We start from the raw sequence: 217,474 nt of genomic DNA on the forward strand, positions 1-217,474 counted from the left end.
GGGAGGTGGGAGGGAGAGAGGGAAGAAAGGAGGGAGGAAAAGGATGAAGGGAGGGGGGAAGGAAGGAAGGAAAGGAGGGAGGGAGAGAAGGAAGAAAGGAGGGAGGGAGGAAAGGAGAGGGGGAGGGAGGAAAGGAGAGGGGGAGGGAGGAAAGGAGGGAGGGACGGCAGAAAGGTGGGAGGAAGGAAGGGGGCGAGGGAGGAATGGAGGGAGGGAGGGAGAAACAGAGGGAGGGAGAATGGAGAGGGAGGAAAGGAGTCAGAGAGGGAGTGCGGAAAGAGGGGGGAGGGAGGGGGGAGGGGGGAGGGAGGGGGGAGGGGGGAGGGAGGGGGAAGGAGGGAGGGGGAGGGGAAGGAGGGAGGGGGGGAAGGAGGGAGGGAGGAGGAGGGAAAAGAGGGAGGGAGGAAGGAAAGGAGGGAGCAAAGGAGAGAGGTGGGGGGGAGGAAAGGGGGAAGAAAGGAGGGAGGGAGGGAAGGGAGAGAGGGGAGGGAAAAAGGGAGAGAGGGGAGGAAAAAAGGGACAGAGGGGAGGGAAAGTGGGAGGGGAGGGAAGGACAAAAGGAGGAAGGAAAGAGGGAGGGAAGGAAAATAAGGAAGGAAGGAACAGCCTTTTAAATCATCATGTTATACACACACAATTACATGGAACCTACTGCACAAAACTATGTTATTCAACCCAACTGCTCAATACCTGCAAATGTAAGATATAGGAGCAGAATTCGGCCATTCGGCCCATTGAGTCTGCTCTGCCATTCGATCATGGCTGATAAGTTTTTCAACCCTATTCTCCCGCCTTTTCCCCGTAACCTTTGATCCCCTTACCAATCAAGAACCTATCCATCTCTGTCTTAAATATACTCAGTGGCCTGACCTCCACAGCCTTCTGTGGCAATGAGCTTCATAGATTCACCACCCTCTGGTCGAAGAAATTCCTCCTCACCTTGGTTGTAAAGGGTTGTCTCTTCATTCAGAGGCTGTGCCCTCGGATCGTCGTGTCTCCTACTAACGGAAACATCTTCCCCATGTCCACTCTATCCCGGCCTTTTCAGTATTATGTATGTTTCAGTGAGATCCCCCCCTTATCCTTCTAATCTCCATCGAGTATAGACCCAGAGTCCTCAAACGCTCCTCATATGTCAAACAATGCTGCACACCAGCCTCCTCAAACCCTACATTACCTCGCCCTGTCTATATATCCTTCTGGACCTTTTCCCTCATTTCCTTATCAAATTTATCCCTTAAGGGCTATTCTACTCAATTATTTCATGCTCTGGAGTAGAATCATACGGTCTGGAAACGTTAACTCTGTTTCTCTCTCCACAGATGCCACCAGTCCTGCTGAGTTCTCTACTTTTTCTGTTTTTTAAATTCAGATTTGATTTATTATTATCACATGTACTGGGATAGTGAAAAGCATTGTTTCTTGCGTGTTATACAGACAAAGCATAGCGTTCATAGAGTACATGGGGCAGTGTTTTGCTTTTATATCATGTAGTAGCAAATTCCACATTCTAGCCTCTCGCTGATTAAAGATATTTTCTCGTAAGATTTTTTTTAGATTTAGTAACTATTTTATATAGAATCACCCATTTTACGTATCTCATGACCATCACCTTTTGCTTTGCATCATCATCCCTTTTGTTCTTTAACTTCTCCACCCTATCGCAAATCTTCCAATTTGTTCTTTTGGTGTAAGTTTGACTGGCTCTGAGCAAGGACGGACATCAGTGACTGACATTATTCAAACAGTGAGGAGATGGAGGTGACGGCCCAGCTATCCAAAACTTACTTCCTCTTTCACCCCGCCACACTGATCCTAACCTCTCAAGACTTAATCCAGGATTTAAAGGGTTTTTTTCAATTATATTACTCTGAATGCATGAAACTCATAACAAGATGGATAAATTGTTGGCACAAATAGAAGTGAATGGGCAAGATATGATAGCCATTAACCAATATATAGTTGTTGCAAGTTGACCAAGGCTGGGATCTGAATATTTAAGAGCATTTGACATTTCAAATGGATAGGAAGAAAGGAAAAAGAGTTGGGGTAGTTGGTAATAAAGGATGAGATCGACACAGTAATGAGATATGATTCTGACTCAAAAGATCAAGACGTAGAATCAGGTTTGGTGAAGCTAAGAAATAGAAAGAGACAGTGCATATATCAAGGGTGGGGGCCTGTAAGAAAACTATTTAAATCTTCATATAGATTGGACAAATCAAGTTGGCAAAGGTAGTCTTTAGGACAAGTTTATAGAGTGTATATGGGACATTTTCTTTGAACAATATGTTGTGGAACCAAACAGGGAACAGACCTGATAATGCGTAATCAAGCAAGATTAATTAGATCTCACAGCAAGTGATCAAGAAGAGTGACCACAGCATGTTAGAATTTCACATTCAGTTTGAGTATGAGAAACCTGGGTCTGAAACTAGCGTCTGAAACTTAAATAAAAGCAATTACAAAGGTGTGAGGACAGAGTTGGCTAGAGTGGACTGGGAGAATACATTAAAAGGAAAGAGAGTGGACAAGTATTGATAAACATTTAAGGAAATATTTCATAACTCTCAACAAAAATATATTCCTTGAGAAAGAAATATTCTACAAGAAGTCCCTGCTATGGCTAAATAAGGAAGTTAAGAATGTATCAAATTGAAAGAAAAGGTATACAATGCTGCAAAGATTAGTTGTAGGCCAGAAATTTTAGAAACCAGTAAAGGATGACAAGAAATAGCAAGAAGATAGAATATATATTATAAATGTTTATATAAAATATAAATATAATAAAAATATAATATATAAAATAAAGATAAAATTTAATAAATAGTATAAAAACAGCTGGTAACAGCTTCTACAAGTGTGTGAAGAGGAAGAAAACTACTTAGATAATAAGTCTAGGGAATTAATAATAAGAAATAAGGAAATGAACAAGTATTTTATAATTGTTTTCTTGGTAGAAGAGACTAAAATTATCCCAAGAATAGTAGAAAATCAAGAGGAAAAGGAGGGAAGGAACTAGGGAAACTAATAGGATGAAAGGCTAACAAGTCCTTTGAATCTGATGGTCTGCATCCAAGAGTCTTAGAAGAAGTGGCTGCAGATATAGTGGATGCGTTGATTGCAATCTTCCAAAATTCTCTAAGTTCTGGAAAGGTCCCAGCAAATTGGAAAACTACAGATGACTAATCATGAAAGGAGGGAGACAGAAACAGGAAACTGTAGGCCAGTTAGCCTACCATCTATCATTGACAAATGCAGGAATCTATTACAAAGGAAGTAGTAGCAGGATATTTAAAAAATCATAATATAATCAAGAAGACCCAACATGGCTTTATGAAAGGAAAGTGTTTAAAAAATGTGTTAAAGTTTTTTGAGGAAGTAATAAGTGGGGTGGGTAAAGAGGAACCAGTAGATGTGGTGTACTTGAAATTCCAAAAGACACTTGATAAGATGCCACATTAAAGGTTATTGCACAAGATAAGAGCTTATGGCTTTGGGGATAATATATTAGTATGGATGGAAGATTGGCTAACTAATCAGAAACAAAGAGTTAAGACAAATGGATCATTTTGAAGTTAGCAAGAAACTACTGAACAGTGGCCTGTCACAGGAATCAGTGCTGGGACCTCAGCTATTTACTATCTATATTAATGACCTGAATGAAGGGACAGAATGTATTTTAGGCAATGACTTCAGTCTTCCTAACGTATAGTTGGAGGGAACTGATGCGCGATAAATCACACGGGAGGCAGGATGTACCCGGGAAATAAAGGCTTTTATTGCCAACAATAACGGAGCTACTATATACAATATACAATCCCAGACTAAAGGGTCACCAGGCAGAGCAGTGACCTTTATACCTCTCCCAGGAGGCGGAGCCAACTGGGGTGTACCATAGGACTATATTAACAGGTAGAACAGCCCAACCCTAACTCCAACAGTAACATATCTACAGACTCATAGTACTGGCCAGACCATGGCTCAGCACTCCTGGTGGTAACCAACAATGGTTCACCACATTCACCCCTCCTTTGAAAACAAAGGCCGGCGGGGTACAAAACACAGAACAACTGTTCATCTGTCTATAAGTTCAAACGGTTTGGGGGACCGCACCGTCGCTGTGACCTCCTCAACACCGGCGATGACGCCGGTTCAGGCAATCGCGGTGACCTTCTCTCCAAGGCGGTGTCCAGTGACTCCTCCAGTTCCTCACAGGCCGGTAGACCACGAGGTGGTGACAATCCGCTGGACTCGGGCATGCCTCAAAGTGGCGACAATCTCCTGGACTCAGGCAAGCTGTACACGGGAGTAAGAGGGTTAAGTGGTGGTCCCGATACTGCCCGCGCCGTGTCAGGAGGGGAGATAATGGTCGGGGGGTCCCTAACTGGGGGTGTGGGAGCGACAGGGGTTTCCAAGCCCCCTGCTGGCGCCAGATCTCGAATCGAGACCGTGTCCTCTCGCCCGTCAGGATATGCCACGTAGGCATACTGAGGGTTGGCGTGGAGGAGATGGACCTGTTCAACCAAAGGGTCGGACTTGCGGGTCCTAACATGCCGCCGCAGGAGGACAGGTCCTGAGTACGTCAACCAAGACGGTAATGAGGTCCCAGAGGAAGACTTCCTAGGGAATGAAAACATTCTCTCATGAGGAGTAGCGTTGGTTGCCGTACACAGGAGTGAGCGTATGGAGTGGAGCGCATCAGGGAGTACCTCTTGCCAACGGGAGACTGGAAGACCTTTAGACCTCAACGCCAGTAAGACAGCCTTCCAGACTGTAGCATTCTCTCATTCAACCTGTCCGTTACCCCTTGGGTTGTAGCTCGTGGTTCTACTAGAGGCAATTCCATATGAGAGCAGGTATTGTCTCAAGTCGTCGCTCATGAACAACGAGCCCCTATCGCTGTGGATATAACAGGGGTAACCGAACAGGGTGAAAAGATCCCGTAATGCCTTGATAACCGTGGCAGCGGTCATATCAGAACAGGGAATGACAAAAGGGAATCGTGAGTACTCATCAATCACATTGAGGAAGTACACGTTCCGATCTGTCGAGGGAAGGGGGCCCTTGAAGTCCACACTCAGTCTTTCAAAAGGACGAGTGGCCTTAATGAGGTGTGCCCTGTCAGGTCGGTAGAAGTGCGGTTTGCATTCCGCGCATACCTGGCAGCTTCTGGCTATGGACCTGACATCCTCCACCGAGTAGGGTAGATTCCGGGCCTTTATGAAGTGGAAGAGCCGAGTGACCCCCGGATGGCAGAGGTCATTGTGGAGAGCCTGTAATCGATTCTCCTGCACACTAGCGCATGTTTCACGCGACAGGGCGTCCGAGGGCTCGTTGAGCTTCCCGGGACGGTACATGATATCATAATTGTAGGTGGAGAGTTCGATTCTCCACCTCAAGATTTTATCATTCTTGATCTTACCCCGTAACGTGTTGTTGAACATGAACGCCATGGACCGCTGGTCCGTGAGCAGAGTGAACCGTTTTCCCGCCAAGTAATGGCGCCAATGCCGAACGGCCTCCACAATGGCCTGGGCCTCCTTTTCCACCGCCGAATGCCGAATTTCAGGGCCTTGGAGGGTGCGAGAGAAAAGGGCGACGGGCCTGCCCGCCTGGTTAAGTGTGGCGGCCAGGGCGAAATCAGATGCATCACTCTCCACCTGGAAGGGGATGGACTCATCGATAGCGTGCATCGTGGCTTTCGCGATGTCAGCTTTTATTCCTGCAAAGGCTAAGCGAGCCTCTGTTGTTAGGGGAAAGGAGGTAGACTTGATGAGCGGACGGCTTTGTCCGCGTAATTGGGAACCCACTGTGCATAGTATGAGAAGAAGCCTAAACATCTTCTCAGTGCTTTGATGCTAGTGGGCAGGGGGAGTTCGAGGAGGGGATGCATACGGTCTGGATCAGGGCCAAGGACCCCGTTTTCCACCACGTATCCGAGGATACCTAGGCGGCGCGTGCGAAATACACACTTCTCCCTGTTGTAGGTCAGATTCAGGCGAGATGCAGTGCGTAAGAATCTAAGAAGGTTGGCATCGTGGTCCTGCTGGTCATGGCCGCAGATGGTGACGTTATCCAGGTACGGGAAGGTAGCCCGCAGCCCGTTCTGGTCCACCATTCGGTCCATAGCACGCTGGAAGACCGAGACCCCATTCGTGACACCAAAGGGAACCCTTAGAAAATGGTACAGGCGACCATCCGCCTCAAAGGCCGTGTATTGTCGGTCCTCTGGGCGAATGGGGAGCTGGTGGTAAGCAGATTTTAAGTCGATGGTGGAGAACACCCGGTACTGCGCAATCTGATTGACCATGTCAGATATGCGCGGGAGGGGATACACATCCAGCTGCGTGTATCTGTTAATGGTCTGACTATAGTCTATGACCATCCGGGGTTTGTTCCCATTCTTAACCACCACGACTTGCGCTCTCCAAGGGCTAGCGCTAGGTTGGATGATCCCTTCCTTGAGGAGCCGCTGAACTTCAGATCGAATGAAGATCCGATCCTCAGCGCTGTAACGCCTGCTCTTTGTTGCGATGGGCTTGCAGCCTGGCACGAGATTCTGGAATAGGGAGGGTGTGGTAATCCTGAGCGTCGAGAGACTACATGTGGAGCGCGTTGGGCAATTTAGAGGCTGCGGATCTCCCACTGAAAGTGGAGGGAGTGGCCCATCGTACTGCAGGGTTACACTCTTCAGGTGGACCATAAAATCTAGTCCTAGGAGTATCGGCGCGCAAAGGTGCGGTAACACAAGGAGCCTGAAGTTCTCGTAAACCGTGCCCTGCACCGTCAGGTTGACCACGCAGCTCCCTAGCACGGTGACAGACTGGGACCTTGACGCCATCGAAATTGTCTGCTTGACAGTCCGAATTTGGAGACCACACTGCTTAACGGTGTCGGGGTGAATGAAGCTCTCCGTGCTCCCGCTGTCAAACAAACAATAAATCTGGCGTCCGTTTACCTGTATGTCCATCATGGACTTGTCGAGTCTGTGAGGCTTAGAAGATAGAATAGAACAGATAGAAACCCTACAGTGCAGAAGGAGGCCATTCAGCCCATCGAGTCTGCACCGACCACAATCCCACCCAGGCTCTACCCCCTCATATTTTACCCACTAATCCCTCTAACCTACGCATCTCAGGACTCTAAGGGGCAATTTTTAACCTGGCCAATCAACCTAACCTGCACATCTTTGGACTGTGGGAGGAAACCGGAGCACCCGGAGGAAATCCACGCAGACACGAGGAGAATGTGCAAACTCCACACAGACAGTGACCCGAGCCGGGAATCGAACCCGGGACCCTGGAGCTATGAAGCAGCAGTGCTAACCACTGTGCTACCGTGCCGCCCCGGCTTGGCCTGGTCCAGGATGATTGACACCACCGTTGGTTTGTAGGTGCAACTGCAGGCAGCTGAGTTGGTTGATGACGGCCCCTGCTGGTCATTTGCGGACGGTGCCGACCAAAATGGCTGCCCCCATAGGTCGCACGTGGACAATGGTGCCAAAACCTGCGGCCCCTGCAGGTCGCACGTGTCTTGCGACTCCGTCGTTAGGAATGGCGACGTCCTGGAATCGCACGTGGTGGAAGACCTCGAAGACGCAGAAGACAAGGAGGCCAGCTCCGGGGAGTCACACGCCGCACTGCTGTGTTTGGAGGGAGGTTTGGTCCGGCATACTTTGGAATATTGTCCCTTCTTGCCACAGCCGGAGCACAATACCGCTTTAGCTGGACATCGCTGCCGAGGGTGTTTCACCCCCCCACAGAAGTAACACTGCGGGCCACCTGGAGCTGCTGCCGTCGTCAGGTCCGAGGATGGAAACGCAATCGCGCAGTTTTTTGATCCCGCTGAATAAAGTGGAGTCTGCGGCTGCACCTGCATGCGGGAGATTGTAGTTCCTATTGACAACAACAATATGATGCAATTAATACATGAGTAACAACTGCACTGAAGATAATTGTGGTGGCTTCAAATTCAGTGCCCGATAATCTGGAGTTAATTACTTAAAAATAACAGTCTACAATATTTATAAATATTTAGCAGTTTTAAATGTTTAATCATTTGTCCAAAAGGGAATTCAATAGAGACTTGAAAATTAAAAAAATTGCTGGGCTACAGGGAAAGAGCACTTTCGCACTAATTGGATAGCTCTTTCAAAGGGCTGGCAAAGGCACAATGGGCTGAATGGTCTCCATGCTATAAATTTCAATGACTTGAAAACCCTGAGTTCATTACAAATTTTGCTTATTTGCTCTTATTGTAAAAGATAATCACTTTTGTTACATATCTTCCTAAAACTTTTGTTATAAATCTTCAAATAAACTCTATTCATTTCAGTTTGTTTGGAATCTATTATCTCGCTTTTCTCAAAAAAAGATTTGTGTTATCTGTGGTGTGACCTTGAGAATGTGGTACTGTCAGGGATTTATAACTTAAAGACTGAGTGTTGATATTTGTAGCCTTTAAAATCTCAAACTTAAAAAGAACTGTATCATTCTTTTGCTATTTTTCCACGTAAATCTGCTCATTTTATGTCACACTATCTTTGCAACCCAACTTACTTCCACCAATATTCACGTTTGTTTTGCTCATTTAGGACTCTATGTGCTCTGAAGTTTTATTTATTGTCTAATTTTCTCCCATTCTTGCCTGAAAATGCTGATATGCAAGGGGCACTGATCTCACTGTCATAAACTGTGTTGACAATTTAAAAAAATTCTTTCATGGATGTGAGAATCGCTGGTAAGGCCAGCATTTGGTGCCCATCTCTAATTGCCCTTGAAAAGGTGGTGGTGAGCCAACTTCTCAAAACGTTGCAGTCCATGCGGTGTCGGAACACCACAAGCGCTTTTAGGGAGTTCCAGAGTTTTGAAAGTGAATAGTTCCAAGTCAGAGTGGTGTGTGGATTGGAGGGAATCTTGCAAATGTTGTTATTCCTTCTAGGTGGTGGAGGTCATGGGTTTGGAGGCTTAGTGAGTTGCTGCAGTGCATTTTGGTGCACACTACTGTGCACCAGTGGTGGATTGAGTAAATGTTTAAGTTGATGGATGAGGTGCCAATCAAGTAGACTGCTTTGTCCTGGATGGTGTCAAGCTTCATGAGTGTTGTTGGAACTGCACCCATCCAGGCAAGTGGAGAGTATTCCATCATATTCCTGACTTGTGCCTTGAGATGGTGGACAGGGTTTGGGGAATCAGGAGATGAGTTACTCGCTGCAGGGTTCCTAGCCTCTGACCTGCTTTTGTAGCCACGGTATTTATATGGCTGGTCCAGTTCAGTTTCTGGTCAATGGTAATCCCTAGAATTTGATAGTGGAGGATTCAGTGATGGTAATGTCAATAAATGCCAAGGGAGATGATTGGATTATCTATTGTTGGAGATGGCCATTGTGTAGCACTCATATGCCATGAGTGTTACTTGCCACTTCTTAGCCCAAGCCTGAATGTTGTCGAGGTCTTGCTGAAGACAGGCACAGACTGCTTCAATACCTGAGATTTGAATGGTGCTGAGCATTGTGCGATCAGCAAACACCCCCATTTCAGACCTTATGATTGATTTTGAAGCAGCTGATGATGTTTGGGTTTAGAACACGACTCTGAGGAACTCCTGCAGTGATGTACTCAAACTGAGATGATTGACCTCCCAACAGCCACAATCATCTTCCTTTGTGCTAGGTATGACTCCAACCAGTGGAGCTTTCCCTCTTATTTCCATTGACTTCAATGTTGTCAGGGCTACCTGACGCCATACTCAGTCAGACACTGCCTCGATGGCAAGGGCAGTCACCCTCACCTCACCACTGGAGTTCAGCTCTTTCGTCCATGTTCAGACCAAAGTTGTAATAAGGTCAGGAGCTGAGTCACTCTGGTGGAACCCAAACTAAGCGTCGGTGAGCAGGTTATTGTCGAGTAAGTGCCGCTTGATAGCACCATCAATGACACCTCCCATCACTTTGCTGCTGATTAAGAGTAGACTGATGTAGCAGTAATTGGCTGGGTTGGAATTGTCTTTTTTTGTGTGTACAGGACATACCCGGACATTTGTCCACATTTCACGTTCTTTGGGTCACCCAAAGTTGGAAACTTAAGTATGCATTTCTCCAAATTTATTTTTTTAAGTATCTTATTTGCACTTAAAACATCCTCAACTAGTACTTCCAATACATATTTTTAAAAATTCATTCATGGGACATAGACATCGCTGGTTGGTCAGGATTTATTGCCCATCCCGAGCTGCCCTTGGAGGCCAGTTGAGAGTCAACCACATTGCTGTGGCTCTGGAGTTACATGTAGGCCAGACTGGGTAAGGACGGCAGATTTCCTTCCCTGAAGGACATTAGTGAACCAGATGGGTTTTTCCGACAATTGACAATGGTTTCATGGTCATCAGTAGATTGACTTAATTCCAGATATTTTTTATTGAATTCAAATCCCACCATCTGCTGTGGTGGGATTCGAACCTGGATCCCCAGGATGTCTCTCCAGAATCTCTCCCTCAATGTCAACAAAATGAAGGAGATTGTCATCGACTTCAGGAAGCGTAGTGAACATGCCCCTCTCTACATCAATGGGGACAAAGTAGAAATTGTCGAGAGCTTCAAGGTTTTAGGTGTCCAGATCACCAACAACCTGTCCTGGTCCCCCCCATGCCAACACTATAGTCAAGAAAGCCTACCAATGCCTCCACTTTCTCAGACGACTAAGGAAATTTGGCATGTCAGATATGACTCTCACCAACGTTTACAGATGGACCATAGAAAGCATTCTTTCTGGTTGTATCACAGCTTGGTGTGGCTCCTGCTCTGCCCAAGACCACAAGGAACTATAAAAGGTTGTGAATGCAGCCCAATCCATCACGCAAACCAGCCTTCCAACCACCGACTCTGTCTACACTTCCTGCTGCCTCGGTAAAGCAGCCAGCACCCTGAACATTCTCTCTTCCACCTTCTTCTGTCAGGAAAAAGATACACAAGTCTGAGGTCACGTACCAACCAACTCAAGAACAGCTTCTTCCCTGCTGCCGTCAGACTTTCGAATGGACCTACTCGCATTAAGTTGATCTTTCTCTACACCCTAGCTATGACTATAAACTACATTCTGCACTCTCTCCTTTGCTTCTCTATGAACAGTATGCTTTGTATAGGATGCAAGAAACAGCATTTTTCATTGTATACTAATACATGTGACAATACTAAATCAAATCAAATCAAATCCAGAACATTAGTTGAGTTTCTGGATTAATAGTCTAGCGATAAGACCACTGGGCCATCGCCTCCCCTCTAAACTACCATCCAGTCTTGTCTGAGTGGAAAAAAACATTCAACTGACCAACTTAGGGGAGACGATAGCTTAAAGGTATTATTACTAGACTACTAATCCAGAAACTCAGCAATGTTCTGGGGACCAGGGTTTGAATCCCGCTATGCAGAGGGTGGAATTTGAATTAGAATATCTGAAATTAAGAATCTACTGATGACCATGAAACCATTGTTGACTATCGGAAAACCCCAACTGGTTCACTACTGCCCTTCAGGGGAGGAAACTGCCGTTCTTACTGGTCTGGCCTACATGTGACTCCAGAGCCACAGTAATCTGGTTCACTCTCAACTGCCTCAGGCAACAAGGGATGGGCAAAAAATGCCTGGCCAGCCAGTGATGATGTGGAGATGCCGGCGTTGGACTGGGGTAGGCACAGTAAGACGTCTCACAACACCAGGTTAAAGTCCAACAGGTTTATTTGGTAGCACAAGGTGGAGCGACACTCCGAAAGCTTGTGCTACCAAATAAACCTGTTGGACTTCAGCCAGTGATGTGCATAAATGAAAATTGTGCTCTACGAACAGTATATTTTCTCTGTATAGCGTGCAAGAAACAATACTTTTCAATGTATACTAATACGTGTGACAATAATAAATCAAATAAATTCACTCTGGAGGGTGAGCTGATAGCAGAATGAGTGACCAGTAGATGCACTGTTGCAAGTTTTGGATGTGGAGATGCCGGCGTTGGACTGGGGTAAACACAGTAAGAAGTCTAACAACACCAGGTTAAAGTCCAACAGGTTTATTTGGTAGCAAAAGCCACTAGCTTTCAGAACAGGCTGTTCCTTTGTCAGGTGGGTAGGAGTTCTGATCACAAATAGGGCACAAAGACACAAACTCAATTTACATGAATAATGATTGGAATGTGAGTCTTTACAGCGAATCAAGTCTTAAAGGTACAGACAATGTGAGTGGAGGGAGCATTAAGCACAGGTTAAAGAGATGTGTATTGTCTCCAGACAGGACAGCTAGTGAGACTTTGCACATCCAGGCAAGTTGTGGGGGTTACGGATAGTGTGACATGAACCCAATATACCAAATAAACCTGTTGGACTTTAACCTGGTGTTGTTAAAACTCTTACTGCGTTCACCCCAGTCCAACGCTGGCATCTCCACTTAATGCTCTCTCCACTCACATTGTCTGTACCTTTAAGACTTGATTAGCTTTAAAGACTCACATTCCAATCATTATTCATGTAAATTGAGTTTATGTCTTTGTGCCCTGTTTGTGATCAGAACTCCCATCCACCTGACGAAGGGGCAGCCTGTTCCGAAAGCTAGTGGCTTTTGCTACCAAATAAACCTGTTGGACTTTAACCTGGTGTTGTGAGGCTTCTTAGCAAGTTTTGGAGGAGTCAGGAGGGAGGGGGGGTGGTGCGGCCAGGTGGGACGTCATGACGTCATGGCTCCAGTGACGGCCGTGACCTCGGCGCAGTGCATAATGGGATGGGCCGAAAGATGGCGGATTTTGACGAGTTGAGGGTGAGTGGCTGAGTGAGTGAGTGAGAGGGAGAGGGAGATAGAGTGGGAGGGAGAGCGCGGGAACGGGGGGGTTGAGGGAGACACAGAGCGCGCCCAGCTGGAAACGGCGCGCCCCGCGGGGTGGCCGCACACACCGTGAGGAAGGAGCTGTCCCGATCAGTGAAGCGTCCCGAGATATTCGAGTCTTTTTTGTAAAAAAAACACCCCCCAAAACTACTAAATCGGTCACCGCCGGTAAATGTGTCTGAAACGGTTCACCCGGTCTGTGCTGATAGGGAATGTCGGAGCTGGGGGTCCGGCCCACAGGCCTGTGAGCTGACAATTCCCTCCCTTTTCTCTCAGGAGCCTCTCCCTCTCACCAGGCAGTTTCTTCACCAATGCTTTCTCACCCAATCTCAGGCAATTAAGACTCGTGATTTCAGAATTTAGTTCGAAGCGCTGCAATTTCAGCGATGCTATCCCCCCCCCGGGGAAAACTTGTTCTCTTTTGTCTAAAACGTGGTTTCGGTAAATTTTAATGTGGAGGCTTTGTGGTATTTTCGCCATAATTTCTGGACTGGCCTCTTGTAGGCGAGGAATCTTCTGATGTTAAGATCAGTTCATGTTTCTGATTTATTCAAGTAAAAATAAAAAAATAATCGTTTTTTTTCCGGAAGTTTCCGTAATGTTGAGGTCAGCTGTCTTTTGGACGACCATTTCAAAAAAAACTTCGCTCATAAAGCACTTCCCTTTATACACGCATCTGAACTGTCTTGCCCCTCTCCCAACCACCTCGGCTTCTTAACCTTGGGGCAAATTAATCTTGTAAAGTTTACTTTATGAAATTATTTTTTTTTAAACTTCAGATCCTGCGGGAGGTTTTTTTACACTTAAATAGTCAAATTTCAAGTGTCATAATCTGATTGGATGTTTTGAATCCAAATAAGGGATGTCTGCTGTTAGGTCAAGCCAACTGATTTTGAAAGCGGTAGATGATATTTGGGACCAACTGGGTGCAATGTAAGTATGAACATGATGGCAGTGACATAATCCTAAAAATATACCACTATCAATTTAATTCCACTAAACAGTTCTTTTGTGAAAATATATTAATGGTGAGCTGATGGAAAAGCAGGAAGAGCCTCCATAGTGGGACCGGACTGCAATTAATGTAAATATGTTTAGTACTAAAAAACAACATTTGCAACGAATAGATGTCAAATTGTATTTTCTCACTAGGTTATCAGTGAAGTCTATTTTTCAATCTATTGTGAAAAATGACCCATTTATATTGGGGTTACAGGTTGGTTATTGGTATTGATGGACTAGATTCAAGTAGTGGTTTAAATGTGTATTATCAAACATTAAACAGTATTGGCTTAGTAGTCCAGCATAGATGTAGAGTATTGGGAGAAAAGAGCTGACATTTCGAGTCCAGATGACCCTTTGTCAAACTTTGTCATTTGGACTCGAAACATCAGCTCTTTTCTCTCCTTGCAGATGCTGCCAGATCTGCTGAGATTTTCCAGCATTTTCTCTTTTGGTTTCAGATTCCAGCATCCACAGTAATTTGCTTTTATTTTGTACAGTATTGGTCGTCTCATTTAAGAAAAATGTAAATGCATTAGAAGCAGTTCAGAGAAGGTTTAAGAGACTAATACCAAGAATGGGCAGGTTGTCTTGTGAGGAAATTGGAGAGGTTAGGTTTGTATCCACTAGAGTTTAGAAGAGTAAGAGGCGACTTGATAGAAACCTTTAAGATACTGAGGGGTGTTAATAAGGTGGAGAAGATGTTTCCTCTTGTCAGAGAATCTAGAAATCACTGTTTAAAAATGTGAGGTTGCTCATTTAAGAGAGGCGGAATTTTTTTCTGAGGTTTGTGAATCTCTGGAGCCCTCTTCCTCAAAATTCAGTGGCATCAAAGTCTTTGAATGTTTTTAGGGCAGCGCTGGATAGATTTTTGATTAAGAAGTGGGTGAAAGGGTATCAGGGATAAAAACATGGTGTTGAAATTACAATCAGATCAACCATGATCTTATTGACTGCTTGAGCAGGCTCAAGGGGCTGAGAAGCCTACTCCTGCTCTTACTGCTTTTCACAGTAACTTCATTACAGTGTTAATGTAAGTGTACTTGTGACACAAATAAACTTTAAACTTCATATGTTTGTATGGTCTAGTCACAGGTAATAAGTAAACTTTTCTGAGTTTGCTTCAGGTTGGAGAGTTGATTCATGTTGAGATTGCTAAAGCCCAGTCTGCTAGAGTTAGTAGCCTGAAACTGCTAGAATTGCTCTATCCTGGAATTTGCATGGTAATGCTATGATGAAAGAAGTATACTCTCATTGGAATAGAGAGCTTGATATAGTTGTTTGCAAGTTAGTTGGGCAAATACATTGTTATCATAAAAAAGGTCTGCTTTTAACATATAGGAAGAGCTTGACTAACAGATGTAATTACATTTGCCATCTCTGATAGCCAGCTGAGTGAAGCTGTCTTTTTATGGTTTCACGTTGGAATATCCAGTCACAGGCAGATAATCTCCTGCAATGACTTCTGTTCTTTCCTTTCCCAATGCCCCCAGGACTGTCGTCATTGGAGTCACCCAGGGATCTATCCTTGTCCCCATGCTATTTCTCATCCACATGCTGCCCTTTGATTACGTCGTCTGAAGACACAGTATCAGGTTCCACATGTAGGTTGACAATACCTCACCATCACCTCTTGACCCATTCAGTGCCTTTGTTGGTAGATTGTTGTTCTGATGTCCAGCCCTTGGTAAACCACAATTTCTTCTGGTTAAACATTGGTTTGTTTTGGCTTGTTTTCCCAACGTCTTTAGATGCCGTGGCCAGTTCTGTGTTCTCACCACCAATTTCAGCTCCCTATTTGGCCACTGTCTGAGGCTAAACCAAACTGTTTGCAATCTTGGCGCACTAATTGACCTTGCATGAACTTCTGACCCCATGTCCTCTCCAATTTATTGTAGGTTCTGATTACTTTGTTCATATATTGGGAGTGCTGCTCGCAAAAGCATTTATATTACATATGCAGCACTGCACTTTTATGAGCACTTGTTGAAAGTTTCTTTGTTGTAGATATTCTTTTGGCTGGTCACTCCTGTAAACAATATTGAGCAGAGTAGTTTTGCTACTGATTACAATAACCTTTTTGTTATCCAATACTCTACCAACTGGATTCTATTAACCAGGCATCTGGTTGGGGCTGTTTTTTGATTGGAGATGTCAAACTCACCAATGATATTTATTGGTGGTCTGGTCTCAGCCTCCCAATGGTCTGTAGCACCATCTGCCCTCATTGCAGCTCAGCCAGTTCACACCATCCTGCACATCTCGAGACCTCAATATCCACATGATCATCCTGGAGCTATTTCATTGGATGAAAACTTAAAACTCGCCTTGCATCTCAGTTAACTGGCATATTTGATTAATTGGCACCTCTTACACTCGAAGCATGCTAAATAACCGAGATTTTCCTGTATTTAATTGATAAGACCCAAATATGTAACAACAAAACCCTCATGATTTAAGCGAATTACTGCAGATGCTGGAATCTGAATCCAAAAGATTTTCCAGCATTTTCTCTTTTGGCCTCTTATGATTTAAATTGGATGTCATATTTTTTGTATATCCCTTTACATGCATTGCTCTATCCCATCTGAAGACAGTCTGAAACATTTTGAGGTGAGATCAAATATGAATCAGTGAATTACATTATTTCACAAACAAAGGGACTGTACAAAAAGTAACACTCAAAGTAAGTTCTGATTACCTTACTCATTCTTAACTTCTCTCCTCCTACAGAAATGGGCAAAAATATAAACCATGAGGGGCAGGTTACCTGGAGAGATCGAAGAAGCGATTAGTATTAATAGATTTAAATAAGAATTAGATTTATTTCAAAAAATACTTTTTAGGATAGAGTGAGACGTGTGGAAAAGAATAAGGTGACTTTGGATCTATGGTTCTCAATACAGTCTATCCTTGGGGGTTTCCTTTTGTGTTATGTTTGTGTTTGTTTTAGACCAATTGGCGATTAAATGCTATGATTAGTCAACAGCTCCATTGCCATTGTTTCATATGGCTCCAGGGTAGTAGAAATTTGATGGACCTTGATCTTTCTATGGTCTAGCATTTCTTCTGTCAGTGATTCACCAGTGGCTTGTCAAAAATGTTGGTTAGTTTTATTTTCTGGGGTGTGGGTTTAAAACAAACCTTATTTTATCATTGTAATGTGAAGAAAAACTCACCTGTCAGTCGGCTTGAATGCTGAAATGTTCCCATTTTAATTCTCAATGACAGGAAAAGGCTTTAAATTTAATTTAATATGTTTACCTATGTGTTGGAATAGAATTTATTAAAGGAATGCAGGTAGTCATTTTCCTAATGTGAAACCTATATAGTTGTGACAAAGCTAAACAGATTCCAACATTTTCCAGTTTTGAGAAAACAGCTTCTACGTAGACTGTAGCAGACAGCATTGACCGCAAAAACACTTAATTTGCAAGTTGTTAATTTTCTCAGGATTAAGAATGATAGGTTTAAAAAGTTACTAAGGCCGAACATTGGGGTTGATGAAAATATTTAGGTTGGGGGCACGGTGTAGGTGGCACAGTGGTTAGCACTGCTGCCTCACAGCACCAGGGACCCGAGTTCAATTCCGGCCTCGGGTCACCGTCTGTGTGGAGTTTGCACATTCTCCCCGTGTCTGCGTGGGTTTCCTTCCACAGTCCAATCATGTGTGTGTTAGGTTGATTGGCCATGCTAAATTGACTCTAGGGTCAGGGGATTAGCAGGGTAAATATGTGAGGTTATGGGAATAGGGCATGGGTGGGATTGTGGCCAGAGCAGACTCGATGGGCTGAATGGCTGCCTTCTGTACTGTAAGGATTCTATGATTCTATGATTGCTTCTTTCTTTCTTTCAGAATATGGTTTCCAGTTTTCGTGTCTCAGAACTTCAAGTGTTGTTGGGTTTTGCTGGTCGTAACAAAAGTGGTCGCAAACATGAGCTCCTTGTAAGAGCACTCCACCTGTTAAAGAGTGGCTGTAGTCCAGCTGTTCAGATCAAGATTAAGGAACTCTACAGGCGGCGTTTCCCTAGAACTATTGAAAGTCTTGCTGACTTGTCAGCCATAAAGTCTTCTGTTTTCTCTTTGGACAATAATCTTTCGGCTGACTCTGAGTTAACCTCTGGCATTGCGCATTCTTCAGCATCCACATCAGCCACACCTCAGACCTCATCTCCATTGGTTAGCTCTGTGTTGCTGCATGAGACTAAACCGAATATCGAAATGCAAGAGGCTTCTCCTTCCATCCATCCTGTCCATCCAGATGTCCAGCTGAAAAGCATACCCTTTTATGATGTGTTGGACGTGCTCATTAAACCTACAAGTCTAGGTGAGTTTTAATGTTCAAACATTACAATAATTGAGTAAAGAAATACTTTCAGCAGAGCACAAAAACTCCTGCATACCTTTCTGCATACTGTTTGAGGCGACACGGTGGCACAGTGGTAAGGACTGCTTCCTTCACTGCGCCAGGGACCTGGTTTAATTCTGACCTTGGGTGACTGTGTGGAGTTTGCACCTTCTCTGTGTCTGCGTGGGTATTGTGATTTATTATTGTCACATTTATTGGCATACAGTGAAAAGTATTGTTTCTTGCGCACTATACAGACAAAGCATCATAGAGAAGGAAAGGAGAGAGTGTAGAATGTAATGTTACAGTCATAGCTAGGGTATTATAAGGTATTGCATAATCGTTCACGACTCTTTGTAGTTTCTTGCGGTCTTGGATAGATGGGAGTTATACCAAGCTATGAAACAACCAGAAAGAATGCTTTCCACGGTGCATCTGTAGAAGTTGGTGAGAGTTGTAGTGGACATACCAAATTTTTAGTTTAGTTTATTTATTAGCATCACAAGTAGGCTTGCATTAACACTGCAATTAAGTTACTGTGAAAATCCCCCAGTCGCCACACTCTGCGCCTGTTCAGGTACACTAAGGGAAAATTTAGCATGGCCAATGTATATAGACAGCACATCTTTTGGACTAGGGGAGGAAACCTTGTGGGGCACCGGTGTTGAGGATGATGGTGGAGGAGGTGTTGCATATCCTTACCGGAAACCTATCTGGTTTCCTCCGGGTGCTCAGTTTCCTTCCATACTCCAAGATGTGTGGGTTAGGTTGATTCTCCATGCTAAATTGCCCCTTTATGTCAGGACTAACAAGTCAATACGCGGGGTGATGGGGCTAGGTCCTGGGTGGGATTGTTGTTGGTGCAGACTCTATGGGCCAAATGGCCTCCTTTGGCACTGTAGAGATTCTATTTCTAACCCTTTTTTCCTGAAGACAGCAAGATGATGGCTCTTCAAATACCTTGCTCATGTGATAGTGTTTTGCGTGTTCATAGAATCATAGAATCCCTACAGTACAGAAAGAGACCAGTCAGCCCATCGAGTCTGCACCGACCACAATCCCACCCAGGCCCTACCCCCATATCCCTACACATTTACCCACTAATCCCTCAAACCTACGCATCTCACGACACTAAGGGCAATTTTGGCATGGCCAATCAACCTAACCCGCACATCTTTGGATTGTGGGAGGAAACCGGAGCACCCGGAGGAAACACACGCAGACATGGGGAGAACGTACAAACTCCACACAGACAGTGACCCAAGCCGGGAATCGAACCCAGGTCCCTGGAGCTGTGAAGCAGCAGTGCTAACCACTGTGCTACCGTGTCGCCCATAGTTAGTAAGTTATTTGACTATGGACATCATAACTGAGAGTTTGCAGAATGCGCACTCGTTCAGTTTAACCACCACAATCTATGTGGCCTTATTTTGCAGGCAACAAAAGCCACATATATTGTTCGACTAAGCCAAGGGTTTCCTTGGGTGCATGCTGAGTTAACTCCCCTCAGCCGAGCCACCATCTGACATGCTGTAGTTTGTTCAGTGTCCCCAGCTGAGAGCGGGAGTTTCTGTTTATAATGGTTATCCTGAGAGTCCTGCTGGAAAGCCGGTCAAAACCTTGCCAGCATTTGCTCAGGAAGCTTTAACTTGGAAAATAGCCACCTGGGATTCTAATGTTGATCAATGATTGGTATCATTAAATGAATGTTACAATTAGATTATTTAAGCTTCAGGTTTTTCTTTGTTATAAGAAGTCTCAATACAGTATTGGAAATCTCCTGAGATGACACTAATACTCAGAAGAGAAGTAAAATTAGTCTTTGTGATTAATTGTTTTTCATATGCTCGGTGGGAAAATAAACATTTTTAGTGTTACAAAGATCAGACTATGGAGATTGAACTGGGTAAGTTTGGACACACTTGCACACATGTTTAATCTTCAGTAACCTTTTAGCTCTAGCCAATCAAGTTATTGGTCCTTTCAAGGACAACGTATTTTTTTAAAATTTCAGCTCATCAATCTGAAACAAGAACATTCCAGAAGGGCTGTATTAAATTCCCTATTGTCTAACCTTTCTTTATTGTTTGTACTCAGTATGTTGGTTCCATGGGCTGAATATTTGATTGGCTCCAGAGATGGATAGACCTAGAATTTCCAGCTGCTGGCTGGTGTGCTGGTTTGCTGACATCACCAAGCCATCCGTCTATTTTCCAAGAGGCTGGGCCAGGTATTTGAACAAAGAACAAAGACCAATACAGCACAGGAACAGGCCCTTCGGCCCTCCAAGCCTGCGCCGCTCATGTGCCCAACTAGACCATTCTTTTGTATCCCTCGATTCCCAGTCTGTTCATGTGGTTATCTAGATGAGTCTTAAACGATCCCAGCGTGTCCGCCTCAATCACCTTGCTTGGCAGTGCATTCCAGGCCCCCACCACCATCTGTCTAAAATACGTCCCCCTGACATCTGTGTTGAACCTTGCCCCCCTCACCTTGAACCTGTGACCCCTTGTGTTCATCACCTCCGACCTGGGAAAAAGCTTCCCACTGTTCACTCTATCTATGCCCTTCATAATTTTATACACCTCTATTAGATCGCCCCTCATCCTCCGTCTTTTCAGGGAGAACAACCCCAGTTTACCCAATCTCTCCTCATAGTTAAGACCCTCCATACCAGGCAACATCCTGGTAAACCTTCTCTGTACTCTCTCCAAAGCCTCCACGTCCTTCTGGTAGTGTGGCGACCAGAACTGGACGCAGTATTCCAAATGTGGCCTAACCATCGTTCTATACAGCTGCAACATCATATGCCAACTTTTATATTCTATGCCCCGTCCAACAAAGGCAAGCATGCCATATGCCTTCTTGACCACCCTCTCCACCTGTGCTGCCACCTTTAAGGATCTGTGGACTTGTACATCCAGGTCCCTCTGTGTGTCTATACTCCTGATGGTTCTGCCATTTATTGTATAGCTCCCCTTACGTTAAATCTACCGAAATGCATCACTTCGCATTTATCTGGATTAAATTCCATCTGCCATTTCTCCGCCCAATGTTCCAGCCTATCTATATCCTGCTGTATTCTCTGACAATGTTCATCACTATCCGCAACTCCAGCAATCTTCGTGTCATCCGCAAACTTACTGATCACACCAGCTACATCTTCCTCCAAATCATTTTTATATATATCACAAACAGCAGAGGTCCCAGTATAGAGCCCTGCGAAACACCACTAGTCATGATGTGGAGATGCCGGCGTTGGACTGGGGTAAACACAGTAAGAAGTTTAACAACACCAGGTTAAAGTCCAACAGGTTTATTTGGTAGCAAAAGCCACACAAGCTTTCGAAGCTCTAACCACTAGAACACCACTAGTCACAGACCTCCGACCGGAAAAAGACCCCTCCACTGCTACCCTCTGTCTTCTAAGCCAGTTCTCCACCCATCTAGCTAGCTCACCTTTTATCTCGTGAGATTTAAGCTTTTGCACCAGCCTGCCATGAGGGACCTTGTCAAACGCTTTACTAAAATCAAATAAACAACATCCACGGCCCTTCCCCCGTCAATCGTTTTTATCACATCCTCAAAAAACTCAACCAAATTTGTGAGGCATGACCTCCCTCGTGCAAAACCATGCTGTCTATCGCTAATGAGATTATTCAGTTCTAAATGCGCATATATCCCATCTCTAAGAATCTTCTCCAACAACTTCCCTACCACTGACGTCAAGCTCACCGGCCTATAGTTACCCGGGTTATCCTTGCTACCCTTCTTAAATAATGGGACCACATTTGCTTTCCTCCAATCCTCTGGGACCTCACCTGTGTCCAGTGAAGAGACAAAGATTTCTGTTAGAGGCCCAACTATTGCATCTCTCACCTCCCTGAGGAGTCTCAGATAGATGTCATCCGGCCCTGGGGATTTGTCTGTCTTAATGTTTCCTAAAAAACCTAACACTTCCTCCCTTGTAATTGAGATTTTTTTCTAACGGATGAACACATCTCTCTAAGACACTAGAGATGGTTACCTGGCCACCCTATTGAAGACCCTCTCCTGTACCAGAATTTTGCAGTCATCAAGCATGGTCCCTGCAGCGGCCAAAACACAACCAGAGGAAGATGGCAGTTTTGCAGCGGCAGACTGGGAAACCTTGTTTCATTATCATTATATAAGCATAAATAGCCCTTGCTCTTCCCTACATCTGACTTACAAATAACTCCCTATGGAGAAATTCCCCATCATGGTGTTGTTCTGGCAGCTGTGACCATTTTTAGGTTGCAGGATCATAAAAGTTCTGAGAGAGCCTTGATCCTGAGGTGCCCTCTCTCTCTCTTTGACAGCGGTAGCAGGCTGCAGTTCTTTCATTGCTGAAGAGCTTGCTGTTGGTCTTCCAACATCGGCGATCTGCCGATGGAACTGGCCATTAATTGACCTTTAAGTCAAATATGCTAGTATACTTGTCATTCTCACACTGAGAGTTCGGGACATGGAAATTATCCCAACATTGAGTTCCCATTGTCAGAAAATTGAATTCTGTGCTTTATTTGACCTACAGATAATTCTATTTTATGATTAACACATTGGTTGGACTCATTGGTGTTTCCACCGAGAATTACACCATCAAAGGGTTGAGCAGCCTCCTACTCCTAATTCAAATATTCTTTCATTTATGTGCTGTGTTTAGAAAGTTAAACCTCGCCCTATACTCTACACATGGCTCACATAGGGCACATGTTTCAAATCGCAGGAATGATCCCACCTTCAAACTTGCCAGTGAGGCAATCCAATCCAATCCACTGTCTATTTCACCATGAACACATTTTAGGAGAAAACACACACATTCTAGCTTTCTAATTTTTAAAATAAGTTGCATAGGGAATGGCAGATCAGAATGTTTCTGTAATAGGGAGAGAATTAATTTAGGTGTCCATGTACACTGATCACTCAAAGGTACTGCATAGATACAAAGTAATTAAGACTGCAGCATTTCAAGAAGGCAGTTCATCACCACCTTCTCAAGGGCGGTTAGAGATGGGCTATAAATGCTGCTAGTAATGACCACATCCTATGAATGGATTACGCAAAACATTAGGTTTGATCTCAAGAGCATTGAAGTTGAAAAGTGGGGAAGTGGTGCCTCAGTCCTGCAGAGATTTGGTCAGACTCCACCTGGGGTACAGTAGTACCATTTCATTTAGAACACAAAAAAAATTGAAAAAGATGCATTGTTCTTGGCAGTAGTATAGTGGAAATTCACCAGAATCATATCAGCATAAATGATTATATTATGAGAGCAGGTTGCATATAAACCTGGGTCTCTGTTCTTTTGAGTTTAGAGGTTGAGAGGTGATTCAGTGGAGATCTTTAAACTGATGAAAGGGATTCATACAGTAATTGCAACAAAATTATTTCCTCTAGCAAGGCAATACAGAACAAGAGGACATGTTTTTCTAATAGAACTCATCCATGTTTTCTTGACATGTTCAGAAATAATGTAAGGATTTGGAATATATGCAGAGAATGTGACTTTCCAGCATGAAGTAATGCTCTACTAGATTAGTAGGTAAGGTCACTATCCTAAGTGGAATTAAACAGTACAGATCCAGGAGTTCACAGGTTCAATTTTAGTCCATGTTGTTAGTTGACTTTAGTTTATTACTTCAGCTGTTGTGACTAAAGCTTGGGCTAGGAAAGGGAAAATATCGTCCAGGAATCAACTGGCAATCCTTCATGTTACATGGGTTGATGATAATTGAGAACCTGCAATTCAACCTGAAGGGATATCAGCATTGAGCTTGTTCTAATATGTCTGGAGGCACACTTTCCACATTGATTAGTTATCAATATTGGCTGGTACCATTTTTCTTTTTTCTTTTTCTTTTTTTTTTCAATCCCCTCGAACATGAGGATATTGAGGTCATCTTTAATGCCCATATTTCACCTTATTGAGATCACCTAACCAAGTATTAACACCTTATTGCAAATTGAGAAGTGCTTTGGGACATTTTGCTGTGTTAAAGGCTCTATATAATGGAAGTAATTTGATGTAGGAGGAACTTGGAAAGTATGAATGTGTACAAATCACAACCCTTGGAAACTATTGTTAAACTAGAAAATTATTTTTATTCATTCTTGGGATGTGCATCATTGGCTAGGCCAACATTTATTGCCTATCCCTAATTTTCGTTGAGAAGGTGGTGATAAGCCGCCACCTTGAACCATTGCGGTCTTTGTGTGGTAGGTACACCCATGGTGCTGTTAGGAAGGGAGTTCCACGATTTTTGAGAGGGCAGTATACAGAAAAACTAACTGAATTAACGAGCTTCAAGAAGCAATCACCTGTGACTGACATTGGCGATCGAATTCCTCATGAACATCCTGCATTATAGCTGAAGCTTGGGAGCTTTTTGGTATTTATGGCAGGCTCTATTCTGATAAGGGGAACCATTAGATTTACAATGTAATCCAGAAACATGTATTTTGAACTCATTTTACTGGAGTATTTAGTCCTGATTTTACAATACTCAACATGTTACTGGCAACTGCTAAAATGATGGGAGTTTCTATTTTATGTTTTTGTCTTGAAGGGTAGCTTGATGCCGGATTACATTTCCTCTGGCAGCCTTCAAGTGCCTTAACCAAATGACCATTTTTGCATGTGTGAACTTTGGCAATCCACACTAATAAACTACCTATTTCTAAAGGACATCGCAGCTAATGTGTAATCCATTAAGTTATTGGGGAAGCTCAGAAATTTCTAATAGTGAAAATTAGTTTCTTTTAAATGGCTCTTCTTAACTGAGCATTGAATAATGAAGGTGCATTCTTGGAAATGATCAGATATGCCACCCCAACATCTTATCCGAAGTAAAAATGGAGATCTTTAGAATCAGCTAATTGTGTATTTTTATTATTCATCAACCTGGTGGTGTGATCCTACAGACAGGAGTGAGCAAGACTGTGTGCTTTACGCTTTATATGAGCATACTGATAACAAAAGTTTTAGACATTGAACAGCTAACAATTATTAGGTGCCTCACTGAATCTTTCTTGTTGAGGCATGTGTAGAGGTGATGAACCATCTTACAGGCTAAGGGTGTAGATCTGTACTAAGTTCCACTGTTGTGCTCCTTCAGTGGGATGAGTATAGTGCCCAGTGTGAAACTGAGCTGTGCAATCCAGTGAGATCTCTAGTTTGATCCTGATCTCAAGCTATAATTACTGCCCTTGGTTTAGATCTAGGAAAAGTCAGCCAGAGTTTCAAATGTTGGGAACATGGGTTTTAGGGACGATTAGTTTAGGATCAACTATGATCATCTCCGTAGTTGGATGGTTTTCTGATAGTTACTGTTTACCATCTCCGGTCCTGTGGTATGTCTCCATACCACAGGACCTGTCCTGTGAATGGCCACTTGAGTGAGGTATCAGGGGGTTGTTAGTAGTTATGAATCCTTCCCTTAACAGGATTCAGTGAATGTCTTTACGAGAGGAGGGAGTTTTTTAATATTCCATTTTACGCATTTTGCTACTCGTACTCTCTTTGGACCAAATGAAACTGTGTTTCATTCGTTCACATCATGTCTGCTGAAGAAAGAAGCAAACTTGAGTTCATATAGTGCCTCACCATGCTTTTGGGGCACATTGGATGAATCCTGCTGTGCAGTCATAATTACCGAGGTAAATATGGCTTGCAACAAGAATCCATGAGATATTCGGACAAAATGTCAGTTCATCTATTGTTGATGATGTTGCCATGGTTATTGTTTTACCATTTCATCCAGGATACAGCATTTTGGACAATGCAGCAGTCCTATAATGTCTTGTTAGCCGAGAATATGTGGTGAAGTCAGTGTGGGTCTTCAACTCTCAGCCTTTAACTTGGAGGCAAACCTAATATCAGTTTAAGTCAAGCTGGAGTCTTTCTTTTCCATCTGATTGCATAGGCCCAGCTTGTCCATGTCCCTGTTTCTGCTCCACCTGAGCCTCTTCCCAACTTTCCACATTGAAATTGGTCATCGTAACCCTCTATTCCCTTCTCCCTTATCTATCTTTCCCTCGGTGCATCTAAACTCTTTACTTCAACCATTCCCTGTGGTAGTGAGTTCCACATTCTCACTCTCATTGGGTAAAGAATTTTCTTTTGAACTCCCATCATCTATTGAGTTATGCCTTTTCCCTTGAGTATCCACTCAGTGAAGCCTTTTATAATTCTAAACACCTCTATTAGGTCACCCTCTGCTGCCTTTTCTCAAGATGGAAGAGGCCCAGTCTGTCAATCTTTTCCCGATGTATATATCTGGTATCATCCATGTAAATCTCCACATCCTCTTCAGTGCCCCTCTATAATATGGTGACCAGAACTGCACACAATACTCCTAAGCATGATTTTAACCAAACATTCAATATATGTTTGGCATGACTTCACTGAGTTTCAATTCTTATCGCTTTCAAGATAAAGCTGAGGTGTTTTTAGGGCCTTGATAACCTGTGCTGCAATTTTTAGTGATTGGTGTATTTGTACTCCCAGATCCCTTTGTTCTTCTACCCCTTTGCACCTTCTAAGCAATGTGACCTCTCTATTCTTCCCATTAAGATTTTCTACCTCATGTTTAGCGGTATTGAATCTCGTTTGCCAATCACTTGCCCATTCTGCAAGTTTGTTAATGCCCTCCTGTAATTTGAGGGCGGTACGGTGGCACAGTGGTTAGCACTGGTGCCTCACAGCGCCAGGGACCTGGATTCAATTCCAGCCTCAGGTCACAGTCTGTGTGGAGTTTGCACATTCTCCTCGTGTCTGCGTGGGTTTCCTCCGGGTGCTCCGGTTTCCTCCCACAGTCCAAAGATGTGCAGGTCAGGTTGATTGGCCATGATAAATTGACCCTACTGTTAGGAGGACTAGCAGGGTAAATATGTGGGGTTACGGGGATAGGGAGGATCTGGGTGGGATTGTTGTCAGTGCAGACTCGATGGGCCAAATGGCTTCCTTCTGCACTGTAGGAATTGTATGATTCTATGAATTTATTACAGCCCTCCACAGTATTGATGATCACCTCCCAATTTGCTGTCACTCGCAAATTTAGTAATTGTATTTTTGATTCCAAAGTCCAAATCGTTAATCTAAATTATGAAGAACCATGGTGCCAGCACTGATCCCAGTGGGACATCATTTCCCAATTTCTGTACTCTGCCATCCTTGACTCCCACTCTATGCTTTTTGTTCTAAAGCCAACTGGCAATCCAATTTGCCGTTTGTCCCCAACTTCACGTTCTCTGACAGCGTCAATATGGCACAGAAAGAGGCCATCAAATCTGAAGAGCAATTCAGTCCCAGTTTATCTATCCCTGTAGTTCTGCAACTTATTTCCTCTGAGTGCCTACTCAATTTCTTTTTGAAATCATTAATTTTCTCCAGTGGTTCGCTAATGTCCTTTAGCAAAGGAAATCTGTCATTGAGGGTAGCATGGTGGTTAGCACTGCTGCCTCGGCGCCTGGGGCCGGGGTTTGATTCCTGGCCTGGATCACAGTCCGTATGGAGTTTGCCATTTCCCCTGTTCTCCCCGTGTCTGCCTGGATTTCCTCCCACAGTCCAAAGATGTGCGGATTAGGTTGATTGGCCATGATATATTAACCCTAGTATCAGGGGGATTAGCAGTGTAAATATGTGGGGTTACAGGATAGGGCCTGGGTGGGACTGTGGTCGGTGCAGACTCGATGGGCCGAATGGCTTCCTTCTGCACTGTAGGGATTCTATGATCCTTACCTGGTCTGGCCTACATGTGACTTCAGATCCATAGCAATGTGCTTGATTCGTAAATGCCTTCTAAAATGGCCTAGCAAGCCACTCAATTCAGGGGCAATTAGGGATGAGCTATAAATGCTGGCCTAGCCTGCAATGTCCATATCCCATGAAAGAATAGAATAGGAAATCCACCACCCTCCTAAGCAGTGAATTCAAGGGCTTTGCCAATTGCTGTGCAAAGAAGTTCTTCCTCACTTCCCCTTTGTACCTTTGGCCCAGAGCATTAAATCTTATAAGATTAGCTAATGGGAATGGCTTTTCTTTGTCTATCTTCCTTTCACAATCTTGTGTATCTCTGTCAAATCTCCATTCACACCAAGGAAAACAACCTCAGCCTCTCCACCCTAACTCTGTGGCCAAAATACACCACCGCAGAACCTTCCTGGCAAATCTAATTTGCAAATTATTAAAGATTGTAGAAAGGTGACCTTATTCATTAATCTATTACAGGGAACCTTATCAAAGGCCTTTTGAAAGTGCAGTTTATTTCCACCCCTGTGTTATCTAAGGATTGTTTAATGGGCCTTTTACTTTTTCTTTAATTCAGTGCCATCAAACATTCAGCGATTCCAGGAAAAGTACTTTATCTTCGCGTTGACTCCTCAACAAGTAAAAGAAATATGCATTTCTAGGTAAGAATGACAAATGGGTTTCTCTTTTAATGTAGTGCTCGGCCTTCGTTAAGCCAAAGGAAAACTGTGTTAAAATGCTTTATCCTAGTATCTGCTCAAACCAATTTTCTTACATACTTATTTTAACAACCCAACAAATTTAAATTATTACTGACATAAAAGTATTTGCAAGAGACTTTTACTGTGCATTATTATTGTAAAGATTGATGGTACGCTGAAGGCTTCATGAAAATTATTTCTTTCATGTGAACAAGGTTTTATTACACTGTTCTTGTTATGGTTTGTTGACAATGTAAACATTTTTGCTTCTGGTCACAATTAATATATTTGTGTTCATGAGTGTTCCTTGTTTTCTGAGTTCCTTGTTAGGGACTGACTTTTCAGCTCGTTCCTTTTTCAGTAATTGCTCCAGCATAATGTAGATGCTTAAAGCTTAAGCATAAATGGCAGGATGATTAGGTGGCACATCTTTTTGTATATTATCATGGTGTCATAGGCATTTAAACCTGTAACTTAGTGAGGATTATCAATTAAAGACAATGTTAATCATATAGACAGCAATAGAATTCTGCTAGATCCCTCATGAAAGATCTTTGCCAGATTTATTTTACATGGATGCTCAGTTAGCTGAGCAAGAGGTTTTGCATGAGGCTGGCCAAGGGAATGGTGTTTTAGAAGATCTCTGCCCTAAAATATTGAGAGGGGGAAAGCAGCAGAGGCCATCCTGATAGTCTATTACGGAGTGCTCTGACTCAATTCTGTCACTTTAAGAGATTGAAGTATTTCATAAATTCTCTTAAATAGTTAACCAAAAGCTTAGCTATAAGCAAACACACTGCCAGTTGTGGAACAACTGTACAAAGAGGTGGAGTGTCTCCAGATTTGATTTCTAATCTTCGTCAGTTATGTGATTTCAGCTGGAGCTCTAATTGGGGCAGTGCAACTGGTATTAGCAACCCTAGATTAGGAAAAAGAAACTCAGTCATGTTACCTGCTTCTGACTTTTGATCCATTGACACCTGCGGGAAACTACACATTATAGATACCCATTAAGGATTCAGCGGTGATACCTCTAACATTGAAAAACATTCCAACATTCACTTTCATATGGGAATAGCCAACTGAGAACAAGGTGCAGCCAGCCTTTGAGAAATGGCATTCCGGGATGTGTTGGTGCCTTCAGGTGTCGGGAAGAACAGAGAACCAAATTACCATGCGTTGTGTGTGGTCTGTATTCATTTGGGATTATTGGGCATAGTTTTTACTGTTTCAGTACTTCATATTAGGTTGTCAACCATATCTTAAAAATAAGTGTGCAAATGTTCATGACTTGAGAGAAATTGGCACAGCACAGTTTATTTTTAAGTAATTTGATCTACCACATTCCTTATAGGGACTTTTTGCCAGGTGGAAGAAGAGACTATATTGTGCAGGTGCAATTGAGGTGAGTTAATCTATTTTGGTATATTGTTCAGATAAGGTCAGTTGATATCTTTGAAGATTTTTTTGCTGTGTTTTAATTCTACCTTGGAGACAATGTCAAAGAACAATACAGCACAGGAACAGGCCCTTCGGCCCTCCAAGCCCGCGCTGCTCCCTGGTCCAAACTAGACCATTCTTTTGTGTCCCTCCATTCCCACTCCGTTCATGTGGCTATCTAGATAAGTCTTAAACGTTCCCAGTATGTCCGCCTCCACCACCTTGCCCGGCAGCGCATTCCAGGCCCCCACCGCCCTCTGTGTAAAATACGTCCTATGACCCCTCGTGAACGTCACCACCGACCTGGGAAAAAGCTTCCCACTGTTCACCCTATCTATGCCTTTCATAATTTTATACACCTCTATTAGGTCACCCCTCATCCTCCGTCTTTCCAGGGAGAACATCCCCAGTTTACCCAATCTCTCCTCATAGCTAAGACCCTCCATACCAGGCAACATCCTGGTAAACCTCCTCTGCACTCTCTCCAAAGCCTTCACATCCTTCTGGTAGTGTGGCGACCAGAACTGGGTGCAGTATTCCAAATGCGGCTGAACCAACGTTCTATACAACTGCAACATCAGACCCCAACTTTTATACTCTATGCTCCATCTTATAAAGGCAAGCATGCCATATGCCTTATTCACTACCTTCTCCACCTGTGACGTCACCTTCAAGGATCTGTGGACTTGCACACCCAGGTCCCTCTGCGTATCTACACCCTTTATGGTTCTGCCATTTATCGTATAGCTCCCCCCTACGTTCGTTCTACCAAAATGCATCACTTCGCATTTTTCTGGATTGAACTCCATCTGCCATTTCTTTGCCCAAATTTCCAGCCTATCTAGATCCTTCTGTAGCCTCTGACAATGTTCCTCACTATCTGCAAGTCCAGCCATTTTCGTGTCTTCCGCAAACTTACAGATCACCCCAGTTACACCTCCTTCCAGATCGTTTATATAAATCACAAACAGCAGAGGTCCCATTACAGAGCCCTGCGAGAGCCCTGCGGAACACCACTAGTCACGGGCATCCAGCCGGAAAAAGACCCTTCCACTACCACCCTCTGTCTTCTGACCAAGCCAGTTCTCCACCCATCTAGCCACCTCCCCCTTTATCCCATGAGATCCAACCTTTTGCACCAACCTACCATGAGGGACTTTGTCAAACGCTTTACTAAAGTCCATATAGACGACATCCACAGCCCTTCCCTCGTCAACCATTCTAGTCACTTCTTCAAAAAGCTCCACCAGGTTAGTGAGGCATGACCTCCCTCTCACAAGGTTCTTGTTGAACCTTACTTGTGGAGATGCACAGTATTTTGAACACGCAAGCTCAGCGTCATAGTGCATTGGAATTTAAACTTGTTCTTTCCACCACCTCACTTGCATTTGGTTAAATTCTAGTTTACTTTTGCTGTTGAGGAGAAAGGCAGGTGCTTTTTAACTCAACACTTGGGAAGAAGAGTCATGCATCGGAATAGATCCAGAAGCTAGGTATTTGTTCACCCTCTCGACTAGATGTTACAGGAACTTGGTGAACAAAACCTATAACATATTTGCCAAAAATTACTTACTAAATCGTGAAGATTTTTTGAGTTATTACTATGAACTTAAAAATCCGACGACAGCTGAATAAAAAATATGGATGCTATTTCTATAGGCAGAGTATAGAGGAGCAAGCAATGTAATAGTAATCTACGGGGAGACTGGCAATGGCAAACAAGTGGCTCAATGCAAATTGTCAGTAACTAAGTATTGATGAAGATTATTGAACTTGTCTTAATTTTTTAACTTTAATATGAAACTGAGAGGATTAATTAATAGTTCATGAAAATGGGTGCAAGGATCACAATGCATGATTAACTATTGATTCCAATGTAGCCCAATCCATCACGCAAACCAGCCTCCCATCCATTTACTGTGTCTACACTTCCCGCTGCCTCGGCAAAGCAGCCAGCATAATTAAGGACCCCACACACCCCGGACATAATCTATTCCATCGGGGAAAAGATACAAAAGTCTGCGGTCACATACCAACTGACTCAAGAACAGTTTCTTCCCTGCTGCCATCAGACTTTTGAATGGACCTACCTTGCATTCCGTTGATCTTTCCCTACACCCTAGCTATGACTGTAATACTACATTTTGCACCCTCTCCTTTCCTTCTCTATGAACGGTATGCTTTGTCTGTATAGTGCGCAAGAAACAATACTTTTCACTGTATACTAATACAGTGACAATAATAAATCAGATCAATGAGACAGCAGGCCAACCTCGTGCTGCTTGCTCATTTGAATGATCTCTGTGTGCAGACAGTTCTAACTGTTCATTGGCGAACGCCATTTAAAGTGAGCATGCACTTTTTAAAGGGGCGATCCATTGTGGCTGGAGCAGGTGCTGGGAATCATGTTTGAAGAGAATCTGGACTGGGAATGAATGGCAAAGCAGGCGAGAGAGTATGCTTCAAGGTTTTTGGATGCTGTGCTGGAGCTTTTGGTTCAGGAGGTGGAAAGAGAAGTCCTGTGTTTGCAGCAGGGAAAGACACACAGTTGAAGCAGATAACCGTGGAGGCCAATGCAGGAATCAAACCCTGAGGACCAGGAGACACTGCAATGAAGTTCAGTGACCTGATGTGAATGCAGTAAGAAGTCTCACAACACCAGGTTAAAGTCCAACAGGTTTATTTGGTACTACGAGCTTTCGGAGCACTGCTCCTTCATCAAGTGAATGGAGAGTTGGGTTCACAAACGGGGCATATATATAGACAAAGACTCAATTGCAAGATAATGGTTGGAATGCGAGTCTTTACAGGTAATTAAGTCTTTACAGGTACAGACAGTGCGAATGGAGAGAGGGATAATCACAGGTTAAAGAGATGTGAATTGTCTCAAGCCAGGACAGTTAGTAGGATTTTGCAAGCTCAGGCCAAATGGTGGGGATTACACATAGTGTGACATGAACCCAAGGTCCCGGTTGAGGCTGTCCTCATGTGTGCGGGACTTGGCTATCAATTTCTGCTTGGCGATTCTGCACTGTCGTGTGTTTTGAAGGCCGCCTTGGAGAACGCTTACCCGAAGATCAGAGGCTCAATGCCCTTGATTGCTGAAGTATTCTCCGACAGGAAAGGAGCACTCCTGCCTGGTGATTGTCGAGCGGTGTCCACTCATCTGTTGTCGTAGTGTCTGCATGGTCTCGCTGATGTACCATGCCTTGGGACAGCCTTTCCCGCAGCTTATAAGGTAGACAACATTGGCTGAGTCGCATGAGTGTGTACCGTGTACCTGGTGGATGGTGTTCTCACGTATGATGATGGCATCCGTGTCGATCCGGCATGTCTTGCAGAGGTTGTGGCAGGGTTGTGTGGTGTCGTGATCGCTGTTCTCCTGAAGGCTGGTAGTTTGCTGTGAACAATGGCCTGTTTGAGGTTGCACGGTTGTTTGAAGGCAAGTCGAGGGGGTGTGGGGATGGCCTTGGCGCGATGTTCGTCATCTGACATGTTGAAGGCTCCGAAGATGTCGTAGCTTCTCCATTCCGGGGAAGTACTGGATGACGAAGGGTACTCTGTCGGTCGTCCTGTGTTTATCTTCTGAGGAGGTCGGTGCGGTTTTTCGCTCTGGCAGATCAGAAATGTCGATCGATGAGTCGAACGCCATATCCTGTTCTTACGAGGGCGTCTTTCAGCGTCTGTAGGTGTCTATTGCGTTCCTCCTCATCTGAGCAGATCCTGTGTATATGGAGGGCTTGTCCGTAGGGGATGGCTTTAACGTGTTTAGGGTGAAAGCTGGAGAAGTGGAGCATTGTACCACAAGCCCATAGATAACCTCACAGTGAAGTGCTGAGGTGACTGATCTTGATGGAGATGCGTGTGTCCAAGAATGCAACCGATTCTGGAGAATAGTCCATGGTGAGTCTGATGGTGGGATGGAACTTGTTGATGTCCCCATGTAGTTGTTTCAGTAATTCTTCGCCATGAATCCAAAGGAAGAAAATGTCATCGATGTATCTAGTATATAGCGTTGATTGAAAGTTCTGTGCGGTGAAGAGGTCTTGTTCGAACTTGTGCATGAAAATGTTGGTGTATTGAGGTGCAAATTTGGTCCCCATGGCTGTTCCGTGTGTCTGGATAAAGAACTTGTTGAAGGTGAAGACATTGTGGTCCAGGATTAAGTGGATGAGTTGTAGAATTGCATCTGGAGATTGGCAGTTGTCCGTGTTGAGTACTGAGGCAGTTGCAAAAATGTAGTTGTCGTGGGGGATGCTGGTGTAGAATTCCGAGACATCCATTGTGACGAGGAGTGCTCCTTCAACTGCTCCATGGGTGCTGAATTTCTGTAAGAAGTCTGTAGTGTCGTGACAGAAGCTGGGCGTTCTTTGTAGGATGGGTTTAGGGTGCACTCGACATAGCCAGAGAGATTCTCGCACAGGGTCCCACTGCCTGATACGATGGAACAGCTGGGTGTGTTGGCCTTGTGTATCTTCGGGAAGCAATAGAGATCTCCAACACGGGGAGTACGTGGGATGAGAGCGCAGAGGGTGCTCTGAAGGTCCGGATCAAAGTCTTGATCAGTCTGTTGAGTTGGCAGGTATGTTCTTTGGCCGGATCGGGGTAATAGTCTGTAGTGTTCCTGGTTGTTCAGTTGTCGGTACACTTCTTTGCAGTAATCCGTTCTGTTCAGTATGACGGTGGCGCCTCCTTCATCTGATGACAATGGTTGGTCATCAACGCGGATGGCATTGCGTTGTGCTTGGGTGACATTCGGGGCTGTCTTGAGTGCGGCTGATGAATCTGGCATTGACGCATCTCCTGATGGCTTGAGCATACATGTTGAGCCTAGAGCAGTGGCCTTCCGGAGGGGTCCAATTTGACTCTTTCCTCTTCGGTTGCTGCACCGCGAATCTCTGTCCGCTGTTTTGGTTCATTGGCTGTCTCATTGGGTTCGCTGTTGGCCTCTTGGGGTTTGTGGAAGAACTCCCGGAGCCTCCCCATAGACGTTTTCAACTTCCAACAAGCATAGAAAGCACCAAATGCTTGTAGAATGGTAGACGCAGCCTGAAGAAATCAGCAGCAACTAACCTGTTTGTCATTGAGCCTTGAGGCATTTGTCATTTGTGTTTGTAGTAACCCTATTTAATTCCAATATTCATAGCTCCACCTACATATATTCCAGCCTTTTTAAGGCAGTTAATATGTACAATAGTTCTACCTTTACTATCAATATGCTGGGTTAAATTCATTTTATTATCGGATTTTGTTTTTTCTAAATAAATGTTAATATACCTCCAGGTGGGTCATTTAGTTCTGGAACGTGGAGGAATTTCTCCACTCAGATGGTGCTGAATCTTTGGAATTCTCTGCCCCAGAGGGCTCTGGAGGCTCAATCGTTTTTTTTCATAGAAACCCTACAGTACAGAAAGAGGCCATTCGGCCCATCGAGTCTGCACCGACCACAATCCCACCCAGGCCCTATCCCCATATCCCTACATATTTTACCCACTAATCCCTCTAACCTACGCATCTCAGGACACTAAGGGGCAATTTTAGCATGGCCAATCAACCTAACCCGCACATCTTTGGACTGTGGGAGGAAACCGGAGCACCCGGAGGAAACCCACGCAGACACGAAGAGAATGTGCAAACTCCACACAGACAGTGACCCAAACCGGGAATCGAACCCAGGTCCCTGGAGCTGTGAAGCAGTAGTGCTAACCACTGTGCTACTGTGCCGCTTCGTTGATTATGTCAAGACTGAGATTGATAGATTTCTACATATTAAAAACATAAAGAGATAAGGGGATAGTGCAGGAAAATAATGTTAAAAGATCAGCCATGAACAGTGGAGTGGGCTGAATAGGCTTACTCCTGCTTCTATTTCTTAAGCTCTTAGGTGGCAAGTATTTTTGGGACAATTTTCCAAAACATTGGGCAATTTCCTATGTTGAAGATACAATATAAAGGCAAGGTAATAATTAATACTTCTAATGCATGGCTTGTGGATGTAACCTTCAAACCAATGAGTAGATTAGCATTTCCACTTTTTTCCCTCATTTCTTCATCAGAATTCTTAACTGATCCGATTCCATTGTTCATTTGGTTTCAGGTTTTGTCTTGCAGAGACGAGCTGCCCACAGGAAGACAATTATCCTAATAATTTGTGCATAAAAGTAAATGGAAAACTTTATCCATTACCGGTAAGTTTATACTTAACCAGCTGAAAATACAGAAATGTCTTTGGGAATTGAAGAGTTGAATGCAGTGCTGATCAGGTGATGCTGGGAGAAAGGAATGTTTTAGTACTTGGATACCGGAGTTAAATAAAAGGGAAAACCTTATTTTGACTGGTCGGTGGGAGAATTCTGTTACTGAGGAGAACTTTGCACGGCGAATTGGGTCTTTGTTCTATTTGTTGCTTATGTCAATGGCATATAGTCCATCTTGGTTTTATTCTTTTTGAAGCAGATTGATACAGTTTAGGGGCTTGCTAGATTATGTTCAAGGACAGTTCTGTCATGAGTCTGGTGTCGCATATAGGCTCAACCAGATAAAGGCAGAAGATTTCTTCCCCCAATGAGCCAGATTAGACTTTTACCCTCATCCATTACTTTCACGTTCACCATTATTGGTACTAACTTTATTCCAGATCGATTTAATTAATTTGAATTTAAATTCCCCATCTACCATGGTGGACTTATGAACTTGTGTCTCCAGATCTCCTGTAGTGGCAGCTCACCACCACATCTCGAGGGCGATTAGGAATAGGAAATAAATGCTGGCCTCACTAATGACAGCCATAGCCTGTGAAAAAAGTTTAAAAATCATTAACACAGACCTTTAGTCCTGTGCACGGCGGCAGAGTGGCTAGCACTGCTGCCTCACAGCGCCATAGACCCGGGTTCAATTCCATCCTCAGGTGACTGTCTGTGTGGAGTTTGCACATTCTCCCCGTGTCTGTTTGGATTTCCTCCAGGTGCTCCGAAAGATGTGCAGGTTAGGTGGATTGGTCATGTGAAATTGCCCCTTAATGTCAGGGACTAACAGGCTAAATACATAGGGTTGCGGGGATAGGGTCTGTGTAGGATTGTTGTCGGTGCAGGCTGGATGGACCAAATAGCATCTTTCTGCACTGTAGTGATTCTATGATTCCATGAACATATGCTACTATTCCCATCACGTGGCTCTTTGCATTCCTCGTCATGTAACTTACCGAACCAGCAGAGACGTTTCACTGTTCTATTTATTAAGATATGCAAGAATACTGTTTTGTTGTTCTTGGGTTTTCTTTGGGAAGCATGATAAGTACAGAATTTTTACTTGCGTTCATTTTAGTTTTTTTTCAGTCCATTCATTCTTGACGATGGTATTTCAGACATATTACGTTCTTCCTTGTTGATCACTGTTCTTTATTTGCAGGGGTTTACCCCACCACTTAAAAATGGTGTCGAGCAGAAGCGACCTGGTCGGCCTTTAAACATCACATCACAAGTTAGGCTCTCCTCTGCTGTACCCAATCAAATTTCTGTTTCTTGGGCACCAGAAATGGGAAGAGTAAGTGCCTTACCTGCTATTGAATGTTAAACCTGGGCCTCATTTAGGAGTAACTGTAACTGTTTAATTTCTTGCCCTGTTTTTCATTAAGAATGCTTACGGTTAACTTTTTGTTGTGGCATAAAGTGCAAAGACTTTTGAATATAAGTTAATACTAATAATTTTACTTGACTCAGTGTAACCTCTTCCAGTCCCATAGCCCTCAAGATCTGTGTTCCTCCATTTCTGGTCTGTTGTTGGGCTTCACTTGATGAACAATCCCTTGGGTGCCAATAGCTACACCAACAACCAATTTAAGATAATCAGTAAAACTTGAAAGTGGCTCATTTACGTTTGCTTAGAAGTGATATAGATTCATAGGCAGGGACGTGCTTTCTATAAAAAACGGAATACGTTCAGGCCTTGCACTTTTTTCATTTACCCCAGAGCTTGGGAAGCCTACAGTTCCCCACTGCTTCCTCCATGCCAATGCCTCAGCAGTTAGAGTCGATTTGCCAATTAATTTTCTCCCTTTTCTCCTGTAATGTAAATTGTTGTGATTGCTTGAAATTTGGTATTCTTGTGTTTGTCCTGATGAGTGCAAGCTGAAAAGCTTCAGTAACACCTTTCTCTCTTCAGCAATATTCAATTTCTGTACTATCAAACAACTGTTAATTTTTAAGTCACCTGTTACTGAAAATTGTAATATGCATCACTAGCTGAAATGCATCCACTTCTAGCGACTTGGTAAAATAGCATTAAAAAGCCGTATTGCGAACGACTGTTAAAATGGAGGTTCTTGTTCTGTGGCCTGAGCTACAATTCGAATTTTCCCTTTTCTTGTATGTTGCCTACATGTAACTGGTGACAGTAACAGCCAGGGTTCCCTCTTTGCAGCAACTGAAAAATTTTTGTTCACTTGAGTTTTGTTCATTGCAAGGCTAAGCAATATAATGCATCTTTACCGTACAAAACCAAACGATAATTCACAGTTGTGCATTGCCACTTTTCAGAATTCAGACTCCACCATTTAAAAGTAGTCTTGAAGCCGATCTGTGTTGTATTGTTTTCCAGAATTATTCGGTGTCTGTATTTTTAGTGAAGCAACTGACATCGGCTGTATTGCTGCAGAGGCTGCGGAACAAAGGCATCAGGAATTCTGACCATTCCAGAGCACTTAGTAAGTTGAAACCTAATACAGTATTTAGGTTGGCTTAGTCTGTCAGTGTGTTTGATTGAGAGAGAGAGCTGATTTTGATTATTCAGCTCTGAAGCAAGGACTTCTTTGTCACATCAGCAATGAAATTAATTCCAGCTGATGAGTTAGACTGAGTTTAAAAACTTTTCTATGAAAAACATAATGTTTTTATTTCAGTTACACCTTTTAAACTGTAAATTGATCATGTTAAACTTGTATCTCAATTCTAGACTCCACAACTACTGGAAATGATTTATTTCTATCGACCCTGCTCCACTTCATAATTTTAAACATCTCTATCTAATTACCATGTAACCTCATCTGTTCTGATGAAAGCATGCCCAACTTTTCAGGTTGGATAGGCTACGGTGGTTTTCTTTAGGACAAAGCAGGCTGAGGAGAGACCCAATTGAAATGTATACAATCATGAGGGATCTAGATAGACTAAATAGGAAGTGCCCTTGGTTGAGGGTTCCATAACTAGGGAGCATAGATTTATGTTAAGAGGTGTCGGAGATTCAGAAGGGATACGAGAAGAATTTCTCTCAGCCAGAGGGTGGTAGGAAACTGGAACTCATTCCATGTAAAGTCAGAAATCCTCATGACCATTTGGATGTGCAGTAATTTACAAGGCTATGGACCAAGAGGAGAGTGCGAGGTGAGATTGAAAATAGCATGAAAATGCAGTGAGAAATCTGAGGGATAGTTTGGAGCTCCTGAGGTGACGTCAGGATTTAAAAGTGACGCTGGGCAAGTAGAAAATAGCAAATTAAGTGAGTCCGGTCTGATAGGTCCAATGAGCTCACCCAACTCATTCTATGCCGTTTTGAGCAAGAGGTCAGCGAGAACACGTCTTCTGTCCTGAAAGCCTTGGGCCGAACTAGTATCTGAGGTCACCATCACAGACGTCAGATCAGCCTTCTTGAAAGTCAATCCATGGAAAGCGACTGGCCCGGATGAGGTACCCGGATGAGCACTCGGATCCTGTGCCAACCCGCTGGCGGGGTATTCACAGACATTTTTAACCTCTTTACACCGACCTGAAGGCCCTAGCTGCTTCAAGAAGATGACCATCATTCCTGTACCAAAGAAAAGCCAGGCTGCGTGCCTTAATGACTATCGCCTGATGGCTCTGACATCCGAGATTATGAAGTGTTTTGAAAGGTTAGTCATGGCACGGATCAATTCCAGCCTCCCAGATGACCTGGATCCACTACAGTTCACCTATTATTGCAACAGGTCCACAGCAGACTCCATATTCCTGGCCCTGCACTCAACCCTGGAACACCTGGATAACAAAGACACTTGTGTCAGACTCCTATTTATTGACTATAGCTCAGCCTTCAACACCATTATTCTTACAAAACTCATCTCCAAACTCCGTGGCCTAGGGCATGGCTCCTCCCTGTGCAAACTGGATCCTAGACTTCCTAGCCCTCAGGCACCAATCAGTGAGGCTAAGCAACACCTCGATTATTTTCAACACCGGTGCCCCACAAGGCTGTATCCTCAGCCCATTGCCATACTCCTTATACACCTATGACTATGTGGCCAAATTCCACTCCAGCTTGACTTTCAAGCTTGCTGATGACACCACTATTGTGGGTGGGATCGCAAACAATGATGAGACGGAGTACAGGAAAGAGATAGAGAATATGGTGAAACGGTGCCAGCAAAACTAAGGAGATAGTCATCAACTTGAGGAAGTGTAATGGAGGACATGCCCCTGTCTATATCAAGGGGAATGTAGTGGAAATGGCCGAGAGCTTCAAGTTCCTAGGTGTCCAGATCACCAACAACCTATCCAGGTCCCTCCATGCCGACGCTATAGTGAAGAAAGCCCACCAACACCTCTACTTTCTCAGGAGGCTTAGGAAATTTGGCATGTCTGCTACAACTCTCAAAAACCTTTACGGGTGTACCATAGAAAGCATCTTTTCTGGTTGTATCACAGCTGGTATGGCTCCTGCTCTATCCAAGACCGCATGAAACTACAAAGGGTCGTGGACGAAGCCCAGTCCATCACGCAAACCAGCCTCCCATCCATTGACTGTCTACACCTCCCACTACCTCGGAAAAGCAGCCAGCATAATTAAGGGCACCACGTACCCCGGACACGCACTCTTCCACCTTCTGTCAGGAAAATAATGCAAAAGTCTGACGTCATGCACCAACTGACTCAAGAACAGCTTCTTTCCTGCTGCCATCAGACTTTTGAATAGACCTTCCTTAAATAGGTTGATCTTTCTCCACACCCTAGCTATGACTGTAACACTATATTTGGCACCCTCTCTTTTCCTTCTCTATGAACGGTATGTTTGTTTGTATAGTGTGCAAGAACCAATACTTTTCACTATACAAATACATGTGACAATAATAAATCAAATCAAGATAAGTATTTTCTACTTTTATCTCACAGTTTGTGGTTTATAGTTGTAAGGACTATATTCTGTAGTAACAAGGACCAGGGAAGAAGGGCCTTAGAGTAATATTTTAATTTTAAGTATTTTCTAACAGGTTTAATTTAAAGGGATAAGTCATAGCAGGAGAACTCAATGCTGTGGAGTACCCCTCCTCTACGTGGGAAGCCAGGAACATTTTCAGTTCCAGCATGTGTGCAGGAACTGTCTCCAGCTGCAGCTCTTAGAAGCCTGGGTTGTGCAGCTGGAGCAGCGGCTGGGACACTATGGAGCATCTGCGGTTCAGAGAATATTGTGGATAGCGTGTATAGAGATGTGGTCACATTGCAGGCTCAAGACTTGACAAGCAGGAAAGAAATGGGTTATCACCAAGCAGTGCCAGAGGACTAGGCAGGCAGTGCAAGAATCTCCTGTGGCCATTCCCCTGCAAAACCGACATACCACTTTGGTTACCGATGGGAGGAATGACCTAATAATCACAGATTATTCCAGATCTTAATCGCTGACTACTTGAACTTTTTTCTACTGTTGTTTTGCTTCTTATGCCAATTATTTTAAAGATGTGCCCTCACATCGTCCTCAAACCTTTTGAGTAGTTTCAGTTTCTCCCTATCTATCTTTTCCAGATCCCTCATGACCTTGAAAACCTCTATCAAATCTCCTCTCAGCCTTTTCTCCAAGGAAAACAGTCCTAACTTTTCCGATCTATCTTCATAACTTACATTCTTCATCCCTGGAATTTTTTTTGCTCTTTCTCCAATGCCTTCACATCCTTCCTAAAGTGCGGCATCCATAACTGGGCACAGTACTCTAGCTGGGGTCAGACTAGTGTCTTATACAAGTTCAACATAATCATCTTACTCTTGTGCTCTCTGCCTTTATTAATGAAGCCTAGATAATTGTATACTTTATGCGAAAAATTGATGACAAGGAGGCTATGGCAGGTGAGAACCTAGAAATGATCATGATCACTAAAGAGATGGTGTTGGGCAAACTAATGAGCCTAAAGGTAGATATGTCTCCTGGCCCTGATGGAATTCAGCCCAGGGTACTAAAGGAGGTGGCAGGGGAAATAGCAAATGTGCTCGTGGTAATTTATCAAAATTTGCTGGACTCTGGGGTGGTTCTCTGGCAGATTGGAAAACAGTAAATGTGACGCCACTGTTTAAAAAAGGAGGTAGACAAAAGGTGGGTAACTATAGGCCAGTTAGCTTAAATTCTGTAATGGAGAAAATGTTTGAATCTATTATCAAGGAAGAAATAACGAGACATCTGGATAGAAATTGTCCCATTGGGAAGACACAGCATAGCTTCATGAAAGACAGGTCATATTTAACTAATTTACTGGAATTCTTTGCGGTCATTGAGTGCGGTGAATAACGGGGAACGAATGGATGTGGTGTACCTGGATTTCCAGAAGGCATTCGACAAGGTGCTGCACAAAAGGCTGCTGCATAAGATAAAATTGCACAGCATTACGGGTAATGTATTAGCATGGATAGCGGATAGGTTAACAAACAGCAACGAGTAGGGATAAATGGGTGTTTTTCTGGTTGGTGATCAGTGACTAGTGGTGTGCCCTAGGGATCAGTGTTGGGACCGCAATTGTTTACAATTTACATAGATGATTTGGAGTTGGGGACCAAGTCTAGTGTGTCAGGGTTCACATGACATTATGATGAGTGGTAGAGCAAAGTCTGCAGAGTGTTATTGATAGTTTAAGTGAGTGGGCAAGGGTCTGGCAGATGGAGCACAATGTTCGTAAGTGTGAGGTCATTCATTTTGGCAGGAATAACAGCAAAATGGACCATTATTTAAATGGTAAAAAATTGCAGCATTCTGCTGTGCAGAGGGACCTGGGTGTCCTTGTGCATGAATCTCAAAAAGTTGGTTTGCAGGTGCAGCAGGTAATTAAGAAGGCAAATGCAATTTTGTCTTTCATTGCTAGAGGGATGGAGTTTAAAAGCAGGGAGGTTATGGTGCAGCTGTATAAGGTGCTGGTGAGGCCACACCTGGAGTACTGTGTGCAGTTTTGGCCTCCTTAGTTGGGAAATGATGTATTGGCACTGGAGGGGGTGCAGAGGAACTTCACTAGGTTGATTCCAGAGTTGAGAGGGTTGGCTTATGAGGACAGACTGAGTAGACTGGGACTATACTCATTGTAATTTAGAAACATGAGGGGGGGATCTTATAGAAACCTATAAAATTATGAAGGGAATAGATAAGATAGAAACAGGGAGTTTGTTTCCACTGGCTGGTAAAACTAGAAATAAAACTAGGCATGGCCTCAAAATAAGGGGGGGCAGATTTTGGACTGAGTTGAGGAGGAACTTCTTCACCCAAAGGGTTGTGAATCTGTGGAATTCCCTGCCCGGTGAAGCAGTTGAGGCTTCCTCACTGCATGTTTTTAAGGCAAAGATAGATTTTTGCACAGTAAAGGAATTGAGAGCTATGGTGAGTGGTGGGTAAGTGGAGCTGAAAAGATCAGCCATGATCTTATTGAATGGCGGAGCAGGCTCGAGAGGCCAGATGGCCTACTCCTGATCCTAGTTCTTATGAAGGTAGCCCATCATTCAGTCACTGTTTTTCTTTCCAAGCTTTTGTCCAGGTCTGTCCTTAGCCCATCAAAGTTGGCATTTTCCCCAGTTAATCATTCTTGCTCAGGATCATTCTTTCTCGTTTTCCACAGCCTGCCTAAACCTTGCAGCACAACTTGGGATGGGCAATAAATGCTGGCCAGCTAGCGATATCCATGTCCCAAGAATAAAAAAAAATGCACAACTTGGCGTAAGCAGGTCCAGTTCAACCTTCTGTTAAATACCAATAATCTGGCTATAATTGTGACTGTTGCTCACTTTGTGTCTTTTTTTTAGTTAAAGAGAAGCTGACTGCAGATCCTGATAGTGAGATTGCAACCACAAGCCTAAGAGTTTCGTTGATGTGCCCAGTAAGTTCCTTCAATTTCTGTCACTTATTGATCAGCTTTTGACAGGGAGTGAGAGCTATTACACTGTGTGGTAGCTTCCTCCTCTGTGTCCTCACATAAGTTCTGCTTTGGACTGCCTGTTCTGCTTCATTGCTTTTAATGTGCAAGTTAAATGATGCTTTGAAGTTCAAAGTCCTAAGTTCTCAAATGTAATATGCAGATGCTTCGATCTGAGCAAGTACTTGTGCGAGCCTGGAATTTCTAGAGGGGTTCTTTTGATCTCTCATCGTAACTTAGCTAGAAATCCCAGCGAAATGGCACGAATACTATTTGCTGATAGTTACCTACAGTTTTTTAAGAGAGCTTTGCTAAGCAGGAACTGTGAAGAAAAACCTTTATAAAAAATGTGATTGTCATATCAGTATTTTTCAATATCAAAGATGTATCTTATGGTTTGCTGTTAAAACTTACCTTTTTGTAGTTCCCAATTTGGTTAGATGCAAGGGTGTTTTTTCTGAATTCTGTTGGGATGGCATGTCGGCACGCGCTTAAAAGTTCAGCATTAAATAAGGTGCAGTTTTCTTTTGTATCCTTTAGTTGATATCCCACTTACTGTTCAAATTATTGTCATGAATAAAGAAAATACAGAGAAGTGGAAATGAGTGTATAGATTTTCACTACCGTAACTAAAGTAGACTTCAGTTGTTAGTAGAATTTAATTTTACAAAGATAGACACTAGGTTTAGGTCTATTGATTTTAAATATCGTCGGAAGATTGATCTATTTTTTGATTTTATAGTTGGGGAAGATGCGGCTGACAGTCCCATGCCGCGCAGTTACCTGTACACATTTACAATGCTTCGATGCTGCCCTGTACCTTCAGATGAATGAAAAGAAGCCCACATGGATTTGTCCAGTGTGTGACAAAAAGGCATCCTATGAAAGTTTAATAATAGATGGGTATGTTAACACCATTGGTAGCAATACTGTTTCAACACCAGCCTATTTTAAGCAAATAGTGTCTCCAGATTTTTCTACAAGACAGAAGAAAAATTAAACCCAGTATATTGGAGAGTTTATACAATGCATTGGAGTTTGCAGAGATTGCGTATATATTTATGTAAAAGTCAGTCTCATGTAAAGTTGGCCTAAAAAAAACATTTTTTCATATTTCAGAACCAAGGTATGATCTCGGCAATCATATCAAAAACCTCAACTCATTATTCATTAAAAAATCTACACGTCATTTTTCCTCCGGTTCCTAATTGACAAGGCAGGATTGATTTCGATTTTTAAGTGGGGAGATACTGATAGGAGAAGAGTAATAAACAGCACACATGGAAACAGGATGCGAGGACCAACTTCCAGACCAAACATTGAATAAATGAGCACCAAGGCCTTGTGTTCTCAATCACTGCCCTCAGTCTTCCTGGGGAGGGGAGGCTCAGATGTTGCCCTCTCGGGACTCTTGTCAATGTCGGCTCAGTACACTTCCACTGCTCCAACGTCTAGTTCAAGGGTTGGGAGCTGTCGGTGTGACATTTTCAAATCGTAGAATCCCTACAGAGCAGAAGAAGGCCATTTGGCCCATTTGAGTCTGCACTAACAACAGTCCCACCCAGGCTCTAGCCCCGTAACCCCACATATTTACCCTGCTCGTCCCCCTGACACTAAGGGGCAATTTAGCATGGAGAATCAACCTAACCTATCTTTGAACTAAGGGAGGAAACTGGATCTAAATAGCTGCAGGATGTAGTTTAGCAGCAACTTTCCATTTCGCTGATGCTCTCTGTCCTGTCACTCAATGGCAGGACTCTAAATCTGCAAGTATTGTTTCTTTACCGGCCTAGTCACCCCCATTAGGTCTGCAGGGCCACTTAGAGGAATATTGTGCCACCCACTTTATAGCCTATATTTATTCCTATTCTAAGATCTTCAGGGTAAAACCAGTTCCAATCTCACCTAATCACTCCACTCCATTCAGCCTTGCTCCATTTATCAGGATTAGGTACTCATTTTCTGGGTGGGAGTCACACGCTATGTCCACATAGAATGAAATATCAAAGCTTTAGGTGACACTGTTTTAGATTACAACTTGATTTTAAAGTATTGTATTAACCTTTAGTTTTTTCTTCCAGTCTATTTATGGAAATCCTGAATTCTTGCACAGATGTAGATGAGATTAAGTTCCAAGAAGATGGCTCCTGGTGTCCAATGAGGCCGAAGAAAGAATCTTTAAAATTATCCAATTCACAGTGTACAAAAGTTGAGCTTACATGTGAGTTCTGGAATGTGTGGATACTTTGTTTGGGAAGTGATCACAATTCTAAGCTTTGACTATTTGCTTTTTTGTTGCATTTTCCTATGATTTGATATTTTATAAAGCTAAATTGAAAAGTAGAACGTGAGATATTCCACCTGTACACTTTTTTTTTTGCTCATTTTTCTCTGGTCTTTCTATCTGTGCCATCCATCATTGGTGCCAGTTGCCAGAGGTAACTGACCACATGGTGGTGAGCCATTCAACATAGTCGCAAGGCGAGCTATTTGAGTTGATTGTGCTTTTTTTTGGTTGTTGTACTATGAAACCATCTCAGTGAAGTGTAATGATGCGAGTTATGGTGTGGTAGTTGCATACTAGTTGCAAAATCTTTCTTGAGTCAATATGGTCAAATTGGATGCTAAAACGGGGCTTTAATAGAACGTGCTGAATGGACCTATCTTCTATATTTTTGGAGGAACAGAGAGATCTTGGGGTCCATATCCACAGATCTCTAAAGGTTGCCACTCAAGTGGATAGAGCTCTGAAGAAGGCCTATAGTGTGTTGGCTTTTATTAACAGGGGGTTGGAGTTTAAGAGCCTTGGGGTTATGCTGCAACTGTACAGGACCTTGGTGAGACCACATTTGGAATATTGTGTGCAGTCTGGTCACCTCACTATAAGAAGGATGTGGAAGCGCTGGAAAGAGTGCAGAGGAGATTTACCAGGATACTGCCTGGTTTGGAGGGTAGGTCTTATGAGGAAAGGTTGAGGGAGCTAGGGCTGTTCTCTCTGGAGCGGAGGAGGCTGAGGGGAGACTTAATAGAGGTTTAGAAAATGATCAAGGGGATAGATAGAGTGAACATTCAAAGACTATTTCCTCAGGTGGATGGAGCTATTAGAAGGGGGCATAACTATAGGGTTCGTGGTGGGAGATATAGGAAGGATATCAGAGGTAGGTTCTTTACGCAGAGAGTGGTTGGGGTGTGGAATGGACTGCCTGCAGTGATAGTGGAGTCAGACACTTTCGGAACATTTAAGCGGTTATTAGATAGGCACATGGAGCACACCAGGATGATGGGGAGTGGGATAGCTTGATCTTGGTTTCAGATAAAGCTCGGCACAACATCGTGGGCCGAAGGGCCTGTTCTGTGCTGTACTGTTCTATGTTCTATATAGCCATGCTATATACCTGTATTTCTTGAATTAATAGGTATTCTGTATACAAACTTTCAAACCCTAACTTTGGGTTAGCGGTATTTCTGCAGTGACTTCATTTAAAATAATCGTTTCTGGGTACTTCAAAGAGGTGCTGAACCAAAGGAGGAGTTAATACTAGAAATACCAAAGAAGGATATGTCTGAAAAAAACAACTTTGTAAACGGGGTAGGTTTTAAAGAGGGTCATAAAAGGAGAGAATGGGGGGGAAATTTCAGAGTGGGACTGAGGCAACTGAAGGCTTTGCCATCATTGGGGCAGCAAAAGGAGGAAGGCTGCACAGAAGTGGTTGCAATCAGTAACAGAGTTATAAGTGTTGTAGGACGAGAGAAGATTGCGGAGATGGGGAGGAGTAGGGCCATGGAGGGATTTAAAGAGGAGTACGTTCTTATTTGAGGCCTTGGATAGATCAGCAAGGATAGGTATGATGAGTGTGCAGGATTTGTTTTGGAGATAACATTAAAAACTAAATAAAGGCTTTGAACAACTGTGTGACTATGGTGGGCCAAGGATACAAGACTGACAAGAAAGATGCAGGGATGATTGGTTCTACTTTGGAGATACTTTGGAAAGTCCAAAGCTGTCATCTGCTGTTACAAACCCCATACCCTTGCCACCATTCCCTTCTCTTTTCCTGGGCACAACCTCTGGTTGCATGGGATTATTTCCAACCTCTGGGACCTATTTGATCCCAAATTGAGCTTCCAGTTCCAAACTCCATAACCTTTCCACCACAAATATCAGCTTTGTACATGTCTGTAATATTACCGTCCTCCACCCCAGCCTCAGCCAGTCTGCTATCTTTTGTCATCTCCAGACTGGGCTGTTCTAATATTTTCCTGGAGCAAGCTTATCACTAACTGTTGCTTCTTAATTTTTTATCCTGTGCTTTTCAACCACATGGGTGTCCTTTAATATGAAGAAAAATGAGTCGAATTGGAGTGTACTGCCTCTTGCGCATTTACAGATTAGAGTTGTCGCAATGTTATGAAACAATTTGCCTGCATTCTTGATTTGGGAATGATATTTGATATGGAAGGAGAAATTTGAAATGGGAAAAGATAGACATTTTTAAAAAAAAAAAGTTTTGTTGACTATCAGCATTGTGGCAAACTTTTGGTCAATTAAAAAAAAAAGATCTGTTACAAATATACAAATAGAAAATGCAGGTCATCTAGCATCTATGGAGAAAAGATAGATTCAGATCTTTTAGATCTGACGAAGGGTATACGTCTAAAACTTAATTGATCTGAATTTTCTCCACAGTCGCTGACTGACATGCCAAGTATTTTGTTTTTATTTTAGATATCTGGCACTTGGCAATCTTCCCCTTTTATTTTCCTTATAGCAACACACATTGTTTTCTAATTCCAGCAACTTCAAATGTCACCAACAAGACCGCCTCTGCAGTGCCAGCCAGTGAAGCAAGTAACAACAAGAGGGTTGAAGTTATAGATCTTACTATTGATAGCTCTTCCTCTGATGAGGAGGCAGAACCTCCACTAAAGAAAAGGTGCTTATACCCAGCGGATACAGATGACACTGCCAATAAAGGGTTAGTAGGAGATAGGATTATTAAGAGGGTGTGTTTTGTACTTGTTACTGTATTCTTAAGCAATTGTTTTTTTCTCACTACCTGCATAAAGATGCAGCTTTTTTCACTGATTTTAACTTTTCTTTTTGGGCCATCCTTTGTTCCTGTCATCACTGCTGCTGGATATGGTACCACAGATACTGCCAATAACTTTTTTCCTTGCTCACATGACACATTTTCAGAGTGGAAAATGATTATTAACATTTCATGATGAAAAAGTAGCATCATAACTGACCCTGCTTCTGTCCTCATCAAATATCCACAGGTACATTTTGTAGCAGGGACCACTGGGTGGAGATTTTGACTCCTATGGATTCATAGTCGATAATGACTTGAGTCCACACCAAATAGTGCATTAATTCATTGAGCTGATGGTAACAATGCATTCAGTGGTTTATTTTAACATGATCCATATTTATTGAAAGTGTTAACTGATTTTTTTTTTTCCCCCTGAATTATAGGGTCCTTGCTTATCAACCACCTTCAGTTCGATTGCCAAATGTCACAACGGTTGATACAAGTTTCCTGCCTCAGTTAGCGGATTATCCAGCCACATTCCATCACTCAACAATGGGAACACTTCCGCCTGAGATTCAAAGTAAGGACAGGATGTGATATCAAGTATTTCTCCATTTACGCTTTTAAAAAAGATGGTTCCTCTTTTCTCCCACTCTCAAGAAGGCAAGGATTGATGCTGAGGAATAGTACCAGGCATGTTAGTTATGTTCTGGTAATTCATCCGAAATTCACAAGTATGAGTCCAAAAGTAAAGTTGTTCCATTTTGTAGGTGGTGGGTGTATGCATCACTGCTGTATCCAATCCTGCCGTCCCCCAACATCCTCGCACTTGTTCCTTCCAACAAAGGTTTTCCTCTTTCCTTTTTTAGCTTTAGTTTTAACACTATCTAAACATAAATAGATGAAATTGGTGGCTTGCCCAATTCTGTGGCTCAGGTGCTAAGTGCATTAACCTGCTGAGCTGCAAAGCATCATGTGGCTTTCCTGAGCGATGTTATCATGAAATCCTAGAATGTTTACAGCACAGAACTGGACCTTTGCTCAATCAAGACAGTGTTTTTCTCCACATGAGTTAGTTTGATCCCACTAATCTTTTCACTCAAGAGGGTTGTGGGAATCTAGAATGCACTACCTGGGAAGGTAGTCGAGTTGGAAACCTTACAACCTTTAAAATATATTTGGATGAGCATCTGAAATATATCCAAGGATATTGGACGAGTGCAAGAAAATGGGATTAGCGCACCTTTAGTGATAGATATTGTCAGTGCAGACTCAATGGGCCGAAAGGGCCTTTTCTGCACTGTTTGACTCAATGACTCTATTCTGATTACTTCACTGTATCCGTCAGTTCCTTTTTTCCCATGCAACCGTTTCTCATGTTAAATCTCTCCACCATGAACACTGGTAGAAATTGAGAGCCGATTGTCTTATCAGTGCCTGAGGAATATTTATTCTCGGACAATGACAAGAAATAGGAGTCAATGGCCTCCAACCCTTTTTATGCTGTGCTGGAATTTCTGGGGTTTTCCCAAGAGAGTGGGGGTGGGATGTAATCATTCAAGTGTGGCACAAGGAACTGTTTATACCCCTTTCCTTATGGAGAACATTAGAAATAGGAGGAGGAGCATGTCCTATGGCTCATTGAGGCTGCTCCACCATTCAATATAATCATGGCTGATCTTCGGTCTAAACTCTACTTTCCTGCCCACTCGCATATCCCATGATTCACTGAGAGATCAATACCATCTTGGCTTGAAGTATATTCAGCAGTGGAACATTCACAACCCTGTTGGGAGTGAATTCCAAATGTCCCCTCTCATTTTTCTAAACTTGAGTGTTTAAAGCACAGCTAATGGTAAACGCCAAGGTGTTCCAAATCCCAGAAGGGAAGCTTGAAACACCTGCCCTCAACTGTATTTTGCAATTTGATATAATGTTAGGAAAGTGTGAAATCCGTGGTGTTTTTGTGATGATTTTAAATAAATTTATTAAATGCTGAAATAAATGACAATAAGTTCAACTAGAAATACACTTGACTACCTCGATGGCTATACCCAGTTCCAAACACCTTTAGTTCTCTGACTTCAGAGATAATTCTCCCCAAACAACATCCTATACATTTTAGAAACTATAAACATAATCCAGTAACAGTTACCACACCAGGCAGTTAATTATTTTTAATGGTTGCTTCTGATGTAGGACAGAATCACTGGTTGTTCATAGAAAAGCTACAGCACAAACAGGCCCTTCGGCCCACAAGTTGCGCCGAACATGTCCCTACCTACTAGACTTACCTATAACCCTCTATCTTACTAACTTCCATGAACTTACCCAAAAGTCTCTTAAAAGACCCTATCGAATCCGCCTCCACTACTGGCAGCCGATTCCATGCACCCACCACCTTCTGAGTGAAAAACTTACCCCATATATCTCCTCTGTACCTACTCCCCAGCACCCTAAACTTGTGACCTCTTGTGGCAACCATTTTAGCCCTGGGTAAAAGCCTCTGAGAATCCACTCTATCAATACCCCTCAACATCTTATACACCTCTATCAGGTCACCTCTCATCCTTCGGATGAGAGATGACCTGATTGCGGAATTGCGGATAGCGAAGAGCATTGTCGGGCAATACAGCAGGATATAGATAGGCTGGAAAATTGGGCGGAGAGGTGGCAGATGGAGTTTAATCCGGATAAATGCGAAGTGATGCATTTTTGAAGAAATAATGTAGGGAGGAGTTATACAATAAATGGCAGAGTCATCAGGAGTATAGAAACACAGAGGGACCTAGGTGTGCAAGTCCACAAATCCTTGAAGGTGGCAACACAGGTGGAGAAGGTGGTGAAGAAGGCATATGGTATGCTTGCCTTTCTAGGACGGAGTATAGAGTATAAAAGCTGGAGTCTGATGATGCAGCTGTATAGAACGCTGGTTAGGCCACATTTGGAGTACTGCGTCCAGTTCTGGTCGCCGCACTACCAGAAGGACGTGGAGGCATTGGAGAGAGTGCAGAGAAAGTTTACCAGGATGTTGCCTGGTATGGAGGGTCTTAGCTATGAGGAGAGATTGGGTAGACTGGGGTGGTTCTCCTTGGAAAGACGGAGAATGAGGGGAGATCTAATAGAGGTATACAAGATTATGAAGGGTATAGATAGGGTGAACAGTGGGAAGCTTTTTCCCAGGTCGGAGGTGATGATCACGAGGGGTCATGGGCTCAAGCTGAGAGGGGCGAGGTATAACTCAGACATCAGAGGGACGTTTTTTACACAGAGGGTGGTGGGGGCCTGGAATGCGCTGCCAAGTAGGGTGGTGGAGGCAGGCACGCTGACATCGTTTAAGACTTACCTGGATAGTCACATGAGCAGCCTGGGAATGGAGGGATACAAACGATTGGTCTAGTTGGACCAAGGAGCGGCACAGGCTTGGAGGGCCAAAGGGCCTGTTTCTTGTGCTGTACTGTTCTTTGTTCTTTGTTCCTTCGCTTCTCCAAGGAGAAAAGACCTAGCTCTCTCAACCTATCCTCCTAAGGCATGCCACCTAATCCAGGCAACATTCTTGTAAATCTCCTCTGCACCCTTTCTATGGCTTCCACATCCTTTCTGTAATGAGGCGACCAGAACTGGGCACAGTACTCCAGGTGGGGTCTGACCAGGGTCCTATACAGCTGCAGCAATATCTGCCGATTTCTAAACTCAATTCCTCTATGGATGAAGGCTAGCATTCGATACTTAACCACAGCCTCTACCTGCGACGCTGCTTTGAGCGTCCTACGAACCCGGACTCCAAGATCCTTCTGATCTTCCACACTGCCAAGCGTCTTACACTTAATATTATATTTTTTCATCCTATTCGACCTGCCAAAATGAACCACCACACATTTATCTGGGTTGAAGTCCATCTGCCACTTCTCCGCCCAGTCTTGCATCTTATCTATGTCTCGTTGCAACTGCTTACATCCCTCTACACTATCCACAACACCACCAACCTTTGTGTCATCAGCAAACTTGCCAACCCATCCTTCCACTTCCTCATCCAGGTCATTTATGAAAATGACAAACAGCAAGGGTACCAGAACAGATCCCTGGGGCACTCCACTGGTGCCCGACCTCCATGCTGAAAAAGACCCATCGACAACCACTCTTTGCCTTCTGTGGGCAAGCCAGTTCTGAATCCACAAAGCAAGGTCCCCTTGTATCCCATGCCCCATCACTTTCTCAATAAGCCTTGCATGGGGCACCTTATCAAACGTCTTGCTGAAATCCATATAAACTACATCTACTGCTCTTCCCTCATCTATGTGTCTAGTTACATCTTCAAAAAATTCAATTAGGCTCATAAGGCATGATCTGCCTTGGACAAAACAGTGCTGCCTATTTCTGATCATACTATTCCTCTCCAGATGTTCATAAATCTTGCCTCTCAGGATCTTCTCCATCAACTTACCAACCACTGAGGTTAGACTCACTGGTCTATAATTTCCCGGGCTATCTCTTCTCCCTTTCTTGAATAACGGAACCACATCCGCAATCCTCCGGAACCTCTCCCGTCTCCATTGATGACGCAAAGATCATCGCCAGAGGCTCAGCAATCTCTTCCCTCGCCTCCCACAGTAACCTGGGGTACATCCCATCTTACTCAAATCCTTGATGTTCTATACTCCATTGTTACCAACTTGCCTTAAGTAAACATCTGTTGCCAGGCTCATCAACATTAGCAAAAAGATTAGTTCCATTAACCTAGCCAAACTGTTCCTACCATTAAATAGTTTTAATTTTTAAATAGTTTTTAAAAACATACAACCAACTGAACACATTCCAATTTCCTTGATTTTTCCTGATAGATCCAATTTACTCAGCATCTTTTTTGAGGATGTACATAGAACATAGAACAGTACAGCACAGAACAGGCCCTTCGGCCCACGATGTTGTGCCGAGCTTTGTCTGAAACCCAGATCAAGCTATTTCCTCCCTATCATCCTGAAGTACTCCATGTGCCTATCCAATAGCTTCTTAAATGTTCCTAAAGTTTCTGACTCCACTATCCCTGCAGGCAGTCCATTCCACACCCCAACCACTCTCTGCGTAAAGAACCTACCTTGCACATCCTTCCTATATCTCCCACCATGAACCCTATAGTTATGCCCCCAAGTTACCGCTCCATTCACCTGAGGAAATAGTCTTTGAACGTTCACTCTATCTATCCCCCTCATCATCTTATAAACCTCTATCAAGTCTCCTCTCAACCTCCTCCGCTCCAAAGAGAAAAGCCCAAGTTCCCTCAACCTTTCATAAGACCTACCCTCCAAACCAGGCAGCATCCTGGTAAATCTCCTCTGCACTCTTTCCAGTGTCTCCACATCCTTCTTATAGTGAGGTGACCAGAACTGCACACAATATTCCAAATGTGGTCTCACCAAGGTCCTGTACAGTTGCAGCATAACCTCACGGCTCTTAAACTCAAACCCCCTGTTAATGAATGCCAACACACTATAGGCCTTCTTCACGGCTCTATCCACTTGAGTGGCAACCTTCAGAGATCTATGGATATGAACCCCAAGATCTCTGTTCCTCCACATTCTTCAGAACCCTACCTTTGGCCCTGTAATCCACATTTAAATTTGTCCTACCAAAATGAATCACCTCGCATTTGTCAGGGTTAAACTCCATTTGCCATTTTTCAGCCCAGCTCTGCATCCTATCAATGTCTCTTTGCAGCCAACAACAGGCCTCCATCTCATCCACTACTCCACCAATCTTGGTGTCATCAGCAAATTTACTGATCCACCCTTCAGCCCCTTCCTCCAAGTCATTTATAAAAATTACAAATAGCAGAGGACCAAGCACTGATCTTTGTGGCACTCCGCTGGTAACCGGTTTCCAGTCCGAAAATTTTCTATCCACCACCACCCTCTGTCTTCTGTTAGATATGATGTGGAGATGCCGGCGTTGGACCGGGGTAAGCACAGTAAGAAGTCTCACAACACCAGGTTAAAGTCCAACCGGTTTATTTGGTAGCAAATATCATAAGCTTTCGGAGCGCACATGGTGATCAACTTGATTTCTGTGTCTCTGTGCACTGTTGGAGAACAGATTTTCACTCCATCTGACGAAGGGGCAGCGCTCCGAAAGCTTATGATATTTGCTACCAAATAAATCTGTTGGACTTTAACCTGGTGTTGTGAGACTTCTTATTCTGTTAGATAGCCAGTTACCTATCCAATCGGCCAAACTTCCCTCTATCCCACACATCCTCACTTTCTTCATAAGCCGACCGTGGGGGACTTTATCAAACGCCTTACTAAAATCCATGTATATGACATCAACTGTACTACCTTCATCTACACACTTAGTTACCTCCTCAAAAAATTCTATCAAATTTGTGAGGCAAGACTTGCCCTTCACATATCCGTGCTGACTATCCCGGATTAAGCTGCATCTTTCTAAATGGTCGTAAATCCTATCCCTAAGGACCTTTTCCATCAACTTACTGACCACCGAAGTAAGACTAACCGGCCTATAATTACCAGGGTAATTTCTATTCCCTTTCTTAAACACAGGAACCACATTCGCCACTCCAGTCCTCTGGCACCACCCCCGTGGACAGTGAGGACCCAAAGATCAATGCCCAAAGGCTCTGCAACCTCATCCCTTGCCTCCCAAAGAATCCTAGGATATATTTCATCAGGCCCAGGGGACTTATCAACTTTCAGTTTATTCAAAATTGCTAGTACATCTTCCATCCGAACATCTACTTCCTCCAGCCTATCAGCCTGTGACACCCTCTCTTCCTCAAAAACATGGCCCCTCTCCTTGGTGAACACAGAAGAAAAGTATTCATTCATCACCTCTCCTATCTCTTCTGACTCCATGCACAAATTCCCACTGCCGTCCTTGACCGGCCCCAGCCTCACCCTGGTCATTCTTTTATTCCTCACATAAGAGTAAAAAGCCTTGGGGTTTTCCTTGATCCGACCCGCCAAGGACTTCTCATGCCCCCTCCTAGCTCTCCTAAGCCCCTTTTTCAGCTCATTTCTTGCTAACTTGTAACCCTCCATCGAGCCAGCTGAACTTTGTTTTCTCAACCTAACATACGCTTCCTTCTTCCTCTTGACAAGACATTCCACCTCTTTTGTGAACCATGGTTCCCTCACTCGGCCATTTCCTCTCTGCCTGGCAGGGACATACCTATCAAGGACACGCAGTATTTGTTCCTTGAAAAAGTTCCACTTATCATTAGTGCCTTTGCCTGACAATTTTTGTTCCCATCCTATGCTTCCTAATTCCCGCCTGATTGCATCATAATTACCTCTCCCCCAATTGTAAACTATGCCCTGCCGTATGGCCCTCTCCCTCTCCATTGCAATAACAAAAGACACCGAATTGTGGTCACTATATCCAAAGTGCTCTCCCACAACCAAATTCAACACTTGGCCCGGTTCATTTCCCATTACCAAATCCAATGTGGCCCCACCTCTTGTCGGCTTATCCACATATTGGGTCAGGAACCCCTCCTGCACACACTGCACAAAAACTGCCCCATCCGAACTATTCGACCTATAAAGGTTCCAATCAATATTTGGAAGGTTAAAGTCCCCCACGACAACTACCCTGTGACCTCCACACGTATCCATAATCTGCTTAGCAATTTCTTGCTCCACATCTCTATTACTATTTGGGGGCCTATAGTAAACTCCTAACAACGTGACCGCTCCTTTCCTATTCCTAACCTTAGCCCATATTACCTCTGTAGGCAGATCCCCTTCGAAATGCCTTTCTGCAGCCGTTACACACTCCTTGATTAACAGTGCCACTCCTCCACCCCTTTTACCAGCTACCCTACACTTACTGAAACATCTATACCCCGGAACTTCCAACAACCATTCCTGTCCTTGTTCTACCCATGTCTCCGTAATGGCCACAACATCGTAGTCCCAAGTGCCAATCCACGCCCCAGGTTCACCTACCTTATTTCGGATGCTCCTTGCATTGAAGTAGACACACTTCAACCCACCTTCTTGTCTGCTGGTACCCACCTTTGACCATGATACCCTTCCCAGTACCTCACTACACTCACTGACCTCCGGACTACAACTCCTTTTCCCATTGCCCTGACAAATTAGTTTTAAACCCCCCCCCCGAAGAGCCGTAGCAAATTTCCCTCCTGTTGGTACAGGTCCCACCTTCCCCAGAAAGTGTTCCCACCTTCCCCAGAAAGTGTAACCTCACCTTCATATTGAATTATCCTTTCTATAACGAATGACTCGTGGCAATCTGCAATTTAGTAGCCACCGGGGTGATGTAGTCAGGCCATGATGGTCATGTAAATGATTAACCTAAAATTATATTGTATATTTTACAAATCTATATGTTGGCCATGATGCTTTAGTTGCTAAGGATCAATTTGTGCTCTAGCTTCTGAATAAGCTTGACTATGCCCAATCATCAGTGTCAACAGACTGAAGTATATATACTTTGTTTCCTTTTCCAGCTATGATCACCTGGTTGTCATATGATTAGTACTATTCTATTTTAACTACTTGCTGCCCTTTCCTCTCTCTCTACCGATCCACCTCCCTCTACTTGGAAAATGAGCACGGTTTTGTATGCGTTGATATGTGTGCTTCCATTTTAAATGAAAAATACACCCAAATGGGTTTTATACGTGAACCTTTTTTGCATTTGAAAATAGGGCATGCATATTTGATCCTGTATTTCTTTATACAGTACCTTATCTTGCAAATGCAATTTCTTTTTCAGATCTGGACTTTTTCTCATTATTTCAGAGCGATCCTCAGGTATGTATGTAATGTAGCTTCTTGTAGTATGGTGCACTGCATGAAATAGTTTTTACTATCACCATTAGTGTTTTTTGTAATACATTGAGGCACCATGAGCACTTTTATAATGTGCATGTTTTGGGAGAGTGACTGTGTAACAGCATCCCAATGCTGTTCTCCTCTCCAACCAGCTCCCAATACTTTAACTTGTTGCCACTGTTCTTTATTAAGTTCTTGGCAGAGATAATGGTGCTGCGTCCAATGGTAGCTTCTGAGACCTGTGCTACTCGAGTGTCTGCAGCTACACATAAATTTGACTGGGAAATGCTCATTGGCCTTGCATAGACTGATGCTGAGTCATCATTGAGGAGGAAAGGGAGCCAGTGGATGAAAACTCATCGTACCATGTGTTTGTACTGACCTGGACTCGTATCTGCCCAACCATTGCAGATCATCTGTTGTCTTTTGTCCCCCTATCCTAGAGATCTACGTCAATTTTTTATCAGTGGGAGCTGCATCTACACCCAGTGCCCCTGTAACATGGGAGCACAGTTCCTATCTATAGATTCAAGTCTTCTGAATTTATTTCCTTTTAAATTCTTGGCCAGTACAAGAATTGGGCTTGTTTTGTTTATTTTTCTCTGTTCATTAAGGCGCGAGTTCTTGGTGCTGGGGAATGAAACTTCTCCCATTTTAAGCTTCTGTTGTTAGCATTGAACATTCCCTCATCAAGTACAACATAGTCAGAATAAAGCTCCCTCTGCTGTACAATATGCACAAAGAATAAAAATGGGCTGCAATGAGATTTAGACCTGTTTAGTGGGTGCGCAACAAGTTCGCAGATCAAGTATGTGGGGTATTATGAATAGAAAAGCAGCATTTTTTAAAAGGCATGAAACTTTGTGGTGTGTGTGTGTGCAGTCATACAAGAAACACAAGTTTAGCATGCAGATACAGCAAGCAATTAGGAAGACAGATGACATGTTGGCCTTTATTGCAAGGGGATTAGAGTACAAAAATAAGGAGATTTTGCTAGAGTTGTGTGGGACTTTGGGACCACACCTGGAGAATTAGAGTTTTGTCTCCATATCTAAGGATGGATATACTTGCATTGGATGCAATACAGTGAAGATTCACTTCTGCAATGAGGGTTGTCCTTTGATGGACTGAGTATATTAGGTCTGTATTTTCTGGCGATAAGAAGAATGAAAGGTGATCTCATTGAAACGTACAAGATTCCAAAAGGAGCTTGACAGAGTAGATACTGAGAAGATGTGTCCTCTGCCTGAGGACTTTAGAACATGTGCAGGATAAGGGGGGAGGTGATCACTTTGGACTGAGGAGGAAGAGAATTTCTTCCTTTAGAGGGTTGTGAATCTTTGGAATTTTCTACCCCAGAAGATTCTGGATTTTTCATTGTTAAGACTTATTGAAGGCTGAAATTGATATTTGATCTCAGGGAATCGAGGGATACGTGTAGCAGGTGCAAAAGTGGAGTTCAGAAGATCAGCAATATCGTATTGAATGACGGACCAGGTGTGAGAAGCCAAATGGTCTACTACTGCATATTTCTTCATATGTTTCAGGTCCCAATTTCAGAAGAGCACTCCTTGTACCAATGTAACATTGCTTTCAGTTTCCCACAGCAAATATCCTGTAGCCTCTTGAGAAAATTGTCAATGCAGGAAAAGTTTTGTACTTGCAGGAACTCATTTCACATAGGATCCTTACAATCTGAAAATAGGGGAATTTCATCTAATAATTCTGGGTTGCATTTGAACCCATGCTTGTGAGCTGAAAGACTAGTGTTTCACCCATCATCGCCCTGACTCCTTAGTTTTTAACTAAATACTTGCTGGCACACATTTATTCCTCAAAGATTCAACTTTCCTTCCAGTGGTTTCACAGTGCTTCCTCATCCCTTCTCCTTTTAATGTTGTATGTTTCATTCTGAATGTGCACCAAGGTCCACAGAATGGCATAACAATAGTATGTAATGTATTCCATTCATTTGAATCATAGAAAAATCAAATGCAAAGCCTGAGACAAAGAGGCTAAAATATTGATTTATTTTCAAATTAAACAATATAGTAATGGATAAACATGGGCAATAGTTTAAAAATTCAGAGCTGTCCAGTATTTGGAGCAGATGGTAATATTTTCATGCTTCCATTGCTTTTTCTCCATCAAAGTTTTCTTCTGGTTTTAAAAGCATCCTCATGTGCTCACTTGTTATGGTCAGCCAAATGAATTCTTGGGTGAATTGAATGATTAAAAGAAACTCTGATCTAACTGCAAAACTCAAGACTCGGTCCTTCCTATTATTCTAAATTTAATAACATATCCTGTAAGCAACAGTAAGAAGTCTCTCAACACCAGGTTAAAGTCCAACAGGTTTATTTGGTCGCACGAGCTTTCGGAGCGCTGCCATCACTTAAAGATACAGAATGATGCACAGCAATGACAGTGCGCTCAGTAACGCGTTCCTGCTGTGCGTAATTTTAATACCTTTACAATCACAAGGTCAGATCACAGGTTAGCCTGTTGCTTTGGTAGGTTGATTAGGGGCTAAATAACATTTTAAAATTAACTGAATTAATTTTAACCCTACCCCGACAGGATTCTTAAAAATATACACCTCCGTAACGGAAACAAAAAAACCTTGGATTTCATGTCAGCAATTCTTTTTGGTGCATTGATATGCCCGTGTGCTAAGCAGAGGAACAAGCACTTTCGCAGAAGGAAGGGGAGTGAATCTTCTTCTCTAGGACTCTTTGCCTACCTCCTTGTGACTATCAGAGGTCTGGGGGCATGTTACTTGAGAATCTTCAACTGTGGGATGATGCAGAGAGCAAAACATTTGCCCCCTTCTCCCAACAAAGAAAACTTAAGTTCATATCAGATCATTGATATCTCATTTACTTTTATTATTCCCTCTATTTCCTCAACTGCAGTACTGTCAATCTATATTTCTGGACAATCTCTCCTCTGCTGTTGGATCACCGACTATGACACCCACTACTGTCGGGAGCATCATCTCATCAACCCACCACCACGAGGGAAGCAGCACCAGCCGAGCAGAAACTGGGGTCATAGCAGGAGGCGGTGGAGGAGGAGGCAGCAGCATCCCAGATATCATCTCTTTAGATTGATGAATCTTGCAGAGACTTGATGTTGTGTTGAAGAGCTGGCCTGGGGTAGGGTGGTGGTTGCAGGGGGAAACAAAAGAGTGGAACAGCAATCATACAGCAGCCAAGGAACTAGATTTCAACATTTTGTACATTCTCCATGATGCTGCCACTTTGTTTTTGAAATTTCGAGAACTTTGTTGACTGGTAGTATTCAGAGTGCTAGTGCAGCACTTCCTTGGATGGGTATGGAAACAAAATGGATGACAGGAACTGAGAGTTTGGATCTGAAATCCTGAGTGGGCTTGAAGTTTGGTGGAAGCAGAAGAAAAAAATTGTAATGTGTTTTGTTGCGATTAATGTAGTGTAGTTCTATTTACAGCCATCAATGAAATTCACAGCAAGGTTTTATTCTTCTGACTGTTGACTCTGGATGTCCACACCTCTCCTCAAATATATGCATTGTCTCTGTAACAGTTCAAATAATTGGTGCTTGATTGTGAAGAATACTGTACCCTCAGCCACTTTTGAAGAACGCCATGTAATTCTGACTCAAATGCAATAACTGAGCCAGAGGTTAAAATTCTTAGGATAAGATATTCTAGTAACCAGTTCTGAGATTTAATTCTTTATTGATATTTGAATTACATGTAAGCTTGTACAGTGTTTCTAGGATGGCAAAAAATACATTCTTTATGGTTTCCATTCCTTTTGTAATTTAAATTCAGTTTTCCAGGCTTTATGAAATGAAATAGGACTACTGTTGGGAGAAGCAGGCAGGCAGAATGAGTCATGGTGACAATCTGTGAACTATACCTCAGTGGCAAACACATTGCATGGTGACAATACAGATTAGGTGCGCTCTGCCTTCAGTACCTGCTGAGCGAGTTGATTTCAGGCCATAGGGGTGCATTAGACTGTCTCAGTGGTCCAAGTTAAAGCTGAGAGAAAAATCCAGTGACTTCTGTTTGGAAGTGAAAACACAGGCAAGATTGACTAAGACATTGCTCTTTCCAGTTAAATAAATTGTTGACAGTGGCTGCCTGGTCTTCTACATGAAGGATGGTCATTCAAGTGAGGAAAAGTAGACCAGCAACTGTGGGACAGCATCCCATTTCTTCACTCTTGGAGCTGAGGATGGGAAAAAATTGGAAGTGATAAAAATGTAGTCTTTAATCATACATGCTTTCATTTGCTTCTTGGCAAATGCCACAGGACCCCAGTTGAGCCTCAAAAATTGATGAACATGGTACCAAAGGGATATTTGTATTTAGTGTTATGAGGAGGCAGATTGGAGGAGCGATCTAGAGTTGTGCAATATCTGTTGTACATATCCTAATGCAAACGTTTAATTACAGTTGCAGCTGAGAGTTTCGGATAATTTTGGATTCCAACTTGTGTAGCATTTCAAACAAAATGACAATTCTGACCTGGAAGTGATTAGTACTAGGAAGCCAATACGTGCTGAAATAGTTGGTAATCTTTATTTTAGTTTATAGCTCCGTGATAGCCTAATGTGGATAAATGCACCATGTAAATAGAGACCAAAAGGTCCAAGGTATGATTTCTAGTCTGTCCTGAGTTCTTCAATCACAGCCAGAGTATTTATTGTTATAATTGGTCTCAGTGTCTCTAAGCTGGATGGGGTTTTTACTCATAATGGCCATCAGATTAATCCTCCAAAATGTGCTCATGAGCCTTGGATAGTATCAAAGTGGACTGTGTTGGCCAGTTTACTGTAGTATTAGCTGGTGCCTGTAAAACAGGACCTGAGTAATAGTGCCTTCAAGAGAGAATGAGGGAGGAGGATTAGCCAAAAAAAAATTTGGCTGAATTTTTTAAATTTACTTTTACAATTATGCAATTTAAGGTAACTGTTTATCTTGGCTGCATTGACTGGGTCAAGCCTATTCTTCAACTCGCAAAAGTGAATCATCTTAAAAGCAGTAGGGCAATGCATTTATGTAAATATGTTTTACAAACTGGATTTTCTAAAGGAAGCTTTCGGACTTTTTTTAAAAAAAGAAGTTAACATTTGAAGCAGTTGATGTTGTCTCTTTTGTTCTGCTGTAGGGTTTTCAATAAAATTTTTGTGCCATTTTTTCTTCTATGCGAAAGAAGCTTGTAACATTATATTACACTTTGCACTTGTGAATTCAGGAGCGAAAAAGTAAAATAATGTATTCTCTGAAGTCTAAGCTCTGCCTCCCAGTTCTTGTTTGGTCGGGGTGGTACACTCCAGTGTTGAGTTGCATCTTAGTTTCCATGTGGCCTATGAGAAACATATTAGAGTACAGTATTAGGATTGACATTGTAGTCTGGAGACTTGGTTATAGTAATAAATAATCTTAGGTTATAAAACTTGGGCCCAGATTTGTGTCATGACAGAAAGCCTCTGTCGTGGTGAAAATAGCAGAAGTACTCGAAAACCCTGAGTCCCATCCCTGAGCTTCCTATGTTCGAGGGTTGGAAATGGGGGGATTTATGAAGGCAGCTGGCAATTTATATCATCAGCTGCCTCCACTCAATTTGGATTCTGGTAGTCCAGGAGAGTGACATCAGACTTGGTAAGACAGGTCTGAACTTCATGGATTCATTTGGGTAGCTGGAATGCCCCTTTGGATCTGGCCCCGGGATACCTTTGAAGGCAATCTGGTGCTTTTTGGGGAGGATAAGATGCCCTTTGGAATTGTTAAAAATAGCCATGCATACACATAAAAAGTGCATAAGCTCATTAACTGTCAAACTCATTGGAACTGTCAACAGATCTGTCAAAATCAACTGTCAAAAGCACCTGTCAAGAGGACCTGTCAAAAGCATCAAGAGGACCTGTCAAAAGCACCTGTCAAAGTGGCCTGTCAAGCTGCCATGGCATTTAAAAGTCCTGCCCTTTAAATCTTTGAAAAATATCTCTGGGATGTTTAAAAAAAAATAAACTGCTTGCTACTTCATTCTATTGACATAAGCTGAGGGTTTTCATTACTGGGCTGGTGTTACATATCTGATCTTATAACCATATATTTTAGAGTGCTTGCCCTATCACTTGATTGACAGCTACAAGTGGTTATAGACTGTAGGACTATGCAGGTTGTTATAAGGGACTGTGCATTAAATGCTTATTGTTGATGAGGCTTTATTTAATTGAAGGAATGTATGTAAATGTAGAAAGTGGGTTTTTTATGAACGTGTTTTTGTTTCAATATGGCATTGCACTTATTTTATAGAATTTTATTTTATCTCCTCTCTATGGTTTCTGAAGTCTGTCCATAGTGGATACTGGGTGAATTGGCATAGTAAGTATAAGGGAAAGGAGTGGCAGCATGGGTTGTCATGAGTTAGAACTAAGTTGGTATAGGGGTGAGAAAGGCCGTGGGGGTGAGTACTGGGGCATAGGTGGCATAGAGGGCATGAGGGATTATGGGGTGGGCATAGGACATGAAGTGGCACGGGTTGGCATAGATTGGGCTCGGGGAAGCGTTGAGGCTTGAGGGGCAGGGACTGGGAGGATGTTTTATTTCATGTTTAGACACTGCTGGAGGCCTTAAGGCCGCCTGCTCAGCTCTCCTCCACACCCACCAGAAGACCATAAGATATAGGAGCAGAATTAGACCATTAGGCCCATCAAGTCTGCCATTCAACCATGGCTGATAAGTTTCCCAATCCCATTCTCCTGCCTTTTCCCCATAACCTTTAACCACCTTACCAATTAAGAATCTATCTATGTCTGTCTTAAATATACTCAATGACCTGGCCTCCATAGCCTTCTGTGGCAGTGAGTGCCATAGATTCACCACCCTCTGGCTGAAGAAATTCCTCCTCATGGTTCTAAAGTTTTGTCCCTTTATTGGGAGGCTGCTCACTACTTCTGCGATCACCTGGCCCGACTTCTAATCTAGCCATCTCCACTGGATTGAAAATCTGACGTCCGGGCAGCCATTTTTAAAAGTTAGGTTTGTGGAACCAGGATTTCTTCCAACTGTGTACCCAACACGAAGCTGAAAATCTGTGCCTTGGTGTAAACATTATGTCCAATTCAACACCAGAAACTTTTGTTTGAAGTTGGTGCAAGAAGTTTCAGTCCAAGGTCTAATAGACTTAGGAACATAAATGTGACTTTGAAGATAGCAGTCGACATCACGTTGACAGACATGAACTGCAGTGGCTTAAGCATGGAGCCACAATTGATTGGACTCTGGATGCTGGGGTGATAGTGCTTGTTAGTATACTTCCTGTTGGATGGTTGCAAAGGGCCTGTGATAATAACGAGATTTTATTTTTCCTCACTAACAATTTATATTTTTGCTATATTTTGATCCAACATCAAATCATTGGGTTGCAAATGGAAGTGTTGAATTATGTAGTAGTCTCTGCATTCTCTAACCTATTGATTGACGTAGCTTCAATTGATGTCCTAGTTATGTGACGGTGAGGGAGAAGGAAAGCTTACTCAAACCGTGACTCATAAACTTTCAATTGGATTTGTGAACATTTTACCCATTTGACCTGGTCTTTTGGCTTAAGAACCATTATTGCAGCATCTATGTCATATCCAATATTTTGTCATATATCCAGTTTCCTGTGTCACACTTGCATTACGTCAGCTCCAAGCTTTGTATTCCTAAAGTCGCATTCAATCACTATTTCAGAAATATATGCAAGTAAAGCTGGATTCACCTCGCAACAAAGTACTACTCAGGGCATATACAAACGGTGAACAATGGGCAAAATGTAAAGGAGAGGAACGCCTCTTTGACTAAATTGATTTCTTTGCTAAGTTAAGCCTTTGTTACTTGGACTTGCATAAGAAAAAGCAAAAACAAGAAAATGACAAGTTATGTCTGTAGTAGCATTTTCTGTTTAAAATGTCTGTGCAACTATGTTTTTTGTTAGAAGCCTGAACCTCTACAAGAAGTTCAAGAGCCCTGCATTCATATACAGGTTCCCAGCACATTGTCAGATTAAAGGATCCATGATTAGTAACAGTCAGACATAATTCTGTTTATAAGAAGCTGCCTCTTCAGAGAAAAATTACTAAAAGAGTCTTCAAAAAACCATTTTTAGGGATAACAATATTTTTGTATAAATTATCAGAACAATTTAAGCACTGAACTCTTCAAAGCAAAACCAGCTCATGTCCTACAATTGCAGTCAACAAGGAAAGTAGCAGACCTGAATGAACATGGTGAGAAGAACAATGAGGAAGACCTTGGCGCAGGTCTTTATATTTTGTGCTACATCTGAATGGTATTAAGACAGCAGTTTAAAATGTGTTCAGATGAGCAATTGTTATGAGTTTTGTTTGAGAAGTTCTGAATAAAAGTCCTGAAATCAAATGTATTTTCAGTTATTTTGAAAGCCTTAAGAAAGATTATGTAAAGAAAGCAGAAAATACAAATCAGCATCACTATTTTGTAAAGTGGGAGAGTGCAGAATCAAGTGGTAATTTATTTGTAATTCATATTCTTGATACAGAGCATCTACACCATGTGCACAGGGGGTTCTCCCAACTGCCTGCCCTAACTTCAGCAAATGAGCCTGGGAAACTCCAGAAAAATTACACTTTCCCCTTTTTCCTCCTCCATTTCTCCTGTAGTCTGTTTCCTCTTTCCAAGTCTATATCATTGTACTCCTACAGCTGATCACTGAGGTATAGGTTTCTTCCATTTGTGTAAACACGGGAGTGAAAGTTGAAGAGAAACTGGAAGCACTCAATTTCAGTAAGAGTATGGTAAGTGGAAATGAATGTGAATGTCCATTCTTTAACTCCATTCTGTAATTATTTATTGTTTATTGATTGAAGATAGATGGCCTTCACTAGTGTACTTTTTCTGGAATGGAGATCATTTTGAAATAAAGACTCAAATACTGTGCAGGTTTCCACTTTCCTCCCTGTATAAGTTTTTTTGAACTATTTTGTCCATAATAGACGTAAAAGTGAGTTTTTAGAACATAGAAAAGCTACAGCACAAACAGGCCGTTCGGCCCACAAGTTGCGCCGAACATATCCCTACCTACTAGGCTTACCTATAACCCTCTATCTTACTAACTTCCATGAACTTATTCAAAAGTCTCTGAAAAGACCCTATCGAATCCGCCTCCACCACCACTACCGGCAGCTGATTCCACGCACCCACCACCCTCTGAGTGAAAAGCTTGCCCCTAACATCTCCTCTGTACCTACTCCCCAGCACCCTAAACCTGTGACCTCTTGTGGCAACCATTACAGCCCTGGGTAAAAGCCTCTGAGAATCCACTCTATCAATACCTCTCAACATCTTATACACCTCTATCAGGTCACCTCTCATCCTTCACTTCTCCAAGGAGAAAAGACCTAGCTCTCTCAACCTATCCTCATAAGGCATGCCACCTAGTCCAGGCAACATCCTTGTAAATCTCCTCTGCACCCTTTCTATGGCTTCCACATCCTTTCTGTAATGAGGCGACCAGAACTGGGCACAGTACTCCAGGTGACCAGGGTCCTATACAGCTGCAGCATTATCTCCCGATTTCTAAACTCAATTCCTCTATTGATGAAGGCCAGTATTTCATAACCTTAGTATTTCATAGCCTTCTTAACCACAGCCTCCACCTGTGACGCTGCTTTGAGCGTCCTATGAACCCGGACCCCAAGATCCTTCTGATCTTCCACACTGCCAAGTGTCTTACCCTTATAGTATTATATTCTTTCATCCTATTCGACCTGCCAAAATGAACCACCACACACTTTTTTGGGTTGAAGTCCATCTGCCACTTCTCCGCCCAGTCTTGCATCTTATCTATGTCTCATTGCAACTGCTGACATCCCTCTACACTATCCACAACACCACCAACCTTTGTGTCATCAGCAAACTTGCCAACCCATCCTTCCACTTCCTCATCCAGGTCATTTATAAAAATCACAAAGAGCAAGATCCCAGAACAGATCCCTGGGGCACTCCACTGGTGACCGACCTCCATTCTGAAAAAGACCCATCTACAACCACTCATTGCCTTCTGTGGGCACGCCAGTTCTGAATCCACAAGGCAATGTCCCCTTGTATCCCATGCCCTTTCACTTTCTCAATAAGCCTTGCATGGGGCACCTTATCAAACGCCTTGCTGAAATCCATATAAACTACATCTACCGCTCTTCCCTTGTCTGTGTATAGTTACATCTTCAAAAAATTCAGTTAGGCTCGTAAGGCATGATCTGCCTTGGACAAAGCCGTGCTGGCTATTTCTGATCATACTATTCCTCTCCAGATGTTCATAAATCCTGCCTCTCAGGATCTTCTCCATCAACTTACCAACCACTGAGGTTAGACTCACTGGTCTATAATTTCCCGGGCTATCTCTTCTCCCTTTCTTGAATAACGGAACCACATCCGCAATCCTCTGGAACCTCTCCCGTCTCCATTGATGACACAAAGATCATTGCCAGAGGCTCAGCAACCTCTTCCCTCGCCTCCCACAGTAACCTGGGGTACATCCCATCCGGTCCCGGCGATTTATCTAACTTGATGCTTTTCAAAAGCTCCAACACATCCTCTTTCCTAATATCCACATGCTCAATCTTCTCCGTCCACTGCAAGTCTGCACTGCAACTACCAAGATCCTTTTCCACTGTGAATACTGAAGTAAAGTATTCATTGAGTACCTCTGCTATTTCTACCGGTTCTATACAGACTTTCCCACCGTCACATTTGATAGGTCCTACTTCTTCACATCTTATCTTCTTGCTCTTAACATACTTGTAGAATGCCTTGGGGTTTTCCTTTATCCTGTCTGCCAAGGCCTTCTCATGACCCCTTCTTGCTCTTCTAATTTCCCTCTTAAGTTCCTTCCTACTAGTCGTATACTCTTCTAGATTTCTAACATTACCTAGCTCCCTGAACCTTTTGTAGGCTTTTCTTTTCTTCTTGACTAAATTCGTTACAGCTTTCGTGCACCATTGTTCCTGTAACCTACCATAACTCCCCTGTCTCATTGGAACATTGCTGTGCAGAGCTCCAGACAAATTTTCCTTGAAAATTTGCCACATTTCTTCTGTACATTTCCCTGAGAAAACCTCCTTCCAATTTATGCGTCTAATTTCCTGCCTAATAGCCTCATAATTTTAAAAGTTTTTGAGACATTTCCTATTTTTTCTTTTTGGTAGGAGGAATGGCGTAATTGGTCATTTCTATACAGCTTGCATTTTTTCCCTTCTGGACAATGTTTAAGGACAGTCGTTCTCTCCCACTCAATGTAATTTTAGTATTGTCAATCTGACCAACACAGATATGCAGTTCATGTTTGTACCTGCTAGAATGAATGTAAAGGTAATAGAGAAGTTGAAAAAAAATTTGCAAGAATGGTCCCAGAAATTAGAATCTTCAGTCATGTAGATAGATTGGAAAACATGTGATTGTAAGATTGTGAGAATGTGTGTAGTGTGTGTGTGTACACACCTCTGTGTATGTGAAAGAGAGAGATATTTGTGTGTGCGTGCCTGTGAGTGATGTATATGTGTAAGTTGGAAAGTGTGTGTCTGGTGTATGAGTGAGACACGTGTCTATATGAGAGTTGGGTATATGTGTAAAACTCTGAGTCAGTGTGATAGTGCTTACAACAGTGAGATTGTGTGGATGAGTGTGTTTGTGTGAGTGAGTGTAAATCAGAGTGAGAGACTGGGTGACGGAATATGTATGTGCTTGTCTGTGTCTCAATCTGTCTAAGATAGTTTATGATAGTGTTTGCAAACGTGTGAGATTGTGCAAGTGTGAATGAGTTGTGTGTGTATTTGTGCACGTTGAATCTGTGTGTGCTTGTCTGTGTCTCAATGTGTGTAAGAGTGTTTTTGTGTATGCTCGAGTGAGACACTGCTTGCAAAAATGTGAGCATGAAATTATTTCCATGTCAATTCCACTGCTTTATTTGAACACCGGCTGAAACTTTACTGTCAGTTCTCCAATGTCCACTTGAAAAACGGAATTTAAGGCAAACAGAATGATTTGTTGTCTAACTGCTGAAATTGTCTGTCGAATTCATTTTCCAATTTGTTGAGATGGTCACACAATTTGTTTGGATGGAACCCTTTGTATTTGACCTGTTGAATTTTCACCAGATTTAGGAAGTGCTCAGTAATTTTGCTCTTTAACTGGGAAGATCACAGGTTCAGTTTCAACTTGGAACACATTCACTGCACTGCACATATGTGGCAAGTTTCTGTCCCTAAGAAACACCAAACACCTGACAGCCCACTGAATACCCTATTTCTTGCTTTAAAAAAGTGACTTAAAAATCTCTGGAAGACTTTTCTGTGAATCAACCATCTCGTATCTGCATGAAGGATTAGTTCACTGTAGGTGGCATCAAGCTCATTGCTTGTTCAAATCGTTACTCAATGTTGTAGAGCTCTGGCACAAATTGAGTTGACGATCTTGACAACTGTCATTACATAAGAAAAGTAAATAATCTTGCTCGTTAGCACTTGTTGGTGGATAACACAGTGGTAATTGGCAAAGGTGGGGAATTCGGGATTTTTCTGCAAAGTACAACAAAGCCGGCATTGACACCCAGCATTGACAGTGCACCATCAGTTGTGATTGAAACCAGTTTCTTGATCGGAATATTTTTCCGTCATATTCCTTTTAAATTCGTTGTAGACATCCTCGCCTCTTGTCCTCTCTTTGCTATTGCACCTTTGAATGCCTTGCAAACAGCTGGGCTGTATACGTCATGCCTACTGACTCATCAAACTGCAGTGAGAAACATTCACAGCCTGATGTGTCTTGGTGTATTTGCTGAGACACATCCTCAAACAACAATTCCACCCTTCTGGCTACTGTTAAAGCACCGAGTGACATGCTCTTGATGGCTGTTGTAATTTCATCTTTGTTTTTAAAGTCTTTGAACAAGGCGTTGGCAGCATAGCCTCCTTGATAAATTTGTCATCAGTGAACATTTTTTTTTGCCAGCAGATCGCTAATGCAAAAAATACCTTTATTGTCAGCTTTACCTTTAGCCACAGGTTTTGAAAGGAGTGCAACATTCCCTTTAACTCCCCAACTTGTCCAAATGGTGCCATTTGAAGGAAAAGTTTCTGAAATTTTGCATGCATTGTCTTGTGATGACTTTCCAAACACACTGTTGACAAATGGTCTTGTCTTGCCTTTGACATTTGTTTTTAAAAAATCACTTTCCCGTTCCTGTTGCAAATGATAGATTTTTGCCCTTTTAGAGATCCCTGGCTCCTTATTCATCATTTTGTCTTCACCCAGCTTAGTTCATGTTTTGGCACTGTGATTTGGCAGTCAATGAGCTGATTCACTCAACCCTATGCATTTTGGTAGCCAATGGCAATTGACTTTTCAAGACTCCAGGATTGACTTATTAATCACAATCAACCATTTGGAGACCACTGCTCTAGAAGATACAAGAAACATTCCAATAATATTGGGCCTGAGTGGGATTGTGGTTGGTGCAGACTCGATGGGCCGAATTGCCTCTTTCTGTACTGTAGGGTTTCTATGATTTCTATGACAAATGGTGCTGAAGCAGTCCATGTTCAAAGACAACAAGATCTGGACAATATCCAGGCTTGGACTGACAAATGTCAAGTAACATTCGGGCAACACAAATGCCAGGCAATGACCTTACCAATAAGAAACACTCTAACCACCGCCCCTTCACATCCAATCACTGGTGATGGTGTAACCCATCACTGAATCCCCCAGTCAACATCCTTGGGGTTACCATTGACCAGAAACTCAACTGGACTCACCACATTAAGTGGCTACAAGAGCAGGTCAGAGGCTAGGAATACAGCAGCGAGTAACTCACCTCTTAACTTCCCAAAGCCTGTCCACCATCTACAATAAGAGTTTTAACAACACCAGGTTAAAGTCCAACATGTTTATTTGGTAGCAAATGCCATTAGCTTTCAGAGTGCTGCTCCTTAATCAAACTGTGTTTACCCCAGTCCAACGCCAGCATCGCCACATCATCACCATCTACAAGTCAGGAGTGTGATGGAATACTCACTTGCCTGGATGGGTGCAGCTCCAACACTCAAGAAGCTTGACACCATCCAGGACAAAGCCCACTTGATCGGCACATCTACAGCCACTCCCTCCACCGACACTCAGTAGCAGCAGTGTATACTATCTACAAAATGCACTGCAGCAATTCACCAAAGATCCTTAGACAGCATCTTCCAAACCCATGACCACTTCCATCTAAAAAGACAAGGGCAGCAGATACATGGGAACACCATGACCTGCAAGTTCCCCTCCAAGCTACCCACCATCCTGATTGGAAATATATCACCGTTCCTTTGCAGTTGCTGGGTGAAAATCCTGTAATTTCCTAATGGAATTGTGGGTCAGCCCACAGCACATGGACTGCAGCAATTCAAGGTGGCGGCTTATTACCACCTTCTCAAGAGCAACTAGGGATTGGCAATAGCCGCCTGACCCCACTTTCAAGGAGCTATGAACCTGTACCCCATGACCCCTAAATGCTGGGCAGCCAGTGACACCCATGTCCAACAAATGAATAAAAAAACTTGAAAAATACTAAAGCTATTAAGTCTTAATAATGCACTGAGAAAATCATAGTATGATTAGAACAAGTCAACATAGTTTTACCAAAGGGAAATCCTGTTGGACAAATTCAGTAGAACTTTTTGAGGATGAATATAGTAGGGTACATCTGGTTTTCCAAAAGGCATTTGAAAGGGTGCTGGACAAAAGGTTAATAGGCAAGGTAAAGGCTCCTGGAGTTTGTGTTTCAGATTCCAGCATCTGCAGTAATTTGCTTCTACTTGGAGTATATCATTCATGAGCAATGCGTAAGTATGACAAAGAGCACAATTTAATTTTGTTTGTAGAGGCCGTACAATTGTTATGCCATATTGATGCATTATGGACAATCATCACAAGTCAAGATTAAGGAACTATATTCTGTACCTAGACTGTCTTAATTTGCTAGTTATTGATAAAGACACTGAGTGGGAGCATGAACATCAAAACTCAAAATCTCTTGTCACGTGAGAAGCATAAATCGACACAACAGATAACATAGGTTTTATAATTGGCTTTTAATAGTAAAGTTTTAAAAACAGATGTTAAATAGTCCCTAATCTTTTATTAAAATTCTGCTGTTGGTATATAATGCTTTAGGACTATGTGCTAATATAGCCAAGACATATACAAAATACAGACAATGATTTTATATTTGTCCAAGATGTTCTGAAAAGCTGGGATACTCTCCTTCAGGCACTTGCTGGTCTTGGCAATGATCTGGGAGGCTGTTTCAATTACCACGGTAGGGTCTACCAGTGATCAAAGACGTGCTGAGGGAAGGCTTGGCCAATGGTGTTGAACCACCAAACAGCTGTAAAATCTGGTTAGGAATGATAAAAATGAATCAGCTTGAAATGAACTGAAATCACCAGTATACGAAATGCATTTTTGAAGCATTCTTAAAATCCCACTCTAACATTCTGGTCACATCACCAGAGCCCAGATAATGATCTTTCTCTGCTGCGGCTGCCACCACCCCGCCCCCCCCAACAATATCAGTACTATGGACAGCCTTTTGGGCAAGTGCTGGAAAGGAAGAGCTTTCAAAATTTCATTTCTGCATGGCCTAGCTCTCTTTGGTGACACGATGGTTAGCACTGCTGCTTCACAGCATCAGGGACCCAGGTTCGATTCTCAGCTTGGGTCACTGTCTGCAGAGTTTGCACATTCTTTCCATGTCTGCGTGGGTTTCCTCCGGGTGCTCCGGTTTCCTTCCATAGTCCAAACAATGTGCTGGTTAGGTGCATTGGCCATGTTAAATTCTCCCTCAGTGTCCTCGGAACAAGTGCTGGAGTGTGGTGATTAGGGGATTTTCACAGTAACTTCATTGCAGTGCTAATATAAGCCTACTTGTGACAATAATAAACAAACTTTAAAACTTTCTGGATTTCAAAATAAAATGATAGGTACTGCAACCTCCAAGGTTTGAGGCTCAATCATTTTGGTCTTTAATATATAATATTCAGTTTAAGTGCACATGTAGCCTAATGTTAAACTTCACATCACTTGTAATGCAATGCCTTTACACTGACCAGATACTCATTAATGAAGTGAGAATCACAAGAAAGGTCAGTTTGTTGCAGCATATCAACGGGCAATTTTCAGAGTTTTTGCTCCAGCTTTTTTGGTAGAAAGAGGTGGAAACGAAGGAGAAAATCGACATATCCAACTGACACTGATTATAAAGAAGCATTTTCCTAAAGATAAATATAAAAATACTGACCAGAAGACTCATTCACAGGGAGGTGTGCCTTGACTACAAATATGAGTGTTCCAGCTCCTCATGGTTCCTCAAGCTAGTGTCCACATTACACTGTGGAAATCTCCAACCACTTATTCTGAACACTGTGGAAAAGGGCCACAATTACAACACAATTAAGATATCAAGTTTCAACTAGCACATTGCTCTGAACATATTCTTAAATGTTATTTAAATCGTTTCCAGAGCTCCCAATCTTGATCATGAAGGAAATACCTCACGAAAGAGTTGTTAGAAGAGTTCAACAATCAAAGCCACTCACTATTGATTTATTACAGTGCAATAATGCATAGAGTCTGCAAAGGGTGGCCATGTTTTCAAATACAGAATGACAATTCATACATAGAAATCACTAGGAGTGAATGGAGAATTAAAATGGCAAGTGACCAGAAGCTCAAGATGATGGAAGGTAAATAATCCAATCTACATTTGGTCTTCCCAGTGTAATGGAGATTGCATTGTGAGCACTGCATGTAACTGAAAGTTCAAGAGGTGATTCAGCTGGATGGGGTGCTATGCACAGAATAATGGCAACCGAAGAGGTGAAAGGGCAAGTGCTGCATTCATGTGTTTGCAATTGTCTTTTGTACAAGATATCTCTGCCCATTTTAACTCAGTGGTCTACTAAAGGTATGAAACAGAATACCTTACATCCATTAAGTCTACTTAATGCAGTGAGACTCTTTAATTTTAGAACAAGTATTGCAATTGATCATACAATGCAATTCTGCGGAACAGCTACTTTGCAGCTGATTTGATAATAGGAGGTATGCATACTGATTTCGGTGTTTCAGTCTGTGCAAACCCAAACAAATGAAAAGCTTCCAAAAGATCTGAATTTCAATGATCAGTGATGATCTACTGTGTCTTAGGTTGTGCACTATTTCAAGTGCATGTAAAAAGGTGCATAGAACTATACAGATATAGTTCAGCAGTCCTTTGAGAAGGGGGCTGTATCTGGTTCTGCAGTGAATACACAGGTCTACAGGACTCCTGGCTGTTGCGATAATCTGGCCATCACCAGTCAATAACATCAGCAAGCAATGTCACAGAGACTAGAAAGCAGTGCATTATATAAGAATAATACACTAGAGGTCCACAGCCTCTCCTACAGTACTTGAATCGTACAGCCACTCAGGAGATAGTATATTTTAAATTCAACACATATTACATGCTGTGGTTTGGCAGAAACAATGAAAAACAGCTCTTTCCTGGCACAACTGACTCACCGGAAGAAATCCATAATGGTTTTGATGGATTATAAATCCCGAAAAGTTCCCATTTGTTTTTAAAGCCGTGGGAATTTAATTGTCTTTGCAATCAATTTTATAGCCAGTTTTTGTAATGTACTAAATAATAATCCCTGAGGAAGCTACAAATGAATTGAAATCTACATTGTAAGTGTACAAATGAGCATTTTCATGACCAAGCTAGGTGTAGTATGAAAACATACACCGATCATTCCACTATACTGAACTAGTTTGAAATTAGAACCACCCCAACACATGCTCGAAATAGAAGCTAGAATATTGTGATATTCAGTGATTGAAATATGAAGCGTTCTCACACCAAGTTAAATTATTTGAATTCTGACAAGCTAGATCCAGATTTAGCAAAACTCTTTTTAAAAAAACTAATATTGTTTGTAGCATATTATTATCCTCCATGTTCACAAGTCAGAGCACAGAGGCCCATGAACTACATATTTACTATCAGCAGCCATTTCAGGGTGTAGACCATCGCAGAGAGAATACACAGAAATGTACATGACTGCATTGTCAGAATTTTAAGCCATCTAGTACCAACTTTGATTGCGTTTGTTCCTCACCATCAACCGTTAATGTTTTCCATTACAGTACATTGCACTGTCAGTACTTACTTCCTTGGTTGCCCACTAGAAACCCGTCATAATACTGTCCTTGATTTTGTTCAGGTATTGAACTCCCTCGGTATCAGGCAGGATATTGTGCCATCCGGTCCAAAGTTCTTGCATGTTCTAGAAATGTTTATGTTTCTCAGCAGTTATCTGCTGACGAACGGACACATCCCCCCTTGTTAGTGTTTTCAACATGGGGAAAAGGGGCGAACCTTCATTACACATGCTACGGTACTAATTAGAAGATTTGGACAGACAAAGCTGGCTCTTCAATTACTGACTCACATTATGACACAATCTGGCCAGATTTCTGTTGAGAGAAATTTAAAAAAATGTCAGAATATAGATAAATGATCCATGTTCATCAAATAACATTTACAACAGAAACCAAAAATCTGTTCAGGCTAGCCTGAAATATAATCCACAATCCTCTGGCGCTGAGAATTGCAACGGTTAACAATCTTCGAGTGAAGAAATTTCTTACCTCGGTCCTAACTGATTGGCCCCTTGTCCTGAAACTGTGCCCAGTGTGCTAGATTCCTCAGCTAGAAGAAACAACCTCTGTCTACCCTGCCAAGCTCCTTCATAATCTTCAATGTTTCACCTTTTCACTCTACTAAACTCCAGAGTTTGGCCCAATTTACTCAGCTTATCATAGGATAACTCTCATCCCAGGAACCGGTCTAGTGAATCTTCGCTGTGGTGCCTCCAATGCAAGTATATCCTTCCTTAAACATGGGAGACCAAATCTGTGTACAGTACTCAAGGTGGCTGGTGTACCTACATTTTGTGATTCTTGTCCTCTGAATATCAACAGATTTCATGCCTTTTGGGAAAATATTTTTACTACCAGTGAATTATTTCACACTTTTCCAAATTATACTCTGTCACCTTGTAATCCACTCAATCTTATATTTCTTCTCTGCCCTTGTGTCTTCCCTCACAGCTTGCTTTGTATCATTCAAGATATTAATGTAGATTGTAAATAGCTGAGGCTCCAACATTGATCCTTGTGGCATTCTATTAGATACATCCTGCTAACTTGAAAATACTCATTTATCCTCCCTCTCTCTGCCCATTAATTTCATGAGCCCTTATATTGTGAATTAAACTTTTCAATCCATCAACTGGTTTCCCTTTATCTACTCAAGTAGTTACATCCTCAAAAAAACTCCCTATATATTTGGCAAATACAATTCTCCTTTCATAAAATCATGTTGACGGTACACCAGATCATACAATAATTTGTCAAGTATATTGTTAAGATTTCCTTGATAATAGACTCCAGCATTTTCCCCAAGTTAACTGGTCTGTAATCCTGTCTTTTCCCCTCTCCCTTTTTTCTTTAATAGGAGTGTTAAATTTACTAACCTGCTCTCTGATGAGACTAAAAATCATGACCAGTGCATCCACTATCTCTGTAGCTACCTTTCAGAATCCGTAGGTGTAGGCCATCAGATCCGGGGAATTCATTAGCTTTTAGTCCCTTGAATTTTTTTTTTTTTTAAATTCTCTGCTGATAATAATTACTTCCAAGTTTCTCAGCCATATTAGCTCATTGGTTGCCCTCTATTTCTGGTACAGTAATTCTCAGTTAAAGTTACAGCTGTGTTCTGAAAATCACGACGTTCAATGAATCATGCGAAAACCGGAATTACATTTCTTCAGATGCTTCTCGCCCAGAAAAAAAACGTACGTGTTGAAATATTTTACCACACGTGCAGCACTGCATAATAAAATAAATCATCAGATTAACTTATCAGTCTCCCTTTCTTCTTAAGCAGTCCCTCATGTTTGGGGATGGTTTACTTCACTCCAATTCCATGAGTTCTGAGATGGCTGATAAGTCCAATTCACAATCTGCAGACCCTGCCACACATGGGGTAGGCGTTGCTTGGAGGGTCAGTTTTCACCACCTGTTCCTGATTAAGTTTCTCTACGTTTGGTGGAGAAGTCTGACCTCTTCAGGGATGCTTTGAGAACATCTCTAAAGTGGTTCACTGGAGGTGGTTTTAAGTGATTAACGCCTCAATGCTGGGCATGTTGGAATGGGAGAAGACCTTGTTGTTGCACTGTCTTTCTTGCCAACTGACCTGGTGGTGCTTTGTGGCACCTAATACAGGTTTTCCAAGTCTCAGAACCATAGAGGTGGGAGTGTGGAGATCACTGCAGCCTGGTGAACCATGACCGTAGTCTCAGGTTTGAGATCCTGATCCTCAAAATCTCTTACCTTCAGCTGGCACACTGGCAATGATGATGAATTTCATCAACCATGTCTACCTTTGTCAAGGTAGTCTTGCAATGTACGGAAATGGCCCAAATTGATCTTAATCGACAAGAGGAATTGTGTTGTGGGACCTGGTTGGAATAGAAACTATTTTCTGGTATAAAAACAGAAAATGCTGGAAAACCTTCACAGATCTGGCAGCATCTGTGGAGAGAAGAACAGTTTGAGTAAAATATGACGCCTCTTGAGTTTGATGTAACAGTACATCTCTCCCTGACTATACCGTTCCCTATCACCGTCACATTTCTTGTTGCTGCCGCCACCACTAACAACTTCCTGCACCATGGTGCTATGGACATCCAGTTAGCAAAAACCTCACACCTATTGGTAAAATTCAAGTCACAACAAAAACAGAAAATGTTGGAAAATCTCAGCAAGTCTGACAGCATCGGTGGACAGAAAACAAGAACTAACATTTCGAGTCTGGATGACTCGACAGATGGGCGGCACGGTAGCACAGTGGTTAGCACTGCTGCTTCACAGCTCCAGGGACCTGGGTTCATTCCCGGCTTGGGTCACTGTGTGGAGTTTGCACATTCTCCTCGTGTCTGCGTGTGTTTCCTCCGGGTGCTCCGGTTTCCTCCCACAGTCCAAAGATGTGCGGGTTAGGTTGATTGGCCATGCTAAAATTGCCCCTTAGTGTCCTGGGATGCGTAGGTTAGAGGGATTAGTGGGTAAAATATGTAGGGATATGGGGGTAGGGCCTGGGTGGGATTGTGGTCGGTGCAGACTCGATGGGCCGATTGGCCTCTTTCTGTACTGTAGGACTTCTATGATTTCTATGATGCTGTCAGACCCGTCGGGATTTTCCAGCATTTTCTGATTTTGTTTCAGATTCCAGCATCCACGGTAACTTGCTTTTATCTTCTGGTCAAATTCAAGTGTGCAGGCTTCCCCACCAGTGCATCCTGGATCCCCATAGCTGTGTGACTTGTAGTCACACCATCCTGTCTCTGACCAATTCAAGTTCTACTTTGTCCAGGTTAACTCTTCCCTCTCCCCTATGCTGTGCAACACCTTCAGCTCAGACTCCAGTTCAACAACCCTTGAGCCAAAGTTACTCAAGGTCCACACACTTACCACAGACATGATGTGGAGATGCTGGTGTTGGACTGGGGAGAACAAGATAAGAGGTCATACGACACCAGGTTATAGTCCAACAGGTTTATTTGAAATCACAAGCTTTCAGAGTGCTGCTCCTTCGTCAGGTGAAGTCAGCATGACCACAGACACGATTGTCTAGATACACAATGCCCTCCAGAAACCCCCATGTTACACGTAGCACCTTCAGTTCAGTAACTTGCATTTTTATGTGTATTTAAGGAAATGGAAGGATCACATGAATTATTGGAAGCAGTCTTTGTAGCGATAACACAACTTTGGGGCATTCCAATCCTTTCAACACAGCTAAAGACATTTTTAACAAGCAGCTTTTCTCCAATGCCAGAACAAACATCTTCAACTGCATTTTCTTTTAAATAAACGGTTAATTTTAATTGAATTTTATTTCAACAAGCAGGAAACTAATGATCGACAATTCATAGAAACCCTAGTGCAGAAGGAGGCCATTCGGCCCATCGAGTCTGCACCGACCACAATCCCACCCAGGCCCTACCCCCACATATTTACCCACTAATCCCTCTAACCTACACATCTCAGGACTCTAAGGGGCAATTTTTAACCTGGCCAATCAACCTAACCCGCACATCTTTGGACTGTGGGAGGAAACCGGAGCACCCGGAGAAAACCCACGCAGACACGAGGAGAATGTGCAAACTCCACACAGACTGTGACCCGAGCCGGGAATCGAACCCAGGACCCTGGAGCTGTGAAGCAGCAGTGCTAACCACTGTGCTACCGTGCCGCCCTATTCCTGGAGCCAACTGGTACAAAATGCAATGTCACAAACAGCCTACAGTGGGCAGCACAGTGGTTAGCACTGCTGCCTCACAGCGTCAGGGACCTGGGTTCAATTCCTGGCTTGGGTCACTGTCTGCGGAGTCTACACATTCTCCTCATGTCTGCATGGGGTTCCTCCAGGTACTCCAGTTTCCTCACACAGTCTGAAAGACATGCTGGTTAGATGCATTGACCCGAACAGGCACCGGAGTGTGGCCACTTGGGGAATTTCACAGTAACTTCATTGCAGTGTAAGTCTTACTTGCGACTAATAAATAAACTTTAACTTTAAAAAGGGGGGGGGGGGATTCAGCCAATCAAGCCTGCACCAACAACAATCCCACCCACGTCCTGTCCCCGTAACCCCACGTATTTACCCTGCTAATCCCCTTAACCTACACATCGTGGGACACTGAAGGAGAATTTAGTATGGCCAATACACCTAACAGTGTCTTTGGACTGTGGGAGGAAACCCACGCAGACACGGGGAGAAGGTGCAAACTCCACACAGACAGTGACCCAAGCCGGGAATCGAACCCGGGTCCCTGGCGCTGTGAGGCAGCAGTGCTAACCACCCCGTGCTGCCCCGGGCAGTGCTAACCACCCCCAGCAGCGCTGACCACCCCGCGCTGCCCCGGGCAGCGCTGACCACCCCCACTGCCCCAGCAGCGCTGACTACCCCGCGCAGTGCTGACCACCCCGTGCTGCCCCGGGCAGCGCTGACCACCCCGTGCTGCCCCGGGCAGCGCTGACCACCCCGTGCTGCGGGCAGCGCTGACCACCCCGCGCTGCCCCGGGCAGTGCTAACCACCCCCAGCAGTGCTGACCACCCCGCGCTGCCCCAGCAGGGCTGACCACCCCACATTGCCCCAGGCAGTGCTGACCACTGTGCCACCATCAGGATCAACAACAGTGATTAGTTGCGGGTGGGCCATTGACCACGTGGCCTCGAGACAGCTGAAGAGAAATTTCAAACGGCTCCAAATGTACAGGTTTTTAAATTGGGAGGAAAACAGTGAAGTTCCAGCGGCGAACATGAAGCGCAGAGAAAACTAACAAAAAACAAACGGCCGCGATCTAACTTTAATATGGGCGAGGGTAACACGCGGTAGAAAACAGATGGGGATTGTTTAAAATTCCCCAGCCGTTTAAAACTTCAAACTGTGTTTGAAAACTCTCCGGAGACTGATTTTTAAAGCACTGTTAGCAACACAGCAACTTGATGCTGCAAATACCCTGTCTCCCCCATCATCGATTACTGATAAAATCAGCTCCTGTCCTCAATCTGATTACATCCAGTAACTACTATTCAAGAATCTAGAAATACAGCTATGGCGGAGTACCTGGGACGCTGTTCTATCTTTCCCCGCTGTGATCACCAGGGAACAACTCACCGTCTCTGAGGATGGCACTGGATTGAATCGCTCACCATCGATGCCCTCACACTGACCATCATGGCGACCAGCTGAAGAGAAGGGATCAAGAGGAGGAAAGAGAAACGTTTCCGCGCACACTCATGCTCCGCCCCCTACCAGCACACGCTCCAGATCCGCCCCGCCCCATGTCCGCGCACGCTCCTGCTCCGCCCCGCCCCATGTCCGCGCACGCTCCTGCACCGCCCCGCCCCCTACCAGCGCACGCTCCGGCTCCGCTCAGCCCCCTGTCTGCGCACGCTCCGCCCCTTACCCTCGCACGCTCCTGCACCGCTCAGGCCCGTGCCCGCGCCCAGCTGTCAGACTCCCTACCCTGTCTATTCCAATGGTCCCTTCATCAGCAGGGACATTCTGTCAACGTCCACACAACTGATTCTTAGGAGTACCCCTTGCCCATCAGAAGTCATCACATCTCAGAATATTTTAGTGCCCTGCAGAGGTTTACAGTCATGATGTGGAGATGCCGGCGTTGGACTGGGGTAAACACAGTAAGAAGTTTAACAACATAACTCGAAGACCATTTGACCAATTGTGTCTGTTGTCAATTGGGACCACGGTCTGTGTCATCAATAGAAATCAAATTTGTGGGCGCCACGGTGGCACATTGGTTAGCACTGCTGTCTCACAGAGCCAGGGATATGGGTTCAATTACGACCTTGGGTGACTGTGTGGAGTTTTCACGTTCTCCCCGTGTCTGGTTGGATTTCCTCTGAGTGCTCCGGTTTCCTCCCACAGTCCAAAGATATGCAGTTTAGGTTGATTGGCCATGCTAAATTGCCCCTTAATGTCAGCGGGATTAGCAAGGTAAATGCATGGGGTTACAGACATAGTAGTGCCTGGGTGGGATTGTTGTCAGTACAGGCTCGATGGGCTGAATGGCCCCCTTCTGCATTGTAGGGATTCTATGATTCTAAGAATTAATAAAATGTTTCTTAAAGGGGCCCAAACAATTTTGATCTACCAAGTGTCCATATCACAGCTTGGTATGGCACCTGCTCTGATCAAGACCACAAGAAACTGCAAAGGGTTGTGAACGAAGCCCAGTCCATCACGCAAACCAGCCTCCCAACCATTGACTCCATCTATACTTCACGCTGCCTCAGAAAAGCAGCCAGCATAATCAAGGACCCCATGTACCCTGGACATACTGTCTCCCACCTTCTTCCTTTGGGAAAAAGATATTAATGTACACAGGGAGATGCCCTCCACTACGCTTCCTGAAGTCGATGACTTTCTCCTTCATTTTGTTGACCTTGAGGGAGAGATTATTGTCATTGCACCAGTTCACAAGATTCTCTATCTCTTTCCTGTACTCTGTTTCATCATTGTTTGAGATCCAACCCACTACAGTGGTGTCATTGGCAAACTTGAAAATCGAATTGGAGTGGAATTTGGCCACACAGTCATAGGTGTATAAGGAGCATCGTAAGGAGCTGAGGACACAGCCTTGTGGGCACCGGTGTTGAGGACGATCATGGAGGAGATGTTGTTGCCTATCCTTACTGATTGCGGTATGTGAGTTAGGAAGTCTATGATCCAGTCGCAGAGGGAGAAGCTGAGCTCTAGGCCACGGAGTTTGGAGATGAGTTTCGTAGGAATAATGGTGTTGAAGGTTGAGCTGTAGTCAATACATAGGATTTACAGAGATAAACATTGTGGTAGGTCCACCAGTCTCCATGACCTTGTTCTCAGGTCTCTAGAAGATTGCATAAGATTCAAGTTCTCCATGTTCTTTCTTGAACTCTCAGAGACCATTGGTTCTCTATTCTGTCATATATGAGTATGTTAGCACTTCTTTTTGTTCTTGGTGATGGATTGCACATCTGATGCAGCTCGAAATCATGTGATTTTGAGATCCCTGCCCACCAGACTGAACTTGGCGTGCTAACACAATACCTGTGCCTCTGGTGTATTAACTGAAAGACCTTAACTCAGAGGGTTCTTGGCATGACCAACCTTTCATTATGAATTAGTAAATCATCCTCAAAACTGCGATGAATTTGTTGTTTGAAGTACTGTTTCAGTGTAGAATTGTTGGGTACATATTCTGAACATCTATCTTTGCAATATTCTTTGATTTTAGCACATTCTTCATCTGGTTTTTGTGCTGGTCAGATTTTGTTCAACCTCTCTGTGTTGTTGCTGGTAGGAATTTTGACTCTACATCCCTAATGAAATTTATGCCTCTTGTTCTCAGCAGGAATGCATGGTAGTGCATCTGCTGTTGTTTGCCTTGGATTTAAGTAATTGGTTTCTTGCCTGATGCAAGCTGTGCTTCTCTGTAAAGGACATGTGGTTCCTTCATCTGCTGTTCATGGGAAATCTTCCATTTTGTAGATTAGTTGTATGTCTGTGCAAGTTTTTCCACTTAATAGTGAACTTTCTTGGTTGATTTGATTTGATTTATTATTGTCACATGTATTAGTATACAGTGAAAAGTATTATTTCTTGCACGCTATGCAAAGGATACCATCCACAGAGAAGGAAAGGAGAGAGTGCAGATTGTTACAGTCTACAAGTTTTTAGGTGTAAAGATCACCAACACCGTGTCCTGGTCCCCCCATGCTAACTATAGTTAAGAAAGCCCATCAACGCCTCTACTTTCTCAGAAGACTAAGGAAATTTGGCATGTCAGCTATGACTCTCACCAACTTTTACAGATGCACCATAGAAAGCAGCTTGGTATGGCTCCTGCTCTGCCCAAGACAGCAAGGAAATACAATTGAGCGTAGCCCAATTCATCACGCAAACCAGCCTCCCATCCATTGACTCTGTCTACACTTCCCGCTGCCTCGGCAAAGCAGCCATAGCTAGGGTGTAGAGAAAGATCAACTTAATGCGAGGTAGGTCCATTCAAAAGTCTGACAGCAGCCGGGAAGAAGCTGTTCTTGAATCGGTTGGTACGTGACCTCAGACTTTTGTATCTTTTTCCCAATGGAAGAACATGGAAGAGAGAATGTCCGGGGTGCACGGGGTCCTTAATTATGCTGGCTGCTTTGCCGAGGCAGCGGGAAGTGTAGACAGAGTCAATGGATGGGAGGCTGGTTTGCATGATGAATTGGGCTACGCTCATGACCTTTTGTATTTCCTTGCTGTCTTGGGCAGAGCAGGAGCCATACCAAGCTGTGATACAACCAGAAAGAATGCTTTCTATGGTGCATCTGTAAAAGTTGGTGAGAGTCATAGCTGACATGCCAAATTTCCTTAGTCTTCTGGGAAAGTAGAGGCGTTGATGGGCTTTCTTAACTATAGTTAGCATGGGGGGACCAGGACACGTTGTTGGTGATCTTTACACCTAAAAACTTGAAGCTCTCGACACTTTCTACTTCATCCCTACTAATGTAGACAGGGGCATGTTCTCCCTTATGTTTCCTGAAGTCGATGACTATCTCCTTCATTTTGTTGACATTGAGAGAGAGATTATTGTTGCCACACTGGTTCACCAGATTCTCTATCTCATTCCTGTACTCTGCCTCATCATTGTTTGAGATCTGGCCCACTACGATGGTGTCGTCAGCAAACTTGAAAATCGAATTGGAGGGGAATTTGGCCACACAGTCATAGTGTATAAGGAGTATAGCAGGCGGCTGAGAACACAGCCTCGTGGAGCACTGGTGTTGAGTATGATCGTGGAGGAGGTGTTGTTGCCTATCCTTATGAATTGTGACCTGTTAGTTAGGAAGTTCAGGATTCAATCACGGAGGGAGGTACCGAGGCCCAGGACACGGAGTTTGGATTGAGTTTCGTGGGAATAATGGTGTCGAAGGCTGAGCTGTAGTCAATAAATAGGAGTCTGACATAGGTGTCATCTAGGTGTTCAAGGATTGAGTGCAGGGCCAGGGAGATGGTGTCTGCTGTGGGCCTGTTGTGGGTCACAGGCAAAGTTTCTGTGATTTTCTTGCTTTATATTGGAGTTTGGTGGCCAATTGTCCATTGACCTTTAGCTGAATGCCTCCTGGACTGTGGAATCTTATGGTTAATGGCTGGGCAAGGCTTGCTTGAGCACTGTTCTGTGTCTAAATGAACTGAAACACTCATTCCAGTGTCTACTTTGAAACTTCCTTTGTGTCGGTTAACCATAATATCTGCACACCAATAGTTCCCATTTGATCCTGTAATTTCTCACAAGAATGGCACTTCAGGGGGCAGCACGGTGGCACAGTGGTTAGCACTGCTGCCTCACAGCGCCAGGGAACCGGGTTTGATTCCCAGCTTGGGTCACTGTCTGTGTGGAGTTTGCACATTCTCCCTGTGGCTGCGTGGGTTTCCACCGGGTGCTCCAGTTTCCTCCCACAGTCCAAAGATGTGCAGATTAGCTGGATTTGTCATGCTAAATTGCCCCTTAGTGTCAGGGGGACCAGCTCGGGTAAATGCATGGGGTTATAGGGATAGGGTCGGGGTGGGATTGTGGTCGGTGCAGACTCGACGGGCCAAACGGCCTCCTTCTACACTGTAGGATTCTATGATTCATTATCTCTTTCTTCTTCAACTTCTTAGCTGGTAGATGATCTTAGTAGTTTCTCCTTGAATTTTTGTGTTTGATTTTTGCTGTGGCATACCGATTTTTAAAATGGTTTCTCTTCTTGTAGGATTAGCACTTCTTGGTGGTCCATTTTTCATGCTGATGCATTTCCTAGCACAACAAGAAGACTGAATAATGGCAGATACCCAGCCCGCTTCACTTTTCCTTCTTTTAACTTACGTGTCCTGCTACTTCAATGTGCTACAAACTATGATACCTTAGTCATTTATCTCCACGAGATTTTTTTTGCCTCGAGTAAAGAATTGATTTTGTTTTCTGATTTTTGCGTGCCTTGCTATCTGCAGAAATCTTCCCTCACCTACCGAAAATCTTATAATGTCTTTTCCAAGACTCCTACAACAATGCAATCCAAATTATTTCATCTTTCAGGGTTTCATACTTACAATTCTCAGCTAATGGATATAAATCATTAATGCTCTCTCCCAGTTTTTGGTGCGCCTATTGAATTTTGCCCTCCCTATAATGGTGTTTCTTTGAAGACTAAAATAAGTATCAAAGTCTTTGATAAATTCTTCATAAATTACTGTGTATTTGTTTATAATCTGTCAGACCATTACATCATCTGCGCTACTGCCTATGGCGTAGAAGACTTGAGACTTCAGTCCCAAGCCCGCTAATGAAATGCAAATATGAATTTCAATATTGAAATCTGCTCCGCGCCGATTTCCAGCATATCGATTCTTGGTCGCAGAGACTCACGGAGGCTGTGACGCCCAGCGGGAAGCCCGCAAAATGGCCCCCGTTGATGTCTCCCGGCCTGCTGTGCTACTAGAGCAGCGCAGTGAGCTGGGAGAATTGCCCCCATAGTTATGTCAGCAGTGACGCAAGATCACATGACAATAAAGCACGCTGTTTGCTTCTTTCATCATGTGTTTCACAGTCACCATCTGCTGTCGTCATGTGGGTCTTAGATGGTGTTGTTTGTGGTCTGCATTTACACATATAACTGAAGGCATAGCTGTCAATAAACTCTATGACTGAAATTTTCCTGTCCTGCCCGTCACAGGAATTGTAGCAAGCGGGGTTGGGGGGGGAGGGGGGTGGTGGGGTGGCATTGGTGGTGCGGACCATGTAATGGTTGGTTGACCTCAAGCAGAATTTTCCGGTTTGGGGGTGAGCGCGGCCAGAAAATCCGGCCCTTTGTTTTATTGAAGATAATACTAAATGTGTACAACACAGACTTAGCACAAGGCTCTACATAGAACTATCTCTCTTTGTTTCAGGTCTACCCTGACTCAAAATGTTGGCTCTATTCTCTCTCCACCGATGCTGACAGAACTGCTGGGATTTTCCAGCATTTTCTGTTTTTATCTCTCTCAATGCTATTTTCACATGCAATCTTGTGTCACTGCTGATGTAGGCTGCATATTTACATACTTAACATCAACCCTTTATACTACATCTCCCCCCCCCTAAGTCTATGACTTCCATCAAAACTATTTACATTTTCCTACAAACACCCCCATCTAAAGGATCCCTTCCAAGCCCACACCATCCTGACTTGGAACTATATTTTGTCGTTCCTTCACTGTTGTTGGGACAAAATCCCGAAATTCCCTCCATAAAAGCATTCTGGGTGCACTCCCACCACATGAACTGGCTCAAGATGGCAGCTTACTGCCACCTTCTCGAGGGCAATTAGGAATGGGCAATAAATGCCAGTGACATTCATATCTCAATAATAAAATGAAATAAATCTGTGAAGACAGGCAGAAAGAAACAGACAGAAAAAATAACAAATGAGTACAAGACAGATTGACAAAGGGTGAAGGAACAATGCAAGCAAATGTTTGTAGTTTTTACAGGACCCTCACTTCTGCCTCTAATCCTTTTGAGGGTGAACTGTGAAAATACACGGTAAGACGATAAGATATGAAATGTTAAATTGATTTACTTCACAGCATGTGAACGCACAGAACAGTTATGATCAGACTCATTTAATTCAAATCAAATACATTCTGCATACAAAATGATGATTAGCAATATTTCCCTGCACATCAGGAGGCTGTCGTGCTTGGTTTAAGCAAAATAATTAGCAGCTACATTCTTACATTCTCCTTTTGAGCCTGACCAAAACTAGTACTTAGTGTTGTTTTAACAAAACCTAATTGACTTCACTCACTTTGTTAGATCTGTCAGCGGATGCCCCTGTTTCTAGTATTGACAGTCACAAAGAAAGGCCAAGTATCTGGGACACAAAATGTGTCAAGAGTTTTACCAATTACTGAAAAAGGCTAAATAATTGCTCACCATCACCGTCTTTGCAGAAAACAACTTCAATGTCTAAATCATTAGGATATTAAATATGTTTTGTCTCAGCTTTTAATTTTTTGTGCCTCACTAAGGATTTCAACTCCTGACTTTCGAAGATTTAGCCTCTGAATTCCCTTAAAAGCCATTCCGACTCAGACTGCCTCAACGACAGCTCACCTCCTGCTGGCTCAATCTCTTCTGGGACTGCATTCCATGAGGTTCACAAAGCTCCATTCCCACCTCTAAATACTGGCACCACTTCCAATCCTTTGGCAGACCACTAGCTTCACTAAACTGCCACTACCCCTGGATTTCTCCAGTCCCTCCACTGCCCCAAACTATAACTGGATTCCAAGGCTTCTCCTATGAGAACCTGTCAAAGAACCAGTCACCTTCTGCCATCTTCTTAGCTCCCCAGGCTCTCTGGGCATTAATTGCGTCAAAACGTTCCCATGGCCTCTCTGTGAACTGCAAACTCTACAAGGCCCAAACTGCAAGCACACAGGTAATTACAACTGGAGAACATTCTTAAGCTTCACCTATCTCCATGATGCTGTAGCCTTTCAGAGTTCACTGAATGCTTTTCAATTCTAATTCTGAGATCAAAACATCTCTCTGGACTGAAGTTCTTTGCAAGCAGTGAAGACATTCCACCTCTAGTCCTCTAGTTAAGTAATCCCACCCGCTGTTTCATGGTTCCATCTTTTCTATTCTGACTCTATTAAGCAAACATGGGTAACCTTCTGAACTGCTATTTTCTTTTAGGTGTTCAGACCAACTCTAAAGTTCAGCATTTTAATTAACTTACCCTCACAACAACAATCGAGCAAATCATTACCTTTAAAATATTAACTTGAATCATGAACTAGATATTTGTCACATTTCCGAGTTGCCTTGCGAAGTTGGTGATAGTGGTGGCACAGTGGCACAGTGGTTAGCACTACTGCCTCACAGTGCCAGAGACCTGAGTTCGATTCTCGGCTTGGGTCACTGTCTGTGTGGAGTCTGCACGTTCTCCCCGTGTCTGCATTGGTTTCCTCCGTGTGCTCTGGTTTCCTCCCATATTCCAAAGATGTTAGGTAGATTAGCCATGCTAATTTGCCCCTTAGTGTCAGGGGGATTAGTAGGATAAATATGAGGGGTTATGGGGATAGGGCCTGCGTGTGATTGTTGTCGGTGCAGACTCAATAGGCCGAATGGCCTCCTTCTGCACTGTAGCGATTTTAAGGTTCTATTCTATGATTCTATTTGAGATATAAAATGTGATATACTGAATAAAATAATCAAGCTTAAAGAGGAGAAAGTATCTGGTCTGGGTGGATTCCATTCAGGCATTTTTAAATAATTTAGGGAAGAGATAGTAGAGGTGTTACTACACCTATTTAGTAATTTGTTAGAAAAAGGTATAGTACCAAAAGACTGGTGGATAGCGAATGTAATTTGTAAATTTAGAAACTTAACATTGGTGGTAACAAGAAGAATGAATCTGGAGTAAACAGAACAGAAGAACATTCAAGGCAGAATTTTACTGTCCCCACGGTGGATTTGAGGCAGTGGGGGCTTTTAAGTTCCCTGGGTGGCCTTCGTGCCACCTACCCACCTGCTCTTGAACTGTCCACAATTTTGTGTGGGTTAGGCAAAGCCTAGGGCAGCCGCCTGCACTTGCCACAATTGAGGACCTTAAATGGCCAATTATTGGCTACCTCAGTACCACTTCCCACCCGCTCTCAAATTTGGCCTTCCTGTAATGCCAGTTTGATTGTCTTTCCTCTCTTATTTCAGTGAACCTGACCGTGACATTCATCACTGCTTCACAGTGATCCTGACCTGCTAGGGGTGTGGATGGGGCAGGGTTTGTAAGGAGCATCCAGGAGGGCTTCTTGAAACAATATGAAGATAGTCCAACTAGGGAAAGGGCCATACTGGGCCTGGTATTGGGGAATGTACCCGGCCAGGTGGTCGACGTTTCAGTAGGAGAGCAGTTTGGGAACAGTGACCACAACTCAGTAAACTTTAAGGCACTGGTGGATAAAGAAAAGTGTAGTCCTCAAGTGAAGGTGCTAAATTGGGGGAAGTCTAATTACAACAATATTAGGCAGGAACTGAAGAATGTAGATTGGGGACAGATGTTTGAGGGCAAATCCAAATCTGGCATGTGGAAGGCTTTCAAGTGTAAGTTGATAGGGATTCAGGACTGGCACATTCCTGTAAGGATGAAGGATAAGTATGGCACATTTTGGGAACCTTGGATATTGAGAGATATTGTGAGCCTAGTCAAAGAGAAAAAGGGAGCATTTGTCAAAGCTAGGAGGCTGGGAACACACGAAGCAAGTGTTGGAATACAAGGAAAGCAGAAAGAACCTTGAGCAAGGAGTAAGAAGGGCTAAAAGGGGTGATGAAAAAGCATTGGCCAACAGGATTAAGGAAAATCCCAAGGCTTTTTATACATATACCAAGAGCAAAAGGATAGCCAGGGAGAGGGTTGGCCCACTCAAGGACAGGGGAGGGAATCTATGCATGGAGCCAGAGGAAATGGGTGAGGTATTAAATGAGCACTTTGCATCAGTATTCACCAAAGAGAAGGATTTGGTGGATGATGAATCTGGGAAAGGGTGTGTAGATAGTTTGAGCCATGTTGAGATCAAAAAGGAGGAGGTATTGGGGTTCTTGAGAAACATTAAGGTCGACAAGTCTCCAAGGCCTGATGGGATATACCCCAAAATACTGAGAGAGGCAAGGGAGGAAATTGCTGGGGCCTTGAGAGAAATCTTTGTATCTTCACTGGCTACAGGGGAGGTACTCACAGTAAGAAGTCTCACAACACCAGGTTAAAGTCCAACAGATTTATTTGGTAGCAAAAGCCACTAGCTTTCGGAGTGCTCGCTGCTCCTTCGTCAGGTGACCTGACAAAGGAGAGCGAGTGCTCCGAATGCTAGTGGCTTTTGCTACCAAATAAACTTGTTGGACTTTAATCTGGTGTTGTGAGACTTCTTACAGGGGAGGTCCCAGAGGATTGGAGAATAACCAATGTTGTTCCTTTGTTTAAGAAGGGTAGCAAGAATAATCCAGGTTATTACAGGCCGGTGAGCTTGATGTCAGTGGTAGGGAAATTATTGGAGAGGATTCTTTGAGACAGGATTTACTCCCACTTGGAAGTAAGTGGACGTATTAGTGAGAGGCAACGTGGTTTTATGAAGGGGAGGTCGTGCCTCACTAACTTGATTGAGTTTTTCGAGGAAGTGATGAAGATGATCGATGAGGGTAGGGCAGTGGGTGTTGTCTACATCGACTTCAGTAAGGCCTTTGACAAGGTTCCTCATGGCAGACTGGTGCAGAAGGTGAAGTCGCTTGGGATCAGATGTGAGCTGGCAAGGTGGATATAGAACTGGCTCGATCATAGAAGACAGTGGGTAGCAGTGGAAAGGTGCGTTTCTGAATGGACGGCTGTGACAAGTGGTATTCCTCAGGGATCAGTGCTGGGACCTTTGCTGTTTGTAATATATATAAGTGATTTGGAGGAAAATATAACTGGTTTGATTAGTAAGTTTGCGGACAACACAAAGGTTGGTGGATTTGCGGATAGCAATGAGGACCATCAGAGGATACAGCAGAGTATAGATCAGTTGGAGACTTGGGCGGAGAGATGGCAGATGGAGTTTAATCCAGACAAATGTGAGGTAATGCATTTTGGAAGGTCTAATACAGATAGGAAATATACTGTAAATGGCAGAACCCTTAAGAATATTGATAGGCAAAGGGATCTGAGTGCACAGGTACACAGGTCACTGAAAGTGGCAATGCAGGTGGAGAAGATAGTCAAGAAGGCATACGGCACGCTTGCCTTCATCGGCCGGGGTATTGAGTATAAAAATTGGCAAGTCATGTTGCAGCTTCTTGAACCTTAGTTAGGCCGTACTTGGAATATAGTGTTCAATTCTGGTCACCACACTACCAAAAAGATGTGGAGGCTTTGGAGAGGGTACAGAAAAGATTTCCCAGAATGTTGCCTGGTATGGAGGGCATTAGCTATGAGGAGAGGTTGGAGAAACTTGGTTTGTTCTCACTGGAACGACAGAGGTTGAGGGGTGACCTGATAGAAGTCTACAAGATTATGAGGGGCATGGACAGAGTGGATAGTCAGAAGTTTTTTCCCAGGGTGGAAGAGTCAAATACTAGGGGACATAGGTTTAAGATGCAAGGGGCAAGATTTAAAGGAGATGTACGAGGCAAGTTTTTTACACAGAGGGTTGTAGGTGCCTGGAACTCGCTGCTGGGGGAGGTAGTGGAAGCAGATACGATAGTGACTTTTAAAGAGTGTCTTGACAAATACATGAATGGGATGGGAATAGAGGGATATGGTCCCCGGAAGGGTAGGGAGTTTAGTTCAGTTGGGCAGCATGGTCTGAAAAGGCTTGGAGGGTCAAAGGGCCTGTTCCTGTGCTGTAATTTTCTTTGTTCTTTGTTTGCTTCACACTGCTCCCAGTCTGCTTCACAGTAATCCTGACCTTCATAAGTTCATAAGATATAGGAGCAGAATTAAACCATTCGGCCTATCGAGTCCGCTCCGCCATTCGATCATGGCTGATATGCTCTGCATCCCCATTTTCCTGCCTTCTCCCCTTTACCCGTCAACCCATTGCCAATTAAAAATCTGTCCAACCCCTCCTTAAATTTACTCACTGCCCCAACATCCACCGCACTTTGGGGTAGCGAATTCCACAGATTCACAACCCTTTGGGAGAAGTAGTTTCTCCTCAACTCTGTTTTAAATGTGCTACCCCTCATCCTAAGACTAGGGGCAGCACATTGGCACAGTGGTTAGCATTGCTTCCTCACAGCACCAGGGACCTGGGTTCAATTCCCGGCTTGGGTCACTGTCTGTGTGGAGTTTGCACATTCTCCCCGTATCTGCTTGGCTTTCATTTGCTCCAGTTTCCTCCCACAGTCTAAAGATGTGCAGGTTAGGTGGATTGGCCATGCTAAGCATCAGAGGAATTAACGGGGTAAATATGTGGGGTTACGGGAATAGATCCAGGGTAGGATTATTGTCGGTGCAGACTCGATGGGCCGAATGGCATCCTTCTGCACTGCAGGGATTCTATGAATTTATGACTATGAGCTCTCATCCTAGAATGCCCCGCAAGGGGAAGCATCCGCTCCATGTCAACTTTATCCATATCTTTTATCATCATCTTGTATACGTCAATTTGATCTCCCCTCATTCTTCTAAATTCCAGAGAATATAGACCTAAACTGACTCCTCCCGGTCTGATTCACAGTGACCCTGACCTGCTGCACACTCCTCCCGGTCTGATTCACAGTGACCCTGATCTGTTTCACTCTCCTCTCGGTCTGATTGCGTTTGACAAAGTCCCTCATGGTAGGCTAGTGAAAAAGGTTGGATCCCATGGGATAAAGGGGGAGGTGGCTAGATGGGTGGAGAACTGGCTTGGTCATAGAAGACAGAGGGCGGTAGTGGGAGGGTCTTTTTCCGGCTGGAGGCCTGTGACTAGTGGTGTAGCGCAGGGCCCTGTATTGGGACCTCTGCTGTTTGTGATTTATATAAATGATCTGGAAGAAGGAGTAACTGGGGTGATCAGTAAGTTTGCGGACGACACAAAACTGGCAGGACTTGCAGATAGTGAGGAACATTGTCAGAGGCTACAGAAGGATATAGATAGGCTGGAAATTTGGGCAAGGAAATGGCAGATGGAGTTCAATCCTGATAAATGCGAAGTGATGCATTTTGGTGGGAATAATGTAGGGAGGAGCTACACGATAAATGGAAGAACCATAAAGGGTGTAGAGACGCAGAGGGACCTGGGTGTGCAAGTCCACAGATCCTTGAAGGTGACGTCACAGGTGGAGAAGGTGGTGAAGAAGGCATATGGCATGCTTGCCTTTATAGGACGGGGCATAGAGTATAAGAGTTGGGGTCTGATGTTGCAGATGTATAGAACGTTGGTTCGGCCGCATTTGGAATACTGCGTCCAGTTCTGGTCGCCACACTACCAGAAGGACGTGGAGGCTTTGGAGAGAGTACAGAGGAGGTTTACCAGGATGTTGCCTGGTATGGAGGGGCTTGGTTATGAGGAGAGATTGGGGAAACTGGGGTTGTTCTCCATGGAAAGACGGAGGATGAGGGGAGACTTAATAGAGGTGTATAAAATTATGAAAGGCATAGATAGGGTGAACGGTGGGAAGCTTTTCCCCGGGTCGGTGGTGACGTTCACGAGGGGTCATAGGTTCAAGGTGAAGGGGGGGAGGTTTAACAAAGATATCAGAAGGACATATTTCACACAGAGGGTCGTGGGGGCCTGGAATGTGTTGCCGGGCAAGGTGGTGGAGGCGGACACACTGGGAACGTTTAAGACTTATCTAGACAGCTATATGAACGGAGTGGGAATGGAGGGATACAAAAGAGTGGTCTAGTTTGGACCAGGGAGCAGCGCGGGCTAATTGTTCCTTGTTTCTCGTTTCAAGGCTTCATTCTATGATCATCTTGCTGGTGCCAGTACAGAGCGAGACTGCGGATAGTTGGGAACCTGTCTCGGGGGCAGGGAATTCATATGGTGTTCGTGGAAGTGGAAATGACTAGGGTTGGGAAGCATTTTCCGATCGGGGCCATTGTGATCTCCTGGACTCGTTTCGATCGCCTCAGGGGGTCGGAGAAGAATTTCCCAGATTTTTTTTCCCCATATTGACCCTGGGGTTTTTCACTCTGGGTTTTCGCCTCTCCCTGGAGATCACATGGTCTGGAATGGGGCGGTGGGGGTGAGTTAATAGGTTGTAATGAACAAAGCATCGTAGCTGTGAGGGACAGCTCGGTGGATAGGATATTGGTATGTAGATAGGCTGGAAAATTGGGCGGGGATCCTGGATTCAGGATTCAATCCTGGACCGGGGAGCGGCGCGGGCTTGGAGGGCCGAAGGGCCTGTTCCTGTGCTGTATTGTTCTTTGTTCTTTGTTTGTTCTTTGATTCACAGTGACCCTGATCTGTTTCACTCTCCTCTCGGTCTGATTCACAGTGATGCTGATCTGCTGCACACTCCTCCCGGTCTGCCTCACAATGACCCTGACCCGCTGCACACTCCTCCCGGTCTGCCTCACAATGACCCTGACCCGCTGCACACTCCTCCCGGTCTGCTTCACAATGACCCTGACCCGCTGCACATTCCTCCCGGTCTGCTTCACAATGACCCTGACCCGCTGCACACTCCTCCCGGTCTGCTTCACAATGACCCTGACCCGCTGCACATTCCTCCTGGTCTGCTTCACAGTGACACTGACCTGCTGCACATTCTCCCGGTCTGCTTCACAGTGATACTGACCCGCTGCACACTCCTCCCGGTCTGCTTCACAGTGACACTGACCCGCTGCACATTCCTCCCGGTCTGCTTCACAGTGACACTGACCTGCTGCACATTCCTCCCGGTCTGCTTCACAGTGACCCTGACCTGCTGCACACTCCTCCCGGTCTGCTTCACAGTGACCCTGACCTGCTGCACACTCCTCCCGGTCTGCTTCACAGTGACCCTGACCTGCTGCACACTCCTCCCGGTCTGCTTCACAGTGACACTGACCTGCTGCACACTCCTCCTGGTCTGCTTCACAGTGACCCTGACCTGCTGCACACTCCTCCCGGTCTGCTTCACAGTGACCCTGACCTGCTGCACACTCCTCCCGGTCTGCTTCACAGTGACACTGACCTGCTGCACACTCCTCCTGGTCTGCTTCACAGTGACCCTGACCTGCTGCACATTCCTCCCGGTCTGCTTCACAGTGACACTGACCTGCTGCACATTCCTCCCGGTCTGCTTCACAGTGATCCTGACCTGCTGCACACTCCTCCCGGTCTGCTTCACAGTGACCCTAACCTGCTGCACACTCCTCCCGGTCTGCTTCACAGTGACCCTGACCTGCTGCACACTCCTCCCGGTCTGCTTCACAATGACCCTGACCTGGTGCACAATCATACAAACATAGAAACTAGAAGCAGGAGTAGGCCATTCAGCCCTTTGAGCTTACTCCACCATTCATTTTGATCATAGCTGATCATCGAACTCAGTATCCTGATCCCCTCTTCCCCCCATGTCCCTTGATTCCTTTAGTCCCAAGAGCTATATCTAATTTCTTCTCAGTGACCCTGACCTGCTGCACATTGCCTCCCGGTCATGTTAGAGATATTTTAATATTGATTTTAACATTTTAAAATGTTACATTTCCCTTTCTATCTCATTCTTTTTTCTCTTAACCATTTTTTTCCCCTTTTTCTCTTCATGTCTCTCATTTGGCGCTTGAAGAAATCAAAAAATCTTTGCCTGCATGCTGCAATACCTGGACAACATCCAGCCTTTGTCCAATAATTTGCAAGTAACACAAGTAAGCTATTCAGTTGCCAGGCAAAGACAATTTCCAACAAGAAAGACCATCTCCTATTGATATTTAATGAAATTGCCATTGCTGAAAACACCACCATCAATGTCCTGGAAGGTGTTATCGACCAGACACATTGAACCAGCCACATAGTACTGTGGCTGCAAGAGCAGTTTAGAGGCTCAGCATTCTGTGGTAAGTAACTTACCTGACTCCCCACAGCCTCTCCACCATTTGCAAGGCCCAAGTCCGTAGTGTGATGGAATATTCTCCACTTGCCTGGATGAGTGCAGCTCCAACAACACTCACAAAGCTCGACACCACCCAGGACAAAGTACCTCATCCATCACCTTAAACATTTACTCCTTTGACAACTGCTACGCGGTATGTGCCATCTGAAAGATGCACTGCAGCAACTTGCCAAGATTCCTTCAATGTTACCTTCCAATTTGTGACCTGCACCACTTCGAAGAACAAGAGCAGCAGGTGCATGGAAACATCACCGCTTCCAAGTCACGCACCACCCTGATTTGGGAATAAATCACTGTTCTTTCATCATCACTTGGTCAAAACTTTGAACTTGTTCTCTAACAACACTGTGGGTGTAGCGATGCACACCACACAAGTGCCAGGCAATGATCATCTCCAGCAAGACAGAATCTAACCATCACCCCTTGACATGCAATGTCATTGCCATCACCAAATCCACCACTACCAATATCCTGAGGGTTACCATTGACCAGAAACTGGACTGGACCAGCCAGAAATACACTGGGGGTGGGGGCGAGGGTTCATCTGGCCTACCTGTGGCGTGTTATCTCATGGTGATGGGATTTCCCATTGACTGCACCTCATGCTGCCGGGAAGTCCCTGGCGGGGGTGCATCATTGGTGGAACCATAGAAAGCATTCTTTCTGGTTGCATCACAGCCTGGTGTGGCTCCTGCTTTGCCCAAGACCGCAAGGAACTACAAAAGGTCGTGAATGTAGCCCAATCCATCACGCAAACCAGCCTCCCATCCATTGACTCTGTCTACACTTCCCACTGCCTCGGCAAAGCAGCCAGCTTAATTAAGGACCCCACGCACCCCGGACATTCTTTCTTCCACCTTCTTCCATCGGGAAAAAGATACAAAAGTCTGAGGTCACGTACCAACCGACTCAAGAACAGCTTCTTCCCTGCTGCTGTCAGACTTTTGAATGGATTTACCTTGCATTAAGTTGATCTTTCTCTACACCCTAGCTATGACTGTAACACTAAATTCTGCACTCACTCGTTTCCTTCTCTATGAATAGTATGCTTTGCCTGTATCGCGCGCAAGAAACAATACTTTTCACTGTATGTTAATACATGTGACAATAATAAATCAAATCAAATCAAATCAGAAGATCCTGCCGGCATGAATAGCTGGAAAATTCTGGCCACTTTGACTACAAGAGCAAATCAGGTTAGGAATTCTGTGGTGAGTAAATTCATTCTCCACACCCCCATCCCCTCAAAGCCTGTCCACCATCGATAAGGTACAAGTTAGGAGTATAATGGAATACTCTCCACTTGCCCGGATGAGTGCGGTTCCAACAACACTCAAGAGGTTTAACACTGTCCAGAATAATACAGCCTGCTTGATTTGCACCCCATCTACTGCCTTCAAATTCACTTCCTTCACCACTGATACACAGTAACATCAGTGTTTACCATCTGCAAGATGCACTGCAGCAACTGACCAAGGGCCTTCAGCAGCATCTGACCTCTACCACCTAAAAGGACAAGGGCAGCAGATGCATAGGAACACCACCAACTGTGAGTTCCCTTCCAAGCCACACACCAACCTGACTTGAAATTATATCGCTGTTCCTTCAATGTTACGAGGCCAAAATCATGGAACTCCCTCCCTAACAGCACTCTGGGTGTATCTACACAAATGGACTGCAGCAGTTGACGAAGGCAGTTCACCACCACCTTTTCAAAAGCGGTTAAGAATAGGTAATAAATACTGGCCCAGTCAGTGTGGGCAACATCCTGCGAACAAGATACCCAACAGACTGCAGCAATCAAGTAATCGGTTCTTCACCATCTTCTCAGGGACAATTAGCGATTAGCAATAAACGCTGGTGTTGCAAGTGATGCCCACATCCCATGAGCAAATAAAAAAGAACCTGAATCACCTTCCATCATCGTTGGTCCTCTTTCTTTCTCAATCTTTCAATGTCATTAGTTACGGTGATGCACTAAGTGCTAGTCTGAACATTCACTAAGGTGTCAATGCTCTGTTACCCTTGCCACACTTTAGCAGCTTGTTCTACCCAGAAATATATGGGGCGAATTGATTTTGAATTGAATGGTGAGAAAATAAAACCTAACTCGGGTATGCCAGGAGACAGCCTACCCCTGCAAATACTGGCGTTTTAAAATAATCATTTCTATTTAAATAACGTGCAGGAAATGGTACGGGAGTGCTTTATGTGGAGTGTACCAAGAGCAGACATTTCTGGACTCACATTGCGCTTGACGATAGCATATTCATACATATCTGGTGGTACATCCAATTTATTAATTTAAACCGCTGTCCTGTAAGCATTGTTAGTTCAGGCTATTTAAAGAAGATAATTGTAATCCCTCGCCGTTATGTTTGGAGTCGTATTTGGTGGATTTAAATTTTTAAACATCTGTTAATTTGTAGATAAATTAAACCTTCTTCATAGAATCGGTGGGTAAGGGAGAGGGAGAGGGGGGCTCCTCTGTCCTTGACGGGTTGCGCTAGTGACCTTGTTTATTATTCTGTGAGGAGGTAGAGGGCTCGAGATAGGAAAACAGAGGCGAGCAAACCAGCGAGGGAGAGACAGATAGAGAGCAATGTGAAATGAATGGACGAGAGAGACACAGAAATTGACTTGAGTCTTGCAGTAAAATTGCACTAGTCTTTATTTGTTATTTCAAATGTTTTTTTGTTTTTCTCTAAGATAGTAAATACTAAGATCGGCATACATTTTGGGGGGGAAAAAGAACAGGGAAGGTCGACATACTGCTGGAGAGCGGCTGGAGTGAAGACTGAATCGCTGGAGCGGCCCCATTCTCAGTCTTTCAGCGTGTGTGTGTAAACCCCGCTGCCCCTCCGACGGGCAGCAGGCGAGCTAATGTTTCGGTGCTGGAAGAGCCTTGTCTGACCATGAAAAGCCTCTTCACCACCTGACATCGGCAACAATTATTGCTACATGTTTCAAATCGCTCCCTGCTACTTTGTTGAAAAATCAAGAAAATATATTTTGATTTTTCATACAATATAGGAAGGGACACTTTATTTCTTTGGGAGGGAGAGGGGAGGGGAGGCATAGTTCACCAAGAAGATTGCGGCTCCAGTCACCTATCACAACAGATTTCAAGGGTGAACGGACAGAATCAAAAGAGTTTGGCGATTGATGGATTGAATTCAACGCACAGTGGCGCCTCGGTTTCACTGATGCAGCGGAGGTAACTGCTGCAGGTCGGAGGTTTCACGGTGAGGAGGGAGGGAGAGAGGGCTTTGAAATAAGACTCTCTCACACTCAGCCAACCATCCTCATAGAGGGTCGCCTTAATGTCAGGAGAATGTATTCAGATCCTTCGGGAAGAGATCTGCTGGGGAACCGAACGCTGTTTTTCATATTTATCTGTTCCTTTGCAATAGTCACTTTGTTGCAGCAAATCCTCTATGGCAAGAACTACATTAAAAGGTAAGAGAACTTCTCTCTTCTGGAATAGCTGACTGTGAATGTTTTGCATGTGCAGAGAACTGGAAGGAACAGCAGCTCCTGATTAGAAAGCGAGTTTCATGACCACCCTCTCAAAATTTCCACACTTCTCTTCATTATTCTTGCTGAGATACACGGGCACCAGCAGAATTGACTTGTGCACCCTGCCTCCCACTCCCACCATTCGCTATTCTCAGATGTGACCTGTAATCTCAGGCAGGGACTTCCAGCTGATTTTCAACAATGGTCAGTGTCATAAGTGGAGCCCAATTCTGCTTTGACTCAGTGCCCAGGGAGGCACATTTTTCAGTATGGAGGTCAATGCATAATGATCAACACTGCAAACATTAGTGAGGGCCAATTTTACATGTGTTCTCCAGATGTGCACAAGGTTGCATTTATCGCCCATTCCAAGGTCCCCTGGTGGTGGGCTTTCATAATGAACAAGTGGCCATGTGTTTTCAATGATAATACTGGGTAGCCAATGCCAGAAAATTGCCCCAACGACAATAAAAGAACAGAGAGCGATCCCTATTAGTATATTGCATGACTTGAAGCAGAGCTCAGAAATGATTGTATAATATGTTGCTGTGGTTGGGATTGTTGGAAGTGGGGAGCAGTGGGGGGGGGGGGGGGGGAGGGGGGGAGAGGGAGCAAGAACTTGCATTCATATCTTTTGTGACCTTTGGCACCCCGATGATATAGCCAATGAAGTACTTTTTGAAATGTGGTTTCTGTTACTTTGTTGGAAACAGGGAATCCAACTTACAGACAGCAAGGTCCCACAAACAGTAGAGTGATGTTATTCTTTGTACCCACTTGAGAGGGCAGACATATCAAAGAAGGCGCCTCGAACAGTGCAGCAGTCCTTCCATACTGCACTGGAGTATCAGTGCATTTGTACTCAAGTTTCTGGGGTGGGACTTGAGCCACTTCTGACTCAAAGGTGAGGGTGCTACCACTGAGCTATGGCTGGCAATGTCTAAGCGAATCTGGCAAGGTGTTGCCGTGCATCTGGTAACTTTTACACATTGCAGCCATGATATAATGGAATCAAGGGAGCTATTTTACCCTAGATGATATTGAACTTCTTGAGGGTTGTTGGGGCTGCATCTATCGGGGCAAATTAAGTATTGTATAATAGCCTTCACTGCAATTGTATGCTGCATCTCAGTGAGGCTACACCTGGGGTATTGCGTGCAGTTTTGGTCTCCTTACCAAAGGGAGGATATACTGACCGTGGAGGGAGTGCAATACAGATTCACTAGACTAATCCCTGGGATGGTTGAATTGTTGTATGAGGAGAGATTGTGGAGATTGGCCTGTATTCTGTAGAGTTTAGAAGACTGAGAGGTGATCTCATTGAAGTGTACAAAATCCTTACAGGGCTAGACATAGTTGATGCAGGAAGGATGTTTCCCCTGACTGGAGGGCTCTAGAATGAGGAGACAGTCTTAGAATAAGAGGTAGGCCATTTAGGACTGAGACATGAGGAATTTCTTCAGTAAGAGGGTGGAGAATCTTTGGAATTCTCCATCCCAGAGGGCTTTGGAGGGGTTCAATTTTTGAGTATGTTCAAAACAGAGGTCAATAGGTTTCTGGAACATTAGAGATGTTAGAACATTAAGGGATATGGGGATAGTGTAGGAATATGGCATTGAGGTGGAAGATCAGCCACAATCTAGTTAAATGATGGAGCAGACTCGAGGGGCCGAATGGCCTACTTCTCCAACTATGTTTCCAAGTACATTAAATCATACTCTCATGTTTAGCCTTATAGATGGGCAATTAGGCTTTCAGTGGTTGGGAGCTTAGCCACTCATAGTATACAGAGCCTTTGTCTTTCTCTAACACCCACAGTATTAATAGATTGGCCCAGCAGAATGTCTGGTCAGTCGTGTCCCAAGATGATGATGGTGGAAGACTTGACAATGGTGGTGCTATTGAAGGTCAATGTGAGACGGCTGATCTTTTGTCTTGTTTGGAATAGTCATTATCTGAAACTTAAGTGGTGTGCATGTAATTTTGCTTTAAGTTGACCTGTTTCTCTAATCTAATAGACTGAAAAATTGAGGCTCAGATCTTCGAACTTCTATGGCTTATGCATGTGTAAAGATTAAAGGATAGCTATTTTCATTCAATTAGGTTTGCATAATCCAATTTTCTGATTAAGGGCTGCAGCCAAAATGTTAAACTATGTTTCCCTTTCTGATGTTGACTGCCCTGGTATACATCTCCACATCATACATTTCTGACACTTTCCTTTGAAATTCTCTACCCCAGAGAGTTGTGGAGGCAGCAGAGTAAAGCGTTAATATCATGATGCTGATGTAACTATGATTTAATGACACACGATTAAGTAACAGAGATCTGGAGGAAGGAGAAGTCCAACCTTGCACAAAGTTCCTAAGATGCACACAGAGCTGTAAATAAATAATAATGGTTTTAACAAAATATAGTATTGAGTGGCTTACTTCAGGAAAGTAGATAAACCCCAAAGAACCCCGTCTAGACCCGAACGGATGATGAAACATACAGATGCACCATAGAAAGCATCTTTTCCGGATGTATCACAGCTTGGAATGGCTCCTGCTCCGAACAAGACCGTAAGAAATTACAAAGAGTTGTGAACAAAGCCCAGTCCATCACGCCAACCAGTCTCCCATCCATTGATTCCGTCTACACTTCCTGCTGCTTGGGAAAGCAGCCAGCATTATCAAGGACCTCACACACCCTGGACATTCTCTCTTCAACCTTCTTCCGTTGGGAAAAAGATACAGAAGTCTGAGATCTCGTGCCAACCGACTCAAGAACAGCTTCTTCCCTGCTGCCATCAGACTTTTAAATGAACCTACCTCATATTAAGTTGACCTTTCTCGACACCCTAGCTATGACTGTAACACTACATTCTGCACCCTCTCCTTTCCTTCTCCCCTATGTACTCTATGAATGGTATGTTTTGTCTGTATAGTGCATAAGAAACAATACTTTTCACTGTATCCCAGTACATGTGACAATACTAAATCATACCAAATCAAATCAGCGAGTAAAAGACCCAGAAAAACACGAAGAGAAGATTAAAGACATGACAAGCTTACAGATCCTTGAAAGGGGGATCAAAGGAATGGATTGAAGACTCATCAAAAAAATCAGAGCATCCTGATTGTAGCAGCTGCATGCTTGGGTACAGACCAGGAATCAGGACAGCAGTGAGCACAGAACAGAACCCACAGGCAACACCAGAGAAGCAGCAACAAGTCCAGAACTTAGTCACTCCCAGAACCTTTCAAGGCGCTGGGGCTCATAACAGGCTTAACCCTGGGACAACTGGAGAAAGAGGTTTTCCAGGATTAGAACTGCTTCTGATTTGCACCAAAAGGAACAACAGGATTGGGTCAGTATTTTACTCTATGCAGTTAGAGCAATTGATGACAACATCATAGTGAGACGGGCCAGAATTTTCCCATCCTGCCTGCCGCAGGAATTATAGTGGGCGGGACACGGACTATGCAAAGGTCTGTTGACCTTGGGCAGGATTTTCTGGCTTTGGGGTGAGTGCGGCTGGAAAATCCCATCCAGGGTGTGATGAAACTTCAAGCTTTTATGGTGACCCCCAAGCAATGTTCACTGAAATAGAACGAGTAAAATTTAACAAGTGAAAACAAAGACCAGGCGAGAGCATGGATTCTTTTATCCATCATCTATACAGGCGGGCAGAAAATTGTGTCTGCTGAATATTGGAGGATAGTTGATTCATGATTACGTAATAGTTGGGATCTCAGATGAAGCTCCATCAGACCTCTTGCAAACTTGAGAAGATCTAACTTTAATTAAGGCAGTACAAATTGTGAGAGAAACTGGGCTCAGAAAAAGGGGCAGCACGGTGGCACAGGGGTGGCACAGTGGCACAGTGGTTAGCATTGCTGCCTCACAGCGCCAGGGACCCGGGTTCGATTCACGGCTTGGGTCACTGTCTGTGTGGAGTTTGCACATTTTCCCCGTGTCTGCGTGGGATTCCTCTGGGTGCCCCAGTTTCATAGAACATAGAACATAGAACATTACAGCACAGTACAGGCCCTTTGGCCCTCGATGTTGCGCCGACCAGTGAAACCAATCTAAAGCCCATCTAACCTACACTATTCCAATATCATCCATATGTTTATCCAATGACCATTTAAATGCCCTTAATGTTGGCGAGTCCACTACTGCTGCAGGCAGGGCATTCCACGCCCTTACTACTCTCTGAGTAAAGAACCTACCTCTGACATCTGCCCTATATCTATCAACCCTCAATTTAAAGCTATGTCCCCTCATGCTAGCCATCACCATCCGAGGAAAAAGGCTCTCACTATCCATCCTATCTAATCCTCTGATCATCTTGTATGCCTCTATTAAGTCATCTTTTAACCTTCTTCTCTCTAACGAAAACAACCTCAAGTCCCTCAGCCTCTCCTCTTAAGACCTTCCCACCATACCAGGCAACATCCTAGTAAATCTCCTCTGCACCTTTTCCAATGCATCCACATCCTTCCTATAATGCGGTGACCAGAACTGTACTCAATACTCCAAGTGGGGCCGCACCAGAGTTTTGTACAGCTGCAACATGACCTCCTGGCTCCAAAACTCAATCCCTCTACCAATGAAAGCTAACACACCGTACGCCTTCTTAACAACCCTATCAACCTGGGTGCTAACTTTCAGGGATCTATGCACATGGACACCGAGATCTCGTTGTTCATCCACACTACCAAGTATCTTACCATTAGCCCAGTACTCTGTAATCCTGTTACTCCTTCCAAAGTGAATCACCTCACATTTTTCTGCATTGAACTCCATTTGCCACCTCTCAGCCCAACACTGCAGCTTATCTATGTCCCTCTGTAACCTGCAACAACCTTCCGCACTGTCCACAACTCCACCGACTTTAGTGTCATCCACAAATTTACTAACACATCCTTCTACGCCCTCATCCAGGTCATTTATAAAAATGACAAACAGCAGTTTCCTCCCACAGTCCAAAGATGTGCAGATTAGGTGGATTGGCCATGCTAAATTGCCCCTTAGTGTCATGGGGACTGGCTAGGGTAAATGCATGGGGTTATGGGGATAGGGTCTGGGTGGGTTGTAGTCAGTGCAGAGTCAATGGGCCGAATGGCCTCCTTCTGCACTGTAAGATTCTATGATTCTATAAAACAAAATAGAGTATTTTCAAGGAAGGAGAGATACCTTGGAAGTGAGGCCATGTACTATATAGGCCAGAAGAGGGAAAGTGCACCAAAACAGAAACCCTCAAAAATAGGGGAAAGTGCGTCAACTACCATCTTGAAATGCTTTGGGTGAGGCGGGAAATACTGCCCAAGGGAGAAGAATGCCCAGCAGTGGGAGCAGGATGCCAGGACTGTGGGAAGTTGGGACGTTTTAAAATTGTCTTCTGATCTAAAACAAAAAGAAAGAAATGAGCAAACCACACACAAGTAGTCGAAGAATCACAGGAAAAGGAAATAATTTTCTGAGAAGTACAGAAATCAGAAAATAAATACTGGAGCATTGAACCTGAAGTGGATGGATAACCAAAATTAGACACAGCGGGAGGAGGATCACAAGATGTAAGGTCAGGAGTGGCTCCTTTTTTGCGAGCCACTCATCTTTTAATGAGTTTTTAAAATCCTGATGTACAAGTCATAATTATTTGAACAGGAAAAGCTGGAAAATCTCAGCAGGTCTGACAGCATCTATGGAGAGAGGACAGAGCTAATGTTTCAAGTCTGGATTGACTCTTTGTCAAGAGGATCATCCAGGCTCAAAACGTTGGCTCTATTCTCTTTCCACTGATATGACCAGACCTGCTGAGATTTTCCAGCATTTTCTGTTGTTTTTCCAGATTCCAGCATCTGGAGTAATTTGCTTTTGCCATAATTATTTGATCCTGATGTGTATAATCTGTGCTGTATTCCTGGAAGATCCTGGCTAAACTTTGGTGACAGGGAACCGAGTTAAGTCAAGAAAATCCTTGTTTGTTTGAGATGGTCGGAGATGGCCAGGGTGCGGCCCAGTTTGTAGTGGTTGTTTCATTGGTGAGTGGGCCTTTGCTGCGGCAATGCCGTTGGCATCGAGATGATGGCTGCCTTTGTGGGTGAAGTTGTGGACCGGCTCCCCGGCACAGATTATTGGGGATCACATGGACGAATAGCGAGATACCCTAAAAAGAATGGATCAAGCAGAGAAGAGAATCCTGTCAGTCGAGTGGGCAGCTTCCTCAGTGGTGGGGGGGCTCACCTTCAATCCTGGGAAATCCTGCTGCATGGTATATCGAACATCCTGAGTGATTCAGGGAGATGTGTCTGGAGAAGGTCTATCCGTGCGCACAGTCTCCCGAGGGGAACTAAGGATGAATTCTCGGCTGAATTTGAGAACTGGCTGCCATGCTTTCACAATCCTGACTGGAAGGCTGGGCGCATTGAATTCAATGGAGTGCATTGTATCCAGTCTTTGAGGCCTGGGGACGGTCAAAGATTCTGACCACAGTTCTCCTGTTTTCTTGTCCTCAGTGTTAATCAGAGATTCTATAACCACAAAGCAACTGAAATATAAAAAATAGCCCATAGGAGAAAGGCTGGAGGCAGTCAGACGCAATAGGTCTTCGCCACCCGCCAGGGCCTAGGTTTCTCTTTATCAGGGCTTGGGGACGATGACATGGTGAAGGTGCAAAGCAACTCTGGATGCATCCTGGATGTTGCTTGACGATCCTGTCATGGCTTTGGCCTTTTCAAGCTCCATGGATGGTTATGTCATCCTGCAGTTTGTCATTAATTCTGAACTTTGTTCCCTTGTGATTGTACTCCTATACCCTGACAAAGGTGTATGACATATGAGCACTGAGGTGTTTGTTGCCAGTTATCCTGTTACACTGCAAAAATCAGGATTTTTTCCCCCTGGACTGTACCCTCTGTAATTAGATCCTTGTGTTAATCCTGCACTGTGTTTTTTTTCATATTGATGGGATTAATCCTGTAACTGGGCTCTGAGATGATTGCCAATTATCCTGTGTAGAGTCATAGAGGTTTACAGCATGGAAACAGGCCCTTTAGCCCAACTTGTCCATGCCGCCCTTTTTTTTAAACCCCTAAGCTAATCCCAATTGCTCACATTTGGCCCATATCCCTCTATATCCATCTTACCCATGTAACTGTCTAAACACTTTTTAAAAGACAAAATTGTACCCGCCTCTACTACTACCTCTGGCAGCTTGTTCCAGACACTCACCACCCTCTGTGTGAGAAAATTGCCCTTCTGGACACTTCTGTATCTCTTCCCTTTCATCTTAAACCTATGCCGTCTAGTTTTAGACTCCCCTACCTTTGGGAAAAGATATTGACTATCCAGCTGATCTGTGCCCCTCATTATTTTATAGACCTCTATAAGGTCACCCCTCAGCCTTCTACACTCCAGAGAAAAACATCCCAGTCTATCCAGTGGATGTCGTCTATATGGATTTCAGTAAGACATTTGACAAAGTCCCACATGGCAGGTTGGTTAAGAAGGTTAAGGCTCATGGGATACAAGGAGAAGTGGCTCGATGGGTGGAGAACTGGCTTGGCCATAGGAGACAGAGGGTAGTGGTCGAAGGGTCTTTTTCCGGCTGGAGGTCTGTGACCAGTGGTGTTCCGCAGGGCTCTGTACTGGGACCTCTGCTATTTGTGATATATATAAATGATTTGGAAGAAGGTGTAACTGGTGTAATCAGCAAGTTTGTGGATGACACAAAGATGGCTGGAATTGCGGATAGCGAAGAGCATTGTCGGGCAATACAGCAGGATATAGATAGGCTGGAAAATTGGGCGGAGAGGTGGCAGATGGAATTTAATCCGGATAAATGCGAAGTGATGCATTTTGGAAGAAATAATGTAGGGAGGAGTTATGCAATAAATGGCAGAGTCATCAGGAGTATAGAAACACAGAAGGACCTAGGTGTGCAAGTCCACAAATCCTTGAAGGTGGCAACACAGGTGGAGAAGGTGGTGAAGAAGGCATATGGTATGCTTGCCTTTATAGGACGGGGTATAGAGTATAAAAGCTGGAGTCTGATGATGCAGCTGTATAGAACGCTGGTTAGGCCGCATTTGGAGTACTGCGTCCAGTTCTGGTCGCCGCACTACCAGAAGGACGTGGAGGCATTGGAGAGAGTGCAGAGAAGATTTACCAGGATGTTGCCTGGTATGGAGGGTCTTAGCTATGAGGAGAGATTGGGTAGACTGGGGTTGTTCTCCTTGGAAAGACGGAGAATGAGGGGAGATCTAATAGAGGTATACAAGATTATGAAGGGTATAGATAGGGTGAACAGTGGGAAGCTTTTTCCCAGGTCGGAGGTGACGATCACGAGGGGTCACGGGCTCAAGCTGAGAGGGGCGAAGTATAACTCAGACATCAGAGGGACGTTTTTTACACAGAGGGTGGTGGGGGCCTGGAATGCACTGCCAAGTAGGGTGGTGGAGGCAGGCACGCTGACATCGTTTAAGACTTACCTGGATAGTCACATGAGCAGCCTGGGAATGGAGGGATACAAACGATTGGTCTAGTTGGACCAAGGAGCGGCACAGGCTTGGAGGGCCGAAGGGCCTGTTTCCTGTGCTGTACTGTTCTTTGTTCTTTGTTCTTTGTCCTTATAACTCAAACCATCAAGTTCTGGTAGCATCCTAGTAAATCTTTTCTGCACTCTTTCTAGTTTAATAATATCCTTTCTATAAAGGGTGACCAGAATAATCATATTTTGCAGTTCTTCGTTCATCCTTGTTAATCCTTGAATGTATCCCCTGTAATTTCATCTTTTAATTGATCCTGTTACATGACTCATCACATTGAACTGTGCAACTTTTATCCGTCTTCTTATTTTATAATCCTGGCATATACAGTGTGGACTTTTTCACTTTTCTTACTATTATGGTTAAAATGAGTAGCACCATTGCAGGGAGGTGGGTAAGCGGTTTAATCAGTGAGTAGGACCCTATGAGTCCTCAGAGCAGTTGAGGAAACCACCTCCCCCCCACCCTTGAATGTATGGGCACATTTTGGTTTTGTATTCCAGTTGTTTTGCGGTTATAGAATCTCTGATTAACTCCTGTTATGATACAGGGTCGTGAACGAAGCCCAGTCCATCACACAAACCAGTCTCCCATCCATTGACATTGTCTTATACATCCCGCTGCTTCGGAAAAGCAGCCAGCATAATCAAGGACCCCACACATCCCGGACATTCTCTCTTCCACCTTCTTCCATCGGAAAAAAGATACAAAAGTCTGAGATCACGTACCAACTGACTCAAGAACAGTTTCTTCCCTGCTGCTGTCAGACTTTTGAATGGACCTACCTCATATTAAGTTGATCTTTCTCTACACCCTAGCTATGACTGTAACACTATATTCTGCACTCTCTCTTTTCCTTTCCTATCTACTGTATGCTTTGTCCATTTAGCGCGCAAGAAACAATACTTTTCACTCTTATTGTATGTACTTTTTTGAAAATGATCTTGATGTATATGTAACAATGATAAATCAAATCAAATCAAAAAAGACAGACTTTATGTATCCTGGCAAAAAATGTTGGATTGTATTGTTGCCAGCTCTAAGATGGCAGGGGATGGGGGAAGCATCCTTTGGCTCACACCCAAGTGTGGCACTGAAAACCTTGACGGTTTAACCACCATTTTACCTGTGTAATATCCTCTATTTTCTATGGTTAAATAAACAATGGCAGTAACTACTTTAAAGATTTGTTTTCCGCAATTTCTGCAGCTCTGTCGCAGTTGTCCTGCTCTGCTGAACAAATTGTGGCTGCATTCTGTTATCCTGTTATCATGATACCTTCCCCAATCTTCAATATGTCCTCTCATTATTTGTATGATGGGAGATGCTGGAGACAATGAATAGTCTGAACCAACTGTGTTGGGTTTTTTTTCTATCTCTTATTGTATGTACTTGTTTGAAAATGATCTTAATCTACTGCAACAATTTTTGAGAGTTTGTTGCATTATTTGTAAAAAACAAATCTTCAATAAAAATATATTGTTTTAGAATGTTAGACACGGGCAGATATTTCATTGTTTCTGACAAACTAGAGTGGCTTAAGCAGATTACAGTACAGCCATCATACATCCAGTTACAAGGTCAGGGTGTGACTACACTGAAAGTCAAACGACAACACCTGGCAAATTTAAGGTGCAAGGTTAGAGAAATAATTGGTCCTCTGTATGTATGAATCATTGTTATTAAGCAGGAAGGCATGTTTACGATTGATCCATTAAGTTGGTGAAGTTGTGACGAGCTGATCAGGAATAAATGCCCAAGGTTATTTAGAGGCTTGATAAAACTGAAAACCGAATACCATGTTACCCTGAAAGCTGATGCTGAACCAATTTGCCTCTTCCAACCAAGGGAGGACCCTCATCCACTCTTGGGCAAAGCCAAGGGTGAGATTGAGCACATGCTATACTGACAAGGTGATGTTCTAGAGTGTTCATGGTCCCTCAACGCCAAATGGCCCAATGAGAATCTCCATGGACTTGACTCAACAAAACAAAGTAGATTGTGAGATCCACCTGATGGCCTGAGTGGATTAGAGTCTTGCCAAACTAATTAAAAGTACCCTATTCACCAAATTAGATACAAATGGCTGATTTTGGCACTTGCCTCTGGACAAGGAATCCAGACCACTTTTATAATACCGATCAGTCATTATTGCGATTGACAAACGCCAACACATTGTGACAGCTGACTGATACTGCTCTTACACCTGAAGCTGTGTTTCTGGCCATCAATAGCCACCTTGATGTTGAGCGAGTAAAGGCCCCTGTTTATGATGAAAGGCAATCTCATTGAAACCAGCAAAATTCTGAAGGGCCTTCGTACTGAGATAAATCACTTGGCGGTAGTGTAGTGGTATTGTCACTGGACGAGTAGTCCAGAGACCCAGATTAATGCTCAAGGGACCAGGGTTCAAATCCCACCACATACTCATGGAATCATAACTTAGAAATAATGTTTTAAAAAAACTATTACCAGCCCTGGGTATCTCATCACCGAGGCAGTGGCACAATGGCATACAGGTGGAAGGGAGTTACCTCAACATCGAGTCCAGACCCTCTGAAGTCTCAAGGCGCCAGGTCAAACATGGGCCCAGCTGATTACCACATACTCTGCCAACCCCCCTCCCCAGCTCTTGAATCAATACTTCTCCATATTGGACACTGTGGAGGAAACATGGACTCCCAAGTATTCTGCATGGCATCTTTCATGTCCATCAGCAAGCGTGACTCGATAATACTCCCACAGACCATTTTCCCTGTCCCAAAGTCACCAATTGTGAGGAACTCCACTCTGACATAGACATCCAATCTATGAATCAGAGGGAGGCTTGTGGGGACGGTAGCTGGGGGTGGTTTTGCTGGCTTGCTCTATCATAATATGTGCCCTTACTGACCTTCACAGCCCATGTTTGGGACAATTTCCTGTTTTCTGCTCACTCCCCATAACTTTTAACATCCACCCGGTCTAATTCCTTTCTCCCCTCGCTATTTGATACTCCATGCAGTCTTATCCCACTTTCCCCTTCACTGCTCTCATTCTCGGACGTCCCTCCATGTCCCATCCGGCCATCTGGTATACTGCTAACATATTTGGTGGGCTGTTGCTATGTGTGATTTCTGATGACAATCTGATCACCCCCTGTGCATCACCGGCACATGCCGATCAGACAATCAAGCTGTTAACTACTGGGGCAGGAGTGAATCTTCTAAAAAGGTCTCAGGGTGTTTTCTGACATAGGAATGCTTGCTTCCTGTGAACCACAAGACGCATTGCTAAATATAAGTTTTGTCTTTCTTTCATTACATCTGCATGCAGTAGGAAGAGTGACCACAGCAACGGTGTGGAGGCCCAAAGCTAAGCCTCGAAGGAAAATTAATCACAGAGCAATCAACTGATGCTGGGAAAATAGCTACAGAGAAAACAATGTACAATTCAACTCTGTAGCTAATCTGACCATACCATTCTGACTTCTCTGGCACCAATTCACCATTGTACAATTATATCCACAGGTTCCACGTGAGGTTGCATTACATCTGGACTACATAAATGTACAAATATTTTTTAATGCCAGTTGTTTTTTGAGGTTTGAGAGAAATAGATAAATTAAATGGAAAAATGTAATTAATAAATAAGGAACTCTAAAAGCAAAAAAAAGCGTGATGGCAAAATCCTGAGAGAGATAATTTCTCGAAGCATTTAGGTCATAAGTTTGGGTACTTCCAAAGACTCTTTATGCTGTTTTGCTGGGCTTTCAATTTTTTTTTTGCCAAATTTACAATGGAAGATTGGGAATCCTCACCTCTAGGGAAATTTTCATCCCACAGTGTGATCACCTTCTGCTAGATATTAAACAGGATGGTGCAAGGCAGGTAAACCTAGGATGGAGTCCTGGACTGTCACCACAGTCTCTTAGGCTGCTCTCCCTTTTGAGAGCTGATTGGTGCTGATGTAACCTAAGGATCGCCACACCTCAGTGGAGGGGCAGAGGTGAGAAGGCAGGGCCTTCGTGAATAACCTCAGCCAGTACAGGAATTGAACCCACACTGTTGGCGTCACTTCACATTATGAACCAGTTGTCCAGCCAACTGAGTTAACCGATGGAGTAGAAGTTTGTAAAACCTTTCTTTAAGAAATTTCTTATTGACAAATAGGGGTTTATGCCCAGACTACACAAGAGTAACAAATTGGGCGATAGTGAATCAACAGCCTGTTTTACATCACAACCAGTTTTTAGTTTCTTATGTTTATTTGGGTAAGGCCAAGATTCTCAGGCCATCAACACAGCATGTCTTCATTGTGTCTACTTTAGCTAATAATGAAAATTTAAACTGCTACTTATATGCTGGTTCAAATTCTAAAGAGAATTTTGAGAAGTGTACAGTAGTTAGTTTTGTGGTACTAAATCTTAAAAAGTGACCTCCCACCTTCAGTCTCCCTTCAACCCACCCCAACCTCCCTCATCAATTCCCCCACCCCCTTCTAACTTTATGCCCATCCACATGCAACCTACCACAACCCCCCAACCTCCCACAGCACCCTCACCAATCTCCTCACAACACCTTCAACCACGCAACCCATTCCAGCTTTCAATCTTTCCCCATTCCATCCATTCTACCCCACCAACTCCCCCCAACTCACATCTAATCTCCTCAGCCCTCCAACACCCCTAATCTCCGATTCCCCTCCAATATCCCCCAAACCCTTCCAATCTCCCCTACCTCCTCCAAACTCAAGCCCACCCCATCCAACTTCCTATCCACTCCCCCAACAACCCCTGCCCTCATCCAATCTCCCCACATCCCCTCCAAGCTTCCTCACCCCCTCCTACCTTCCCCACCTCCTTGATCCCCCCATCCCCAGCTTCCTCCCCACCCCCCAAAATCCCCCCACCCTCATCCATCCCCCTCACTGCTCCAACACCCCCAATCACTTCCAACCCCTCCAATCTCCCCCGCTCCACATACATACATAGACATACGCATGCACACATATACACACACACACATATACACTCATACACACATACACAGCATACAATTATTTCTAAAATTGCGGGGATTTCACTTACATGTTTGAACGAAGCACGTTTCCTTGACAGTTGCTGTGCTGCTGCTGATCTCTGAGCAGTTTTGTGGAGTTTTTTTTTGGTGGGGCTTTTCAAAAAGATCAGAATCACAAAGCTGCCTGAAGTCCGTCTGGTTAACACCCAGAATATACGGACTTGGTCGTTTGTTTGGTTTGGGAATTTGTTGGTGAAGTGTTTGGGTTTCAGGTGTTTGCTGAGCAGATGTTGGCTCTTTCACAGTGGGAAGCAGATTAAACCGGATTTTGTTCTTTCTCCCTAGGAGTTCCGTGCTACAACAAAGATTTACATTATATACTTCAGTGAAAGTGTAAATGTGGAAAAATACTCAGGATAAATTGGCTGAAAACTATACAAAATATGACTTTACAATTTTAATAAAATTAGTTCTGTAGACTCTAAATGTAAATCTACCGAATGATTTTCTTGTTAGTGGACTGCATTATAAAAGGCAGAATACAGAAGATTTGGATAATGTGACAGGGGCCTTTAATTTCATGGATGATGGAGGACAGAAGACTGACAGTGATTTGGACAGCAGGTACTTTCTACAACAGATTCATGTGAATTCTTTGAAGTGTTATTTCTGAAACCATGAATGATGACAAGTAGAACTCACTTTGGATTATATCCAAGTTAAAAGTTACACGCAGTCTCGCAAAAGGCAGTGAGTTGAATTTAAAGTTGAGCAGCTTGTTGGTACTCAATTGCTTTGATGACATGGAGCAGGAGGATACTGTGCTTGCATCTTTTCATTCGCCATTTGCCAGCTTCATTTCACCAGGTTGGCAATGTTTTTGGGCACTCTCGCTACACATTTGAGAATGTCTCAGCTTAGATCACATTTTAGCAGGCAGCTGGCATGGGAAGTGTCCAACAGAAAGGAAAAATGAAACAATAGAGGCTTAAAAGGTTAAAGTGGGTTGGCACATTTAGCCTTTTAACTTGGATTTATTGTGGAGATGCCGGCGTTGGACTGGGGTAAACACAGTAAGAAGTTTAACAACACCAGGTTAAAGTCCAACAGGTTTATTTGGTAGCAAAAGCCACACAGTGGTCAAAAGTTTCCTCTGACTGCATTTGCCTCAAGGATTGTCTCAACCCTTTATTGTTTTTAGACCGATATTGCAGGGACAATCTAAGAAATGTAAAAGCTATGGACTGATTGGTGTGAACATAAGAATGCCAGCAGAAGGTGCTTAGGTTGAGGCTCAGGAACATGGTTGAGGCAGAGTAGAGGCAAGTTTGCTTTGCTTTTGGATGTCCTGTGATTGGTCTAGGAGCCCACGAAGTCACACTGCATGTTTCAAATGTCTAAACTAGTCTTTCATTTATCAAACCTCCAACATTTGTCAACCATTTGCATGGCCTGGCATTACTTTGTCTGTCTTCTCCTCTTCCTTTGCTCCAGCACCCAGATGACATTTTCAAACAGCAGGGGTAACCAGCTTCTCAGCACCATTGGCAGAGATCTGGACGGAATGGTGTTTGACCTACTCATGGTTAGGCAGGGAAGCCAGGAAGGGGTGAGAGGATAATATCTGACTCACACACAGCACATTACTGAATCGTTTGACCCATGGTTTTAAATTTCATTCAGTCCCTGCAATTGATCAGAGGCAGGGAAGGAACCAAAGCTTAAAATATGAACAGAAAGTGTTGGAAACACGCAGCAGGCTAGGCAGCACCTGTGGAGTGAGAAACAGTTAACAATTTAGATTGATGATCTTTCATTAAGGATGACCAGTGGCTTATTCTAATGCATTTTAGCCATTGAGCACTGAGGGAATGGGGGGTAAAAAATACGCTTCAAATATCTGTCCAATTACCCGACTGAAAGTTATTACTGAATCAGTGTCTGCCATACTTTCAGGCAGCACATTTCAGATCAAAACAAATCTGTGTATTTCTTTTCCCCTGTGTCATCGCCAACAGTTCTTTTAGTAATTAGCTTAAACCTCGATCCTCTGATTACTAACAAGCCAGCCATTGGAAGTAGTTTATCCCTATTTACTCTATCATGATCCTTCATGTTTTTGAACACCTCTATCAAATCTTCACTGAACCGTCTCTGCTCTAAGTAGAACACTTTCAGTTTCTCTAGTTTCTCCACAAATTTGAAGTTGTTTATCCCCAGTACTATTCTAGTAAATCTTCTATGAACCTTTTCTAATGCCGTTACATCTTTCCAAAGTGTAATGTCCAGTATGCCAATTGGACACCAACAATGTCTTATAAGCAATACAGCACGGAAACAGACGCTTCGGCCCAACCTGTCCATGCCGACCATGGCGTCCTCCCAGCTCGTCGCAATTGCCCGCATTTGGCGCATATCCCTCTAATCTTTTCCCATCCATGTACTTATCCAAATGCTTTTTAAATGTTGCTATTGAACCTGCCTCAAACACTTTCTCTGGCAGCTCATTCCATATACATGCCACCCTCTGCAGCTCAGCGAGCTGGGCAAATCGCCCCCCCAGTAGTTCTAGCACTGACCCCTGGGGGCGCCACTGCACACTTCCTCCAGTCAGAAAAACATCTGTTCACCACCACGCTCTGCTTTTCAGCCATTCTGTACGCATGCAACCACCTAGTCCTTTTAAATCCATAGGCTTCAATTTTGCAAACAAGCCTATTATGTGGTATATTATCAAATGCCTGTTGAAAGCCATATACAACTGCCCTCATCAGCCCTCTCCATTACTTCATCAAAGATCTTGATCAGGTTAGTCAAACATAATTTGCTTTTATTAAATTTTGCTGGCTTTCATTTATTAATCCATATTTTTCATGGTGCCAATTCATTTTGCCTCTAAAGAGTTTCCCTATCACAGGTGTTAGGTTCACTGGCCTGTAGATGCTGGGTTTATCCTCCTCCTTTTTTCAAAAGAGGTGTAAGATTTGCAATGCCCCAGTCCTCTTGCCTGACCATACCGAATCTATGAAAGATTGGACAATTTCCAGCCCTGTTTTTCTCAGTAACTAAGGTTATATTCTATCTGAACCGGGTGACTTTTCTACTTTGAACTGTGCCAGTATTTTAAATACCTCCTCTTTATTCATTTTATCCTATTCAATTTCTTTATCATCACTTTTACTGTATCATTGATAACATTCTTTTTAACAAAGGACAAAAAAAAGTACAGCACAGGAACAGACCCTTCGGCCCTCCAAGTCTGTGCCAATTATGATGCCCTAACTAAACTAAAAAAAAACCTTCTGCCCTTACTCAGTTCGTATCCTTCTATTCCCTCCCTATTCGTGCACCCATCAAGATGCCACTTAAATGTTGCTAATGCGCCTGCTTCCACCATCTCCTCTGGCATCGCATTCCGGGCAACCACCACTCTGCGTGAAAAACTTCCCCCGCACATCTCCCTTAAACTTTCCCCCTCTCACCTTGAACCTGTGCCCCCTTGTAATTGACAATTCCATCCTAGGAAAAAGCTTCTGACTATCCACCCTATCTATTCCTCTCATATTTTGTGGACCTCTATCAGGGCTCCCCTCAACCTCCGTCTTTCCAGTGAAAACAACCCTAGTTTATTCAACCTCTCCTCATAGCCAATGCTCTCGAGACCAGACAACATCCTGATGAACTTTGTTGGCACTCCCTCCAAAGCTTCAACATCCTTCTGATAGTGTAGTGACCAGAACTGCACACAATACTCCAAATGTGGCCTAACCAAGGTTTTAAATAGCTTCAACATGATTTCCCAACTCTTGTACTCAATGCCCCGGCCAATGAAGGCAAATATGCCACATGCCTTCATAATCACCTTGGCCACCTCTGTTGCCACTTTTAGGGAACTGTGGACCTGCTTGCCCAGATCCCTCTTTAGTGAAGATAGATGCAAATAACTTGTTTATTATGCCAGCTGTGCCCTCTAACACCACAAGATCTCTTCTTTTGTCCCCAATTGGTCATACCTTGCCTTTGACTATCCTTTTATCAAGCAAATTAAAGAAAATATGGAATAAATAAATGAAAAGGTTTATTATGTGATCAGACACCTTTCATCTGTGTATAAACCCAGTGAGACAGCCAAGCCAGGACACTGACTATAAATAAGAGCAGGTCTTATTTACCTCACTGTCACATGCCAGCTGTTCCAGTGCTATCTCTGTAACATTTGCTGCTGCACTGCAAGCAAGGAAGTAGTGAGTGGAATAGAATTCACACAATGTTCTGAAGGACAAGTGTGTGATATTTATAGCCCCTGCTTTGTGACTATAATTGTCTTGATAAAAGTCAAACATCACTTTCTTTTTCAAAGTTTGATTACCTCCAAGCCAAGAAGTATTTTTGGCACCCACATCTTACTTCAACTCCGCATAAGTGGATGCTCTCAAAGCAGACACATTCCATTAACCCTTGAGTCCATGCCTTCTTTAAGTATCTTAGGATCATTCATTATCCCATTCTGGATGGTCCATTGAAAATAAATGAGCTGCTCACTTCAAAAACAAGACACATTATTGTGCTTAGCACTGCTGCCTCACAAGGCCAGGGACCCAGGTTCGATTCCTGGTTTGGGTCACTGTCTGTGCGGAGTTTGCACGTTCGCCCACGTCTGCGTGGGTTTCCTCCGGATCCTCCGGTTTCCTCCCACAGTCCGAAAGACGTGCTGGTTAGGTGCATTGGCCGTGCTAAATTCTCCCTCAGTGTAACTGAACAGGTGCCGGAGTGTGGCGACTAGGTGATTTTCACAGTAACTTCATTGCAGTGTTAACATAAGCCAACTTGTGACACTAATAAATAAAGTTAACCTTAAAACTTATAGAGTGAGTGAAATCCCTACAAGAAAGGAGGATGCTAGCATACAAGATCTTGATCCTGGTGGGAATGGGACTCATTTTATTTTCCAAGGCACTCACTATTGGGAAAGCAGCAACTTTTAAATTATATGGTTGAATTTCTTCTTTCAAATGTCAGCGAGCACAGTCAGCCCTCCAGCTTCCTGCTAAGGTCAGCCTTCCGGTAATGTCAGATACTTCCTGGGGATCATCCAGATTATGGAAATTCTTTGGCCCTGGAAATTGGATGATGTCATTGCGGAGGGTGGAAATTCAAGCCCACCCGAGAAACGCTTCCAAAGGCCTGCCCTTTTGGAGCTTATGTCTGTTGGTAATCAACATATTCACGAACATGATCTAGGAAGAGCCGGAGAAATGTCGTGCAATGAGAGAGGCTATTTTGATCAAAGTTCCTCTTTTCCAAGGACACTCGTTGTAAAGCTATATAGCATAACATACAAAGGAAACAGTTAAACTGTGGGAACTATTGTCACAATAACTGACAGGAGGAACCTTGGTTAACGCCTGAGGCACTCCAGGGATACTTTACTGAGCTGGCAACTAAAACTCTCTGTGGATTTCAAACCCACAGTCAAAAGTGGCACTGACTGAGACAAGCTTCATGTTAATTAAGAAATGAGCATTAAAGGCTCCAATAACTCTTTGGATTAAATATGTTTTAAGATAGTTTTTTAAAATCTGAAATTTAATTGTATTACAAAGAGATCGTTCAATCTTGTTCTAAATTTGCCTGTATCCTTTGTCCTGGAACATCCTCTCTCTCTCTTTTCGGAGGTCCCTTTCTGTGTGTGACACATGATAAGGCAGCATGAGCAGATGCCTTCCGCTGAGGCTGCAAACATACTGAAACTGGAGCCAGAGTGCTGCTGTCCTGACATATGGAGCAGCTGCTTATTTTGAGGACACTAGCGGGTGATACAGACTAAACATTATTATTGCTTCCCCAGTGACTCAGTAGGTATATCACCCAAAGTGAAACTGAACAGTGCAGGCTGAGGAAGATTCTAAATTCAGCTTTGTGAGCGTACTGTGATTGATTCCCATGCCTCCAGGCTACAAATCTCAGCTCAAGTTCAAACCGGCTTGAAGGGCGGCACGGTGGCACAGTGGTTAGCATGACCGCCTCACAGCGCCAGGGACCCAGGTTCAATTCTGACCTTGGGGTGACTGTCTGTGCGGAGTTTGCAGATTCTCCCCGTGTCTGCGTGGGGTTCCTCCGAGTGCTCCGGTTTCCCAAAGATGTGCAGGTTAGTTGGATTGGCCATGCTAAATTGCCCCTTATAGTGGCCCAAGATGTCTAGATTAGTAGGATAAGTGGGGTAAATACATGGAGTTACAGGGAGAGGGCCTGGGTAAGGTGCTCTGTCGGAGAGTCAGTGCAGACTGGATGGGCCAAATGGCCTCATTCTGTAGGGCTTCTTTGATTCTAGGCTTGCTACAGGGTAGTTATAGAATCAGTAGCTGGGTCTGGATGGTATCTCTCTTGAGTAATCAGCAAGTTTTTATTATGGGTGGGGCCAGGCCATGAGAATTTAGTCTCTGAGAAGAGTGGGGTTGGTGGGTTGAATGGCCTCATTTCATTCAATGCACTCTTATGGACTTATTGATTTGCCATTGTTGTGGCTTTATGGTATGGCCGAGAAATCCGGGGTATCGTTGTTTTAGACGGCACAGAAGGGGAAACAAAAGGCTTGGGGGAGTTGCATTCCTAATTAGGGAGCGCATCCCAGCTATGTTGAGGGAGGAGAAATTGGAGAGATCTTGTAGTGAGGCATTATGGGTGGAGCTCAGGAATAAGAAGGGTGAAACCACAATGTTGCGACCTCCCAACAGCCTGCAGGAGATAGAGGGGCAGTTGTGTTGTCAGGTACTGAAAAGGTGTGAACAAAGCAGGGTAGGTGTGGTGGGTGACTTTAACTTCCCCCATATTGACTGGGAATCCATTACAACCAGGGGCTCGGATGGAGAGCAATTTGTTAGATGTGTCCAGAAGGGCTTTTTGATACAGCATGTTGACAATCCAACTAGGGATGGGGCCATACTTGACTTGGTATTGGGGAATGAGCCAGGCAAGGTGATCGATGCTTCAGTGGGGAAGCTGTTTGGGCTTAATGACCATAATTCCATAAGATTCCGGTTAGTCATGGATAAGGACAAGAATGGCCCTCGGGTGAGGATGCTTAATTGGGTGAGGGCCAATTACATCCAAATTAGACAGGAACTGGGGAATGTGAGTTGGAAGTGGCTATTTGAGGGCAAATCTGCTTCTGGCACGTGGGAGACTTTTAAAGTTGATTGAAGTGCAGGACCGGCATGTCCCTGCAAAAATGAAGGATAGAAATGGCAGGATTTGGGAACCATGGATGACAAGGGAATTTGTAAGCTTAGTCAAAAGGAAAAAGGAAGCATTTGATAGGTCTAGGCATCTAGAAACTGACGAAGCTCTTGAGGAGTATATTGAAAATAGGAAGGAACTGAAATGTGGAAATAGGAGGGCTAAAAGGGGCCATGAAATGCCTTTAACAAACAGGGTCAAGGAGAATCCCGAGGCTTTTTATACATATATTAGGAGCAATGGGGTAGCAAAAGGAAGAATAGGCCCACTCAAGGACAATGGAGGGAAGTGGGTGGAACCACAGGAAGTGGGAGAAATCCTTGATGAGTACCTTGTATCGGTAGTCACCAAGGAGAAGGACATGACAGATGTTGAGGTCAGGGATGGGTGTGTGAATGCTCTAGAGAATGTCAATATATTGAAGGAGGAAGTGTTGAGTATCCTAAATTGCATTAAGGTAGACAATTCCCAGTGGCCAGATGGGATCTATCCCAGGTTACTGTGGGAGGCAAGGGGAGAAATAGCTGGGGCCTTAACAGATATCTTCACATCCTCTTTGACCACAAGCGAGGTTCCAGAGAACTGGAGAATAGCCAATGTTGTTCCCCTGTTTCAGAAAGGAAGCAGGGATAATCCAGCAAACTATAGGCTAGTGAGCCTGATGTCAGTGCTGGGGAAGCTTTTGGAGAAGATACTGAGGGACAGGATATATGCACATTTGGAGGAAAATGGACTAGTTAGTGACAGGCAGCATGGTTTTGTCCAGGGAAGGTCATGTCCCACCAACTTGATTGAGTTTTTTAAAGAGGTGACAAAGATAATTGATGAAGGAAGGGCTATGGATGTAGTTTATATAGGCGTTTGTAAGGTGTTTGACAAGGTCCCACATGGCAGACTGATACAAAAACTAAAATCACATGGGATTCGGGGTGGGCTGGCTAGATGGGCACAGAACTGGCTTGGTTATAGTAGAGAGGAGCAGTGGAAGGGTGTTTTTCAGAATGGAGATCTGTAACTAGTGGGATCTGCAGGGATAAAAGCAAATTACTGCAGATGCTGGAATCTGAAACCAAAAGAGAAAATGCTGGAAAATCTCAGCAGGTCTGGTAGCATCTGTAAGGAGAGAAAGGAGCTGACATTTCGAGTCCAGATGACCCTTTGTCAAAGCTTTTGACAAAGGGTCATCTGGACCCTTTTCTTTCCTTACAGATACTGCCAGACCTGCTGAGATTTTCCAGCATTTTCTTTTTTGGGATCTGCAGGGATCAGTGCTGGGACCTCTGTTGTTTGTAGTATATATAAAGGATCTGGAGGAAAATGTGGAGGGTCTGATTAGAATTTTGCAGTTGACATGAAGATTGGTGGCGTTGCTGATAGTGCCGAGGATTGTCAGAGGATATAACAGGATATAGATAGATTGGAGACTTGGGCACAGAAATGGCAGATGGAGTTTAATCCGGACAAATGCGAGGTGATGCATTTTGGAGGATCAAATTTAGGTGTGAATTATACTGTAAATGGCAGAACCCTTGGGAACATTAACATACAGAGGGATCTGGGGGTGCAGGTCCACAGTTCTCTAAAAGTGGCGACAAAAGTGGCCAAGTTGATTAAGAAGGCATATGGCATGCTTGCCTTCATCAGCGGGGCATTGAGTGCAGGAGTTGGCAAATCATGTTGCAGCTATATAAAACCTTGGTTAGGCCGCATTTGGAGTATTGTGTGCAGTTCTGGTCACCACACTACCAGAAGGAAGTGAAAGCTTTGGACAGAGTGCAAAGAAGGTTCACCAGGATGTTGCCTGGTCTCGAGGTGTTGGCCATGAGGAGAGGTTGAATAAACTAGGATTGGTTTCACTGGAAAGACAGAGGCTGAGGGGAGACCTGATAGAGGTCTACAAAATTATGAGAGGCATAGACAGGGTAGATCGTCAGAGGCTTTTTCCAAGGGTGGAAGTGTCAATTACAAGGGGGCACAGGTTCAAGGTGAGAGGGGGAAAGTTTAAGGGAGATGTGCAGAGGAGGTTTTTCATGCAGAGTGGTGGGTGCCTGGAACGCGCTGCCAGAGGAGGTGGTGGATGCAGGCACATTGGCAACATTTAAGAGGCATCTGGATGGGTAATGAATAGGGAAGGAATAGAGGATACGGACCGAGTAAGGGCAGAAGATTTTTTTAGTTAGGGCATCATGATCGGCACAGGTTTGGAGGGCCGAAGGGCCTGTTCCTGTGCTGTACTTTTCTTTGTTCTTTGTTCTAACTTCAGGATTTATCTTACTATTCTAAGATTTCGACCAGTAATTTGGCACAATTACCAGTTACTTGTTAGCAATCATTAATTGAAAGTAAATATTGGGCAGGATTTTCCAGCTGCACGCACCCCAAGACCAGAAATACTCGCCTGAGCTCAACTGATCTTTAAATGGCCCGCTGAATGTTCTCTCTCACCAGCTATGATTTCCGTGGCAGGTGAGACGGGAAATATTCAGCCATCAACTTGTTATAATTAAACAGATTGATTCCATTACTTGTTAAATTAATATTGAATAGTCTCTTTCTGTGCTGTACATCCAACCTGACAGGTCTATTCATCCACAGAATTCCTACGGTGCAGAAGGTGGCCATTCAGCCCATCAAGTCTGCACCAACTCTCCAAAAGAGCATCCCACTCAGGCCCTCCCTTTCACATTATCCCGTAACTGTGCACATTTACCATGACCAGTGCACCTAACCTGCACATCTTTGGAATTAGGAAACCGGAGCAGCTGGAGGAAACCCACGCAGACATGGGGAGAACGTGCAGACTCCACACAGACAGTGACCCAAGCTGGAATTGAACCCGGATCCCTGGCGCTGTGAGGCAGCAATGCTATGCCAGTGTTTCTGTTCTACATGAGTTCCCACCAACCCTTTTCATCTAATTCTATCGATATAAACTTCTATTCTTTTTCCTTTAATATTTACATAGTTTCTCCTTAAATAGACCTATGTTGCCTGAACCCAAGCCTGAGGCTAGTGCTTCTCCTCAAATCTGTCACATCTCCATGTCTGGCACATTAGAGGCCTTTCTGAGACATCATACATACAATCATACAATCCCTACAGTGCAGAAGGAGGCCATTGGGCCCATCGAATCTGCACCGACCACAATTCCACTCAGACCCTATTCCGTAACCCCACATATTTACCCTGCTAATCCCACCGACATGAGGGCCAATTTAGCACGGCCAATCCACCTACACCGCACATAGAACCATAGAAAATTACAGCTCAGAAACAGGCCTTTTGGCCCTTCTTGTCTGTGCCAAACCATTTTTTGCCTAGTCCCACTGACCTGCACTTGGACCATATCCCTCCACACTCCTCTCATCCATGAACCCGTCCAAGTTTTTCTTAAATGTTAAAAGTGACCCCGCATTTACCACTTTATCCGGCAGCTCATTCCACACTCCCACCACTCTCTGCGTGAAGAAGCCCCCCCTAATATTCCCTTTAAACTTTTCTCCTTTCACCCTTAACCCATGCCCTCTGGTTTTTTTCTCCCCTAGCCTCAGCGGAAAAAGCCTGCTTGCATTCACTCTATCTATACCCATCAAAATCTTATACACCTCTATCAAATCTCCCCTCAATCTTCTACGCTCCAGGGAATAAAGTCCCAACCTATTCAATCTCTCTCTGTAACTCAGCTTCTCAAGTCCCGGCAACATCCTTGTGAACCTTCTCTGCACTCTTTCAACCTTATTTACATCCTTCCTGTAACTAGGTGACCAAAACTGTACACAATACTCCAAATTCGGCCTCACCAATGCCTTGTATAACCTTACCATAACACTCCAACTTTTATACTCGATACTCCGATTTATAAAGGCCAATGTACCAAAGGCACTCTTTACGACCCTATCAACCTGTGACGTCACTTTTAGGGAATTCTGTACCTGTATTCCCAGATCCCTCTGTTCAACTGCACTCTTCAGAGTCCTACCATTTACCCTGTACATTCTACTTTGGTTTGTCCTTCCAATGTGCAATATCTCACACTTGTCTGTGTTAAATTCCATTTGCCATTTTTCAGCCCATTTTTCTAGTTGGTCCAAATCCCTCTGCAAGCTTTGAAAACCTTCCTCACTGTCCATTACACCTCCAATCTTTGTATCATCAGCAAACTTGCTGATCCAATTTACCACATTATCATCCAGATCATCGATATAGATGACAAACAACAATGGACCCAACACCGATCCCTGCGGCACACCACTAGTCACAGGCCTCCACTCAGAGAAGCAATCCTCCACAACCACTCTCTGGCTTCTTCCATTGAAAGAAGTCTCACAACACCAGGTTAAAGTCCAACAGGTTTATTTGGTAGCAAATACCATAAGCTTTCGGAGCACTGCTTCTTCCATTGAGCCAGTGTCTAATCCAATTTACTACCTCCCCATGTATACCTAGCGACTGAACCTTCCTAACTAACCTCCCATGAGGGACCTTGTCAAAGGCCTTGCTGAAATCCAGGTAGACAACATCCACCGCCTTCCCTTCATCCACTTTCCTGGTAACCTCCTCGAAAAACTAATAGATTGGTCAAACATGACCTACCACGCACAAAGCTATGTTGACTCTCCCTAATAAGTCCCTGTCTATCCAAATATTTGTAGATCCTATCCCTTATCACACCTTCCAATAACTTGCCCACCACCGACGTCAAACTTACTGGCCTATAATTACCCGGATTTCTTTTGGAACCTTTTTTAAACAACGGAACAACATGAGCCACCCTCCAATCATCCGGCACCTCCCCCGTGAAAACTGACATTTTAAATATGTCTGCCAGGGCCCCTGCAAGTTCAACACTAGCTTCCCTCAAGGTCCGTGGGAATACCCTGTCTGGTCCTGGGGATTTATCCACTCTGATTTGCCTCAAGATAGCGAGCATCTCCTCCCCTTTAATCTGTAAAGGATCTTTGGGATATTGTCAGCAATGAAACTAAAACCTGTAGGAAAGACCAGTCATCATGTTTAATGTTTTGAGAACCCAACCAAAACACCAGGAAAGGTCTAGAAAGAGTATCTTAACTTCTTATGACCTTGTAACAGGTAAGAGTCCACAACAGAAAATCAGGGGAACTGCTAGAGCTCCAGGTTCACTTCCCAATCCTAAAAAAAATAGGTCAAGTTCACAGCTGCCCGCATCTTGCAGTGAGTGCTATCCTGGGGGGCCCAGGGCTAGGTGTTTCATGGCAGCAGTGGGCAGACTGATCAGCCGCTCTGCAAACAGCTTCCACGGACAAGCCGAATAACAAAATGGAAGATGAAAATCAGCCGAACATGCACCAACGTTCTGATTGGTTCCTGCTTCCGCTTATCCCACAGAAACAGATGCCAAACTCCATTTAGCCTCAGCCCCACTTCCCAGGGTTAAACATGGCAGCAGGGCAATCTGTGCCACGTGGCCTGCCAGCAGAAACAAACAGTGCCAAATCTCACCAATTGATCTGAAGGAGGAGAGAGGGGCAGTTTTTCCACTCCTCACCTGGCACTGTACACCAAGTTAAGCTCTCCTTGTTTTGGAGGTGGGTAAAAAAAAAAGTCAATTTCAAGGTCTCATTCTTTATTAATAAACAAGGTGCCACTGACGTTGATAGTGATCAGCCTAGGATGATTTTTTTTGATGATTGAAAGATTTGCCAAACTCCTTGAAAACGTCTGAGAGACCCCATAGAGAACCCTTGTGGCACAGGGCAGGACGTGTCACACTTCAAGCCTCAATGAATGTTAGGTTGCTTGGAGGTTTGCAGGAAGGATTCATAGAATCATAGAAACCCTACAGTGCAGAAGGAGGCCATTCGGCCCATCGAGTCTGCACCGACAACAATCCCACCCAGACCCTATCCCCGAAACCCCATGCATTTACCCTGCTAATCCCTCTAACATACACATCCCGGGACACTAAGGAGCAATTTAGCATGGCCAATTCACCTAACTAGCGCATCTTTGGACTGTGGGAGGAAACCGGAGCACCCGGAGGAAACCCACGCAGATGTGACTCACTAGCCTCTAGAGCAGAGGCAAGAGACATTGGGTAGATTTTAACTCCGGATGTGAAACGGGCAAGCTGAGGGCACAATACTTGCCTACTCCTGCAGTGGGAGACTCGGTCTAACTAGAGGGCCAGGCCTTGTTGCTCTGGTGCCCTTGAGCAACATGCTCTGAGTAGGCATTTCCCTGAAGCTGGCACAATACTGTATGGTTCGCAGGTTGACCTGGTCAGCAGGCAGGTAGGTCAGGGGGTGGGATGCTTTAGTTGGCAGCGGCCCACCTTGTTCTGTGGAGATGTGAGAAGCACCTCTGTTCTACCTTCCCCCAGAGAACTAATTCCCTACTTGTGTTTGAGCTCTCTCCATCTTCATTAATAGAAAGCTGAAAAACTAATAATGACAATCAAAGGAAACAATCAGAAATTGTGTATGCACTAGAGGGATAAAAAGAGCTGAGAAAACAGTGGCAAAGGAGGGAGAGGATAGTGCTGAAATAATGAGGGCAATAAATGAAAGAAAAAAAAAAAAACCCCCTTAAACTCAATTCTTCGAAAATGGCCTGCCGAGTTCTATAAAGTATACCCTTGGTGTCTCGTCCCATATATTATTCAGAATGAACTGAGGCAGAGACCCTAAACTCTTTTAAAAAGTACCTGGATCTGCATCTTAAGTGCTGTAAGCTACAGGCTATGGGCTGGGTGCAGGAAGGTGGAATTAGAAAGGGCACCTGGGTGCCCTCAGGCTGGGATGGATAAGATGGGCTGAATGGCCTCCTTCTGTGCTGTAACTATTCTATGGTTCTAACTGAACATATGGAGATTAGTTTTAAACCCTTTTCAGTATGCAGTATACATAGAGTCATAGGGCCTGATAACGGGCGCGAAATCACGGTAAAGTTGGGCGTCAGGCCTTTAACGCTATCTGCACCCGAACCCGAGCAGATCGCGGCTTTACCGACACCCGATTCGGGCACCGGTCACCAATGTCTTGTACAACTTTAACAAGACGTCCCAACTCCTGAATTCAATGTTCTGACCAATGAAACCAAGCATGCCGAATGCCTTTTTCACCACTCTGTCCACCTGTGACTCTACTTTCAAGGAGCTATGAACATGTAGCCCTAGATCTCTTTGTTCTGTAACTCTCCCCAACACCCGACCATTAACTAAGTAAGTCCTGCCCTGGTTCAATCTACCAAAATGCATCACCTCGCATTTGTCTAAATTAAACTCCATCTGCCATTCATCTGCCCACTGGCCCAATTGATCAAGATCTCGTTGCAATTGGAGATAACTTTCTTCTCTGTCCACTGTGCCACCAATCTTGGTGTCATCTGCAAACTTACTAACCATGCCCCCTATATTCTCATCCAAGTCATTAATATAAATGACAAATAACAGTGGGCCCAGCACTGATCCCTGAGGCACACCGCTGGTCACATGCCTCCAGTTTGAAAAACAACTCTCTACAACCACCCTCTGGCTTCTGTCAAGAAGCCAATTTTGTATCCATTTAGATACCTCACCCTGGATCCCGTGAGATTTAATTTTATGCAACAACCTACCATGCAGTACCTTGTCAAAGTCCATGTAGGCAACATCGACTGCACTGCCCTCATCTACTTTCTTGGTTACCCCTTCAAAAAACTCAATTAAATTTGTGAGACATGATTTTCCACTCACAAAGCCATGCTGACTGTCCCTAATCAGCCCTTGCATTTCTAAATGCCTGTAGATCCTGTCTCTCAAAATACCTTCCAACAATTTACCCACCACAGATGTGAGGCTCACTGGCCTGTAGTTCCCAGGCTTTTCCCTGCAGCCCTTCTTAAACAAAGGCACAACATTTGCCACTCTCCAATCTTCAGGCACCTCACGCGTGACTATCGATGATTCAAATACCTCGGCTAGGGGACCCGCAATTTCCTCCCTAGCCTCCCACAACGTCCTGGGATATACCTCACCAGGTCCCGCAGATTTATCTAACTTGATGCACTTTAAGACTTCCAGCACCTCCTTCTCTGTAATATGTACACTCCTCAAGACATCACTATTTATTTTCCCAAGTTCCCTAACATCCATGTTACCTGGGCAACATAATCTGTATGAAAGGCTCCCACTTTGTACTCAGCTATTGACTCTATTCTATCTCGCTGTGGGAAGGCACCTGGCTTCAGTGCACCATTTCTCTGCAATGGCTCAGCTCCTGAAGGTTGGGAAGTTGGCACTTGGGGAGTTTCACTGTGAACCCCATTGTCCTAGTCCAGTAGAACAGTATCTTGGAGCTCGAGTACAATGTGTCATCGCTCTTGTCACACTGATTCCTTACTCAGATTAACTATGATGCAGAGAAGAAAACCATTCAAAATCACTTGTCCAAGGATTTGTGAACAAGTGGATAGCACTGTTTGCATTGATGTATACAGCGTCATATGGATTTGTTTATAAAACGATTATTTTTTAAATTGTTATTTGCTACAGATACTTTGAGTTGCGTGAAGGCCCATTCAAGTACAACTCCTCAACATGCTGGAAACTACGGAACGAGATCATGGAGGTGAAGATACTTTCCATGTAAGTCATTGCGACAAGGCAGAGATTCTACATAGGATTGCGTAGTACAGAAACAGGCCATTTGGCCCATCCAGTCTATGCCAGTGATTAAGCTCCACTGGGGCCTTCTCCCATTATTCCTCATCTAAATCTACCATCGTAACTCTTTCTTTAATTCAGTAAGAAGTATCACAACACCAGGTTAAAGTCCAACAGGTTTATTTGGTATCACGAGCTTCCGGAGCACTGCTCCTTCATCAGGTGAGTCAATTGCCGTAAAAATGGTGGTCGTACTAATATCTTTAAGGGAAGGGAATCTCCCACACATGTAACTATAAATCCACAGCAATGTGGTTAACTCTTAACTGATCTCTGAAATGGCCGAGAACCTTACTCAGCACAAGGGCAGTTAGGGATGGAGAACTAACGCTGGCCTTCCCAGCGATTCCCACATCCCATGAAAGAATAAAGGAATAACAAGTGACTGACAGGTGACAGCATATAAATGAGGCCAGTGGTGAGTCACCAGTGTATTGTGGAATGGTTCCAGAAGTGTGAGGAAATTCAGGAGATCTTATTAATGTACTGGAAATGGTTTCCAAGTTAGCTTCCTCACTGGTGAATTTCTCTGTGCCACTCCAACACTACTACGGGCCTAGTGCTGGCAGCTGAGATTAGATGGAAGTTCAGCTGTTTCTAATGTGTTCATGTGGACTCGATGGGCCAATAGGCCTCTTCTGTGCTGTATAATTCTATAATTCTATGATTCTACTAAGGCTCCAGAAAGTGCGAGAAGGATTGTTAAGAAGAATAAATGTCAGTAACAATTGAGTAGATTTGTTTGGGAGTGTATGGCAGGTAAGAAATTATGATGAAAGAGGGAGCAAATTTAAGTGTTTAAAGTTTGGTATTTGTTACTCCATTTACTTTCTGTATGTCCAAAGATGTGTGGGTTAGGTGGATTGGCCATGCTAAATTGACCCTTAGTATCAGGGAGATTAGCAGCGTAAATATGTGGGCTTCCAGGGATTGGGCCTGGGTGGGTTTGTGCAGGCTTGATGGGTTGAATGGCCTCCTTCTCCATTGTAGGATTCTATGATTCTATGTATGTGGTAAGGACAAGGCCAGAAACTTCAAGGTATTTAATGAAGTTAGCCAAGACCCTAACTTTTACATTTGATTTTGGTATGAGGGTGAACATAAGGTGTTTCACTCCAGGTATGATTCAAGTGACCCACTAGGAAGCTTTTATCAAAACAAACTTTATTTAAGAACACAGTTACAATATAACAAAAAGAATTGGCATAACATTCACCAATTAAAATACTTAAACATGACAATGTATAATTCTTAACAGCTAGCTATCTCTACTATTCCAATTTAGCAATATCCACAAGTAGACATAAATCCCTCCTTTAGAACCAGTTAGCACAGAAACCAAAGATGCTGACATGATAACTAGATTTCCAGCCTGTTGACACTTCTGGAGAGTGATCCAGACAGACCCCTGTCTTCTAATTCTCATGTAGCAACTTCCAGGGAAAGCTCCACTCCCAGACAACAGAATCTTAGGGAAAAAGGCTTATTTTTTGGCAGAGTCTGGTCCTTACACCTAAGAGAGAGGAAGGGAGAGGCACTTCTTATTCTCCCAAAAAGCAGGCTGAGCTTGAGTTCTCTGTGAAAGCCTAACTGTAGCCAGTCATATGATCTTACCTGTCAATCAATCTAATCAAGCCCCACTCTGCAATATCCCAGGGGAAAGCACAAAACAACATAACCCTGCATTAATTCAGATCAAAATAAACACTGCATCAATTAAGATCAGGAACAATACAGTGCTGCTGGATCCAGACAGAATGGCTCTGGACGGCATGGTAACACAATGGTTAGCACTGCTGCTTCACAGCTCCAGGGACCTGGGTTCGATTCCAGGTTTGGGTCACTGTCTGTGTGGAGTTTGCACATTCTCCTCGTGTCTGCGTGGGTTTCCTCCGGGTGCTCCGGTTTCCTCCCACAGTCCAAAGATGTGCAGGTTAGGTTGATTGGCCATGCTAGAAAATTGCCCCTTAGTGTCCTGAGATGCGTAGGTTAGAGGGATTAGCGGGTAAATGTGTAGGGATATGGGGGTAGGGCCTGGGTGGGATTGTGGTCGGTGCAGACTCGATGGGCCAGATGGCCTCTTTCTGCACTGTAGGGATTCTATGATTCTATTCTATGATTCTAATAAAATGGAAGGGACTAGTAAACACATTCAGCACAGAAATATGACTAAAATACATTTCTCAAAGGCACAGTATCATCACATGTATTCTGTATGGTTAAGGCTCAAGTACTAAAACTGCTGTTGTTTGAGTACCTTTATTACTGTAATATTGGTGCTTGTTTAATTCGTCAGCAGAAAATCATCCAGCCTCAGGAGACAGTCATTTCCTCAAATCTGTCAGCAATCTTGGGGGTTAAATTGAAATTAAGGCAAAAACCCCTTTAGGCTGCATTTCCGGTTCATGCCCTTCTGCTGATTATATAGAAAAGACTCACAGTGAGGCAAGCCGGTTCCTCAGTGTTGGGGAACATGGATTTGTGACGCATGCTCCAAATGCTTTAAATTGTGTTTACACAAAGAATCTTGGTAATGAAAATAGCTCCTTAAACATGAATTTGACATCGCTGTTTCCATGCTCCTTTGTTCTGAAGGGTGAAACAGTCTGAACTGTTTGACAGATGGAAGACCCTGCAGTTGTGTAAATGGGAAATGAACAATACTGCGGCCAACATTTTCAAGTAAGTGGATGAGAAAGCAGGAGAGGCAACAAGGAGGAGTGAAAGAGACGGTGGGGGGAGTGCTAGGGTGGGGTGGGAGAGAAAGAAGTAGAAGGTAGAGAAATTGAGGATGGAGAGTTCCAGTTGAAATGGAAGAGGAGGAGTGGGTGAAGGGAGGAAAGAGAAATTGGGAGAAAAGATGGGGAAAAAGATGAAGGAAGAGAATATGTGAGGGGTTAAGTGTTTGGTTAATTTATTATATATTTATATACTGCGTTTGATGAAATGTGTAATTCACAATGTTAGAAAATGAATAAATGTTAGTTAATTAATGTGAATTCTTTAATGCTGTGGGTTTTTACTTCATTGATCTTTTTTGCATTTGACTTTAGCCCAAATCAAGGACACATGTTACCTGGGCAAAAGGTGACCTCATGACCTTTGGTCTAAAATATTGGTCTCAAAAATTCAACAAAGTAAAAGTTTAAATAAAGAAGGGGAGGAGGAAGCGTTTGAGAGACGTGAAAGCGAGAGTGAGGGACAAAAAGAGTTGACTAGTACACAAAATACACAAAAATTACAGGACTGAAATGGTGGGGAAAAGAGAGGGGGCCAGAGGGAGAGAGAAAGAGTACAGCAGAGACAAATCTTGGATAAATTAGAAGGTAGGGTGAAATAGGCTGCCCAAGATGTGAGGAGTAAAATGACCATATCTCCTCAAAGGTGGACTCCTTTGCAGGTATACAACCTGTATTGGCCAATTTCCCGATATGCAGTGCCTCCAGGCAATCCTGCGTATCCGGGTGCAGACTCGAGGTGGGACTTTCTGGCCGTGCTCACCCCAAGACCCTAAAATCCCGCCCAAGGTCAATGGACCTTTGCACAGTCCTGTCCCGCTGCTACGATTCCCGTGGCAGGCGGGACAGGAAAATTTCACCGTCAGGAAAATCCCTTCGTTTGCCTACTGGTGATCTTCCACTTTATATCAATCTTACCTGTTAGTCATGTTTGATTCTGAGGCCCCCCACAGCCATGTGAGTTCCTAAGTCACTCGACTTGTGTTTCATCCCTCTTTGTTACTCAGATCTCATTTGATGCGATGCTGCAATGCTCCTGTATTCCTATTTACGACTCAGAAGAACACCCCTAAAGGCTTTAAGCTGAAATATGAAGTAGACAGCAGCGGCTTCCTCTTCATTGATGCTGAAGTCTTCCAGTTGTTTCCGAAGGTAAGGTGATGAGGCGATATGCTGTAATGAAGGCTCAGCACACAACAGCCATTTCCAGCTATGAGCAACTTATTACTCTGAATTTTGGAGCCACAAGGAGTCATTCATTTGTTGAAGTTGAAAGTAAGAATGAAACTTTTTCACAAAGTTAAGAAACTGGTTTACCAGGATAGAGCCATTGAAGAGAACAGCAGAAACAGGTATAAAAACATGACTGAATCTGTTCCTTGAGTGACAGCAGGGCTAGAATAGGAAAGTAGAATGGGATTAATGGCTTGCCAACTCTGATTTTCTTTTAATATTCCTTAATTACTTTAACCTGACAGAGAACTATTGGGACTGGGTTAGCAGCATGAAGAATGGACCGATCTGCAATGTGGCTCGATTCTCATTTCTAGTGATGAGAAGGTACTTGACGAATGTACCTCCAGATCTTGGGCAAGATGACCCATGCACAAAAAAGTGAATTAGGTAACTCTGGGAGAAATTGAGGTGGTTGTACAATGAGCTGGGGAAGCAGCCTGAGGGAAGATATTCTTTCTGCGGCTCTACACAAATCTTACCCTCCTTAGAGTCTCCTCAAGCCTCCGTGGAATGTCTGTGGAGATTTCTTCCTGTCATTATCAGCACTCACTCACAGAAAGGGCTTATCCAAACCTTACTGTGCCCAACATATGCCTGTTCAAATGGGAACGCTGGGGTACATTTTTCGGTCCTGCCCGCCATGGGAATCGTAGGTGGGCATGACAGAAAATCTTGTGGACCATTTGAAGGTCCATTGACCTCCTGTGGGAATTTCGGGTCGAAGTGGGTGGTGGTGGGGCGGGTGGGGGGTGTGGGGGGGGCATGTGTGCCTGGAAAATCCCACCTGCTATGTTCCCACAAGAACCTGCATTACTGACATAGTTTTCCTTTCTACAGAGTTTCAGATTATATTTGGAGCCTTTGCTGTTTCTTCCTAACTTCCCTGAGAATTGTCAGATGTATACCAACAGGGTTTAGTGCTTTGTCAATGATAAGGTATAGATCAATAGGCACTAAAAGAATTAAGAATGCACACTAACTAATTGCCAGTGAGAAAGGGTATATTCTCCATACAGTATCATCAAGAGAAGCACTCGAGAAGCAAATCATGTTTACATATTAACACAGACACTAAACACTGATAGGAAAATATATCAATGTGTTTTGCATGGTCTTTCGAGGAGAGGCCAGGTAGCAGAGGAGAATAGTCAATGGACATTTTTAGTTTTTGAGGTAGAATTGATTGTAATAGAGGGTGAGATGTCAATAAGGCCTGTGTGGTGTGCAGAATAAGCTGGGTCTGTTCTCCAGGAACCATGCAATGAAAGTATATGACAATCCTGTCAATCAATAATTATCACCATGTCTCTAGTGCTACTTGTCACCTTCAAATATTTCTTCTTCCTTCTCCTCCACCAAGGACTGAATGCATGATTCCAAAGTTATTTGTCTCTGAAAATCAAAATGGTGTAATCTCTTTTTCAAGAGTGTGCAGGAGGGCAAATCCCCTCCATTAAAAAATAGAGGGCGGGGTTTTACAACCTCGCTCAGACAAGACCGGAAATTCCTGCCCGAGGTCAACGGAGATTTCCGTAGTCAGATGCTCACCCACACCGATTCTTTGGCGTGCGAGGTCATAGAGTCCCGGCCAGAATCTTTGCCGAAGTACGCCAAGTAAATATTCCACTTGAATTTGTATGGGGCATGTGCTTCATTGTGTCCATTGTGTTCTGTGTATATTTATGGGCATCTTAAGGGGTTCAGTAGCCAAGGCTGTAGTGGGTATCCTCGTTTTCTTTTGCACCCTTGGAAGATGGCTACAAAATAAAGTCACTCTCGTTGTTCCGAGGCTATTCGGAACTGTGATTTGGTTCTTGTGTTCCACAATCAACTGCACATTAATTAAAGCATTTAAAGGTATGAGTTCATATGTGCACCATCAATGAAGCCCTGCACCTTTAGAAAATCTGACAATTAATAAAAATGCTGTCGTCATGAATTCCTCCTTTTTCAAATCACAGTGTCCAACATTAGATGTGATTCAGTGATTGCACAACATTTACTAAACAATCCTGAGTGTGCCAAGAATTGCACTGACAACTCATTTAAGATTGGCAGTCAGGCTTGTAGTGTGGCACACCTAGGTGTGCTAGAAGCCACATATATTCTTTTATTCATTCATGAGACATGGGCATTGCTGGCTGGCCAGCATTTATTGCCCATCCCTAGTTGCCCTTGAGAAGGTGATGGTGAGCTGCCTTCTTGAATCGCTGCAGTCCATGTGCTGTGGGTTGATCCACAATGCCGTTAGGGAATTTCAGGATTTTGATCCAGTGACTGTGAAGGAATGGCGATATATTTCCAAGTCAGGATGGTGAGTGGCTTGGATGTAGGAATACACAAGGCCCCGTTCTTTGCAAACAGAAAGGACATGTACACACAAAGAACAACAAAGAACAAAGAAACTTACAGCACAGGAACAGGCCCTTCGGCCCTCCAAGCCTGCACCAACCATGCTGCCCAACTTAACTAAAACCCCCTACCCTTCCGGGGACCATATCCCTCTATTCCCATCTTATTCATGTATTTGTCAAGACACTACCGTAAAAGGCCTTAAAAGCCACTACCGTACCTGCTTCCATTACCTCCCCCGGCAGCAAGTTCCAGGCACCCACCATCCTCTGTGTAAAAATTCTGCCTTGTACATCTCCTTTAAACCTTGCCCCTCGCACCTTAAACCTGTGCCCCCTAGTAATTGACTCTTCCACCCTGGGAAAAAGCTTCTGACTATCCACTCTGTCCATGCCTCTCATAATCTTGTAGGCTTCTATCAGATCACCCCTCAACCTCCGTTGTTCCAGTGAGAACAAACCAATTTTCTCCAACCTTTCCTCATAGCTAATGCCCTCCATACCAGGCAACATCCTGGTAAATCTTTTCTGTACCCTTTCCAAAGTCTCCACATCTTTCTAGTAGTGTGGCGCCCAGAATTGAACACTATATTCCAACTGCGGTCTAACTAAGGTTCTGTAAAGCTGCAGCACGACTTGCCAATTTTTAAACCCAAGCCCCGGCCAATGAAGGCAGGCATGCTTCTTGACTACCTTCTCCACCTGCGTTGCCACTTTCAGTGACCTGTGTACCTGTGACCTGTGTACACATTGCGCCTGTTTCAGCTCGAAAAAAATGAGCAACAGACATTCTCTGATTCATTCCCAGGATAATGCCTTGACCAATCATAGTCAAACTTCCTGGTTTGAATTTAAACAAAGCTTGGTAGTTAATTGCCAGTCACCCGCATGACAATGTCGCTACCATTCTGCGGACTCTGCATTCTTCATGGCAATGTCTCTATCAATCTGAGTCAACTGGCCAACCAGTCAGCTCTCTCTTCTCATAAAATATAAATTGTTGTTCCCTTTACATTTAATATTCTTGTGAATTGTCCTGATGAGTACATGATGAGAAGCTTCGACAATGGATTTTTCAGCAATTTGTAAATGTGTTGTCAGTATATATTCATAAGTTGTACATATATATTCACAGAAATAGATCCACACACAAGTAGATATACATACACATAGATATAGAAAAGCATGCAGATTTATATACACATATGTGCAAATGTGTCTTTGTATATCCATGTGTGTTGGAGCTGGATTTTGATTCGAGCTTCACACTGTCATGAGAACAATCCATGTTGCTCAGTCCTTATTATTTGTAATATAAAAACAGAAAACGCTGGAAACACTTTGCATGTCAAACAGCATTTCAGATTTTCAGCTTCCACTGTACTTTGCTTTCTTGTTATTTGTCATGTTATTGGGTATCCTCTTCACAGGAAATGCCATATTCACGTTCCCAGTTTAAGAAATGCGCAGTGATTGGGAATGGAGGAATCCTGACCAACAGCAGATGCGGCAATGAGATTGATTCTGCAGATTTTGTGTTCAGGTACGACGGAGCTGAGCCTTTTCTTGTGCAGCCACTGAGCAGGACAACCTTTGAGCATAGTAAATTAAGTCGGGTGGTTAGTCCACTGCCTTTCTACCTACACCCAACCTGCTGCCCGTAACAGTGATGGGTAAAGTGACCATCCTTAGGCTTATTGAGGGCCTTAAATGACCACTTAGTGTCCATTTAAAGGCCTCAATCCATGGGCAGTGAAAGGCGGGTGAGAATGTGAAGGCTGTTTTTTCACCCAAGTTGTTGAAAATAAGAAAATAAGAACTAGGAGCAGGAGTAGGCCATCTGGCCCCTCAAGCCTGCTCCGTCATTCAATAAGATCATGGCTGATTTTTTCATGGACTCAGCTCCACTTACCCGCCCGCTCAGCATAACCCTTAATTCCTTTATTGTTCAAAAATCTATCCTTGCCTTAAAAACATTCAATGAGGTAGCCTCAACTGCTTCACTGGGCAGGGAATTCCACAGATTCACAACCCTTTGGGTGAAGAAGTTCCTCCTCAACTCAGTCCTAAATCTGATCCCCCTTATTTTGAGGCCATGCCCCTAGTTCTAGTTTAACCCGCCAGTGGAAACAACTTCCCTGCTTCTATCTTATATATTTCCTTCATAATTTTATATGTTCCTACAAAATCTCCTCTCATTCTTCTGAATTCCAATGAGTATAGCCCCAGTCTACTCAGTCTCTCCTCATAAGCCAACCCTCTCAACTCTGGGATCAACCTAGTGAATCTCCTCTGCACCCCCTCCAGTGCCAGTATATCCTTTCTCAAATAAGGAGACCAAAACTGTACACAGTACTCCAGGTGTGGCCTCACCAGCACCTTATACAGCTGCAACATAACCTCACTGTTTTTAAACTTCATCCCTCGAGCAATGAAGGACAAAATTCCATTTGCCTTCTTACTTATCTGCTGCACCTGCAAACCTGTGGGAAGAAGGGGGGCTGGTAATAGTACATCCTCTGGAAAGCACCCCCGGCACCCCTTAGGATTGACCCCCTTTGTTCCTCCCCATCTGGCCTCAGAAGTCCACCATCTTGCGTCTCTCCTAAGGATGCCTGACCCCTCCCTGCCCTAAAAGCCCAGGACCTACCTGAGTCTGATCTTCTCCCTGGGACTCCTTGTGGTCCCAGTAGGGTCCGCTACCGAGTTATTAGCTGGGGTTCTCGAGCACAGGCCTTTCTCTCATTGAGGGGAAGTCCTATTATCTGCTTGTTAAGGCCACTGGAAGTTCGATATCGCTGTGGAGCAGCCTTATTTAAAGTCAGTTGGTTTGCGACTGACTTTTCTTCTGGGGTGGGGAGAACAGCAATACGCCCCCCTGTAAAATCCACACTGTTGAATCACAGAATCTTGCAGCTCAGAAGGAAGCCATTTATAAATCCAGGTCATTTATATATAACAGAAAAAGCAATGATCTCAAAGTCAATGGCTCAAGTAAGTGGGCTGGAGCAATTGCAACCCCCTCCACACACCATCCCCGCCCTGCCCCACCACCAGCCTTTATAACTTGTACCTCCATCTCCAGTCCGTAATCTTATGGTCTGAGGAAACCATTGGCAATCAGCGGCTTGTTGTGTTCCCCCAGACCAAAGGCCAGGTGAGTGCGAGTGATTTAAGTTTATTTATTTATTAGTCACAAGTAAGGCTTACATTAACACTGCAATGAAGTTACTGTGAAATTCCCCTAGTCACCACACTCCAGCGCCTGTTTGGGTCAATGCACCTAAACAGCACATCTTTCAGAATGTGGGAGGAAACCCACACAGACACGGGGAGAACGTGCAAACTCCACACAGATAGTGACCCAAGCCGGGAATCGAACCCAGGTCCCTGGCACTGTGAGGCAGCAGTGCTAACCACTGTGCCACAGTGCCACCCTAAAGGCCTTATATGTTCATCTCCAGCTTGGTGCATTGCTTGAAGTGACAGTGCCAGCTCCATGTAGTTTAGAGGTGGGCTTCCAACCTGCATTAGGAAGTGGGCTTGCCACACTGCTGACCAAATGGCACAATGACCTGTCTGTCCTCTGGGCCAAACCTGCCAGCCCAACCCTTCACCATGTGTCCTTCCATTTTGGGGAAAATACAACAGGCAAAACAAACTGGGAAACATCTTAATGTTTTCTCTTCACACACCCAGACTGCAAAATAATTAATTTTATAAGAATGAGGGAAAAATAATTAAATGCTTACAATGGACCTTAAATATGGCATTGGATAAATTATCCTGCCTATTCCCCCAGGATATGTCACATACCCCAATGGATGGGAGTGCCACAGTTTGGGAACTACTGTTATTACATTAATTCTCCCATCGTGTCTGTCCCATTGCAAGCTCCGCACTGCCTCACATGAAACTGTAGCATGGCCAATGGAATCATAGAATCATCATAGAATCCCCACAGTGCAGAAGGAGGCTATTCAGCCCATTGAGTCTGTACGACCACAATCCCACCCGGGCCCTATTCCCATAATCTGACATATTTACCCTGCTAATCCCCTGACACTGGGGTCAATTTATCATGACCAATCAACCTAACTTGCACATCTTTGGACTGTGGGAGGAAACTGGAGCACCCAGAGGAAACCCATACAGACACAGGGTGAATGTATAAACTCCACATAGAACGTGACCCGAGGCCGGAATTGAACCCAGGTCCCTGGTGCTGTGAGGCAGCAGTGCTAACCGCTGTGCCACTGTGCCGCCCAACTTTCTGAGACATAGCTTTGTTTGCTGCGACTGAGAATTTCCTCTCTCCTCACCTGAAAGCAGTGACTCATACAGGATGTGGTTCCAGGGACTGGCAGAGAAATTGGCAGGAGGCCGAAATCTGATCAAGTCGGGGGGTAAATGGTTTATGGACAGAGTGAACATAGAACATAGAACATTACAGCGCAGAACAGGCCCTTCGGCCCACGATGTTGCACCGACCAGTTAAAAAAAAACTGTGACCCTCCAACCTAAACCAATTTCTTTTCGTCCATGAACCTATCTACGGATCTCTTAAACGCCCCCAAACTAGGCGCATTTACTACTGATGCTGGCAGGGCATTCCAATCCCTCACCACCCTCTGGGTAAAGAACCTACCCCTGACATCGGTTCTATAACTACCCCCCCTCAATTTAAAGCCATGCCCCCTCGTGCTGGATTTCTCCATCAGAGGAAAAAGGCTATCACTATCCACCCTATCTAAACCTCTAATCATCTTATATGTTTCAATAAGATCCCCTCTTAGCCGCCGCCTTTCCAGCGAAAACAATCCCAAATCCCTCAGCCTCTCCTCATAGGATCTCCCCTCCATACCAGGCAACATCCTGGTAAACCTCCTCTGCACCCTCTCCAAAGCCTCCACATCCTTCCTGTAATGTGGGGACCAGAACTGCACACAGTACTCCAAGTGCGGCCGCACCAGAGTTGTGTACAGTTGCAACATAACGCTACGACTCCTAAATTCAATCCCCCTACCAATAAACGCCAAGACACCATATGCCTTCTTAACAACCTTATCTACTTGATTCCCAACTTTCAGGGATCTATGCACACATACACCTAGATCCCTCTGCTCCTCCACACTATTCAAAGTCCTCCCGTTAGCCCTATACTCAACACATCTGTTATTCCTACCAAAGTGAATTACCTCACACTTCTCCGCATTAAACTCCATCCGCCACCTCTCGGCCCAACTTTGCAACCTGTCTAAGTCTTCCTGCAAACTACGACACCCTTCCTCACTGTCTACCACACCACCGACTTTGGTGTCATCAGCAAATTTGCTAATCCACCCAACTATACCCTCATCCAGATCATTAATAAATATTACAAACAGCAGTGGCCCCAAAACAGATCCCTGAGGTACACCACTTGTAACCGCACTCCATGATGAATATTTACTATCAACCACCACCCTCTGTTTCCTATCCGCTAGCCAATTCCTGATCCAATTTCCTAGATCACCCCCAATCCCATACATCTGCATTTTCTGCAGAAGCCTACCATGGTGAACCTTATCAAACGCCTTACTAAAATCCATATATACCACGTCCACTGCCTTGCCCCCATCCACCTCCTTGGTCACTTTCTCAAAAAACTCAATAAGGTTAGTAAGGCACGACCTACCTGCCACAAAACCATGCTGACTATCACCTATCAATTCATTAGGTGTGACCAATCAACCTTAGTCAGAGTGGAGTCATTTTATCCCTTGTTGGCAAGGGTATAGAAATATTTATGCCACCCTTTGCTATATTGCAATGCCTGTTTAGGGTTCAGCAGACTCCACTGCAATGTAAGCTACTGAACATTTGAGTAGAAGTTTACATGTCAAAAAGAGTGTGAGAATAACTCCGCTGTTACCTACTTACTTTCATTGTTGGCTCTTGTGTTAGGTGTAATTTGCCACCAATCTCTGAGAAATATACCATGGACGTTGGACTGAAGACTGATATCGTGACGATAAACCCAAGTATTGTAACAGAGAGGTCAGTTTGCCCACTTTATCCATCCATTAAAATACAATAAGTTAACTTCAAAGGTGTTACAGACTCCACCCATTGGTACCTCAAAATTGCCCTGGAGCCATAATGTGACCTCAATTTTCTTTCTGACAAGAAGGTTCGCAACTGAAACAGGCAGCCCTGATGAAAATGATTGAGGGATACTGGGCGCAGGACCATTATCAGATTGTTACTCAGAGGGCAGAGGTCCTGCGGTAGAGGTTGTTTTACCTTGTATTGCTATTTTGCTGCACCTGACCAGGGAGGGCAGGACAGGCACTGGAATATTAGGAGACATTTTTAAAATAACAAATTTATTTAAAAACAAAGTGCTAAAGGCTCAGTGCTTTTGCTTTTAGATTCCAAAAGCTGGAGAAGTGGAGGCGGCCATTTTATGAAGTCCTACAAGCCTATGAAAATGCATCTGTGGTTATGCCAGCTTTCTACAACACCCGCAACACAGACGTCTCATTCAGGGTCAAATACGTCCTGGACGATTTTGAGTCCCAACAATCCATGTTCTATTTCCACCCGCGGTATCTTGAGAACGTCTCCCGTTTCTGGATGAGACAGGGGCTCAGAGCCAAACGACTGAGTAGTGGCCTCATGTTGGTGACAGCTGCCATGGAGCTGTGCGAAGAGGTCCATCTCTACGGTTTCTGGGCATTTTCAATGGACCCTTCAGGATTGTACATCACCCACCATTACTATGACAATGTTAAACCTCGACCCGGTTTCCACAAGATGACTACTGAGATCTTCAACTTTCTTCACATGCACAGTAAGGGGATTCTTCAGGTCCACACCGGGACCTGTAGCTGATGTTCAACAGGCTTCAACCACGAAGGTGAACCTACCTATAAATTCGGATTAGGGAGACCGAGTGCACATTATGGATCTTCATTGAATGGACCACCCTTTCACATTAATGGTTAGATAAGTATGCAATAAGTAGAGTAGTTATTCTATCACTGTGATTAGATATACAAAGTTCATAGGAACCACCCCCCGCAAAAATAGCCGGGTTTGGGTTCTGTGGGATTTTAAAATGTTAATACTCTGACTCAAGGTTTTATGGATTGTTTTGCCAGGTTGTTTTTCCAGCCACTTGTGAACTCCAGAAAACTTCCCAAAACGTACTATAATTTAATTGTTCACTCTTTTTTTATGTTTTAAAGACTCACGCAATATGCTTAGTTCCTCAGCTTTACACCCAAATGTAAAGAATAGCACTTGGCTGTCCTCCATTGCCAGCCTTTCAATGGAATGCAGTGCATACTGTCCCCAAACCAAATTGAAATAACACCTCAGAGGCCGATGTCCCTTCACCAGATTCCCTTCATTTCCAAACTTAACTCCACGCCTAAGAATGCTTCAGGTACAAAGTCAGAATATTGAGGAGTATCAGTAGCCCTGACACTCCTCAATATATATATATATATATATACATATAGAGGTGAAATGCCCTAATTGGGCAGGCCATCATTACCTCAATCAGGGAGGTCATACTTCAAGAGGCCAACCTCATATGCCTCATTGAGGTCATTAAACAAATGATTTTCTTTTAGAGTTGTCTTCCTTAGCAAGAATGGATTGGGAGTTATATAAGTAAGTACTGATGGAGATGATTAAAATATGCAGGTTCTTGATAACAGAAATGTCAGGAATAATGATATCTGCTGGGAGCTTCCCTGCTTGGAATGTGTATTGAGAATTTCCATCGATTAAATTTTGTCAATTGTCCCTATCCTGTAAGGTAACTGGACAAGGATGATTAATGTAGATGTAAGGATAGATAAAAGCTGCAACAGAGTTCATTTGTCTTTGCTTGAGACAGGAAGAAACTTTAAGAAACTAAGTCAGAGCTCTAAGTGTCAGGGTTTGGTTGTTAGAATCATAGAGTCATACAGCGAAGAAAAGGCCCTTTGGTCCATCGAGTCTGCACCTACAATGACTACATTGAAGTCGCGTTAATTCCATTTTCCAGCACGTGTCCCATATCCTTGAATGTTATATTTCAAGCGCTCTTCCAAAGGTTGTAAGGTTTCCGGCTTCCACTACCTTCCCAGGCAGTGCATTCTAGAATTCCAGATTCTCACCACTTTCTGAGTGAAATTTGTTTTTCTCAAATCCCCTCTGAATCTCCTGCCCTGACTCTAAAACTATGCTCCTTGTGATTGACCCCTCAACCAAGGGGAACAGCTGCTCCCATCTCACCCTGTCCATAACTCTCATAATCTTATGTAGCTCAATCATGTTCCCCCTCAGCCTTCTCTGCTCTAAAGAAAACAACCCAAGCCTATCTAGTCTCTCCCTATAGCTCAAATGCTCCATCCCAGGTTACATCCTGGTGAATCTCCTCTGTACCCACTCTAGTGAAATCACATCCTTCCTATAGTGAGGTGGCCAGTACTGCACACAGTACTCCAGCTGTGGCCTAACCAACGTGCTGTACAACATAACCTCCTGCTTATACTCTATGCCACGACTGATAAAAGCAAGTGTTCCACATTCCTTTCTAACTACCCTATTCACCTGCTCTGCCACTTTCAGAGATCTGTGAATGAGTACCCAAGATCCATCTGTTCCTCTGGGCTTCCTAGTGTCCTGCCATTCATTAAATACTCCATTGTCTTGTTATTTCTTCAAAAGTGCAGCACCTCACACTTATCAGGGTTAAATACCATCTGCCACTGCTCTGCCCATCTGACCAACCCATCTATATCTTCCTGTAACCTTCAACCTTCTTCTTCATTATTAATGCTCTATCAAACTTGGTGTCATCTGCAAACCTACTTATCATTCCTCCCACATTCTCATAGAACCCCTACAGTGGATAAGGAGGTCATTTGGCCCATCGAGTCTGTACCAACTCTCCGACAGATCATCTTACCCAGGCCCACCCCCACCCTACCCCTGTATCCCTGTGCATTTACCCCGTGAATCCCCCATAACCTAAACATTATTTACACTAAGGGGCGATTTAACATGGTCAATCCATCTAATCTGCACAATTTTGGACTGTAGGAGTAAACCGGAGCACCCGGAGGAAATCCATACAGACACGGAGAGAACGTGCAAACTCCACACAGTCAACCGAGGCTGGAATTGAACCCGGGTCCTTGGTATTGTGAGGCAGCAGTGCTAACCACTGTGTCACTGCGTCACCCTCATCTCTATCATTTATGTATATCACAAACAATAAGGGACCCAGCACTGAACCTTATGGACCACTGGACACCGGCCTCCAGTTCGTTAGGCATGACCTCCCTCTGACAAAACTATGCTGACAATCCCTAATCAACCATTAGCTTAATCCATATCATTTTATACTCTTGGCCAGCAGAATTCTGTCAATCTCAGATTTTAAGTAAGCGAGAGGACATTCAGAAGAGTACATAACTCTGCCACATTGTGTTAACTTAACATTATTACAATTATGCAATCCTTCCTTGAGGCCTTTTCCTACTGTGTTGATGCTCTGTAACTACAAAACTGAAAAACAGAATCTTTTTATTAAGAGCTTCCATTGAGGAGGCTTCAGGCCAATTCACATTCAACAACCTGCTCCGAAAACTCTGCTCATATTTTGACAGCTGTGACAAATTGCATCACAGCAGCTCGGACAATCCACAACATTCTAAAACAATCAATGACATTCTAAATAAAACAATACATAACATTCTTAAAAAAAAGTCAATTCACCCTATCTCCCAAAGTTGATGGATCCTTTAAAATGCTGATCGTTCCTCCTTAGACCAAACCCTATCTATGTGCCAAGTTTAATGAAATGCATCCATTAGTTTCTGAAATATTCTATCTGATTCAGTTTTTTTTCTGACTGATGGCTTATATTCAGCTGAGTATTTCTGAAATATGCTGTACAGGAATCAATAGGCAACCAGACTACCAAACAGGGGCATTACTTCCATCCACCCTGAGTGGCAGAGATAATTAATAATTGAGCTAACATCTACTGCTTTTTGTTGGAGAGAGCTCCACACCTCTACCACCATTTGAAAGGTGTGGCTCTGATTTTAAAGTTATTCTTCTTGCCCTAAACTCCTCCACCAGTGGAAAGTGCTTCCCGCTATCCAGCCTATCAATTTGTTTCCAAATTCTGAAACACCAATCCAATTAGCCTTCAACCTTCAGCCCCAGGGGATGACCACAAGCTTAGTTTATGTAATCTGTCCTCATAATCTAACGCTTGAGGTCCTAGTAACATCCTAGTGAATTTGCACTGCTCTCTTTTCAAGACCAATATAGTCTTTTCTAGGGTGCAATGCCCAGAACTGTTACATTGTTCCCTAGATGTTGTATGACTACTGCTTTGAATTGCTCCAGCAAAACTTCCTCCTTTTTATATTCTGGCCCTCTACTTGTAAAAGCAAACATTCTTACAGCCTTTTTTGAATGTAACTGTCGACGAGATTATAAAGTTTATTTATTAGTCACTTGTAAGGCTTACATTAACACTGTAATGATGTTACTGTGAAATTTCCCTAGTCGCCTCATTCCGTCACCTGTTCGGGCCAATGCATCTAACCAGCATGTCTTCCAGACCGTGGGAGGAAACCAGAGCACCCGGAGGAAACCCACGCAGACACGGAGAAAACATGCAAACTCCGCACAGACTGTGACCCAAACCGAGAAGCGAACCCAGGTCCCTGGCACTGTGAAGCAGCAGAGCTAACCACTGTGCTACTGTGCCGCTAGTATTGTGGTTTGTGGACACATTCTTCCCGTGTCTGCATGGGAGTCCTCCCGATGCTCCGGTTTCCTCCCACAGTCCGAAAGACGTGCTGGTTAGGTGCATTGGGCCTGCTAAATTCTCCCTCAGTGTACCCGAACAGGCACCGGAGTGTGGAGACTCGGCAATTTTCACAGTAACTTCATTGCAGTGTCAATGTAAACCTACTTGTGACACTAATAAAATTAATTTTAAACCTAAAACTCTTTAAACCTCCACTGTTCCTTGTTTTTCCACCATTTTAAAAATACTTTGATCTATCCATTTTTAATGTAAAATGAATGACCTCATACTTAACTCCACTGAGATCCACTGCCACAGTTCTTTTCTTTCAATGGGTGGGATTTTGTGGCCTCGCTTGTCCCGAAACCGTAAAGTCCCACCCGAGGTCAACGGACCTTTCCATGCTCCGCCCTTTGCCCACTCCGATTCCCGTGGCAGGCGGGTCGGTAAAATTCCAGCCAATATGTCTTTGTAACCTTATGTTCCTGTTTGCATCATTACTATGTCACCAACCTTTGTGTCACCAGAAAGTTTGGATATATAGCTCTCCATTGTGCTACCAAAAAATTAGTAATAAATATAGTGAATTGTTGTAGCTCAGATTCTTATGGAACCACTATTCATTTCCTTATGATTTGATTTTCTATAAGAATGTTCCCAATGGTGGAGGAGTCCAGAACAGGGTCATAGTTTGAGGATATCATAGAAACCCTACAGTGCAGAAGGAGGCCATTCGGCCCATCGAGTCTGCACCGACCACAATCCCACCCAGGCCCTACCCCCACACATTTACCCGCTAATCCCTCTAACCTACGCATCTCAGGACACTAAGGGGCAATTTTTAACCTGGCCAATCAACCTAACCCGCACATCTTTGGACTGTGGGAGGAAACCGGAGCACCCGGAGGAAACCCACGCAGACACGAGGAGAATGTGCAAACTCCACACAGACAGTGACCCGAGCCGGGAATCGAACCTGGGACCCTGGAGCTGTGAAGCAGCAGTGCTAACCACTGTGCTACCTATGGGGTGAACGTTTTAGAACTGAGGTGAGGAGAAATTTCTTCACCCGGAGGGTGGTGAATGTGTGGAATTCACTACCACAGAAAGTAGTTAAGGCCAAAACATTGTATGATTTCAAGAAGAAATTAGATACAGCTCTTGGGGCTAAAGGGATCAAGGGATATGGGGGGGAAGGGGAATCAGGGGATTGAATTTGATGATCAGCCATGATCAAAATGAATGGCGGAGCAGGTTTGAAGGGCCGAATGGCCTACTCTTGCTTCTAGTTTCTATGTTTCAATGAACACATATCCATTCTCCCGACTCTGTCTGCTACTACCTAACTAATCTCTTAACCCGGGCAATAATTTGCTTTCAATTTCATGAGCATTAATTTCTCTGGGAGAATACCGGAAGCTTCTGGTAGCCATAGGCCATCCATAGAAATTCCCTTCTACTTGGGTTACCTCCGCAAAAAATTCAATCAGGTCTGTTGAACACTACTTACCTGTTGGCTCTCTCTCATCAACTCAAAATTCCTCAAAGTGCTGTCTTGGAGGAGGATTAGGGCGAGTTTTATTTGGAGATTTATTGTTGGTTGATTACCTCCCTTTTATATAGGGTGTTGTGCAGAGGCCAATCTAGGAGTTAATTTTGTACAGCAGTGATCCACTTAATTACATTGTACATACAGAGTTCATTTCAAAAGTCCAATAAAGTTTATTCATCCAGGATTACAGAAGAGGTTTTATGCTGCATTGAACAGACATAATCTACCTGAGCCAGTTTCTTTTCTGATTTGTGTCTTATATTCAGCTGAGTATTTCTGAAATATGTTGTACAGTAATCAAAGGAAGCTGGCTTGGCACCATTACTCGGTAATGCCATTCATATTTAGTGGCAGCATGCACCGGAAACCTCCGACCTGTCTGCAGCTGGGATTCTCCGGTGCCGCTGCAGTGAATGGCGTTTTGGTTGAGTGCCAAATTCCCGCTGGCTACAGGGATGGGGTGGACGAGATCGGAGAATTCCGCCCTTTGTATCAACCACAAACCGTTCTGTTCATTCTGTTCAATGAGCCACGATAGTACTTGGACAGAAATGAGAATTTTCTTTCACTGGTCCAGGTTGAGGACATTTAAGGTAGAATATTCAGCTGGATCTTCACCACATCACAATATTAGACTAGCCTCGGGGGAATGGGCATTGTGAATAGAGTGTGATCAGTTAGCGGGTTCTGTGTAGGTCAATGATTGGACAAAGAACCACATACATCCTTACACTTCAGTTATGCAGCTATGCCACAATCCTGGAACGTATTTTTCCCAATAATTTCAGTATATTTATCGCTGGATATTTAGAACAGATCAGAAACAGTTTAAAACACATGGGGTCAAAGGTCGAAATCTCTGCGAAGGATCAATGACTCTCACACAACCAGGAAAAACTGAGTGGCGACGCAATCACAAAGCTCCATGCTTTACTCTGTTAATGTCCTGTAAAGCACAATTCTGCTTTTACATGATAAGATGTAACGCTTTTAAAAAACTTTTTTGAATGTTCTCACCTGTGTAATTTGAGAGTGTTGTAAATGAACTCACCATTACTGTTAAAAAGTGTTTGTTGTTAACAGTTAGTCTTCAAGAGCGGTTTCATCGTCAAGACCCTTTTTCAAGGGCAGTTACAAAATTAAAAGTGATATCTGAACTCGTGACACTCAGCTGCCCTTTACTCTCGTGTTTCATGCTAGTCAGTTGCTGATGCTCGCTCTTTTTCCGTCTGCACATCAAACCTCATCAGATCCACTTTCTCCACAACACTTGATCTCCTGGTCCATTGATTTCCTCCTGATGTAGCTTCTGATCACTCAAGCTGCTCTCTTCGTAATGCACTTAGACCATCTAGGGAATGGCAATAAATACTGCATTCTCAGCATTTCCTGCACTGACTTTCTAAAAAAGTTATACCTTGCTGCCATTAGTCATGAATCTGAATCAACTTTCAAAAATATGATTTGATTTGATTTGGATTTGATTTATTATTGTCACATGTATTAGTATACAGTAAAAAGTATTGTTTCTTGCATGCTATACAGACAAAGCATACCGTTCATAGAGAAGGAAAGGAGAGAGTGTAGAATGTAGTGTTACAGTCATAGCTAGGGTGTACAGAAAGATCAACTTCGTGCAAGGTAGATCCATTCAAAAATTTGATGGCAGCAGGGAAGAAGTTGTTCCTGAGTCGGTTGGTACGTGACCTCAGACTTTTGTATCTTTTTCCCAACGGAAGAAGGTGGAAGAGAGTATGTCCAGGCTGCGTGGACTCCTTAATTATGCTGGCTGCTTTTCCGAGGCAGCCAGCATAATTATTCATTCACGACCCTATCCAAGTTTAACCCTGTTGCACTAACCTCACCTCTGATTCTACTGACTGTTTATTTGACTCCAAGGCCACAACCACTTCCAACGAGAAGGACAAGGACAGCAGACACATGGGAATACCACCACCTGCAAGTTCACCCTGACTTGGAAATATTTCACCATTCCTTCACTGTTGCAAGGTAAAAATCCTGGAACTCCCTCCCTAACAGCACTGTGGGTGTACTTACACCTCATGGACTGCAGCGGTTCAAGAAGGCAGCTCACCACCACCTTCTCAAAGATAATTAGTGATGGGCAATAAATGCTGGCCGAGCTAGTGATGCTCACATCAGACTCACCATTCCTGATTCCCTCTCCATGAGCCTTCCAAATTCCACCCTCTATAAGCCCAAGTCATTGCTATCTCTGCTGTGTGAATCCTGTGCTGGTAAGGTCCTACGCAGTTAGCCTCCATGCTGCTTTAGTCAATTCATCAATATCTTCAGCCTCAAGTTTGCAACCTTTCTCCATCCTCTTTCCCCAATGTTCAACTCTGTGCGTTGGCCTTCGTACACCAGTGAACTACCGCCTTTCTCCAAGGTGGACTCAATAGCAGAAATTATGCCATGCTGTTCTCATACACATGAACTTCTTCCTATACCCTCTTGGTCTTCTGGAACAACTCAATTAAAAACATCCCATTTCAACTGCACCTCTGGCCACCTCTCAACATGTTCAGGTCTGACACCTGCCCCAAAACTATGAAGCGCTGTGTGACATTTTGTCATCTGAAACATATAATTTAAGTGCGGTTGGTGGCTGTTGATTTTTTGGTGCAGTCTGTCAGAGCTCAAATGCATGGCATTAAATAATGATGTGCCATGGGTTTGTGTGCAGTATTACCGGTACCCTGACTTCCTGATTTTGGTTGAGTTTCTGAACGCAAGTCCAGCATTTTCCCACAAGGAAGGAAAATTGAAGAATGTGTTGCCATCCTCATAGCTCTGATTATTACGGAGCCTATTAGATCCCGAAGAAATAAATAATTAATGAATGAAAAGGTTAGAGAAGAACAACTCTTTGAGTTTTAGTCAGTCAGGTGTTTGACAGATACAGAAACTGATCACCTTGTCTGAGCTTCCAAATTCAACCACTTTTTGCCGAGAAAATTATCCGGACCAGCCACATAAATATTGCGCTTACACAGCAGGTCAGAAGAGAACATCAGTCACCTCCTGACTCCCCAAAGCCTTTTCACCATCTCCATGACACAAGTCAGCATTGTGATGAAACACTTGCTCATTTGACTGCAGCCTCAACAACTCTCAGGCTTGATACCACCCAGACCAAAAAAAACTCACACCATTATCAGTCCATCCACCAGCTTAAACAGTCACTTCCTCCACCATGGGTGTGTCATGTCTGCACTGTGTACCACGGTGATGCACCACAGCAACATGCCAAGACTTCCCCAAACCCATGCCCTATGCCACCTCGAAGGACAAGGGTGGCAGATCCACCACCATCACATCCAAATTCCCCTCCTACACACCAACATCTTGACTTGGAAATATCATGTTGCTGGGTCAATTTTTTTTTAATTAATGGGACATGGGTGTCTCACTGGCTGGCCAGCAATTATTGCCCATCCCTAATCACCCTTGAACTGAGTGGCTTGCTAGGCCATTTCAGAGAGCAGCTGAGAGCCAGCTGCATTACTGTGACTCTGGAGTTACATGTAGGCCAGACCGGGTAAGGATGGCAGATTTCCTTCCCTAAAGGACACTAGTGAGCCAGATGGGTTTTTCTGACAATCGACAATGGTTTCATGGTAGATTCTTAATTCCAGATATTTTTTATTGAATTCAAATTCCACCATTTGCCGTGGCGGGATTCGAACCCGGGTCCCCAGAACATTAGCTGAGTTTCTGGGTTAATAATCTAGCGATAATTCCACTAGACCATCCTGCAACTCCTTCCCTACAAATGGACTGCCGTAATTCAAGATGCTGGCTCACCACCTTCAATAAATGCTGACCTAGCCAAGAAGGGGCACACTAGTGAAAGAATAAAACAATCTCCATTTAAGTTTGGTAAACTAAGGGACAATTTGGCAGAGATTAAGGGGTATGAACCATCACCTGTGAATGATATATTGCTGCAGTTTAACCCATAAAACCTCACAGTCAAGTAACACAGAGCATAAGTAAATATTCTGTGGCTTCTGTTGTTGCATTGGTTTGCAGATTTATTTGGGGCTATGCATCCCACCCACCATGACTGATCTATCACACAAGGTTCCATTAGCGAGTCAAGTTGGTAAGTTCATAGTGTCTGGAGTACTGTAGACTTTCCTGACACAAAATTGTATCATATCACCAACCCCCATCACTAAATATGTCACCCAAAGGGGTGCCATTACTCCCCTTCATCCTTCCATGAGATGGTAGGCAACGTCCCAGCATTGGTTCGAACTCTCTGAGTGATAGCATATACCTGGAGCTCCTCAACACTGCCACAGTAGGTAGAACAACTCACCATAAAATGTGAGTGTATTGCCACTATCGTGCTAACCGTGGCAAGACACAGCATATGCTGCTTCCAAAGGAGAGCAGCGGCACTTTGGCAGGAGCTGCTCACTTCTCTGCAACCTTATCATGGTAGCCACCAAACTTTGAACATATGTTGTCAGCCTTGCCTTCCAAGTAAAACCCTCCAGCAGTTGCCGTCCACATTTTGAGTTTTTTGGCAATAGATATCAGTGTGTGATAAACATACAAGGTGACAGCATCCTAAGGTTTCAGATATCCAAGTTTCATGCCATGTACCCGGTTTAATCATTCCTAATGGTTTAATATAGAAAGTGTTGTGAGTGGCCTTTGCAGACATGTGCATGCTGTGAGGCTCGTTCCCACTTGGGAAAGTCAGTGACAGGTCAGTGTATTACAGCGATGCAGCAGTGATGTTACTCATTCACAGCTTTTTACTCCTGCTCTGAATAAAAATCAACAAAACTTTTACAGTGTCTTATTGGGACAAGTTCACCATAAAATGTTGTTTCCTGGCTGCCTCTGACTCAGCAGATGGAATTTAATGTCCCCCCTCCCCAGGTGAATTCAGGGGGTTGGCACCCCACCAACTTCCACAGCCCCCATCAAACGCCAGGCGGGATATCTGGAGGTGAGCCTTCCCACCCTGAGGCCGATTGTTACCACTTACTGGCCTCATCCTGCTGCAATGCTAGTCAACCAGTGGTTTCACCATAGAGGGAGACCACCCAGCAAATTCTGTTGGGTTTGCCTATGGCACTGTGGGGGGTGAGGGGTGGGCGGTGGTGGGGGGTGGGGGGGAATGAGGGGCTCTCATTCACAGGCCAATCTATGCCAAGATTGAGAGACCCAGCATTGGAAAGTGGGGACACACTGAAAGCCACCTCTTGCCCTTCCTTCCAATCCCGCAATCCACTCCGTCACCAGCGACCCTCTCCCTGCGACTCCTATCCCATTCACATTCACCTCTATCTGGGGTTCCTGAAGGTAGGCCTGAGTGCAATACTGGCAGTGACCACTGCAATTGGTGGCGCTATCAGTACAGGAGAGCTTCCGGCCTCTGAATGGCCAGTGGCTCTCAGGGAGAGGAAATCCTCTACTGGGGGCTTGATTGGATGGGAGGCCCATGCAGTCCAGGTAAGTGTCTAATTGTCACTTAATAGTGTTGGGCCTCACTGGAGAGTTCCCACCAGTTTTCCAGTTGTTGGACAAGTTCAATGAGCTGAATTTAGCTTAAATCAAGCTCTTTATCTCTTTACTGTAAAAGGAAGTTGACACCGGCTTGAAGCACCGTGATACAGTTCCTATTCTATGCACATGCTGTTCACAACTGATCAGACGCTTCCGCTCCCACCAGCAGTGGGAATCCTGTTGGGTGGGGAAGGAAAATTTAACATGAGGCCAAACATCAGATTCCCAATGTTGGAAAATTGGAATCTTGTTCTTCTGACCTCCATGGCGCTTTAAGTGTCCCACGGAGCTATGTCGGGAATCCCATGGACATCTCATTAATGCTCATTAAAAGCTCTACATGCTGGAATCTTGCTCTTCCTCCAAATTGAACCCTGCCAACGGGAATCTAGAATGTTCATTTCCATGACTGTATGTAGCTGGCTGCACCTACAAAGAACAAAGAACAATACAGCACAGGAACAGGCCCTTCGGCCCTCCAAGCCCGCGCCGCTCCCCGGTCCAGGATTGAATCCTGAATCCAGGATCCCCGCCCAATTTTCCAGCCTATCTACATACCAATATCCTATCCACCGAGCTGTCCCCCACAGCTACGATGCTTTGTTCATTACAACCTATTAACTCACCCCCACCCCCCCATTCCAGACCATGTGATCTCCAGGGAGAGGCGAAAACCCAGAGTGAAAAACCCCAGGGCCAATATGGGGAAAAGAAAATCTGGGAAATTCCTCTCCGACCCCCTGAGGCGATCGAAACGAGTCCAGGAGATCACAATGGCCCTGATCGGAAAATGCTTCCCAACCCTAGTCATTTCCACTTCCACGAGAAACAAGGAACAATTAGCCCGCGCTGCTCCCTGGTCCAAACTAGACCACTCTTTTGTATCCCTCCATTCCCACTCCGTTCATATAGCTGTCTAGATAAGTCTTAAACGTTCCCAGTGTGTCCGCCTCCACCACCTTGCCCGGCAACACATTCCAGGCCCCCACGACCCTCTGTGTGAAATATGTCCTTCTGATATCTGTGTTAAACCTCCCCCCCTTCACCTTGAACCTATGACCCCTCGTGAACGTCACCACCGACCCGGGGAAAAGCTTCCCACCGTTCACCCTATCTATGCCTTTCATAATTTTATACACCTCTATTAAGTCTCCCCTCATCCTCCGTCTTTCCAAGGAGAACAACCCCAGTTTCCCCAATCTCTCCTCATATCCAAGCCCCTCCATACCAGGCAACATCCTGGTAAACCTCCTCTGTACTCTCTCCAAAGCCTCCACGTCCTTCTGGTAGTGTGGCGACCAGAACTGGCCAAAGTGGACTTGTTCCTGGACTCTGAGGTCAGTAGACGTTCCTTTCACGCCGTCACAGAGATCTCAGCTGGCTGGAGCACAAGCTGCGGCAAAACAGGGGCCGGGTGAGAACGAGGCAGGATTGGTGGAGTCAAGGAGCATTTCAGTGTGGCACCGAGATGTTGGTGCAATGAGGTAATGGCGGGATGGGCCAATTCCTGCCACCCCCACCACCCCCCGCCACAATATTGAACACACTTCTCGCAGATACATCATTAATGAGCTGAACAGGGCAAGATGGCACACGTTCAGTCACTCCGCGCTCCAGCCAATATCACTCCGGTTTCCACCCCTGCCATTGGAGTTAGTGTCCAGAACAGAAGATTCCTCGCCGAAACTTAGAATGCACCTTACCTCCACAGGATGTCCCAAAACGTTCCACAACCAATGAAATACTTTCAAGGGGCATAAAAGTGTCCATATGGGCAAAACCTCTTCACACTCCAGCTTAACAAAGAGAGGCAAAGAAGCTATGCAACACGGTGGGCCTGTCTACCAATAGGACACTGAGAAAACCATCATGTGATTGCAGTGGGTCAACACAGATTTATAAAATGGACATCAGTATTGTCAACGTTGATGAAGTTTTTGAAGTTGTAACTAGTAAGATTGGATAAGTAAGAATCAGTGGATTTACAAAGAACAAAGAAAGGTACAGCACAGGAACAGGCCCTTCGACCCTCCAAGCCTGTGCTGATCATGATGCCTGACCTAAACTAAAAACAAAACCTTCTGCAAAACCTCTGAATCAGTCCGTATCCCTCTATTTCCTCCCTATTCATACACCCATCCAGATGCTTCTTAAATGTTGTTAATGTGCCTGCTTCCACCACCTCCTCTGGCAGCGGGTTCCAGGCACCCACCACTCGCTGCGTGAAAAACTCCCCCCGCACTTCTCCCATGTAGTGTATTTAGGATTTTCAAAACGCATTCGGTAAGGTGCCACACAAAAGGTTATTGCATAAAATTAGGAATTCTGTGTGCAATTTTGGTCTCATTTAAGGAAGGATGTAAATGTGTTGGAAACAGTTCAGAGGAGGTTTACTGGATCAATACCTGGAATGAGCAGGTTGTCTTATGGGGAAAGGTTGTTTTGACTGCAGTTTAGTAGAGTGAGGGGTGACTTGATTCAACTGTGTAAGATCCGAACGGTCTCGACAAGTTGGATGAGGAATATATGTTTCCTCTTGTGGTTGAGTCCAGGACTAGGGAGCACTGTTTTAAAGTTCGGAATCACCCTTTTAGAACAGAGATAATGTGACGATAGTGTACCTTTTAAGAAATGTCTTTTTTAAAAATCATGTTCTTTGCAGCTATAAGAGCTTTGGGTTTTTTTCATTGTTGCCGAGCTGTCTAGTTAGAAATCCTTTTATTGCTGCTTCAATGGTTTAAATGGGGTTTTGTTTATTTTTACTCTGGGCCCCAGGTACTTTCTGGAATTTGTTTTATGTCCCTGCATTGTTAGGAGGTAAGTTGACTGTAGCTCTTCCATTTTCAGCTTTGAGCTGCTGTTTTAGCTTAGACAGGGGCAGACATCAGACTGAAAGCAGTGTTGCTCTCTCTCTCTCTGGCATTGGAAATTCTGCTGGCTAGCTGGAAGCTGGTAAATCTGCTTGGTGGTTGGCTTGCCTATAGTCTCTGGCTAGAATTCTCCCATCCCACCCACCACTGGAATTCTAGTGGGCGGGCAGCGGACCATGTAAAGGTCCATTGAAGTCGGGTGGGAATCTCCGGTTTTCAGGTGAGCGCGGCCAGAGAATCCCACCCTCTCTCTTTCCCTGGTGTTTTGGGGAAGCTGTTCTGACTTCAAGCTGATCTGTGTGTATATCCAGCGGGCTGCTAGAAGTTACAAGGCTGGGAAGTCATACTTTCAATTCTCCTCCCAAAGGACTAAGTTCCAGCATCACGTGAGCATTCGTATTTTCTGTGTTAAACCCGAGGCAAGGGTTTTGTTTATGGAATTTGTTTGGCTGGAACAGTGTTTAGCTGTTAAGGTTTATACAACATCATTACATTTTTGTTTGAAATTGGTAAAAGTTATTGCTAATTTTATTTCTATACATGTTAACTGTATTCTTAAATAAATGTTGTTTGATAAAAGCTCCCTAGTGGGTCATTTGAATCATACCTGAATGGTAAATCCACTTGGTGGTTGGCATGCCTATAGTCTCTGGATAGAATTCTCCCATCCCACCCACAACTGGAATTCTAGTGGGCGGGCAGTGGACCATGTGGGTGGGTGGGTGGGTGGGTGGGGGGGGGGGGGGTGGTGGGGGGGAGGGTGGGGGGGGGGTGGGGGGTGGGTGGGGGGATGGGATGGGGGGTGGGGGTCCGCTGCCAGTCTGCGGCCGACCCCTCCTCCCGGAGTGGACGTGCGGCCATGCCATCCCACAAAACCTTCAGGATGAAGCGATTCCTTGCTAAGAAGATGAAGCAGAACCGGCCAATTCCACAGTGGATCCGCATTAAAATCCGGCAACAAGATCAGTACAAGTCCAAGAGGAGACACTGGAGAAGGACCAAGCTGGGCCTGTAAAGGGATACACCATCACTGGGACACTACCAGCCACAGCCATCTCTCCTGCTCTGTTGCCCCTGCAGGGAAGAGTAATCTGTGGCTGGTAGTGTACCAGTGATGGTGCCAGGAGGGATTGGCCGCAGACTGGCAGCGGAACCCCCCCGACCAGAGGATGATCTGGGTCCCGCCCTCTCTCCTCCTCCCACCCCCCTCCTCCCCCCGCCCCCCCGCCCCCCGCCCCCCCCAGAGGATGACTGTCAGAGAGCCGCTCTCTGCGCTTTCTGCTTTCTTTTTCTTTCGCTCCCGGGCGCGCTGTCAGATTTTTTTCGAACTGCGCATGAGCAGCTCAGAGCTCCGATCGGTCCGCCAGCGCTAAGCCCCGCCCACAGCGCGGATCGGACCGGAGCCGGCAAAACACGTATGGGCGCGCTGGAAAGAGGATTCCGGGCTCGGATCTGTTTGACGCCCAGATTCGGCACTTAGACTCAAAATGTAAAATCAGGCCCGGTGAGTGATGAGCATATTTGTCTTTTCTTTTTAGGTGTTGTATTCAGGTTTAAATAAGGAAAGTCTTGTGGAATAATGGCTCTTTCAGAGGCTCAAAAGTTCCTGGGGGTGGGAGAAGTCACGCAGGATGGTTTACAAAAGGTAACTAAAACAAAGCTTTTGGAATTGGCAAAAACATTGCAGTTGCCATTACCTGACAGCGTAAGGAAGGGGGAGATAATTGTGGCAATAGCTCAGCATTTAAGATTGTCAGAAACACAGACGGAATCATTGGAAATGGCTAGAATTCAATGACAAACGAAACAGCTTGAACATGAAAAAGAATTGAAACAGTTTGAATTACAACAAGAAAAAGAAATGAGACTGCTTGAAATACAGATCAGAGAAAAAGGAAAAGAAAGGATAGCCTTCGCAGGACCAAAAGAAAAAGAGAGAATTTGAACTTTGGGAACTGGCAATAAAAAGTGAATGTCAGTTTAAATTGGCGGAGGTAAAGGGAAAATTACAGGTTGAGAGTAGTGGTGAGGACAGTGAGAAAGAGCAACAGCATCATAGTCAAAGGCTTGGTGAAGATCTATTTAAATATGTCCAAGCATTGTCAAGGTTTGATGAGAAGGATGTAGAAGCCTTTTTCATTTCATTTGAGAAAGTGTCTAAACAAATGAAATGGCCAGGTTCATGGCCAGCTGGTTCTGCTGCACAGGAGAGCAGGAAAAAGAGTGGCAGAGTCACAGTGATAAGGAACTCAATTGTAAGGGGAATAGACAGGCGCTTCTGTAGACGCATACGAGACTCCAGGATGGTATGTTGTCTCCCTGGTGCAAGGGTCAAGGATGTCTTGAAGCAGCTGAAGGACATTCTGGAGGGGGAGAATGAATAGCCAGCTGTCGTGGTGCATATAGGCACCAACAATATAGGTAAAGAATGGGATGAGGTCCTACAAGCTGGATTTAGGGAGTTAGGGGTTAAACTAAAAAGTAGGATCTCAAAGGTAGTAATCTCAGGATCGCTACCAGTGCCACTTGCTAGTCAGAGTAGGAATGTCAGGATAGCTAAGATGAATATGTGGCTTGAGCGATGGTGCAAGAGGGAGAGATTCAAATTCCTGGGACATTGGAACCGGTTCTGGGGGAGGTGGGACCGGTACAAATCGGACGGTCTGTACCTGGGCAGGACTGGAATCAATGTCCTGGAGGGAGTGTTTGCTAGTGCTGTTGGGGAGGGTTCAAACTAATGTGGCAAGGCGGGTAGGAACTGATGTGGGAAGTCAGAGGAAAGTAAAGTGGGGACAGAAACAAAAGACAGTAAGGGGAAAAGTGGAAGGCAGAGAAACCAAAGACAAGGATCAAAAAGTACAGAATACTGTGGAGAACTCAATGAATGGGTTCAGTAAGGCTCAGAGAAATAAAACACAGGGAGGGTGTACAACACATTACAGGACAGTTGGTCTGAGGTGTGTTTGCTTTAACACAAGGAGCATGACAGGTTGAACTTAAAAAACTTGGATTACTATATGGAACTATGATGTTGTGGCGGAGACTTGGATGAAAGAAGGGTGGAACTGACAGCTTTGCATTCCAGAATTTAGATGCTTCAGGCGAGATAGAGAGGGTGACAAAAGAGGTGGGGGTGTTGCTTTACTGATTAGGGAGAATGTCTCAGCTATACAGAGGGAGGACACCTTGGTGGGATCATACACAGAGGCCATGTGGGTAAAACTCAGGAACAGAATCGGTGCAATCACACTGCTGGGGTTGTACTACAGACCTCCCAGCAGCCAGTGGGAAGTGGAGGAACTGATATGTCAGCAGATTATGGGAAGATGTAAAAACAACAGGGTTGTTGTGATGGGCGATTTTAACTTCCCCAACATAGACTGGGACTCCTTTAGTGCCAGGGGCTTGGACAGGGCAGAGTTTGTTCAGTGTGTCCAAGAGTGCTTCTTGAGGCAATATGTAGATAGTCCAACTCAGAAAGGTGCTATCTTAGACCTGGTTCTGGGAAACAAGTGGTTGACATCTCAGTGGGGGACCATTTTGGGAACAGTGATCACAATTTTATAAGTTTCAAGATACTTGTAGACTTTAACAAAGAGGTTGTGCTGGAATCTTTGAATGGCATCAAGATAGATAAGTCGCCGGGTCCGGATGGGATGTACCCCAGGTTACTGTGGGAGGCGAGGGAAGAGATTGCAGAGCCTCTGGCGATGATCTTTGCGTTGTCGATGGAGATGGGAGAGGTGCCGGAGGATTGGAGGATTGCGGATGTGGTTCCTATTTTCAAGAAGGGGAATAGGGATAGCCCAGGAAATTACCGACCGGTGAGTCTAACCTCAGTGGTTGGTAAGCTGATGGAGAAGATCCTGAGGGACAAGATTTATGAGCATTTAGAGAGGTTTACTATGCTCAAGAATACTCAGCATGGCTTTGTCAAAGGCAGATCGTGCCTTACGAGCCTGGTGGAGTTCTTCGAAAATATGACTAAACACATTGACGAAGGGAAAGCGGTAGATGTGGTTTATATGGATTTTAGCAAGGCGTTCGATAAGGTCCCCCATGCAAGGCTTCTAGAAAAAGTGAGAGGGCATGGGATCCAAGGGGCTGCTGCCTTGTGGATCCAGAACCGGCTTGCCCAAAGGAGGCAGACAGTGTGCATAGATGGGTCTTTTTCTAAATGGAGGTCGGTCACCAGTGGTGTGCCCCAGGGATCTGTTCTGGGACCCTTGCTGGTTGTCATTTTCATAAATGACCTGGATGAGGAAGTGGAGGGATGGGTTGGTAAGTTTGCCGACGACACGAAGGTTGGTGGGGTTGTGGATAGTCTGGAGGGATGTCAGAAGTTACAGAGGGACATAGATAGGATGCAAGACTGGGCGGAGAAGTGGCAGATGGACTTCAACCCTGATAAATGCGTAGTGGTCCATTTTGGCAGGTCAAATGGGATGAAGGAATACAATATAAAGGGAAAGACTCTTAGTACTGTGGAGGATCAGAAGGACCTTGGGGTCCGGGTCCATGGGACTCTAAAATCGGCCCCGCAGGTGGAGGAGGTGGTTAAGAAGGCGTATGGTGTGCTGGCCTTTATCAATCGAGGGATTGAGTTTAGGAGTCCGGGGATAATGATACAGTTATATAAGACCCTCGTCAGACCCCACTTGGAGTACTGTGCTCAGTTCTGGTCGCCTCATTACAGGAAGGATGTGGAAAAGATTGAAAGGGTGCAGAGCAGATTTACAAGGATGTTGCCTGGATTGAGTGGCATGCCTTGTGAGGATAGGCTGAGGGTGCTTGGTCTTTTCTCCTTGGAGAGACGTAGTATGAGAGGAGACCTAATAGAGGTAGATAAGATGTTGAGAGGCATAGATCGGGTGGACTCTCAGAGGCTTTTTCCCAGGGTGGAAATGGCTGCTACGAGAGGACACAGGTTTAAGGTGCTGGGGGGTAGGTACAGGGGAAACGTTAGGGGGAAGTTTTTCCCACAGAGGGTGGTGGACGAGTGGAATCGGCTGCCGTCAGTGGTGGTGGAGGCGAACTCAATAGGGTCTTTTAAGAGACTCCTGGATGAGTACATGGGACTTAATAGGATGGAGGGTTATAGGTAGGCCTAAAAGGTAGGGATATGTTCGGCACAACTTGTGGGGCCAAAGGGCCTGTTTTTGTGCTGTAATTTTTCTATGTTTCTACGTTTCTAAAAGGATAGAAGTAGTCCCAGAGTGAAAGTACTAAACTGAGTAAGACTACGACAATATTAGGCAAGAGCTAGGGAATGTAGACTGGGGGCAGCTGTTTGAGGGTAAATCTACATCCGATATGTAGGACTCTTTTAAGAGTCAGTTGTTAACAATTCAGGACACGTATAGAAACATAGAAACATAGAAAACTACAGCACAAAACAGTCCCTTTGGCCCCACAAGCTGTGCCGAACATATCCCTACCTTTTCGGCCTACCTATAACCCTCCATCCTATTAAGTCCCATGTACTCATCCAGGAGTCTCTTAAAAGACCCTATTGAGTTTGCCTCCACCACCACTGACGGCAGCCGATTCCACTCGCCCACCACCCTGGGAAAAAGCCTCTGAGAGTCCACCCGATCTATGCCTCTCAACATCTTATCTACCTCCATTAGGTCTCCTCTCATCCTACGTCTCTCCAAGGAGAAAAGACCAAGCACCCTCAGCCTATTCTCATAAGGCATGCCACTCAATCCAGGCAACATCCTTGTAAATCTGCTCTGCACCCTTTCAATCTTTTCCACATCCTTCCTGTAATGAGGTGACCAGAACTGAGCACAATACTCCAAGTGGGGTCTGACGAGGGTCTTATATAGCTGCATCAATATCTCCTCCCTTTTTATCTCAACAAGTCCTAGAATGTCAACATCCTCCTTTCTACATTCACCATCCATCCACCACATCCTTCTCCTTTGTGAATACTGATGCAAAGCACTCATTAAGGTCCTCACTCACCTCATCTGCCTCCACACACATATTCCCTCCACTGTCTTTGAGTGGACCCAACCTTTCCTTAGCTACCCTCTTCCTCTTTATATTCGCAAAAAAAGCCTTGGGATTCTCCTTAAATCTTGCCTGTTGAGGACAATTCATGACCCTTTTGCCCTCCCGGTTTAAGCTCTTTCCTCCTACTTTTGTATTCCTCAAGAGCCTTATCCGTTTTCAATTTCCTGAAATTTATGTATGCCTCTTTCTTCTACTATCGGTGGTGTTTTTAAAAATTCATTCATGGGACATGGGCATCACTGGCTGGGCCAGCATTTATTGCCCATCCCTAGTTGCCCTTGAACTGAGTGGCTTGTGAAGCCATTTTACAGGGTGGTTGAGAGTCAACCACATTGCTGTAACTCTGGAGTCACATGTAGGCCAGACCAGGTAAGGACGGCACTTGTCCTGACATAACCTCCAGGGCCGTGGGTCAAGCAATGGACAATGGGATTATTCTCAGATCTTTGTTGACTGGTGTGGACATGATGGGCTGAATGGCCTCCTTCTGTGCTGTAAACCTCTGAATCCAGCACTGCTGGTACCTGTAAGCCATTACTCAGTGAGGGTTTTGCACTTTTTCAGGAGAGGTGAGGGAATAGTTGAGAAAATGTGTTCCTGTTCTTCCAATTATTTCTTTTTGCTTCTCATGTAGTTATTCTTTTGTATTAATGATTTTCCCTTTTCCTCTCGCAGCTCGTCTTTCCCTTCATTTCTCTCTGTTTTTTCCACCTGGTTAATGAGCTGTTGTCGCTGCTGTTAATTCATGAAGAGATTTCTTGTGTGGTCCTGCTGCCCTCTGCTGGGCAGTTCAGGTTGAGTAACCAGCTCACTGACAAACCCTTCATCACAAGATCAATGCAGATGAGAGAGGCCATTTAGCCCATCTTCCTTCATGTATAATACAAAAATATCTGGAATTAAGAATCTACTGATGACCATGAAACCATTGCCAATTGTCGGAAAAACCCATCTGGTTCACTAATGTCCTTTCGGGAAGGAAATCTGACATCCTTTCCTGGTCTGGCCTACATGTGACTCCAGAGCCACAGCAATGTGGTTGATTCTCAACTGCCCTTGGCCAATTAGGGATGGGCAATAAATGCTGGCCAGCCAGTGATGCCCATGTCCCATAAATGAATTTTAAAAATGCACCCAGCCTTCACGTTTAACCAAATCTTAAATGAATCAATATTTCCCTCTTCAAAATACCAAATGTATGAACAGTAGTTAGTTATTCTGTATGAACTGTGATTATTCTATTTGAACTGTGGTTATTCTGTATGAACTGTGATTATTCTATTTGAACTGTGATTATTCTATTTGAACTGTGGTTATTCTGTATGAACTGTGGTTATTCTGTATGAACTGTGATTATTTTGCCTTCATCCTTACTGGACTATTCACCTATTTTAGCCTAAATCGCTGTTTCTGCTGTAATTGTTGATGAAAGCAATGGCACTCAGACTCCAGATAGTTAGACTGCATTTTGAACACCTACCCGATCAGGGGACGGAGTTTTAAGCAGTGAGGTGACATTTCCGAATGTTTGCTGAATTTGAACATGGATGGGGAGGAGGACCTGAAAGAGGACAACACTTTCCAACCAAAGAATCAAAGTCACATCTCTCACAGACTTGGAACTTCAGAAAGTAAGATTTTGCAGATACCTGAATGACAAAGGATATTTGATTTTGATTTGATTTATTATTGTCACATGTATTAGTATACAGCGAAAAGTATTGTTTCTTGCGCGCCATATAGACAAAGATATCGTTCATAGAGAAGAAAATGAGAGAGTGCAGAATGTAGTGTTACAGTCATAGCCAGGGTGTAGAGAAAGATCAACTTAATGCAAGCTAAGTCCATTCAAAAGTCTGACAGCAGCAGGGAAGCAGCTGTTCTTGAGTTGGTTGGTACGTGACCTCAGACTTTTGTATCTTTTTCCCGACGGAAGAAGGTGGAAGAGAGAATGTCCGGGGTGCGTGGGGTCCTTGATTATGCTGGATAGGGCAGGCATGTGGGAATACGGCTACCGCTTGCATGGACCAAATGGTTGTGCTGTATATGCAATTGTAGAAAGAACCATCAGGTGATGTACTATTAATCCATAAATAACTACAACATTTTATGTTCTATTTCTGAACTGTGTTCACTTGGTTGAGAGGCAGAGAGATGCCAGGAGGAAATTCCAGACCTTGGGCCTAGGCAACTGAAGATGTGGCCACTAAGGGTGGAACAATTATAATTTGGAACGCACAAAAGGACAGAGTTAGAGGAGTGCAGATATCCCAGAGGGTTGTGGGACTAGAGGAGATTACAGAGATAGAAAGGGATCTGAGAACAATATTAGAATTTTAAAATCAAGACACTGGGAGCCAGTGTAGGTCAGCGAGCACAGGAGTGATACCGGAACAGGACTTGCTGTGGGTTAAGACACGGACAGCAGAGATTTAGGTGACCTCAAATTTACAGAGGGTAAAATGTGAGAGACCAGCAGGATTGTGTTGGAATAATGGAGTCAACAAGAAACAAAGGCATGGATGAGGGTTTTAGCAGCAGATGAACTGTGATGTGGGTGAAGATGGACGGTGTTAAGTTTATTTATTAGTGTCACAAGTAAGGCTTACATTAACACTGCAATGAAGTTATTGTGAAAATCCCCTTGTGGCCACACTCCAGGGCCAGATTGGGTACACTGAGGGAGAATTTAGCATGGCCAATGCACCTAACCAGCACGACATTAGACTGTAAGAGGAAATTGGAGCACCTGGAGGTAATCGCGCAGACACGGGGAGAACGTGCAACCTCTGCACAGACGGTGACCTAAGCCAGAAATTGAACCCAGGTCCCTGGCGCTGTGAGGCAGCAGTGTTAACCATCGTGCCACCCAGTGCCACCCACTTTATGGAAGTGTACAGAGGCAGGCTTAGTGATGGCATGTCTCGGGATCAGGACTCGCTTAATGTCAGGCTGTTTCCAGGGAGAGGGCTAGAGTCGGTATTTAGGGAATGGAGTAGAGAGCGGGGCCCGAAAGCCATTACTTTAATCTTCCCAACATTCAATTGGATGAAATCTCTGCTCATCCAGCATTGGATGTCGGATGAGCGGCCCAATAATTTAACAACTGGAAATGGGTCAAGGGAGAGAGAGATGGTGGTCTGAATGTTGCATAACATGTAAAAACTAACACCATGCTTTTCAATGATGTCATCAAGAGGCAGCTTGTCAATGAGAAATCGGAAGGGCCAAGGATTGATGGTTGGCAGATAGCAGAGGTAATGGATTGAGAGTAGGAAGAGAAAGCATTGCTTCTGGCTACAATTAGATAGATGAGAACGGAACCAGGTGAGAGAGAGCTGTCCCACCCAACCAGACAGCAGTACAGAGGCATAGAAGGAGGCATTGTCAAAGGATGCAGACAGGTCATAGAATCAGAGACTCCCTACAGTGCAGAAGGAGGCTATTGGGCCCATCAAGTCTGCACCAACCACAATCCCACCCAGGCCCTACCCCCGTGGCCCATGTATTTACCCTGCTAAACCCTCTGACACTAAGGGGCAATTTACTATGGCCAATCAACCTAACCCACAAAACTTTGGAGATCGGAAAGGATGGGGGGGGGGGGGGAGAGGGGGGGGGGGAAGTTTATCTTTGTTACAGTCACGTGGGATCTCATTTGTGACTTTGATAGGAACCATATCGGTCCTGAGGCAGAGCGGAAACCTGATTGGCAGGATTCAAACATGGGAATTCTGGGAAAGGTGAAAATGATTTGGGAGGCGACATCTGATTGGAGGACTTTGGAGAGGAAAGGCAGGTTGGAGATGGGATGGTAATTAAGGACCGAGGGGGCGGGGGGGGGGGGGGTCAAAGGTTGTGTTTTCTTGAGGAGAAGGGTGATCTCTGCACCCAATGCCAGCACTGTTCAGAAAGAGAGGGCAGCATTTTACCTCAATGGTGAAACAGAAACAGCCTGAAGCTGCATAAAATACACCTGGAAAAGGGCAAATTACTGCCGACACTGGAATCTGAAGCAAAAACAGAAAATGCTGGAAAATCTCAGCAGGTCTGACAGCATCTGTGGAGAGAGAATAGAGCCAACCCAAAGGTCATCCAGACTCGAAACGTTGGCTCTATTCCCTCTCCACAGATGCTGTCAGACCTGCTGAGATTTTCTAGCAATTTTCTGTTTTTGTGTAAAATATACCTGACCTGATGCTCCAAATGTAGATTGGAGAAATACAAAGCAGCAGTCGATATCCCCTGTTCTGGAGCTCTTAAAAAAATTACAACTCATGTCTGTTAGTCTCAAACAAAGCCCATCTCAATATGAAGCAGAGGATTCGGATTGGGTGACCAGGACTTTATCTAACCTGGAGAAGCTGAGGTGAGTTACCAGCCTGGGGAGTCGGATTGCCCTGGGAGATTGCACCCTTGTCAAACGGATGATCCAAGTGTGGATTAAAGATCCGCCCTTTGCCAATCCTAGCCTTCGCCTGTTTGGCTGGAACCTGCATCAAGACAGAGCAAACTCCCCCAAGGACCCGCCAGACTCCACCTCGTTCGGATCCCCCTAAAGATTTGATTGAAGTTTTTGTTTCCGGCCTGTTTCTATTTTGTTCGAGCAGATTTAAAGCAGAGCAATGGCGATGACGTTTATTTAATTCCTCAGTTGCTGTCTTGGCTTCCTTAGCAACAAAAATAATTAAACAACACACACACACACAGAGCTGGGTCCCTGGAGGAAGCTTCAGAAGCGAACACAAGAATCACTCAGTCACTTACCCGGCCACAGCTCTTTCACTACCCCAACTCTTACTCTGTTTGAATCCAGAGCTACACCAAACCAGCTGGATAATGAGATAAGCCTTGACTTCATCGGAACCCTCTTGTTGATAGTGATTTAAAGGTAAGCTCTGGGACCTGACAGATTCTACCCTTCATCTGTTTTGAGACTTTTTTTAACACCTTCACTTTTGGCTGTTTTAGTGTATCCAATCTGTCTCTACAGCAAAAAACTGGTTTAGAGTTTAACCTCTGGGTTTTAGTAACAGGTCTGTGTGAGCCAGTGATTCAACTGCTTATATGTTATTTGTTAAGGAAAGTTTTATTTTGTTTCCCATTTCCCTCTTTTCCTGCTTCCCCCCCCCCCCCGCCCCCAGCACCTACTGCACCTGTTTGAGAAGGTTAGAGCTAGGACAACCTCCTGAGTCCTTTGCCCGTGTTGCTGTGGGGTTGCTGGGAGGCGCACAATAGTGGACCCTGTGGTATCCTGGTATCCACTTTACCCCTCTATAGAAAAGCTTTACTAGTGAGATATTGCGCCATCGTGCACCCAGGGCCCTGCCACTGTAACAATGAACTGATCTGCAGGGAATGTGCCAGGGAAGCCTTCTTCCCAATACTTGGAAGCGCCTGGAATCGGATCATCATTGCCCAGTTGGAAGCTCGTCAAGTATATATTAGATTGTAGGTACACACACCCCAGCACCCCACTGCTCAATCGCCCTGCAACGTAATATCACTTTTCATTGTTAGTTATATTGCTTTCGCCCCCCCCCCCCCCCGACCCCCCACTCACCCCCAATCTTCTCTGCTAAAACACAGGAACCGCAAAATTCCACTCAGGTTTTGCTGGTGTTCTGTCATAACTAAAGCAGAAACTGGCAGACCCCCTAGTGAAATGGCGCAGACCCAATGGGTCACTGCTGTTTGTGAGAATGCGACCTACATGGTGCATATGATCCCCTGGGCTGATGCTGATTGTCTGAGGGGGTTGGGGAGGAATTTTCCAGATTATTTCTTGTTCCAGCTTTTGTCTTTTTCTCATTTCTCCTCGGAGATTACATGGCTGAAGGTTGAAGAGTGTTTAGTTGCAACATAGCAACCATTCAGATGTCTGGGACAGGCTGGATAGACCAGATTTCTCTTCCTGTGCAGCAGTTTTGTATGCCCATATGTTTCCAGACTGTCTTTAAGGGATGGAACTTCTAATCCAATATAAATTCTAATTCTTCTGGAGCAAGGTTAGCAGGCTGGGCAGACAGATTCAGATAAGTGTGAACCATACATTTTGGGAGAAGCAAGGATGGAGTGGAGTTCAAGGCTGACAAGACATCACGACAGAATAGTTAACAAAGCGTATCAGATCTTGGGCTTCATAAACAGAGGCACTGACTACAAAAGCAGGGACATTCTGCTGAACATTTATAAAATTCTCTTAGGCCACAACTAGAATAATGTGTCCAGTTCTGGTCACCAGACTTTCGGAAAGATTGGAGGGTCCTTGAAAGAACATAAGAACATAAGAACTAGGAGCAGGATAGGCCATCTGGCCCCTCGAGCTTGCTCCGCCATTCAATAAGATCATGGCTGATCTTTTTGTGGACTCGGCTCCACTTACCTGCCCGCTCACCATAACCCTTAATTCCTTCACTGTTCAAAAATGTATCTATCCTTGCCTTAAAAACATTCAACGAGGTAGCCTCAACTGCTTCACTGGGCAGGGAATTCCACAGATTCACAACCCTTTGTGTGAAGAAGTTCCTCCTCAACTCAGTCCTAAATCTGCTTCCCCTTATTTTGAGGCCATGCCCCTAGTTCTAGTTTCACCCGCCAGTGGAAACAACTTCCCTGCTTCTATCTTATCTGTTCCCTTCATAATCTGATATGTTTCTATAAGATCTCCCCTCATTCTTCTGAATTCCAATGAGTATAGCCCCAGTCTACTCAGTCTCTCCTCATAAACCAACCCTCTCAACTCCGGAATCAACCCAGTGAATCTTCTCTGCACCCCTCCCAGTGCCAGTATATCCTTTCTCAAGTAAGGAGACCAAAACTGTACACAGTACTCCCGGTGTGGCCTCACCAGCACCTTATACAGCTACAACATAATCTCGCTGTTTTTAAACTCCATCCCTCCAGCAATGAAGGACAAAATTCCATTTGCCTTCTTAATTACCTGCTGCACCTGCAAACCAACTCCTTGAGATTCCTGCACAAGGACACCCAGGTCCCTCTGCACAGCAGCATGCTGCAATTTTTTACCATTTAAATAATAGTCCATTTTGCTGTTATTCCCACCAAAATGACCTCACATTTACCAACATTGTACTCCATCTGCCAGACCCTCGCCCACTCACTTAGATTATCTATATCCCTTTGCAGACTTTCAGCGTCCTCTGCTCTTTGCTCTTCCCCCCATCTTAGAATCATCTGTGAATTTTGACACACTACACTTGGTCCCCAACTCCAAATCGTCTATGTAAATCGTAAACAATTGCGGTCCCAACACTGATCCCTGAGGCACACCACTCGTCACTGATCGCCAACCAGAAAAACACCCATTTACCCTCACTCTTTGTTTTCTGTTAGTTAACCAATCGTCTATCCATGCTAATACATTACCCGTAACAAGGTGCACCTTTATCTTATGTTGCAGTCTTTGGTGCGGCACCTTGTCAAATGCCTTCTGGAAATCCAGATACACCACATCCACAGGTTCCCCATTGTCCACTGCACATGTAATGTTCTCAAAGAATTCCAACAAATTAGTCAAACATGACCTTCCCTTCATGAACCCAGGGTGCAGAGGGTGCAGAGGCGATTCCAGAAGGTGGCACGGTGCTGCCTCACAGTTCCAGGGACCTGGGTTTGATTCCCGGCTCGGTCACTGTGTCTGTGTGGAGTCAGCACATTCTCCCTGTGTCTGTGTGGGTTTCCTCCAGGTGCTCCGGTTTCCTCCCACAGTCCGAAAGACGTGCTGGTTAGGTTCATTGGCCATGCTAAATTCTCCCTCAGTGTACCCAAACAGGTGCCGGAGTGTGGCGACTAGGGGATTTTCACAGTAACTTCATTGCAGTGTTAATGTAAGCCAACTTGTGACTAATAAATTAACTTACTTATTACTTATTAGGTTGCTTCCAGCGATGCGGAATTTTAGTTCAAAGTTAGGTTTTTCTCCTTGGAGCAAAGAAGATTAAGGGGGAGATTTGACAGTGACGTACAGGACTATTACAGGTTTAGATAAGGTAGATGAAGATTAGTGAATGGTGCAAGGACTCAGAGACGCATGTTTTAGGAAACAGAAGTGGGGAGGGGGGGCGGGAGTGGGTGATACAAGGAGGAATCTTTTTAGGCCACGACTGGTAATGACCTGGAATCACAGACTGGTTATAGCATTGAGGGAGGTAATTTGGCCCATCTTCTCTGTGTTGGCTCACCATTCCCCCGCCCCCCCCCCCGCCTTCCCCCCTCCTTTCCCTGTAGCTCTGCACATTCTTCTTTTGCAGATAATAACTGGCTGCCTTTGAGCTAGAAGTGGAGACCATCAATGATTCCAAAAGGAAATGGTATGGAAGAGCGAAGGAAATAAATCTGCAGGGCTCTTGGGATGGTGCAGGAGAATGTTACTGTCTAGATTACCCTCGAACTAATATAGACTCAATATGTTGGCCAACATCTGTGTGGATAGGACTCAATAAGAATTCCACTGCTCACTATTTATTATGGAATTTTAAACACTTATATAACATGTATGCTTCGGATTTAAGCATCAGTAATGAAATCTCCCGCCTCCCAGGTCAGAACAGGGTCAGATTTGATCTGCCCCGGGTTAAATAGTCTGACAATGCAGAGGCTACTGCCCCCACAGGAATCACTACCTTCAGAAAAGGAGGAGACCATTTGTTTTTAAGTGATATAATTTGTCAAGCTGTTGTATTCTAGGTAGCTATGCTGTTAATATTCACTCTGAGGCCAAATTTTCCAATTAATTATTTCTTAATTTTCAAGGACAGGACAACAAGATGCCTACACAGATTCAGTACTTTAATTCCTCAGCGGCTATGACTGGAGTTCTACAGCCACAGATCTCCCAATGTTCAATCAGGTCCATTAGGCCGGTAGACCCCTACCCCGTCAACACAGTTCCACGCATTCGCCCAGCCACTGGTAAGTCAGTCTCTGCAGTAAAATATAATCAGTCATTTTCTATTTTTATTTCGATGTTCCAGCATCCACAGTATTTTGTCTTTGTACTATTTAATTCCAATTGTCCTGACGCTTTGGGAGATTGTACAAATGTCTACAATTCAACTTGAGAATCCATTTTCCAGTTCCCCAACCACACTCCAGCCAAGTAAATTCACACTTGGGTTCAACCACCGACACCACTGAACATATACATCTCTCTGGCCTTCCAAGATCCACATTTATTAACTTCAATGTAACACTCCATTACCCACATCCCTAATGTCTTACGTTAAGTTCCACTGATCCATCACCCCTGTTCTCCCTCACCTCCACTTGCCCCCGGTAGCAGGAATGTTACGGTGAGCAGGTGAGAGTTTCGGTGTGGTCAAGGTGGCATGGGGAAGCTACTGGTTACTTCTGATATGTTGCTGCCTCCCCATCTTAACGTACCAGAGGAGTATGGGCCTAACTGAAATGACAAAGTCGCATTATTATTCATTTTTAAAAATTATTCATTCATGGAACACGGGTGTCGTTGACTGGGCCAGCATTTATTGCCCATCCCTAGTTGTCCTTGAACTGAGTGGCTTACTAGGTGATTTCAGAGGTCAGTTGAGAGTCAACCACATTGCTGAGGCTCTGGACTCACACTGCTGGGGGAGGTAGTGGAAGCGGATACAATCGTGACTTTTAAGGGGCGTCTTGACAAATACATGAATAGGATGGGAATGGAGGGATATGGTCCCAGAAGGGTAGGGGGTTTTAGTTGAGTCGGGCAGCATGGTGGTGCAGGCTTGGAGGGCCGAAGGGCCTGTTCCTGTGCTGTAATTTTCTTTGTTCTTTGTTCTATAGGTCAAACCAGGTCAGGATGGCAGGTTTCCTTCCCTAAAGGGCATTAGTGAACCAGATGGGTTTTCCAACAATCGACAATGGTTTCATGGTCATTGGTAGATTCTAAATTCCAGATTTTTAAAAAATTGAATTTAAATTCCACCATAGGCCATGGCGGGATTCGAACCTGGGTCCCCAGAACATTAGCTGAGTTTCTGGATTAAGAGTCTAGTGGTAATACCACTAGGCCATCCCTTCCCTGTGGTCCTCCTGACCACAGCTTCAGGATGTACGCATCATTTTAATTGAGGCCTAAGTCAAGGCCCACATGGTTCCGCACCCGTTGAAAGAAAATAGGCAGCAGGCAACTGTCATCATCCTGGCCACGGGAGGACCAGGTACATTTATTTTCTTTTCAAATGCAGTTCTCCTCCTTGGACCACAAGAAAACCTCAGGCCTGCCCTGTCACAAGCTTCACCCCTCCCAGAATTAACAGCAGCCTCTAGACTGTCCTGGTGCATGACAAGAGGATGCTGAAGATAGGGGAAGGAAGGTTATGATAGCTCATCAAGTCATAGAGTTTTACAGCACAGAAAGAGGCCCTTTGGCCCATTGTGTCTATCCCAGCCATCAAGCACCTATCTATTCTAATCCCATTTTCAGTCAATATCCGTGTATACTAAAACATTTCAGTTTTAAAGTTTAAAGTTTATTTATTAGTGTCACAAGTAGGCTTACATTAACACTACAATGAAGTTACTGTGAAAATCCCCTCGTCACCACACTCAGTCGCCTGTTCGGGTACACTGAGGGAGAATTTAGCATGGCCAATGCACCTAACCAGCTCATATTTCGGACTGTGGGAGGAAACCAGAGCACCCAGACCAAAAATGTGTGGTTTAGGTTGATTGGCTGTGCTAAATTGACCCTAGTGTCAGGGGATTAGGAGGGTATGTACGTGAGGTTGCAGGAATAGGGCCTGGGTGGGATTGTGGTTGGTGCAGACTCGATGGGCCGAATGGCCTCCTTCTGAAGAGATTCTATGATTCATGCGGAGGAAACCCACACAGACATGGGGAGAACGTGCAGACTCTGCGCAGACAGTGACCCAAGCTGGGAATTGAACCTGGATCTCTGGCGCTGTGAGGCAGTAGTGCTGACCACTGTGCCATCTTGCTCATCTAAATGCTTCTTAAAAGTTGTGAGGGTTCCCGCCTCCATCATCCTTTCAGGCAGTGAGTTCCAGATTCCTACACCCTCTGGATGAAAAGGTCTTTCCTCAAATCTCCTCTAAATCTCCTGCTCATTACCTTAAATCTATGATCCCTGGTTATTGACTGCTCTACTAAGGGCAAAAGTTTCTTCCTATCTACCCTAAATATGTCCCTCATAATTTTATACCTCAATCAGGTCCCCCCTCAGCTTTCTCTGCTCTGAGAAAAACAACCCCAGCCAAACCAGCTCACAGCGAATACATTGTGGATAGAGTTTGGCAACGACACTTTCAAAATGGTGGCCAAGGTCCCATTGCTTGTCTGGTGGCTCATACACTTTCTTCCACTAGAAAGTTGCAGGTTGATTCTTGGTCAATTAAGTCACCTCAGCTGGTATGAGAGCAGAGAACTAAAATATACCTCAGTATCTTCAGACTAAGGAGGAGAAGGAAAATCCACATCACTAACTGCTGGGAAGTGTGTGTATGGGCACCAGGCGGGGAGGTGCGTGGAATCATCAGACTTAGTCCAGATGCTCAGTCAACTGTCAAATCACTTGCCAACACTCCCTGGCTAGACCTCTGTCAGTAGACTGAGATTTCATAAGGGCATGGGAGTAATTGAACTCAAAATCTACACTCAAGGAGAAAATTGTTGGATGAGAAAAAGGAAATATTTCAAAAAGAGGGCGTCTCACCTTTAAAAAATAACCTATTGAAAAGGGCCTAGCTTGCTCAGTCTTTCCTGACTTGTATCCTCTCAGCCCTGATATTATCCTTGTAAATCATTTTTGCACATTCGACATTTCCTGTGGAGCCTCATTGGAATATGGAGGGTGTGAGGATTTGAAAGTTGTGTGGAGGATACAAAGAATCTGCAGATGGGTGAAGTTAGTGGACAAACATTTGGAAGTGAGTGTAATGCGGGAAAATGTGAGGTTGTCCACTTTGGCAGGAAGAATAGAAAAACAGAATATTAGTTAAATGAAGAGAGACTACAGAAGACTGCAGTTCACAGGGATCTGGTTGACTTTGTACATGAATCCCAACAAGCAGGTACAGCAAGTAATTAGGAAGACAAAGCAAGCATTGGCCTTTATTGCAAAGACGGATGAAGTATAGGAAAGTTTTGCTATAACTGTACAGGGCATTGGTGAGACCACACTTAGAGTATTTTCTACAATTTTGGTCACCTTACCTAAGGAGGGACATACTTGCATTGGAAGCAGATCAGAGAAGGTTCACAAGGCTGATTCCTGGGATGAAAACATTGTCTTATGAGGAGAGGTCAGGGGCAGGCTGGACCCATACTCATTCGAGTTCAGAAGAATTAGAGGTGATCTTATTGAAACATATTCTGAGGGGAGTTGAAAGGGTAGATGCTGAGAGAACGTTTCCTCTGGTGGAAGAGCCCAGAACAAGGGGGCACATTTCAAAATAAGGCATCTCTCATTCCAGAGATGAAGAGGAATTTCTTCCCTCAGAGGATCATTAGTGTTTGGAGTTCTCTCCCTAAGCGAGCAGTGGAGGTTGGATCATTGAATATATTTAAGATTGAGATTTTTGATCAACAAGGGAGTTAAGGGTTATGGGGTGTTGTGGTGGAGGCTGTGGGGTGGGAGGGATAGAGTAGAACAGACAGGAAAATGAAGTTAAGACCACAATTAGACCAACCATGATGTTATTGAATGGCAGGCTTGAGGAGCCAAAATGGCCTACTCCTGCTCCTATTTCTTACATTTTCATGGAGACTAGAACTGTGCACACTATTCATAAGTTTGGTATAATAGAAACTAGAAGCAGGAGTAGGCCATTCAGCCCTTCGAGCCTGCTTCGCCATTCATTTTGATCATGGCTGATCATCAAATTCAATATCTTGATCTCCCTTCTCCCTATATCCCTTGATCCCTTTAGCCCCAAGAGCTATATCTAATTTCTTTTTGAAATCAGACAACATTTTGCCCTCAACTACATTCTGTGGCAGTGCATTCCACAGATTCACCACTCTCTGGGTGAAGACATTTCTCCTCACCTCAGTTCTAAAATGATTATCCCTTATCCTCAAACTATGACCCCTAGTTCTGGACTCCCCCACCATTGAGAACATTCTTTCTGAATCTATCCTGTCTAACCGTGTTAGAATTTTATAAATTTGTAAGAGATCCCCTCTCACTCTTCTAAACTCCAGTGAACATAATCCTAACTGACTTAGTCTCTCCTCATATGTCAGACTTGCCATCCCAGGAATCAGCATGGTAAACCTTCGCTGTACTCCCTCTATAGCAAGGACATCCTTCCTCAGATAAGAACACTAAAACTGCACACAATACTCCAGGTGTGACCTCACCAATGCCCTCTGCAATTGCAGCAAAACATCCCTATACTCAAATCCTCTCGCTATGAAGGCCAACATACCACTTGTACCTGCATGTTTACTTTCAGCAACTGATGCACGAGGACTCCAAGGTCTCGTTGAGTACCCACCTCTCTCAATTTACACCCATTCAGGTAATAATCTGTCTCCCAATTTTTGCTACCAAAGTGGATAAGCTCACATTTATCCACATTATACTGCATCTGCCATGCACATGCCCTTACACTCAGCCTGTCCAAATCACGCTGAAGCATCTCTGCATCCTCCTCACAGCTCACCCTCCCACCCAACTTTGTATCATCTGCAAATTTGGAGATAATACATTCAGTGCCATCTTCCAAATCATTAATATATAATGTGAACAGCTGGGGTCCTAGCACAGATCCCTGCGGAACCCTACTAGTCACTGACTGCCAATCAGAAAAAGACCCATTTATGCCAACCTTTTGCTTCCTATCTGCTAACCAGCTTTCTATCCATCTGAAGACATTACTTGCTTTAACCATGTGCTTTAACTTTACATAGTAGACTGCTTTGTGAGACCTTGTCGAAAGCCTTCTGAATGTCTAAATAAACCACATCTACTGGTTCTCCTCGGTCAACTCGACTAGTTACATCCTCAAAAAATTCCAATAGATTCGTCAAGTATGATTTCCCTTTTGTAAATCCATGCTGACTTTGTCTGATTATACCACTGCCTTCCAAATGCCGAGTTATGAAATCCTTGATAACAGACTCTAACAACTTCCCCAGTACCGATGTTAGGCTCACTGGTCTATAGTTCCCTGTTTTCTCTCTACCTCCCTCTTTTAATAGCGGGCTTACATTAGCTACCCTCCAATCTGTAGGAACTATTCCAGAGTCCAAAGAATTTTGGAAAATAACCACCAATGGATCTACTATTACCAGAGCCACTTCCTTAAGTACTCTGGGATGAAGGTTATCAGGACCTGGAGATTTATCCACCTTCAATCCCATCAATTTCCCCCAAACCATTTCTCTACTAATGCTGATTGCCTTCAGCTCCTCACTTAAACATGTTTCTCTCAGCAGTTCTGGTACATTATTCATGTCTCCCTTTATGAAGACTGAAGCAAAGTACAAATTTAATTCCTCAGCCATTTCTTTATTCCCCAGATAATAAAAGGTGCATATGAATTTAACATAGTTTCTCTGCTTTTGAATTTTATTCCTCTGGAAATTAACCCTCGTGTTTTGCTTGCAATTTTATGCCTACGTTGCTATTGAAGAATTGTGAAACTCTATCCTGGATCCCTGAGCCACTCTACCCCATTTAGAATATTATTCCTCCTACCACTCCACAGCTACCTATGCTGAAATTCATTTACCATTTCCATTTCCATTCTGCAACATTGTTAACCTTATGTCTTCTTCCTCAGCATTAACTAGAACTCTCAATTTGGCTTTGTCCATACATTTTGATAAGCACTTACAATTCCTGATCCCAAATTATTGATGTAAATGGTTAGCAGCACCACTCCAAACGTAACCCTGTTGAACATCACTTCCCACACCTCTCTAGTCTGTGGTGGTGAACTGTGGGCTCCTGCTCTCTGTTTTCAGTTCTGTAGCCAGGACTTGCTAACCATTCTGCTACTTATCCCAGACTCCATATTCTCTGACCTTACTCAGGAGTTGACCACAACTTGTACACTTTCTCTCCCACACATTAATAACCTGTAAATTCATGTGCGGCATTGGCACTGACTGATATTCTGCCCCTCTTTTTAACCAGGGTTCCAGTACAGGGACATTTCTGCCCCTCGAGATAAACCTGTGTGGAATGACCCCAGGAAAAAGGATGAACAGTGGACCAACAATCTAAGGAAGTACAAAGTGATTCTAAGTCACAGATCCATGGAGTCTGCCGTCAGCAGAAAGGCTCCATTTGCTGGTGAGTACTGCTGAGTGCACTGTCACTCGAGCCAAGGCAGTGGAGAGGTGACAGGTCCACCATCTCCCAACCTCCCTCCTGATATTTTGGTCTCTGCTGCAGCTCCTCACTGTACATCCTAGTTGAGGATCAAAGTAGTGAGACCAGGTCACTGGAATTGGAGTTGTTCTGAGTTGCATTGTATGAGAGGAAGGGCGGCACGGTAGCACAGTGGTTAGCACTGCTGCTTCACAGCTCCAGGGACCTGGGTTTGATTCCCGGCTTGGGTCACTGTCTGTGTGGAGTTTGCACATTCTCCTCGTGTCTGCGCGGGTTTCCTCCGGGTGCTCCGGTTTCCTCCCACAGTCCAAAGATGTGCGGGTTAGGTTGATTGGCCATGCTAAAATTGCCCCTTAGTGTCCTGAGATGCGTAGGTTAGAGGGATTGGCGCGTAAATATGTAGGGATATAGGGGTAGGGCCTGGGTGGGATTGTGGTCGGTGCAGACTCGATGGGCCAAATGGCCTCTTTCTGCACTGTAGGGTTTTTAAAAAAAAATTGGGGAAATTGGGCAATCCTGGTTCCAGTGTGGAGCTGAAACATTTCAGAGAACCAGAGTATCTTACAGCTGGGAAAGGAGGTCATTAGCCAACCGTGCCTTTGAAGGAGCCAATGGAGTGGTTGCCCTCCCCTGCTATTTCCCTGTAAATTCTCTGCCTCCTGAGAGTTTATCCAGTTTGTTTTTGAATGTACTATTGAATCTGCACATTTGAGTTCTCGATCAGAATAACGCTCCGTGTTTAAAAAAAAGCTCTCCTCACCTCCCCTCTGGCTGATTTGCCATTTACCTGAAATATGTGTCCCCTTACTGACCCTACTGACACTGAAATCAGTTTCTCTTCATTTATTTACTCTATTGAAATCCTTTAGGGGTGGCATGATGACACAATGGTTAGCGCTGCTGCCTCACAACTCCAGGGACCCAAGTTCAATTCCGGGCTTGGGTCACGGTGCGGAGTCTGCACGTTCTTTTAAAAGTTTATTTATTTATTAGTGTCACAAGCAGGCTTACATTAACACTGCAGTGAAGTCACTGTGAAAATCCCCTAGTCGCCACACTCCGGCACCTGTTCGGATACAGTGAGGGAGAATTTAGCATGGCCAATGCACCTAACCAACATGTCTTTCAGACTGTGGGAGGAAACCAGAGTACCCGGAGGAAACCCATGCAGACACGGGGAGAACTTGCAGGCTCCGCACAGACAGTGACCCAAGCCAGGAGTTAAACCCGGGTCCCTGGTGCCGTGAGGCAGCAATGCTAACCACTGTGCCACCGTGCTGTTGTATCTCTGCCCATGTCTACGTGGGTTTCTTCCAAGTGCTCCAATTTCCTCCCACAGTCCGAAAGATGTGTTGGTTAGGTGCATTGGCTAAGCTAAATTCTCCCTCAGTGTACCCAAACAGGCGCCGAGTGTGATAACTAGGGGATTTTCACAGTAACTTCATTGCAGTGTTAATGTAGGCCTATCTGTGACACTAGTAAATAAACTAAACTAAACTAAGATAGACCAAAGTAATAGACAGGGATTGGACTTACAATTCAAGATGCTGGGGTAAGGCAAGGAGAATCATAGAATAGAACCATAGAATCCCTACAGTGCAGAAGGAGGCCATTTGGCCCATTAAGCCTGCACCGACAACAATCCCACCCAGACCTATCCTGTAACCCCACGTATTTACCCTGCTAATCCCGCTGACACTAGGGGCGGAATTTTATGGCCTCGTTCGTCTCAAAACTGTAAAATCCTGCTCGAGGTCATCGGACCTTCCCATTGTCTGCTCCGATTCCTGCGGTGGTAAAACTCCAGCGTAAGGGTCAATTTACCATGGCCAATCCACCTAACCTACATATCTTTGGATTGTGGGAGGAAACCAGAGCACCCGGAGAAGGAGAGAGAGAGAGAGAGTGCGAGAGAGAGGAAAGTAGAGCTGGTATTGGGCTAGAAGCCCATTAGCAAGGCTAAAGGTAGTAGATACCATGTAGAATGGGTAAAGGTAGAGAATCAATGGAGAGTGGAACAGGACCTATCATAACAGCTTGAAATTTCTTGAAAACTTTATCCCTAGTTTCTGATTAGTCCATGGTGTCACATCTTAATCTTAATCTTACAGTGTAACAAATATTCAATAAATATACAGTCAGAGAAATATTGGTTTGGATTGAGTCTATTCTGTAGAATCATGTTGCAACGAAGCAGCATCTCATTTCCTTTCGCTTTCTAATTTACAACATTAGTGTATTGCATTAATGATAACTGAACATTAAGTGGTAAATGAACACAGCCTACAGGACTGAAGACAGATGCAAAGTAACTATTTAAAACCTCTGTCGTGTTTTGGGAGTTTAATTAAATATGTTCTGAAGAGTCCTTCGTCAGCCCACTCAACCTTCTGATGCGTAACCCAGGTTTCAGTAGTGAAAGGACACACAGCGCAAGACAGTTTCTTTACTTCAGAATGTTTAGCACATCATGATGAGTAATACTTACATTTTTGTTCTTTGTTGCGTTGCGATTCCACTGAGCACTATTTTTTGCATTGTCGTTAAGATGTTAGTGTTAAATTGTTAAGTGTGCTACTCTTAGCAATCGTTCATTTTAAGTAGGTTAATAACTTCATTGAGATAGCACCCATAAGAATTTCATATAAGGATTTTGACCACTGTCTCAAGTCGAGCATGCAAGATCATTTCAACTACTCTGTGTTTACAGCACGGACTTGGGACGTTGGCAGCAGAGATAAGGAAGATAAGACTGGCAGTTTCCCTCCGTACAACACTCTCAATGACCCTCATCTCTTTGGTTACTATTCCAAGAAGTTTGGATGCCAGCTGCAGCCACGCTGTCCTTCAGTAAGCCTCCGCCAATTTGTTGTTCGAGATAGGCAGAGGGTAGCAAATAGCAACCAGTTATCCAGGTGTCATCAACCACAACAGATTAGGTTGGAGTAATGAATATTAGTAGGAGCCTGAGGTCAAACTCATGCCTTAGAATTACTGTCAGAGTAGGCAATCCTGGTTGTGAGCTGGAGCAGGAGCAGGAGCAGGGGGTGGCAATATCCTGCTCATAGATGCTCAGTTTGGGTTCCACCAGGGCCACTACGTTCCAGGCCTCATAAGAGCCTTGATCCAATCATGGCCAAAAGAACTAAATTCAAGAGGTGAAGTGATGCTTGTGACATCAAGGCAGCATTTGGCCATTTGTGACATCGAGGAGCCCTCGTGAAATTGATGTCAGTGGGAATCAGGGAGAAAACGTTCCACTGGTTGGAGACATATGTAGCACAGAGGAAGATGCTTGTGGTTGTTGTAGACAATTATCTCAGTCCCAGGACATTACTGCAGGAATTCCTCAGGGTAGTGTCCAAGGCATAACCATCTTCAGCTGCTCCATCAATGACCTTCCCTCTGTCATAAAGCCAGCAACGGGAATGTTTGCTGATGATTGCATTATGTTCAGTCCCATTCATATCTCTTCAGATACTGAAGCAATCTGCGCCCACACACAGCAAGATCCAAACAACGTTCAGGCTTTGGCAGGTAATTGGAAAGTAACATTCATGCCACATAAGTGCCAGGCAATGGACATCTCCAACAATAGAGAATCTAACCATCTCCCCTTCACATCCTGGGACAAAGGAGGGTGCCTTCGCCATTGCCTTTCCCTCATCTCTAGGTATGAGCACCACCAGCGATACACTCGGCCATGGTCCGGCCAATGCTTGCCATTGCAGTGCTCCATGTTCACCAACATTTTGACCTTATAGAGGCCCCAGGTGCACATCACATCTACACAGTCACAAAATTGAATGTTCTAAATTCTTAAGAATCGTAGAATTTCTGCAGCGCAGTCCTTAACTTCCAAGAAATATCTTTGATGCTTTGGGCATAGTTGAGGGTAACATAACAAGCATGATTCTGGGGCTTGGTGCTTTCAGACTGGGCTGAACATTCATTCATTGAATAAAAGAAAATGAAGAGAATATAATGTTTAAAGTTTCAGAGCCTTTGACGTAAAGGAACCTCAACTTCTACCTTCAGTGCAAAACTGCAAAGGCATGAACACAAAATTGACATAACTGAGTAAGACGTAATTCCCACCAAGGAGGGTGACTAATATAAAATATTGTTGGTTGTAAAGTTAGATAAATGTCCTGAGCTTTGGGAGCAGGAAAAAACTTGACAAAAATCTTCTTCCAAAAGAATAAGTACATTGAAAAGAATTCACTGGGCAAGTTTGTTTTGAATCCATAGATGGAACTGGCTTGATGAGCTGAATGGCATTTACATGTTCTTTGCAATATTCATATAGCCTGCTTTTCTTGACAAAAGTAGTATTAGGATATAAATGCACATAACTTCATGCAAAAATGTACTAAGTTTTGATTCATTGTGATGTTCAGCGTCCTAGGAGTGCTATGCATCCTAGATCACCAAGCTCTCGATCTAGCCGTTCCAGACCTGGATCTGTAGTAAATGGTGACATATTGTACGAAGTGACAGTGAAAACTGGACAGAGAAAAGAAGCAGGCACTAATGCAAAGGTGAGTTCATTCTGACCAACGCGCAGACAGGCTGGATAGGCTGGGGTTGTTTCCCTTAGAGCAGAGAAGGTTGAGGGGGGGGCGACATGATCGAGGTATACAAAATTATGAGGGAAAAGGATAGGATAGATAGGAATGAACATTTCCCTTTAGAGTGGTCAATAACCAGGGGGGATAGATTTAAGGCAAGGGGCAGAGGATTTGAGGAAAAAGCTTTTTCAGCCAGAGGGTGGTGGGAATCTGGAACTCATTGTCTTAAAGGGTGGTAGAGGTGGGAACCCTCACAACATTTAAGAAGCTCTTAGATGAGCACCTGACGCCACAGCCGTCAAGGCTATGGACCAAGTGCCGGAAAATGGGATTACAATCAATAGGAGCTTTATGGACGGTGCGACACGATGGGCTGAAGGGCCTCTTTATGTGCTGTAAAACTCTATTACTCTCAGATACATTTCCATGTGATAGTGAAAAAAGTTTAAAATAAGAAATTATATCAGGAAGGCCTTTTCCTATGGATGCTCCATGGTTTTCAACTGGGGTTTACATGTCCTCCACAGGTAACGTTTTTTGGTTCGATGCTTACATCAGTGGCAGTGATTTGCCCTGACTCTGGATAGGTTTTCTGTGTGGTAACAATTCAGTGCTTTCACTACCAGGGCCAGAGTCCAATTCCGAATCAGGAAATAACTCTTAGCAGTCCAAGAAGGTGGCTCACCATCACCCACCCACCAATTAGAGATGGGAAATAAATACTGGTCTTGACAGCAATACCACATCTCAAGAAACAGAAAAATGATGAACAAGAAGATAGTGCCAAGAGCGATGCAGAAATTGAGACTCTCTTTTGATTTCACTGATCAAGCTTAATCACTGATAAAATCACAGTGAATATTTTAATGGGGATCAGCCCTATGGAAGAAGCTTGACTAAAATATTTTCAAAGCTTACAATCAGAAACCAATTGCTGGCAGGTTGGGTGACCTTGCTTTTATTATCCTGCCACCACCTTTACTCAGGTACTGCACGCAAGATGCAGTGAGAGGCAACTGTGGAAGTCAGCACTCTGTCCTTAATGTCTGGAGTATATTTCCAACAGGTTTATTTGGCAACACAAGCTTCCGGAGTCTCGCTTCTTCTTCAGGTGAAGGAGCGAGACTCCGAAAGCTTGTGCTGCCAAATAAACCTGTTGGACTTTAACGTGGTGTTGTGAGACTTCTTACTGTGCCCACCCCAGTCCAACGCCGGCATCTCCACATCACGAAATATTTTTGACAGGGTCTATGGGCATTGCTCACCCAGAAAATATCAAATTTTGACGGTTATTTTGGTGAATGTTGTTCAGCTTTTGTGGTGAATACATGAATAGTTTCTGAAGTGTTCATATAAAACTTTTTTGCCTGACTCAGATGAAAGTTAACAATGAATATTGTGCTTTACTTTACCAAATTGCCATTATTTTCTATCTTAGAAATTGGTACTGTTGATATGAATCTGATATTCCTCATATTCCTGCCGTCAGTGGTGGTGGAGGCGAACTCAATAGGGACTTTTAAGAGACTCCTGGATGAGTACATGGGACTTAATAGGATGGAGGGTTATAGGTAGGCCTGGAAGGTCGGGATATGTTCGGCTTGTGGGGCTGAAGGGCCTGTTTGTGCTGTAGCTTTTCTATGTTTCTATATTAACAACCATGACTAAATCATAGAATCCCTACACATCAGAAGGAAGCCATTTGGCCCATCAAGTCTGCACCAACCACAATCCCATCCAGCCCCTATCCCCATAACCCCATGCATTTACTCTAGCTAGTCCCCCTGACACTAAGGGGCAATTTACCATGGCCAATCCACCACCCTGCACATCTTTTGGAGTATGGGAGGAAACCGGAGCACCCGGAGGAAATCCACGCAGACATGGGGAGAATGTGCAGACCCTGCACAGACAGTGACCCAAGCCAGGAATCGAACCCGGGTCCCTGGTGCTGTGAGGCAGCAGTGCTAACCACTGTGCGGGAGAGAATTTGTTTTCACTCGGCTTGCACTCTGCTACAACCCCATCAATTTTACTTGGAATTGGCCTGTGTTTGAATAGGGAATATTCCTTATGCCATCCATTGGGCAGAATATTCATTCAGAATATTTGCTTTTTTAAAATTCATTCGTGGGACATGGGCGTCACTGGCTGGCCAGCATTTATTGCCCATCCCTAGTTGCCCGAGGGTAGTTGAGAGTCAACCACATGTAGGCCAGACCAGGTAAAGATGGCAGATTTCCTTCCCTAAAGGATTAGTGAACCAGATGGGTTTTTCCGACAATGGTCATCAGGTTTATTGATCCACCCTTTCTCCTTTTTTCCCTGCCGGATTTGTATGTGCCATTTTCCCAATTTTCCTCTTTTTTAATTGTCTTGCTGATCCATTATGGATCATAGTTGAGTTGTCAGTTTTGGAAATATATTCATTCCACATTGTCAGCACGATACTTTTCAACAACTTTTTCTTCCAAAGAAGGGTTATTGTACAACTTCCATCTATTTGCTTTCATTTTCCTTTAATGCACTGAATTTAGCACTTTTAAAATTTTACTGACCTCTGATCCTATTTCTGAATCCAGAAATGCCCCCTCCCCCACCCCCCACCATGGAGGTATTAGGGAACTCTCTCCCCCTTCACAGCCATCGCCCCACTGTGTTGCTGTCATCGGGGCTCTCCCCCATGCCACACCAGTGAAGGAGGGTTACCACCCTGTCAGAGCCTCCCTGGCAGTGCTGCCTTCATGTACCCCTTCAGGTGCCCCCAGGGGGCACTGCCAGGCTGCCAGGGTGCAATGCCCCAGCCTTGGCCTTCAATCTCCGGGGCCTCCAGGCACCTCCGCACCCCCGGTGTGGTCATCACAACTGGCTTATGTGACATCATGCTGCCGGGTTGGTGGACTCAACATGGCTGAACGCGAGGCACGAAGCCATCTAATGATATTAAAATGTATTCAAAATCACACAAATCAGATTCATGCCCTGATCACGTCACTGGCAGGTGGGGGGGGGGGGGGGGGGGGGGGGGCGGGGGGGGGGGGGGGGTGGAATCTCAAACTGAGATCTCACCGGCACAAATCCCATTATGACCCTCTTGCGAGACTTAGCAGCTATAACGGGATTTGCGCCCTCTGAGAACGGGGCCTACTAAATTTTGCCCTTTATGTTTTGGACTTTTTAAAATGAATGCCTGACCAAGATGGGCCTAGCTTCATGTGCCTTTCTTAACATGCCAGGCCAAGCAGTAGACATCAATGGCACCCATCTATCAAGCCCACATATCTCAGCTGACCCTGACAACTGTTGTGATTTAGAAATTTAGAATTCTCAGTCTAACTGCCCTTTGTGCACTGCGAATTTATAATGCAATGAGATAAGACCATAAGATATAGGAGCAGAATTAGGCCACTCGGTCCATTGAGTCTGCTCCGCCATTCAATCATGGCTGATACTTTTCTCATCCCCATTCTCCTGCCTTTTCCCCATAACCCGTGGTCGGTGCAGACTCGATGGGCCGAATGGCCTCTTTCTGTACTGTAGGGTTTCTATGCTTCTATGGACCCCTGATCCCCTTATTAATTAAGAACCCAATCTACCTCTGTCTTAAAGACACTCAATGAGATAGATGAATTCAACCAGGACTCCAGTGCGAGGGTCATGCCAATCGCAGATAATTTAAAGAAATGAATTTTGGGGCAGAAAACAGATTCTGCCTCATTTTGCTGGAATTCTTGTACCGATTAGTTGATGGAATTACATCAAAAGTGGTTTGAAACATCTGAGCCTGTGTACCTGAGGAAGTGGGAAAGGAAGTGCAAACTAATAATAATGGCGGAAATCAAAGATGCATCAAATGGTGCTGCCACCATCTTCTTGAAATGCTCTCTGAAGAATTTTAGCAGTTACTTTAGTTAAAAGGAGCACAGAATTTTACACCATGGAAGGAGATTAGAAACTAGTAGCAGGATTAGGCCATTTGCCTTTTGAGCCTGCTCTGCCAGTCATATGATCATAGTTGATCATCCAACTCAGTAGCCTGATCCTGCCTTGCCCCCCCCCCCCCCCCCAACATCCCCATATCCTTTGATCCCCTTTGTCCCAAGAGCTATATCTAACTCCCTCTTGAAAACATACAGGGCAGAATTTTCACAGAAAAATTCTAAGCGTTGAACGGGCGAGAAAATCTCCCGTTTTCTCACCCGTTTTTCCAGCGAGGTAAGTTACGTGAGTTTACGACAATGGGGCTGGCAATATTGGGAGAGGCTGGAAATCTGGCGCGATCCCCATTTTTGGCCTTTTGCTCAGATTTCCTGCCCCGTTACGCTACTCGTTTATCACAGCGGAGTGGAAAAAACCACTGTTTTGGCTCAACTGCTTTCTGTGGTAGCGAATTCCACCACTCTCTAGGTGAAGAAATTTCTCCTCATCTCAGACCTAAAATCTTTACCTTGGGCTATGTTTAGCCATCAGCCCTGTGCTGGTTGTCTAATGAGCTACTTGTTCAGCCCCATTCTCCTTCCTTTTTCTGATTGAATGCTAAAAGTAAATGTTTATTAGTGTCACAGGTAGGCTTACATTAACACTGCATTGAAGTTACTGTGAAAATCCCCTCGTCGCCACACTCCGGCACCTGTTCGGGTGCACAAACGGAGAATTTAGCATGGCCAATGCACATAACCAGCACATCTTTCGCACTGTGGGAGGAAACCAGAGCACCTGGAGGAAACCCACGCAGACACGGGGAGAACGTGCAGACTCCGCACAGACAGTGACCCAAGCTGGGGATCGAACCCAGGTCCCTGGCGTTGTGAGACAGCAGCGCTAACCACTGTGTCACTGTGCTGCCCTTCAAGTGGAGGATGCTAAAAGGACTATATAGCCAACTTCTGTTTCTGTTATGCCCTTCAGTTTTTCCATGTGCGGTAATTCTTTTCCAAATATGTATCCACTTATTTATTAATTTAATATGAATAACTTACAAGAATCAAATGTCTTCAGATTCTATCTGAAAATAATACTGTCGTATATAAAAATATTACAAGCCTTTTTTAATTGTTGCAAGAATGATTATGTTTATCTTATGTTGGATTATGAAAAGCAGAATGACAAAAGGGTAATTTCAAAAATAGGTCAAATGCTCCTTTGGACTTTAAGCTTTTTGCCTATCTTGTATGACAATGGTCTGCAGTTCTTTTTTTTTTTGCCATCCTCTTCATGTCTTTATCCAGAATTCATTTCAAGTCTAACCCACCTCAAACCTCACCTCTCCAATACTCCAGTCTGACCTGGCTTCTTCAAGATTTATTTCAACGGCGAATTCTCCGAGACTCAAATCAGATCTGACCTCACCAATTTTTAACTGGTCCATGAAATCAAGCCTGACTTCTCCAATACTCAGGTCAGAACTGGCAACTCCAAGAGCGGGCTCCACTTCCAGATGACTGCTCTTAGTTCTGACAGCTACGTGACTTGTTTGGGTAGCCAGTCCTCCAGGTCTGTCCTCATTCATTTCCTTCACGCCTGTTCCAAGATGCTCATCTGCTACTACGGCGTTCTTCATGTTTTCTTCAGAATTGGATAGAGGTGCAACTGAAACATGATTTCTACCTAAAAGATTCCCCTTGGACACGTCACCTAAAATGTTCTCCTCAAGTCTGGATGCCACAGCGTTCCCTTCAAGCATGGTGTCGGTGGGATCATCATTGAGCCTGACCATTATGTAACTCCACTGAGGAGGGTCTGCTGCAGGAGTCTGATTAGACTTGACTTCCGCAAGACTCTCATAGATTCTGGCATCTTCAGGAGTATTGTGATATGACTTTTCTGGGTCACCTTCCTGTCTGACTGCTCCAGAAAACCTGTGTGGAGTCTTTGCTAATGTCAGCTTTTCATGTGTGACTTCTGCAGCACTGCCTTCAAGATTGTTTCCTTCTAAGTTGTGCAGGGTTGATTTTATCAGATCTTCTCTCGTACCGCTGTGGGGTCTCACAGTTTTCCAACTCTCTTTAGGAATGGCTCCCAAAGGAACATCGAAATATTTTCTTTGCACGGGACGATCAAGGCTGTTCTTCCCCATGTACTCTTCACTCCCCTCAGGTCCGATTGCTATGGGACTATAAATGTTGGAACTTTTCTGATCTGGTCTCACCGGAGTTGAATTTCCCTGATGACTGACTACTGCAGGACTCAGATTTGACTTCTTCAAGTCTTCATCAGAGCTCCATTGAGCTGATATTATCCCGTGACCACTTTGAGAATCAGCTCCAAGAGGACTCTTGGGGAATGAGTCAGCTTTAGAATTACTTTCAGGCCTGACTGCCGTGAGACCTTGTTGAGATCTGGTATAATAGAGTCTGGCTTCGGTGTAACTCAGCTGAGGTGGGCTTAGTACAGGAGCATCTTGAAGTGCAGCGTCCGTGTGATCCTGACTGAGGCTGACATCTAGAGGGTGATGGAGATACAACAACTGTAAGTTCTCCTCAGACGTTAGATCCACTGGAGCCTCCTGATGTTTCCCCACCTCAGGAGCTTTGTCTCGGTTGGGTTCGACTCTATCATGCAGTTCTGACTTGTTTAGTTTCTGTCCAACTGGCTCTATATACTTTTCAGGACTGGCCTCCTGATACTTCTCTGTGACAGGACTTTTAAGACTTAGCTTTCTCAAGTCTGCACTGCCCTTGGGTGTGCTATTTATAGACCTTTCCATACTTGATTTACTCCGGTCACTGGCAATCCTTTCTGGTGACACTGTGACAACACTCCCCTGAAGACTGCCATCCAGATGTGTCTTCAGATTCAACATTTTCAGTTCTTCATCAACATTCCACTGAGGTGCATCCATGCCTAGACTTTTGGAAGTGCCTGCAGCCAGATTCCCACCGCTGGTTTTACTGTCAGCTCTGAGTCTCAACAGATTCTTTTGAGGTATAAATTGTGTCAGATCCTCATTGGGTTTGATGTCTATGGAACTGCTTCGAGCTGTGTTGATTAGAGAAAAGTGCAGAAGATTGACTTCCGCATGACTCCCCTTGAGGCTAATCACATCTGGAATACTCGCAAGTGACACTTCCGCATGACTCCCCTTGAGGCTAATCACATCCGGAATACTCGCAAGTGACATTTCCGAGTCACCTCTGAATATAACTTTAAACAGATTCTCCTGTGAATCCACAATTGCTGAGACACGTCTCTTGACCTTTACCATATTGACAAGGCTTAAATTATCTCGTTGTTGTCCAAAACTCCGAAGGGATCTAAGATCATCTTCAGAACCGTTTTCCCAAGGACTCGCCTGATATTTTTCAAATGCAGAACTATTAAGATTGAGCTCTCCCGAATTGTTACTCCTTTTCAGACTGCCGGATGGTGTTCCATCTTGAGGGCTAACCTCGGGTTTGAGTGCCAGGAGACTTCCTAGTTTTATAGAACTCCTATAGAATCTGACAAATATGTAGCTTCCCTGAGTTGTGCTTTCCGCAGAATCATCTGCAAGATTGATGTTCGCGTAACTCGCTTTGAGACTGACATTTGTCGGAATACTCAAACCTGATTCATCAGTGTCTTCTCCATGCGTATCCTTTACCGCATTCTCCTGCAGGTTTTCTGCTATAGAAACATTTTCTTGTCCGAGCTCTTCGAGGATGGACTTGTTCCATCGCTGTGCAGAATTTTGATGGGATCTAAGATGCTCTTCAGAGCTGACTCGAAAAGAACTCCCCTGAAGCTTTCGCCCTCCAAGACTACCAATGCTTCGCCTTCTCAGATCTATGTTCGCCCTACGTGTGACTTCTGTAGAACTGCCAAAACCTGATATTCTCAGATCTTCTATTGACCTTTCTGTGCTTGTAACAACACTCCTCTGGCGTCTGCTTTCCATGTATCTCTTGAAATTTGGCCACTTCATCTCTTCATCAGAACTCCAGTGAGCTGATAGTGTGTCAAGGCTACTCTGAGATTCAGGAACTGGAAGACTCCCGAGTGATGAGCCAGACTTTGAGTTATCTTCAAGTCCGACTGCCGCAGAATCTTGCTGAGATTTTAATTCTACAGGATTCCCATCTTGTTTGACCTCAGTCTGACTCATCTTCCATGTTCCAGCTACAGGAAACTGTTTAGGTTTGACCTGACTGTGATTCTGATTAAGGCTAACATTTATAAAATAGCTGAGAATTGACAACTGCGAGTCATATACAGACGGAACATCTGCACGATTCTCCTCAGCTGTCACCTTCTCAGCAATTTCCTTTCTGTTGACCTCTGCTCTACCACCAATGTTTGAATCGTCTAATCGCTGTACAGACGGGCTGCCTACAGGATTGAGCCCGAGATCTGTGTGACTTCTCTGAAGCGCGTTTACCACAGAAAAGTGTGCAAGGTTGATGGTCGCAAAACTGTCCTTGAGACTGATCACTTCCGGAACATTCAAAATTGACATCTCTGACTCACTGCGGGAATTAACTTTTATCAGATTCTCCAGCGATTGCGCAACTGCAGAAATACTCTGTTTTCTGACTTCGACTCGTTGTCCGATATTCCCTGTGTCTCCAACTATCCTAAGATCATCTTCGGAACTGACTTCCCAAGGATTCGCCTGAAATTTCTTTGTTGCAGGATTATTAAGATTGAGTTTTTCCAAGTTTCTACTTCTCTCAGGAGTGGCGTTTATAGAAGTGACCAACTTGGGTGACCTCGCATCTTCTCGAACAGTACTTTCTGGTGTTGCCATAGCACCACTCTGCTGATGACTGACTGCTCCATGACTTTTCTGATGTGACTTTTTCAGCTCTTCATCTGAACTCCTCTGAGGTGCACCTGAGGCAAGACCTTTTTCAGACGTAATTGCAGCTGGACTGCCTAATATTGTGTTACCTTGAGGGCTAACCCCGGGTTTGAGTGCCGTGGGCCTCTCTTGAGGCATCAGTTTTGTCGGACTCCCATTGAGTCTGGCATTTATATGATTCTTCTGAGGATTTAAATCCGTGTGAGTCTGAATGAACCTGACGTCTTCAGGAAGAGTCGGACCTGATACATCAGAGTCAACTCCAGATGTCAAAATCTCCTGACGTTTCTCACCTACAGAACTATCATGTCCGACTCCTACGACACTGTGAATGTCGTCACTGTTCAGTTGCTTTCCAGAATTCCCAAGGGAGCTAATTTGACCAACAGGATCATCGGTTTTGATTTTCAAAGGACTCCCGTGATCTTTTTCCACCATGTTTTGCCTTACCAGGCTTGTACTCTCCTCAGGTGCAGCCTCGATAGGACTGTGTATATTTATTGTTCTCAGATGTTCTCCAAGAGAACCAGAACCAAGGTTACTTTGAGAATCAAGCTCAGAAGCATTCCCTGATGATGAGTCAATTTTATGACTGTCTTCAGATATGACAGGCAGCGAGTCTTGTTGAGATTTGAATATGTTAGCACTCTCATGGTGCCTGACCTCTCTGTGACTCACAAGAGGTGTGTTTTCTGCGGGAACATGTTTAAGGTCGACCTGTGTGCGACTCTGATTAAGGCTGACATCTACAAGATGATTGCGATTTAACATAATTGAGTCATCTCCGGATGTAACATCTGTAGGATTCCCCAGAGGTTTCTCCATGACAGGAATGTCCTCTTGGCTCACGACGACACCAAGAATTATCGAGTTGTTTGCAGAGTACCTGCGGGATCTGTTTGTTGGAAGACGCTCTTCATCATTAACTTCCAAATGACTTCTCATGGGAGTATTAAGCTCGAGCATTGTCGAGTTTGTATTCTGCTTAGGTGTGACCTTTATAAAACTAGCCTCACTTGATTCCTTCAAACCATCTCTTGTAGTCCTATCCGGCATTATGTTAACTGTGGTCACCTGATCATTGCCTGCTGTAGGGCTCTTCACCTCTGACTGCTTCACTTCGTTCTCAGAGCTCCACTGAGGTACGTCTGGACTAAGGCTTCTTTCAGAAGCAGTTTCTGCAGAACTCTCAGATGTTTCGCCGCCCTCTTCAGGACCAACCTTGGGTGTGAGTTCTTGAGACATGGATTCTGGAATACTCTCGTTGGGTGTGACATCTATGTAACTCAGCTGAAGGAAGTCTGAAAAAGAAACATGCTTAGAATTGATGGGCAAATCACTCTCACCATCAGGAATATGCAAATTACTCACATTGCGACTATGAGGCAAACCTGATAGATTCTCCCAAGAGTCCTTTACAACAGAAGTATAGTGTTGTTTGGCTTTGATTATGCCATGAAAATTTGAATTGCTCAGTTCCATTTCAGAATTCCCATGGGATCTAACTGTTACATAACCTTCCTCAGAATTGACTTCCAGAAGATTATCCCGAGGTGTCCTTGCTGCAGGACTACTAAGATCGAGATTTCTCAAGTCTGTGCTCTCCTGAGGTATGATTTCTACTGAACTATCCTCATTTGATTTCTTCAGATCCTGTCCAGTAGACCTGCTGGGTGTCTCTGCAGCCACACCCACCTGATCATTGCCTGCTGCCATGCTCTTCAACTTTGACTTTTTCAGTTCTCCATCAGAGCTCTGCTGAGGTGTACCTGCACCAAGACCTCTTTCGGCAGCAGCCAGAGCAGACCACCCGGACGATGTTCCACCTTCAGGATTACCTTCAGGTTGGAGTTCCACGGGACTCCCTTGAGGCAAGAATTTTGTAGGGCTCTTACCGAGACTGACATCTAAGTAACTCCACTGAGGCGTGTTCCCTACAGAAACATGTTTGTTATTGATGGCCGCCTGATTCTCACTGGGGCTGAAAACCTCAGGACTCTTCAAGTCTGAGGAATCAGAGTCATACCCAGGCATGGTTTCGACGGAATTCTCCGGCACATTCTCTGCTGCAGAAGAATCACCTGGCTCGGAGTCAACTATGCTGTGAATGTTTGAATTGTTCAGTTGTGGTCCAGGATTCCCATTGGATTTAATTATGGCACGGCTCTCTTCAGAACTGACTTCCAAAAGATGGCCCTGATATTTTCTTGCCAGAGGACTGTAAGGATTTGGCCCTCTCGAGTCTGTGTTCCCCTGGGGTGTCATATCCTTTGAACCAATCACACTCAATTTCTTTAGTTCATTACCAGTATTTCCTGTTGCTATGATGGCCTCACTCCCCTGGTGACTGACTCTTGCAAGGTTTGTCAGATTCAACTTACTTATTTCTTTGCCAGAGCTCCTTTGAGCTGTGACTGCACTAAGGCTACCTTGAGAATCAGGTCTAGAAGGACTCCCTGATGATGAGCCTGCTTTATCTTCAGGTTTGAATGTCCCAAGATGCCCCTGCAGCCTGAATTTGGTAGGATTCTCATGGTGTCGGTCCTCTGCGTGACTCATCTGAGGTGTACCTCCTTCAGGAACATCTTTACGCTCCAAGTCTGTAAGACTCTGATCGACAAGATGATTCAGGTTCGATGTCTGCGAATCATCTCCAGATGTGCCGACCATAGAATTCTCCTCAGGTTCCTCCGCAACGGGAATGTTGTCTGGGTTATCTTCTATTGCTCCATAAATGTTTGAATTGTTGATTTGATGTAGAGAATTCCACTCAGATCTAACCATTGTAAGACTCTCCTCGGAACTGGCTTCAAAAGTACTTGCCTGATCTTCTCTTGTTACAGCACTGCCTTTAGGTTGGATCACCACTTGAGACTCGAATTTGATGGGGCCCTGATAGAGTCTGACCATGATGTTCAGATCCTCTCCAGAATTCCCACCTGCTATGACTGCAGTGTTGACCTCTAGAGACTCCTCCTGATTACTGCTCGTTACAGAACTATTAGGATATAAGTCCTGCTGATGATCTACTGCATTCTCATGGCAGGTGGCTGTGTTAACACTCCCATGGTGGTTGTCTGCCAGAAGGTTATCCATATTTGACTCTAGCTCTCCTCTAGAACCTCCCGCTGTGACTGCAGCATCGCTGACCCGAGAGGTGACTGCTGGGGGACTATGAGCTTTTGAAATCCCTGAGTATTTTCTGTGACACATAGGGCATGTGGTTCCGACAAGGTTGTCTTGTGGTCTGACTGCAGTGAGGCATTTCTGCATTCCTGCAGGGGTCAGCAATTGTTCATCTTCGGTGGCTCTCCTTGGCCTCACTGATTGGTTATACTGATAGATACGGGCTGACTCTTCATTAGCCCAATTTGGCATCTCAAGGTCTTCCTCAGTACAATCCTGACATTTAAAAATTGTCAAACCGCTTTCAGAGCTAGCCTCCAGAGAGCTCCCATGTGATGTAACGGCACCAGATTTAATGAGATTTGATGGCTGGTCTTCTCTGGAATAACTTATAAGTCCAACCGATGCCGTACTTTGTTGAGGAGTAACTTTTATTGCACTGTCACAAAGACTAGCCGCTACAGGATACCCCTGGGTGTTCATTAGCAGTGCTTCCCCAGAACCCTTTACATGGGGCACTGACATACAACTCTCACGAGAATCAAGCGGTAAAGTACTGATGGTTGGTCTTAAATCGGCAGGGCTTGTGCTTGGACTGGCTGAGTTGAGATTCACATTGATTCTAGCTGGTTTGCTAACCAGGCTTGGTTTCAGATTTTTCATAAGATTCTCCTGAGGTTGGACGGTTAGAACATTTCTTTCAGTAGTTGCTTCAGACTGAAGGACGATTGTTATAAAAACATTGAGAGCTGTCTTCAGGCCTTCTTCAGGGCTCCCTGTAGTGGTGACCGAAACCGTGCCCTGGGGTTTGAGTTCAACATAATTCCCATTGAGTCTAACTTGTAAAGGATGTTCATCTACAACACTCTCAGTGGGAATGATAATTCCATCATTGTTCTGACATCTGCCTTCTAAGGGATTCCTTTCCGGATTTACTTCTGTAGGAGTGTCATGGCATCTTATTGCTTCATGGCGCCCATTCAGTCGCATTCTGATGACATCATGTGACTTTTCTCTGTCACCCAAATGATTCATGACTACATCACTTCCTTCAGACTTGACCTCTACAGGTCCTTGGAGGCGTTTAACTTCCACAGGCCTACCTACTTTTGACTTATTTAGATTTTCTTCAGGATCAGCTGTAGCAAGACCCTCTGTTATATTGACACCTGAAGGATTCCTCTGGATGTTTTCATTGATACTTAGGTACTGTGCAGCACTCCTTGAAGGTATGACATTCATCGCTTTCTCCCGAGCTCTGTTGGCTGTAGGATTGCCCTGAGGGTCAATGCCTACTGGCTTCCCACAGGGTCTCATTTTTACAGGATTATCCATATTTGAATCATTCAGGTCACCATCAGAAATGTTTTCATATCTCACTGTGGTCAGACTGTTACAGGAACTGACTGTTATAGGGCTCTCGGGAGTCCTAAGTTGTGAAGTATTTATCATGGTCCTGAAACCCTGGGGTTGGATGTCCATAGGCCCGTGTAACTCCAGGTTTTCCAGGTTGTTCCCAGAACTCACATCTGGTTTGACCGCCGCAGGATTCCCATGGATCCAAACATCTGTAGGACCAATGAAATTTGGCTCCCACAGGTTAGCTTCTGGAATCACATGATGCCTGGACATTGACAGACTCTCTTCAAGGCTTAAGTTGAAAGAACCCCTTTGAGATTCAACTCCAAGAGGATTCATTGAATAGTTGCCATGATTATCCCAGTCAACGATCCTCAGGTTTGCTCCAGTGCTCCCTTCTTGTAGTGTTGTATTAGGGCAGACATGAGGTGTGACTGCTGTGGGACCATTGTAAGGTTCGATTGATACAGGAGTCTCATGGTGTCTGACTGGTAAAGAATTCATAATGGGTTGGACATCCACGGGATTCCCTTGGAATCTGTTTGAGATGGTACTGTGCGATTTTAAATTTTCTATGTCATATTTTGGACTCCTTTTATATCTCAGGTCAACGGGAAGCCTCTGAGTTTCGATTGCCACTGGATTTGTTTCTCTCATGAATTCTTGTGTCGGATGTTCTTGGTTTGACACTGCACACCTTTGAACTCCGACCTCCGTAGGTTGTGCTTCGGTCCTGATTTCTATTGGACTGCCATGAAATCCGACAGCTGCAGAAATATCTAACCTTGGCTTCCTTAAGTTGTTTGCAAGATTCACAAGGGGCCTGAAAGTTACGTGGTCCTTTTCAGGTGTCACCTCTGGATCTCGATGTTCACAGTTTACAGTTGGAGTGTTGCTCTGAGGCTGGGCTTCTCCAGTTCTCCAGTGGGTTTCAGTTCCAGCAAGACTCCCTCTGGTTCTCATTGCCCCCGAAGTATCCATGTTTAAATTATTCAGGGCCCCTTGAGGAGTCCCCAGTGAACTGCTACAGGGACTGACCATTGCAAGGTTTGAGTTCTGCATATCATTCTTCAGGTATTGCTGTGATTTAACCGCGACAGGAGTCTCCCAAGATACATGTGCTTTAGATCCCTCTTCAGGCTTAAGTTCTGCTGGCTTCCCATAGAGTTCAACCTCTAATAGACCTTGTGTCTTTGATGCCATCGGATCCTCACTAAAGTGAGTATATAACATGTCTAACACAGGACAATAAGGACTATCCGTCATTGACTCAGTTAGGTTATTTGCAAGGCTGACTGGAGACCTGCCTTCTCCACGGGTCCTGAAACCCCATTCAGTATCTACTGCAGGAAGATTCAGATTGGAACTGATGTTGACAGGACCGCTCACATTCATGCTCATCAGGTTTTGTCCAGAACAATTTCCTGGGTTTACCGTTAAATCATCCCCCAGCGACGTTACTGCTGCGTATGTATTGAGATTGAAATTCCTCACACCTTCCTCAGGACTCCAGTGAGATCTGACAGATGTGATACCGTTTTCTGTTCTGACTGATTCTGGTCTCATTTCAGATCTGACTGCTACATGATCCTTATTGAATTCACTTTCAAAAAGACACTCACAAAGTTTCCTTGTCAGAAGTCTGTCCAGATTATGAATCTTCTGCAGCTCTCCAGGGCTTTCTCCACACTTGGCTGCCATCGAACTACAGTGGGGCCCGTCCGCTACAATATGCCTGGCATTTACAGGATGATCCAAAGTTGGCATCTCCATATCATCATCAAGATTCCAATGGACAGCAGGGCTCCTTCGAGATCTAACAGCTCTTAGGTGGTCTTCAGGTTTCACTTCTACAGAGCTCCGATGGCATTTGTCTTCTGCAAGATTTCCATGGGGCCATGAGTCTATCGGACACCTGTGGGGTCTTGTTTCTCCTGGATTTCCATTGAACCATGTTCCCATTGAGCTTCCATGGGATCTTGTTTCTATTGGACACCAATGGGGCCTTGTTTCTATTGGACTTTCATCAGTTCTTGTTTCTGTTGGATACCAATGGGGCCTTGTTCCTATTGAACTTCCATGGGATCTTGCATCTATTGGACACCAGTGGGATCTTGTTTCCATTGAACTTCCACGGGGCCTTGTTTCCACTGATGTTCCATGACATCTTGTTTCTACTGAACACCAATGGGGCCTTGTTTCTATTGGACTACCATAGGATCTTGTTTCTACTGGATTTCCATCCAACCATGTTCCTATTGAACTTCCATGGGATCTAGTTTCCATAGAACTTCCAAAAGTCCTTGTTTCTATTGGACACCAATTTGGCCTTGTTTCTATGGAACTTCCAGTGAACCTTGTTTCCACTGAGCTTCCATGGGACCTTGTTTCTAATGGACACCAGTGGGGCCTTGTTTCTATCAAACTTCCACGGGATCTTGGTTCTATTGGACTCCCATAGGAACTTGCTCCTAGGAGACCATGATGAGGTCTTATTTCTGTTGGATACCAGTGGGGCCTTGTTTCTGTTGGACGACAACAGAATCTTGTTTCTAGTGAACTTCCGTGGGGCCTTATTTCCATTGGACAGTCGTGGGCATTTGTTTCCCTTGGACTTCCTGAGGGTCTAACTTCACCAGACCTCCCATGGGGCCTGAATTCTATCGGACTCCCATTGGGACTGGTTTCCATTTTACTGCTATATAGCCCGGTTACCTTTGGACTTCCATGGTGCATTACTTCTTCAGGATGTTCGCAATATCCTACTGCTATAGGATTCCCATGAGGTGTGACTACTGCAGGACTTTCCAGATTTGAGTTCTTCAGCAGACGTGGTATTTTGCTCTTGAGTTCTTGTTTCAGGACTTGTTTTGGGTCTGGCTGCAGGAACACTATTCAGACTTGACTCCATGATATCTTTCTGAGGACTCCCATTGAGAATTCCTGAGGTTTGACTTCCAAGAGAGTCACTTCAGTCTTGACTTCTGTTTTACTTCCACGAGAACTGATTACCACAGAACATTTTCAGTCTGAAGACTAGAAAACCCAATGCAAAGAATTGCTCTTTGATCCTATGAGGGACCCATGGGGTCTAACACCTTCAAATCTTTTACACGGCTTCTTTTGGTCTAATGTTTACATGATTCCTTCAGATTAGACCTGCAGATACAAACATCAGATGAAACTCTGCGTTTTATAAGTCAAGCCTATAGCTCCTCCCCATCTCAATTGTGACAGGAATTAGAACACAGTTGCTATGGTTACGTGACTGCTAAAACCTACAGCTCCATGTTAGAGGCCACACAAAATAGGATGAGGAATAATCTCCAGAGGAGAAAAAGTAAAGGCTGCGACAAGATCCTGGGAAGGATGTGGAGACTTTGGAGAGGATGCAGAAACCAGGATGCTGTCTGGATTAGAGTGTATGAGCTATAAGGAGAGGCTGGACAAACTAGGGTTGTTTTCTCCGGAGCAGCAGAGGCTGAGGGGATACCTGTTAGAAGTCTATAAAATTATGAGAGGCAAAGGTAGTGTTGGCAGTCAGAATCTTTTTCCCAGAATAGAATACTAGGGGGCATGCACTTCAGGTGAGAAGGGGAAAGTTCAAAGGAGATGTGAAGGGCAGGTTATTTTACACAGAGAGTGGTAGGTGTCTGGAACACGCTGTCAGAGGTGGTGGTGCAGGCAGATATGATAGGGGTGTTTAAGGGGCTTTTAGATAAGCACATGAATATGCAAGGAATAGAGGGATATGGACCAAGGACAGGCAGAAGGGATTAGTTTAATTTGGCGTCATGTTTAGAAACATAGAAACCCTACAGTGCAGAAGGAGGCCATTCGGCCCATCGAGTCTGCACCGACCACAATCCCACCCAGGCCCTACCCCCACATATTTTACCCGCTAATCCCTCTAACCTACGCATCCCAGCACTCCAAGGGACAATTTTTTTTTTTTTTTTAACCTGGCCAATCAACCTAACCCGCACATCTTTGGACTGTGGGAGGAAACCGGAGCACCCGGAGGAAACCCACGCAAACACGAGGAGAATGTGCAAACTCCACACAGACAGTGACCCGAGCCGGGAATCGAACCCGGGACCCTGGAGCTGTGAAGCAGCAGTGCTAACCACTGTGCTACCGTGCCGCAACATCATGGGCAGAAGGACCTGTTCTGTGCTGTACTGTTCTTGTTCTATGTTCTAAGAGTTAACTATTAGAAAGGAAACATATTGCATATTCCTGTCCTACATAGTATCCTCTCTAACAAGCAGATCAATACTGTAATAATTAATGGGATTGGGGATGTCAGGGAGGCGGTGGCCTAGTGGTATTATCGTTAGACTATTAATCCAGAAAACTCAGCTAATGTTCTGGGGACCGGGGTTCGAATCCCGCCACGGCAGATGGTAGAACTTGAATTCAATAAATAAATTTGAAATTAAGAATCTACATAAGACCATTGTCAATTGTCAGAAAAACACATCTGGTTCACTTCCTTTAAGGAAGGAATTCTGCTGTCCTTACCTGGTCTGGTCTACTCCAGAGCCACAGCAATGTGGTTGACTCTCAATTGGCCTCAGGCAAGTAGGGATGGGCAATAAATGCTGGCCAGCCAGCGATGCCCATGTTGCACAAATGAATTTTTAAAAATGAAACAGACCTGCTGGGCAAGAAACATTAAGATCAGACTGCTACAAACTTGGCGTCATGTTTGGCACAACATCCCAGTGACACACACTCCCCATATCCCCCCCCATAGACCCCCCAGTGACACACACTCCCCATATCCCTCCACACAGACCCCCAGCAACACACACTCCCCATATCCCTCCACACAGACCCCCAGCAACACACACTCCCCATATCCCCCCCAGGCCCCTCAGTGACACACACTCCCCATATCCCCCCCATAGACCCCCCAGTAACACACACTCCCCATATCCCTCCGCACAGACCCCCAGCAACACACACTCCCCATATCCCCCCCAGGTCCCCCAGTGACACACACTCCCCATATCCCCCCCATAGACCCCCCAGTAACACACACTCCCCATATCCCTCCACACAGACCCCCAGTAACACACACTCCCCATATCCCCCACAGGCCCCCCAGTGACACACACTCCCCATATCCCCCCATAGACCCCCCAGTGACACACACTCCCCATATCCCCCCATAGACCCCCCAGTGACACACACTCCCCATATCCCCCCGTAGACCCCCCAGTGACACACACTCCCCATATCCCCCCACAGACCCCCCAGTGATACACACTCCCCATATCCTCCCCACAGACCCCCCAGTGATACACACTCCCCATATCTCCCCCGCAGCTGCTCAGCAACACACACTCCCCATATCTCCCCCGCAGCTGCTCAGCAACACACACTCCCCATATCTCCCCACAGACCCCCAGCAACACACACTCCCCATACCCCCACAGACCCCCAGCAACACACACTCCCCATATTCCCCCACAGACCCACCCAGTGACACACACTCCCCATATCCCCCCCACAGACCCCCCAGTGACACACACTCCCCATATCCCCCCCACAACCCCCCAGTGACACACACTCCCCATATCCCCCCACAGACCCCCAGCAACACACACTCCCCATATCCCCCCCACAACCCCCCAGAGACACACACTCACCATATCCCCCCCACAGACCCCCCAGTGACACACACTCCCCATATCCCCACACAGACCCCCAGCAACACACACTCCCCATACCCCCACAGACCCCCAGCAATATACACTCCCCATATCCCCCCACAGACCCACCCAGTGACACACACTCGCCATATCCTCCCCCACAGCCCCCCAGCAACACACACACCCCAGCTTGATATCTTATCTGAAAGAGCACAGCTCGGCTAGTGTAGCACTCTCTCGGTTCTGCACTTTAGCGTCATCCTAGATTTTGTACTCAATCCCCTGATACGCTGCTAATCCCCCGACACTAAGGGGCAATTTAGCATGGCCAATCCACCTAACCCGCACATCTTTGGAATGTGGGAGGAAACCGGAGCACCTGGAGGAAATCCACGCAGACATGGGGAGAACGTGCAGACTCCACACAGACAGTGACCCGAGGCCGGAATTTAATCTGGGTCCCTGGCGCTGAGGGATTAACTACTGTTCTTTTTTATTCATTTGTGGGACATGGGCGTCGCTGGCTGGCCAGCATTTATTGCCCATCCCTAGTTGCCCTTGAGAAATCATGGAAATCATAGAAACCCTACAGTACAGAAAGAGGCCATTCGGCCCATCGAGTCTGCACCGACCGCAATCCTACCCAGGCCCCACCCCCATATCCCTACATATTTTGCCCACTAATCCCTCTAATCTATGCATCCCAGGACACTAAGGGGCAATTTTAGCATGGCGAATCAACCTAACCCGCACATCTTTGGACTGTGGGAGGAAACCGGAGCACCCGGAGGAAACCCACGCAGACACGAGGAGAATGTGCAAACTCCACACAGACAGTGACCCAAGCCAGGAATCGAACCCAGGTCCCTGGAGCTGTGAAGCAGCAGTGCTAACCACTGTGCTACCGTGAAGGTGAGCTGCCTTCTTGAATCGCTGCAGTCCATGTGCTGTGGGTTGACCCACAATGCTGTTAGGGAGGGGATTCCAGGACTTTGACGCAACGACAGCGATGGAATGGTGATATATTTCCAAGTCAGGACGGTGAGTGGCCTGGAGGGGAACCACCAGGTGGTGGTGTTCCCATGTATCTGCTGCCCTTATCCTTCTAGGTGGAAGTGGCTGTGGGTTTGGAAGGTGCTATCATTGTGCCACCGTGCCACCCGATTTGGAGCATGAATCACAACCTCCTGACTCAGAGGTGAGAGCGCTACCAACTAAGCCAGTATTTATCTGTGACAGGGAAGGAACCAGGGGTCATTGGCTTTCCTGGTGGTGGAAAAGAGAAATAAATTTGAGATCAAGGCAGCAAAACACCAATAAAAATTCACTGCTTGCTTTTATCCACTCTCCCTCCTGTCCTTTTCAGGCAGAATAACAGAGGAAGATCCAACTCCAAAATTGGCATGTGACAGATTTCTAGCTGTATAAAAATAATATAGATAAGATAGTTAAATATTGAGTATAGTCCACGGAGGACAATGATGTGGAGATGTCGGCATTGCACTGGGGTGGGCACAGTAAGAAGTCTCAGAACACCAGGTTAAAGTCAACAGGTTTATTTGGTATCACAAGCTTTCGGAGCGTTGCTCCTTCATCAGGTGACTCACCTGAGGAGGGAGCAAGATTCCAAAAGCTTGTGATACCAAATAAACCTGTTGACTTTAACTTGGTGTTGTGAGACTTCTTACTGTGCGCCCAGAGGATGAGAGAGAGCATCATTCTAACCTTCTTGGGAATTGGGAATGACCAATAATTATGTTCCATCCGTCTTAGGTTTTCCTGCAAATGAAGGGATCAAGAGGAAAAGTGAACAAGAAACGTTTGTGCAAGAAGTCAGTGTCGAGAAAATCTGATATGCCTGTAGCTTTCCAGTTTGGAAAAGGATCATCTCACATGTTTAAAGTCTACGGGCCAGAAATCGGGGAACTTCAACACATCGTATTAGAGGTACCAGTTGTGTACCAATGATTAACTGGTCAAATCGTCGTAATCTTTGCTGAATTATTTGCCCATTTGAACCCTGGGGTTATTGCTCATTGCAGCCAGGATTTTGGTAATAGTGTGCCGTGCCTGAGGTTGTAACTGGAACTGTGCACTGCTTCAACTTTCTCTTTTTGCTATTTCTCATGCAATTATAAGTAAAAATGTACCAAATGACGTACATGCAAAACACATGCAATTTAGCAGAGGGAGAAGCTTCTCATTGATAGATTCTGTCATCAGCTGACAATGCTGCAGCTATCAGCATCTTTCTCAACTAAAAAGGGAGACTCTGCATCACAGCTATAACTTTGCTGCCAAAAGCCAGCGCCCATCTTCTATGATGCCTTCCCTGAATGGCTGCATCCTGACCAGCCTTCCCCTCTGGCATTACCTGCTGCTGGCATTGTGGTCTCTGCTGTTGAACGGCAAGAGCCCATTGTTAACCTATCCTCCCCTCCTGGGTCTCGAGGATGCAGGAATATTGGGTGTAAGAAACTTATAGGTATTCTAGTCATTGAACTGTGTGAAGAAGGCAGACAGTGAGATGAGGACATGTGTGTCCATGGATATCACCCATTGAACTAATGAGCAGCGAGATTTTTAACTCCTTCCATTGTCCACAACCAACACTCAACCCGTCACACACACCAAACTCCTCCCAATTTGATCTCCAATCCTGAAACTGCAAGTGCTTCTGGAGACATAACAAAAACAGACATTATAAGCTTTGTGCTTACCCTCCTGTCACTTCACACTTGTGCCCATCACCCTTGACCCTCCCAACCTCAATTTGTTTCCCTCAACCTCTCTCCATTACCCTGGACCCTGTCACTTTCCAATTGTACTTGCCATCTCTTCCCCCTGAGCCTTCTCCAGCGACATTCCCCCTTTGAGCCATAGAATCCCTACAGTACAGAAAGAGGCCATTCGGCCCATTGAGTCTGCACCAACCACAATCCCATCCGGCCCTATCCCCATAATCCCATGCATTTACCCTAGCTAGTTCCCCTGACACTGAGGGGCAATTTCGCATGGCCAATCCACCTAACCTGCACGTCTTTGGACTGTGGGAGGGAACCGGAGCACCCAAAGCAAACCCACGCAGACACGGGGAGAATGTGCTGACTCCACACGGATAGTGACCCAAGCTGGAAATCGAATCCGGGTCCCTGGTGCTGTGAGGCAGCAGTGCTAACCACTGTGTCGCCCCTCACAGCACTCTTACAGTTGCTGTTCAATTCTGTCACCTGTCACCATTGATGACCCTCAGACTGGACCTGCTCCCCGCTAACCTCCCACCACCCCCCTCCCCCATCCCATGTGCCCTTGTGACTATGAACATTCCTTCTGCTAGCCAACAACATGAGATAGACCCAGACACGGGGAGTACTGAGTCCACTCTTACAGACCCTACATTTCTTACCTTGACTGACTATTCCCATTGCACCCACTGCCACCATCTTAGGGGCCAGTTAGAGGCAGCTATAGTGGCTGTGGCTCTGGAATTACATGTAGGCCAGACCGGGTGACGATGGCAGCTTTCCTGCTCTGAAGAACATTAGTGAACCAGCTCGGTTTTTACAACAATCCGGGCATTTCGTGGGCACCATGGCTGATGTTAGCTTTCATTCCAGAGTTGTTTCAGTAACTGAGATTGACTTTCCCAGCTGCCGTGGTGGGATTATGAATGTGATATATCTGGATCATTAGTGCGGTCCTCTGTGTAACTGGTCCAGTAGCAAAACTACCGCGCCATCATACTCCTCAAGCTATTGGGTCTTATGCAGCCTCACCAGCGGTCACTAAACTGAATTGTAATAACTGGAGGCTGCAGAAAACTGACCTCCAATGCTGTGAAAATGTCTGTTTGTTGTGGTGAGCAGGAGTAAAAATGCTGCTCCTGGGGCCACACGAAAGAAGCTGACACCAGGCCGGGCTTGGACTCTATCACAATTGCCTTCTCCCTTTTCCAGGTTCGAGCTGAGGTCTGCATTGCTGCAGATGGAACTCGTGAACTGCTTCCTGATGTCCAAATAACTCCTGCTGCACATTAGTTATATGGAGATGCAGCCTGGGGCTGAAGTTAGTCTAGGCCCACTGTCGGCATGGATTAGCACAAGGGTCAAGCTCTTTGCCGGATTACTCCCCAGTTTGTGGGTTTAACTTCCTGCGCAGTGACTCATGCTGGGGTACAGTTACACAGTTTTCAAAAACTCATCAACATCTTGCCTATTGTGACCATTTCTGCAGCATGAGTCAGTGCAGTGAGTGAGGTCAAGCCATTTGACCCGACAGGAAACACCACTCAGAGTTAGTTTTGCCCTGCTCACATATCACAGAATCACAGAATTATTACAGCGCAGAAGGAGGCCATTTGGCCCATTGTGTCTGTACGCTCCAAATGAGCATTATGGTTTAGTGCCATTCTCCTGCCTTCTCCCTATGTCCCTAAACATTGCTTCTCTTCAAGTAATCATCTCATGGAATGTAGTGCAGGAAAATGTGAAGTTCTGCACTTTGGTAGGAAGAATAAAGGAGCTGAATATTATTTAAATGGAGAAAGTCTGCAGAAAGTTGCAGAGCAGAGGGATTTGGGGGTCCTTGGGCATAAATCACAAAAAGCTAACATACAAGTTCAACAGGTAATAGGGAAGACAAATGGAAAACATTGACCTTTATTTCAAAGGGAATGGAGTATAAAAATAGAAAAATTTTGCTAAATGTATACAAGGCACGAATTAGACCATACCTGGAATACTGGGAACAGTTTGGTCTTTTTATCCAAAGAAAGATAAACTGGCATGGGAGGCAGTCCAGAGAAGGTTCACTAGGTTGATCCCGGGTATGGAGGGATTTTCTTATGAGGAGAGGTTGAATACGTTGGACCTGTACTCACTGGAGTTTAGAAGAATGGGAGGCTCCTTATTGAGATACATAGGATGGGACTTTCCAGGTACGCTTGTCCCAAGACCAGAAAATCTCACTCGAGGTCACCAGCCCTTTGCATGGTCAATGTCCTACCCACTATGATTCCCGTGGCAGGCAAGACAGGAAAATTCCGCCCATAAGATTCTCAGGAGGCTTGACAGGTTGACAGGGTACATGCTGAGAGATTGTTTTGCCTTGTGGGAGAGTCTAGGGCCAGAGGGCATCATCTCAGAGTAAGAGATCACCCACTTAAGACAGAGATGAAGAGGAATTTCTTCTCTCAGAGGGTATTGAATCTGTGGAATTCTTTATCGCAGAGAGCTGTAGAGACTGGTTGGCTAAGTATGTTCAAAGTTGAGATAGACAGATTTTTAATCAGTAAAGGGATCAACAGCTATGAGGATAAGGCGGGAAAGTGGAGTTGAGGATTATCATATCAGATCAGCAATGATCTCATTGAAAGGCGGAGTATACTCAATGGGCCGAAAGGTCTACTTCTGCTCCTATGTCTTATGGTCTTATGGTAGTGCCCTCTTGAATGCGTTGATTGCACCTTCCTCCATCACACCTCCAGGCAGTACATTCCAGAGCTGAACCACTCGTTGTGTGAAAAGGTTTTTTCTCACATCACATTTGCTTCTTTTGCAAATCACCTTCAATCTGTGCCCTCTCATTCTTGATTCTTTTACGAGGGAGAAGAATTTCTCTCTATCCCGCATTTGGAAGTGAATGGACTTGTAGTGATGGGCAGCACGGTTTTGTGTGGAGAACGTTATGCCTCACCAACTTGATTGAGTTTTTTGAGGAGGTGACAAGAATGATTGATGAGGGAACGGCGGTGGAAGTTGTCTACATGGACTTTAGTAAACATTTGATAAGGTTCCTTATGGTTGGCTGATACAAAATGTAAAGCCTCATGGGATCCGGTGTGTGCTGGCTAGATGGATACAGAACAGGCTTGGTCATAGAAAACAGAGAGTAGCGGTGGAAGGGTGCTTTTCAGAATGGAGATCAGTAACTAGCGATGTTCCGTAGGGACCAGTGCTGGGATCTCTGTTGTTTGTAATATATATAAATGATCTGGAGGAAAATGTAGGTTGTCTGATTAGTTGTTTTATGGATGACACAAAAATTGGTGGAGTTGCAGATAATGATAGGATTGTCAAAGGATACAACAGGATATAGATGGATTGCAGACTTGGGCAGATAAAAGGCAGATGGAGTTTAATCCAGACAAATGCGAGGCAATGCATTTTGGAAAATAAAATTTAAGTACGAATTATTCTCTAAATGGAAAAACACTAAGGAGCATTGATATACAGAAGGACCTGGGCGTACAGGTCCACGGATCCCTGAAAGTGGCAACACAGGTGGATGTGGTGGTCATGAAGGCATACAGCATGCTTGCCTTCATCTGCTGCGACATTGAGTATAATTTGGCAAGTTATGTTACAGCTATATGAAACTTTAGTTAGGCGGCATTTGGAATATTGCATATAGTTCTGGTCGCCACACTATCAGAAGGATATGAATGCTTTGGAGAGGCTACAAAGAAGGTTTACCAGGATGTTTCCTGGTCTGGAGGGTTTTAAGTATAAGGAAAGGTTAGATAAACTGGGATTGTTTTCACTGGAAAGACGGAAGCTGAGGGGCGACCTGATAGAGGTCTACAAAATTATGAGAGGCACGGACAGGGTGGATAGGCAGAGGTTTTTTCCTAGGGTGGAAGGATCGACTACAAGAGGGCACAGGTTCAAGATGAGAGGTGAAAAGTTTTGGGGGAGACATGTGGGAAAGATTTTCACACAGAGAGTGGTGGGTGCCTGGAATGCTCTGGCAGTGGGGGTGGTGGAAGCAGGCACGTTAGCAACATTCAAGGTGTATCTTGATAGACGCATGAATGAGGTGAACAGAGGGATAGAGATTGCGTATCAGTGCAGGCTTGGTGGGCCGAAGGGCTTGTTCCTGTGCTGTATTGTTCATTGTTCTTTGTACTCTGTCCATTCCCTCATGATTTTGAAAACTTCTATTAATTCTCCTTTCAGCTTTCTTCTCTCCAATCTATCGTCATAACTGAAGCTTCTCATCCCCGGAACCATTCTTGTAAACATTCTTGTAAACCTCTTCTGCACTCTCTCCAATGAGTTCACATCTTTCCTATTGTGTGGTGCCTGGAAATGTACAGAATATTCCAGATCTAACGCGTGTCTTGTATAAGTTCAGCATAACCTCCTTGCTGTTGTACTCTAAGCCCCTTTTAATAAAGCCCAGAATACTATATGTTTTATTAACTGCTCTCTCCACCTGTCCTGCTACCTTCAATGTTCTGTGCACGTACACACCCACGTCCTTCTGCTCCCTCACCCCTTTAAGAATTCTACCCCTTATTTTAATTGTCTCTCTATGTTGTTCCTACCAAATGCATCACCTCTCACTTCTCCACATTGAACTTCGTCTGCCATTTCTCTGCCAATTCTACCAACTTGTCCTTTTGAAGTTCTACACTGTCCTCTTCATAGTTTACAATATTTCCAAGTTTTCTATCATCCTTTGAAACTGTCCCCTGCGCACCAAGATCTAAATCATTCATATATATCAGGAAAAGCAAGGGTCCCAATACCAATTCCTGGGGAACACAACTCAAAACGTCCTCCTTCCCAAAAAATATCCATTGACCATTATTCTGTGCTTCCTATTGTTCAGCTGATTTTGTGTCAGCACCATTCAGGAATGAAACCCAGCACCATCCGAGTACAATTCCTTACCACACCGTAAGGTGCCCTTACCAACTGATCTAATGGAGTCTTTTACTATCCCAGATAAGACCTTCAGTTGCTATCTTCTTTGTAGAGACCAGTAACTATTTTTAAGAATCCGAAAACTCAGATATTCAGAATAAGAGCAAAGCCCCAAGGTTCAGGGTGTAAATCAAAATAATTTTACTGCAGAAAAATCAAAGGTCTTAAATATTAATCATACACACTCTATATGAGTCAGTTACATTAAAAATAATAAAGGAATAATCAATTCAGTTACTTACAATCAAAACTAAACTCTTTAAATTATCTTGCTTTCTACATCCATTACCACCAGTAAACTCATGTCAAACATGTATAAAAATTTGGAGGATTAACTGCTTAGTCTTAGTCTTCTTAGGGCGGCACAGTGGTTAGCACTTCTTCCTCACAGCACCAAGGACCTAGGTTCAATTCCAGCCTTGGGTGACTGTCTGTGAGGAGTCTGCACATTCTCCCTGTGTTTGTGTGGGTTTCCTACGGGTGCTCCGGTTTCCTCCCACAGTCCAAATATCCAAATTGGTTGATTGACCATGCTAAATTGCCCTTAGTGTCAGGGGATTAGCAGGGTAAATATTTGGGGTTGCAGGGATAGGGACTGGGTGGGATTGTTGTCAGTGCAGGATTGATGGGCTGAATGGTCTCCTTCTGCACTGTAGGGATTCAATGGATTCTAGGTCTGGGCACTGCTTTGAGATTTCTTGGACCTTTTCTTTACTTCCGGCAAAGTTTTCCCTTCAAAACTCCTCCAACCATCCTATGGTTGCAAATTCCCGGATCAACACAGGCATCTCTACTATCATAAACATAGCCACCTCATTTCAGAACTCTTTTAGTTCTAATAAGTCTGAACTCTGGGCTTTGCATCTAAAACTCTCTTTCGCTTTCTGTCGGCTATACCAGAAGTCTGACTCACTACTTGGCATCCTTCAGTAGTGGGCTCGTCAACATTAAGAGCATTCAAATGGTCATTGGATAAATATATGGATGATATTGGAATAGTGTAGATTAGAGGGGCTTTAGATTGGTTCCACTGGTTGGTGCAACATCGAGGGCCGAAGGGCCTGTACTGCGCTGTAATGTTCTATGTTCCATGTTCAAGTTTACAAAATGTTTAACCTTATTCGGCCAACACACAAAATTTCAACTAAATTTTTTGAGAAAGATTTTTTCTCTTCTGCAGCCAGCTTTTTCCCTGAACTCAAACTTCAACTGTTTGAACATAGAAAAACCAAGCTATAATTAACTTATGTTGACCTTTTATTTCCCTCTGTTGTTTATCTCCAAGGCAATCTGGTCACAAGATCATTTAATGAAAACCAAGTGCTTTATCATATAGAGCAACCTAGTTCTTAAAGGGACCAGTACACCAACACAAAATGTAGGCTTTTCCCCATAAATGTTCATGGGTCATCACAAATAACATCCTTGGGAAGTGCGACGACTCTACACTCTTTCGTTCTGCAATGTAGAATGTTAATACTCTCGCTATCTCCACCATTTCAGCGCCATGTCTAATTTTGCACAGAAGGGCTCTTCCGCTTATCTCCAGTATTAACTACAAGGTTTTGATTCATTTTCTCATTGTTCTAGCACGATGGTCTGGAAAAGCAGCAAGCCTGGTACGTGGAAGAAGTTTCCATCATAAATACTTCCCGGAACAAGGCGTGGACTATCCCCTGCAGAAGCTGGCTATCCCTATTTCACGCAGATTGCCAGCTCAGCCGCACATTCTCACCAGTCACCGGGAGACGCAACGACTACACTGGTTAGTAAGAGACAGCCATCCAGTATAATTAGTTATGTGTCTGAGTCCATAAGTCTCTGTGTGAGACTGGGTGTGCGCCACCAGGTTATAGAACATAGCAAAACTACAGCACAAACAGGCCCTTCAGCCCACAAGTTGTGCCAAACACATCCCTACCTTCTAGACCTACCTATAACCCTCCATCCTATTAAGCTCCATGTACTCATCCAGGAGTCTCTTAAAAGACCCTATTGAGTTCGCCTCCACCACCCCTGACGGCAGCCGATTCCACTCGCCCACCACCCTCTGTGTGAAAAACTTACCCCTAACATCTCCCCTGTACCTACCCCCCAGCACCTTAAACCTGTGTCCTCTCGTAGCAGCCATTTCCACCCTGGGAAAAAGCCTCTGAGAGTCCACCCGATCTATGCCTCTCAACATCTTATAGTCCAACTGGTTTATTTAAAATCACAAACTTTCGGAGCACTGCTCCTTCATCAGATGAAGGCTTCACCTGATGAAGGAGCAGCACTCCGAAAGCTTGTGATTTCAAATAAACCTGTTGGACTTTAACCTCCGTGGCGTGGAACCTCTCTTCTTGTCAGTAAAGAGTTTGCTCATTCTCCCCGCGTCTGCGTGGGTTTCCTCTGGGTGCGTCACTTTCCTTCCACAATCCAAAGATGTTAGGTCCAGGTTAGGTGGATTAGCCATGGTGAATTACCCCTTAGTGTCCCAAGATGTATAGGTTAGATGGATTAATCATGGTAAATATGTGGGATAGGGCGGGGGAGTGGTCTTGGGTAAGATACTCTATCAGGGAGTCGGTGCAGACTTAATGGGTGGGATTTTCCGACCACGCTCGCCCCCAAGGCAGCAAATTCCCACCCGAGGTCAACGGATCTTTGCATCGTCCGCCGAATTTTCTGTTTTGCCCGCTACAATTCCCGTGGCGGGCGGGACAGGAAGATTTCGCTCGATGGGCTGAATGGCTTCCTTCTGCACTGTGGGGATTCTATGAATCTATGAATTCTGTGAGTTTTGGGTCAAAAATTGAATTGGAATGTTCATAAACAGAGAATTTTGGGGGTGATTCTCCCAAATCTTAATCTCATTAGCAGGCCTGGGACTGAAGTCTGCGGGCTCGCGAGCCTCTCCCCGCCTCTCCCACCCCCACCCCGCCACCGCCGCAACCCCCTCCGCCAGGTGTGGTTCGCTCCAGCAGGGTTTACAACAGCTCCCCACTAACGGCCATAACCTTTGTTTTTAATCAGTAACAACATTTTGGAAGGAGCAGATGTCAAAAAAACATACATAATAAATGCACATCATTGCCTTAATAAAACGTAACACTAAAAGGAGTTGATCATTAGCCGCATCTTTTAAAAACCTCCTTCTCAATGCACTTAACTGATGGCATGCATAGTGATGCGAGTGATATAATGAGAAGGTGACATTTTACCTAACGCTGGTGGATAACAGAGCTGCCTGAACACAATTTATTGGGTTAACTTCTTTTGGCTTTCATTCTACATTGATGTGACAACTGAATTACAGCTGAGGGATAGAATGGCCAATCTGACAGCACATTCAATCCTGGAAACTGTCTTGAGATGTCTAGAACATTGCCAACTCTCTCCTTAGCATAGGATCATTATTAAAATATTATATATTATTAAGTAATGAGCCACTAATCATTCCACTGAATGAGGAAGCTTCAGTAAACCATGGGCCTTCTTGTAAACAGTTGAGAAGCCCTTCCACCTTGACAACTAGAACTGAGGCCATGACAGTACCAGTTAGTGTCTTAATAAAAAATTCAGGTGGGTTCTATTTTTGCTAATTTAGGAATGGATACATTCAGCTCAACTCACAATCAAGCAGCTGGTTTAATTAAACTGAAACAAAAACAGAAAGTGCTGGAAAGGGTCCAGCAGCATCTGTGGAGAGAGAACCCATCAACGTTTCAAGCCGGTGGCGGATGGAAGGAATTAATGTTTGTCAATGTGATGTCAATCAAATGGGCTGCTTTGTCTTGGATGGTGTCAAGCTTCTTGAGTGTTGTTGGAGCTGCACCCACCCAGGCAAGTGGGGAAAATTCCATTACACACCTGACTTGTACCTTGTAGATGGTGGACAGGCTTTTGGAGTCAGGGGGTGAGTTCCTTGCTGCAGGATTCCTACCTCCTGAACTGCTCTTGTGGGCACAGTTTCTGGTCAATGGTATGCCCGAGGGTGTTGATAGCTGCTGATTTATCCTAGGGCATAGCCTTTGAATCTCAGGGAGTTGACTGTTAATTGGGTGAACCTGGATAGTGAGTATTGGCATTCAAGGCATCATAGCTGAGCCTGACCTTGCCTCAACTGAAAGCCGTGCACTTTCTAGAGTAATTGTTGGATCACGCCTTATTAAGATGCTGGCTGACTAGTCTTTCACTGCTTTGTCACTCACTGGTGCCAATGTTCACTTCAATCACCTGGCATTATTGAGGTGGTCACGGCGGCCCCATGGGATCAAGAAACGTTATCATCCCATTAATACCAACTAAATGACTGCAGGCTACAATTTGAAGGGGTTCCACCATTGGGTACTCTGGCAATGGAATCATAGAATCCCTCCAGTGCAGAAGGAGGCCATTCGGGCCATCAAGCCTGCACCGACAACGATCCCACCCAAGCCCTATCCCCGAAACCCCACATTTCGACCGTGCTAATCCCCTTGACAATAATGGATAATGTTCCATGGCCAATTTACCTAAATCGCACATCTTTGGAGTGTGGGAGGACACCAGAGCACCCGGAGGAAACCCACGCAGACAAGGGGCGAACATGCAAACTCCACACAGACAGTGACCCAAGGTGGGAATCGAACCCGGGTCCCTGGTGCTGTGAGGCAGCAGTGCTAACCACTGTGCCACCGTGCCGCCCGTGGGTGCCTTTTCTTTTCAAAATTGGGTTCTGAAGGTACATAAGAAGTAAAAGAAGCACACACACCACACACACACAAAACCACAAGTGAAGTTAGAGTGACAGGAGAAGAAAGCAGTATTTTCACAAAGCCTTTTTGCTGCTGATAACCAGGAATCCAATTACAATCGAACAATGTCAGTAAACGGAAAGCCCATTTTCTTATTTAGGAGAAAGTTTTGGGAATCTGCTGTCCCCTCCACTTTCCCCTTCTGACAGTCCCTTCTCCAGACATTAGTAATCTTTTTTTTAAACAACTTCATGTTCGATCACTGCTCACCTTGTTGCCACTTGGTGTCAGTGGGCGGAGGCCCCGCTCTTATCAATTCTCCAGAGTATCAGTTTCCACTGGGCTGGGCTAGATATCACTTGGCAAAGAAAGTCACCACCTTTACTTTCGCATCAGTCTGGGGAGATGCAGCAGCGACAGATCCTGGAGCTAAGACAAACGTGTACTTTTTATAACGTCAAATAAAAGAGCACCGTTTACAGCAGCCAACAATGTGGTGGAAGCGTCAGTACAACAAGGAGGGACAGAAAACTGGTGAGGCTGGCATGCAGTGTTTGCACTACTTTAGTTCATGTTTCAATGACAAGAACGAGTTTAGACACCAATTTCATTAACCTGTGCTCGGACAATGTCATCAATTAAGTTGAAGCTTAAAATGTTTACTGTAAAGAATATGGCAACCTTCAAAGGCCTGACAAGTCTGGGAGAGATACCTGTCAGGCCTCTGCTGCTGCAGCTGATCTCAACTCAACACCCCCCCCCCCCCCCCCCCCCCCGCCCAGCTATAGCGGGGGCCCGCGGCCAATTGCAAGCCTCACATCGCCCAGAAATATTGACCCCTCCTGGCCCTGCTTCCATCAGCCCTGCCCTCCCATAGGTCCCACCCCCTTCAGGCCCTCCTCTGCAGGTCCTGCCCCTGTAGCCCCCACTCCCTCAGGCCCAGCCCTGGCACTCCCTGATGGGCAGTGTCAGGGTTCCTGCTGGGCAGTGCCTGGGTGCCTGATGGGCAGTGCCAGGGTGCCAGGCTGGCACTGCCCAAGGGGCACATCCACCCTTGATCTCCTGGGGCGGGAGGGGCCTCAATGGCCTTTGGTTCTACCGGCGAGGCCATCGCGACTGGTCCCTCGTTCATGGAGACCATACATGATCTTCGCCGGAAAGAACCTCTACCGACAAGGCCACAAAGACAAGTGAGCCCGGACGATTGCGTCCCAAGCTGGTCAATGAAATTTTACATATATTTTAATAATTTATTCAGCCTCTCACTGGAAATGGACGGAGGCTAAATGCACCGGACATCCTGTGCCAGTAAGATCGCGAGAGGTGAGAAATCGGGCACAAACCTGTTTTCTCAGCTCTTGTGCAATTTTACCGGCTTGAGAACCATTTTACTGACTTGCCTCACCCATTGATAAAATCGCCCCCCGGGTTACTAATCCAGCAACAATGCCACTACTCCACTCTCCCCTAATCAAATGTATCATCTCTGCATTGTTATTCACAGTTGGAAATGTTAACTGGGAGTTCTGGACACAGACATAGCTTGTAAATGAAAGAAAATAGTGACAGGAGGTATGGGGTCTCTCTGCCCCTGTAGAAATACAGTACCACAAACATGACACCTATCTCCCCTCTTGTGGCAACCGGCAGAAAAGAACTCGGGGGTACGTTTCCTGTGTAGAGAGAGAGATGCATCACAGAATTGTAATCTTCACACTGTTGTTCTCAAATCTTACAGTCATTCACGGGATGTGGGCTTTACTGGCTGGACCAGCATTTATTGCCCATCCCTTGGGAAGGTAGTGGTGAGCCGCCTTCTTCAACCGCTGCAATCCCTGAGCTGTAGATGCACCCACAATGCTGTTAGGGAGTGAGCTCCAGGATATTGATCCAGCGACAGTGAGGGAACTGCAATATATTTACAAGTCAGGGCTATGAGTGAGTGACTTGGAGGGGAACCTCCAGGCAGTGGTGTTCCCAGGTATCTGCTGCTCTTGTCCTTCTAGACCACGGTAGTGGTCGTGGGCTTGGAAGGTGCTGCCTGGAGCTCCTTAGTGAGTTCCTGCAGTGCACCTCATAGATGGTACACACGGCTGCGACTGTGCGTTGCTGGTGGAATGAATGTTTGTGAAGTAAAGCGGATTGGTTTGTCCTGGATGGAGTTAACAACTGTCAGTCATTAGTGACAGAAGAAAAGCATTAAAAACAATTCTTATACCATTTTAATTGTTTAAGCCATTAAATGCAAATTTCTGAGATAACAGGGTTGATTGGATGGAGTTCTCTGTGCTTTGCTGAAAGAGATGAATGTTTGCACAGGGAACGTATAAAACAAAGAAAATTACAGCACAGGGACAGGCCCTTCGGCCCTCCAAGCCTGCACCGACCATGCTGCCTGACTGAACTAAAACCCCCTACCCTTCCGGGGACCATATCCCTCTATTCCCATCCTATTCATATATTTGTCTAGACGCCCCTTAAAACTCACTGTCGTATCTGCTTCCACCACCTCCCCCAGCAGAGAGTTCCAGGCACCCACCAACTTCTGTGTAAAAAACTTGCGGAATAAAAGCAAATTACTGCAGATGCTGGAATCTGGAACCAAAATCTCAGCAGGTCTGGCAGCATCTGTAAGGAGAGAAAAGAGCTGACGTTTCGAGTCCAGACGACCCTTTGTCAAAGCTTTGAGATTTTCCAGCGTTTTCTCT

At 44.5% G+C, this 217,474-nt stretch overlaps 2 protein-coding genes, 1 long non-coding RNA gene and 1 other non-coding gene across 19 annotated transcripts; 2 read left to right on the top strand and 2 right to left on the bottom strand.

Moving 5' to 3' along the window:
• The first annotated feature begins 12,740 nt into the window (after window positions 1-12,740).
• On the top strand, window positions 12,741-66,519 carry pias2 (protein inhibitor of activated STAT, 2). Of its 10 annotated transcripts, none has more exons than XM_078222710.1 (16): window positions 12,752-12,802; window positions 13,729-13,801; window positions 15,364-15,474; window positions 17,727-18,198; window positions 28,566-28,650; window positions 30,044-30,094; window positions 36,227-36,317; window positions 37,537-37,671; window positions 38,725-38,830; window positions 44,142-44,215; window positions 44,994-45,154; window positions 46,333-46,472; window positions 49,047-49,227; window positions 49,728-49,864; window positions 58,042-58,079; window positions 63,956-66,519. In XM_078222710.1, the coding sequence occupies exons 4-16, from the start codon at window positions 17,730-17,732 to the stop codon at window positions 64,082-64,084; spliced, it is 1,797 nt and encodes a 598-aa protein (XP_078078836.1). In that variant the 5' UTR covers window positions 12,752-12,802; window positions 13,729-13,801; window positions 15,364-15,474; window positions 17,727-17,729; the 3' UTR covers window positions 64,085-66,519. The 10 variants fall into 10 exon arrangements, with proteins under 10 accessions (XP_078078814.1, XP_078078848.1, XP_078078841.1 ...); XM_078222679.1 differs by lacking the exon at window positions 63,956-66,519 and adding an exon at window positions 61,016-63,387 and having other exon boundaries at window positions 12,755-12,802; XM_078222698.1 differs by lacking the exon at window positions 15,364-15,474.
• A 6,710-nt stretch (window positions 66,520-73,229) lies between these two features.
• LOC144500058 (uncharacterized) lies at window positions 73,230-150,244 on the bottom strand. Of its 4 annotated transcripts, none has more exons than XR_013498919.1 (6): window positions 150,093-150,244; window positions 149,034-149,166; window positions 78,601-78,801; window positions 76,374-76,680; window positions 74,459-74,580; window positions 73,230-73,555 (listed from the first exon to the last, which is right to left on the bottom strand). It is a non-coding gene; the product is annotated as an uncharacterized LOC144500058 (long non-coding RNA). The 4 variants fall into 4 exon arrangements; XR_013498918.1 differs by having other exon boundaries at window positions 149,034-150,021; window positions 150,127-150,222; XR_013498917.1 differs by having other exon boundaries at window positions 149,034-150,238.
• On the bottom strand, window positions 76,132-76,269 carry LOC144501781 (small nucleolar RNA SNORA5). Its single transcript, XR_013499196.1, has one exon. It is a non-coding gene; the product is annotated as a small nucleolar RNA SNORA5 (small nucleolar RNA).
• On the top strand, window positions 100,487-149,043 carry st8sia5 (ST8 alpha-N-acetyl-neuraminide alpha-2,8-sialyltransferase 5). Of its 4 annotated transcripts, XM_078222757.1 has the most exons (8): window positions 100,492-100,872; window positions 114,986-115,093; window positions 130,218-130,310; window positions 132,984-133,070; window positions 134,134-134,278; window positions 138,144-138,256; window positions 142,660-142,752; window positions 143,127-149,043. In XM_078222757.1, the coding sequence occupies exons 1-8, from the start codon at window positions 100,748-100,750 to the stop codon at window positions 143,587-143,589; spliced, it is 1,227 nt and encodes a 408-aa protein (XP_078078883.1). In that variant the 5' UTR covers window positions 100,492-100,747; the 3' UTR covers window positions 143,590-149,043. The 4 variants fall into 4 exon arrangements, with proteins under 4 accessions (XP_078078891.1, XP_078078883.1, XP_078078900.1 ...); XM_078222765.1 differs by lacking the exon at window positions 142,660-142,752 and having other exon boundaries at window positions 100,487-100,872; XM_078222774.1 differs by lacking the exon at window positions 114,986-115,093 and having other exon boundaries at window positions 100,494-100,872.
• Window positions 150,245-217,474: the final 67,230 nt, after the last annotated feature.

The sequence above is a fragment of the Mustelus asterias genome, chromosome 1, assembly GCF_964213995.1.
Source record: "Mustelus asterias chromosome 1, sMusAst1.hap1.1, whole genome shotgun sequence".
Lineage (NCBI taxonomy): Eukaryota > Metazoa > Chordata > Chondrichthyes > Carcharhiniformes > Triakidae > Mustelus > Mustelus asterias.

Bases quoted from the DNA above. Each gene is read 5' to 3' on its own strand.
- pias2 (XM_078222654.1), top strand. From the start codon at position 12,767: ATGGGCCGAAAGATGGCGGATTTTGACGAGTTGAGG. The intron at 30,095-36,226 runs GTGAGTTAATCT...ATTTGGTTTCAG, and splicing joins ATTGTGCAGGTGCAATTGAG to GTTTTGTCTTGCAGAGACGA. The intron at 44,216-44,993 runs GTAAGTTCCTTC...TTGATTTTATAG, and splicing joins GAGTTTCGTTGATGTGCCCA to TTGGGGAAGATGCGGCTGAC.
- st8sia5 (XM_078222757.1), top strand. From the start codon at position 100,748: ATGTATTCAGATCCTTCGGGAAGAGATCTGCTGGGGAACCGAACGCTG. The intron at 115,094-130,217 runs GTACTTTCTACA...TATTTGCTACAG, and splicing joins GACAGTGATTTGGACAGCAG to ATACTTTGAGTTGCGTGAAG. The intron at 138,257-142,659 runs GTACGACGGAGC...CTCTTGTGTTAG, and splicing joins TCTGCAGATTTTGTGTTCAG to GTGTAATTTGCCACCAATCT.